General features: G+C 39.5%; 12 protein-coding genes across 16 annotated transcripts in view; 5 read left to right on the top strand and 7 right to left on the bottom strand.

The window, feature by feature from the left end:
• Positions 1-34,614, bottom strand: part of arhgef9b (Cdc42 guanine nucleotide exchange factor (GEF) 9b) — an 81,742-nt gene extending 47,128 nt beyond the window's left edge. The window contains 4 exon segments of the mRNA XM_067456858.1: positions 17,735-17,841; positions 21,333-21,465; positions 31,190-32,698; positions 34,414-34,614. Coding sequence (XP_067312959.1) covers positions 17,735-17,841; positions 21,333-21,465; positions 31,190-32,626 — 1,677 coding nt within the window. The 5' untranslated portion in view covers positions 32,627-32,698; positions 34,414-34,614.
• Positions 34,615-47,896: 13,282 nt separating this feature from the next.
• asb12b (ankyrin repeat and SOCS box-containing 12b) lies at positions 47,897-56,516 on the bottom strand. The gene is made up of 3 exons (XM_067456857.1): positions 56,404-56,516; positions 51,670-52,508; positions 47,897-48,492 (listed from the first exon to the last, which is right to left on the bottom strand). The coding sequence occupies exons 2-3, from the start codon at positions 52,484-52,486 to the stop codon at positions 48,359-48,361; spliced, it is 951 nt and encodes a 316-aa protein (XP_067312958.1). The 5' UTR covers positions 52,487-52,508; positions 56,404-56,516; the 3' UTR covers positions 47,897-48,358.
• Positions 56,517-62,104: 5,588 nt separating this feature from the next.
• Positions 62,105-87,759, top strand: msnb (moesin b). Its single transcript, XM_067456434.1, has 12 exons — positions 62,105-62,194; positions 62,295-62,390; positions 72,304-72,578; positions 72,699-72,782; positions 72,885-73,031; positions 73,132-73,228; positions 73,390-73,553; positions 79,041-79,171; positions 81,917-82,077; positions 83,517-83,609; positions 83,721-83,951; positions 87,467-87,759. The coding sequence occupies exons 1-12, from the start codon at positions 62,132-62,134 to the stop codon at positions 87,629-87,631; spliced, it is 1,707 nt and encodes a 568-aa protein (XP_067312535.1). The 5' UTR covers positions 62,105-62,131; the 3' UTR covers positions 87,632-87,759.
• A 10,717-nt stretch (positions 87,760-98,476) lies between these two features.
• On the bottom strand, positions 98,477-111,777 carry LOC137092566 (uncharacterized). Its single transcript, XM_067456855.1, has 3 exons — positions 111,253-111,777; positions 99,832-101,750; positions 98,477-99,702 (listed from the first exon to the last, which is right to left on the bottom strand). The coding sequence occupies exons 2-3, from the start codon at positions 101,728-101,730 to the stop codon at positions 98,725-98,727; spliced, it is 2,877 nt and encodes a 958-aa protein (XP_067312956.1). The 5' UTR covers positions 101,731-101,750; positions 111,253-111,777; the 3' UTR covers positions 98,477-98,724.
• A 20,819-nt stretch (positions 111,778-132,596) lies between these two features.
• On the bottom strand, positions 132,597-142,936 carry tbx22 (T-box transcription factor 22). The gene is made up of 8 exons (XM_067456433.1): positions 142,701-142,936; positions 142,476-142,608; positions 139,909-140,010; positions 138,785-138,959; positions 138,517-138,684; positions 134,950-135,008; positions 134,686-134,771; positions 132,597-133,075 (listed from the first exon to the last, which is right to left on the bottom strand). Exons 1-8 carry the CDS (start codon positions 142,816-142,818, stop codon positions 132,597-132,599), a joined length of 1,320 nt encoding a protein of 439 aa, XP_067312534.1. The 5' UTR covers positions 142,819-142,936.
• A 2,226-nt stretch (positions 142,937-145,162) lies between these two features.
• fam199x (family with sequence similarity 199, X-linked) lies at positions 145,163-166,719 on the bottom strand. The gene is made up of 7 exons (XM_067456853.1): positions 166,581-166,719; positions 163,716-163,889; positions 158,912-159,131; positions 158,483-158,635; positions 155,068-155,229; positions 150,505-150,747; positions 145,163-148,088 (listed from the first exon to the last, which is right to left on the bottom strand). The coding sequence occupies exons 2-7, from the start codon at positions 163,880-163,882 to the stop codon at positions 147,915-147,917; spliced, it is 1,119 nt and encodes a 372-aa protein (XP_067312954.1). The 5' UTR covers positions 163,883-163,889; positions 166,581-166,719; the 3' UTR covers positions 145,163-147,914.
• A 3,564-nt stretch (positions 166,720-170,283) lies between these two features.
• On the top strand, positions 170,284-178,216 carry LOC137092174 (E3 ubiquitin-protein ligase TRIM35-like). Of its 2 annotated transcripts, XM_067456431.1 has the most exons (8): positions 170,284-170,676; positions 171,163-171,258; positions 171,359-171,589; positions 171,700-171,722; positions 171,805-171,923; positions 172,311-172,781; positions 174,570-174,592; positions 177,371-178,216. In XM_067456431.1, the coding sequence occupies exons 1-8, from the start codon at positions 170,284-170,286 to the stop codon at positions 177,572-177,574; spliced, it is 1,560 nt and encodes a 519-aa protein (XP_067312532.1). In that variant the 3' UTR covers positions 177,575-178,216. The 2 variants fall into 2 exon arrangements, with proteins under 2 accessions (XP_067312532.1, XP_067312533.1); XM_067456432.1 differs by lacking the exons at positions 174,570-174,592; positions 177,371-178,216 and having other exon boundaries at positions 172,311-173,334.
• Positions 178,217-188,653: 10,437 nt separating this feature from the next.
• On the top strand, positions 188,654-191,408 carry LOC137092172 (zinc-binding protein A33-like). Its single transcript, XM_067456429.1, has 6 exons — positions 188,654-189,149; positions 189,625-189,720; positions 189,835-190,065; positions 190,176-190,198; positions 190,281-190,399; positions 190,788-191,408. The coding sequence occupies exons 1-6, from the start codon at positions 188,754-188,756 to the stop codon at positions 191,330-191,332; spliced, it is 1,410 nt and encodes a 469-aa protein (XP_067312530.1). The 5' UTR covers positions 188,654-188,753; the 3' UTR covers positions 191,333-191,408.
• A 6,144-nt stretch (positions 191,409-197,552) lies between these two features.
• Positions 197,553-200,430, top strand: LOC137092173 (E3 ubiquitin-protein ligase TRIM35-like). Its single transcript, XM_067456430.1, has 6 exons — positions 197,553-198,132; positions 198,668-198,763; positions 198,878-199,108; positions 199,219-199,241; positions 199,324-199,442; positions 199,831-200,430. The coding sequence occupies exons 1-6, from the start codon at positions 197,737-197,739 to the stop codon at positions 200,370-200,372; spliced, it is 1,407 nt and encodes a 468-aa protein (XP_067312531.1). The 5' UTR covers positions 197,553-197,736; the 3' UTR covers positions 200,373-200,430.
• Positions 200,431-230,469: 30,039 nt separating this feature from the next.
• Positions 230,470-245,121, top strand: LOC137092561 (E3 ubiquitin-protein ligase TRIM35-like). The gene is made up of 6 exons (XM_067456845.1): positions 230,470-231,022; positions 231,274-231,369; positions 231,482-231,712; positions 231,823-231,845; positions 231,928-232,046; positions 242,431-245,121. The coding sequence occupies exons 1-6, from the start codon at positions 230,627-230,629 to the stop codon at positions 242,970-242,972; spliced, it is 1,407 nt and encodes a 468-aa protein (XP_067312946.1). The 5' UTR covers positions 230,470-230,626; the 3' UTR covers positions 242,973-245,121.
• A 664-nt stretch (positions 245,122-245,785) lies between these two features.
• On the bottom strand, positions 245,786-253,550 carry cnga2a (cyclic nucleotide gated channel subunit alpha 2a). Its single transcript, XM_067456428.1, has 7 exons — positions 253,204-253,550; positions 250,192-250,299; positions 249,988-250,098; positions 248,319-248,495; positions 248,105-248,212; positions 247,595-247,701; positions 245,786-247,471 (listed from the first exon to the last, which is right to left on the bottom strand). Exons 2-7 carry the CDS (start codon positions 250,296-250,298, stop codon positions 246,051-246,053), a joined length of 2,031 nt encoding a protein of 676 aa, XP_067312529.1. The 5' UTR covers position 250,299; positions 253,204-253,550; the 3' UTR covers positions 245,786-246,050.
• A 4,410-nt stretch (positions 253,551-257,960) lies between these two features.
• Positions 257,961-288,081, bottom strand: part of pls3 (plastin 3 (T isoform)) — a 66,985-nt gene continuing 36,864 nt past the window's right edge. For 3 of the 4 annotated variants that reach the window (XM_067456850.1, XM_067456849.1, XM_067456851.1), the window contains exons 3-17: positions 284,953-285,116; positions 282,755-282,884; positions 281,685-281,817; positions 281,513-281,594; positions 281,226-281,391; positions 279,665-279,807; positions 276,336-276,362; positions 274,860-274,955; positions 269,415-269,610; positions 265,855-265,933; positions 262,344-262,461; positions 262,052-262,185; positions 260,661-260,784; positions 260,426-260,550; positions 257,961-259,029 (exon numbers count right to left, since the gene is read on the bottom strand). In XM_067456850.1, coding sequence (XP_067312951.1) covers positions 258,897-259,029; positions 260,426-260,550; positions 260,661-260,784; positions 262,052-262,185; positions 262,344-262,461; positions 265,855-265,933; positions 269,415-269,610; positions 274,860-274,955; positions 276,336-276,362; positions 279,665-279,807; positions 281,226-281,391; positions 281,513-281,594; positions 281,685-281,817; positions 282,755-282,884; positions 284,953-285,116 — 1,850 coding nt within the window. In that variant the 3' untranslated portion in view covers positions 257,961-258,896. The remainder of the gene's footprint in view (positions 259,030-260,425; positions 260,551-260,660; positions 260,785-262,051; positions 262,186-262,343; positions 262,462-265,854; positions 265,934-269,414; positions 269,611-274,859; positions 274,956-276,335; positions 276,363-279,664; positions 279,808-281,225; positions 281,392-281,512; positions 281,595-281,684; positions 281,818-282,754; positions 282,885-284,952; positions 285,117-288,081) is intronic. The other variant, XM_067456852.1, reaches the window with a different exon arrangement.

Genomic DNA, 288,081 nt, shown 5'->3' with positions numbered 1-288,081 from the left:
AGCAGAAGAATGGCGATAACAGCGAACACCGCCACCGTTTGCACGTCCAAGGTCATGCTGCAGTGCTGCGAGATTCGCGAAGCTGATGTCAAACCTGCGATCAGTAGCCTACAATTATAAATGCATCCAGCTGCATAGATATGCATGCAAGAGGTTAAAAACACGACACTGTGTCTCAAACCCCAGCGAGCCCACCTAGACGGAGCGGAGCGCGCACCTGTAATGTGTTGCTAGGCAGCTCGCCAGGTTTTGAGATACAGCTCTGTGTCCTGCATGCCAAGACAGACGCACATATGCCTCACCATCACCTTTATCGGCATCTTTTATCGTCAAAACAGCCACGGAAATCAGCGCGAGGAGTCACTATCCACAGCGCTTATCCTTTAGCACAGATGACGCGCATCTGCGTCCAACCAACCAGCATCCTGCAGACCCTCACCATGGAAACACTGTCGTTTACATTAACAAACATTCAGAGTCTATTATATAAAGCCTAACACACACCACTAGTGCATACAGTTACGAATATTACTCTATTCAGTGCTGAGGAAAGTTAGCTTACCTGTAAAAGGCCGTTGTATTGCATTACTCCCCAAAAAATAAAAAAATAAAAAAAAAATAAATAGCCTAAGTTTTCCATTGATGTATGGTTTGTTAGGATAGGACAATATTCGGCTGGCATTCAACGATTTGAAAATCTGGAATCTGAGGGAGCAAAAAAAAAATCTATTGAGAAAATCGCCTTTAAAGCTGTCCAAATAAAGTCCTTATTACTACTAATTATATGAGGCCTAACAGTAACACACACCACTAGGAGACTCATATTACAACACGTTATATCACTATTCAGTGCTGAAAGTTAGCTTACTTTTAAAAGCAATGCTTTGTATTGCATTACTCCCTAAAAAAATAACTAATTGCATTACTTTTTATGGACAGTAATGCGTTGTGTTACTTTTCCTCATCTAAGTTGGTATCTTGTTTGTTTTTTTAATATAAAAAAAGTAGATCTTTGGCTAATGTAAGTGAAAGGTGACACTGGACCACAAAACAGTCAGAACGGTATTTTTTCCCCCTCCAATTTAGATTTATACAATAAATAAGCTTTCCATTGTTGTAGCCTATGTTTTATTAGGATAGGACAATATTTGGCTGGCAACTATTTGAAAATCTGAATCTGAGGGAGCAAAAAAGTTGAATATTGAGAAAAATTACCTTTAAAGTTGTCCAAATGACTTATGACTGGCCTGGGTATGTGGTCAGCGTCACAAATGAACAAGCCTCAGGCTGAAGGAAATGCAAATTCACACCTGACAGAAGAGGACCCAGCTCAAACAAACCTTTCAGCTCTGCTGCTGAAGAACGTTCAACCTTCAGCAATAAAAAATAACCACAAATATGATGTTTATCTAAAGTCATTTTTGCTTATTTATATGGTTGAATTGGATCATTGAAGGTCAGCAGCAAAGACGTTGCAAGTGAGTTTAAATACATAAAGAAGAATTTTGTGACCCTGGACCACAATTTTTAATTGGAGATTTATATAATCTGAAAGTGTAATGAATAAGCTTAGCATTGATGCATGGTTTGTTTGGATAGAACGAGATACAACTTTTTGAAAATCTGAAATCTGAGGGTCCAAAACATTTACATTACAGAAAAAACCTGAGACTGCTTGAAGAACTTAAACAAAGCATATATGATTATAATCTTGCATTTATTCGGTTTCATGTTTCATCTGTCTCTTCCCTGTGCCTTCGTTGATAACGGACTTCTGCATCCGCATGTGTCATAAATGACATAAACTCAGCAAAAAAAGAAACGCCCCTTTTTCAGGACTGTGTATTTCATCAATAATGTTGTAAAAATCCAAATAACTTTACAGATCTTCATTGTAAAGGGTTTAAACAACGTTTTCTATGCATGTTCAATTAACCATAATCAATTAATTAACATGCACCTGTGGAATGGTCATTAAGACCTTAACAGCTTACAGAGAGTAGGCATTTAAGGTCACAGTTCTAAAACCGCAGGACACTAAAGAGACTTGTCTACAGACTGTGAAAAACACCCAAAGAAAGATGCCCAGGGTCCCTGCTCATCTGTGTGAATATGCATTAGGCATGCTGCAGGGAGGCATGAGGACTGCTGATGTGGCTAGGGCAATAAACTGCCATGTCCGCACTGTGAGACGCCTAAGACAGCGCTACAGGGAGACCGGAAGGACAGCTGTTCATCGAAGTTTATCATCGAAGGAATGAGCGTTACACCGAGGCCTGTACCCTGGAGTGGGATCGATTCGGAGGTGAGGGGTCCGTCATGGTCTGGGGCGGTATATCACATCACCATCGGACTGAGCTTGTTGTCATTGCAGGCAATCACAATGCCTTGCAGTATAAGGAAAGACATCCTCTTCTCTCATGCGGTACCCTTAATGCATGCTCATCCGGACATGATCCTCCAGCAGGACAATGCCACCAGCCATACTGCTCGTTCTGTGCGTAAGTTTCTGCATGACAGCAATGTCAGTGTTCTGCCATGGCCAGCAAAGATCCTGGATCTCAATCCCATTGAGCACGTCTGGGACCTGTTGGATCGCAGGGTGAGGGCTAGGGCCATTCCCCCCATAAATGTCCAGGAACTTGCAAGTGCCTTGGTGGAAGAGTGGGGTAACATCTCACAGCAAGAATTGACAAATCTGGTCCAGTCAATGAGGAGGAGATGCACTGCAGTACTTCAAGCAGCTGGTGGCCACACCAGATACTGACTGGTACTTTTGATTTTGAGCCTCCCTGCATTCAGGGACACAATTTTTCTATTTCTGTTAGACACATGTCTGTAAAACATCTTTAGTTTATGTTTTATGGTGTTGACTCTTTCAGTGCTCATTCAAATATTTACACGCATTAATTTTACTGAAAGTAAAAACAGTTGAAAGTCAGAGGACGTTTCTTTTTTTGCTGAGTTTATAATCTGGTTAAATCGCATAACTCCTTTTTTTTGTGATTGTTGCGAGCAAAAATCTTTGATTATGCCAAAGTTTTCTTAAAAAATGCGATGGAATATGCATGATATTTATGCAATTTTATGCAATGAAATTGCGGGAACTTGCCAAAACTGCGGTTTGTTGAAAAAGAGAAAAAAAAAGGTATTCCCCCAAAACCCTGTTCTCACTAGGGTCCTATAGCTTAATGTAAAGAGTCATTTCTTATTACTTCCTATGATAAGCAAGCACACATCATCACAGACAGGGCTGGGGATATTTAGGTTACCATCTTGTTTTATTTCAGACCTTAATAAACACACATGGATCAAACAAGTTCTGCAGCTTTACAAAAAGGAATTTGCTACAACTTCTGTAAAAATGAATAAATTAAATATAAAATTAAATAAAACGTGTGCTTTCTGTTTTACAGAGTAGCTATACAAAACAGACATCTGATAAAATACGTGCTTCCAATGCACAAAGTGCAATCTCTTACGGTAACGTAAATTTACTACTGTCACATGCCTGTCCTGTTTTGTGTGCACATGTGGGTTTTGTCATGTCTCCGGTCTACTGTCAACCCCGCCCTTCTTGTTATCTGATTATTGGTTAATTTGCCCCACCTGTTCCCTCTTGATTTCTTCCCCTTATAAGCTCCTTGTGTTTGTCAGTCTGTGTTGGATCCTTGTGTAATGTCTGCGTCTTCCGTCCTCCCCGTGATTCTGTTGGTTTGTTTAAGTTTGTATTTATATTATTCTATTATGTGTTTTTCCCCCTCGTGGGTTTTGTTTTGAGTTTATGTTTTGTTTTTGTAAATAAATCATCTTTTTTCTGCACTTGAGTCCTCGCACCCTTTTCCCTTGTCTGTGACGTGACAGAAGGATCCAACCATACTATGAGGACTCAGCAGAGAAGTTCTCCCTCGGTGCCAGTTCCGGGGGTCCCGAGTCCGGGAATCCCGAGTCCAGACATGGCCTGGAGGGCCGTAATGGGAGGGTTTGTGGTGGCAGTCCTGCATGCTTGGGAAAAGCACAGGGTGTCATCCACCACTCCGGTGGTCCCAGTTCCGGTGGATCGTGCGCCGGTGGTCCCTGTGCCGGTGGATCATGTTCCGGTGGTCCCTGTGCCGGTGGATCGTGCTCCGGTGGTCCCTGTGCCGGTGGATCGTGCTCCGGTGGTCCCTGTGCCGGTGGATCGTGCTCCGGTGGTCCCTGTGCCGGTGGATCGTGTTCCGGTGGTCCCTGTGCCGGTGGATCGTGTTCTGGTGGTCCCTGTGCCGGTGGATCGTGTTCCGGTGGTCCCTGTGCCGGTGGATCGTGTTCCGGTGGTCCCTGTGCCGGTGGATCGTGTTCCGGTGGTCCCTGTGCCGGTGGATCGTGTTCCGGTGGTCCCTGTGCCGGTGGACTCCGTTCCGGTGGTCCCGAGTCCGGAAACGGCCTGGAGGGCTGTGATGGGATGCTTTGTGGTGGCAGTCCTGCATGCGTGGAAGGAGCACAGGGCTTTATCCGAAGCCCCGGAGGCAGTTCCGGTGGTCCCAGTTCCGGTGGATCGTGTGCCGGTGGTCTCAGTTCCGGTGGATCGTGTTCCGGTGGTCCCTGTGCCGGTGGATCGTGTTCCGGTGGTCCCAGTTCCGGCAGATCATGTTCCGGTGGTCCCAATGCCAGCAGATCGTATTCCGGTGGTCCCAGTGCCGGTGGATACTGCTGGACTGGAGAAGTTTCCCCAACGCCCTGCCTGCGCCGCTGAGGCGCCCTGCTTTCCCTGCGCCCCTGAGGCGCCCTGCTCTCCCTGCGCCCCTGAGGCGCCCAGCTCTCCCTGCGCCCCTGAGCAGTCCTGCTCTCCGTGCGCCGCTGAGGCGTCCTGCTCTCCGTGCGCCGCTGAGGCGTCCTGCTCTCCGTGCGCCGCTGAGGCGCCCTGCTCTCCCTGCGCCCCTGAGGCGCCCAGCTCTCCCTGCGCCCCTGAGCAGTCCTGCTCTCCGTGCGCCGCTGAGGCGTCCTGCTCTCCGTGCGCCGCTGAGGCGTCCTGCTCTCCGTGCGCCACTGAGGCGTCCTGCTCTCCGTGCGCCGCTGAGGCGTCCTGCTCTCCGTGCGCCCCTGAGGCGTCCTGCTCTCCGTGCGCCGCTGAGGCGTCCTGCTCTCCGTTCGCCGCTGAGGCGTCCTGCTCTCCTTGCGCCCCTGAGGCGTCCTGCTCTCCGTGCGCCGCTGAGGCGTCCTGCTCTCCGTGCGCCGCTGAGGCGTCCTGCTCTCCGTGCGCCGCTGAGGCGTCCTGCTCTCCGTGCGCCGCTGAGGCGTCCTGCTCTCCGTGCGCCGCTGAGGCGTCCTGCTCTCCGTGCGCCGCTGAGGCGTCCAGCTCTCCGTGCGCCGCTGAGGCGTCCTGCTCTCCGTGCGCCGCTGAGGCGTCCTGCTCTCCGTGCGCCGCTGAGGCGTCCTGCTCTCCGTGCGCCGCTGAGGCGTCCTGCTCTCCGTGCGACTCTGAGGCGTCCTGCTCTCACCGCACCTCCCTGGCGCTCCCTGCACTGACCGCACCACCCAGGAGTCCTGCTCTCACCGCGCCTCCCTGGCGCCCTGCTCTACCCATGCCGCCCTGGCCGCCTGAACTCTGCGGGCCGCCCCGGCCACCTGAACTCGGTGGGCCTCCCGACTTCGGCGGGCCGCCCTGGTCATTCGAACTTTGTGTGCCACCATGGCCTCCTGAACTTTTTGTTTTCCTTGTCCCTCCCTTGTTTGCCCCTCCCTTGTCTGTTCCTTCCTTGTCTGTTTCCCCTGTCCCTCCCGTCCCACCCTGGTCTGTCCCTCCCGTCCCGCCCTGGTCTGTCCCTCCCGTGCCCCCCTGGTCAGTCCCTCCCGTGCCCCCCTGGTCAGTCCCTCCCGTCCCGCCCTGGTCAGTCCCTCCCGTCCCGCCCTGGTCAGTCCCTCCCGTCCCGCCCTGGTCAGTCCCTCCTGTCCCGCCCTGGTCAGCCCCTCCCGTCCCGCCCTGGTCTGTTTCTCCCATCCCTGTCCCTAGTGGAGCGTCTGGTAGCCGCTCCTTAAGGAGGGGGTAATGTCACATGCCTGTCCTGTTTTGTGTGCACATGTGGGTTTTGTCATGTCTCCGGTCTACTGTCAACCCCGCCCTTCTTGTTATCTGATTATTGGTTAATTTGCCCCACCTGTTCCCTCTTGATTTCTTCCCCTTATAAGCTCCTTGTGTTTGTCAGTCTGTGTTGGATCCTTGTGTAATGTCTGCGTCTTCCGTCCTCCCCGTGATTCTGTTGGTTTGTTTAAGTTTGTATTTATATTATTCTATTATGTGTTTTTCCCCCTCGTGGGTTTTGTTTTGAGTTTATGTTTTGTTTTTGTAAATAAATCATCTTTTTTCTGCACTTGAGTCCTCGCACCCTTTTCCCTTGTCTGTGACGTGACAACTACTAATATGCTTACAACCGTAAGGTTTTTGAAACTAGTATAATATAACCTACTAATAACACAAAAGTTCAATCTTACAACTGTTAAGTTGCATCAACTCCTGAATGAAACTACAACAGTCCGATGTAAAAATTAAAACGGGCTGAATCCGAAATCGGCCCGCAAAACCTCAATCACTATTCCCTACGTTAGTCCAATAATACAGTTCACTTGAAGGAGAGAATGAAAACGAGTGTGTGAAGTCGGACAGCCGCTGTGTGTGCATCGGTTGTACACTCGTTAGTGTTTATAACACTATAATAACAAGATAATGACAGGGGAACTCGGCCAGATATTAAGAGTCTTTGCTTAAGTCTCATTGAATGAGAGGTCATTGTGCTATAAAAACACTAATTTTTAATGCAACTTAAAAGTTCATTGTTAGTCCAGCTTTTATTGAAACCAAGCAGCCATAATGATTCGTTTTCTACGTTTGTCTTTTGTTTTATAATTGAGATCATCAATAGAGATACATCAGCACTGTCTGCAGAGGCACAGACCAATGCCTGCTTCATTGTCTCTTAGGCCCGCCCACTGGTGTGTATTAGTTAAGGGAGATATACCACAACAGGATCACTTCTCATAAAAATAGACTCCGATGCCTGATCATTTTCCAAATGTTGTGCAATTAGTTGTGGAACATCATCTCTGAACACTCGTCTCACAGCTGGATTCTTCTACCTTTTATTGGCACTCTGTAAATATATACTTGTAACTTACATGCTTCATTTATCTTTTAATGAACACTGTCACATCTTAAGTACAGTCAACTCACATCTCCCCCTGTTGACGGAAACTAGAGAGTGAGGGAGGATTTTTCAACCTGTCCTCCAAAAAAATACGACTCTATAGGTCGTTTTTCAAGCACCTTATTACGACCTATATTTACGTTTTAACGTCATGCGTCCTCTAGCTGGCATAAAAATAATGAGAGTGTCGTGTTACGTCTGACGTCATGAAATGACGTATGACTGTTGTTCCCAACCAAAATGTGTGTTCATTTTAATGCAATGTCTGGAGTTTTTACCACCATTTGTCATATTTCCATTTAGCAAAAATATTTTTGTTAAATTTACAACTACACCCCCCCCATCCCTAAACTTACCCAGTGATTTATAGTCATACACACTTTATGAGCACATGTGTTCCCTGGGATCGAACTCACGATCGCATGATCACATGATGTTGATGAATAGTGCAATGCTTTACCAACTGAGCTATGCAAAACCTGAAATATTAAGCAGATAAAAGGGAAAAAAGCTTTAAAATGAAAGTGCTCTACTGTCAATAGGAGCACAACTTTAGAACACGATCCTGTGCGTCGTATTTAATTAATTAAAATATTGTTGATAGGGGCGCAACTTTAGTAAACGCTCCTATGGGTCGTATTTCAAGGAAGTGACAAACGACCTACATAGGCGTATTGGTTGGAGGACATGCTGGGATTTTTCAGTCGAGACTTTTTACTGCGCCGAGCCGAAGTACTCTCAGAAGTGCTATTCCGCCATACATTATAGTTCTCCTTTTTAATCTGCTTAGAAAAGCACCACGTTTTATTTTATGTCATCATACTTGATCGTTCAACAATTGGTGTAACTGTATTTAAATCGGTAAACCGTGGAGGTGTTTGGTCGCTTCTAACTTGATCTCTGTTTGATACCATAGTGAATGAACTGGGCTTAGTGGGCTAAGCTAAATGCGATCAGATCGTCACCGCGCGTCAGAGAGATTAAGGGCACGCACTGAGACGAGAGAGGTATGTATCAACTCATTTTAGTAAAGGGAATAACAGTTTAATATGAAAAAGCGGTGAAGCATCCCTTTAAATGGGATTTCATCATTCGTCTGTGTCAAGCATTTTGTTTTGTATTTATCAAGCCAGTTTGTGGCACTTATGTTGGTCACAGTTGGATGTAATTGGACATTTAAAAAGATGATAGTAGATTGATTTTGTTAAACAATTTTAATCATCACTCACATGCTTGTTGGCACTTTGTAAAGAAAGGCTCCTCATTTCTTTATCATTCAGCTGCTTTTTTGTGAAACCATACTAAAATGTGAAGCAATATACAATCTGCACATCACAATGTGATGCTTGCCATTTTATTATTGTTATATATGTGTATATAAAAGGGAAGTCAGCTATTTTGTGAGCGGTTGGTTTCATTGTACAGCACTACACACTGATTTCGGTGACGTCAAAGCCAGTTCACAAGCTTGCAGTGCAAAACAGTTTTATGGAAATGAAGTCAAATTACCCCGTTCCCCAAAATATAACGGAATTAATTATACTATTTTCAATTCGACTTATCTAGCTCTTTGAGATTATATTTTATATGTGTTGTCTGCTGACTTGAATGTGTGTATCTCCTTAAATCATATGAATCTGACCAACTTTGGCTTTATATTCATGAATGTTTTGTGTCTGTTTGAATTTCAGATGTGACCTTTGTTGTGTAAATGTCAGGATGGGTGGAAACAAGCCATATGGGAATCTCTGTGTCAGCGTTATATAACTGTCTGTTCTGCATCACAAGAGAAAATACATTATTCTTCAGATATTCATAAGAGCACGCCTTCCGCTATACTTTGTGAAAACGACAAAATACACACATTCAGTTGGTCGACATTTTGTGTAAAGACGTAAGATCATCCATAGCAGGTTTCAAATTATGATTAACAGCAACTGATAGTTTTTTGTGGACTGTTATTCATTGTCTATGAATATAAGTTATCAGTTAAAACCCATATTATAAAAGTATGGGTTTTAAAAAATAAATAAAATTGCCTAGAAATCATTTGTTGTAAATCATTTGTGGGATTTGTATTACATTAATTTAAAGTTAAAATATAAAACTTTTAAAACGTATTACTCAAGGGGAGAAGGAATATTTTTCAGAGCATTTCACTATTAGTGTGAGGTCAAAGCATCATATTATTGAAGTGATTAATATTATTTTTCTGTTTTTAATTTAAGCCTTGTTCAATGCAAAAGGCATTTGTTTATATATAAGTTGCTTTGGGCCTAAGTCAGGTTTTTTCATAGCTCTTTATACAATGGGGATTTTTTCAAAGCAGCTTCACAATAATAAACAGGAAAGTAACAGAATTATGATTCAAACTTGATCAAATAATGCTGTAAAGCAGCGAGCTAAAAATGATTCAGCTAAAAGCTATTCATTATTCATCTCAATAAAGTAAATTCATTACAAAACAATTTTCAGAAGACAATAGTGTGATTACTCAGCTCAATTCAGTTCATGTTTTGTTCTCATCCGATAGTGTCAGTGCCGTTAAATCAGTAATATTGCTGGATATTAAATGTCCCCAATAAATAAAGCAAAAGGTGACAATGATAAGTAACTCAAACTCCAAAAATAGTCGCGAATTTGCCTTCTCGCCGCAGATCTTGGTTTGTGTGTGTGGCGGAGGGGTTCCTGACGCTGTTTTGGCTCCTTTATATATTTTATAAGCTCTTCATAAGTTCTCAGCTGGTTAAAATACCATCATAGCTACACACATACGACGAGCACACAGCATTGTTCTGGATGTTCAGTCAGGAAATTTGCTTTAATAAAAACAAACTAGTCAGGTTGTGAACATATATTCCTATTCCTTTAAGTTCAGTATCTTTAGGGTCGGTGTTAAAATGCCAATGGGAACGATAAGCAGACCAAAACTACTTTATTTTCAAGTGTGAACTAAAAGACTAAAAGAGCTGTCAGAAGCTTAATGGTGGTCATTTTAAAGTCATGTGACCATGGTCTTTGTTTACTAATTCACTATTAACTACAATATTTGCCTCAATAAACTCCTAATTTACTGCTTATTAATAGTTAGTAATGTAGTTACTGCAGAATAATAATAGCTGCAGAATAAGGTCAAGGCATTAATATGTGCTTTATAAGTCCTAATAAACAGACAATATCCTAGCAATATACAAGCTAATAAGCAACTAATTGAACCCTAAAATAAAGTGTTACCAATGACGGCCTTCCAGATTATTACTCCCCTTATTCACCAGTTTAGGATTTATTGGGTTAAATGCCTGAGATATCAAGCTTACACCAAATAAGTTGGTGAGTATGTTGAACCAGCATCAGTCAGCGTCATAAAAATATTTAAGAAGGCCTTAAAGGATTAGTTCACTTCAAAATGTAACATTTCTGATAATTTACTCGCCCCCATCTCATCCAAGATGTTCATGTCTTTCTTTCTTCAGTCGAAAAGAAATTAAGTTTTTTGGGGAAAACATTCCAGGATTTTTCTCCATATAATGGACTTCACTGGGAACCAACGGTTGAAGGTCCAAATCAGTGCAGTTTCAGAGGAAGAGCTTCAGAGGCTCTGATGATCCCTGACGAGGAACAGGGTCTGATCTAGACAAACCATTGATCAGTAAAAAAAAAACAAGTGCAACTTCTGTGTTGTTCTTCTTCACAACATAAGACCTCATCACGTTGGAAAGCTCACGTCTGTGTCATAAAGGTGGAAGTACCGGCCGAGTGCCGAAAAACTCCATCTCATGTTCTCCTCCAACCTCAAAATCCCCCGACATTCGTTGTGTAACCTTTATTTTTGTAAAGGCCGCCTTTGCACGTTCGTTTTAACACTGGGTCGGCACTTCCACGTACATCACGCGTGACTTTTCTGACGTGATGCGTCATACGTCGTGAAGAAGAACAACACAGAATTTGTGCAAGTATGTTAAAAAAAAATGTTGGTAACACTTTAGTATGGGGAACACATTCACTATTAACTACAACTTTTGCCTTAATAAACTCCTAATTTACTGCTTATTAATAGTTAATAAGGTAGTTTTTGTAGCGTTTAAGTTTAGGTATTGGGTCGGATTAAGGGATGTAGAATAAGGTCATGCAGAATAAGGCATTAATATGAGCTTTATAAGTGCTAATAAACAGACAATATCCTGGTAATATGCATGCTAATAAGCAACTAGTTAGTAGATAGGAGCTAATTTAATTTAATTTAATATATTTGTTACCCAAATATATTTCTCTCTCATATTGTGATCAGAATCCACATCTAATCCCAATTGGTTAAAGTGAGTCTGAAAGTGATTTTTGAGCTGAAAATAATTTTAAATATCTTTAATGTTGAGGTTAGCTGTTAGCCCGATATAAAAACATGAGAAACGTGCAGCCATGTTGACTGTCGAGCCCTTTTGGACCAAGGTAATCAGTGGGCCAAAAATCTTGGCAGTTCCAAACGAGGCACAATAGAGCCCCCTAAACGCGACTAGGCCTGGCATGCACAGGTCACATTTTAGCCATGAAGTGGGTGTAGATATTGTAGAATTAGAGGTATTGTGCTAACACAGTGTTGCATGTTCTGACAGACTTACAGTAACTTGTGAGCTCTTGCTGTTTTGGACAAAACACTGAAAATAGCTTCATGGGAACAGTACTGTAAAAGCCTGTTCACACCACGGATGATGTAGCCTGGTTCTCCGGGAAAAAAAAAGAGGCTTTTGGGGGGTAAAATGTGCTATTTTGACAAGGTTGCCTGCTAAAATTGCATTTCTGGTTCTATATATAATCACATAATTGATGTCGCATCAACACGCAGACACGGAAAACAACCCGTGAAAAAAAGCAGACTTGGCAACACAGTGCAGTTGAGCTCTGTTGATATTTGACAACTAACATTATGCGTCGCTCCGCTGCTCTGATTGGTTGTAGGTCTGTCCAATTGAGTTCTTTCCGGGTTCGGTTTAAACACGCTCCATAATCACAGCCAAACGGAGCATCAGACTCATATTCTGACTAGAGTTGAGTATGACCACGTCAGGCTACGGATGATGACTATACTATAAAGTTTTAATAATCATCTTAATTCTAAGAGAACCTGGCCTGCCTTTAAAGACCATGAGCATTTAAAGTGGCAGACGACAGTGCACACTTATAATACACAGTGCCATAATGCCTTCGTGTGGATACTAATATAGTTATTGTACTTGGTGTGAGCGGGCCATTAGTCATGTAGGCATACATTTTGCATACAGTCTGGCTGAGGAAACAACAATAGACAGGATAAAACGTTGACGAACATAGAAAACAATGACACTTCCTGCCGGAGAGCTCGTGCGTAACAGCACAAGCTTCAGTTCTCTTCAAATCATCTCGGAGGCGGACCTCACCAATAAATATCCAACAACACCGTTGCTCTAAAGACACTGCCAAGGAAACAGAGACTATACAAAAAATATATAAAAAATAAGTTACCTGGTTGCCTTAAAATTTTGAGTTGATTGAAATAAAAAGTTTGAGTTAATACAATGAACATTTTTGAGAATAGACAACCTTTATTCAATTATTATTAAAAGATTTTGTAAGCATATTGGGTAATTGTGTTTTATTTGTGATGAGATGACGCAGTGAAACATGACAAATTGTGCTATTTTCATAATTTATCACATTTTTCATGTGGTTCAGACACAATAATATTTTGAGTTTCTATTTATTAAACCAATTTCATTCATTGTATCAACTCAAATTTTTAATTTCAATAAACTCAAAATTAAGACAACCAGGTTACTTACTTTTTTAAGTTAAACCAACAATATTTTTTTTACAGTGTACTAAAAGAAGCTGAATATATTGTCACATCTCACAGGAAAGGAATAATATTGCATTTATTATCCTTGTCTCAAATGTTTCTCATAAAATTTCGGTAACACTTTATTTTAAGGTTCAGTTATTAACTATTAACTAGTTGTTTATTATCATGCATATTACCAGGATATTGTCTGTTTATTAGCACTAATAAAGTATAATAGGTAAGAATAGGTATAGTATAGTATACCTATAATAGAATAGTAAGAATAAGGCACATATTAATGCCTTATTCTGCATGAGCTTATTCTACATCCCTTAATCCGACCCGATACCTAAACTTAAATGCTACAAAAACTACCTTACTAACTATTAATAAGCAGTAAATTAGGAGATTATTGAGGCAAAAGTCGTAGATAATAGTGAATATGTGTTCCCCATACTAAAGTGTTACCAACATTTCTTAGGAGAAATAAAAATAGACACAATAAATCAATAGTTGACGCACAGTAAGAGAATGGTAATGTGGATAACATCTCAGATCATTTGGTCTTGATGAATTTGATGAAAAGTTTGAGGTCATATTGTGAGCATCAGCCCTATAAAGCATCCATAAAGGCCTTGATATAAACATTGTAATGTAAACTGAAAATCCTTCAAGCAGCTGCAGCATAACCTGTCCGTTTAAACAGAGTAGAAATGACTGGTCATGTCCAACACTGTTTAACGTCGGATGAGTAACTCACGCAGCCTCGAAACTAGGAGCATAATTCCCCATCATCATTACAGCATGAATAATTCATTCTTCAACAACAGCAGGTCAAGGAGTAATTCAAAGCACACAAACAGAACCTCAAACCTTTGCCAAATAAAGTCTGTGCGTGTGTGGTAATCTGTGCTAATTGCACTGCAATTACAATTGAACATGAATTATGCATATTTTCATCATTTTGAAAGCCACTGGTGATACATTATGCACCTGCCATTGCAATTAATTCACCATTAACTGCTTGTTTGAAACAAACATTTTAATCACATCAGTGCCTTGACTTGGCACAATCTTCTAAATTGTAAAACTGTTCTCACTTCAGAAACTTCTGAAGAAAAGACAAATATAACAACAAAAACAGATCATCACGAAAGGTATACAACTCTACATTTATGTATACATGGTTATTCATAGTGATCTTTAAAACTTAAATGGTGAATTCAGGTTGATTGGGACACTTTTTGCCATTGAGATGATTTTGGGAAAAGTGTCCCGTTCAACCTGAATTCACCCCACATTATTTTATTTTTAACACAAATTGCAGAGAGCAAATATTTGATAAGAAGTGTAAAAAAAGGAGTATAGAGAATGTGAAATGGAAAATGGGTTTTTACCAGACTGATGAGGACACCATAGTTAATCTCTGATTCCCAGCATGCTGTCTTGACTTGCTGATGACTCATTTCTTTAAATAAAACCATTACATAATGCAAGCGAGGGAACAGTTCTAACAGTGACCCCAAATTAGCTGTGAGGCTGAGATTTCACTCCCCACTTTACAGCAATCCTTCACGAATGTGAGCTTGAGCTCAGCTTATCACCAAACTAGCACTTAAAGTAGCTTCATCAGCAGTTTATGTAGAAGTTTCACTCATTTAAACATCTATACCTAGTCTGACAAGTCAGTCCCACATCAAGATATTTGGTCTGGAAACTCACCATTGACGGCTCAATCCGAGGGGCGGATAAACGGTTGTCTTTCAAACTCCCTTTGCACGCGATAGGATAGCGCTACAACCAACCAGAGCAACGAAGGTGAAGTAGAGCTCGTTGATGATTAAACATTCACCGTATCCGGTCGGCTAAACTCCGAACACATCTTCCCTTTTTAAGAATGACTTCAGTGCCGATCTTTGTTCTTTTCTCAGAGAAAAGCTTAACTCCAAGTCTTCCAGAGTCGCGGTCAAAGCTGATTCGAAAGACCGCCGCCGTTCGCCAGTTTCTGTGTTTACTAGAAGCACCCAAACACAACTCGGCCGTCGTCATTATGGCCCCGCCCGCCGACTCTACACACGATGTGATTGGCCCGGCAAGAGTTTGGCAATTACAGCTCAGAAGGGTATTGAGAGTTGCTAGACGACACTCGCGGCAGATTAGATTTGCTGCCGCTAGGGTGCGTCTAGATTTCTAGGCTAATCTATACCAGTTAACCACATTAATCCACTGTTTTTGGGCTGCCATATTACGCAGCTGACCCATCCAGCCTGGTCTCATAGGAAAAACGTACCTGTGGCAATGTTTTTGCAAACCACAAAATACGTACCAACAGGTACATATTTCGCGACAGGTTCAAAGTGAAATGTCCACTGGGTGGCGCTAAAAGCTTAGTTTTTTTCTAGAACAGATGTGTGTGAATCTGGCATTTTTTGTTACATTGGTTTTTTAATGTACACTCACACTAAACCCTAAACCTACCCGATAGTGCTAACAAAAGCAAATTTAGAAGCACTATTCTCACGATAGTGTAAGATACAAGGTAATGGAGCCTTTTATGCATTGTCGTGTTTCTTTAGAAATAAACAATGGACAAATAGAGTCTTTAAACGCCTCAGATGTAAAGTTATTCACTGTCAAAGTGACTCAAAAATGAATGGGAGTCAATGGGATGCTAACAGCAGGTGATGGCTTGGTTAGCAATGGCAATGTTGTTGTTCCCCTAATCCTCTAATCCGACTCGATACCTAAACTTAAATGCTAGAAAAACTACCGTACTAACTATTAATAAGAAGTAAATTAGGAGATTATTGAGGCAAAAGTCGTGTGTTCCCTATACTAAAGTGTTACCGTGATGCCATAAATAGAAGAACTCAAAGAACCGTTTTGTGAAAGGTTCTTTAAAGAACTATTTTTTTCTGACCATATTATAGTCTAAAGAACCTTTTGTGCAATGGGAATGTTCTGTGGATATTAAAGGGTCTTCATTGAACCATACACCCTGCCAAAGAACCATTTAAGAACCGTTATTTTTAAGAGTGTATTACAAGGATATTGGCTGTGTTGGGGAAGTTACATATAATTAGATTACGTGATTCAATCACAACATAAATGTTTTGCCAGTTTTTGATATGCATGATGCCATCTACAATTTAAAGTGCATTTAGTAAAGCGATGCAATTCTGATGCTTTTGATTGGTTCTGGTTTGAATTGGCGGCACACCACGTCTGCCAATTATATCAACCCACATTACCGCTACAAAAGCTTTAGGCAGTGTTCGAACTATACCGTGGCCTTTGGTGGAGCCCACTTTCTTTTTTTTTTTGGGGGGGGGGGGGGGGGGGGGGGTGATTGCGCACATATACAGTAAAAGGTTCTTCGTGCCTCAAAAGAGGACTTGTATATTCCTTCACACACAGACGAGCGTGTCAATATATCGCTAAATGCCATTGCGGAGAGAGACTCTATTCTTTCCGGTGAAATCACAAAACAAAATGCACACAAACGTGTCCCAGCTCTTAATATACAATCATTGAAGAACATCTTTGATTTTAATAAAGGGAAAAAAACACGAATTGATAGGTCAAAAAGCCACCCACAAATAGTCTATAAACAAAGCATCCCGCTGTCTTTGAGTTCACATGAACAACGGTTAAAGTCAGGCTACAGAAGAATACCATAATTCCTCCGTTCAACTAGGCTTAAGACATCAATAGTCACACATACCTATATCAACCCAGCCACAACACATAATTGGGAATAACATGCCTTATCACAGAATCGACCACAGAGGCTTGGGGTCAGCTTCCTTTGCTGTTCGTCCAGAAATCCAAGATCAAGAAGTGGATATTCGTTTATGTTTTTTTCTACGAATCTTTGCATTGAAAAGTTAGAAGAAAAAGAAAGAAAAAACTAACATGAGTGGAATTTGCACGGCAGCGCCACCACACCTTGACGTTCATGACAAGAACAGCAGGTATAGTTATCTTTATTGAAGTGAATTAGATTTAAATCGCCGTCATGCATGAATTAATTATATATATATTTTTTTTAGCAATTTTACATATAATAATCCACAACGATTACATTACACAAAACTGAAATTGCATCTCAAAATAACACAGTGTCAATATTTTTTTGAGACCCCCAAAATTTCACAAATCACGTTTTCAGGGGAGCCCATGTCTTATTTAGGGGAGCCGAGCTCCCCCCTAGTTCGCACCCTGGCTTTAGGCTACAACCTGTCTGAGATTTGCCACCATGGCGAGAGATAAAAATTAGATCTAGTGCTGAAAAATGAAAAAGTACACTGTCAGAAAAAAAGGTGCATTGCTGTCACTGGGATGGTACCCTAAGGTACAACACAGAAACAGTACTAATATGCACTCTTAAAGTACTGATATGTACCTTTTAAGGTATTAATATGTATCATTTAGGGGTTAGTAAGGTACAAAGATGTACCTTTTCACTTTTGTACCTTAGGGTACCGTCCCAGTGACAGAATTGTACCTTTTTTTCTGAGAGTAATGAAAAAGTAATCAAATGTGATCAGTTACATTGCTTTAGTCACTGAAATAGATATACATTTTAGGGTAATTTTGGTAGCATTTCCAAAGTAACCTTCCCAGCACTGGATATTGGCTGTTTATTAGTACTTATAAAGCGCATATTGATGCCTTATTCTGCATGAACATATTGTACATCCACTAATAAGCAAACAGCAGATGATGAGGGTGGATTACTCACCATGTTGACATGCAGTGGTCCAGATCCTGGTCTAAACAGCCTCCGTCTATTGGATCCGGTGCTGCTGTTCCTCATACGGAGAAGGCCTGACTTAGCCATCGATTTAACTGCAGATCAGATTGCTAGAATGAGCGCAAGTGCTCTATATAAAATCACATTCAAATTCATGCCACAACATCAAACTCTAACCACAACTATTGAGCAAATTGAGAGAATTAAACGGCTATGAAAGATGTCCTCACACTGACGGAAGGGTGGTAGTCCTATGCAATTTGATGCTTGAATATTATTAATATTGCTCATAGATCAGATTGTTCGGAAAATTACCCCCCCCCCCCCACCTTTTTGTGTTAAAAACTGGATGAGAAAATCCATATTAGAAAAAAAAAACATTTCAAATGTTACAAAATGTGACATTAAAAAAAGTGTAAGTCATATGTTTTTATAAAGTCACACTGTCTGACGCCAGCAGGCTTGCCTCCCCTGAGGGCATTGACTTTTACATATTGACTACACTATCGCGTATGATTGGAACGGATCGGTTACAAACGGATATGATTGGTTATAAATATAAATATTGCCGATAAATCCCGCCTCTCGTTTCAGCCCGATCGAAACAAATTGGCCTGAATGAAGAAAATGGTGGCGTTAATGGGAAGACTAATTAAAAAGCAAGTAAACCACTCTTAGATATCACTGCTTTATGTCACATCAAAATGAGCTGAAAACAGGATGACTGTTTTAAAAAAAAATAAAAAATAAAGGTTTATCTCCGTGTCTGTGTCACACCAGTGTGTGCAAGCTTGATGATTGATGAAAATAAGTTGAATATTAACCCTCTGGTTCTCTTCGTTTAGGGTGTAAAACTTTGATGTAACTTTTTTCCAGGAAAACCAATGTAATATATTTTTGTTCCATAATATTTTTTGATTATTATGAAGAATTTTGAGGGGATTTTATTATATACGCAATATTTATACAATTGTGTTAGCTAATTTTCCATTTAAAAAAACCCAAAAATAATCTAATATACTTTCAATTTAAATAGTCCACGTTAAAATAGATGAAGCATTTAAAAATCTGATATTTTGAAGGTATATTAGTGGATTTGGATTTATACTTAGACATTCTCGAAGACTACTTTTTGTCAAAGTTTTGATTTTTTTGTTTGAAATGTTGCTTTTGAAGTGTCATTTTACTACAGTCAAACCTGAACAGAGGACGTTTTGTTACACATCAAAATATTTTTTTTAAATAAAAATGAACAGGTATGCTTTATCACAACTTAAACAACCTGGGTCTGATCTGATTTAACCTCTTATTTGAGTCTTTTGGCTCAAATGTACCATATTGTTACAGCCACACCAGTAATTTTTTGTGTGTATAATAGTGTGTTGTGTGTTCGTATGAGTGAGTGCGTGTTTGAGTGGGTGTGTCTGTTTTTTTCTTGTGTAGCCTCTTTCTTGCTGTTTTTTTACTGCATTGTGGCTGAATTATTAATTTTACTTCACACATATGCAAAAACTAGCTCTTTGTTATAGTCACGCTAGTTCATATAGATATGGGGTGGGGGGTGGATGTGTTTATTTTGCACTCTTGATATTTTTTAGAGCTCACCCCTTCATGTGAACTTGTTTTTTCTTCTGCACATGCAGTGTATTTTCTGAGTTTTTGTATTTCCCATTCATTTCGTACAGTATGTTGGTCATTTTTAACGAAGAAGTCGCCAAGTGTGACAGCGAATCTTGTCCATACAATTTTTTTTTGTGTTTACATAGCTAGTGTGACAAACGTCACCAAGTGTCATTCTGAAAAACGTTAGATTTTTCGGCAATTTCTGACCGAAGAGGAGCTTTAAAAAGAAAAGCTGAAAATGTATTTTTTGGGAATAACTTAAATTTGTAAAAACAGTAACATGATCAAAATTTAAACTTGGTTTTAATAAAATAGAATTAAAATATTTAAAAAAATAAGTTACCTGGTTGCCTTAAAATTTTGAGTTAATACACTGAAAATTTTTGAGAATCGACAACCTTTATTAGAATATTATTAAAAGATTTTGTAAGCATATTGGGTAATTGTGTGTGTTTTATTTCTGATGACGCAGCCAAATTGTGCAATTTTCATGATCTATCACATTTTTATGTGGTTCAGATACAATAATATTTTGAGTTTCTATTTATTAAACCGATTTCCTTCATTGTATCAACTCAAATGTTAAATTTCAATAAACTAAAAATTAAGGCAACCAGGTTACTTACTTTTTTAAGTTAAACCAACACATTTTTTTTTTTTACAGTGAGTATCAAACATTTTGAAATCAATTCACATAGCTAGTGTGACAAACGTCACCAAGTGTCATTCTGAAAAACGTTAACATTTTCGGCCATTTCTGACCAAAGAGGAGCTTTAAAAAGAAAAGCTGAAAAGGTATTTTTTGGAATAACTTTAAAAATGTGCAAAAACACTAACGTGATACAATTTTAACTTAGTTTTAATAAAATAGAATACAAAATAGAATTGTGTTTTTTCTCTCTTTTTATGTAATGTTTATTTAACCAGGAAAAGTAAAAGGGACATATGAAGAGTTCAGATGCAAAAGCCTCTGAAAGCCACTTTGGCATATAGTACACATTTATAAAATACTTTGACTTCAAACCCACTTAATCCCAGCCTCAGCCCATTCAGAAGTACCACTACTTATGTAGAAACCTATACATTGAAGCCTGACAAAACTGCTTATTTTAAAGGTGCACTATGCAACTTTCCGTCCACTGGAGGGCGCCTATCTAAACAAAGGCGTAGTTTGATGACGCAAAGTGTGAGCGCAGCATCTTGGGACATGTGGTCTTCACCTCACAGCCGGTGGAAAATAGGACTCGGGCAGAAATTATGTTCATGGATGCGGTTATTAACGTTACTGTAGTGTAAAGCAGAGCAGGACCGAGTGTTGAGGAGCTGAGCACGGCCGCTGGAGCGATTGTTACACACACACACTGCTCACGAACACCGGGACTTTTATTATGACGGGACAGTCGCCGGGCGCCTCCACTGATCCGCTCTTCCGCTCATGATTATAAGGTACAGCAGCTCTGTTAATCATATTAGATACATTTAAGTGTGTTTAAAATGATGTCATGACGTTACTCCGTGCGTTCACTTGTTCACACTGCTAAGAGTAAAGCGCTTCTGCCAAATAAAACCCGAAACCGAGGGTAGCTCAGATATGACGCGATTGACAGGCGACTCGCTCAAGCGCTATGCTGAAACGTCCCGGTCATTGGTTAAAATAGCAATTTTCTCACAATTTATAAATAGTTGGAAACAGTTGGGATATTGTAAGTACTCAACTGAACAAAATATATAACACTGGCCTAGTGGTTTTAGGATATTTTACTGCAAAAATACTACATAGTTCACCTTTAAAAGAAAAACATCAGACGGATTTAGAGGCTTTTGCATCTTTATATCGCCTCCTCATTCTAAAACACTACCGAACACCACTGAGATATATTTCAAACATTTTGAAATCAGTTCACTTATAGAACAAAATCTATTCTTGCTTACGTCTGTGAATGAGTTCAGACATGTACTGTACCTGGAGGAGTGAGCACGTGTGTCAGGGCAATGGGCTCGAGTGCAGAGAGAGTGGCTGGCAGTGAGCAACACCGCTGAAGCAGCGCTTTAAGAGGAGGATCTGCAGGAGACTGGCCACGAGGGCGTGAGAGGCTCTGAAAATCACTGCATGAAGTCAGGTAAAACCCTTACAATAGCAACACATTACATTACACTGCAGCCAACGTGCCTCAGTTACCAAACGGCACATACAATATTTCATTTCAATGCGAGAGTGGCTAATCAAGAGAAGAACAGTCTCTGAAAACTGAGCTACTTCACACAGGCAGAACAATAGCTAAAACTTCTGGCCTATTCAACTCATATCTTGAGTTTAGTCTGAACAGGACACCGTGAAATCCTAGCTTTCTGGAGGTCGTTTGAAATATGATAAAAATAATTAAGATCAGATTTGATGTGTTTTTCTCATCATTCATCATGCGATGGGTTGTTAATGCGTTAGATGTTGCGACAAGAAGAACAAAAGCACATACAGGAATTAAATGCATGTCAACATGGGCAAGGTTAGTGTGTAAAATTAAAACCACACAGCATGTCATATGTGTCCCTTAGCAAAACCAACTATCCTCTCCAAAAATTCAGTTCATCGGGTTTAGTTACAGTGTTCAGCGCGTTCTGAATAACAGATCTAAAGCGGCGTTGGCGAGACGTTGTATCAGTCATTATATTTGATAATTAAATTAATTATTTATATTTAAATATTTAAAAATGTGATAGTCATTTGGTAACACTTTACAATAAGGTTGCATTAGTTAACATGAACAACACCTCTGTTCAGCATTAGTTAATCTTCGTTAACTTTAGTTAATGAAAATCCAGCTGTTCATGGTTTGTTCATGTTAGTTCACAGTGCATTAAAGGTGCCCTAGAATTAAAAATGTAATTAGCCTTGCCATAGTGAAATAATAAGAGTTCAGTACATGGACATCACATACTGTGAGTCTCAAACACCATTGCCTCCTCCTTTATATGTAAATCTCGTGAATCAAAAACACCACGGAAAAAAAAGTGCTTCTCAACATAAGGCCAACCGTGACAAGCATTTATATGGATGCCCCCAACATTTGCATCTGTCCAAACATGTTCATTGTCAGGCGGAAGTGACGAAGCCGAATCATCGGGACTGCAGATAAACATGCGACACTTGAGGAAGGATAGCAAAAACGGCTCTCAAGACACACGTCATGTTCAGGCTGTGCAGGAGACGTGAGGACTTTTCATATGTCAACAGTCATGGTTCATGTTTATTATAATCGGACACCACAACAATTTATTTCAAAATCGTTCGTTTGTTTAGCCCATTTCAAGCAAGCTTCGCTCAGCGTCTTAAACTGAAGAAAGTGGCAACTGTATTCCTGCAAGCAGTAAGTAGCGATTTATCCACTTATTGACTGTTTAAACAATTTCTGATTCAATTGAAAGTTTCTCAGAGAGACCGCATTGTCTAGATAACACAAGATGCTAGTACAGTAACAATAGGAAACTCCAAGTACCATACCGAACTAAATAGTGTGTCTAATGACAAAGGGTAATATTATTTTGTATTACAAAATACAACCGTAGATACTTTGCTTACAGATCGTTCACGCGATCCTTCTAGCAAACGTCACCTTTCCACCATATAAGTTAAAACAATAGTCATTTGACAAGGCTATTCATTTTGTAAAAATATAAGTTATATTTATATTTTTGAGAACTGAAGTCCTATGATGTTTTCGCATGCTTGTTCAGAATACATCACAGACACTGCGTAACCTTAGCCTACATTGTGACTAACGTTATATAAACATGCAATATCGCTGACGAAAAAAGACAAGTCTAAAAGGTCGGCTGAATGACACACTGTAAGCAGAACATCTCAAGTGGAGATTGCTGAAATGCAGCTTACGTGTTTATTGGTCTTTTCAGATCGTCCGCGTGCGAGAGAGAGCTTGCGCGCATATCCAGATTGCACGTTTGGGTAAAAACCGGAGAGTATACAGGTTTTTTTTGACAGAAAAGCTCTGTTTGGGGGATTTAATTACTGAAATCTGGCAATCGCAAGCACGCGAGTTCTTTTTCGTGCGCGGATGATCTGAAAACAACAAATAAACAAGCTGCATTTGATCAATCTCCATTTGAGATGTTCTGCTTAAAGTGTCCTTCAGTCGGTCTGTGTTCTGGCAGGACGGTCAGGACTCACGAGCCGCTTCACTGAACTGCTGTGAGTTGTTGAAATAAGCCAATCAGAGCAGAGCTCAACATTAATATTCATGACTCTTCCAAATAAGGCAAAAACAGAGAATTACATCCTAGGGACAATTTATAGGGTTGTAAATGGACCTGTAAAACTGTATCTGGACAATTTTTGCCCTTAAATAAGCCACATACCCTCTATGTAGATATCAGAGAACAGTTTAACATAGTTTCAAATCATTCTAGGGCACGTTTAACTAATGTCAACAAGATTTTAATAATGCATTAGTAAATATTGAAATTAACAGTAACCAAGATAAATAAATGGTTTATAAGTGCAGTTTGTTATTAGTTCATGTTAACTAATGTAGTTAATTAATTGTTACCAGTAATTTAATTAAATGATCAATCACATCAACTCATTTTTTAATCCTAGCCCTTTTAGACTAAACCCCTTCTCACTGATTTGGTGAACATGGCGTTTTGAACAGCATGTATAAGCCATTAGAGTAGACTCACATTGCAGTACTAAGGCTAACGATAAATCCATTAATTGATCATTAATTTTAAAGCAGATCAATCTTGTGAATTTGTGTAAATTGACATCCCAAGTCAAAAGCTAAACCAACTGCCCTTACTCTCCACACCACTGTCTCAGCTAGTGGCTTAACTTCTTTTGTAATTTTGTCTTGTTCAATGATCGACAATGACAGGTGGAGTTAATGTAAATAGACACTCTGTTATGGATATTATATTTAATCATTTATTTGGCTTGAAAAAGCTAACTTACTGACATGCTATTTAAGCTTTTTCTTATTCTTCTTAGACTAAATTTCCAAATGCTACTCCTCAAGCTACATCCACCAGTCTCAGACTAGACCCTCAGACTGACGCGACTTGCAGTTTTTCCTAAAAACTTTCCCAAAAACTCAATTTTGACAGTTGGAGAGGCTCATTAGACTCATTTAAGCGGTCATACTATATCTATTTAAACAAACTAAAACTTAAATTATTTCAAACGGAAAACCTTCAAACTTTAAGCTTTTAAAACTTCGTCAAACGCTCTGGCTATGCTTTTTCAAGCCAACTTTAAGGTTGTCTACAACATTTTTAACTAGTTAGAATTTATAATTGAATAAATACAAAGTCACCATTTTCCTTTTCATTAGGGCCGTGTTTTCCAAACGCAAGCACACAAACCTCCCTTATCTGAGCCATGTATTTCTGGGCTGCGCTCCACTTATTTATGCCCTTCCTTTGCTAACTTCCTCCATCTTGATGAATCGGATGTACATCATTGCTTACGTTGCATGAGTGCACTACTGGCAGATCCCATGCTACTAAACTGGAAAGTCCTAAGCCTTGATCACTTTGAGCCCCAATTGAACTGATTTATTATTTACATTTGTTCTTTATGAATTTGTTTGATGCATCATTCCATATGTCTATAGGTATATTTGGGCTGGAGGAGAAAATATATAAATTACACAAATGAATATGCTACACTAATTCTCCTTTTGTTTTCTCAGGAGGCCTATCCCAGGGTAAACTGGACATGCTCCAACTCCCATTTGGATCCAGCCACACTTCAGATGATGCCATTTTTTGACGGACAAACTCAACTGCCAAATATTATAATAACAATATAATAATACATTTTATTTGTATTGCACTTTACATTTGGAACAAATCTAATAGCTACAGTTAAACTACAGTTCAGCAGTATCTAAATTACAGTTATTATCCTTTAATTGTAATCAATACAATTACAAGCTGTAATCATTGCCTTAATATCATGTTAATGATAGCATCATTTTGTCTGTTTAACAGACTACATCTTTAACTAATGACATCTTGACACACTTCTGACTGATAACGGGATACTTTGTTTGTAATATTGAAACACATTGTCTGCTATTCTGTTCCACAGAGTTAAAGAGCTGATGAAGCTCTGATACATTTTTTGTTGACAAATCAGTAGAGATAGGACATTTCAGGCAGGGTTGCCATTTCTGTGCAACAAAAGTAGCCCCTAATGTGATTTTTTCCATCAGGCGGTGAAATTATCCACTGAATTTGTACATTTGGGGATGTTGGAGCACCTAAATCGTATTTGCAGGGGAGGACATCAAGTGGCGGATACATTTTTTTACTCGCGGCAACTTGCGAAACTACAAAAGTAACCGAATTCTTGGCAACACTTATTTCAGGCCCAACCACATTGAAAACGGTGGTTCCTGCTGAAAAACCACCATCATTTTCTTATTTCAAATTGAAAATTAATCTATCGAAACGTACATGGACCATATAAACATCCATTGTAAAAGTTGCATGCTTGATGAACCCACTGCACTGTAAAAAAAAATTGTTGGTTTTTAACTTAAAAAAGTAAGTAACCTGGTTGCCTCAAGTTTTTGAGTTTATTGAAATAAAAATTTGAGTTGATACAATGAAGAAAATGTGTTTAATGAATAGAAACTCAAAATATTATTGTATCTGAACAACATACATTTTTTTTATAAGTCATGAAAATAGCACCATTTGGCATGTTTCACTGCGTCATCACAAATAAAACACACAATTACCCAATATGATTACAAAATCTTTTAATAATATTTTAATAATGGATGTCGAATCTCAAAAAATTTCAATGAACTCAATTTTAAGGCAACCAGGTAACTTTTTCTAATTAATTTTTTACAGTGTGTAAACCCTAACGCTCAAAATTTGGTTTGAGTAGAGCCAACTCAAATTACACAAATTAGTTCAATCAAACAGTTTTTTTGGTAAGGTTTTCATCACTGTGACGAGCGGAGCATGAGTTTAGTTTTAGAAGAATGTTAAACGTGCTATGCTAATGTTACCAAAGCATTGTGTAACCAATTAGCTACGTGGCTTTTATTGAATTAGCTGGGTAAAGCTAGCTAAATTTCCACTACAAAAAATGTGAGATTACACTTTTAAGTTAAATTTATACATTAGCTTACTCAAATATTTCAAGTGCAGTGCAATTATAATGAATGAATACAAAATAAAAGTCTGCAAGATCTGGTTACTTACTTTAATTTTACTTTAATTTGCTTAACTTAAAAACTGATTGCCTATTTATTTTGAGTTTTGCCTACTTATTCGAGTTTACAGTGCTCAAGCCTGTTCATATGCCAGCAAAAATGACTGCTGTCTGAATAGAAAACTATCTGTTCTGTCTAGGTACAGATTTTTTTTGTCAATTAAAAATTGTTTAAGAAAATAAAATAATCAGATTTCCCCAACAGTATGACCAAAGGCAACGCAACACTCACTAAAACAAACCTGCCACGACTCATTACGGCACTGCTGTATTTACACAGGACTAGATGGAAATCAAAAATCGTTTACATTATCCAGCCACTAATAATTTACAGGTTACAACATTATAAACACATTTTTATTTTTTTATTCCACTATCTCTCTTGGTCTACAAAGAGAAAGTAGTTTTTTCTGCATTCTGCATGAGATTAAAAAAAAAAAAAGATTAGGTTTACAATTAGATTAGATCCTTAGATTAGGATTACAAATTAACAATTTGGCAACTTCGGTCACTGTCCTGCAGTACACCCTAATAGGGATAGCGAAAACTAAACATTTTCTTGACCGACCACCGAGCCTCATTAGCCGGTTGAAACCGGTTAACCAATTAGTTTAAAATATGCTGCGCTATTTAAAATAACAGCTGCGAGCCACGCCTGCAATTTCACAACTCTGTCGCATCTCTCTATGATCTCTCTGCCTCTCTGCTTCCCGCTCTCAGACACACACACACACACACACACACACACACACACACACACACACACACACACACACACACACACACACACACACACACACACACACACACACACACAGTCCCGGCGCCGCCGCCTCCCTTACATTCACGTCACTTTTTAAAAAATCCCCTACAGCGCGAAACATGAGTCCCGCAAACGCGCCGCCGAGGAGCTTGTTTGTAATCAGAGGACAAATGGCTCCTTAGTTCCGAAATGGTTTGGGTACAAGGTGATCGCGTTGAAAATAAAGGCGTTTGTCTAGCGTTAAAAGCTCATTTGAAATGTTTCCGCGGCTTATTTAAGAAAATGACAGCTCCGAAGAGACGCGGCTTTAGTTCGAGGTAGTGCTAACAATAATAAAGAAAGATGATGATCAGCACCTTATGTGTTACCACTGAAATGAAGATGTAATATATTTCCAAATGTAAGCCCATCTTAAGCGGAATGACGCTTCATACTGTCGTCTGCCCCGGCTCTAACCTCGAGTGTTTTAGCCGGTTTACTTGCAAACCTTGTGAGCGCACAAACGCTGTGACCTCCTGCCAAATGTTTTTATTGGTTTATTAAGTACAAACAGGCGAGTTATTGAGTGTGAGGGATTTGTTCACTTCACACAAAAAGATTTAGTAATGAGACGGCTAACTGTAGCGTTTAGTCCACTGTCTATAATAGCCTAATTTAGAGATCACTTTTTTTAACCGACAACTTTGATCGGTTAACGTTGATACGGTCAACATCCCTACACCCTAATGCTCAAAATTAATTGGTTTGAGTAGGGCAAACTTAAATTAAACAGATTAGTTTAATGAAATTAACTTTTATGAGTTTTTAGAAATTTCTTTTACTTTTGAGTTCTCAAAACTGTCCCATTTTAAGTATTAAGTACATTTTAAGTACTAATAAAAATGAACGAGTACAAAATAAAAATATGCAAGTTCTTTACTTAAAAATGTAATTGATTACCTAAATTTGAGTTTTGACAATTAATTTGGGTTTACAGTTCCTGACACCTGAAAAATCAATTCTAATACTGTGTCTCATTTCAAAGGCTGCATCCTCCAGAAGCCACAAATCTCATCAAAAGATTATTTCAGGAAGGTAACCGTTATACAATTGACCGTTATTCCTATAGTGAAACGTTAATTGTTTAGGACATTGGAATATAGCACTGTAGAAAATTATTTAAAAAATAAGTTACCTGGTAAAATTTTGAGTAAATTGAAATATATTTTTTTAGTTAATACAATGAACATTTTTGAGAATCGACAGTCTTTATTCAAATATCATTTAAATGTTTTTTTTTTTTAAAGAAGCATATTGGGTAATTGTGTGTTTTATTTGTGATGACGCAGCCAAATTGTGCTATTTTCATGATTTATCACATTTTTTATGTGGTTCAGATACAATAATATTTTGAGTTTCTATTTACTAAACCAATTTCCTTCATAGTATCTACCAATTTTTTTTTATTTCAATAAACTGTTACTTATTTTGTTAAGTTAAACCAATAATATTTTTTTCAGTGTGGTCAGTTTACTGAAATGAAGGTATGCGGCTCGATGACGTATGCGTCTGACAAACGTGACTTCCGGAGGATACAGCCTTCAAATGGGACACGGCTTCAGTCTCCAGGATGGCTTGGTTTACAGGAAGGTGTGTCTGATTAGGAATAAAGCCCAATTCTGCAGGATAGAGGCCAACCAGGACCGAAGTTGCCCATTCTGCTCTAAACGAAACCACCTTAATAGCCAGATCCGTGTTATGATACTATTTGAAAACACATCTTTCATTGACAGCGGAATGAATTAGTTGTGCAAACAAGTTAGTAGTGCATTGATAGCTATGTCAGCATCATAGCACAAGGTGATAAATGAATGCCAGCCATGACAATAAGATTGAGCAGTATTAGGATATTCAATGAAATGTTTTTCATAAGAAGTCAACATGAAATCAAAAAGAAAGCTTATGTTTACTCTCCTAGGGTGCTTTCACACTTAGTCCTTTTCAGGGGTTTGAGTGAGGTGTGTGTGATTTTTGGCCCATATGAGGAGACTCCAAAAGATCAGACCCCTTTAAAGTGAATCTCAGGAGGTGGTCTGGGTACGGTTCGCTAAAAATGTCCATTGTGAACACAAATCATTTCGAGCTCACTTGATTTTTCCATTCACGAATTCTAATAAAGTTTGGTCATCAGATATAAATGCACTGCAAAAAATGCTTTTCTTACTTAGTATTTTTGTCTTGTTTCTAGTCCAAACATCTAAAAATTCTTAAAACAAGAAGTATTTACTAGGCAAGCAAAAGTAATTGTCTTGTTTTGGGGAAAAATAACTAAAAATTAAGAGTTTTTGCTTAAAATAACGGGGTAAATAAAATCATTTTAATTCAAACAGAAAACAAGATTATTTATTTTACCCCACTGGCAGATTATTTATCTTATTTTAAGACAAAACTCTCTTAATTTTGAGTTATTTCTTCCCAAAACAAGACAATAAGATTTACTTGGCAAGTAAATGCTTCTTAATGTAAGAATTTTTCGATATTTAGACTAGAAACAAGACCAAAATACTAAGTAACAAAAACATTTTTTGCAGTGTGTTCTTTACAAAGGTAGATGTGTGATATAGTGCAATAATATGTATATTTTTGTGTGCAAAAAATAAACTTAGAGTTAAGCTCATTCAACAGCATTTGTAGCAATGCCATTTTACAACATAATAGAAATTATTATAAATTTTACATTTACATTTATGCATTTGGCACACTTTTATCCAAAGCGACTTACATTGCATCCGAGGTACACATTTTACGTTATTGTCAGTTCTTGCTTTTCCTGGGAATCGAACCCATGACCTTGGCGTAGCTAGCGCCACCCTCTACTGATTAGCCTGTTACTTAATTAATAATAATCATACCAAACAAATAGCTTGGTTGGCCACATACAATGAATGGGATCAATGAATAAGTGAATGGGATTCAATTTTGAAGGCCATAGGGGTCAGCCATCAAACACTGAACTGGACTAGATCCAAAATAAAAAGAGGTCTGAGACCACATTTATACTTAAAGCTACACTGTGTAACTTTTTTAGTTTATTCTTAGCTAAAAACACTTAAATCTTTCAAAAATATATGTGCTCATTAATGTATATTTACTTCTTTCAAGTAATAAAGTATTCTCGTAAGTTTATAATATGCCATTGAAAATACATACGGGTGAGGGGTTCGAATGCCGGTCGCCATGTTGCTCCTCCATCTTGAAAGTACAGTAGCCAAAGAGGGACATACCCGTGAATTCAAGCTTCGCCTTTCGCGTTTTAACACCCGATGGCACCGTGTCGAATGTGAAGAGGGGGATTGCCATGTTAATCTTGGACTAAATCAGCCACCGTAGGAGTTAAAACGAAATCAGAATTGAGAGGAACAGAAACTATTATTCACTGGATGGTCATATACCTTTACACCGCTAGATGGGGGAAAATATCACACAGTGTAGCTTTAAGTGGACTAGAAGAGAATCTGACTCCTCTTTTGGGTAAAGGGACAGTGTGAACGTGAAGAGAACTGGGTCCTTTTTCACTCGGTTCACCTTTTGTTTCACTTAAAGGAGTCTGAGTTTGGTTCTTTTAAAGAGGACTCAAGTGTGAAAACACCCTTAAGAAACACTCCTGGTTTGTTTTAATAATCTCTCATACTTCTACCAACCCCTCCTTTCTATCTGCCTGTGTCAATCGGCTGTCAACGGACAAAATCCTGCCGTTAAAAATCCCTTTCACCTGAAAATATTCTACATTACAGAAATAATAAAAGTCACAGTTTAAGCCAGCTTACATTACCTTAAATATGTCCTCCGGGCAGTTCGTTTTTTTCCTATCTGTGCAAATATCTTGGTTTTCATCAACAGTTTTGCTAGATAAGTGATGTAGGATCACAGAGTTTTCTTTTGGTGTTTCTGGTTCTTCATATCTTGGGTGGCTCTCAATGGTGGCGAGAGAGATGTGAGTCGAGCTGAGCTGAGACTGGGATTCATCCGAGTTATTACAGAGGGAATTGCTATCTCTTGGAGAGTCTGGGCAGGTTCTCCAGGCCTTTAGCACCACGGGAGGAGAGCAGTCCACCTTGCACATGTCAGTAGATAACGTAGATTTACAGGGAACTGAGGTATCGGCTTTGTGCTCGCTCCTAATTGGGGAATTGTGGATGAGCTCCTCTGAGTTATCGGTCTTTCTCAAATTAAGAGGCGACTGTTGTCCTTCAGGCGGGGAGAAAGAGCGAGACGAGTTTCTCCATTTCATTGCCGTCTCGGCCACCGAGTTGAAAAATCGAAGAAGACCTCGAAAATGGCTGCTTTTGCCATCAACGCCCGTTTGCTCAGGTGCAGAGTTCAAATCTTTGACCAGCTCAAAGGTGACCGAGCCATAGTCCGAATCGATGGTTTTGTCCAGGGTGTTCATTGACTCGAAACTACTCTCCGCCAACGTCTGACTTCCTTTTCCTTTGAGGGAAATTCGCCTCAAGTAATTCAAAACATCCCCCCCCTTTGACCATCGTCTTCTTTGAGGTATATTGTGGCTTTGCTTGGCATGGCATGCTTCTTGTTCCATCACAGATGAATTGTTGCAGTTGGAGAAGTTGTGGTGAGATTTCTTTGTATACATGACTCTTTCTGACAACCTACACCCATTTTGGTTGCTAACAGTGTCCTTGGTCTCCTGGTGGACGCTATCTGGGGTTTCAACTGGGTCTGAGTCCTCAAATGAACAGTAGAAGTCTGCAGTGTGTCCTGCAAATGAGTGTCTCTTAGCTTTATTCTTAAACACATTCTTGAACTCCGAAGAAGGAGAGTCCTTGCACATGTACACATCATCATCTTTCAGGTCAACGTCGAATTTGGCATCGGAAATCTTACCAGCTTTCCCTCTAAAGACAGACGGGGACTTTAATTTCTTGAAGGACCTTACTTTGTTAGTGATTGACAGTTTTAGAAAGGACGCCTCCCCCGGGAGGATCACCGAATGAGGTCGCCTGTCCAGGTCAGAGGTCGCTTTTCGGCGATGCAGGATCCTCCAGATGGCCGCGGTTCTGGAGCGCCGATTTGGTTCCTGTTTTTCTCTTCTGAGGGTCTGACCGGGAATAATGCAGTCGGAGGAACTGGACTCGGGAATCCATGAGATCTCAGTTTTGCTGTCTTCATCAACTGAGACATTGAACACACTGTTGACAAATCCATTGGCAAGACTGGACTCTGACATGGGGCTGGTTGTGCTATCCATCCTCTCTCATTTTAAGACAAAATGTCAGGTGTCCAGTTTAGGAAGCATCATTTTTGTCATCCTTGAGAAAATCTGTGTTAAAGAAAATACACAATAAATCACACAATATGGGAGATTTATGTCAGACAACAAAAATGTAATGTAAATTATCTAGTTAAAGGGTTAGTTCACCCAAAAATGAAAATTAGCCCATGATTTATTCACCCTAAAGCCATTCTAGGAGTATATGACGTTATTCTTTCAGACGGAGACAATCAGAGTTATAGTAAAAAGTCCTGAGTCTTCAAAGCTTTATAATGGCGTACCGCTGACTGCGGGAAGCTAGTTATTTTAGTCTATAACGTTTTAAATATGGATCATTTTCTTACACAAATGCACCACTTCGCTTGAGAAGGCCTTTATTAACCCCTGGAGCCTTCTGGAACAGTTATATGATGGATTGATGCACTTTTATAGAAAAAAAGCAACCATTATAAAGTTTGGAAGAGCAGGGACTTTTTTTACTATAACTCTGATTGCATTCGTCTGAAAGAAGAATGTCACACACACCTAGGATGACTTAAAGGAGAGTAAATCATGGGGTAATTTTCACTATCCCTTTAACATTCAACATTCAGATGTGTCCCCAGTATCCCAAATATGGCAATTAAAGACCCATTAAAGACAAACAAGAATACTTTTCCACTTGTTCCAAATCCATGTTCACAATGAACTTGAAGCAACCCGTCTCCAACGAATCACACACACACACACACACACACACACACACACACACACACACACACACACACACACACACACACACACACACACAAACACACACACACACACACATGGTTAAAAACAACCAAAATTGGGTTGAAAATGGACAAACCCAGCGGTTGGATTAAATGTTAAAACAGCCCAATTGCTTGGTTTGTCCATTTTCAACCCAATTTGGGTTGTTTTTAACCCAGCATTTTTTAGACTGCACACACAACCAATCAAATATTCGTGGTCTGTAAGATTTCTTAGATTTTGATACTTTTATTTAGCAAAAACGCATTAAAAGGACATTTAAAATGTTACAAAACGTTTCTATTTTAAATGCATATGCTGTTCGTCAAAGTTTATGTTCATCAATGAGCAATAAATACACTCTAAAAAATTCGGATTAAAAAAACAACCCAATTTTGGGTCAAATATGGACTAACCCAGCAGTTGGGTTGTTTTAACACAGCGATTGGGTTGTCTTAAGCAAATATTTAACCCAATCAGAGGATTAAAACAACCCAATTGCTGGATTGGGTTAAAACAACCCAGTATTTTTTTTTTAGAGCGTAACCACCATAATCAGTTTCCACACTTCATTAAGAAGAACAATTGTCATTAGAAAAGTTTACAATAGGAAAACCAGAATGATCTCTTTCGGATCATTCGAGACTGAAGCCACCAGGAGTAATGTCCGTCGAAAACATAGGGGAAGAATAATAAATATATATGAAAAAAGTATATTTAAATATAAAAAGGTTTTCATAATATTACAGTATTTAACCTTTGCATAAGAATCTTCTTTCAAAAAAATCTCACTGACTCCAAATGTTTGAACTGTATACAAATATACAAGAAATGATTAATATTACGATATTAATATTAAGAAATGTGTGTGATTTCAAATTCTAACCCTGTAAGAATGTTCATAATGCAATATGATCCGAAATGCACTTATTAAAAGACAATGTTACGATCCCACACAGCAGGAAATTCCTATTCCTTGATAAAAAAAAAATGTGTTTGGAAAAACTTACCAAATCTGAATCTGTCGCCTCATAGAAGAACAAAAGAAATGAACATCAAAAATGGTTTTCCAATATAATAATTTGGACGAGTGTTAATCCACAGCATTCTTCAGGAATGGTCTGGGGTTTTTCTCAGCCTGATGCCCCACAGAGACCGAACAGACGCCACATACACACACGCCCAGTTCCTCTCATTAAGTTTGAAGTCATGATCCAGTTATTTTTGCCACTCTTCCACTGCGACTACAAAGACTGAAGTGAAACACAGGGTCAGCCCTTTTTACATTTGCTGTGAAATGTTAATTTATAATACATTTCAAATTGGCACAGAATATGTTAATCGGAGCAGTGGTGAGCGATGTAATGCACATAATAAATCGACACAATACACAAGGGTCAAAGTTTGAGGGCCTATTTTAAACACTTCCTTCTTGTCCTGTTTTGGTATACTGTAATCATATGGCATTTTCCTGCTCTACACAGGAAAGAGTGGATCTGAGTGAAAAAATGCTTTAAGTTTGACAAAGACAGGAAGCCTGGCTGACAGCATGTAAATATCTGCGGCGTACACTCTTTCCCTTCTGTCTGTGCTGCACCATTGTGAAGGAAAGACAATTGGGTTTTCTTTCCCCTTGTGAGTCAGTGCACTCCAGTTTGTCAACATGATACTGCCACAATAGCCATTTCATCAGCTAAACATGTTACAGACACACATACAACACACATATGCATTGAAAGGCTATACTGGCATCGACTTTTCTTCAACTCTTTCTACATAAACGAGATAAAAAGACCATAAAACATTCTCACATTCAGGCCACTTCCTGTGCATGAGCAGGCAGCTTTCCTGCTATCCATTTCTGTCACAATGCACATCCTGGTTAAGCTAACCCTCCTTTATTTTTTTTAATGTTTTTATTTGCTTTTTAAAACCAAAGACAAGACTTCATTCTTTGGTGAATGAGCTGAACACACACACACACACACACACACACACACACACACACACACACACACACACACACACACACACACACACACACACACACACACACACACACACACACACACACACACACACACACACACACACACACACACACACACACACACACACACACACACACACACACACACCACAGGAAATATTCTGCATTTTTAATTTAAAAAAAAAAAACTCATCCTGAATTTTGAAAAGTGGGGACATGGGTAATGTCCTCATATTTCACCCTCTCCTTGTAATACCTATCTTACCCACACATTTGTGTCCTCATATTTCACAAAAACATGCCCACACACACACACACACAACACACACACTCGAATTCTCGTTTATCCATACAGACAGATGATTAATGGGAAAAGGGTAAGAAAGCTGGACTAGATCCTGATGTTTTTCACTCATAATTAAATAACTTTCTTTGATGTTTGTTCCAGTTTTATCTCCATTTCAAAATGTTGTTCAGAAAACACCTCGAGTGATGTCATCACTTTTTATCTTGTAGAACAATTGGCCTTTTCCTTAGTTTCCTGTGACACAGTTCCAGATCAACATCATGATAGTGTAGGCACACACACACACACACACACACACACACACACACACACACACACACACACACACACACACACACACACACACACACACACACACACACACACACACACACACACACACACCTCTCTCTCTCTCTCTCTCTCTCTCTCTCTCTCTCTCTCTCTCTCTCTCTCTCTCTCTATATATATATATATATATATACAATTGTGTTTATATTGTACAAACTATATATTTTCTCCCCTCCCCTAACCCTACCCCTAAACAAAACTTTTTGCATTTTTTACATTTTTCAAAATAACACATTTAGTATGAGTTACAAGAAATTATTTGAAAGAAAAACATTGTACACACACACACACACACACACACACACACACACACACACACACACACACACACACACACACACACACACACACACACACACACACACACACACACACACACACACACACACACACACACACACACACAATAGCTGTGTCTCATTTCAGAAGGCTGCCTCCTCCGGAGGTCGCATTCGAAGGGTGCACACGTCATAAGGCCGTCTCATTTCAAAAAAGTGAGTAGGACTCTCCAAATGCGGCCTTCGAATGCGTCTTCTTTCAGGGGAATTCGGAGTGTGCATGAGGAGTATCCTTCAGGCTGCAGATAACCCACAATTCTTTGCGTCTCCGTTAACAACCGTCATTTTTTTTTTTTTATATTATATGAAAAAACGGCACCACCGCCAGATATACATGCGAGCGTAGGTGTGGTGTTTAAAATAAGTCGTTCAAGCTTTTTGTTTTTTTTAAGCTCTATTACCGCCAACAGATGATTGTGGTAAACAGGATTACAACTGTTTGGTGCTTTTTAAACGTTTAGAACAGTACATTGCTGTCAAGACAAGAAACATTTCATAGTCATTTTCAAGTTATAAATAATTTTCATTCATATAACCGCCGTGAGAGCAGCGAGGCTGAACTTGTTGGCATAGCAACGTGATACTTCCTGTCTGTGTGTCCTACGAAGGACGTCTCGTTTAATTCTGATTGAGGACCCTCCGTATACTGCAGACGACACAGGACCTGTCCTCCGGAGGACGCAGCCTTTGAAATTTAACGAAATGAGACACAGCTAATGGTTGGAGCTAGACCTACCAGGAACTGTCCATAGGCACAACACCCTTTAGTAGAAAGAAACTTTGAAGGCATTATGACTGTCAACTTTTACAATTTAAAATGTTCTTGAAATGCACATTACTTATTTTCCTAACCTAAACTCATAAAACAGTGCTTTGTTTGGAGCAAGTGTGGTGTACAAGTCCTGAAAAGTGAAGCCAAAGCGCCTCTATCGCCCCCAGGTGGCTGGTCCCAGTATAGCTCACAAACCCCGCCCTCTCTATGTATTCTAATGCAGGGGTTTTCAAACTGGGGTCTGGGGACACCCAGGGGTCCTTCAGAAGGTTCTAAGGGGTCCCCAGAAAAATTCAGAGAATTAAAAGACAAAGCAAAAATGGAGAACCGAACAATCGAATGGTTTCATTTCTAATTGTTTATCTCCTTGTTTGCCGTATACACACTTTCAAGATTTGTATATGTTTGCTACGTATCTTTCCTCCTTTTTCTCATATAGTCCCCTTTATCTTGCTCACTGGGGTTCTTAACACGGTACGTAAGCTGCTTACATAGACCTGCATTATGAAAGTTGCTTTAACAAGTACAGTTTCATTGAGATTTTTTTTCTTCAGGTTAATACATATATGTATACAACATTAAGTATAGCCAATTTAAGTTTGCAAAAAATATGTTGTATTTATAACGTCACACTTCCTATTTATCTAACAGTTTATTTATCTAAAAGTTTTATATATATATATATATATATATATATATATATATATATATATATATATATATATATATATATATATATATATATATATATATATATACAAATATATAGATGTATTTTAGGAAGGGGGTCCCCCATTAAGGTTCCTCATTTGGGGGTCCTTGGCATCATGAAGTTTGAAAACCCCTGTTCTAATGGGATGTGAGACAAACTAAACAATCAAATTACACTTCAAATACATTTTTTCCAAAGATGGCTTCTGTCATTTTAGGCTGTTTTCATCACGCTGATGTAAGCTCAAGTGTTCGTTCTTTTAAATAGGTTTGGTTTTAGTTACACTCTAAATAATGCTGGGTTATTTTTTAACCCAAAATGCTGGGTTAGGACTGTTGGGTAATTTTTGTTGGTTTATTTGATCACATTTTAAACACCATTGGGTAGTTTCAAATATCCAGTCGTTGGGTTAAACCTGCTGGGTTGCAATGCTTGGTTGATTCTACCCCGGCTTGGTTGTTTCACGTGCTTCCCGCCCAGATTCGTTTAAATTCGCTCCCAATCTGTCATTTTGACAGGACAATGCAAAAGGCAAAGCCACTGGTTGCAGATGTTATAAGATAAGTTCATATATTTTCATTAATAATCATTTTAATTAGCATAATTATAGTTTTTTTTCCCTTTGCGGCAACCATTCTTAAGCTTACATGACGTTAAGACGACGAAAGTTTTACCTCAGAATCCGATGCAATGTAGTTAACGTTACTGACTCGTGTTAGACATGCGAGACGTTAGATTAATACAGTTTGTGATTAGACAGAACCATGATCCCCTTAGGAAAATTAAACATGGTTGTATGTAGGGATGTCACAAGTACCGGTAACGTTACTTCGGTACCAAGTACTGAAATGTTAAAAAAGTAACGATAGTATCTGTATAGCATCGACTCGATAAGTAGACTATATTCGGTCCCGCAGCTGCGTTCAGTCGCGTCACGCAGGGCTCCAGACTGTAGCCGAATATATACCAGTGTCTGTGTATATTAAATACCATTTAAATATTAACGTTACTCTTCCATGTTTTGCGTCTCTGTGTGAATGACGGGGGCGCGTGTCATATCATGAACACAGAAATTTAAAAGTCACGGCAACCCGTCAAAATAAAAGTTCGATTTAAACGTTAATAAATTGACAGAATATATTAGGTTTGTAGTTGTCATTGTTGCCAATTTTAACACATTTGTGTATTGTACCATTTGTCAAGCAATAAAAATTATTGTTTTAACAGTCTAAACATGCATTCTTCATTTGTTCTTTTATGATTGTCTAGCTACAGCTAATGCACAGGAGATTTTTTTAAGATCAAACAAGCAAGAATAACCCAGAATAGCAAATCCAAAATTGACTACTTTTTGGGTTTTCTCAATAGCCCGGCCTGCTGGGTTAAAATGCCACTGGGTTAATTTAACCCAGCATGTGTTCTGTCCAATATTTACCCAGCGCTGGGTTGCCAATTGGGTAACTAGCCATCTTTAGAGTATAGTTATTAGATGCTATAAAACGGAGGTGATGCCATGATTGACGGCTTCTCTGAGCGATGAGGCACCAAAGGACTTTTTTCAAGATTTTCTGGAGGAGATTGGAGCTTTAACTTTCATTCCTACATTTCCATAACTGTTTATTTCACACCAACACAATGAGTTGTTTCACATACATTTCACGCTCAATACTGCGCAGACTCGTTCGTAAATCAGTGAAGGTGCGTCGTCCATCTTTTTTTCGGGTTTGAACTGTGACTAGACAACCCAATCTCACGGCAATTCGTACATATTTTACAAGGTGGCTAATTCGTGCAAATTTGCACGACCACACTCGTACGAATTTGTACAATTTATTAAGATTTGCCAAATTCGTATGAATGACCTACCTCAAACCCTGCCCCTAAACCTACCCGTCACTGGGGTTTAGACAAGATGTACAAATTCATATATATTAGCCACCTTGTAAAATACGTACGAATTGGTCGTGAGCGTAGGCTAGGAAGATCATTTAAGATCAAATAAGCTACGCAAGTTGATGGCCTAATGTCACAGGGCTCCATTCTTGGGCCACTTTTATTCACCATTTATATAAACTGTATAGGGGAAAATGTCCAACATGCATTTTTCCATTTTTATGCAGATGATACAGTTATTTATTGTTTTCCAACTACCATTAAGAAGGCGTATGAATGCTTGCAAACTGCTTTCAATAGAGTGCAAGCTCAGCTTTATCAATTAAAGCTTGTGCTTAATGCAAAGAAGACCAAAGTAATGGTCTTTTCAAACGCAAGGAAATTGGAAAATGAGTCAGACCTGAATATTGTTACTGATCAGGGTAATAAACTTGAGGTAGTTTCATCTTATAAATATTTAGGATTTTTAATTGATGATGACCTTTCTTTTAAGCTTCATTTACAGAATCTAGTGAAAAAGTTGAAACTGAAGCTAGGTTTTTTCTTTAGAAACAAATCTTGTTTTACTTTTTCTGCCAGAAAAAGGCTAGTCGATGCCACATTTCTATCTATGATTGATTATGGTGATCTGCTGTATATGAATGCTCCCTCAAAGTATCTTCAGATGTTGGATTCTGTGTTTCATGGCACTTTAAGATTTATCTCGAATTGTAGACCCCTCACTCATCACTGTACACTTTACTCCACAGTGAATTTGCCCTCTTTGTCAAGTCGCCGGCTTACTCACCTTTATATCTTTATATATAAGGGTATCATAGGCAGGCTACCAGGTTACATATCTGATTTACTTTCTTTTACACAGAGTACTGATGGTTTACGGTCCCAGAAAATGATTTCATTGAATGTACCTAAAGCCAGGACCGAGATGTTCAAAAAAGCTTTCATGTTTGTGGCACCTTCAAATTGGAATGACCTACAGAAAATACTCAAACTACAGAGTCTAATTTCCTTAAACGAGTTTAAAGGTTATGTTAAATCTATAGAACATGACTCAATCCACACATGCAAATGTTTTAATTAATGTCATTTTTATTTAATTGAAATGCACTTGACTTTTGTGTTTTTGTGATTGTGTGCTTTAATTTGTACTGCTATCTTGGCCAGGTCTCTCTTGAAAAAGAGATTCTATATCTCAATGAGACTAACCTGGTTAAATAAAGGTTAAATAAAAAATAAAAAAAAATAAAAATTTATAGACGGGACCTTTTCAAACGTGAACGCCCCTGTCGAATCCCTCTGCTCTAATCAGTCTATTTATCTCGTGTGATGCAACACATACGAGGCTCTAACGCAAGTAAACAAAAGACTATTATTAGTGGGGGTTTGAACAGCAGGATACAAGGTGTGTTGTTTATTGTTGAAATGGGAGGTTGTGTTCTGTCATGCTCATCCATTTCCTGCCCGCTCGCTCTCTACTGAAACTTGACTTTCAATTTTTACGAATTTAAAGTTCACTTAAGATCTACATGATTTGAAGTGCTATTTTGGGTGTGTATTAACAGTCGAGTGCAGCATTATAGGGTGATCAGAATAATATGTCTACTATGATACAGGTGATCTAAAAGCAAATAGTCCTGATGGTTTGGAAGCTACATTTGTTAAATCTGCTGCTCATGAATGAATTTATCCTCTTGCAGATTTATTAGTTTCCTTTATATGAAAAAATGTGCAATATTAAATTTCTCTTTTGTTCAAAGGAGGAGACTCATCCAATGTAAATGTATTTTTTTGAGAAACTTATTCCATCTCCATTTCGGTCTGGTTTCAGAACAATCTTTTCCACTACGACTGCTCTTTTAAAACTCACAAATGATGTGTTTTCATGCTTTGACAAAGGCCAAGCCACAGGTGCCATTTTCATTGATCTTTCTAAGGCTTTTGATAAGGTCAAGCATTACCAATACTTCTTAAACTGTATTCTATTGGTTTTCATTATAAGCGCCATTGTGCCGTTCCTCTGGGACCATTTCTTTTTTTTCTATCTGTATTAATAATTTACCTCAAATATGCTCAAATTGTTCTGTACATCTTTATACTGATGACACCGTTTACAGAATTCTTTACAATCTGATTTTAACTTGGTTAAAAATTGGTTTCATAAACAATATGCTTATATTGAATATGACTGATGTTTGGTATGTATTGTAGTCATTCCTATCCTTTTGATAATGTCTTATTGTGTTCATCTCTTAAAGGTGCACTATGCAACTTTCCGTCCACTGGAGGGCGCCTATTCAAAGCAAAGGCGTAGTTTGATGACGCCAAGTTTGAGCGCAGCATCTTGGGACGTGTGGTCTTCACCTCACAGCCGGTGGGAAATAGGACTCGGGCAGAGATCACGTTAATGGATGCGGTTATTAACGTTACTGTAGTGTAAAACAGAGCAGGACCGAGTGTTGTGGAGCTGAGCACGACCGCTGGAGCGATTGTTACACAAACACACGGCTCACGAGCACCGGGACTTTTATTATGACGGGACACAGTCGCCGGGCGCCTGCACTGATCCGCTCTTCCGCTCATGATTATAAGGTAAAGCAGCTCTGTTTATCATATTAGATACATTTAAGTGTGTTTAAAATGATGTTATGACGATACTCTGTGCGTTCGCTCAGCGCTGCTGTGACTCTTGTTCACACGTCTAAGAGTAAAGCGTTTCTGCAGAATAAAACCGAGGGAAACGCAGATATGACGCGATTGACCGGCGACTCGCTCAAACGCTATGCTTACACGTCCCGGTCCTGAGTTAAAATAGCAATTTTCTCACAATTTACAAATAGTTGGAAACATTTGGGATATTGTAAGTACTCAACTGAACAAAATATATAACACTGGCCTAGAGGTTTTTGGATATGTTACTGCAAAAATACTACATAGTGCACCTTTAAAGGTGATGATTCATTTAAATATCTTGGCCTTTTAAGTAGCATTTTTATGTAACATTTTTCAGTAAAATATCCAAAACCACTAGGCCAGTGTTATATATTTTGTTCAGTTGAGTTCTTACAATATTTTAAATGTTTGGATGTGTGCTGTGTTTGCGTGTGTTGTTCATTTCATTATCAATCGCTCCAGCAGCCGTGCTCAGCTCCTCAACACTCGCTCCTGCTTTGCTTCACTACAGTAACGTTAATAACCGCATCCATCAACATGATTTCTGCCCGAGTCCTATCCCGAATCTTCTCCTCCGACTGTGAGGTGAAACGTCCCAAGATTCTGCGCTCAAACCTGCCGTCATCAAACTACACCTTTGTTTTGAACAGGCGACCTTTAGCGGAAGGAAAAATTACATAGTGCGCATTTAATTGAACATATGTGGTTTGCGCTTACTTTATTGCTCAAATAATTGTCTTACATTTTAAGTCAGGAAAATACTTAGTATTTTTGTCTTGTTTCTAGTCAAAATTTCTAAAAATTCTTCCATTAAGAAACATTTACTAGACAAGTAAAAATCATTGTCATGTTTTGGGAAAAAATAACTCAAAATTAATAGCTTTTGCTTAAAATAAGCTAAATAATCTGCCAGTGGGGTCAGTAAAATAATCTCAAAACAACAATATTTTTCTTACCCCACTGGCAGGTAATTTAGCTTATTTTAAGCAAAAACGCTAGTAAATACTTCTTGTTTTAATTTCTTTTAGATGTTTGGACTAGAAACAAGACAAAAATACTAAGTAGGAAAAGCATTATTTTTGCTTTGCACAGCTCCTTTTGAAAAGAATAATCTTCCTCTGTCTTTGAGCTCTATTACCCCCTTAATCGCTATCTTTATTTTCTTATCTTATAGCTAGTGTATGTTTTTGATTCAATTATTTAATATTTTTGAGAACTTGAAGATATGTTGTTATTAATTGGTCTCATGTTGATGCTACTGATGTCCCTGACTACTGAAGTAAAGGGCTGATTGAGATGCGTGCACACACACACACACATACACACACACACACACACACACACACACACACACACACACACACACACACACACACACACACACACTTCCCCTAGGGGAAATCCCCGCTGCCTTTTTGAAGATCAACTTCGTGAAGTGGGTGAGGGAAGTTTATTTGGACAGACCCTCGGCCCATTGATTTTGTCAGAAGGAGCAAGTCTACTCAATATGTACACTTCAGACAGATCCATAGACAATGCAACACCATTGCGATGTCACAGCAGGTCGTGCCTAATTTACCCCCACCCCACACAACTCGAGTGGATGATGTTGGATGATTAAAAAAACCCATATATTTAACCTTGCAGCTACCTTAATCTGAGTGATTTATACACAGTTATAATTTATTGTATTCACTCTAAAAAATGCTGGGTTGTTTTAACCCAATGTTGGGTCAAATATGGACAAACCCAGCAATTGGGTTGTTTAAACCCTGCAGTTGGGTTAAATATTTGCTTAAGACAACCCAATCGCTGGGTTAAAACAACCCAATTGCTGGGTTAGCCCATATTTGACCCAACATTGGGTTGTTTTTTTACCCAGATTTTTTTTGTTGAGTTATCTTTGTTTGTGTATTATTTTTTATTTCCCCTCACTGCTCAATCATGCACACAGGCCCATAGAATGGTGCATGATGCAATTTTATGTGGGAAAAAAACTGTAAATAATAAATCAGCTCCATTGCAGATTTCAAGTGCATGATCAACGGCTTTGGGCGGTCCATTGAAGAGCTTATTATCACCACAAATCTTTTTCTCTATAATAAATTAGTTGAGCCTCAGAATGTGCAGATTAAGTGCAAAATAAATGCTGACAGGTGAAATAACTCTAGGTTAAGGTCCACCCCTTAGATCAACAGAGGCGGAGCAGGACTAGGAGCCTCCAAATACACACACACTGCAAAAAATGCTTTTCTTACTTAGTATTTTTGTCTTGTTTCTAGTCCAAACATCTCAAAATTCTTAAAACAAGAAGTATTTACAAGACAAACAAAAGTAATTGTCTTGTTTTGGGAAAAAATAACTCAAAATTAGGAGAGTTTTTGCTTAAAATAAGCTAAATAATCTGCCAGTAAAATAACAACATTATTTTACTTACCCACTGGCAGATTATTTAGCTTATTTTAAGCAAAAACTCTCCTAATTTTGAGTTATTTTCCCCCAAAACAAGACAGTAATTTTTACTTGTCTAGTAATTTTTTCTTAATGTAAGAATTTGTAGATATTTTGACTAGAAAGAAGACAAAAATACTAAGTAAGAAAAGCATTTTTTGCAGTGTAGTTGTGGGCTTTGCACTTGAACACTTGTCTACTTACATGATCTATTTCCTGCATTTAGGCCAAGTGTCAAGTGTGTCCCCATAATGCAACATAATGAAAATCTAAATATATTTAGATTTTCATTATGTTGCATTTTAAAATAGACTTTTAAATGCCTGCTCAGTAGTCACTATAACAGACGACGCAATTTAGTACCTTTTCCTAGTGTTAAGAAAATAGTAATATCATAAAGAACCCATTGTGACGTAGAAAGGTTGTATGGATGTTAAAGTTTCTTTTAGTTTTAGAGTGTTGGAGGTAATTTGAGGCATTTTTAATGACAAAAACATGGGTGTCTAATCCTGTTCCTAGAGATTTACCTTCCTGAAAAGTTCTGCTCCAGCCCAGATCCAGCCAGTTAAGATCTCCAGGAGCTCTTGATCATTAAAGACAGGTATGTTGGAGTGGTGTCAGTAGATCCTCATGAACAGGATTGGGCACCCCTGAAATAAAACATAATTAGGGAACCAAATGACCAGCCAAGGACCAGAATCACCCGTCTCGATCGATATGCATCGTATATCGATATGTAATATATCGTATTAGTACGAGTGTGGAGTGTGCAGTGTCGTGCAGTGTAGGCCTACATGACACGCTCTTGGGTAGGACGAGGGGTGGAGTGGGTAGTTCGTCCGTATAATACGCCAGAATGGAGCACATTTTGTTTTCCGTGGGAAGTACATTCCACTCGTACTATTCATACGCGTTTTCGTGAGATCTGCCTGGACCATCCTGTCAGTCGAACTTGTTGTCGACCCCCAGCGGCGAGGCGATTCACGCTCACAGCCGCATGTAAACATGTCAGTGAAGACACAGTTCACAATTTTGTAATGGACTTATATAAGGCTAAAGTAACCCGTGAGGGAACCACCATGAAAACACTCAAAACAACAAACCAAAATGAGACGCCATCACTCAGCTGAACATGCTCAGTTTGAAGAAGCTAAAAGGGGAGAGCGGCTAAAGTTAGCCAGAGCGAAGATCTAGCCACATCTTTCCTGGCATGAGCAGCGAAGAGTATGTGACCAGATTTCTGAAATGGAAACGGGACATTTCCTACAGTCAAAATATCATTGAAACCTCACTTGTTGTCATCTATTTAAAAAAATAAAAAATAAAAATAAAGGTTTTTGCTTTTAAATAGGAGTCACTGTATACTTTGGCCACTGTTGTTGATCCCAGGTTATATTAATTGCTAACTAAAAATGATTACGATAACCAATATATCATACACTGTAAAATAAAAATAAAAATCAGGTCTCCAATTGAAAATGTTATTGACTGATCAAATCTTAATTTTTCAGGTAGCCAAACTGAACTTCAGTGAATTAAATTGCATCAAGTCACAGAAATTCAATTTGGCCAACTGAAACATTTAGATGTGATCAGTCACTAGAACATCTTCAATTGGAGACCTGCATTTTTTTTTTACAGTGTAGCCTGATCGGGTCCCCAAAGTCTGAGTTTTATTTTTTGCTCTTTGGCTACTTCAGAAGGTTAAAAAAAACATTATCATAGCTGCACTTTTATGAATGAGTCACAGGGCAACTCAAACACCTCTCATTGAGAGGTAACACAAAACAAGGGTAATCCAAACAGAAGAGATCTTCTAAAACATCCGTCAGGAAATATAAACCCAGGAGTCCACAAAAAAATAACAAAATTCAATCCAAAAAGAAAACAGAAGGCAGGACACATCTCAAACCCAAAGAATTATAACAAGGCTTATGCCAATATCAGGACTGCACAAGACCAAAGTGAGGCAGTGAGGATTTACATAGAGTTTATCATTAGGAGTGATTCAACACAGGTGAGCTTTACATCCATTTAACACAGGAGACGTGATCTGAAGTAGAAATAACGCCATCTAATGGTGAAATCAAGGAGCCTCAGACAAAAACATTACAATACTTCTACTTACTAATATAGTGAAGCCTAGACTAGGGTATAAAACAAATTAGATGAACGTAGCTATAGCAAAAAATAGTATTGTAGTTTCATTTAATCATAATTTCCCATCTTATTTACAACACCTGTCTGCATTAACGCATGCAAAATTCAGCAACATACCTTGTCCAGCTTCATCTTTTGAATATGTTCCCCTGAAACCCCTCGATTTGAAGAAACATCAAACAATCCATGTTGAAGTTGTTTTACCAAATAACATTCGGCTTGTGCTTAATTTAAAAATCAATTTTACGTTTACGTTCATTTTTACGACATAAGATCTCGTTATTACGAGAAAAGATGTGTTTTTTACGACATAACATCTCGATATTACGACATAATTGAGTTGAAAAAAATAATATGCTTGGCAGCAATGCGCCACCGTAGCTAGTGCTTTATGTTTTTCTAGCTACATTTGAAACACAATCATTTGACCTTTGTCTTTGTTTATGCAAAAGGTACTAGATTCGCTACTTTTCAGCAGAAGCTTAAAGGCTAACGTGAAACATTCACTTTTCACCGGACATGCACTTGAGGAACCTGTTGCAGAAGCATCCTTAACGAAACAAAAATATATTGCAGTATATTGGAAAACATCATGTAATACATTAGGCAATATATTCACATATATGGGATTTAATATTTATATTCTCCAACATATATCAATACATGAAAGCGGCAATCATTTGTATATTTTGCATACAGGAATATATAATATATTGAATATAAAACCATCAATATATTATTCCATGTATTTACAATATATTATAATATATCTCAAGTAATATATTGGTAAATATATGTTCCTTTCGTAAGGGCATGCAGCAAGAAGTCATGTAGTTGATTTCAGTACATGATGAAATAGCTCCTGGAGGTGGAAATGCTACATTTAATGACTGTATTTGCATAGTTTTAAGGCTAGGTTTAGGGTTGGGCTAAGTGTAGACCTTAAATAAAACACAATCTGATTAGTAGCAAATGTATTTATTTCTATTTTATCGTGAGATTTTGCCTCACTTCCAAGAGTTGCTGTACCGCTTCTAGTCACAACCCTTGACTAGCTGGTTCAAGCAGGAACAGAAACCATTTCAGCCGATAGAGGGCAGAGTTTATCACATTTTACATCAACAAAACAAGAACATTGAATGAACAAACCACATCTGAAACTCTTTTCATTCGTTGTATTAACCACATATTCATAAATTATTTATTAAAAACAATTAAGTAATTCCTGTATAAACCTCATTATCTGTAATATTCCGAATTTTTAATGCAGAAAATAACATTAGTCAAATTTTAAGTTGTGTATTCAACATAAGAAGGGAAAATGTTGGAAAATCAGCATACATGTTTCAAATAGTCCTTCAGTATTTTGGGAATGTCCAGACAATCTATGGAGCACATTTTGTTTTCCGTGGGAAGAAACTTCCATAAAGCAAGACGAGCCTGAGACATCAGTGTTTTTGGACAAACTGTGTATAGAGAGGATTTGATGTTACAATCACATAGGAATAAATGACAGAATTAAAGCAGAGCATACTTTATATTTCTACATCTCTGCTTCCCAAACTCCGGTCCTGTGGACCAGCCGCAGTACATCAATGAGGATGCCTTTAAAAATCAATCAGATGAAGGTATCTCAGGACACAGGAAGCGAAGGATGCATCCTCCAAAGGCATCATTTAAAAAAAAAAAATTAGGACGCAGCGCTTTCCTACAGCTGATGATCAGATGCAGGAGTGTTAAATGGGTCCAGGACCGGAGTGGAGAACCATTGATCTAAACTGTGGGCTATACTGACATTTGGGCTGGATTACTGAAAAACACAAATACTGTACAAAGCATGTGAATATTTAATGAGACAAGCACCGCTCAGTTTATTATTGGTTGTTTGTTTGTTGCTAAACAATTTGCCGTCATATTCCATCATTGCATCATTATGCCAAGTGAAGCTTTGGCCACACACACACACACACACACACATGTTGGTCTATGTGGTTTACAGGGACTCTCCATAGGCGTAATGGTTTTTATACTGTAAAAACCGTATTTTCTATCCCCTTACACTGCCCCTGCCCCTAAACCTACCCATCACAGGAAACATTCTGCATTTTTACTTTCTCAAAAAACATCATTTAGTATGTTTTTAAGGCCATTTGAATTATGAGGACATTTGATATGTCCTCATAAACCACATTTATAGAGTAATACCAGTGTAATACCCATGTAGTTATACAAATTTGTGTCCTCATAAACCACATAAACAGGCTCACACCCACACACACACACACACACACACACACACACACACACACACACACACACACACACACACACACACACACACACACACACACACACACAGTCGTGTTTCCATGTTTTATGGGGACTTTCCATAGACGTAATGAATTTCATACTGTACGAACTGTATATCCTATCCCAGGGCTCTCAAGTTTTGAACTGAGTTCAGAGTGAGATTTCGGCCGTGGGTTTGGCTGGGTACGGGGGTCTGATATGAAAAATGACAAATTCGTACAAATAAAATAAATATGTATTTAATTAGTGTGTTTGTGAGAGAGAGAGAGAGAGAGAGAGAGAGAGAGAGAGAGAGAGAGAGAGAGAGAGAGAGAGAGAGAGAATGGTTAGTGTTGTTTATTGGTGTTGGTAGCAGGTTTTTGAGGCCTTCAGCCCAGAGGTTGGTGGCACCTTAACATGAGCACGGTCGCGCTGAAGTGAGCTGTGGTTTACAACAGAGATTATTTTACTCTCAAATAATCTTAGACAAGCTGCCTATGATTATTGTTTGCTATATCAGTATGGTTGTATGTTTTCCTCTCTTTATGACAGTGGAAACAACTCCCACACCAATACCCCATCATTTTTTAGCCATACAGATAGGCTAAGTACAAGACATAATTATAAACTGTCTACTTTTATTTGTGTACACTCAAAATACCAACAAAGGCTCTGGATTCAGGGAACGGAGCACCCAACTCCAAACAGTCTTTATTTCAAATATGTATTTTGTTTATTAAAAGCAAAGTTTTTAATTTCAAAAGCATTTCTGAATTCAGTTAAAATAACAAAATGTAAAAAAATTTAATTAATGCTTGAATAACACCTATGTCTCCTTTCCATTAAAAATAATGGCTAGTGCGGTGATGTGGCATAATTTTTGGAATTGCTTGAACATGTTAAACACATCTAATTATTTCTGTAATACATTTTAATTTTAATTTTGCAACTTATATAAAGTATTAGCCTACAATATACAATTTATGTTTAAATTTTATGTTAAAACTAGTGTAGGAAATAGCAAATGTAAATTATATTATTCAATTTGAATTATTATTTTGCTCCAAATGTTGCACACATGGCATGGAAAATGTAAATGTAAATTTTGAAATGCATTGCAAATTTTATATCGCTACACTTCAGCTTCCATAAATAGGGGTGAGCACGAATATATTTGATCTGTAATTAATGTTCGAAAAATAAAAATAGGCCTAATATTGAAATTCTACTATATTGCTTCGCTGGCCGCAAATGCAGTGAATCTATGATAAATCCCTCTAAATCTCGCAGTTTTAACTAAATCCACTGGGTGGTGCTGTGGAGCGTGTTAATAACTCGACTGTATTTGATCACTAGTGTCGTCTGCCTCGTGATGTAATTGGAATTATTACTTAAATAAAAATGATCTTACAAAATGGAGTTACTTTTAATAAATTAATTAATGAAAGTGAGTTTTAAAAAAAATCCCATCCAAACACCAGTGGAATGAGGACAGCTGTCCATCACCGCATTCACGAGTGCAGAAGAGCACAGATGTTCACTGAGTGAGAGCGCAATAACGTACAGCAAAATGCATTTCATGCAAATCATGATTGAGACAAGGCTTCCTTTAAGTTTTGTTGAGGGATTAAGAACAGAAAACAAAGTGCTGTCAGAAACTTAACTTGACACCGTTATCTTTGTGTCTCTGCGTCTGTCATCGGGGTTTGTAGTTGCCAACTAACGGTACTTCAGCGAGCATTTGATTCAGTGAGCGAGGCCGTGGCGTGAATCACAGAATGTGACGTTGGAATCAGAACGTAAACGTTATTGGGTGGAGGGAATATCTATATCTTACCCAGATACAGCAAATCTATTTTATGATTGGCTGTTCGGTCTCTATTTTTATTAGATTAACTGGTGAGTGGCAGGGCCGTCAGAACTCTATGGGGAACTCGCTTGACTCCTCTAATAGCGCGCGTATTACCCTGGCGATTTCTCTGCGTGAGAAATACAAGGTGTGGCGTGTGAGCGTGTGAATGGGTTGAAATGCGTGTGTCTCACGCCCAGTGCGTGAGACTTGAGAGCCCTGCTATCCCCCTACACTGCCCCTGCCCCTAAACCTACCCATCACAGGAAACATTCTGCATTTTTACTTTCTCAAAAAAACTCCTTCTGTGTGATTTATAAGATGTTTTCCTCATGGGGACCTAAAAATGTCCCCACAAGGACAAGAATTTCGGATATTGCCATCTTTGTGGGGACATTTTGTCCCCATAACGTAGGGATTACCAGGTAACACACACACACACACACACACACACACACACACACACTTTTTTAATACAAAGTTACGCCACTGATTAAAGACTTACCTCTCTCTTTCAGCAGAAGAATTACCGCTTCATTTTGTCTAGGTGTTTTGTCAGCGACTAAAGTGGGCAGATAGACGTTTGCTCCAAAGTCTATGAGCAGCTGAATGTACTCTAGCCCACAGCCGTATCTCAGACACATCTCCAGAACAGTTTTCGGCTGCTTGATCCTGGTCAGCATCTTTTCCTCAGTGCAGTTGTAGTCTGGGTTCGCTCCGTACTGCAGTAACAGTTTGAAGCAATCCAGATGACCATAAACTGCTGAAATGTAGAGCGGTCCTCGGCATGTTGTGGCGTTTGAGGCCCAATCCGGCATTTTGGGTTTGACGTCTACATCGGCACCATTTCGCAGAAGCTCGCTCAGGATGTCCTGATCGCCCTCTCGGGCCGCAGTGAGCACAGGGGAGCAGTTGTTATGCAGGCTACCATTAGGGTTTGCACCGGCTGCTAGTAAAGCAACAACACAATCTAGGTGTTTGGCAGCGACGGCTGTGAAAAGTGGAGTCTGAGCTTTGACATCCAGGCTGTCCACCTCAGCCCCGTGGGCCAGGAGGACCTCTAAACACCGCAGATGGCCCTGAGACGCAGCAGTTCGCAGCGGAGTAACCGGGATGCCCCAGCCACTGCGATGGTTGATGCATCTCCTGTACTTTTCCTGAGACAGGAGATCAGCAAGGAGTTTGTCCTCATCTTTATAGACAGCTTGATTCAGTTCCTGGCAACAGTTGGTGTCTTCCTCCTCCTCCTCTTTGGGTTGAAGAAGAGAGAAGATCTTCGAGATGTCCATCAGACTCATGCTGGTGGACTTATCCAAAAGCATTCTTCAGCAAGACTGCTCAAGTCTCCACACGAGCAGACAGACGGCAGGAAAGAAAGAAAGAATTAAAATTACTCTCAAACTCCACAACATAAAAAAAGAGCAAAATGTTTTTTTACATTTCCAGATGCACTATATTTTGTTTAGTTGAGTTCTTACAATATTGCAAATGTTTCCAACTTCACTGTAAAAAAAACCACACTGTAAACCCTAATGTTGTCTTTACTTAAACAAATCAAGTAAACTTGACTAAATATTACTAGTTTAGTCTAAAAACTCAGACATATAAGTTAGTATAACTTATTAACCAACAAAATACATAAACTTAAGATTTCAAGTTGAATGAACTCAAAATCATAAGTAATTAAAATAGCTCACTCTGGTCTTGCTTTGATGTGATTGCCCATGCCAGGAGTTCTGTCTAGCAACAAGAGAACTAATTCACTGATTGGAGGACATTTACAAAAGGCGGTCCTTTTCGCCTCATCTGTTGCTTGTTGCTGATCCAAATTAAGATGGAGACTTTTTCATTGTGTGCAATCTTAAATTCGGCAAGTAAAAATGTGTAAGTTACTAAACCTAACAATAATAAGTGAACTAACTTATAACCAGATTGACTTTATTTCTGTTTTAATGAAAATAATAGTTTGGTTGGAAGTCACCATGATGGGGATAAGTGTTTGCTTTAGTTGGGCTCTTGACCCTTGATTATGTGATATTAGTGTTTCTCTGGCTGCTTTGTGTTTGTGAGACACCTATGTGAAGTAACAAAAAGCCAAGAGAAAATATCATCAAGTGGTGTTGTTTATTCATTGATGATAATAATAACATCATCATGTATCGGCAGAATCCCTGATCTTGTGCAGAGTCCAATGCTTTGTATGTCAAAGCAGTTATTAATAGTTTTGAAATTTTAATAATACTAGAATCTTCACTATTGTGCTAATATATATATATATATATATATATATATATATATATATATATATATATATATATTTTTTTTTTTTTTTATGTGCACAAAATGTTGAAATCTATGGCATTAGCTAGACACATACACACATCACTAATCTGCGTATGAATCTCTACAATGGTGACAAAAATCTTTTTACAATAATGACAAAATTCTGATAAACAGATCATAAAACAAGCTACAAAAACATCAGAACAAAACAACAAAAGTAACAGGAAATAGTAAAAATTCAAAGAAAAGTTAGACGCATAATTTATTCATGCTGCAATGCATGTTGGGACCAATGGGGAAGTTTTGATTGGTTGTACCCAGCATGGTGTACTGAACTTCTGGTTTACCCAGTTTGGTGAACTTAACAATTTAAGTACAGTGAACGTGAGCACCAAGTTAAGTAAACTTAAATATACAAGTTTTAGGAGACTCCTTTACTCAATTGAACTGAGGGAATCACTTTCCTCAAATCATTTGAGTATTCTCAACTTATTAGGGTTTACTGTGGGTGGCAGTGGCTCAGTGGTTCATGTAGGTTGTCTACAAACCAGAAGGTTGGTGGTTCAATCCCCGGTTCCACCTGACCAAGTGTCGAAGTGTCCATGAGCAAGACACCTAACCCCAGCTGCTCCCGACGAGCTGGATGGCGCCTTACATGGCTGACATCGCCGTCGGTGTATGAATGGGTGAATGTGAGGCAAAAATGTAAAGCGCTTTGGATAAAAGCGCTATATAAATGCAGTCCATTTACCATTTACCATTTACAGTGCGGAGACCTGCACTGTAAACCCTAATAAGTTGAGAATACTCAAATGATACAGCATTCTTTAGCAAACTGCTCAAGTCTTCACACGAGCAGACAGACGGCAGGAAAGAAAGAAAGAGTTAAAATTACTCTCAACACTGTAAACCCTAATGTTGTCTTTACTTAAACAAATCAAGTAATCTTGACTAAATATTAAAAGTTTAGTCCAAAAACTCAAAAATATAAGTTAGTATAACTTATTAACCAACAAAATACATAAACTTAAGATTAATAGAATAACTAATTAAAATAGCTCACTCTGGTCTTGCGTTGATGTGATTGGCCATGCAAGGAGTTCTGTCTGGCAACAAGAACTAATTCACTGATTGGAGGACATTTACAAAAGGCGGGCCTTTTCTGTTGCGGATTCAAATTAAGATGGAGACTTTTCATTGTGTGCAATCTTAAAATCGGTAAGGGAAAATGTGTAAGTTACTAAACATAATAATAATATGTGAACTATAATATGTCTGCACAAATCATGAAAATGACTGTAAATGACAGTTACATGTATCGGTATCATGTTATACAAGCATATGCTGTAGTAAATATCTCAACAACAACAAAAAATGCAATGTGTATGGAATTGGGTTTGAGTATAATACTTAGTTTTGATGTGGGAACCGGCTTTTAAATGGCAGATTATAGCCCAACAATCATGAAGTACACTAAACTAGTTCAACTTTTCAGGAGATCATAATTCCTAAATATTTGATCTGACATTAATGAAAGAAACACTCGTCCTGAAAACAGTGGAATTAAATAATAAAATATACCTTTCAGTTCAGATCTACATTCATAATGTGTGGCTTTGTTATAGATGATGTTGATTATACACTGTAAAAAAAATCTAAATAATAAGTTACAAAATTTTGAGTTCATACAATGAGCTTGTTTGAGAACTGACAACCTTTATTCAAATATTTTTACAAGATTTTGTAAGCATATTGGGTAATTGTGTGTGTTTTATTTGTGATGACGCAGCCAAATTGTGCTATTTTCATGATTTACCACCTTTTTTATGTGGTTCAGATACAATAAAATTTTGAGCTTCTATTTAATAAAACAATTTCTTTCATTGTATCAACTCAAATTTTAAGGCAACCAGGTTACTTACTTTTTTAAGTTTAACCAAAAATATTTTTTTACAGAAGTTATGATATGATGGGTTTTCATTTGGTGCATTGAATCGACAAAACATATCCTAATTTGAGACTTTGCACTGTAAAAAATTATATGTTACATAAGTTATGACAACATATGTTTTACATTGTTTTAACTCATTAAAATAAGTTAAGAAATGTTAAACTTTTTTGTATTAGTTATACAACTACATTTTAAGTCAGTTTAACATAATTTAAATTGAAATAACTTAAACATCCAAGTCGATTGTACTGCAAAAGTTCAAAACTTGCCTTTTTTTACAGTGTAGGTGTTGAAAATCATTACTACACTGTAAAAAAGTTGTTTTTTGTTGGTTTAACTTAAAAAAGTAAGTAACCTGGTTGCCTTAAAAATTTGAGTTGACACAATAAAGGAAATGTGTTTAATAAATAGAAACTCAAAATATTATTTTATCTGAACCACATAAAAAATGTGATAAATCATGAAAATAGCACTATTTGGCTGCGTCATCAAAAATAAAACACACACAATTACCCAATATGCTTACAAAATCTTTTAATAATATTTTAATAAAGGTTGTCGAATCTCAAAAAATGTTCATTGTATGAACTCAAAATTTTAATGCAACCAGGCAACGTTTTTTCTAAATAATTTTTTACAGTGTAGAGAAAACAAAGCATTTGTGTAATTGTACATTTTGACTCAAAAACATAAAAACACAAATATTTACTGAGATATTGCCCTCTGACAACTTTCTGCTGCGATAACTATATATAGCATCTATATATAGTGCCACCCATGAACAGAAATCTCCAAAATAAACATTTTATTCCAATATAAGTCATGCCGCTCACTTCAAAAAACAAACTACGCCTATGTAAAAAGTAAAGTCAAATGCCATCATTAGCAAGAGTTAATATTTCAGCAACAGAATAACTGCATTTAGTGTCAGTCCACCAGGAGAAGTTTTGACTGAAGCGTAATGCAGGTTATGAAAGCACTGTTTCTTGTGTAATTGTAGCTTACCTGTACAGCGTGTAGTATCCACAGAGAGAAAAACATGTAAGCTTTGTGGCACTGAGGGTCAGTGTAACACACACACACACACGGATCTGAACAGCCACAGGGGCTAAGTTTAGGCCACAAATGGATCGGACCAAACTTCCATTCTTGGAGGGCCAGAGGATGGAGTTATAATTAGAAAGGTGATAGACCTGTGACAGGCGCAGACAACACGAGCTGTTGGTGTACGTTAGGAATGTCATCTATAAGTCATATATCATCTATAAGTGTGTAATAACCAACAAGGCTGAGCTGAATCTATTAAAGCTGTATCAGTGTGTGTTATTTATAATGGTTGTGTTATAAGGAGGTTTTGTGACTGAGTCGCAGCTGTTGAGCTGTCGGGGGCTGTAGGTGACGTCAGCTGCTGATACCTAACAGACAAAAGCTCTCAAGTTATTTTAGTTTTCTTACTGTTTCCAAGTTCAGATTTCTACTAAACACACTATGAAGAACGATTTACAATACAGATGCACTAATATGCATTATTCATGCTTAACTAATGCACAGATAATCATGAGTTAATGAATGACTCGTGAATAACTAACCCATTTATTAATGATTACTGCATCAGCAACTAATGAAGATTCATCATGATTAATAGATTAAGTAATTATTACATTGCTATTAGTTAAATGTGTCATAATGTATTAATTCCCTTATAACCTTATATTAACTAATAATGTAAATTAACATGTTAATTACCACAACGGGTCAAAGCCATTCATTTCAGCTTCCAGTCGCCTGCTTTAAGTAATGATTAATTACATTCCCTTTTCCCCCCCACACACACGCACGCACACACACACACACACACACACACACACACACGTTTGTTTTTGTGATATATGGGGACATTCCATTGGCGTAATGGTTTTTATACTGTACAAATCGTATTTTCTATCCCCTTATACACTGCACCTGCCCCTAAATATACCTCTCTCACACACACACACACACACACACACACACACACACACACACACACACACACACACACACACACACACACACACACACACACACACACACACACACACACACACACACACACACACACACACACACACACACACACACACACACACACACACACACTCTCACACTCTCACACACACACACACACACACACACACACACACACACTCACACACACACACACACACACACACACACACACACACACACACACACACACACACACACACACACACACACACACACACACACACACACACACACACACACACACACTTTTTTAACCCCTAAACCTTCCAATCACACAAAACACTCTGCATTTTTACTTTCTCAAAAAAACTCCTTCTGTGTGATTTATAAGATGTTTCCTCATGGGGACCAAAAATGGCCCCACAAGGACAAGGATTCATACTGTACATTTGATTTCTGTTCATTTCCTTTTGATTTTTTCCCCTGAGGTTAACTTCAGGGTTTAACGTGAAGAGAGATTCCAGGGCTGCTATTGGATTAGAGGCACAATGGACCACATTAACTAGGAGTAATCCTGGCAAATATTGCAAGTCCTTTCATATGACTGTGACGAGAGCAGACCACCTCAAGAAGACAACATCAGGAGCTCGACAATATAATCAAATGTCTGTGAGTACTGACTATATATATTTTTAATTTCCTATTTAAAATCCTGACCTCATGTAATAAACAACTATGACATTGTTAAAGCAGTACAAGTAATTTATTGGACTATATATACTTTATCTTTTGAAATAATGTTCTTCATTATATTTATGTATAAACGGATGCTGAAGAATATAAGTGACCCTGGAGCTCAAAACCTCGCGCGTCTCACGGGTTTATTTGTGGCGTTAGCCAACACACTGTATGGGCCAAAACTATCGATTTTTCTTTTATGCCAAAAATCTTTAGGATATTAAGAACATGTTCCTTGAGGACATTTTATATATATATATATATATATATATATATATATATATATATATATATATATATATATATATATATATATATATATATATATATATATATATATATATATATATATACACACTCTAAAAAATTCTAAGTAAAAAACAACCCAATGTTGGGTCAAATATGGACTAAAACAGCAGTTGGGTTGTTTAAACCCAGCAGTTGGGTTGTCTTAAGCAAATATTTAACCCAACCACAGGATTAAAACTACCCAATCGCTGGGTTAAAACAACCCAATTGCTGGGTTAAAACAACCCAATTGCTGGGTTAGTCCATATTTGACCCAACATTGGGTTAAAACAACCCAGCATTTTTTAGAGTGTAAATACAATTTTTTTTTTTTTTTTAAATGCTCTAAAAAATGCTGGGTTGTTTTAACCCAATGTTGGGTCAAATATGGACTAACCCAGCAATTGGGTTGTTTTAACCCAGCGATTGGGTTAACTATTTGCTTAAGACAACCCAATCGCTGGGTTAAAACAACCCAACTGCTGGGTTAGTCCATATTTGACCCAACATTGGGTTGTTTTTTAACCAGAATTTTTTAGAGTATATATATATATATGTTGAGGACTTCATTTGGACAACTTTAAAGGAGATTTTCTCAATATTCAGATTCCAGATTTTCAATTAGTTGTATCCCAGTTAAATATTGTCCTATCGAAACAATCCATACAGTAATAAAAAGCTTTCATTTGACATATAAATCTCAATTTCAAAAGATTTACCCTTAAGACCTTAAGGTTTTGTGCTCCAAGGTCACATTTATATATAATTTTATTTTTGGCATGGGATGTGTTGGTTCACAGCTTTTAATTTTCCCACAACCCAGGGTTTCTGTCTAGGGTCCATCATTGTGTTACTTTTGAGGCTATTATCATGTCGATTTATTATGAACCAAATAATGCTACAATCCTAATCACAATATACTCCAGCTGTTGCTGTTGCACACTGCCCTAGATCTTACCCTTAACTTTTTGGGAATAGTCATGAAAATGCTCTATCCAAACTAAAAAGGCTGTAATTCAAGGATTTTTTATATATATTTTTTTATATATTTTATATATAGGAATATAGACTTAAGTTTGGTCTTGAGATTAAGTCTCCAGATTAAGCATTTCAAAATATGAAAGAATGAAAAAGTTATGGAAGTTTAAATTTACTAAACATAAAAAAATACAGTACTAAATGTTTTTTATTTTATATAAAATATACATTTTACAAAACAGTTTTACTCTAAAATTACTATAAAATCAACGACATATGTCCAACCAAGTTGTGTTCTAAATTTGAAGTTTTCACAAAAATTGAAGTCCCCATGAGATTTTGTTTAGGCGCTGTACCAAAAATAGCCACCGGGTGTCATTTAATTTCCATTGATTGTTTTTTTTTTTAAATGCATTTTCCTGTAAATTTCTGTCCAAATATCACTTCCATCATAAAAAAGTCACCAAATATGGAACCTAGAGACTCGACCTTTCCAATGATATGTGTTTTGTCAAGATTAGAAAATATTTTGATTATAAAGTAGTTACAATATATTTCGTAATATGAAATATGCAGTGATGGGAATAACGGCGTTGTAGATAAACGGCGTTACTAACGGCGTTGATATTTTCAGTAACGAGTAATCAAACGAATTACTGTTTCCCCCGTTACAACGCCGTTACCGTTACTGAGAATAAAATGCCGCGTTACTATGATTGAGCTCACTGAAGCGGTTAACATCCGATCAGACGCGCTCTGTCAGCGGACCTGCAGCTGTGTGTGTGTGTGTGTGTGTGAGACATAGCCTACATGCTATGTAGTGCATGTGACCAGCGATCAGGAGTCATAGCGACTTCATGTCCAATGACTTCAATGGTAGCTTTCGCAAACTGGAAGTATAAGCAATACTTTTCCCTTGTTGAGGTGAAAGGTAAGGATGTTTATGTAACGTGCAACTTATGCCCAGGAAGAGTCTCTCCACGTCGGTGAACGCAAAGGCTAACGTGAGCTCCGCTACCGGATTAGACAGAGCCACGACATTATAGCAACCAAAACTAGGTTTTTCTCGTGAGAAAGTGGGCCGCCATACAAACAAGACTTGAGAGCACTTCTTGTTAAACTGTTTACTTTTGTGAGTAAGAAAATACTTCAAGCAGGCTACAGTATGTTTACCAGTTGTGTGACAGTTTTAGAATTTTAATGTGCACTACAAAGAGTCTAGTCTATGTAAATTAGGCTAATATATTTATTATTATTATTATTATTATTATTATTATTTTCTATTTTTGGTATACTTTTCCTAAGGAGCATCATTCATTTTTAGATTTATTTGATGGCCAGTTGGGGTCTGTGCAATAAATATTACAGTTCTAAAGACTATTTTGTTTTATTGTTCCACTATATTACTGATATTTACAATAATGTATTGAATTTGATTGTACAATGTCCATTTCATTCATTTAACATTTGGGGCATCCAAGTTATTTTACATATTTTACAAAAAAATATAAACACACTGTAAAAAAATTGTGGTGGTTTTTGTTGGTTTAACTTAAAAAAGTAAGTAACCTGGTTGCCTTAAAATTTTCAGTTTATTGAAATTAAAAATTTGAGTTGATACAATGAAGGAAATTAGTTTAATAAATAGAAACTCAAAATATTTTTGTATCTGAACCACATAAAAAAATGTGATAAATCATGAAAATAGCACAATTTGGTTGCGTCATCAGAAATAACACACACATTATTACCCAATATGCTTACACAATCTTTTAATAATCTTTTAATAAAGGTTGTCGAATCTCAAAAAATGTTCATTGTATTAACTCAAAATTTTAATTTCAATGAACTCAAAATTTTAAGGCAACCAGGTAACTTTTTTTCTAAATAATGTTTTACAGTGCACTTGTCTGTTCTACTAATTTCAATTGACTTGTGAAAACTGGTTAAAAAAAATCAAAATTATATGACTTCTAGCAACTTTTTTTTTTTTTACAGTAACGCAAAGAGTTACTTTCCCTGGTAACGAGTTACTTTTATTATAGAGTTCAGTTACTAACTCAGTTACTTTTTTGAACAAGTAGTGAGTAGCTATAACTAATTACTTTTTTAAAGTAACGTTCCCAACACTGAAAATATGACCGCCTGTAAAAAATTATATGTTCAATAAGTTATGACAACGTATGTTTTTACATTGTTTTAATAAGTTTATAAGTTAAGAAATGTTAAACTTGTTTTTTATTAGTTATACAATATGTAACTCATTTTTTAAGTCACTTTAACATAATTTAAGTTGAAATAACTTAAACATCCAAGTCGATTGTACCGCAAAAGTTCAAAATTTGCCTTTTTTTTTTACAGTGCGGTAATGCAATGGTCACGCAACGTCTGATTTCAAAATGGGTTTTCACAGAATGAATTTTGGAGTTCGTAAGCTTTCGAATGATACCTAATTTATGATAATTATATGATACGAAAAAAAGGTAATAAAAAAAAAGAGCCCCAAACGTCCCACCTGTGTCTTCTCTGAATACTACAGTGCACTCAGTACACTTTCATACGAATGCCTCCATTTGTTTTGATGTTATGTTTTGGGTTATTAATACTTGTCAATAAATTGTAGTGCAATATTTAATTTACATGCAGTTAACCTTATCCACGGGTACAATGCTTCTAACAGTGCCATATATTATTGTACATAATGTATTTGGTCTTTCAGATAAATGTGCGGGTCACTACCATGGATGCTGAGCTGGAGTTTGCCATTCAGCCCAGTACAACTGGAAAACAACTTTTTGACCAAGTATGTATTTCACATTGAATTTAGACAAAAGTCAATAAATCGACATATAGTCCCCAAAGAGTGAACAATTAGTGACATAATTTCATGTGTCCTCTTGAAGGTGGTGAAAACCATTGGACTCCGAGAGATCTGGTACTTTGGTCTGCAGTATCAGGACAGCAAGGGCTTCTCTACATGGCTGAAGCTCAATAAGCGGGTTAATCTTGATCATTCTTGCAAATTTTACAGGTTTTTTTGTGGCAAACATTGTTCTTTGTCTTTTAACCAGTATTATTAACAGTAATATGTTTCCACTTTGTTTGGTATTTTTTAATCAGCTATATACCAGGGCCCGTATTTATCAAACATCTTAGAATTACTCACAAGAACACTGCTAAGAATTAACTTAAGAGTAAAAAAATTCTTGGCTCACAGCTGCGCTTAAAAGTTAGTTATCAAGCGTCCCAATCATACTTTAAGTAAAGTGTAGGACTAAATCTTAAGTGCTAGTCTTAGAGTGGATTTACGACACTTTGCTGTACCACAAACGGGATTTTGGATGATGTCATAGGCATGAACCAATCACTGAATAGATGTCCTTATTTAAGAATATTCTCAGATAAATTCACATTTAATGGTGAAATTCCTAAGAGGAGTTTATATCCAATACACATTTGACAATAAAGAGTTTTCAAGAGAATACATTATAATATACACATTTTAAATGAAAGATAAACATGTTTTCATCCATGTAATAATTTTAACTGGTGTGCTGTTAAATGACCTGCCTATATATAGCCTAGATTTTTTTAATATATAATCAATCAGCCACCATGGATTCCAAAAGAAAACCGACATGGCAGGAGGAAGAAGCGATCGCTACTGCTTGCTGAATTACTCGAACAGTGTTTTTTTTTTATTTTTTTTTTTTTTTTTTTTTATAAAACCCAACATTAACCAGCGCTGAAAAAGATGATGTCTGCTCTGTCTAAACGATACTGTTTGATTACCTATTTGTCGTCAAACATTTCGAACACATTCTCCCTCTATTTAAAGATTTGCGCACATCTGTCTCCTCAGCGCCATCACCAGCCCCTACTGGCAACTTTTAACCACTTGAGAGACCTCTCGAGCTGTCTTAAATAACTGGGAGAGTAAGAGTGATTCTTAGCTTTAAGAAATTTGATAACTTGATTTTATACTTAAGTTTGAAAGTAGGAGTAAATGTCATGAATTCTCAGCACTTAAGACAAAAATAGCACTTTGAGCAGCTTGATAAATACGGGCCCTGATTATTTCATGTGAAATGCCCACTTTCATTTGAGGTGTATTTAGTGACCACCACATGCTGACTGAGACAATCACAAAGAGACATCGATCAAATGGACAGAATTATTTATTCCCCATAATTATGTACATCGTAAAATATATGTGAGCCACTTTATCATTAGGGCTGAACAACACCTCATAAGTCATGTGCTAAAATACTCTTTAAAGAGCGTTTTTTGTTGTTGTTTTTGTTTGTTTGTTTGTTTTTTACACCAAGGTAGCGCAGCTGCTTTATACTAACAGCATAAAAACTCAAAGTTATACTTAATGGGTTTTTTTATTGCTTGAGTAAAATACAAAAAAAGATGCCTAGGTAGACAATTCCAAAAATTCAAACATAAATATAAAAACAGAAAGAAAGAAAATAGATGATAAGTGATGAAGTGGGTCACATATATTTTACGATGACAAACAAATGTGGAAAAATATTAATGTTAATAATGCTGATTACATCATTCTGTTTGGTTTCATTTTTCTTCTGGAATTTAATTATCTATTAAAGGCATCAATTTCCTGATGAGGTGTGATTTTGAGCCATACATTTTTTACACTTTATATATTATAAATATTATAAGTAATGTACTTTCCAGAAAAATCCTCATGATCCTCATCCATCATGTGTACAATAGACCATACATCTTTATCCAACCAATCATGAAAGAACATAGATTTTTTTATTATGGAGGATACACCTGTTATTCCAAAAAGAACAACTATTTGGGTAAAATTGTGCTTGTATAACAAGTTCTAGTATAACGACAATAATTTACACTCCATTTACATTTATGCATTTAGCAGACGCTTTTATCCAAAACGACTTACAACTCAGGAGTACAGGAAGCGATCCGTCAAGAAGAGGCAAAGAAACGCAAAACGTGCCCCAAATACTAGTGTTGTAGTCAAGACCACCTAAACCGAGACCAAGACAAGACCAAGACTTTGAAGGGCCGAGACCGAGTCAAGACCAAGACAGGCCGAGACTGAGTCAAGACCGAGACCAATGCATGACCCCACACTTATGATAAAATGTGGAATATGCATATGATTGGCACTTCTCTCGTATGTGTCGGTGTGTAAGTGTACCATGAGAGAAGTTTTGATCAAATAATCAGGCATTGCAGCTTTGTGGGAATTAATCTTTTTCCTATATAAGCAAATAACACTTAACTTTTCGTCAATGGGAGGCACTGAAGACGACGTGTCCATATTGTTTACAGTCTATGGTGGAGACAAACACCAAACTGACACTGACAGAGTTTTGTGTTTTGTGAAAAGCGCTCAATCCCATTTTAAAACTCAAAGTTCCCTAAGAATGCTAATCTGGATGAGGTATTAATCTCAGACACAGTCCATTATGTCTTAAATGAATGTGAATAACAGGAGGTGGAATATGTATCATACAGATATGCATTAGTATGCTGCTTAAGCAAATTATTTTATATATGTACATATTTTTCATTTACAAATTGAAAATGTTATTGTGCAGCTTTATTGTGCAACAACAAGGAAAAGAAACCCTGCACTTGCATTTTTTGATTAACTACAGTTTGATTTAAGAAATATCTCACATGTGCAGGGTTTTTCCTGGGTCAAAAATGGTCTTTGGTGGTGGCTGACAGACCTACACACACACACACACACACACACACACACACACACACACACACACACACACACACACACACACACACACACACACACACACACACACACACACACACACACACACACACACACACACACACACACACACACACACACACACACACACCATTTAAAAAAAAAATGCAACGAAACAATCCTTTTTTATTATCTTATGTTTATATCTCCTATTATGTATGATCTCTTATCTTGATGTTTCTTTTGTTCCAACAGGTTGAATTGTTTTGGTATATAATCATAAGTTCATATAATCATTGATAAGCAAGAGTCAGAGCTTTGAAATTGATCTGGGCAGCGAGTGGTAGCCAATGCAGAGAGATGAATAGAGGTGTGACATGAGCCCTTTTGGGCTCATTGAATAAACGACGTGCCGCAGAATTTTGGATCATTTGCAGCGGTTTGATTGCAGAAGATGGAAGTCCAGCCAGAAGCGCATTGCAATAGTCAAGACTAGAGATTACCAGGGCTTGGACAATAAGCTGTGTTACATGCTCCGTAAGGAACGGTCTAATTGATTACTTTTCCATTGTAATCAAAGATGAACCTAGCTGGATGGTAAAATCGTGTTGTATGGTGGGGTTAGCAGGGAAAACAAGCAGCTCAGTCTTTGCTAGATTGAGCTGCAGGTGATGATTTTTCATCCATGCCGAGATGTCCGCCAGACAGCTTGAGATTCGTGCAGCTACTGTGGGATCATCTAATTTCTAAATCACTCCAATTTTTATGGCTCAAAATCACACCTCATCGGGAAATTGATGCCTTTATTAGTTAATTAAATTCCAGAAGAAAAATAAAACCAAACACATTGCTCATTCCTAAGGAAAGTCTGGAGCCACTTTAAGATGAAGAATATGACAGTGAGAATAATCAGATGTAACAGCTAGCATTTCATAGTAATTTAAAATAAATTAAATCTGAAAGAACTATATCTATTCTTTTAATATTAAAACAAGAACAAATTAATTCAATGTACGCTCTTAAACTTAAGGATCCTCTTATTTTTCATTTTAAACTAATTAAAAGCCCTTCTGCATTCTGATCATCTGCTCCATTGATAAGCTTTGCTACAACATAAATGCTTCTGTTCCATTGGGTTGTGCAGTTTTGCCACACAGATTTTGATAACTGGACAGCTAAATAAAACAGGCAGCGAGCCTAAGAAGTAGGGTAATGTGGGTGCAGATGCGAAGGACATTAATATTTCTGAAATAACTAATATTTCTGTGGTACGCGTAGATTGTCGAACCTATGCCTACAGAGAAGAAACCCTGTCAAGGCCTTGCCCCAGAACGTTTTGTGTCAAGGCATTCTTTAATCCTGTTTGTTTGGTGAGAGAAATATTACATATAGATGTAATAAATCAGTTGAACTATAGCAGCGGATGACTGTTATTTTGTTTCATGGATCTGAGAAAGAATTGATGACGGCACAACGATATAAGCTGAGCTGAGGGAAATATAGGCCACTGCAGTTTGTCATGTGGGTTTCCTCCAGGTCTGCTTTCACACACATGAATTTGGGTGAAAAATTGACCCACTTGAATTGGGCCCATTGATGTAAGTGAGTGTGTGAATGTGTGTATGTCTGTGAGTGTTAGCCTTGTGATGGACTGGTTATCAGATTGTGTTAACTGTGCCATAGCATCTATAACACCTCGAGGCTTTCAACAGGACGAAATAACATAAATATCTTTATAACATGAGACTGAAGGGCTGGAGACTGAGCGCACAGCATAATGGACTGATTGATAAATGGTTGGACAGTTGGATTTGGCCAGAGGGTAACACTAGTGCCACCCAGCTTCCATATAATGCAGGACAGCATAATAGACAATGTTTAAAGCTCATTAATACTTTTGCCAAAAGTCACAGTCATAAGGAATTCTGCTTGCCACAGGTGCACTATGCAACTTTCTGTCCATTGGAGGGCGCCTATTCTAAACAAATGCGTAGTTTGGTGACGCCAAGTGTGAGCGCAGCATCTTGGGACATGTGGTCTTCACCTCACAGCCGGTGGGAAATAGGACACGGGCAGAAATCACGTTCATGCATGCGGTTATTAACGTTACTGTAGTGTGAAGCAGAGCAGGACCGAGTGTTGAGGAGCTGAGCATGGCCGCTGGAGCGATTGTTACACACACACACGGCTCGCGAACACCGGGACTTTTATTATGACGGGACGGGACACAGTCACCGGGCGCCCGCACTTTTTCCGGTCATGATTATAAGGTAAAGCAGCTCTGTTTATCATATTAGATACATTTAAGTGTGTTTAAAATGATGTGATAACGTTACTCTGTGCGTTCGCTCGGCGCTGCTGTGACTCTTGTTCACACTGCTAAGAGTAAAGCGCTTCAGCAGAATAAAGCCGAGGGAAACGCAGACATGACGCGATTGACAGGCAACTCCCTCAGACGCTATGCTGACACGTCCCGGTCATTAGTTAAAATAGCAATTTTCTCACAATTTACAAATAGTTGGAAACATTTGGGATATTGTTAATACTCAACTGAACAAAATATATAACACTGGCCTAGAGGTTTTTGGATATTTTACTGCAAAAATACCACATAGTGCACCTTTAAGGTCTGCTTCCTTCAACATATCAAAAGAACTCCAACACCACAGGAGAGTCTCACACTGGGGACTCACAGACTGCAAAAAACTGCAAATCAGATGGTGGGAACCCATCAAGAATTTGAGAAAAAATGTAAATGATGATGACTCACAATCCGCCTCACTCCCTCATATCGGCCACAAGGGCCAACCATCGCTTCTTCATCTTGGACATGGGGGTTACTCTTCTCTCCATCGTCTTGGCCATGGAGGCAGCTTCTCGCTCCCTCATCTTGGCCATGGAGGCAGCTTCTCGCTCCCTCATCTTGGACATGATGGCCACTCTTCTCTCCATCATCTCGGACATGATGGCCACTCTTCTCTCCATCGTCTTGGACATGATGGCCACTTTTCTCTCCATCGTCTTGGACATGATGGCCACTCTTCTCTCCATCGTCTTGGACATGATGGCCACTCTTCTCTCCATCATCTCGGACATGATGGCCACTCTTCTCTCCATCGTCTCGGACATGATGGCCACTCTTCTCTCCATCGTCTCGGACATGATGGCCACTCTTCTCTCCATCGTCTTGGACATGATGGCCACTCTTCTCTCCATCGTCTCGGACATGATGGCCACTTTTCTCTCCATCGTCTTGGACATGATGGCCACTCTTCTCTCCATCGTCTTGGACATGATGGCCACTCTTCTCTCCATCGTCTCGGACATGATGGCCACTCTTCTCTCCATCGTCTCGGACATGATGGCCACTCTTCTCTCCATCGTCTCGGACATGATGGCCACTCTTCTCTCCATCGTCTTGGACATGATGGCCACTCTTCTCTCCATCGTCTCGGACATGATGGCCACTCTTCTCTCCATCATCTTGGACATGATGGCCACTCTTCTCTCCATCGTCTTGGACATGATGGCCACTCTTCTCTCCATCGTCTCGGACATGATGGCCACTCTTCTCTCCATCGTCTCGGACATGATGGCCACTCTTCTCTCCATCGTCTCGGACATGATGGCCACTCTTCTCATGGACATGATGGTCACTCTTCTCTCCATCGTCTTGGACATGATGGTCACTCTTCTCTCCATCGTCTCGGACATGATGGCCACTCTTCTCTCCATCGTCTTGGACATGATGGCCACTCTTCTCTCCATCGTCTTGGACATGATGGCCACTCTTCTCTCCATCGTCTCGGACATGATGGCCACTCTTCTCTCCATCGTCTCGGACATGATGGCCACTCTTCTCTCCATCGTCTCGGACATGATGGCCACTCTTCTCATGGACATGATGGTCACTCTTCTCTCCATCGTCTTGGACATGATGGTCACTCTTCTCTCCATCGTCTCGGACATGATGGCCACTCTTCTCTCCATCGTCTTGGACATGATGGCCACTCTTCTCTCCATCGTCTTGGACATGATGGCCACTCTTCTCTCCATCGTCTCGGACATGATGGCCACTCTTCTCTCCATCGTCTCGGACATGATGGCCACTCTTCTCTCCATCGTCTCGGACATGATGGCCACTCTTCTCTCCATCGTCTCGGACATGATGGCCACTCTTCTCTCCATCATCTTGGACATGATGGCCACTCTTCTCTCCATCGTCTTGGACATGATGGCCACTCTTCTCTCCATCGTCTCGGACATGATGGCCACTCTTCTCTCCATCGTCTTGGACATGATGGCCACTCTTCTCTCCATCGTCTCGGACATGATGGCCACTCTTCTCTCCATCGTCTCGGACATGATGGCCACTCTTCTCATGGACATGATGGTCACTCTTCTCTCCATCGTCTTGGACATGATGGTCACTCTTCTCTCCATCGTCTCGGACATGATGGCCACTCTTCTCTCCATCGTCTTGGACATGATGGCCACTCTTCTCTCCATCATCTTGGACATGATGGCCACTCTTCTCTCCATCGTCTCGAACATGATGGCCACTCTTCTCTCCATCGTCTCGGACATGATGGCCACTCTTCTCTCCATCGTCTCGGACATGATGGCCACTCTTCTCATGGACATGATGGTCACTCTTCTCTCCATCGTCTTGGACATGATGGTCACTCTTCTCTCCATCGTCTCGGACATGATGGCCACTCTTCTCTCCATCGTCTTGGACATGATGGCCACTCTTCTCTCCATCGTCTTGGACATGATGGCCACTCTTCTCTCCATCGTCTCGGACATGATGGCCACTCTTCTCTCCATCGTCTCGGACATGATGGCCACTCTTCTCTCCATCGTCTTGGACATGATGGTCACTCTTCTCTCCATCGTCTTGGACATGATGGCCACCTTCTCTCCATTGTCTTGGACATGATGGTCACTCTTCTCTCCATCGTCTTGGACATGATGGCCACTCTTCTCTCCATCGACTTGGACATGATGGCAACTCTTCTCTCCATCATCTTGGACATGATGGCAACTCTTCTCTCCATCGACTTGGACATGATGGCAACTCTTCTCTCCATCATCTTGGACATGATGGCCACTCTTTTCTCCATGATGGACATGATGGTCACTCTTTTCTCCATCGTCTTGGACATGATGGCCACTCTTCTCTCCATGATGGCCACTCTTCTCTCCATCGTCTTGGACATGATGGCCACTCTTCTCTCCATCGTCTTGGACATGATGGCCACTCTTCTCTCCATGATGGACATGATGGTCACTCTTCTCTCCATCGTCTTGGAGATGATGGTCACTCTTCTCTCCATCGTCATGGACATGATGGCCACTCTTCTCTCCATCGTCTTGGACATGATGGTCACTTTTCTCTCCATCGTCTTGGACATGATGGCCACTCTTCTCTCCATCGTCTTGGACATGATGGCCACTCTTCTCTCCATGATGGACATGATGGCCACTCTTCTCTCCATGATGTACATGATGGCCACTCTTCTCTCCATCGTCTTGGACATGATGGCCACTCTTCTCTCCATCGTCTTGGACATGATGGTCACTCTTCTCTCCATCGTCTTGGACATGATGGTCACACTTCTCTCCATCGTCTTGGACATGATGGCAACTCTTCTCTCCATCGACTTGGACATGATGGCAACTCTTCTCTCCATCTTCTTCGACATGATGGCCACTCTTCTCTCCATGATGGACATGATGGTCACTCTTTTCTCCATCGTCTTGGACATGATGGCCACTCTTCTCTCCATGATGACCACTCTTCTCTCCATCGTCTTGGACATGATGGCCACTCTTCTCTCCATCGTCTTGGACATGATGGCCACTCTTCTCTCCATGATGACCACTCTTCTCTCCATCGTCTTGGACATGATGGCCACTCTTCTCTCCATCGTCTTGGACATGATGGCCACTCTTCTCTCCATGATGGACATGATGGTCACTCTTCTCTCCATCGTCTTGGAAATGATGGCCACTCTTCTCTCCATCGTCATGGACATGATGGCCACTCTTCTCTCCATCGTCTTGGACATGATGGCCACTCTTCTCTCCATCGTCTTGGACATGATGGCCACTCTTCTCTCCATCGTCTTGGACATGATGGCCACTCTTCTCTCCATCGTCATGGACATGATGGCCACTCTTCTCTCCATCGTCTTGGACATGATGGCCACTCTTCTCTCCATGATGGACATGATGGCCACTCTTCTCTTCATGATGGACATGATGGCCACTCTTCTCTCCATGATGGACATGATGGCCACTCTTCTCTCCATCGTCTTGGACATGATGGCCACTCTTCTCTCCATCGTCTTGGACATGATGTCCACTCTTCTCTCCATAGTCTTGGATATGATGGCCACTCTTCTCTCCATAGTCTTGGACATGATGGCCACTCTTCTCTCCATCGTCTTGGACATGATGGCCACTCTTCTCTCCATCGTCTTGGACATGATGGCCACTCTTCTCTCCATAGTCTTGGATATGATGGCCACTCTTCTCTCCATCGTCTTGGACATAATGGGCACTCTTCTCTTCTCTCCATCGTCTTGGACATGATGGCCACTCTGCTCTCCATCGTCTTGGATATGATGGCCACTCTTCTCTCCATCGTCATGGACATGATGGCCACTCTTCTCTCCATCGTCTTGGACATGATGGCCACTCTTCTTTCCATCGTCTTGGCCACAGAGGCTGTCTTTCGCGCTTTCATCTCAGTCACTGAGGCCTCTTCTCACTCCCTTATATCGGCCACAGAGGCTGTTCCTAGCTTCCTTGTATCAGCCTCCCTAGTTCATGTTAACTAATGCATTAACTAATTGTGCTGTTAATTTGAATAGATGCATTAATATTTGTGTGAGTTAACATTAACAAAGATAAACTAATGTTGAACAGAGGTGTTGTTCATGGTTAGTTCATGTTAACCAATGCATTAACTAATGTTAACTATACAACCTTATCATAAAGTGTTACCTCTATTGCTTTGAGAACTGAAAACTTTTGACTTGCACAGTCATATTGTTTGTATGTGAGCAGATTTGGCCAATAAAACTGGCCAAATCCACGTTTAATGCCATTTTATAGCATTACACGAAAGTATAGAAATACATCAAACAAATACATTTGTTTTTATATGTTAGGTGACTGCTCAAGATGTCAGAAAAGAAACCCCATTACTGGTTAAATTTCGAGCAAAGTTCTTCCCTGAGGATGTGGCTGAAGAGCTGATTCAGGAAGCTACACAACGCCTGTTTTTCCTCCAGGTGAAAGAGGGAATATTGAATGATGATATTTACTGTCCACCTGAGACGGCTGTTCTTCTGGCCTCATACGCTGTGCAGATGAAATACAGTGACTTCAGTACAGAATATCACAAGCCTGGATATTTGTGCAGAGACAAATTGCTGCCACAAAGGTGCTTTATTCCTTTAAGAGCTTGACACCAACTTTGTTCTATTGTTTTAACACCAAGATCACTTCATAATACTTTATTATGTTTTGAAAGCTGCTTTAATACACTAATACCTTCTTCTAGAGTTCTTGAACAACATAAACTGACAAAAGAGCAGTGGGAAGAACGAATTCAGGTGTGGCACGAGCAACACAAGGGCATGATCAGGTAGATCAATATGCCCTATTTACAAAATTAATATCTTCATAACTATGTCCTGAACCTAACACGTGTTATTTGAGTATGATCAATACAGCTTTATCTCCACAGAGAGGATGCAATGATAGAATACTTGAAGATTTCTCAGGATCTGGAGATGTATGGAGTGAACTATTTCAGCATCAAAAACAAAAAAGGATCGGAGTTGTGGTTGGGTGTTGATGCATTGGGACTCAACATATATGAACGTTCAGACAAGTATACCATCTATATTTTTTATTTTTAACCCTTGTGATTTATTTAAAATTCTTTAGCAATGGACTGTGCCATGTCAATATCGCTTTTTTTTTTTTAACAGGCTGACACCTAAGATTGGATTTCCTTGGAGTGAGATACGGAACATTTCTTTCAATGACAAGAAATTTGTCATTAAGCCCATAGACAAAAAGTCACCGGTAACTTAAAATAATAAACTTAACCCCAAATGTATTTCTTAATGAAGTGATTTATTCTTTCATTCACTCATTTTTGGAGATGTTGAAGATTTCGGTTGTCTTACACCCGTTGTATTACGCATGTCTGAAATGTTATGACACGTCCTCTGCTCCAACCACAGGACTTTGTGTTCTACGCACCTCGTCTGCGCATTAACAAGCGTATTTTGGCTCTGTGCATGGGAAACCATGATCTTTACATGAGACGACGCAAACCAGACACCATTGAGGTGCAGCAGATGAAAGCACAGGCCAAAGAGGAGAAGAACAAGAGACAACAAGAGAGGTAAGAACATTAATAACAAACATCTCTGACAGCAGAGAACATACAATACTATTTTTATGGTACCAAAAACACAATCACTATCTAGTGCTGAAAGGAGATGCTGTCTTTCATGCAAGTTTGCTAATTATATATATGTTTTCAATGAAAATAAATCAATATCACAGTAGCTCTGTTGAAAAACTTAGTGAGCTGATTAGCTACAGTGGATATACAAAGTCTACACACACCTGTTAAAGCTGTTTTTTGTCATATAAAACAAATTAAACAGTCAAATAATATCAGATGTTTTGCATGCTTAATGTAATTAAACCCATGTAATGCCACTGAAAACCAAAATGACATATCTAAGATAAATAAATAAATAAATAAATGAACAAATAAAGAAAGAAAGAAAGAAAGAAAGAAAGAAAGAAAGAAAGAAAGAAAGAAAGAAAGAAAGAAAGAAAGAAAGAAAGAAAGAAATAGTAGTTTATCATCTTAACTTAACAAATTAAACAGTCAAATAATATCAGATGTTTTGCATGTTTAATGTAATTAAACCCATGTAATGCCACTGAAAACCAAAATGACATATCTAAGATAAATAAATAAATAAATAAATGAACAAATAAATAAATAAATAAAGAAAGAAAGAAAGAAAGAAAGAAAGAAAGAAAGAAAGAAAGAAAGAAAGAAAGAAAGAAAGAAAGAAATAGTAGTTTATCATCTTAACTTAACAAATTAAACAGTCAAATAATATCAGATGTTTTGCATGTTTAATGTAATTAAACCCATGTAATGCCACTGAAAACCAAAATGACATATCTAAGATAAATAAATAAATAAATAAATAAATAAATAAATAGTAGTTTATCATCTTGACTTAGTAATATTTTACAACGCTTCGTAAAAATATTTCAGATCTGTTAAATTGCGAAGGCATCTCCTGTGCACGGCCCTCTTCAGGTCCCCACACAGATGTTCATCTTTCTTTGCTGAAGCTTTTGTTAATGCTTTTTGTTTAGATGTGTTTGGATCAATTTCATGATGAAAGGTAAAAGTTATCTTCCTTTTCGGCTTTCACCAGACACCAGAATGTTCTGTGCTAAAATTGACATACTTGGAGCTATTCATGATTCCCTCCATCTTCACTGAAGCCATAGTATGAGCTGATGAAAAGCAGCCCCATAGCATTATGCTGCCACCACCATGCTTCACCTGGGATTTAGTGTTCTTTTGCTGATATGCTTTGTTTTTGCATCAAACGTTTGCATCAAAACCTTTTATAAATTTGTCCAAAGTTCAATCTTGGATTCATCATACCATAACATTTTTTCCCACATGGTTTTGGGAGACTAGATAAATGTTTTTGCAAAGTTTAGCCTGGCTTGGATGTTTTTAGTCAAAAAAGACTTGTCTCACATAGCCCAGAGAATACTGAAGATAGGTGTCCTATGTAGGGAGCAACCATACTTGCCGGAGAGAGCTGCAACTCCTTTAATGTGGCTGTAGGCCTCTTGACAGCACCCCTGAGCACCCCTTTTCTCTCCACTTTTCATCAATTTTCAGACTGATCTCATGAAATGGCGTATGTATGACACGCCAATTCGTATGCCATTTTGGCGTGCTATAAAGACGCATAATCGCTTTTTAGCGTGTTTATCAACGACGTTTCTTTCTACCCCCCTACACTGCCCCTACCCCTACCCATCACACACACACACACACACACACACACACACACACACACACACACACACACACACACACACACACACACACACACACACACACACACACACACACACACACACACACACACACACAAAAGTACAAATACTGCAAGTGTCCCGAGGCCAAACAATTGATGTGTGCGAAGAAAATCCCCAAAAGCGATCAGAACATCGACTCCATCCGCCAAAGATTAATAATAAATTTCAAATATTGTCGCCGGAAGAAACGTCAGGTCAGCTTTGACAGCATTGGCTGTCGTGTGTCTCGTGACCAATTGCGTCATTACGTCAGCTTTGATTGTAAAATGCCATTGGCTCTCGTGTGTCTCGTGACCGATCGCGTCATTTTCATCATTGTCGTCTCGTGTGTATCATTTGAATCAGACAGAAATCGAGTGCGTGTGTTTTCTGTTCACTAAGGAGCGCGATCATCATTTCAACTCTGTTCTTCACATGGAGATTTCGTATGACTTCAGAAGACTTGGAATGCAACATGAGTTAATACTTCTATACTATTTTTGGTTGTTACGTGTTTTATATTGTTGAGAGTTGGTAGTTTTAGGGTAGGATTGGAGTTAGTTGCTCCAAAATATAAAATTAGGCTATAAATATTAATTCTGTCAGATCAGGTTGGCGGAATCACACGTCGTAGACATACACGCGGATATCTCAAAATGCGTATAGATAACACCTTTAGAAAGTGGCGTGTATGTTTACGTAAAGTCATGATGTCATGTTGCAAATTTTGGAGGGACGCTTTGTTCTTGATAATTTCACTTTTGTGCCATACTTTCTCCTCTTGTTGATGACTTGATTCTTCCTCAACACCATTTCTAAGATTTGCCCTCGAGGGATGAGCATATCAATAGATCCTTGCCTTCGGGCTGTCCATCACCTCCTGTCTTCTCGAATGTCGCAGAGGCTGCCCTTGCCCCGCTTAGGGAAGTGGGAATTCGCAGATACTCTCATGTCATCTGAGATCCAGGCCCGGCTTTGTGCACAGTGTTCCCACTACCCGATTTTGTCCCGATTGTTATTAGGTGTAAACAGGTCCTTTTCAGGCAACCAACTGGGTGTAACCCTCAGGGCCTTTCTCCTCACTGAGAAGATAATGCGCACTTTTTTTGTTCATGTGAGTTCCTCGTCTCCAGCAAACTCTGGACCTCCTGTTCTCCTGCACTCTTGTCGGTAGCTGAATTCGGTGGAGGAGTTTTCAGGCCTGTTACCCGTGGAATTCCCCTTTTTATTTGAGCCCTTGTATATGGGCTAAGTGCTCCATATGTGCAGATTACCTATGATAATTTAGATTAGATGATTAGATTCAACTTAATTGTCATTACAAAATTACAAGTACATGGCAACGAAATGCAGTTTAGGTCTAACCAGATGTGCAATAGCAGCAAGTGCAGGATATACAATGGGTGCATAAGTGCACTACATGGATATTTACTGAATATATATAGATGGCTATTACAATAAACAGAATTTACAGATAGATATGTACTGAATATTATATACACAGATGGCTATTACTATAAACCGATTTTGTATACAATGATATGTTAGGCTAAGATGTTAGGTTAATCCTCTAGCACCTCCATAAAACCGGGTCTGCCTCAAATGCAGCGCCCCATCATTTTGCACCCAAGTGGAGCAAGCCATCTCCTTTCATACCCATTCATCCAGTGGAGTGGCATGCAATTTTCACTCGCCAATTCTCATTGTCCTTTTCCGAAGTATCAGAGGTGTTTGGGGCTCCCAAGTGCGACCCCTAGTGTCACTACATCGACACAATATTGAGTGAGTGACAGATAGGGAACTGACCTTCCACAGATATATGGTAGTAAAATTATCACCTCAGAACAAATTGACCACATAATCAAATGGTCAGATGGATTTGGGAAAACCATTTTTTAGTTTTCAAGGGGGTGTTTGGTTAGTAACACGACCTACTCTCTTCAAAAGGTGGACATTGTAAAAACTGTAATGGACATAAATACAATTTCAAGCAAACTAAATATTTGTGCAAGATTATAGTATGTAGGCCTATTCGCTTAATGGATGAAGTGCAGGAAAGTGGCCCTCAAGGGGCAGGATTGGACACCCCTGCTATTGTAACAAAGGATCCACTGAAGAGGCGAGGTTGAAAACTCAATTGCAGTTTCATTTATTAAAGCTTAACATAAATCCTAACATAAACAAAAGACTTGGCAAAATAAACAGAAGACTTGACTTAACTAAACTTGACATAGACTTAAAAAAAACTTAAACACTCACCAAACAGGGGTTACATATACAATAACCGACCAAGGGTGCTTCTCAATATCCCTCCTCGTTTCCTCGCTCCTCCGTCCTCCATCCTATGACCCGGAAACTGATGGAGCTCAGCCATCTTGTAGGAGATCTCGATTCTCTAACTGCACCGCGAGGAGGCGAGGATGGAGGAGTGAGGAGCTTCCTGAGGAGTCGTGAGCGAGGATACACTGGAGGATCCTTTGCGGAAGTCTTTTATCGACTAAACGTGACGCAAGCATTAATTCTCCTCCCCCTTCACATCGTGCCACAGTTTATTAATCATTATTATTATGTTTACATGTACAAGACACAAATGTTTGTCAAATAACAACACCTGACAGTTGCAGAATTATATCAAAGCACAAGAAAATGAAAGAAACAATTAGAAACTAATATTATACAACGAAAAAGCAGTTAATAACTGTAATTCGTTGTTAATAATAACTGGTCATAATGATTAAAATATGGACAAATGTGGTATTTTGTGGAGGCTGAAACTTACAATATAAATAGTTATCTCTAATGTTTAAGAATCCCGACTAAATCCTGCGGTTTAACATTAGTGACGTTAAAGAGAGCGAGGATATATAATTTCACTTGATTCCATTCCTCCGTCCTCGTGTCTTTTCCTCGCGCCTTTCCCTCACGTCCTGAAGGGGTGGAGCTAAGGCGCGAGGAAAGGAAGCTAGGAAAGGAAACGACGATGCACGAATAAGAATTAGGAAGCACCCCACGACTAAGGCAAACATGAGGGCTCAAATACACTGTGAATAATGACCAAACCAAACACATGAGGGCATAGAGCCACATGACAAGGGAACACATGACAAAACCAGGAAGTGCATGACAACATGACGGTGAACATGAAAACCGTAAAACATGAAACATGAAACCAACACCAAAACACCCTGTGACAGCTATTATGACCCTCCAGATTTCTTTGAAGGAAGTTGCAGCAAAAATGGCCAAGTTATGCAGCATCATATTTCCTACAGGGAATAACGCCTACGTATCGTCACCTCTGCATTTCACCTAAGGTTTTATCTGCATTTCACCTGTTCCAAAAATCCCATTTTCAATTTTGAGAGGATTTTAATATTGTACATTTAGGCTCTCTTTCATTTTCATATATGAAAGAGACTTGTTCCCCATATCATTTTTGCTATATTGAATGCAAAATCTTTTAAACTCAATATCTCAAAACTGCTCAGAATAAAGAGAGAACCTTCTAATCCCAAAGTGGCAGCATGTAACCGAGATGTTCCCTTTAATCGGTTCACTCAATTGTGCATCAGTAGCTGACACTATACCACAGCACCATACAGTGACTGCCAATATATTAGCCCGGTAACAATGTTTGCGTTTAGTGCAAAAGAACCTTTAGAAAGGTAGTAGACAACAAGACAGCTCACTAGATGTTGGTACCAAGCATAACATTCTTTTAGAGGTGACAATGTTTTTTTATGCATTTTAATTTTAGAGCACTTCTGGAAAATGAGAAGAAAAGAAGAGAAAATGCAGAGAAAGAAACGGAGAAGATTGCAAGAGAGACAATGGAGCTTGTGCAAAGACTTCGACAAATTGAAGAGCAGACCAAAAAAGCTCAAGAGGGTTGGAACTACAAATGTCTACCTAGAACTACACATTTTACATTATTAGTTTATGGGTTTAAAGGTGAAGCTTGGACTATCCTCACCACTAGTGTCATCAGAAAGATTTGAAAAAGTAATGACTGTTTTTAAATAGGTTTTCTAAATACTCCACCTGTCTGCCATTAGTCACACAGTTACAAGGCACCCACACATATAAGATAATCAGGCCAATTCTCTCTTTCTGACAATCCTAGGTAAAGTCCAGGGCCCGCTTTCCCGATAACGCTCACTCTTAGCCCGCTAAGAAGACTTGAAAAGATATATCTTACCAAAGTTGTTTCTGTTCCTAAGTATGTTCCCCGAAGTGTCTCTTAGGAAGCTTCTTAACACGCCGCCTCTAAGAATGACTTAGCAAAGGCGCTGTCCCAAGTGCAATCGATTTTCCACTTCACACGAAGGTGCATTACGGCTTTAAGAAAGACAACACATTCTATGCAAATGAAACATTCCTCAAATTATTGCAGTAACATTTATTTCAACATAGTTTAGGTTATCCGTTAAATATAGAATATGAAAGCTATAAAATTGTCAGTAATATGTTCACACGATATGTTGTGAAGGGTAGACAGGTATCCCTTGCTAATCATCTACCCCTCCGTATCCTGTTGTTCTTAACATGGGTTAAAAGACTTCTAAAAATTATGTAATACACTTTTATATTAATGGTCCACTCTAAAAAATGATGAGTTTATTTGAACACAATGTATTGTGCTAAACTACTTAACACATCATGTGTCATTTTAACACATTGTGTGTTATTTTGCGTTGATTTTGGGTTCAAATAAATGAAATGGACAACACACTTGGGAGGCGAATTTTTTTTAATATAGCCATGTCAGGCAAAATGTCAAAAGGGCTTAAGTTTTGTCGAATAAAGACATTGACATGGACTAAATGTCTCCGTGGCCGGCGTCGTCTTTGATTTAATAGAACGATACGTTGTATCACTACCATAGTTGGTTAGATGGATGACATAGATCTTAGCCATTTAGAGCCAAATTGTTTGCCAGATGTTAATTATCTAAAGGGATTGCCAATTTAAACGCTTTAATGACATTACAAAATAGCCTAATTACCACCATATAAGTTCTGATACCAAATAGAGTCACCTTCATAAATAGGTTTCCATAGCAAACATATTTTATTATTAGTCTGAAAATGTCCATAACATAAAATCATTGTTTTTATTTTGTACTGTACTGCGCTGATTTCTAAAGACTGCTGCACAGTGGTGGCGACTAGCGTCTTGAGCTTAAACAACGCTAAGAGAGCACTACGAATGGTGCAGACCAACCTTACGAACGTGTGACTTACATAAGATATACTTAGCATACGAACGTTTCGGGAATCGTGCCATAGGGTTAAGAGAGAGGTTAAGGAATAGGTTAAGAACTACTTAGCGATAAGAACGTTTTGGGGAACCGGGCCCTGATTCTTAAACCCTGCTTCGACCAAAATTACCTGGAAAAATTTGTCCCAAGAACTTTTTCCCCAGAAACATTTTTCCCCCAGACCTGTTGCTGTCTGTGTTTCCGCAAATTAGTCCGGTGACGTAGGACTGCATGTGACTTTCCAGTTCCCCCTGGATTTTGTCCTCTGCATATAAGCGTAATAAATCCTGAACCTCGTCAATGGTTCGTCGGTCACAACTCCATTGTTGATGTGAATAGCAAACAACTCTTACTGCACACATCCAAACAGACTTTTAAAAATGGTGGTTGAAATAAAATGCTGCGTGGAGTCAACCAATCAAAATGCTAAATGAATTCAACCAACCAATCAGCATTTTCAGAGCACCCAAAAGTTCCTGAACTTTAAAGAAGTGCTATCTCGTGAGCAGGGACTTTCTGAGGAGGAATTTTTTACCCGTAACGTCATTTAGACCCTGGTTCCTGCGGTCGAGACACACAGGGTGTCACCACAAAGTCCCTAGTTCCTGGGGAAAGTTCCTGCGGTTGAAATGCGGCTAGATTTTCCTGTGGTGTGAGATTGAATTCTTGCCCCGAAGAACATTGGGGCCGCACCAATCTCAATTCGTAAGCATCCAAACCTTTTTCTTTTTCTCTCACAAATTTTCTGTAAACAGCAGTCCAAACAATATTATCACAATTAGTTCTTGCCTGTTGTCCACCATGATTGTTTACTCCAAAATTATGTTAAACCGCGGGAGATTTCTGCAATATTTTCTGTGTTCACTGTTGGACTCTGGTTCTTGTGAATGCAATCGGTTAGTGTGTGGTGTACTGTCTCGGTTATATTGCGGCCCTCCACACACTATAGGAACAAGACTGTTAAATCAATTGTTCACTCTCAGTAAAAAAGGTACAGTGCTGTCACTGGGGTGGTACCCTAAGGTACAAAAGTGAAAAGGTACATCTTTGTACCTTACTCACCCCTAAATGGTGCATAGTAGTACCTTAAAGGTACATATTAGTACCTTTTCGGTTTTGTGCCTTAGGGTACCGCCCCAGTGACAGCAATGTACCATTTTTCTGACAGTGTATTTTTATCATCAGGTTTGTAGTCTCACATTTTGAAAATCTAATAAGATTTTAAAAATCTTATAGTGTGGTCCATTAAGGCTAATAGTTGCACCATTGTAGCTGTGTAGGCTAGCCAGGATGCTCAAACAGAGACACCTTAAATATGTCTATCATATTTCAGAAAAGGTTTATTTGGGTGACATTATAGTTCTGTTGTTCAGAGCTGGAAGAGCAGACCAAGCGAGCTTTGGAGCTGGAGCGGGAGAGGAAATTTGCTCAGGAAGAGGCAGAGCGACTGGAGACAGACCGCAGGATTGCAGAAGAGGTGAAATCCGCATTACTGCAGCAATCTGAGAACCAGATGAAGAACCAAGAGAATCTGGTATGATCTTCCAAACATACATTAAGATCTTAAAGGGTTAGTCGCCCAAAAAATGAAAATCCTGACAATATTTACTCACTCTCATGTCATTCCAAATACGTATGTATTACTTTATTCTTCAGACACACAAATATATTTTAAAGAACCATGGTTTGGAATAGGGATGTGGCCAAAGCCAAATACCTTATCCAGAAAGGCATAGATAATGGCTTCAAAACGAATAATAAATTCTACCAAAAACCAGATACAGTCACTCCTTGTGTTTGCTGGATAACACCAGGGGATAGATAATCAAAGGATTTGAAAAATAATCAATTGTCGAAGTAGTAGAGGATGTGCACCCCCTTCCATCTAGGCGTTTTGTGAATGTGCAGGGTGCCAGTGGCAGTCCGAATGGCAGGACATTAAACTAGTAAACCACTCCTTTCAACACGAACATCAATATCAGTGTGTGATGAGGAGCTATCTGGATATAAAGTATGCATCTTTCAGATCCACTGATAAAAAGCAATCTCCTGGGTCAATCTGTGTGAGGGTTTCCACACTCCCAAATCAGGCAGTCCTGCGAGCAAACTGGAGAGAAGCCTTGTTTGGTCGTGTTTAGGACCCAGTCCGACACCTCCTCCATGGCCTGCTTACGCTTCACTCCCGACTTGTCAGGAAGACTGCAAAAAATGCTTTTCTTTCTTAGTATTTTTGTCTTGTTTCTAGTCCAAACATCTAAAAATTCTTAAAACAAGAAGAATTTACTAGACAAGCAGAAGTAATTGTCTTGTTTTGGGAAAAAATAACTAAAAATTTAGAGAGTTTTTGCTTAAAATAAGCCAAATAATCTGCCAGTAAAATAATCTTAAAACAACATTCTTTTACTTACCCCTCTGGCAGATTATTTAGCTTATTTTAAGCAAAAACTCTAGTTATATGGGAGTTTTTTCAAATGGCCATTTGTAAGTGTAGTTTTTCCTTCAATCAGGCTTCAGTATTTCGAAGAAAGGGACGTCCCCAAGTGAAACATAAGTGAAATGTTAATGTAAGGGAAACAGTGTCTCCTCAACATAGTGAAATCACTCCAACTGTTCTTTGAAATCGGGTTAAAACAGCCAGTAGTGGGCATTATACAAATGTGTCCCACAAACGAGACATTTCAGGTGTTTTCTGTTGCAGAGATGAACTATGGTATGGACTTTGTGTTTTGTGACTTTACAGATAGTTTACATGAACAAACAGCTATATTACATGCTAAAATAAATGTAAGATTTCAAAAGCATCATAGATACCCTTACACAGTGTCACTTCGCAAGTGGATTTTTAATCATTTTTCTTACTTGTTTTCAGGTAAAAACTTTGCAGTGCTTTTATGGCTCTTGACAGCCTCGGGTTACTGTATGGACATGAGTTTTCTCCAAAATAAATAAGTTTGCTTCATTATATCTTTAAAGGCAACAGAGCTGGCCGAGCTGACATCCAAAATCTCTCTTCTGGAAGATGCCAAAAAGAAGAAAGAGGATGAAGCCAGGAAATGGCAGAGAAGGGTGAGGGTGTAAATATATTGTTGCATCTGTTCCATACGGTTAGCCTCAGGCAAATACATTAGCCATCTCATAAAAGTTCACTGAGATTTCTCTGTATGAGTATCTTGGCAGGCGATTATGGTTGAGGTAGACCTGGAGAGGACAAAAGAGGAATTGAAGAGTAAGCTAATTGGGGTCCACATCCAGGCAATATCCCAGACGGAGAATGACCATGATGAGAATGATGAGAGCAGTGCTGAGGCCAGTGCCGAGCTCACATCCACTGGAACATATCAAGACCGAAGTGAAGAGCAGCGTATAACAGAAACTGAGAAGAATGAACGTCTTCAGAAGCGCCTACAGGTGAGTATGAGACACAGACATCCAGTTTATAAAAATAAAGATTTCATAACCATAGCCTAGAGGAAACTCTGCTCTAAGAAGTCCCTCCTGAGGGAAGCAGTTGAAGTCCAGTATAATGGATGGGTAAAATAGGACAGGACTGACTGGCCCTTCCTATTCACCCTTTGGTCATAATTTCGTGTAATCTTCCTTAAAGCTACACTGTGTAACATTTTAAATTTATTCTTAGCTAAAAACACTTAGTTCTTTCAAAAATATATGTGCACATTAATGTATATTTACTTCTTTTAAGTAATAAAGTATTCTCGTAAGTTTATAATATGCCGTTGAAAATACATACGGGTGAGGGGTTCGAATGCCGGTCGCCATGTTGGCCCTCCATCCTGAAAGTACATTAGCCAAAGAGGGACATACCCGTAAATTCAAGCTTCGCCTTTCGCGTTTTAACACTCGATGGCACCGTGTCGAATGTGAAGAGGGGGATTGCTTGAGACTGCGATATAAAAACCTGAAAGCCTTTTTGAAAGTCAGTTGCTAATGGAGGATCACTCTTAGTTTTGGGGATATGTATCAGAGTCGCCAAGGAAGCGAAAAAGAGAATTAAGACGGCGACGCAACGGGCAAATCAACACGACAAAAGTGAATATTGGAGTGGCCCTTCCAAGATGAAAAGAGCTCATGAGGAGCAACGATTTTAAAAAGAACGCTGATGTTGCCTGCCTCTCTCGACAGGTAATCGGCCACCGTAGGAGTTAAAACGAAATCAGAACTGAGAGGAACAGAAACGAATATTCACCGGATGGTCATATACCTTTTCACCGCTAGATGGGTGAAAATATCACACAGTGGAGCTTTAAGTGAGTCTCTATTATCTTGCGGCACATTAATTGTTATTCACAGAGGTTGCCATTCCAACAAATAACAGAAAAACCTAAGACAGATTCAATAAAACAGGTATAAAACATGGAGACATCCATGTTAAAACTACAAAGTTCTTCGGAAAATGCCCTATAACGATATAATGTATACAATCTTTACCTCAATTTTATTCATCATCAAGCATTGATATTTAAAAATGAAGCATCACACCATTGAATAAAATCATCTACTGGACCATGACTACCACGTGACTCAGTGACGAGAGACACAATCACTGAACCATCTGCAAATTTAATTTGGTATCAGTAAAGCCTTTAAGGAAAACAAAACCCAACCCTGTGGTCTGCCAGCGAAAGGCAGCGGTGCATTAGACAACGTGCCATTTCGGGATCTCTGAGGGATCTATTGGTTTAAAAATCCACCAACCAACACACATAAAATCGAAATGAAAATTGTCGATAATTGAGATGCTTCTTTATGAAACTGTGGGGCTGTATATAATTAAAAGCAGAGGAAAAGTCCATAAGCAAAGGTACATGGTTATTCTTTCCTTCCTAAATGTCTTAAATTCATATTTAACAAGGTGCACGTGGCATCTTCCACTCCTCTACCTGATCTATATACAAACTGAAGAGGATGAAGTGCTGATTGTGTCAAGGCTGAAATCTCTCTTTTTTCAAAAGACTTCATAACTAAAGAAGTAAGTGCCACGGGCCTATAATCATTAAGAGAAAGTGGATTTTTTTCAGAACTGGCAGTATGGAGTCTTTTTAAAGACGAGGGAATTCAGAAAGCTTAATAATTTATTAAAAATAAACGAATAACTATCTGAAAGCACAGTTCCTCAGAAGTCTGTATGATCAGGACCTGGACTCTTTCTAATCTTAACCTGACTACAACCGTTTCAAACATCAGCATGTTCATTTGACAGGAGTGACTGAAATCAATTCCCACAATCATCAGACAATTCAGATTTAAAATAATGTGTCAAATTGTGTATAAAATGAATAAAGATTATCTGCTAATTCATGACTGAGTTTCCCTCCTACAATGAATACTTTTAGTCTTCTGTTTAGTTTCAATTATAGACTTCACTCCGTCCAAAGCTAGATGAGATTTCCTGTAAACATAGTTTCTTGTAGCACAATTTTGCTAATTTTACTTCATTTCTCACTACTTTACGGGCCTCTTGTTATGCCTTTAGAAAGCCAAGACAACAGCTGTGTCTCATTTCGCTAAATTTCGAAGGCTGCGTCCTCCGGAGGACACGTCCTGTGTCGTCTGCAGTATACGGAGGGTCCTCAATCAGAATTAAACGAGACGTCCTTCGTAGGACACACAGACAGGAAGTATCACGTTGCTATGCCAACACGTTCAGCCTCGTTGCTCTCACGCCGGTTATATGAATGAAAATTATTCATAACTTGAAAATGACTATGAAATGTTTCTTGTCTTGACAGCAATGTACTGTTCGAAACGTTTAAAAAGCACCAAACAGTTGTAATCCTGTTTACCAAAACTATGTTTGAGGTAATAGAGCTTAAAAAAACCAACAAAAAAAGCTTGAACGACTTATTTTAAACACCACACTTACTCTCGCATGTATATGGCGGGGGTGCCGTTTTTTCATATAATATAAAAAAAAAAAAAGACAGTTGTTAACGGAGATGCAAAGAATTATGGGTTATCTGCAGCCATGAAGGCTACACCTCATGCACACTCCGAATTCCCCTGAAAGAAGACGCATTCGAAGGCCGCATTTGGAGAGTCCTACTCACTTTTTTAAAATGAGACGGCCTTATGACGTGTGCACCCTTCGAATGCGACCTCCGGAGGACGCAGCCTTCTGAAATGAGACACAGCTAACTTATGAACATGGCTTTTACTCAGACTCACTCTTCCTCACCTCCTGGCACACTCCTGTACATTTAGATCTACTAGTGCCACCCACAGGACAAGTGGTGACACCACACCTCTCTACACCGAATACTATCTCCTTGTTTAAAAACAATCCTTAAATTAACTGCATTTTTAACATATGAAAATGTGGTTCAGAATAGACTGATGATATCAATAAACCTTGAGGCAAACAATGAAGTACTGCATTCATCAAAAAGTCAATGGCTACTAGTGAAGAAAACAGGAGGACTCTTTTCGGGACATTTTGAAGTACAAATACACTGCAAAAAATGCATTTCTTACTTAGTAGTTTTGTCTTGTTTCTAGTCTAAATATCTTACATTAAGAAACATTTACTTGACAAGTAAAAATTATTGTCTTGTTGTGGGAAAAAATAACTCAAAATTAAGAGAGTTTTTGCTTAAAATAAGCTAGATAAGGTAAGTAGAATAATATTGTTTTAAGATTATTTTTCTTACCCCACTGGCAGATTATTTACCTTATTTTAAGCTAAAACTCTCTTCATTTTGAGTTATTTTTTCCCAAAACAAGACAATTACTTTTGCTTGTCTTTTGGACAAAAGACATTTTCCACATTTTTGGATGTTCGGACTAGAAACAAGACAAAAATACTAAGTAAGAAAAGCATTTTTTGCAGTGTAATGATGACGGCTGCAGAAATGATACTCTGCAGCTTTATACGTATGCTAACTGATTTGCTTCTGATGCCTTTATAGGCTCTGAGCTCGGAGCTGGCAGATGCCCGTGATGAAAGCAAGAAGACTCCTAATGATCTGATCCATGCTGAGAACGTGAGGTTGGGAAGGGACAAATACAAAACCTTACGGCAAATACGACAAGGAAACACCAAACAGCGCATTGATGAATTTGAGTCCATGTGAATGCCCAGTTGCACAGACTGTCTGTCTGTTAGCCCCGTTTGCAGTCTGTGTGTACTATATCTATATCTGTATAGCACTTACAGCTGCAGCGTTTGTGTCCAAATCAGGGAAGGCTGAAGTGATCTTAGTCTTCTGGGGGGAATTAAAAAGTTTAACACAAAGTTAAAACAATCTTGATTGTTTGAAATGATCAAATTAGACTGTATTTAGTTTCACGTGATAATTAATATACAAACTGTGATGTAATCATACCAACGATATACAGTCTCCAGTGTGCTCATAGCAGCTTATAAAATAAATTGAGAAGTTTCAACCACATCATCCTGGTGTTTTGGTAAGGTACATTTCCTGAAATGTTGAAATTATCCTGTCACCGATGGTCAGTTAAGACTTTTAACTAAGGTCTGCTGGTGGGATGTCATTCTTTTTATGCGGCAAATATCAAATGTATGTGCACACACTCATATACTATTCTTAAAATCTGCATCAAGCCCTGAGTTGAGAGATAGTTTACAGCTTTAAACAGGGTGTAAGAGTTTTTTTTAATTGACAATTTAGAATGGAGAATTTGTTTTATTGGAAAAAATAAAGTTTAAAATTGGTGTTTGCTTTAGTTTGGCTCTTGAACCCGTGGCTTTGTATCAATAGTTTTTCTGTGGCTGCTGTAGTTGTGTCTCTGATACACAATTGTTATGGCAAAAATGCATGAGAAACTATAATGGCCTGGTTCACTCATACCAGAGTCTAATCTCTGATTAAATTGATTAATATTAGTTGCTCATTTCACATGACGATACTAGTGCAGACATCCCTAAAGTGCTGTGATACTCTGAAAGATTTTATGAAGTCAATATGCATTATGTATTGACCAACACGATCTCATGGTCATGCGTATAAAGAGTACGAATGTTAAATCTTGTGGAATGGATACGCCAAAATGAGTTTTGGCATGTCAATGCTACGCAGTTTTTTGCATGCATATGATACGCTAAATGTCCAACATAACAGAACATTAAACACTAACATTAACTAACAACATCTTTCCCTTTACAGAAAACCATAAATTAACACTTTAATCCTTAAATTTACTCATAATTTAGTCCCTTGCAAAGCATGCTGGGAACTACAGATCCACTGCCCAGTTAGTTATGTCAACACAAATATTTTATGTAGTTTTATCACAAATTAATTAGGTAAACTTCAGTTTTAAATATATTAGGTTGACTGAAAACAATTAAATAAAATTGTATCAAAATTAGATATGTTTAATTAAAGTTACATTGTTTCTGAGCATGAATATATATATATATATATAATGTTGGGTAGGTTTAGGGTGGGGGGGTTCATATGTATAATATGCCATAAAGTGCGTATCATAAGCAGGCGAATAAAACCGCGTACCATATGCATGCAAAAAATTCAGATCAACTCCGAAAGTCACAAAACAAGCTACTAACATTACAAAAAAGATTTGTTGATTGTCACTGTTGTTGAGATTCATATGATGAATTTTCATGTTTGGGGCAGACACATGCATCAACATGGTCTTCCTCATCATTACACTGCAAAAAATGCTTTTCTTTCTTAGTATTTGTGTCTTGTTTCTAGTCCAAACATCTAAAAATTCTTAAAACAAGAAGTATTTACTAGACAAGCATAAGTAATTGTCTTGTTTTGGGAAAAAAATTAAAATTAAGAGAGTTTTTGCTTAAAATAAGATAAATAATCTGCAAGTAAAATAATCTTAAAAAAATATTATTATTTAGATTATTTATTTAGATTATTTAGTTTATTTTAAGCAAAAACTCTTAATTTTGAGTTATTTTCCCTCAAAACAAGACAATAATTTTTACTTGTCTAGTTAATGTTTCTTAATGTAAGAATTTGTAGATATTTTGACTAGAAACAAGACAAAAATACTAAGTAAGAAATGCATTTTTTGCAGTGTGGATGTTTGTTGTAGATGTTGATGACTTATTGAAAACAATAAAGTTTGAAGTCACCATTATGGTGATCAGTGTTTGCCTTAGTTTAGTTCAGATCAACTCCGAACATCACAAAACAAGCTACCAAAGTCACAAAAAAAGTTTTGTTGATAGTCACCGTTGTTGAGATTCATATGATGACTTTTGATGTCCCTGGCCCTGTCCACACGAACACTGGTTTTTTTCAAAACGCATCTTTTTCTAAGCGGTTTGACCGTTCCTCCACACGCAAACACAGTATCCACTGAGACTGAACTTTTTTTAAACTCCTGCCGAGTGAATATTTTATGAAACTCCGGCTGTTGTGTTATCGTATATATATGCATGGGCGTCGGAACCATTGTGTGTGTGCGGGACAAGACCCACCCACTTTTTAAGACCAATGATATTGGACCCACTCACTTTTATCGTCTCTAATTCAGCACATGTCTGCTTACCTTAACTACCCCTTAACCGAGAAACTTATTAAGAAACGTATTATTAAACACATGCTAAACGCTTTATTTCCCCTTTTCTAATATTTTCTATTTTTTTATTGAAAATAAATACCTTTCCGATCTGATATGTGATGGGGAAAGGGAGTAGATATGCGTCAAAACTCAATGCCGTGCGTCTTACCCCTACTCTACAGCAAAGGTAAATAATACAGTGATTTCTGTCATTTTGTCTGTCCCAATCAATCGTGAACGGCACTTTTTCTGTCTGGATACGGAGCATAAAAAACATGCAACTTGTTCATTATCATTATCTGTTGAACTGTTGATTTCTATGGCAGTTAAATGAATATAGCCTTTTTATTAGACTATTGGTATTGACTGGTTTGAGGTCTTTTTTGGTATAGGAAAGGGATATGGCCTAAAACGCACCATAATGCTGGAAATCACATCTATGAAATCATTTTTTTTCTGGGGGAGAACCCCCCAACCCCCGGCAAAACAATTTCCCCACCTAGCATAATTTGTCTTAGCCGCTACTGACCCACCCACTTTTTATTTGCTTCCGACGCCAATGTATATATGTATACAAGTTTGGTGAAAATACAGAGGCCTTTTGCCTTTGGAGTAAAACTATAGGTACAATATTGCATGAAAATATACTTGGAAGGAATTGAAAAACTAATGGTTTCATTTATAATCACTAATGATCCCAAACCTGATGTTAGTCACCGTGGCCCCTTTACATCTTGCATTAAAGGGTTAGAATCCATTAAAGGATTGGTCAGCTGCGTAAATTAGGTCATCCGGAACAGCGAACACAAATCCCATAACACCCAATGTACTTGTTACATTATAAACATCTATGCTTTTGTTAGTCTCTCTGTTTCATCCTTATCCCGAGGTTACCGTAGTTAACCTCATTCCTCATCCAGTTAAGATGGTGACCTGTACCTAGTGAAGACCACAACATGCCAGCATAGACCATGACAACTAGACAAGCCCTAGACACAGATAGCATGTGAAGACCTTTTCGACACGGATCCTTAGCAATGACCACGAGCACCAGACCCTATGGTCAGCTAGCCTGACGTGGTCATACTCAATTCTAGTTCAGAATACCCCTGCGTCCCAAAACTATCCATACTTAATAATATTCGAAAATAGAATTAGTATGTCCTAAACCGTAGTATATTGAAAAGGGTATTCCAAAGATACCCGGATGGTTTACTATTTCCAGGTCGAATTCGAAGTGCGGAACGACACACACTCTAACGGCTGATATTACCCACAACCCATTCGATTAGAACTACAAACGCGGATAAAAAGTGTTAAAAAACTACAAACATGACAGATGTGTGAGTCCGAAGGTTAAGTAGAGAGGTTTAGATAAAGGGGATTGAGTGATTAACTATCAATATTTAACCTGACAAAACTATATTTATTCAGTGTTGTCCACATTATATTTCACCTGCAGCAGCATTGTGTACTTTTGTAATGACACGTTTGGCCATTAACTTTTAAATGCATCATTATAATTAAACTGAGAGTCTCTGTATTCCCACAAATGGCAGATCAACGTGTGGCTACATTTCTCTCCCATACAGCAGGAGAGTAAACTAAATGTGGAGGATTTTAACTGTGACTATGATTGACAGGGCAGTTAAACAGTGATGGGATGCTCGTAACTAAGCGACAGAGTCCGTTAAAGATGACAAAGTAGTCCCAAAGCTTGCATACTCTTCTGCTACACATTCAAAAGTATATACCTTTTCTTCACAAAATGAGTACATACTTTTAGGACGTAGTATAAGTAGGCGAATTGGAACGCAGCATATGAGTCTGAAACCAGGAAAGAACTCAACTGGATAGACCTTCAACCATTCTTAGGCCCTGTCCCAAATGGCTAACTAAACCCTCACGGTTTTCCCCTGAGTCCGCACTTTCACGACGTAACGCCGCTTTGACTGCCGGGTAGAAGTCCTCTGCGTAGCTCGCAAACTGCGGGCTCAGCTGAAGTGCGCATCGAAGTCTGCAAAGTCGAGCACCCTTCTCTAAGCTTAAATGACGAATGGGACACCCTACGGTCTTGTGGCCTTAACAGACACGCGCACGCAATGGCCATTGTAAGTCCACCAGACCGAAAGTGCACATGAAGTGTGCCATTTGGGACAGGGCCTTACTGATTGTATGGGGTGGACAGGAGTCTTTATGCAGATAACGACCTCAAACAGGCGCAACTAAGTAAGGGATAATGTCCACCCAGCCGGTTGTTATCGCAGAATAAACCCCGCCAGAGTGATCAGGACCCCGACGCGAAGCGGAGCGTCACTCTGAAGGGGTTTATTCTGCGATAACAACCGGCTGGGTGTACATTATCCCGCTTATTACACGGCTACTAGTCTCAAATAAATAATTATTAGACACAAAATATTGTCTTGAGATTAAATATTTTATTAGCTCTTCCGCAAAGCTTCCGTGAAGAAAAACAGTTCCAGACTGCTTTAAGCCTTTATCTATTGCTGCTAAATGTTGAAAATGAATGCTGAAAGGGTTAGTTCACCCAAAAATGAAACCAAGTCTATGATTTACTCACCCTCAAGTCATTATAGGTGTTTATGACATTCTTCTGTCAGACAAATACAATCAGAGTTATATTTAAAAAGTCCAGGCTAACGTTAATCCCAGCAGTAGTTGTAGTTGTGTTTGAAGTCCATAAAAATGCAGCTGTCCGTCAAATAACGTGCTCCACACGACTCCGATGGGTTAATAGAGCCTTCTGATTCCAATCGATGCGTTTGTGTAAGAAAAAGATCTATATTAAAAACGTTATAAAGGAAACCTGCCTTGAAGTCTTTCATTGTAACCCACGGCTGTTTAAGCCACAAGATGGCGCCAGCGTTAAGCACAGAAGTAGAACCGGTCAAGATAACTCGTAGTACCCGGATGAGCGGGTGTTATCTGGAAATAACGTACCGCTGGAATGCGCGATTGACCAATCAGAATCAAGTATTTCACAGAGGCGTGTAATAATTTAGGATAATAAATGGAGTGGAGGTGGACATTTTAAAGGCAGACTAACAGGTCTCTGAGGGTCAGAATTATAGCTATAAATACTTATTTGGAGCTGTATCATACAAATAAATAGCTAAAAATAACATATATTGTGATTTCTGGATTTTTTAAAGATTATGTTTCACAGTGGACATGCACAATAGCTGGGTGTTCAAATACTTATTTTCCTCACTATACAGTATTGTTCAAAATAATAGCAGTACAATGTGACTAACCAGAATAATCAAGGTTTTTAGTATATTTTTTATTGCTACGTGGCAAACAAGTTACCAGTAGGTTCAGTAGATTGTCAGAAAACAAACAAGACCCAGCATTCATGATATGCACGTTCTTAAGGCTGTGCAATTGGGCAATTAGTTGAATTAGTTGAAAGGGGTGTGTTCAAAAAAATAGCAGTGTGGCATTCAATCACTGAGGTCATCAATTTTGTGAAGAAACAGGTGTGAATCAGGTGGCCCCTATTTAAGGATGAAGCCAACACTTGTTGAACATGCATTTGAAAGCTGAGGAAAATGGGTCGTTCAAGACATTGTTCAGAAGAACAGCGTACTTTGATTAAAAAGTTGATTAGAGAGGGGAAAACCTATAAAGAGGTGCAAAAAATGATAGGCTGTTCAGCTAAAATGATCTCCAATGCCTTAAAATGGAGAGCAAAACCAGAGAGACGTGGAAGAAAACGGAAGACAACCATCAAAATGGATAGAAGAATAACCAGAATGGCAAAGGCTCAGCCAATGATCACCTCCAGGATGATCAAAGACAGTCTGGAGTTACCTGTAAGTACTGTGACAGTTAGAAGACGTCTGTGTGAAGCTAATCTATTTTCAAGAATCCCCCGCAACGTCCCTCTGTTAAAAAAAAGGCATGTGCAGAAGAGGTTACAATTTGCCAAAGAACACATCAACTGGCCTAAAGAGAAATGGAGGAACATTTTGTGGACTGATGAGAGTAAAATTGTTCTTTTTGGGTCCAAGGGCCACAGGCAGTTTGTGAGACGACCCCCAAACTCTGAATTCAAGCCACAGTACACAGTGAAGACAGTGAAGCATGGAGGTGCACGCATCATGATATGGGCATGTTTCTCCTACTATGGTGTTGGGCCTATTTATCGCATACCAGGGATCATGGATCAGTTTGCATATGTTAAAATACTTGAAGAGGTCATGTTGCCCTATGCTGAAGAGGACATGCCCTTGAAACGGTTGTTTCAACAAGACAATGACCCAAAACACACTAGTAAACGGGCAAAGTCTTGGTTCCAAACCAACAAAATTAATGTTATGGAGTGGCCAGCCCAATCTCCAGACCTTAATCCAATTGAGAACTTGTGGGGTGATATCAAAAATGCTGTTTCTGAAGCAAAACCAAGAAATGTGAATGAATTGTGGAATGTTGTTAAAGAATCATGGAGTGGAATAACAGCTGAGAGGTGCCACAAGTTGGTTGACTCCATGCCACACAGATGTCAAGCAGTTTTAAAAAACTGTGGTCATACAACTAAATATTAGTTTAGTGATTCACAGGATTGCTAAATCCCAGAAAAAAAAAATGTTTGTACAAAATAGTTTTGAGTTTGTACAGTCAAAGGTAGACACTGCTATTTTTTTGAACACACCCCTTTCAACTAATTGCCCAATTGCACAGCCTTAAGAGCGTGCATATCATGAATGCTGGGTCTTGTTTGTTTTCTGACAATCTACTGAACCTACTGGTAACTTGTTTGCCACGTAGCAATAAAAAATATACTAAAAACCTTGATTATTCTGGTTAGTCACATTGTACTGCTATTATTTTGAACAATACTGTATATATATATATATATATATATATATATATATATATATATATATATATATATATATATATATATATATATATATATATATATATATTACAAATAAACGTGCATAGTTTTTTAACTTTCTTAATTTTTTTTGCTGTAGGTACTTAAGACTTTTGACATTTGTCTGTATCTTACCTTCATTAGTATTATTATTTCGCTGTATTTCCTCCCTCTGAACAAAAATTTATATATGTGATATTTAATATTTTGCATAAACAAAACAACAACACTCATTTGTGATGAAGTGGATCATTTTTTGGATAATTTTTATTACATGAACAAAACGAGCCACAGCAAAGAACTACTGAACATCTGACATCAACACAAAGAGCATGAGAAAAGGAGAAAATGTACACCTGAAAATAAAAAAGTGACGGCTGCATTTACAGGAGCGTTGTCCTTTCTGTCACCTACTTTACAGTTTTCTCCTGCTCATTTAGGCACTAATGTTTTCCTGCAAAAATAATTTTGGTCATATAAACTGTTTTCCGGATGGGTGTACGTCATCTTGGTAAACAATTTCAGTCTAAACCTATTTCTAACCACAGTGTTACTACAGGTTTCGGCTGCATTTCATAGGTAGACAATTACATAAAGGTAAAACAGAAATCATACAGTCAAGCCAATACTTTACAAAACTCTAGGTCTGCACAGGAAAAAATAACTCCACACGTTTGAATAGCTATACCAGTGATGAGATCTCCGTAAGATCTATTAAACTTGCATTGTATATAAGGTCAAGGTCAAATGTGTACTAACACTTTTTACTATATTTTCAATATAACCTAAAAATAAAATTTCTTTATACAATTCCAGTAAAGCCAACATGTTTTTTTCTTGCTTCTGAAAAATGTATTACTTAGGCAAATCTCTTTAATACATTTTGAAGACAGTATAGTTCAGCAGTTTTCATGTCGTACTGATGTCGAATGTAGACTTGTGTAGTTTTTGGTCCTGATGTAATAGTTTCTGTTTGTCTGTGTGTACCGTGTGTATGGCTGGTGCAATCTTCATGTATGCTCTAATACAGTACTACACATACATTCTTGGAAAAATATATGCATTTTTGTCACAAAGATGTAAAAAAGAGTGAAAATGTATTTAAGTCTTAAGCACCACTGATGGCTCTGTTAAATACAAAGAAATATTACATAACATCATTTAATGTCCTCGCATGGATTACTTTGAGGCGACATTTACATTATATATAGGAGAGAAAACTAAAGAAGACTGCTTGTTATTCAACATTGTGTGCCAGATACACAAAAGACACCATTCTTCTTCTTTTTTTTTGTGTGGTTGGTTTGTTTGTTGTCTTTTATTTCTTGTCCAAGTTTGGAAGTAACTTTGCGTCTCACTCTCGTGAATTTGTGATTTGCTTTTTCATCAAATGAATTCATTCTAAAGTATGTTTTACATTTTGGTCAAAGAAGCAAACTAAAACAAAACACACAAATAGATCACTGCAGAAATCATAAAGATGAAATGCAGACTTTGGGCAGAGACACTTTTTTCCTGAATATCTCTAATTTAGTAAATAAGAGCAATGAGGAGGAATGGAGCACTTTTATTAACTCCCATCCTTCCCTCGGCTTCATCGGAGTGGTCCAAGACCCTTGGACTTTTGTCGTATTTGAATCACGAACACACACACACACACACACACGCGCGCGCGCACACACACACACACACACACACACACACACACACACACACACACACACACACACACACACACACACACACACACACACACACACACACACACACACACACACACAGGTTTGTTTTTGTGACATATGGGGACATTCCATAGGAGTAATGGTTTTTTGTACAAACCATATTTTCTATCCCCTTACACTGCCCCTAAACCTACCCATCACTCACACACACACACACACACACACACACACACACACACACACACACACACACACACACACACACACACACACACACACACACACACACACACACACACACACACACACACACACACACACACACACACACACGCCCCTGCCCCTAAAACCTACCCATCACAGGAAACATTCTGCATTTTTTCTTTCTAAAAAAACTCTGTATGATTTAAAAGTACATGGGTAATGTCTTCATATTTCACCCTCTCACCCTCTCCTTGTAATACCTGTTTCATTATACACATTTGTGTCCTCATATGTCACAAAAACATTTGTACCCCCCCCCCCCCCCACACACACACACACACACAAACTGGATTGGGGGAGTTTTGTGGTTGAAATTTAAAAAAGTAACAAATCCTTCCCCCGCAGGTCAATCCGACCCCACTAGGAAGGAATGGAATGCGAGGAATGCTTCAGTGCACATAGAAAAAACTAACAGTGCTCAAAATTCGAACTAAAAATTCTAAAACTTTACCAAAAAAAGAAAAGAGAATAGTTTTGATGTCTACATGCACTGAAAACAAGGCATTTCTTACTTAGTATTTTTGTCTTGTTTCTAGTCTAAATACAAAAAAATACTTACATTGAGAAACATTTACTAGACAAGTAAAAATTATTGTCTTGTTTTGGGGGGAAAATTACGCAAAATTAAGAGAGTTTTTGCTTAAAATAAGCTAAATAATCTGCCAGTGGGGTAAGTAAAATAATGTTTTTTTAACATTATTTTTCTTACCCCACTGGCAGATTATTTGGCTTATTTTTAGCAAAAACTCTCTTAATTTTGAGTAGTTTTTCCCCAAAACAAGACAATTACTTCTGCTTGTCTAGTAAATACTTCTTGCTTTAAGAATTTTTAGATGTTTGGACTAGAAACAAGACACAAATACTAAGAAAGAAAAGCATTTTTTGCAGCGCCCTGATCTTACTGGACATTCTCTGAGCAAATCGAGACGGGAACAATTGGTTTAATCATTTCAGACAACAAAAGTATTTTACTATATAATAGAGCCAATGCATGCTGATTATATCTCTTGCACTTTTCGTCATGCCAATAATGCATTAAATTATTCAAAATCGGTCTTTCTATCAAAAGCATTAGTCTTTTTCAGTGTTTTTGTTGGTTTGTGTGTTAAACAAGACTTTGATAAGAGAGGAACATGCCTAAAGTGTTTCCCTTCTAATATTCAATTTCATACACTCTAAAAAATACTGGGTTAAAAACAACCCAAGTTGGGTTGAGATTGGACAAACACAGAAATTGGGTTGTTTTTAACCCAGTATTTTTTAGATATTTTTGTGTCTTCCTGTCATTTATCTTGTAATTGTTGTTTTTAATTAAATGCATGTGACGTGTTTTAACATTCATAGTGCTACACTGTAAAAAATATATATTTTTTAGGTTGCCCTAAAATTTTGAGTTGATACAATGAACATTTTTTTGAGATTCGACAACCTTTATTAAAATATTATTAAAAGATTTTGTAAGCATATTGGGTAATTGTGTGTGTTTTATTTGTGATGACGCAGCCAAATAGTGCTATTTTCATGATTTATCACATTTTGAGTTTCTATTTATTAAACAAATTTCCTTCATTGTATCAACTCAAATTTTTAATTTCAATAAACTCAAAATTTTAAGGCAACCAGGTTACTTACTTTTTTTAGGTTAACCCAACAAAATATTGTTACAGTGTAGTGCAATGGCTCCAATGTTTTAAGTATAATTCTCACATCAGTCCTTCATTAGAGACTTCCCATTGTCCAACACTTACTTTTATTTTCATTTAAGTATTTGGGCCCAAGTTCAAAGATCATTTGTGGTGGAAATGTAGACCTAAACCAGTCCGGTCTGCATGTGTATGTGTAGTGGGTAGGGGTGGTATATAAGCGGGGACTGGCCATTTGTAATGTAATAGTTACTGAAGTTGTGGTCTGTCATGTATGGTGCAGGCTGGTAGTAGCATGTGACATTATTGGCATTAGGAATGATATTCTGCTCACCCAGGACTTTGAGCGCTAGAATGGTAATCATATTGAGAGTCTGACGACGCTCATGCCCCATTAAGCACACAGTGCTCTCATTGACCACCCTCCGAAGTGTCATCAAGTAATCATATTTGCTTTTCTCTTCTCCAATAAAATGGTTGCGCAGATATGATTCAATCTTGCGCTGCTGCTCGTTCACATCAGGGAAGTCAATAAAAAAACGTGAACACATGTAGCGCTCAAGTGTCTTAATTTCAGTCTCACAGGCAGGTTTAAAGTCCCGGACAAGCAGATTACTGTACTTGAGGAGGCCTCCACCCCTGATCTCTTCAGGGTTACGTGTTGCTATTAGCCGGTAGCGTAGATGATCCATAGCCTGCTCAAAGTCACCATACATGCTCTCAGCCATCACCGTAATGGAAGGCAGCTCTTTGGAAGGGAGTACGGGCTGGCTAATGTCTGAAGCTGATGGATTTGATATATTGGAAACCACCGCCTCACTCACCGAGGACGTTTCTAACGCATGTGATACTGCAGAGGGTTTCAAAACCTGTGAAAGTACCTCAGACGGTTCCAGAGCCTCAAAGAATACTTCCGAGGGTTCAATGACGTCCAAAGATAGGACTGATGGTTTCAAAAGAGCTTCTGAGATCCCAGGAGTCTCTGTTGCCGTCGTGGATATGGAAGGCTCTGGTGTCTTTGAAAAATGTGGTGCTGATACGGTGAGGCTTTGAACCTCTGGTAAAGGGACAAGTGGTTCTGATACATACGGTAATAGTTCTGGAGGTTCTTTAATCTCTGGAGTTGGCACAATAAGTTCCTGAGTCTGCAGAATGGACACAGGAGAGTTTTGAACTTGAGGTTCAGAGCATAAAAAATCGGACCCTACCACTTGTAAATCACTTGTATGGTCTGTAGACAGTGGCTTCAATATTTGAGAGGTGCAATTTGTTACCTTAGAGTCCGACTTGGTGACTGAGGGTGATGTGGGGTCATCAACATGGGCACAGGACTCAGCGTCTTCCTTTTTGGGAGAGGCTGAGTTCAGGTTATAGCTCTCATTTGCCTGAAGTAAAGGCTCAGAATTCACATTAATGAGAGGTACAATTGCCTGACACTGTGCAGTCTGGTTGCTTTCGGTAAAAGGCTGGTTTATCGTGTTTTGATCTTTAGGGAGATTACTGGGATTGGACGAAGGGATGACTATATGTGTAGCTTCACCAGTTTCTGGTTCTGAGCTTTGCGCTCGACTTTGAAGGCCGTCCTCTGGTGATAGACTCACGCACAGTGTCTCTTCTGAATGCATGTCGCTCTCTGCAACAATAAAAGCTCCAGCACAAGTGGCTACTTCTTCTGACTCTTTAGCTTCTTTTTCTGAGGCACTGGATAATTCAAAGCTTTGTGTGGTGAAACCTGACAATTTAACCTGCATAGGTAGTGGTTCATTTGGGTAAGCTTTAGGTGGATGCAAAACCTGACAAGTATTAACATCCAAATTATTTGACACTGATTTTTCCGATGGCACAGGAGATGTCTTTTTGGACATTTTCCGAGGAGGTTTGGGCGAGGAATGCTTGAGAACAACCATTTGTGAATTGTGGCTGTTTTTCTTGGCAGGGGGTGGCAGAGGATACTCGGCGTATGAATCTAGTGCAGCTTGTGTGAGAAATGTAATGGGAGCAGGTTGAAATGTGCATCGCTCACCAAAGGTCCCTTTTGTTGAAAGGCAAGAGAAGTCAGAATGGACCATTTCAAGCCATGGTTTGGGATTAACTGCCTCTATGTCTAACATGTCAGAATCCATTTCACTAATATATGTTTTAACTGGGGGATTTGTTTCCTTAACAGACACTACCAGTTCATTTCCTCCCCCTGAATCAATGCCTGTCTCATTTGTATTTACCTCTAGCAGTGTCTCCGTATGCAAAGACACATTTTCATGAAGTTCAATACTTTCCTCCACCGTTATAGGGTGCTCTGATACTTGCTCCATAGGCTCAGGCATTGTTGTCGTTTCAACCATCTCTGTTTCAGCATCTTTGTCTATTTCCAGAGTTGGTTCTCGTTCTGAATATGTAGGCTGTTCTTTCTGACTGATATCACATTGACACTGAGTTTGCACGTCATCAGTTTTGCAGGACATGTCAGTGTCACTTTCCTGGTGATGTCCTATGTCACAAGAGCTGAGAAATGGTTCATCCATTGGGGCTGACTGAATCCCTTTTGTTTGAGCTGAAGAAGAGTCATGGCCCTCTTGGTCTTCTTCAAACTTCCTCCTTTCAGCATCCAAATAAGATTGTAGCATGCTGTCCAGGATGATCTGAAAAGAGTCCACACTGAATTCAAACTGTCGTCGTAGAGAGTTGACAAACTTGAGCTCTACGTTTTTCCCACTATTGTTAGAAAGGGAGATAAGGCTCCAGCGGTCATGCTCAGTGAACACCTTTACCATCTTTTGTACATATGCCTCTTTCATGGTAAGAGCTGTGATTTTATCTTTGTTGACTCCTTTAGGTAAAAAGTCCAGCAGACAGCCCAAAACCACCTCCTTGATAATTTGGAAGTCCTCCGGTTTGGGAAGCTCCACGCCAAAGATTATATCCAAGTCTTTATAGCTGGTGCCATTCTCCTTCACCAGCACATGACTGGCTGTAGAGCCATTGAGACGGACATCTCTTACCTTGATTTTCTTCAAAATCAGTCTGTCTCTGACAACATGGATTATGTCTTTAGGCTTGATTTCAAGGGTTGGGAAATTGCCCCTGCCATGAATGGGAATGACCTCGGTAAGAACTTGGTCCAAAGTCTCCACCTGTTCTTGTGTCAGTTTGTGAAACCGGCGGTCATCTTCCATTTCTATCACGTTCACTAGATCTAGTAGAAATACAGATAGAGAGAAAATGTATTAAATATGTGCAGCATGTAAAACTTTCTAGTTATTTTAATAAAGTGCAATATAGTGGCTAGCCAGTAGTTTTCAAATTACATTTTTATGCTAAATTAAAATGCTTTCACATACAACAACAACAACACACTGTACTATGCTTTTGGTGCACATTTAGGTTATAAGTACACAATTTAATTAGCACAATATTAATACTAAAAGTAATAAACTAGGTGTTACCACTGATTTATATATTTCCTTGCAAACTTGATGATTAAATTGATGAGGTTAAGACTTTGATCTGTTTTTTGTCTTAGCTTTAGAACAACACAGCTTTGAAAGATCTGAATAAGAAAGGTTATGCGTGAAACCAACTGAAATAGCGACAGTGTTTCCATTAGCTGGAAAATACAGAGCTGTGACTTTTAAAAATGTGCAATACTTGGTAAAATTCTCAGACAAAATTTCTGGTAGAAATATTAACAAGAAGTATGTTCATAACTTCGAACCTATAAGTTCTCTGGCTGTGCAAATAACTGTGCAGCGGCCAGTAAGTAAACTGTAGAATGCTTTCAACACCTTTTTCAAGTTTTTCCGGCAAACGTTATCGTTTCATTCTGGCTGGTACCAACATTTGTTGAATAGAGAGCAAGACGCTGGATCAGCCGCTGGCATTATTGGAACCCCTCTTAAGTGTGGGGATTAGCACTGGCCACTGAGACGGCATCTTACTCAGATTTATATGAAAAGAGGACCAACCTGCACAGCAAAGTGGGAGTGTGGCTAAGCTACAAAGCATCGTGTTCCCTATTCAAGGAACCGTGGTTTCGTATGTACCTTAGACTTTCCCTTTCATAGGTTCACTTGATGCTTTGTCAGTAGCTGATACTATGGTAACTGTATATCATCACACCACACTACTGAAAACGTTTAATTTATCAGCCAGTGAGAAAGACAAAACAATTATTTATTGAGTTGCAGAATTTTACAAGAACCATCTAAGATGCCCTTCAGTGATCAAACTAAACAGAGTAAAAAAATGTTGTAACATTTTAGTCCAAAGATGAAGACAAAGTAAATAAAAACAACAGTGTTTTTAACTAAAGCTAAATTTAGGCAATCCAATATGCTATAACACAAACGAACAGCGTGCACAACATGCCACACAATGAACTGAGGAGAACGAAGGGCTTAAATACACAGGGTAATTAACTAATTAATCAATAACCATGTTAACAAATGAAGAGCGGGGAAAATGGAACAAAGGAAATACAAACTAAAAGTTAAAAGTCAGGCAGACTGTGACAGAAGGCCCAACGTCCCCAGAAAGGCGTGACCTCGTGCGGTGATATCTTGACTGAGGGAGGGTGGGGGCTCTGAGTGAGGACAGAGGTGGAGCCGGAGGGAATAAGGAGCCCAATGGAGCTGAATGATTGGAGTAATAAGGTGCAGCCGAAGATCTGGAAGTCGATGGTGATGGTAGAGCGACAAATGACCAAGGGTGGAACAAGAGAGTCCAGAGAAAGCTGGAAGGATGATTGTACCAGGTGGAGCCGAGGGGGTGAGGAGCCAAGGCGAAGCCGAATGATCAATGGGCCGAGGTGGAGCTGAGGGCTCAGAGGGACATGTCGGAGCCAGGGAATCCCCATGCTACAGCAGAGCTGGTGACCCGGGGCAAATCCGGGTTGCATGGCGAAGCCAATAGGGGAGCAGAGGTCCTGAAGGGCAACATAAGCAGGGACAAAGGAATGTTTGGCCGGATATGAACATCAATAACATAGACTTGGTGCTTGGCGACAAATCAGGCTTGGTGACAAAACAGGCTTAGAGATGGACTGGACCAGTGGTGAAGGAGACAACTCTATGCTGGACGGGACCAGCTGCGTCAAAGACAACTCCGTGCTGTGAGGGACTTCCAGAGGCAGAACAAATTTGTGATTGGGAATCAAGGTGGGAAGTTGTTCTTTTAACTCCACTGATATACCCACTCGCATGGATGCATTGGCCGGCTCACACACCTGGTGTGGTTCCTCACCAGCAGGAATTACCTTGTGGAATTACCTCATCCAGTCCGCTCCTGAATCCTTCCATGAGCGTGATGCCATCACAGGCAGAGAGGTGACTGATGCCAATTAACTCCACATAATCCTCACATAAACAAATATCACAGTCCCATTGGGCTTGTAATAATTCCCTATCGGGGAAACATTTATGGAAGCTATATCCATTTTCAATCTTCATCTGGTATTCTGTAACGTTCTAGTCCAAAGATGAGGAAGCTATATAAAACTATTTAACTAAAGCAATAACACAAACAAATAGCCTGCACAGCAAAAACAATACCAGACAATAATATGAGGAAACTAAAGGGCTTTAAATTCCCCTCCTCTCGCAGGGGAACCAATTCCTTGAGAGACTCACACAGGTGTTCCTCATCCTCTCTGATGATACCAGCCTTTAATGACGGACATCGATGGAAATTTAGGGAGTATGTGGACTGGGTACTCCTCTGTAATGGTTCCCCCTTTACCATCGTGTGAGCAAGGAGAAAATCAGCATGTCAGTAACTAGCCCAGCGACAGTGAAGTCAGAGCCTACCACAGATGTGTTGCAGAAGACCGCCTCAATCAGCGTGCCAAAGATTGTCCTGCAGCCCAAAGAAATGTCTAAACAGCAACATCACCCGTGCCTCCTGTATTACTGGCAGAGCATGAGAGGTTGACGTGGAGCCCAGACCCATCTACAGCAGCTGATGGAGATTTGATTGACTTTGAAGGTGACTGTATTCAGCCTGTTTTGTGTCCCTGCACCATTGATGTTTGCCAAACCTGTCTTGAACTATCAGAAATTGTGTTCCCGCTCTGCCTCCCACACCCATCTCCTCTGAATGTTTCAATTCTGCTTAATAAGAACTGCATGCCTGTTCCATGTTGGCCAAGAGGGTTGTTCAGAAGATATCTGCCTATACCTTGTCAGTCATCACTGAGTAATGTGTCTGTCCTGTATCATCCTAGATAATTAATTTTAAAGTTCCTGTCTACATGGCCCAGTTCTCCTGCCCTGCCTGCACTCCTCTCAGCCCTTCAGTTCTTCTCACGCTGGCTCTGCCTCTATGCCTGGATTTGCTCAGTGCTTCTAGTTTGCCAGTACAACCCAGGAGTGTTGACTGTACTGCTCCAGCCAGATCTTCCATGCCCATCACGCCACCTCAGCCAGATAACTCCACCTAGGCTCCTCACCCCTTTGGCTCCAACTGGGACTGCCACCCCTACAGCTCCACTGGGCTCCCTTGTCCCGCTGCCTCTGGCTTAAACCCTATTTGGACAGGATTAGTTTAACATGAGCAGGTGGGGGTAAAGTAATTATTACCAGAGGTTCTCTGTGATTTTAGTCCCGTCTGAATGTGCTATCTATGTAATCATTACGGACAATTTCAGTAAAGATTACGGAGAGTTTTACCTTCTGTAAAAATGTCCTCAGGTAATACTAATGCCTTTCGAATAGTCTCGCTGTAAAAATGTACGGTGAAATTCCGTAATTTCCTGTTTAAAAGTAGTTTTTGCCGCATTTTGCTAGCATAGAAGCACTCGAAGAAGCATTCGGTTGCGCTGTAGGTGGTGGGACAACTCTGGCAAACCTCCAGTATTATCCGCATACCATTTACAGCAAAAAGAAGATCCAAAGCATTTATTAGAGGCACAACACTTCTTTTAGCTCTAGGGAAAGTGTCTACTACAAACATAATCCAATCAGAATCGTTAGACTGGACCTAACTGTTTTATATAAAGTATAAAGTATATATATACACACACACACACATGCGAGTTCAGACTTGCCCTCATGTTGTGCATTTGATGACAGGAAGCGACATCATACGCACATAATGACAAGGAGGTTACTGTGGTGCGTAAAGCGAGTTACTCCTCCCACTTTTCCTAGTTTTACTGAGATGTCTTACCCCGGGCGAATTGGCCATTAATATTACAGATGTCCTGAGGTAAAATTACTTTACCCCCACTTCCCCATGTTAAACTAATCCCGTCTGAATAGGGCTTTGGTCAGTCATCGCTCTGCCTTCGCCACAGATTTCCAAGCCTTCACCCGTGCTTCATCTCGCCATCCCTCTCTCTGGCACCTCCTTCCCTCCGGCTCGGCTTTGGTCCTCGGTCGCCTAGCCTCAGTCCTCTGGTGCCCCGGCTCCACCTCAGTTGCTCATTGTTCCGGCTTCATACAATACTTTATGCCCTCCTCTTTAGCTCCCTCCTGCTCTCCTCTGTTAAGGCGTGGTACCCCCACTCCCTCAATGACTGGAAGTGGGGGTCCGTTCTTCGTATCTCATTTCATACATTTTAGATGATTTGACAGATCCCAGATCTGCTAATCCTGATAACTGATCTCTGGCTAATTTGGTTCTTCAAGTGAATCTGTGGATTTGATTAAAATATCTGGATTAAGTTATCTGAGATTAATGCGTGCTCTTGTGTTCATTGGAAAGGGCGGATATATCGATACTTGAAACCATGATCAGCAATGCAGCGATTCGCTGGCGACAAGACAGCAATGTAATGACATATTAGGCTTTACATTTTTATTTAAATGTTATAATTAACAATTAGTTTACTGTAATTTGACCTGTGTAGCAGATTTGCATGACAGCATTAATTCGTTTTTTAAAGGTCTAAAACAAGTCACTCCCATAATATCTGTCAATTAATGCACGGCTTAGACCAACTATCTGTTTTCCCAACTGTACATCATGTGTGTAAGACTCCAATAAAGTTTTTAGGTAATTTTTCCCTCACAAATAAATCTCTCAATGAGTAAAACTGGCTGACTCCGGCTCTAAAGACTCTAGTGCTGCGTTTCAGTTCGTTTTTATTATGCCCTTCACTCGCTAACTTCCCTCCTTCTCGTTCACTCGTTCACTTTACGAAATTGTTTAATGCAGCATTCTATATGTATATGGATGTGTTTGGGTTGTTTTTGATATTTTTAAAAACATTTTAGTTGTTTGTGGTGGGGTAAATTAAATGCGATATGTGGTGACGTCCCAATCGCGTTGCATTGTGGTATATGAAGCTGCCTGAAGTTTACATATGAAGTAGACTCGCTCCATCAATCATAATCGAGGGAGCAAGGGTCTGTCCATATAAACTTCCCTTGTCCACTTCATAAAGTGGAACGCACATCAAAATGGCGGCTGGGATTCCCTCAAGGGGAAGTGCTTAGGGAAGTTTGCAAGTGCGTGTCTTAAAGTGGAGTGGAACGCAGCATAGCATGAAACGTTTGTCCTCCACAGTAAAAGCAAATTCACTCAGATGCAATGCAAGATCCATATCTTGCAAGTAAAGTCGTCACCTTTATTTATATAGCACTTTTTACAATGTCGATTGTTTCAAAGCAGCTTCACAGTGTTAACAGGAAAATAATGCGACAGAATTTGATTCGGCAGTACAGCCGCTCTGGTGACAACGGTGATGTTATCAGCTCAGTTCAATTGCCATGTAGTGTCAATGCAGGCAGATCAGTAATATAGTTGAAATTTAATTGTCCCCAACTGAGCAAGCCAAAAGCACAAAAGGAAAGAATCAAAACTCTTTCAGGGCCAGAATGGAGAAAAAACCTTGAGAGAAACCAGGCGCCAGTTCTCCTCTGAACTTCAATATAATGTTCCAGTGAGGATCATGCAATGACGTAGGCAAACTGAACAGCTACCCCACCACAAAAAAATATCATGAGGCATATCCTGTTTAGTGAAGTCCAATACATAGTCCACGAATGGTTGATCTCCCTGTCGGAGAGGCATGATTTTCACTGCTGGATTCATGTATTGGCATAGTCTTCTGTTACGTACCGCTCTATAACTTTGGCTAAAGATTCAAATGCAGCTTTTACTACGGAAATTCAAAATCGCAAACCAATTAACAGCCATAGTGTCAAAACCATAGAGCAAACTATCCAAACAGATAGAGTCCAAACACAGGGAAACATGGCTATCCAGGACAATGGGCAGAACAAAACCAAGGGGAGCGAAGGGAAACCGAGAATAGCAGTGAAACACAAAACGACTACACAAAGTGAAAATGAGAACACATGGGCTAGTTGCATAAACTTAGCCACTATGTTAAGACTGTGTCTTAAGCACTAATTTGTCCAACTAGCAATTAGTCTACATGTAATCTTACTTTTCTTATTCAAACTGAACTGATCTACCATTTTATGTAACTGATTTTAAAAAGTTAGGACCAGTCTTAAAAAAAAAAATTAGATGACTTACTTTTAAGACTAGTCTAAATGGTTTATGCAACCGGCCCCAGGACTTCCAAGAGTAAATCAAACACAGCTGAACGAAATCACACAATCATGAGAACAGCCAAAGGATTGTGGGAAATGAAGTCCATAACGGGAAGGCCCAGGAGTCGGGATGAGTGCCCCCTGGAGGAGAGTAAGGGCACTCCAGCTGGTGGATGGTACATACTGGAAATTATTACCAAAACATACAAAAATCTATCTGTTAAAAGAAGTAAATTAATTTCACTATAGTTAATTGTGTAAGCATATTAAAATAATTATTAAGCTGTTAAGCTAAATCCTGGAGTTTATAAGACTAGTTTATTATATTATATACATACAAGCATAACATATCCACGTTTGTGCATTAATGTCTTTAATGTACTGTCTACACTCTAAAAAATAATTCAGTGGCTTAGTAAATATCACAGTAATAATTAACTTTATTAACTTAATAAAATCTCTCAATATCATTTACTTGATGGTTTTAGTTAAACATACCAAAATAATTGACTAAAAATCCAACAGTTAATTTTGTCTAAAATGTATAGTTATATTTAAGTTTTTTTCACTAAAATAATTTAGTATTTAAATAACCAATTCTTTATTTTAAATATACTTAATACATTTGTGAAATTTATTTCAAAATATTTGAGAATGGAGAATTAAACCGATCTGTTTCAAGAACCACAAATATTACTTAATTAAAATCAAGATTATTAATATTTAACACACACTGAGGAAATTGAGTAAATTTACTCGATTAAAACAATGCGCCCCTCCCCCACCCTCTGACGTGACGACAGCTCGACGGTTGAGTGAGCGGATATTTGAATTCTCCTCAGTCACCAGAGCAGTTTCTTCTTCTCAGCGTCGCAGAATTGGGGCATTTCCTCTGAAATTCAGGTTTGTATGTTTGTTTTTTTATCTATATAATCATTACTGTGCTAAAAGGCATTTTATTTAATTCAAAACAACATACAGGGACAGTGTGAGTCACCTTAAGTTAACGTGTGGCGTTGGTCTTTGAAACGCCTGCTGTGGCTCAAAACACACAACTTTATTCGTAAAGATAATGAATATAATGAATTTGGACGATAAAATCTTATTAAAACTGGGCACTTTTTGTTTATTGTCAGGTTATGGAGTCTGGCGCCTCGCAGCATCTTTCAGCTACAAATGAAACGCAGGACAGCGGTCTCAAGTTCAAAGTCCACCCGCAGACCGCTAACGTTAGTCCATCTCAGGCTCGAGAAACAGCGCTGATACGGTGGAAATGGGATAACAGACCGGTTGATTACACTTGAATTACTTTTAAATGTTTAATTTTTACTTCTAAAATGTTTGTTACATGAGTTTAAATGTTGTAAAATAACTGTTATTCTTTACATGCCAAAACAGTAGCCTAATAACTGTTATATGCTGTAATGTTATTGCTGTACTCGTCGACAATAAAGCTCATGTCATGTATAAGTGTGTTTGTGTGGACTGTGGAGTATTTTACAAAGGTTTAGAGGAAATTAAAGTTATACTATACAAGTTAGTAATACTCATAAATAAAAACAGTTCATATTAGTCATAAATATTGGTTTTTAAAATGCTTTTTACCCAATTTTTTCTACTCAATTGAATTTGTTAATGTAACAAATGCAGTTACTCAGATCTACTTAATTTTTTTACTTACATTTACTCAGTTCTTATGGTGTCTATAATTGATTCCACTGCTTTAAAATTTACTCATTTTTTTTAGTGTAAAAATGTTTCACCAAAAAAATTGAGTAAATCATAGTATTAGTTTTTAGAGTGTAGGTGCAAATATGTAATGTTGTAAACTTGTCCAAGATGCAGACTGCTCATACAATATAAGTAAGTCATACAATATATGCTATTTATATAGAATCACACAGTAAAAGAGTGACAACAAACACCATTAACTAAAGCGAATTAAAAGAAATCAGCAACGTGACGTCATTGTGTGATGATCTGCTGAATTTCTTCTTTTTTCAACTGGTTCATAAATATCCGAAATTAACAGTTTGCAGAAATGAATCGTTCTTGTCTTCACTATTCTGGGTAAAATGCCACCACCCGCTTTAGGATCAGACATGCGCAATGCCATTGTAGTTCCTTTGTCATAGTTTTTACACTCTTGAAATGTTCTATGCTGCAGTTTTCATGTGGGGAGTTCATCTTACCGTGTGGGAGCATGCCATACAGCCAATAAAAATATAACAGACTGCACTTAAATAAAAAGTGCTTTTGTAGTCTATTAACATCAGGCAGGCAATTCATCTTGGCTGAGGGGGCGGGATAGACCGTGAGGGGGGCGTCGCCTAGTGACGTCGGTCCTGTGACTATGGCGTCATTACCGACACGTCACGACAATTCAATCCCACATTCAAAACAAGTAAAATCTCACGCTCTGTCTCACTTTAACTGTCCGCGTGATTATTCGCATTGGCAAAAGAGCTCTATTAGTATTTTTGGTTGAATGCGTCTAATAGACACACAGATGAATGTGGACATTGTTGGCAGTGACGATGCAGCACGATGATATTTTCCTCCCCCGCCCCTCTCGCGCGCGCACTCCCGCAAATAAACCTCTGTGAGTCATCGAAGTACTTCTGCTCATCCATTCACAGATATATACGCCAGCAGGATCCAGAAAACCAGCCGCTTCTTTACGCATTTAAACGCGCATGGCACACTGCAAACTCACAATTTGCTGTTGCTCATGTAATTCTCTGACAGAGAAGCATGCTTACAAACCAAGCACTATATTAAAAAGTTCTGATATATGAGAAGTGCACGCGCGTAACATTCTCAAATGAATGCGTCCTAAACCTTAACCCAAACATGAATCGACAGGCAAGGCGTTGCTTTTATTGTGTGTGCGCTTAGTAAACATTACATCTGGAATCGATATAACAGTAAAACGCTGTCGTCATCATCGCTAGGCTACCCTATATTCACTCACTACATGCTTTTTTCATTCGCTGTCACCATAGTTTGCGTTTGCAAGTCCAACATAAGGTTTGTCAAACTTTCAAAGAGAACAGAGGTGTATAGCGAGCGATTTAAACAAGTAAAAAAGTGTAAAATAAAGACAATAGCAGCCGCGTATGCATCATTGGATTACAGATATGTTGAGAAGTCAATATGAGTTCGAGTCCACACGAAGATGGGAGTTTTTCAACTCACCACTCGATGTGCAGAAGCGTTACAGTGGCGACTCGTCAGTGCTGATGTCCGGGGTTGATCCGACAGTGATTTGGTCATCGGGTTTAGGGTGCATTAGGGTGCCAAACGCCGGGGAGAGATGCGGGAGCGCGGTCGCTGTCCAGGCGGATCGTGGTTCTGAAACTCTTAAATATCCCACACCTTCTGCTCTCTCAGAGCCCGGAGCTTAAAGCAGTTTCCATGGCGACCTGGCGTCAGAGTTTTGAGGTAGTCCACGTAGTAGTGCGAGTCACAACAATGGCACATATCAGGAGCCCGCGCAGCGAGAGTTAACAGGTGTCAGGAGCGCGCACACGTATGTGCATGCGGACGATAATCACACTTGTGAGGGGTTATCTATTCTAAACAACGCTTTCCAAACTAAAGAAAATTGTGCGTGTGTGTGTGTGTGTGTGCGTGTGTGTGGGCATGTTTTTGTGACATGAGGACACCAATGTGTATAATGGCATGGGTATGACACAGGTATTACAAGGAGAGGGTGAAATATGAGGACAATGGCCATGTCCCCACTTTTCAAACGGCTTATAAATCATACAGGATGAGTTTTTTTTTTTTTTTAAAGTAAAAATGCTGAATATTTCCTGTGATGGCTAGTGTGTGTGTGTGTGTGTGTGTGAGAGAGAGAGAGAGAGAGAGAGAGAGAGAGAGAGAGAGAGAGAGAGAGAGAGAGAGAGAGAGAGCCTGTTTATGTGGTTTATGAGGACACAAATTTGTATAACTACATGGGCATTACACTGGTATTACACTATTAATTTGGTTTATGAGGACATTTCAGATGTCCTCATATTTCAAATAGCTTTAAAACATACCAAATGATGGTGTTTGTGTGTGTGTGTGTGTGTGTGTGTGTGTGTGTGTGTGTGTGTGTGTGTGTGTGTGTGTGTGTGTGTGTGTGTGTGTGTGTGTGTGTGTGTGTAGGTTTATTGGTAGGGGCAGTGTAAGGGGATAGAAAATACAGTTTGTACAGTATAAAAACCATTATGCCTATGGAAAGTCCCCTCATTGTGAGTGTGTGAAAATGTGATATATCAAGTGAAAAATAAGTATCAGCAATTAGACAAGCCTACGCAGATATTGATGATTAAGACTGCATTTCGTCCAGGTACTGTGCTTATTTATTTATATTTAAGATAACTTCCCCCCGCTTTTTGTGCGCACCTAAAATGAGTGTTTTATCCAAAGCCAAAGTGTAACATTGTCAAATATATGTACCACAATGAATCCACCGAGTATTAATATTGCATTTCTCACACAAACACTTGTTTTACTGGCAGTGGGCTTTGGAGGATGCTCTGCAGTGCTATGTTATATCAGCCAGCTCGTGACTCATCCCTCTCTCATGATGTAGAGACGCAAAAGCGCGCATCAATCAACCCCTCCCTCTGCACACGTCAAGGAGAGAGCTCTGCAGTGCAAGTCCGGACACACATGTCATGTCCAATACATTAGGCAGTTTAGTTACATTTTTAGACATCCCACCAATGTATGGATCACAACACGCTATGCAATAGGCTACTGCAATGAAATAACTACATTTAAATTAAGAAAATCCCAAAGAGAGAATGTATATATAGTAGAAGAGTATTCTTTAAATGGTTAATGGCTATGGGTAACGTTTTGGTGGATGTTATGGCTGTTTTCAAGGCATGCAGGCGCTCTCGGTAGATGATGGCGATTTGCGAATTTCCATAAATAAATCCTACGTCACTACGCCTGTACCCAAATGGACTCCAGCGCAGTAAAATGTCTCGCTGAGCTCCCGCCCCGATGCGCGTGACGTCACCGAGGACGCCGTCAGTGAGTGACGCGGATGATGCGTGACGTGTCCGCGGCATTTTCCTCTGTGAAACCAAAACAAGTGTTTGTTTGTTTTTTTTTCTTGCTTTTTTTTTTTTTTTTTTTTTTGGTCGCTGAAATGGACACCAGCAGTTCTTCCACTGCTTTTTCTCGGTGGTATTTAATAAGCATGTGTGTGAGTGTGTGTGTTTGAATTTAGTCTGTGTGAATAGTGAATTGGGCATTAAAAAAACACGTTTACTGTCAAAATGTCATCTCGTTTGTGTAAGTAATACATTGTTAGCTTTCACAAAGTTGTTTAATTAATAGTTTTAAGTAGACCTATTATTTATAGCCCATTATTAGACATGGTCTGCACACGCATTAGAGTCACAAACACAAGGTTTGCTTTCGTTTCACTGCTAAGAAATGCTGGGTTACAAACAACCCAAGTTGGCTTGAAAATGGGCAAACCCCTGGGTGGTTTTAACCCAGTGGTTGGGTTAAATGTTTTATTCAACCCAACTATTGTTTAAAAATGAGTATATTGCTGGCTTAAAAACAACCAAAAATTAATAGATATTCATATATTATATCATCATCATCATCATCATCATCATCATCATCATCATCATCATCATCATCATCATCAACTTTTATTTCAGACTCATGGTCCATTTAGAGACCCAGACATAACAAGCAACATACATTAAATAAAATAGATAAAAGTAATAAATAAAATAATAAATAAATAAATAAAAAAAAATATTTTTTAAATACATAAAAAAAGACTTTTAAATAATAACAATATAAAAACAATATATAATTTTTTTTATATAAATAATAACATATATTAATAAGTAGGTTGTAAAGAAAAAAATTGACACATAATACTATAGGCAACAAAAATAATCAAAAGGTGAACATTTATTAATAAGCAATTAATAAATGTTTATTGTTTAAATAGTACTCATTAAACTTATTAATGATGTTCATTTATTAAACATATGAATAAATGTGTATTTCCAACATACTTTGGGTTCATTTTAAGCACAACGATACAGCAATTGTTAAACAATAGTTGAGTTAAATAAAACTACCTCGAAGGCTGGGCAAACATTTAACCCAACCGCTGGGTTTGTCCATTTTTAACCCATCTTGGGTTGTGTTTAACCCAGCACTTTTTAGAGTGTATGGTTAATAGGTTCCTCTATATGAATAACATCATAATTATGTAAAAAAGAAAGAAAAGAAAGTAACAAATGATTTCAAGTCAAAATAATATATTCAAAGATTACAAATATTTATTTTTTTCCTGTGGCCAAACAAATGCTTAGTGTGAGGAACAGACCCACAACTGATCACGTCTCCGTTTACTCCAACACTTAAATCTGCATTCCTTCTTTCTTTCTTTCTTTCTTTCTTTCTTTCTTTCTTTCTTTCTTTCTTTCTTTCTTTCTTTCTTTCTTTCTTTCTTTCTTTCTCTCTCTCTCTCTCTCTCTCTCTCTCTCTCTCTCTCTCTCTCTCTCTCTCTCTCTCTCTCTCTCTCTCTCTCTCCCTCCCTCCCTCCTTTCTTTCTTTCTTTCTTTCTTTCTTTCTTTCTTTCTTTCTTTCTTTCTTTCTTTCTTTCTTTCTTTCTTTCTCTCTCTCTCTCTCTCTCTCTCCCTCCCTCTCCCCCCCCTCCCTCCCTCCCTCCCTCCTTTCTTTCTTTCTTTCTTTCTTTCTTTCTTTCTTTCTTTCTTTCTTTCTTTCTTTCTTTCTTGATGCCAAGGTAAACAGAGCAAATGTAAAAGTACATATTTAAAGGAAATGATACTACATCAATAATAAATAAAAAAGCAGTAAAAAGTAGCCTACTCATTATTTTTTTATGTTGAAGGAACCAAACAGCTCATCCTTAAAGAACAGAAAGAAATCTAAACGAGAGTTGCAATTAAAGAATTTAGAAAATGTATCATCATCATCATGAAGAAAATTCAATCCGAAATATTTGTGTGTGAGGGCGATCCCAGAAGATGTGATGAGCAGTTTCTCCAGGGGTTCATACAAATTAAAGCTGACTTAAATCTAAAAAAAGCAATATAACTATGAAAAATACAATGCTAAAGTTTGAGATTTATCTTTGCAATTAAATAAATGCAAGGAGATTGTATTATTATTTTTATTATTATTATTATTTTTCAGGAAGAGTAAATCCAGTGATTAATCTGGAATGCACCATTCGTTTTTTTAATGTTTTTGTTCAGATTTTCAATAAATATCTGCTACGGTACTTTTATCTGACTGTAACGTGTTAGGGTTGTGGTCGAATTAGGTGTTTAAAAATACAGATGTGTGCAAAGAATAAAATGCATAATCAATTTTACTTTGCCAATAAACACAAGTGTGGCAATTTTAGCAAGCAAACTTTGACTAGGAGAGGTGTATGGCCAACAAGCACCTGAAAGCTCTGGAGTTTCTAGTCTGTCAATATAGCGACATCTAGGGTTCCCTTCAGGTCGTGTGTCATGTCCACCTAAATGTTTTAACTTTCTAGCTGAAAATGCCAGGCGTTCTTCTGCAAACACTCAGATGGGGGCGCTTTGGATATACAACTTTTTTTTCTTCTTTGTTTCCAGCTTGGATTTCAATGGCTTCGTCTTCCCTGGCAGATCCATTATTTTCATATTAGCAGTCCAGAGATGTCATTTGGCACATACAGTCACGATCATCAGGATGATCATAATCTATTGCTCCTGTCCACACAGTGTAATCCACAATGGACATTTCTTTGGCTTGTTTGTTTGGTCAAAAATGGTGCTTCCTACTGAGCAGCTCTAGTCAAATGAGGTCACAGTGCCCCCCAGTGGACACAACAACTTACAATAATAGAATACAATACATGTCTCCTACATTATTTATCAAACCTGAATATTTTGAAAAAGACATGCCCTTTTTTGGATTCACCGTGCTTCCCTACTCACTTCACAGGGGACATCTGTTTAAATTCACTTTTTTATTTATGACTTCCTGCATGGGTCATCAAACAGAATCACATGATGACATAATATACTTATGTAAATGAATATGATATTGAATATGGATGTATTTGTTTGCACATTCTGCACAGAACAAATCAGAAGTAAGATCCCACAAGTGGTAGTGATGGGTCATTCATGAACAGGTCTCCAGTCACCCAAAGAATTTTAAAACATGGACGTGACTATAATGGTCGCTATAGCCTTCATAAAAAATAACTTTGTCTTTACACAAGTCGTGTTGTGTGTCATTTCACCCATACACAGTACAATTATATTATAAATATACACTATATTGCCAAAAGTTTTTGGATGCCTGCCTTTACATACATATGAGCTTTATATAATATGGAGTCGGCCCACCGTTTGCAGCTCTAACAGCTTCATCTCTTCTGGGAAGGCTTTCCTCAAGGTTTAGGAGTGTGTTTATGGGGATTTTTGCCCATTCTTCTAGAAGCTCATTTGTGAGGTCAGGCACTGATGTTGGAACGAGAAGGCCTGGCTCTCAGTCTCCGCTCTAATTCATCCCAAAGCTGTTCTATTGGGTTGAGCTCAGGATTCTGTGCAGGCCAGTCAAGTTCCTCCACACCAAACTCCTCATCCATGTCTTTATGGAGCGACGCTTTGTGCACTGGAGCGCAGTCATGCTGGGACAGGAAGGGGCCGTCTCCAAACTGTTCCCACAAAGTTGGGAGCATGAAATTGTCCAAAATGTATTGGTGTGCTGAAGCATTAAGAGTTCCTTTCACTGGAAATAAAGGGACAAACCCAAACCCTGAAAAACAACCCCACACCACAATCCCCCCTCCACCAAACTTTACACTCGGCACAATGCAGTCAAGCAAGTCCCGTTCTCCTGGCAACCGCTAAACCCAGACTCGTCCATGGGATTGTCAGACTGAGGCGTGATTGGTCGCTCAGAGAACACGTCTTACTGCTCTAGAGTCCAGTGGCGGCTGCTTTACTCCACTGCATCCCACGCTTTGCATTGCTCTTGGTGATGTAAGGCTTGGATGAGCTGCTCGGCCATAGAAACGCATTCCATGAAGCTCTCTACTCTGTTCTTGAGCTCATCTAAAGGACTCAGAAGTTTGAAGATCTGGAGCTATTGACTCTGCGCACTGTGACCCTCAGCATGCGCTGACCCCGCTCTGTGAGTTTCTGTTGTTCCCAATCGCTTCCACTTTGTTATAATCCCACTAACAGTTGAGCGTAGATAATATAGTAGTGAGGAAATGTCAGGAATGGACTTATTGCACAGGTGGCAACCTATCACGGCCCCACGCTTGAGTTCACTGAGCTCCTGAGAGCGACCCATTCTTACACTAATGTGTGTAGAAGCGTCTGCAGGCCTAGAGCTTGATTTATACACCTGTGGACATGAAGAGACTGAACACCTGAACTCAGTGATTTGGAGGAGCGGCCCAATACTTTTGGGAATATAGTGTATGTTATTGCAACCCCTTGTCAAATAAATAAAGGAACTTGAGATTAATTTGAGTTTATTATTTTAGTTTACAAGTAGAGAATGCAGATTGATACATGATCTTGTAAAAACTATAATAATCCTGAAAATAGGTTAATATATATGCTAAGGTATATTACATATTGTAAACACTGCCTCATGATTTACTGTTGTTGTTCTGTTTGCTGTATTTTATTCTGGGGTAAGCGTCTCTACACCAACTAGATTATGAGACAAGGTCTTAACTTGGCGATGTTGTGTGCTTAAATTTATTTTTAAGTGAATGTGTGCAAAGTTATATAAATTTTAAAAAATGCGAAACCTCGATGGGCTCTTTTACCTCATGATGGTGCAATGGAAAAATGGAACATAATCAGAAAACGCAAAACAGTTTTTAAATCAGTTTTTAAATATGACACTTATCCGCTTTTTATGTTATTACCTGCCCTTTAATATTTTTGTTTTTGGTTACATTTTACAATAAGGTCTCATTTGATAGCATTAGTTAATGTATTAACTAACATTAACAAACAATGAGCAATAAAGTTACAGTATTTATTAATCATTGTTAATGTTAGTTAAAAAAAACAACCCAAGTTGGGTTGAAAATGGACAAACCCAGAAATTGGGTTGTTTGAATGGTTTCATTCACTGGGTTTAAACAACCCAATTTCTGGGTATATCTATTTTCAACCCAACTTGGGTTGTTTTTAACCCAGCATTTTTAGAGTGCATCAAATGCAACTGTTGATTTTAATAATAGTAAATGTTAAAATCTACATTAACAAAGATTATTAAATACTGCTGAAGTATTGTACGTTCTAAGTTCATGTTAACTAGGAGACTAGTAATTCATTAATGAAACCTCATTGTAAAGTTTTGAGTTATTTTTGTCTAAAATGTTGTATTCTGCACTTTTGCTTTTCCAACCCTTTCCGTTTTCTGTTCTCACAAATCAAGCTATATTTCCTCTGATGAGCTCAAATGGTCAGATTTGATAGCCGTCCTTTTGTTCAGCCATTCCTTACTCAACAAGAAACAGATGGAAAAATCAAACATCCCATGTAGGACGGAAGCTGTCTTTTACATGCCAAGCCTTCATTATCATTATGCTCTATCTGCAACCAATTTCAGTTAATGCCGCCTATATATATATATATGTGTGTGTGCGTGCAGATGTTGGCAGGACAGAGCCACACAACCTCCTGCTCCCAGAAATCTTCTGTCCAATCAGTTTAGGATCAAATGTCTCTGACTGATGGAGCAGACCCTTCACACACACATTGCTGTGATGATTTTATTAACTCTTGTTATAGGGATAGTTCACCCAAAAATGAAAGTTATCCCATGAGTTACTCCCCCTCAAGTCATCCTAGGTGTATATGACATTCTTCTTTTAGACGAATACAATCAGTAATATTAAAAAAATGTAATAAATATCCTCTCTCTTCCAAGCTTTATAACGGCAGTGACTTGTGGGGTCATTTTTGAAGTTCATAAAAGTGCATCTATCCATCATATAACTGCTCCACATGGTTAATAAAGGCCTTCTGAAGCTAAGTGGTGCATTTGTGTAAGAAAAATATCCATATTTAAAACTTTATAGGCTAAAATAACAAGCTTCCGGTGGTCAGCGGTACGCAAGTCGACTTGCGCTAAAAGAGTGACCCCTGACGTGATGTTTAGAAGTACCGTAAGCTTTGACGGCTCTCGTGGATGGGCTGGGCAACAAACTCAAGCCCCTCTTATATTGAAATCCTCCGCCATTTCTCTTTAAAAATTCTCGTTTTAGACTCTAACTCATGGCCGGTGTTTTGTTTTGCTCTATCCTCTGCACTTCAGCATTCGTCAATACGCTTGCGTCAAGGGTTACTTTTTTAGCGCAAGTCGACCGCTGGCCACCGGAAGCTAGCTATTTTAGTCTATAAAGTTTTAAATATGGATATTTTTCTTAAACAAACGTGCCACTCCTCTTCAGAAGGCCTTTATTAACCTTCGGAGCCGTGTGGAGCAGTTATATGGCAGATAGATGCACTTTTATGGACTTCATAAATGACTCAACCATTCACTGCCATTATAAAGCTTGGATTAGCCAGAACTTTTTTAATATAACTCTGATTGCATTCGTCTGAAAGATCAACGTCATTGGGGGAGTAAATCAGGGGATCGTTTTCATTTTTTTGGGTGAACTATCCCTTTAAGTTTGCAGTTTAGTTCTCATTCTCTGGGCCCAGTTGATCAAAAGATGATCCCCTTCCGTTATCAGTCAGAACCCTTATCTGACAAATACATGAAAAATATACATTCAATAAGGAATGCAATCATTAGAAAATATGTTTGTCTGTAATATTATCATGTTCACGATATGTCACGATATTAAATTATTGTGAGCGCCCTTCACTTAATTTTTCTAGTTGACTATTGGTTGTTCATTTAAGCGATTAGTCGACTAATCACACACAGGGCCATTATAGGCAAACTAGGTGGTCAGTGTGTATTGTAGAGGCAAAATATATGTTTTGTTGTTGTTGTAGTAGTTGTAGTTTTTTCTCTCTTTAGACAATACACTAATATCCATTAATTCATGCTTAACTAATGCACAGATAATCATGAGTTAATGAATGACTCGTGAATAACTAACCCATTTATTAATGATTACTGCATCAGCAACTAATGTAGATTATATACGATTAATAGATTAAGTAATTATTCAATTGTTATTAGTTAAATGTGTCATAATGTGTCATATTAATTGATAACATATTAACTAATAATTTGAATTAACATGTTAATTACCACAACGGGTCAAAGCCGTTCATGTCAGCTTCCAGTCGTCTGCTTTAATTAATCATTAGCTGTAATTTATAAAGGTGTCATTATGTTCTGACTTTACTTGTTGAGGCACATGACTATTAACTAGTTGATTAATGTGTAATTGTGGTTATGGGTTTTGAACTATTTTTGAATTAGTTAATAGTCATGTGCCTCAACAAGTAAAGTCAGAACATAATGATTAAACATGAACTCATGATTATCTGCACTGTAAAAAAATATTTAGAAAAAAAGTTACCTGGTTGCCTTAAAATTTTGAGTTCATTGAAATTAAAATTTTGAGTTAATACAATGAAATTTTTTGAGATTAGACAACCTTTATTAGAATATTATTAATAGAATAGAATAGAATAGAATAGAATAGAATAGAATAGAATAGAATAGAATAGAATAGAATAGAGTAGAATAGAATAGAATAGAGTAGAATAGAGTAGAATAGAATAGAATAGAATAGAATAGAGTAGAATAGAATAGAATAGAATAGAATAGAATAGAATAGAATAGAATAGAATAGAATAGAGTAGAATAGAATAGAATAGAGTAGAATAGAATAGAATAGAATAGAATAGAATAGAATAGAATAGAATAGAATAGAGTAGAATAGAATAGAATAGAATAGAGTAGAATAGAATAGAATAGAATAGAATAGAATAGAATAGAATAGAATAGAATAGAATAGAATTGAATAGAATAGAATAGAATAGAATAGAATAGAATATACTCTATTGTCCCATTACTGGGAAATTTGTCTTAGACATCGTGACACGGCCAATGTACAATAGGACAATACATACATACTTACATACATAAAAGCATACATTTTAATATAAAAAATACAGCATTATATATCAGACATAAGATTCTCTATTTAAGATTTTGACCGCAGTTGGCACAACATAATTTTTGTAACGATTTGACTTACACTTCAAAACCCTAAATCGTCTTCCTGATGGTAACAAATTAAAATACATGTGCAAAATATGTGTCATCAGCAACAATTTTTGTAGCTTGTTTAAAAACCGATGCCTCGTACAGCTCTTGTATAATTTGTTTGTCCTTCAACCCTATAATTTTTTGAGCAGTGTGGTGCTAATTTTGTTTTTAATTGAACAGTCAGGTTTCCATACCAAGCAGTGATTCCATACTCAATTACACTCTCAAATACAGATTGATCAAACAAAAACCAAGATCTTCTGATTTACTCCAAACACTTTTAACCTTCGCAGGAAGTATAACCTTTGCTGTAATCTGCACTGTAAAAATGTTTGGTTGTTTTTTGTTGGTTTAACTTAAAAAAGTAAGTTACCTGGTTGCCTTAAAATTTTGAGTTCATTGAAATTAAAAATTTGAGTTGATACAATGAAGGAAATTTGTTTAATAAATAGAAACTCAAAAATATTATTGTATCTGAACCACATAAAAAAAATTGATAAATCATGAAAACAGCACAATTTGGCTCCGTCATCAGAAATAAAACACACACAATTACCCAATATGCTTACTAAATCTTTTAATAATCTTTTGATAAAGGTTGTCGAAGCTCAAAACATGTTCATTGTATTAACTCAAAATATTAATTTCAATGAACTCAAAATTTTAAGGCAACCAGGTGACTTTTTTTCTAAATAATTTTTTACAGTGTAGAGTATAGACCAGGGCTATTCAAATCTTACCCTGGAGGGCCAATGCGGTGCAGAGTTTAGCTCCAACCCTGATCAAACACACCTGAACTTGCTAATCAATGTCTTCAAGATCATTAGAAAATCACAGGTGGGTGTGTTTGATCAGGGTTGGAGCTAAACTCTGCACCGCATTGGCCCTCCAGGGTAAGATTTGAATAGCCCTGGTATAGACTGTTAATGTGAGAAGACCAGCATAATAAGTTGTCTACATAAACACCTAAATATTTGATTGAAGAAACCTGTTCAATATTGCCATGTTTTATAACAGGACTGTGATCCCCCACAGATTTAGGATCAAAAATCATTTCAACAGTCTTTTTTTCATTTAAAAGCAAAGTATTAGAATCAAAATTATTACAAAATTAAAAGATTTTGTAAGCATATTGGGTAATTGCGTGTTTTATTTGCGATGACGCAGCCAAATTGTGCTATTTTCATGATTTATCACATTGTTTATGTGGTTCAGATACAATAATATTTTGAGTTTCTATTTATTAAACAAATTTCCTTCATTGTATCAACTCAAATTTTTTATTTCAATAAACTCAAAATTAAGGCAACCAGGTTACTTACTTTTATAAGTTAAACCAACAAAAAAACCCACATTTTTTTACGGTGTAGTGCATTAGTTAGGCATGAATTAAAGCATATTAGTGCATCTGTATTGTAAGGTGTTACCGAACGTTGTCCACATCCTGACTGCGGCAGCTCTGCAAACAGAGCATAAGCTCGGCCAGCATGGATAAACCGTGATTCTTAAAACATGGGGCTAATGTTTTACTTCCTTACTTAAGTGTTTTACTGTCTGATGATACAGCTGTCCTGTCGGCAGATGGTTTGAATCCTCATGTTCCTTCTCCCCCTTGTCAAAGCATTCAATTTTCTCCAGGCTGACGGGCCGGCTGTCCGCGGAGCAGGAAGCAGAGGGCATTGGTTCTGGTTGATCTGGTGGGGCATGTGTGTCCAATCAGTTCAGTAAAGGGCTTTCCCCAGCTTCCATCACTCACTCACACACACACACACACACACACACTCATCTGCCTAAGCCAGTGTTTCCTCACATATGTGCTAATGCTTTTAATTTGTTTTTATTGCTTTTTTGCAGCTGGCCCTATCACTTTCAAAGCATCTGGAGTCTGAACACATCCCTGCGCTCATCACATGAGGCAGAGAAACTTTCTTAAACTAAGGGCATTTCATATAGAATTTGACGTGCTCATTATGTGCTATTGCTGACAAACAGAAGGAAAGATAGCCACAAAAATATACAAAAACAAAATAAGCATGTGATTTGATTAAAGAGGCAGGGTCTCAAGCCCCTCTGTGCACACCACTGTTGATAGGAAGCCATATTAAAATCATTTTGAGACTACTCAATTGGGTTACTTGAAATGACTTCATTCCATGATGTTGAAGTGAACAAATTATGTTTGTTTTTAACTAAATTGATTGATGTGGAACTGATGTAAATGATTAAATCATGTAAATCCAACACACCTTTTTTCAGTGTGAGAAGTAGGCTTTATAGGGTTGAGTGTGTAACTATTGATTGGACATTATGGTGTAAGTGTCTTTGAGGTCTCATCAGAACAACAACATCCGGCTGGACCAGAGCTGGCAAAGCAATGGGAATGGGAATGGGAATGGGAATGGTATGAGAGTGTATTTTGTTGCCGAGGATCTGAATAACACAGCATAACCATGAGTTGTGAGGTATGAATTAATTGATTAGGTGTATTCTTGACTGAAATAATAACTCTTGACTTAAACTGTGTCCTCAAAAGGGCTACTCCATAGTTTAGGAGCCAAATATGAAAATGGATCTATACCGGTACATCCTTTTGTGGATTTTTGATATTCTAGGAACTAATAATATAAGAATATCTAGTGTTCAAAGCTTGCTCAAGAAATTCCCACTGAAGTGTTCCCCTGGAAATGTAATTGTCTCACCCCTTTTGCATTCTTGATTTTTGCCTTTGTGTAAATTTCATGCAGATTCACAAGTATTAAGGTTATGGCAACAATTTATGTCAGAATTTATGTAAAAGAGATTAATCTCACAAGTAAATGTCCCTGTAATTTATCACTCAAAAATAATAGAGGTTTAAATATGCTCACCTTTTTAACATAATGCCACAAGGCGAAAAAATGTAATGGTCCAAAACAGTACAAGGTGACATCGTGTGTCTAAGAACATGCAACAGCTACATCAGCCTACGTACGTGTGTGTGTGTGTGTGTGTGTGTGTGTGTGTGTGTGTGTGCGTGTGTGTGTGCGCGCGTGTGTGTGTGTATGTGTGTGTGTGTGTGTGTGTGTGTGTGTGTGCGTGCGTGCGTGCGTGCGCGTGTGTGTGTGTGTGTGGCCTGGTAAACCCTACATTATGGGGACAAAATGTCCCCACAAAGATGGCAATATCCAAAATCCTTGTCCTTGTGATTGATAAATCACACTTAGTGATGTTTTATGAAAATGTAGAAATGCAGAATGTTTCCTGTGATGGATAGGTTTAGGGGTAGTGTGTGTGTATGTGTGTGGGCATGTTTTGTGACATATGAGGACACAAATGTGTATAATGACATGGGTATGACATATTATTACAAGGAGAGGGTGAAATATGAGGACATTACCCATGTCCCCACTTTTCAAAATGCTTATAAATCATACAGGATGAGTTTTTTTAGAAAGTAAAAATGCAGAATGTTTTCTGTGTTGGGAAGGTTTAGGGGCTGTGTATGTATGTGTGTGTGTGTGTGTGTGTGTGTGTGTGTGTGTGTGTGTGTGTGTGTGTGTGTGTGTGTGTGTGTGTGTGTGTGTGAGTGTGTGTGTGTGTGTGTGTGTGTGTGTGTGTGTGTGTGTGTGTGAGAGCCTGTTTATGTGGTTTATGAGTATTATGAGCATGGGTATTACACTGGTATTACACTATAAATGTGGTTTATGAGGACATATCAAATGTCCCCATAATTCAAATGGCCTTAAAAACATACTAAATGATGTTTTTTTGAGAAAGTAAAAATGCAGAATGTTTCCTGTGATGGGTAGTTTTAGGGGCAGGGGCAGTGTAAGGGGATAGAAAATACGGTTTGTACAGTATAAAAACCATTACGCCTATGGATTGTCCCCATATGTCACAAAAACAAACGTGTGTGTGTGTGTGTGTGTTGGGTAGTTTTAGGGGCAGGGGCAGTGTAGGGGGATAGAAAATATGGTTTGTACAGTATAAAAACTATAGCGTCTATGGAAAGTCCCCATAAAACATGGAAACACAACATGTGTGTGTGTGTGTGTGTGTGTGTGTGTGTGTGTGTGTGTGTGTGTGTGTGTCAGCTCGTGGTGGGTAAGAGTGGTAAAAACACATAAAAAACACACATGGAAAGATCCTTGTCAGGTTGCAGTTAGTCACACTCCTGCGTCTCTAATTGAATTAGCATTGACAGCTCACCACAGGCCAGGCTGTGGACTCCAAACACTCAGCGAGCGGTGTGTGTGTGTGTGTGTGGTGGGAGGGTGCATATGCCCTGAAATCAATTACCTGCACACGGAGCCGGGGCGATCGACACATCCTGTATGTCAGCTTCAGACGGACAGCAGCATCTGCAGACACCTGACTGCACTGACCTCACAGAGGCTCTTCAAAGAGCAGCGCACTCACAGCGGCTCTAAATCACCTGTTTGGCTCCGACACCTGATCCGGAGACCGAAAGGGTTCCACCAAAAGGGACGTGGATCGGATGGATCAAATGGATAAATGTCATATACAGGAAGTTGACAGGGCCAAGGACATGCCAAAATCACTGCCCCTTTTCCCTCCTGTACTGAGATGTCCATCGGGAGAAAACCATTTAATTTGCATATGCTCATTAAAGTGGCAAAGTAATTCCAAAATGGCAGTATTTTCTACACCAGGGGTGTCCAATACTGGTGTTGGAGGGCTACCACCCTATCTACTTAGTAAAAATGTTTGTTTTGTATTTGTCTTTATTGGCTGTATGTCTTGTATCTTTTATGGTTGAACTTGCAGTGTGTTATGTAAGGGATAATGTACACCCAGCCGGTTGTTATCGCAGATTGTCATCTGCAAGCAAGTTTTTTGTTTGTTTTTTGTGGTGTGTGTGTTGTGTGAAGTTACTAAACGTAATTTCGGGAGGAGTACGGCCATCTAATCTTTCAATTAATACCAAGGAATAAAACCAGCAGCTTCCCTCTTCCCCTTTTTAGTTCCTGAAGCATCCCTCCTCCTCCCCTGCTCCTCCTTTTGACACCACACTGGTGGTGGTTGAGGAGAGATCCCTGACACAAGTGTAAAGCGCTTTGGGTGTACAGTTGTACATATGAAAGCGCTATATATTAACAGAAGTTCCCTTTCAAAGCCTACAGCGAGCGGCCGGTTTGGACTACAGCCCTGCACTTCCTTCAGGAATGACGTCACTAGAACCGTTTGTTGACTAACCCTCCGCCCACAAGAACACGCAAAATAGGGGGCGTGGTCTCGTTGCTCTCCCACGTGGAGAAGAGCGCGCATTCAGCGCTTGCATCTCCCCGTTATGGTAAGAGGCGGGACCTTTCTGGGCAAAATGCGCTAAGCTGCTGTCCAATCACAACACGGGAAGCGCTGGCCCAATCAGAACTCGTTACGTGTTTCTGAAGGAGGGACTTCATATAACAAGGAAATCATCAGGCCGTTTTTAGGACGGAGGAAACACCGGTATACAGAGTATATTGTAAATTGTGTGAAAAATACTGTGTTTTTTTACACGCCAAACATGAACTCATGTTATATTGCACACTGTAAACATAATCAAAGCTTCGAAAACACGCAAAGAACGGGACCTTTAACATCTGGGCCAGGGGACTACAGAAGAAAAATAGCCTTTTGGCTAATTCTGTCTCTTTTTACTCGTGTGTTAATGTGTTTTTATGAAATGGCATTGTCCCCTTACAAATAAAGTAATCTACATTTGTTTGTGCATATCTGTATATGCACATGTATATGGGTGTGTGTGAGAGTGAGAGGAAATTAAAGGTGCACTATGCAGCTTTTGTCCACTGGAGGGTGCCTATGCAAAACAAATGCGTAGTTTGATGACGCAAAGTCAATCAATCAATCAACTTTATTTATATTGCGCTTTTACAATCACGATTGTGTCAAAGCAGCTTCACAGTGTCAAACAGGGTAATATTGCGACAAAATTAGATTTGGCTGTACAGTCGTACTGGAGAAAACAGTGATGTTATCAGCTTATTTTAATTTATCATATAGCGACAATGTTGGCAGATCAGTATTATAGTTTATAGAATTAAATAACACCTAATTCATATATTTTATTTGTATAATAAGTTGAATAACTTTAATCATATTTTTAGTGTCCCCAACTGAGCAAGCCAAGCCAAAGGCGACAGTGGCAAAGAACCAAAACTCCATCGGGGCATGATGGAGAAAAATAAACCTTGGGAGAAACCAGACTCCGTCGGGGTGCCAGTTCTCCTCTGGCCTATTAACACACCGTGTAAGATTATTATTCTGGCAACCTTACAGGTCGGAAATCATATTAGATTGGAATATTCAAAATTTCAGGGTATCACGGAAGAGACAGATTTATTTAGGATGGGGCGTCAATTACACAAGAGTATGAATACATGAAAGATCGGAATTATAGCGCCGAAGACGGGTTTTGAGCATGTCGTGCCGGTGAGGCAAATTCAGAGGAGATACCATTTGACACGGCTCAGCAGACACTCCAGGATGCGTTGGTCATGTCCAGGCAGGTCCACCATCCGATCCGGACAGGGCCCAGATCCGGGATAAACCTCGGGATAAACAGAGAGACTAACATTAGCGTAGATGTCACTCTTTTTATGATGTAACGAGTACATCAGGTGTTATGGGAAGTGTTCACGGTTCTGGCTGACCTAGTTAATGCAGCCTAACAATCAGTCAATTGATCTGAATAATGAAAGTTAAAAATGTTCTATGTGTATGCCATAGTAAAGAGATGTGTTTTTAGTCTAGATTTAAACTGACAGAGTGTGTCTGCTTCCCAAACAATGCTAGGAAGACTATTCCACAATTTAGGAGCTAAATAGGAAAATGATCGACCGCCTGCAGTTGATTTAGATATTCTAGGTATTATCAACTGGCCAGAGTTTTGAGACCGCAATCGACGTGATGGGGTATAATGCGTTAAGAGCTCGCTTAAGTACCGGGGAGCTAAACTATTTAGTGCTTTGTAAGTAATAAGCAAGATTTTAAAATGTATGCGATGTTTAATAGGGAGCCAGTGCAGTGTTGACAGAACTGGACTAATATGATCATACTTCCTGGTTCTAGTAAGAACTCTAGCTGCTGCATTTTGGACTAGCTGGAGTTTGTTTATTAAGCGAGCAGGGCGACCACCCAGTAGAGCATTACAATAATCTAGCCTTGAGCTCATGAACGCATGTACTAACTGTTCAGCATTTTGCATTGAAAGCATGTGCCGTAATTTAGATATATTTTTAAGATGATAGAATGCGGTTTTACAGATGCTAGAAACGTGGCTTTCAAATGAAAGATTGGTATCAAAGACCACACCCAGGTTCCTCACTGACGACGAGGGCTTGACAGAGCAGTCATCAAGTGTTAGACAGTATTCTCGGTTACTACTTGTGGAGCTTTTCTGTCCAATAATTAAAAATTCAGTTTTATCTGAATTAAGTTGCAGAAAATTACTATTCATCCAATTTTTTATATCAGCTATGCATTCTGTTAATCTTGTGAATTGGTAGGTTTCATCCGGGCGTGAGGAAATATAGAGCTGAGTATCGTCAGCATAACAATGAAAACTAACGCCATGTTTCCTAATGATATCTCCCAATGGTAGCATATACAGGGTGAAAAGCAACGGTCCTAACACTGAGCCTTGCGGTACCCCATACTGAACTTGTGATCGGTGTGACATCTCTTCATTTACTGCTACAAACTGATAACGGTCAGATAAGTACGATTTAAACCATGCCAAAGCAGTTCCACTAACGCCAACATAATTTTCGATTCTATTCAGAAGAATATTGTGATCGATAGTATCAAATGCAGCGCTAAGATCAAGTAACACTAATAGAGAGATACAACCACGATCAGATGATAAGAGTAAATCATTTGTAACTCTAATTAGAGCAGTCTCAGTGCTATGATACGGTCTAAATCCTGACTGGAAATCCTCACATATACCATTTCTTTCTAAAAAGGAACATAATTGTGAAGACACGGCCTTTTCTAGTATTTTTGATAGAAACGGTAGATTCGAGATTGGCCTGTAATTGACTAATTCTTTAGGATCAAGTTGCGTTTTTTTAATAAGTGGTTTAATTATAGCCAACTTAAAAGTTTTCGGTACATATCCTAATGTCAAAGATGAATTAATGATATTAAGCAGAGGATCTATGACCTCTGGAAGTATCTCTTTTAATAGCCTAGTCGGTATAGGGTCAAGCATACATGTTGTTGATTTTGATGATTTTACAAGTTTAGCCAGTTCTTCTCCTCCTATAGCAGTGAATGAGTGTAATTTTTCCTCAGTGACCCTGCAGTGCTCTGTCTGAAGTGATACTGTAATAGACGGCTGCATGGTTATAATTTTATTCCTAATATTATCAATCTTACTAGTAAAGAAGTTCATAAAGTCATTACTGCTGTGTTGTTTACAAACATCAGAAGCTGAAGCTTTATTTTTTGATAATTTAGCCACTGTATCGAATAAATACTTAGGGTTGTGTTTGTTTTCTTCTAAAAGAGATGAGAAATAAGCAGATCTAGCAGTTTTTATGGCCTTTCTGTATGCAATCATGCTCTCTTTCCACAAATTGCGAAAAACCTCTAGTTTTGTTTTCTTCCAGCTGCGCTCCATTTTTCTGGCTGCTGTTTTAAGGGCCCGAGTGTGCTCGTTGTACCACGGCGTTGGATTATTTGCTTTAATCTTCTTTAAGCGCCGGGGAGCAACTATGTCTAAAGTGCTAGTAAGGAGAGAGTCAATAGTTTCGGTTGCAGCATCAAGTTCATCTTGGCTATCTGTAATGCTGAGGAGATGGAACTGATGAGGAAGATTATGTACAAAGCAATCTTTAGTCGCAGCGGTTATCGTCCTGCCATATTTGAAGCGAGGGGATGGCTTTGCAGCCTTAGGTAAATCAAGTATACATGATATTAGGTAATGATCTGAGATGTCATCGCTCTGCTGCAGAATTTTAACAGTATCAACATTTATTCCATGTGACATTATTAGATCTAAAGTATGATTAAGGCGATGAGTGGGTCCTGATACGTGTTGTCTAACTCCAGTAGAGTTTAGAATGTCTCTAAATGCCAATCCCAATGCGTCTTTTTCATTGTCTACGTGGATATTAAAATCCCCAACAATTAGTACTTTATCTACAGCTAATACTAACTCCGATACAAAACCAGCAAATTCTTTGATAAAGTCTGTATTGTGCCCTGGTGGCCTGTATACAGTAGCCAACACAAATGTCAGAAGGGATTTATCATTTACACTACACAGTGTTACATAAAGCACCAAAACTTCAAAGGAATTATATTTGAAACTAGACTTCTGAGTAGTACTGAAAATATTATTATAAATTACAGCCACACCTCCCCCTTTACCTTTCAGACGTGGCTCATGTTTGTAACAATAATCTCGGGGGGTGCACTCATTTAAAGTAATGTAATCATCAGGTTTTAGCCAGGTTTCTGTCAAACACAGCACATCTAAGTTATGATCTATAATCATATCATTGACAACAAGCGTTTTTGGCGAAAGGGATCGAATATTCAGCAACCCAAGCTTTATCAATTGTTCATCCGTATTATATCTGTTGTTTATTTGTTGGACATCAATTAAATTTTTACTGTTGAATGGTTTTGATGGTTTTGTGTATTTACTAATTCGGGGAACAGACACAGTCTCTATGTGATAATATCTAGGTGAAAGAGTCTCTATGTGCTGGGATTTAGCTGTGTGAGTGTGAGCGCAGCATCTTGGGACATGTGGTCTTCACCTCACAGCCGGTGGGAAATAGGACTCGGGCAGAAATCACGTTCATGCATGCGGTTATTAACGTTACTGTAGTGTAAAGCAGAGCAGGACCGAGTGTTATGGACCTGAGCACAGCTGCTGGAGCGATTGTTAAACAAATACCCGCCTCGCGAATACCGGGACTTTTATTATGACGGGACGGGACTCATTCGCCGGGCGCCTGCACAGATCCGCTCTTCCGGTTATGATTTTGAGGTAATGGAGCTCTGTTTATCATATTAGATACATTTAAGTGTGTTTAAAACGATGTTATGACGTTACTCTGTGCGTTCACTTGTTCACACTGCTAAGAGTAAAGCGCTCCTGCCAAATAAAAGCCGAAACCGAGGGCAGCGTAGATATGACGCGATTGACAGGCGACTCCCTCAAACGCTAAGCTGACACGTCCCGGTCCTTAGTTAAAAAGCAATTTTCTCACAATTTACAAATAGTTGGAAACATCTGGGATATTGTAGGTACTCAACTGAACAAAATATATAACACTGACCTAGTGGTTTTTGGATATTTTACTGCAAAAATACCACATAGTTCACCTTTAACATAAACATAGGGATTCTGTGAAATTATTAAAATCACAAAAATGTTCTTCGTTGTATGTAAGCGGATGGTTGTTTCAAAACATGTCACCCATTGTCTAGCTAGCTATATTAGCATGGTGCTTTGAAATTAGCAGGAGAATGATACACCATTATTTACTAGAGAAACCATACTTTAACCTGATTCAACTCATACAAAATTATCTACAACAGTAGAAGTACTAAACAAAATATTATCTTGTTTTTTTTATTTTATTTTCTTACCTCAGAATTAGATGTTCTGCTGTAGCATCAGGAGAGATAGCAACACAGAATGGAAAACCTTCATGTGGGATCCTAAAGTAAGCCAGAGGAAACTGAAACTGTCATATGACTCCGATCTTATCCGGGAATCTTGGAAATGTTAGTGTTACAACTCCTTCCTATATCCGGTCTCCCCTAATATCCACAGATTCAAGGATTTATCCCACTTTACAGTGTCAACTGTATGAACAGTTAATCATTACATATAATCTACTTGGGCACAAATGTTTTTACTTACATTTTAAAAACATACCTACATGTAATTACAGCTATAATTAATTTCAGTAATGACATCTATAATTATACTGTTACCCTTCCCTTACATCTTAACCAACCCTTAAACCACCAAATCTGTCCCAAACCTCAATAGCACTACAAGTGTTTTGCAATAAATCAACACAGTAAATTGTACAATATATATATTTTTATTGATGTAAGTACATAGTAGTTAAAAAGCGTGGCCAGATTCAGAAACATTTGTAGCTGTTTAAAGTTGTTAATACAAAAATGATTAATTATTCAAATTCAGTGTCTGTACAAAAGCAAATAAATATAGGTGTGCTCATGAGCTCATGCTGCATTATAATACAAGTGCCCTCTTTATCGTACGTGTCCTGACAGGTTTGGAGTCAGGGACAGAAACAATTTGAGGAAATCGTTGGCATTTGGTGAAAAGGGCTCTCGCTATGAACCAGTTTTAAATGATGAGCAACAGCAGAGCATTGACACCTCATGGGGAAGCTGTAGCTGTAGCAGGGTGACACAAAGGCTGATGCCATATTGCCATTTTCAGCTTGATAGTGTCCTGAGGTCCATCCAGCTGAAATGTTGGGGATAGGATGCATCGAAGTACTTGATATCTCTTGATGACTCCTACAGATGTCTCCTTTCTTTTTATTGTTCATGAAGGGGAGGTCTAACCTGGGGCGCAACCCAATGTAACCACTGAGTTTGCCCAGGCAAATGTTGCAGTAGGCTCTGTATGTTTGAAAACTGTTTGAAGGGACTATCCTGCAGCACTGAGGGCCAGAGAATGTGATGGGATGGGCTGCTTGAGCAAAGGAGCTGGGCAGGAAGGACGTCATTGATGAGGTGACGTCGAATCTGCCTGCTGTGAACAAAATAAATAACATATATAGAATTGTGCAATTGTACTGTGTTTAAGGCATATTAGCATTTTCACCAAAACAAGCAAAACATGGTTTTAAGCCAGTTATTTATATCTTTGTGTCAGTAGGAAATATCAGTTTACATTTCCAAACATTCCTTTTGCCATTAACTGTAATAATCCACACAGCGATCTGATCTCACCGTCATCCATCAGGGATTACATGAAGGGATAGAAAAAACTGAGACTTCTGGACTAAATCCAGAAGAACGGTGGCAATGTCTCAAAAATACTTGAAGAAACCGACCTGCAAGGTTACCTGGAAAAGTATACCTACAACAAAAGCTGTTTTAACCCTCTGGTGCGCTTCGCGGGGCCGTCAAAAATTACATAAATATAATAACTATATTTTAAATGAAATTAATGTACTATTTTGGTTCAATAATGTTTTTATTTATTTATTTAATATTATAATCAATTTATTAACTTTTTGAGAATGGACCTGAAAATCAAATTCCCAGCTAAAACTGTGGTAAATCTTGAACGCACAGACTTAAGTTTGATCTCTTTTCAAAGGCGACACGTGGTAAATTATTGCTGAAGTGAAAAAAGTCCAAACAAAGTTACAGAATTCTAAGTTTATTGTTATGAAAAATGCACAAAAAATACTATTTTACATTTTTATATAAATATATATTTTCTAAAAAAAAAAAATGTACTCTAAAAAATATGCAAGAAAATCAAAGCTTGTGTTGTGTTCCGAATTTGAGCTTGATATTGCAAAAGATGAGCTTCCAGTAAGATTTTGTTTTGGTGCAGTACCAAACGTTTCCACTAGATGAAATTCACTCACATTAATTTCCAATGCATTACTTTTTTAACTGCGAGGAGCACAAGTGTGACTATTTAACCTTTTTCCAATGTCCAGTAATGTCCAATATTTGTTTGTTGTGTTCACATGGCAAGTGCTAAAACCTTTACCAAGTTTCATACCATTTCGATGAACTAAAAAAAAATAAAAAATACTATCACTTAATTTTTTTCCAGAGAACACCAGACAAAGGGATTTGAAAGAAAAGATGCTTTGATTTAAATAATAAAACTTAACTGAGAAATATAATCTACTTATGACATTATTTTTGAAAGCACTCTCACAGCATTTTTACTCAAGTGCCTTAAACTTTTCACAGAACTGTAGCTTTGCAAGGAGGTTTATTCAAGCGTCTATGAGATGTTGTCGCAGTTCTTCTAGATTTAGTCTGTCTCATTTTTTTTTTGTTTCTTCATGTAATCACAGATGATAATGGTGAGATCAGAAAATTACAGCTGTTGTTAGACTGATTGTGCATACAAAAATCTCACTGGAATATTAAAATTAATGGCAATGGACGTTTAGAAATGTAAACTGATATTTCCTTCTGACACACTACAGCAAAAGATTTAAATAACTGGTGTAAAACCATTTTTTTTGTGAAAATACTTAGTTGCCTATGACTTTTGCATATAAAATGGCTCTTGATTGATCCGGGTAATGTACTTATCAGCCATCAAAACTTTCCACCATTACTAGGAAATAAAATAAACAGATATTTTGAATTATAAATGTTCACCTTGTAACTCCATAGCAAAAGATTTGAAATCGAGGTTAAAGGGATTGTGCCATGAGTACGACTCCAGGATCCCGTCCAACACGCCCCTAAAGTGCAGAAGATTGAGAGGGAGCGAATTCAGAAATATAAAAGCCATAAAAACACACTTCTTATAATGTCCTTATTTCAGATGAATCTGCTAATGTAACAGCCTTAATGTAATGAAGCCCTTTTACACATATATATGTAATATCAATAATTTAAACACATAATAACACCCATTACCCATTTCGTTCCCTGAAGCCCTTGGCGAAAGGATTCCTGTCAATCTTCAGTTTTGTTATCTTAAAAGGTACCAGAAAAAAACACAATCAGTCACTTTGGCAAGAAAGGCAGATATATACAATTTTACACTGCCACAAGGCTGTCAAAAAGACATGACTAGCAGGGGACTTGTTCTGTAAAACTGCATAGTTTTGTATAGTTTTATATTATAACTGCCTTGGCTTATCAAGTAAACACAATCTTTTTAAGACCTTGATGAAAAGTTGGCAGTCTGTCCTGTGGTTTCTTGTTTTCAGAACAATTTCTCAAATTCTGCTGTGTAATTCTTTTCCGGTCTATTGCCGTGCTGATTTACAGGTGCGTCTGGGAACAATTAGTTTTAATATAATAAGCCTGAATCAGAATGATTGCACATAGCATTACGGGTTCCCGGCTTTGAAAAGGGGAGCGCGACACGGCTGAGGGATAGAGAAGAGTCAGCAGATTATTATGCAAAAGAAACCTCTGCAGGGTGATAAAAGACTACACTGTGTAATTATCCTGGTTATTAAGCGGCTATTTGCCAGTTAAATAAATAATTTAACACAAAATATTAATTAGAAAATGGCTAAATGTTAACTTATGCCCTACTATCAGTCAGGTTTAGGGGTGGAGTTAGGGCTGGACCTTCATGCTAACTTTTTTACAACAAATCATACATTTCTGTAGTAATCAAATCATACAAAATCATTTGAATTCGCCACAAATTCACCAAAAAATAATAAAAACATCAAGTTTGCGCATGAGTTTATTGCAAGAAAGCACCTTAAGGCACAGATGTAAAAAAAAAAAAAAAAAAAAAAAAAAAAAACATCCTACATCACCACATGTTGTTTGGGAGGGTTTCAAGAAAACTCCTCCTCGCTCATTCAAAAACAAACTCCAGCGGATTCAGTGTCAGACACGACTGGAGCTTCAGACGGGACCTGGTTTCTGTGGTCAGATCAAACTATAAAAAGAGCTTTTTGGCAGCAAACACACCAGATGGCTTTGGTGCAAACAGGGATAAAAAGTCCCTCATGTCCACGGTTAAAAATACAGCTGTATCTTTAAAGTTAAGGGCCTATTTTTTTTTTTTTTTATTATTTTGCTGGAGGTCCTGGACTTCTTATTCAGATACCTGTCATGGCATCATGGATTATATCCAGAGGTGGAAAGTAATGAATTACATTTACTCGCGTTACTGTAATTGAGTAGTTTTTCTGTGTACTTCTACTTTTTTAAGTAGTTTTATAAATATCTAATTTTACTTTTACTTAAGTACATTTTGATTGAAGTATTGTACTTCGCTACATTTTAAACCACATCCGTTACTGAGTAAAAATAAATCATTAATGCAAAGAGGGGAGGGAAAAAACGCGATCCAGAAATGTCTAATATTGAATTGAGGGCGCGGGGCGCGGGAGAGAACATGCGCGCAAATATCAGATGGAGACAACAAGAACAAGACAGACGTCAGTGACGCAGTCCCAGGTGAAAGCAAAACGCTGTCATTAACCCCTGCTAGTATGGAAATACTTTGGATATAGAAAAAAATAATGTGGTGTTGTCCTGGAGGATATCAAATTTGCACAAAATGTGGATGCAAATGAAGAAACACATAGAACATGTTCGGTACCACTTCCCTCTGTGCAGATAAAGGTATGCTTATAACTTAAGGCCGATTGATTTCTGTGAAGCAGAGGGAATCCCGGAATCCAGTCATGAACATTAAATTCACATTACAAGGTAGAATTCACGTAATACACGCAAACTGGTGGATGAACGAAAAACTCGAAAGTAGAGCTGGAGGCCTAGAAACAAATCAAATCTCGACATGGTCTGGGAATATTAAAGCACAAAACATTGCTATATGAATATATGATCTGCTTGTTCTGTCTATGTGAATGCTCTGCTCCGTCTACTACATATGCACTCTATTATTCTTAAACATGTTAACGAATCAATGATAAAAATAAGTTGTTAATCTAATTCATAATAATTTATTGAATTTAGTTTATTACACATGTTTTATTGAAAATTTAATAAACAAAATAAACAAATGGTTAAGTTTGTTATAATAAAGCATTTGTTCAACCCCCCCCCCCCCCCCCCAAAAAAAAAAAAGACCAATCATCTTCATTCATTTAACATCATTTTAAGTAGTTATAATAACCATCATTTAACAATAGGTACAATAATTGTTTACTTGATGTTTTCTGAGATAGTTGCCATATCATGATAATCTCATTATAATCACAACCCTACAGGGGACAGTTTAAAAAAAGTAACTAAGTAACTTTTACTCTGAGTACAATTTAAATGAGTTACTTTTTACTCTTACTTGAGTACATTTTTAGACCAGTAATTTTACTTGTACCAGTACAATTTCATTGAAGTAACAGTACTTTTACTTGAGTAGAATATTTTGTTACTCTTTCCACCTCTGATTATATCAAATACCAACAGATAAAAAACCTAACGCCTCTGCTAGAAATCTTATAATGGGCCGGTTGGATCTTCCATCAGGACAATGATCCAAAATCAACACAAAAATGTGTCACTGAGCACAAAAAGCTTCTGCCATGACCATCCCAGTCCCCTGAGCTGAGGATAGAGAATGAGTGGACTGAAGAGAAGAGCTGGAATCTGAAGGATCTGGAGAGATTCAGTATAACGCCAATTATCAGGCATTATAGGAGAAGAATAAGAGCTGTTATCTTGGCAAAAGGAGGTTGCAAAAAGTATTTAATAAAAGGGTGCCAATAAATATGGCCAATGTGTTTTGGAGAAAAGTATTTATTTCATAATGTGATTTACTCCCCCACTTTCAATTCTTTTACTTTAATGAATGGTTTGATTTTTTCAAATGTTTTAAAAATAAAAGATAAAAAGGATGCAGATTCTTTTTTTTACAGCCATCTTTGATCATATTTACCAGATATGCCAATGATTCTGACCACAACTGTACTGTAAATATGGCTTGGTCAGTCTCCATATTTTCTAGGGGGCATGTATTTTCTTATCTATTTGTTAGTTTGAAGATTTCAGTGTAGTCCCAGACGTGTGGTCTAGACTTTCCTACATAAATGAAGAATCATATGAAGCTTAAAGAGTTAGTTCACCCAAAAATGAAATGTCTGTCATTAACTCCTCACCCTAATGTCGTTCCACACCCGTAAGACCTCCGTTCATCTTCACACACAGTTTAAGATATTTTATATTTAGTCCGAGAGCGTATGCAAGTGTATGCACACTATATGTATTTTCGCTGCTTCAAGAGACTCTAATTAACCCACTGATGTCTCATATGGACTACTGTGATGATGTTTTTATTCCCTTTCTGGACATGGACAGTATAGTGTGCATACACTTGCATACGCTCTCGGACTAAATATAAAATATCTTAAACTGTGTGTGAAGATGAACGGAGGTCTTACGGGTGTGGACGACATTAGGGTGAGGAGTTAATGACAAATTTAATTTTGGGGTGAACTAACCCTTTAACATTTCCACGTTTGGCTCTCAATTTATAATAATCTAAGTTACCTGTTGGTTTTGGTAGGCGGTGACAGTGGTGAACTGAGTCTCAGGGAAGGAGAAGCTGTACACACCCTCCGCCGGCAGTGACAGTAGAGTCTGCGACACACAGTCAAGAGCACTGTGCAGAATAACGTGTATGCGTGGCTTGTACTTGTGCATGGACTTCAGGATGATCTGAATTTCAAATGACATTAGACACCATTTAGCGTTTATATTGAGGTGTTATTGATTTATGTTGTAGTGTAAGGTAGTCATGTGAAAGAAAGGGACTCACATGGCCTTTGTCATCCATCTCATTGTTGGTGAGTTTGGCACGATCAAAGCTAATCACCTGTCTCATCCAGACCTCTCCTGAACACGGCGAGTCCGGGTGGACATACAGATGAGGAGAGATGCATGAATGATCTGAGTTTCCAGCCACCATCCACTGAGAGCTGTGGTACACATACCTAACACAGAAGATAATGACAATAACTGGATTTCTTTAGGCAATCCTCTACAATGCGACTAAATCTGCACTCCTGGCAACTAAATAATGTCTATAATAAGCCATTGGCTAGTAAATTAGATTTTACTTGCCGATGTGTGTGTTAAAGTCCCCCTGTGGTGAAAAGCAACCGAATGGGAAAATGGTTTGTGTAACATTAGCAACACATTATTAGCTGTTTAATAACATAGCCAGCTTACCGTGAATAGAGCTACGAGAATAGTTTTTGTGCGCAAAAAATAAATAAATAACGACTTATATAGTGATGGCCGATTTCAAAACAAATCTTCGAACCGTTATGAATGATTCGGATCGTCAAAATCACATGATTTCCGCAGTTTGACACGCGATCCGAATAATGAATCGCTTTAATGCGATTAAATCATTAAATAATGACAGGAGTTTTGTTTTTGGGTGACCTAACCCTTTAAAGGGACTTTGCTATTGGTCAACACTGAATGACCAGCAATATCTTAAGCACCACCACCAGCCCTAAGCTCAGTTAAAATGGCAAATATGCATTCATACATGCTTACCAAGTTTTAGTTCTAATTACTAAAGTTTTATCATTAAATAGTGCTAGATTATCATAATATAATGCTAGATTGACTGATGATTAGAGTGTATGTTTAGATATTTAAAAAAACTGCCATTTTACCAAGATAAACACATTTGGTGGAATTATATATCAATAAAATAGTATATCAGTCTGGGGAGTAAACTAAAAACTTTACTAGCCAATGGCGAATCCATTGCCAAGGTGTGTGTAGAGGGTTGTTAAGTATTGCTCCTTCTCATCAATACAGGATTTAATCATTTTGAAGAAAGCGCATGTCATTTCCTAATTCAGGGTTCGCCTTATCTATATCAACATTTGACACTTCTCATCTTAATTTGACTGTTTTATATACCTGTATCTCTTTGAGTCCACAGGCATGATGTCCATGGCAATGGAGTATTGCTGGAAGGGGTCCAGATTGTGCACCTTGACCCGGACAGAGGGGAACATTCTCCTGACAGATACACAATCAACCCAGACATTATAACACCATTACAGATCAAAAAGGCAAAAAAGTCTACACAAATGACACAACTTTTGCCCCTATTTTCTGGATAAGTTAACGTTAGGTGGTGAACGAGCCAGTCTTCCCATTTTTGTTATGGAGTTGACAGATTTTTTTAGTTCAGAATATTGCTGCAGCCAAATTTGCCTACCTGTACTATGCCCTAGTGGTATCTACTCTCTTTGTGAAGAAGAAAAAAAACTACTTTAGTGTGTAGCAGAAGAGTAGACAAGTTTTGTGACATCTATACTATCACGTCATTAAATTGCGTCTTTAATGGACGCTCTGTCGTATCCTGACACGCATACTGTCACCAGAAACTGGCTGTCAATCATCTGGTCACAGTTAAAATCATCCACGTCATTTCATTTCCTATAGCGTATCGGAGAGAAATGTACTAACACCTTTATCTGCAGTCTTTCATGAAGAGACTCTCCTCATGTGTTTGCATAATGATGCATTTATATACTAATGGCCAAATGGATCTTTATAAGAGTCGTTAAGTTGTTATTGCAGATTAAATATAACACAGATAACAACAAATACATATTTTTTTATCAGATTAAACTTTGATTATTAGTCCTCTCACCATCTGTCATGCATATCCGCCATGTTTTGTAGTTTTTAGAACACTTTTTACTCGTGTTTGTAGTTCTGAACTGAATCCTCCTCCAAAGCGCAATGGGTTGTGGGCAATATTAGCCTTTATAATGAGCACGGATCCACACTTCGAAAATCTACTGGAAATAGTAGACCATCTGGGGTCTTCTGGCATACTCTTTTCAACATACTCTGCTTTGGGACACAGTTTTTCTAATCTCACATACATACGCAGGATCTGAGTTTTCCAGTCGGGGGTCAACAAAAGACTAGTACGGAGCCCCTAATGTGACATAGTGAAGGCAAAAAAAAATAAGATGGTAGAAAAAAAAAACGTATCTGGCAATTTTTGGCAATCCCTCAAGAAACTTTGAGAGTGAACGCAGAGTTTCTCTGGGAACCACAAACATTTTTGCAAGAGAACTCAAAAGCATTGACTTATTCTTCCTCAAATCTCATATTTTTTGTCCCATTAAGGGGTCCGTAGACTGGAATACACTACAAGACTTTTCAAATCTGAACAGATATTTACAGACTAGGCTTCATACACTTGCTGATTTTTATAAATGGTCAGGCTATAGAGAAAATCATGCACTAAACAGCTGTGGATTACACACTACCAGACTGTCAGGTTGTTTTGAACACATCAAACTCACACAGAAACACACACCTCTTTGCTTGGTTATATGGTGTAACTTGATAGTGTGGTGTGTAATCCTCAATCATGTTAAGGTCAGTTCAGACAAACGCCAATAAACAAGTTGGCCGTTGATTTAGAGTTTCATTAAAAATAAGAGTCATGTTCACACTGACACCAACAGACATGACAAACTCTGATTGAACATGTTCAGTCGGCTGAAAACAAACCCTGACCAATGCCAACAGACACTGACTGAGGTAACACACTGATCCAACAAAACCTAACACACACGTCCTGTCTGTGTGGTGTGACGGGCTTTTACATGCATGATGCCCAGCTTTTCTCTGTACCAGTTAAGTCGGTAATTCTACAATGTCTAGTGACTTACAAACTGTTCAGATTTTAAAAGTTGTGTACCGTATTAAAGATAAACAGACCTGATGTCAACATAAGGACAGTCTAATCTTATCACTAGTGCAGTACTCGAGACGGGTCGTAAGACTATTTTTAAAGGTCTTGCTCTTGTCTCTGTCTCAGATTTAGGAGACTCTCGATTTTATCTCAAGACCGGACAATACCACAACTGTGAGGATATCACTAATTACTGGGGCATTATCTGATTTATTTTTAATAGCCTATCATTATTGTGATTTGATGTAAAACATACTGTTTAAAATGCAACCAATATAACTTATTTCTAATTTGATTTCTTTTGTTACTTTGGTGACAGGTTTGAAATTACGGAAGCCCTGAACCGCAGAGTAATTTAAAAATAAATAAATAATAATAATAACAACAATATTTTAACAATAAAGATGAAATATTTCGAGATTAAAATCAAAACAAATCAGTTGAATAACCCAAATGATTCTGAGACACTCATTATGTGTTTTAATTTCAGTTTCACATTTAGCCTAGACATATTTTATTTTGCCATTATATTTCTATAGTGAAAATGATTTTTTATTATTATTTAAAATAATCTCAACATTATTTATGTAGGTATGAATTCAATTTTCAGTCATACAGTATAAAAAGTGACCAGCACCAAAACATGACATTAAAACCAGGACGAAACCCAGTTTTTGACAAGCTCGTTTGCTGTAATATACAGATCTGCTGCCTGGTTAAATCGTCAATGATTAACAAATATCAGGTCTATATTGCCACCTACCTCCCGACTTTAGTGATGATCATCTCAGTGCCGATCTCATGAAATCTCTTCCACAGGTCAGATCCCTGAAGATCCACCCGAACTTCAGGTTTTCTCAGCTTCACGCTTTTTTTCTTCCTGTCGTTTCGCTGATCTTCAAAAGTAATCAAAACAAAATGGTATCGCTCAGCACAAATATAAAACTATTTTTAGACAAAGCTAGAATGTTCCCCCTCCCACTCAAACCTGTTGGTGTGTCATATTCCAAGGCACACTGCAATTTCTCATTCTTCATATTTTCCACCTTCATCTTCTTGCAACTTTTCCCTGAAGCATCCCCAGGAGCTCGCGTGCTTCTCTGCATCCTGACAAGAGCTCAGATGACACGAGAGTGAGTCGCCGTCAGTCTGTCAGAGCATCGGGATCGATAGATCTCTTTATTTCTCATCCTCTCAAGACTAAACAGTCCGAGACAGTCTTCATTTGGCCATTGGAAAGGAGATTATCCTGTTCTCAAATCTACAGGCACCAATAGGATCTCAGAGGAGGACTGGAGGAAAGAAACTCCCAGTCCCAGTAGGCAGCACGTTTTTTTTAATGTGTGTGTGTGTGTGTATAAGTTTGAACAGTCAGATAACGCTATGATCTCTGTCTTAAAAAAAAAAAAGTTACAGTGCATTTTTACCGTGTTTGTGTTCATCCCAAATGCCCATTGCATCCTGCTGAAAAATCTATAAAGATCTATAATACAGTCAGTCAGGTCTCATACGTAGGTATTCATATCAAATGTACAGGTACAAAACAATTTTTTTGTGTAGCTACGTTTGGGTTTATGCTAAATATGGCAGCATAAGTATTAGTATAGAAACGTAACATAGCCAGTTTACGAATCCTTTATATCACAAATGTATTTAGTTACGTGTTTATGTAAAATGTGTAGCCACCTTGAATGCAATGTAAGTCGCTTTGGATAAAAGCGTCTGCCAAATGCATGCATATATATATATATATATATATATATATATATATATATATATATATATATATATATATATATATATATATATATATATATATATATAGCCTATATATATATATATATATATATATATATATATATATATATAGCCTATATATATATATATATATATAGCCTATATATATATATATATATATATATATATATAGCCTATATATATATATATATATATATATATATATATAGCCTATATATATATATATATATATATATATATATATATAGCCTATATATATATATATATATATATATATATATATATATAGCCTATATATATATATATATATATATATATATATATATATAGCCTATATATATATATATATATATATATATATATATATATATATATATATATTGATACCTAAACAGTAGCCTATCCCTAAACCTTATTGCAAAAAAAAAAATAAACGAAATAATAATAATACATTTTAGTTACAATAGAAATAAACGGCTCAATCTGTAGGGTACATTTCACATCTTCAAAGAAAGTCAAACATCAACTAAAAAGTACAAAATGCATACGCTTTCTCAATAAAATGACTTGGTCTCAGTTGATTTGCATCAGTGTAATATATCTGCTAGTTGCCAAGATTAATCATGAAACACCATTTTGATTTTACAAGGGAAATTATGTTTTCCCTGGTGAATTTGTCAACTATGTAACAAACTATGTAATACACACTCTGATTAAGTATAGTTGTGGTCATTGTCAGAGATGTCCTGCAAAACGCCAACCTGTGTGGGTATAAAATGTAGAGTAAGATCCCCCTTTTAAGAAAAGCGTGCATTTACTTATAGATTGTAATTTATTTAGATTTTAGCATGTGCAGGATGATAATGCGTCATTTAATGCAATTTTTCTTCCAGCAGCAAAAACAAACGTGTATTGATCCTTAGAATGAATACCTGGCAACCTTAAGACAACATCTGTTAAAGGCAAAAAATCATTAGCTAATGATTTATAAAGGGTTCATAATGTTATGACTACTTGTTGGGGCACATGACTATTAACTAGTTGATTAAGTAATATGTAAGTGTGGTTATAGGTTTTGAATTCGTTAATAGTCATGTGCCTCAGCAAGTAAAGTCATAACGTAATGAGACCTTTATAAATCATTAGCTGATGATTAATTAAAACACCCGTGACCTGTTGTGGTAATTAACATGTTAATTTACATTATTAGTTAGTATAATGTTATAAGGGAATTTATACATTATGACACATTTAACTAATAACAATTGAATGATTACTTAATCTATTAATCATATAATCTACATTAGTCGCTGATGCAGCAATCATTAATAAATGGGTTAGTTATTAAGAAGTCATACATTAACTCATGATTATCTGTGCATTAGTTAAGCATGAATTAATGCATATTAGTGCATCTGTATTATAAAGTGTTACCTCATTAGTTAATGCCCTGTGTACTAACATGAACAGCTGGATTTATATCAACTAATGTTAACAAAGATAACAAATACAGTAACAAATGTACTGCTTTTGGTTAGTTCATCTTAGTTAATACATTAATAAATGTTAACTAATGAAACCTTATTGTAAAGTGTTACCAGATGTGTTTAAATGCTGAAAGTATGTTATGTCAAGACAATATATAATTGAGACAAAGCTACATTATGATGAGCACTATATATCACACATTAGTCATGTCATACTTTGATTTTATTTGATGAAATTAAGAATATTCAGACATTTCAGCAGAGCAGGCAAGTCATACTAACTTCACCTTATACATGTATATGTCTGGATCAAAATATCAATGTACTAGTCTTACAAATAGGGCAACAAATAACAAAATGGCCTTCTCTAAAAATGTGTTACTTAGACACATTGCAACTAAACATTTTTGTGAATGATCGAATTGTTTGAATATCATCGCATTTATGTTTAGAGAGGTCAAAGGGAAAATACTCTTTTAGGTCAATACCTTTTTAGATGAATCTTTTAATTTTTGCACTATGTTTACTGCACATTCGCAATAAAAGGAAGCTTAAATGAATGCTTAACTAACACGTATGCAAGGTTTAAAAAAAACAACTAAGATGTTTTTACACTTAAAAAGTAGTCGCTTCACTTCCAGTATAACAGATTATATAAATATAATCACAATCAAATTTATGAAATATTACTTCTCTGAAACTTGGCTAAAAGAGAGCACATGTAATATTTCCAAAACATGTTTAACATCTTGTTCGGTTAGTTTTTCATGTGAAATTTAAATGTCAAAAAGTTTCAAAAACATAATTGTATGACCTTTCAAATAAACTTAAAGTAGATACAAAATGAAGGCTAAGACTTCATTTGTCAGTGTTCCCTCTATGCCTGAGTTCATATTGTATGTACTTCTACAAGCAATAATTACACAATAAACTATGTACATATGAATGATGTCAGTGTATAACATGATGAAATACATTTTCAAATATTCGTCATTGTCCTTTTAATGCTTTTAAACACCATTTAAGAACTTGAATTTTGGTTTGGTACAACGCACATTTGACTGAGCCGTTACAAAAAGATGTTTTATCTTCTGGGCAAGAGTCAAAACGCTTTTATTGTAAACCAAATATATATATTTTTTTCAATGCTCTCCTTAAGATTCACGTTCATCGCAAGTCTGGCAAACCATTTTAAAAAATCCCTATCATTTACAGTATGTGCTTCCGACTGCAATTATACCAGATTAAACTTGGTAACAGATGCAGTTGGTTATTCACTATTTTTCCATGTAAAGTGTGTAGCACACATTTTTGCTCTTAAACTGACTAGTAACATGTATCAGTATAACTTTAGGAGGCAGCAGTCATTTATAGGTGTGTGGACTGCATGCACAACTCAACCATTTTATATATATAGGTATGTGCATCTTCAGAAAACTGACTAGATGCACATTCATTTACATTTAAAGACATGATAAACGGTTAGTTGACATGTTGGTCAGACAGCATTTACTAACCGCAGACTTTATTACTACAACTAAGATCTGGGGCCACGTGTATAAAACCTAGCGTAGATTTCATCCTACAAGTGTGTGTACACATGCTAGATTGTGTGTACACGCATCTCCCGACCCCGAAATAACTATATGTGGAGCTTACGGTGCCTAGTTTTACTACGCATCTGCATATCATTATGCAAATCCCCATCCACGTGATACCATGTTTAATGGTACAAGACATTAGGAATATATGAGATACGGAGTGTGAATGCTATTTGCGCAGTCACATGATTACACTGCTAAAAATCATGTAGTATCCATGTCTTGTTTTAGAATAAATATATCAAAATATCTGGAAAATTGTACAAAATAGGCCTACAATAGCGATATCACCCTTTAACCTAAGACTGAAGCTAAGCAGGACTGAGCCTGGTCAGTATCTGGATGGGAGACTAACTGGGAAAACTAGGCTTCTGCTGGAAGAGGTTTTATTAAGGCCATTAAATTTGCCCATTGGCCTCTGTCCATCATGGCCTCCTAATCATCCCCCTCTCCTGATTGGCTTCATCACTCAGTCTCCTCTCTTCCATAAGCTGGTGTGTGTTCGATGTTGTGGCACAAAATGGCTGCCGTCAGGTGATGCTGCATATTAGTGATGGTTGAGGAGACTCCTTCCATCTATCTGAAAAGCGCTACATAAATTTAACAAATTATTACTTTTCAGAGAAGAGTTTTAGTCTGTTTATCCACTGACCAAATATAATTATTCTAAACAACTAAAACATATCCAAATTTGCCTATAAGGTAAACTTGTAATGTTTATACATTTCTAAATGGATCAGATTTTTTGCAGTGTAAATGCAACTGACTCAGCATACATTTTAAAAATAAAACGTCTAAATCTTAACCATTTCCTTCGAATTCTGTCCTTCAAATACAGTTTTATTTGTCATAATGTTGGGAAGATCACAGGAGTCCTCATTAGGATCCTGTCTGCCTGCACATGAACGAAAATGCACATCTAAGCGAGAAATATTTTCTTCGAACAAGAGTTCAGCAGCACATCCACTACAAATATCTCTAAATCCATATAATTGTAGTTTAACTCCTGGATAAAGTCTATGTAATTTGACTCCATTAATGAGAGTGTAATATTTCATCTGCGGACGTGTTCACATTTGACACGCTTGGTTGGATTGAAAGAAACTTTGCTCTGTTAGTGCGGTTCATTTGAACCCTCACACTGCGCACCAAGCAAGCGGATCGAGATGGTCTAGAGTGCGCAAGGTTTAACGCTAAGTTTATTTATTTTTTTATAAATTCTGATGTGCATGGAAAATTGCGTACACACATTTCAATGCCTTTTTTGTGCCCCTGGTTGCCTGAAAGATGTCTAGAACAGAGTGATTAATGCTGCATGGAAGAGGCTTAGAAGGAACACTGAATAATTCACTCTCGTCACATCAATACATCAACATCGTCAGAGTGGTCTTCCTCCTCTGGGACTTTAAGTGAAAGGACCTCCTCATTTAGGAACAGGCCGCTCAATCTCTCTTTGCGAGCCTGTCTCTGCTCCTTCAGCTGGCGCTTGCGTAAAGCCTTCTGCTGCATTTTCCTCTGCTTGGAGCGTTTCTGTAAAAGACGATCACAACATTATGATTTTACGATTAGGAATAGCCAGGCATAGGTCGATATTCACCTTAAGCTTCACCCACACAGGCAGCTGGTGGTCGCTTGTACAGATACAATGAATTTGTTCTTGGGCCTTTCTATTGTTGGTTACAATAGACCAGGATTGCCCAATCCTGCCACTGTCCAGCTCTAATTTAATACACCAGAACCAGCTAATCAACATCTTCTGGATTTCTAGAAACCTTCTAATAAACCATGCTAATAAACAACTAGTTCAAAGCGAGAAGTGAAACCTAAAAATTAAGTTACCGAATAAGTTTTGGTAGGGACTGATGTAACAGATGTTCAATACCAGTAAAGTGAAAGTAAATAGGCAGGACAAAAAGAAAAACAGATCAGATTTGTGCATTAAGACTTGTAGCAGTGTAATTGCAGCTATAGTCACTGATCATTGAGGAAACTACACACACCATAATAAAAACCAAAAGGGATGTACAACTAGGCCTTTCGCGATAGTCGATAAATCAATTAATCGCACGATTAAAAAAAAAGAGCTCGATAATTTTTCCGGCCGCGTGAGTGAGGTGAAGTCACATGTTGTTAAGTGACAGCGTTCAGGAGTCTGATGGCCTGTGGGAAGAAACTCCTGCCGAGTCTCTCAGTTTTGGCCATCAGGCTACGGAAGCGCTTACCAGAAGGCAGCCGGGTGAAGTGTGGGTTGGCCGGGTGATTAATGTCATTGATGATTTTTGTAGCTCTGCCTGTGCATCGTTTGATGTAGATGTCCTGCCGAGACGGGAGAGCTGACCCTGAGATGCGCTCGGACAAGCGCACCACTCTTTGCAGGGCTTTGCAGTCGTGACTGGTGCTGTTACCATACCACGCTGTGATGCACTGAGTCAGTAAACTTTCTATCACTCCTGAATAGAAAGTTTTCAGGATAGCTGGTGAGACCCGGAATTTCCTCAGCTGGCGCAGGTGGTACAGTCTTTGCCTGGCCTTTTTCACCTGAGACTGGATTCGTTGACTGCGCGCGCCTCTTCCGTTTGGGGAGGTGTTTATACTCGACGCACAGACCGGGTGCGGCGTGATGAGACGTCATTCTCGGCCAGCAGATTCGTCTGGAACTCGTGGCTCTTCGGTTGCGGAGCCACACGCAAAGTTACGAAATTTGACGTGCACAACGCCAAGTGAAATGAGGTCTCGCGCACTCCGCGTCGACATCATTTTTGCCGCGCGCACCCTCGCGCTCGAGCCGACGCGACGAGTATAAACGAGGCTTAAAGCTACACTGAAGTTTGATACACGCAAGTTAATTCTTCAGTTCAATCTTTGTGTGCTAAAAAGGCACATAAGTTCCTGTAGAGATAGCAATACACATTCTCCTTTTTTTGCCAAATAAATGAAAAGCATGTCATGTCTTCTCTCTCGCTGTATCAAAATATCACTTTCCTCAGAGATGGTCAAGTTCAGTTTGTGCATGATTAGGCTATGATATAACAATTTTTTTTATACTGTATCCTTAATTGTGGATAATTAATATATCATATGCTGAAGTACATTTCTGGATTAAAAGAAAAAACAACAACAACCGTACAGAACGGAAAACCGTGACCCGAGCCGAACCGTGGGTTTTGTGAACCGTGCCGCCCCTAATATGCTCCTAAAACACATCCGTTGCAGTTTACATCCATTTTATTTATTGTTTTTGGTTGTTTTGTTTATTTATTGTGGTTCTTTAAAATGTTTTCCATTTTTAGTGTTAAATAGTCTTTAGAAATTAAAGTTTATTGATCTTTGAAAAGGTGTTCCTGCTTTTTTATGCCGTTATCATTATTTTAGATGAAAATGGTCTCAGAACGACAATATTATCGTTTATCGCAATAATTTCTTGGCCAATTTATCGTCCAGCAAAATTTGTTATCGTGACAGGCCTATGTACAACTTTTAAACGAGACGATTTATGTAAATTATTATATATATTTTTTTGTCTTCTGTTGCCTTTGGCTTGGCTTGATCAGTTGGGGACACAAAACATTTCCCGTTTAACACTGTGAAGCTGCTTTGAAACAATCAGCATTGTAAAAGCGCTATAAAAATAAAGGTGACTTGACTTGGAATCAGTGTAAGTATCTATTATGCGAGATGGCTTAATCAGGAAAGTACTAAAAAATTATTTAAAAAAAACACTTAAAGTTACTTTTTTTCTTAGTTTGTACAGTGAATGATTTGTCAGACTGATTTAATCTGTTTTTGTTTTCATTCAAGAGAACTGACTTTTTCTAGACGACAGACATTTCCTTGTATATCAGATTACACACACCTAATATGTTTGTATTAAGACATATCACATTAGCACTACACCGTCTTATCCTACTTTTCTTGACGTCTTGAAGTGATGGAGTGCTGAAAGTACCTTAGAGTCTCGTATCCGCTCCGCAGCAGTGGCCAGGTTCCCGTCGCTGTGAGCGCGGCTGATGCTGGAGTTGGAGCCGGTGGAGGCGGTGCTGCTGCTGGCGCTGCTCACCAGGCTGGCATTACTGCTGCTGTGGACACTCACACCGCTGGCACTGCCGCTGCTCGCCAAGCTCCTCTTCCAGCCGTCACGCGCCATACTGGGACGCTGCCTCGGACTGTGCTCACGGATGTAGCTCCGCACCTAAAGGAACAATACATATCTCAATGTTTTCAAGAGTTTTACTGACTAACATCTCAGAATAAATTAGCAAAAATCTAATGCTCACCATATGAAAGTAACAGAGTTTGAATTCTTTTCTGCACTTTTTCTTATAAATGTTTGTTGCTTTTACTATATTTTCATCTGCTTTGTTTCTTGCTTATAAATAAAAGTTAAAACTTTTATTAGTAAGACTGTTGACCCTGGTAAAACCGTCTTTTTACTGTAGTAATTTTCTGCTTCGGACTGTGCTCATGTATGTAGCTCAGCACCTAAAGGATCAATACAAATCTCAATGTTTTCAAGATTTTAACATCTCAGAATAACCTGTAAAAATGTTGAGACTAATCAACTTGTATGAAATAACTGACAAACCTTAAGTCTTAGAAACACAATACAGGACGTTTGCTCCAATTGACCAAATAAGTCTAGATGAGTCTGGAATAAGTCAACACTACACTGTAAAATAATTTCTGTAAAAAACTACCAAACTTTGACAGTAACAATGGGTTGTAATGAAAAACGGATTCAGTCAATTCACTGTTATACATCATTTATTCCTAAATTTCAGTCTTTATTAAGGCTTTCAGACAGTGTATCTCTTGGTGGCACTGATGGTGATTTTGTTTAACTGTATAAGTTTGTATTCTTTTCTGCACTTTTTCTTATAAATGTTTGTTGCTGTTACTATATTTTCATCTGTTTTGTTTCTTGCCTATAAATAAATGTTAACCTTTTGTTGGTAATAGACTTTTGCCTTTTTTACTGTAGTAATTAGTGAAATGTAGTGAAGTAAAAGTCTCAGGTATATTGAAAGATACAGAAAATCTCCCAGAAAACACTATCGTGGGAAGAACCTGCCAAAACAAGGCTGAACTCGTAGAAACTGGGTGGTGTGAACATACAACAGACTTAGGGCGTTTTCACACCTGAAAGTCCAGGCCAAGGTCCGAGTGAAACCGACCAAGTCCACCAAAGTTCATGTTTTGATATTTTGGTTTGCTTTCACACTGCAATTATGCGAGTGCACTAAATACCTTTACATGATGGATTGCGTCCTGTCGTCATTCATCTGTGTGGGCTGAATCTTAACATTGATTGGTTTGTAAACGAACGTGCGTCTGCGCGTTGTCAATTCGACACGGGTAACTTTGACAAAAATGAATGAACAGATGCATATCGTTGCCACTATGCTGTTATTGTACTACTATCTGCAGCACCAACTATACTCGAGGCTACTTCAAATTCGCCAAATGAACGTCCTTGTTGTTCGAACATCGTCGCCGGCAGGAAAGGCATTGCGCACCTTTGTATATTGCTCCTGCAGTTTCTTTATCTTCAGGTGGCATTGCTCTCCCGTCCTCTTATACCCTCTCTCTCTCATCCGCTCCAAAAATACTTGGAAAGTGTCTGCATTGTGCGTTTTCCAGCTGATTTTTTATGTCGTCAGACCATATTTCAATTAAAAAACGTCTCATCCTCTCCCCAAGTGCTACCACGGCTCATTTTTCCTGTGATCTTCCTGCTATCTTTGGTCTTCGTCTGTTGTTTAGGTTACACGGGAGCCACACTTCCTGTAAATACTCTGAAAGTCCAAACCATACGGAAAATGCTTTCACGCTAGAAACGAATCGAACCATTGTTCAGTTTGATCCGGACCGAGACTACCTCTTTTGGTCGGACCAAATTTTGTCTGTTTGGTCCGAACCATGGTCCAGGGGAGGTTTCACACCTGTAATTTTGATTCGAACCAAACTGAAAAGTCCGAAAATCTGGACCAAACAAGGCAGGTGTGAAGAGGACCTTAGGCCCAGAGACCTGGGAAAAACCTCTGAAACAGTCCATTCCCTCGATCAGGCAAGCCAGGGCCAATTGTGATAGTGGGAGCTTGTATGCCAGCATAAATGGGCCACACATACACAACCCTAGTGCTATTTCTTGGCCTCTGAAGCCTAAAGGGCACGGAGAACCGAAGTCAGGCCAAAATTTGTCCGAGACAGCAGAAAAGGCTGGACATGGACCAAAAGGCCACATGAGAGGCGAATATGCTTTGCGGTTCATCCAACTCTCTTTTGGCTTGAATGTTGAAACAGCTTGCTATAAGAAATTACTCTTAACACGCATTTACGCGATAGTTACAGCTCAACTCAACAACAGAACTGACAAGAACAGAATGACAAACTCATGTTTGGTAGCATGAAGCGCCAAAACCATAGCACACAATACAAGTGCTGCAGAACTGCTCAGATCCTGTGCATAAATGCAGCCAGTCACATGAAGTGACTGTTCACATGAGGCGAGGCTGACAGCGGTTAGACAGCTGTTTAGCCAGAGTGTCTTCAACCCAATCGCCGCTATTAGGTAAAGGATGAAAGATAGGGAAAACCCTGTCTGCTTGCTTAGTAACCCAAAGTCACTATGGACTAGCGCCAAAATAGCTCGCCATAGGAAATCTCACTCTTAACTCTTGAACTCATTCACACAACTGTTCCGGCTCAACGCAACAGCTGAGCTGATAAGAATAGAGCAATCAGTCATGTTTGGCAGCATCATAAAATCATATTGGCAATAAAATTTCTGCCCTCACATTGAAGCAGACAGTCATGCGAGCGAGTGTTTGATAGCATAAATGTTAAAGCGATTCAACCGGATGAGGCTGACAACAATGAGAGAAAGCCATGTCAGCGTCTTTGACCAAAGCGCCACTTTTAAGCAAGAGAACATAGAGAGACTGGACAAACGTCTGCTCACTCTGCAGCCAGAAGATACTACGGCATTAATGTTAAAACAGCTTGCCATAGTAAAAACTCAATGCGTGAACTCATCCACACGTTTTTTCCAGCTCAACACAACAGTGGAGCTGATAAGGAAGAGTAATTAGGCGACAAAGTAATGTTTGGTAGCATGAAGTGCACAACAAAAGGTTTGCTGAAGAACTGCTCAGAGTCCGCACCTAACAGCGAACAGTCACAGGAAACAAGAGTCGGAAGTTTAAGCGCTAGGGTTGGGTATCATTCGGGTTTTTTACAATACCGGTGCAAAAACCGATACTTAATTAAAAAAAGAGCCACAAAACGACAGTGGATGACAATAAAGCATGGGTTTTGCTGAATTTTTATTTATTTGAATAAATTCTTTAAATTGAACAGTTTATTAAAAATGTAAAGTATACTTAAATATATAAATAAATACAAAACACAACAAATTTACTTCAATTCATGGTAAAACCTAACCCAACTACAATAGGACTAATTTAACACTATGTATTGCCTAACAGTTCCCGTACTAGCAAAGTTGCCTATTCTTGGTCTGCTACAAACCAGATTCAAGGTTCAGCATTATTTTGCAGAAATATGACAATACTCTCTGGCTAAATATTTCTAACACATCGCCTTATTATTTCCATGGTGACGCGTCGTGCTTCTCACGTCACAGCTCAGCTGTATCGGTTTTATTTAGTTTTTTTATTCAAAATATTCACAAACTTGTTTTAACTGTCATGAACTATCTGATATTCTGATTTTTAAAGATGTGTAAGTGAATGTGTTTTGTCGTTTAAATGCCTTTATAATGATCATGTTAGTTGATTTATAATGTGCGATGGGCGCCGCCATGTTAGTTTGAGCCTCAGAGAATCGGATCTGTCGGATTTACATCAGGTCTCACACAATACATGAAAGTAAGTGACCGGTGAAGGGAGAGAAGAATAGAGCAAACTATACACCGGTCGTTAACTATATAGCGTGCATTTGATATAAATAAGACGCGTAGTCAAATTATAACTGTCTGAAAGGATTGTTATTGCCGCTCCATAGACATCAGTGTGTGTTTTTGCTAGAGCTTATGTGCAATTACATTTCTGGAACCTAAAATAAACATTATGTGGTTGAAAACAATGAATAGTTGTGATATGTGACGAGTGCTAAGCGCATCTGTCTCGGGCTCGGCGTCAGCCAAAGCACGTTTGAATTTAGGTGTCACCAAAATGACACACCGAAATCTGCGTTCTGATTTGGTCCGGTTATATACGGATTATATGTGTAAAATCCAACCATAGGTAACCAACTATAGTAAGCGCACAATTGCACGTGCCTGATGAAAATCAGGTGTTTTGTCAAATATGAGGGAGGTAAAATCCATTACAAGCCTAAATGAGTTACAGAACGAGTTGCATCTGTTACAATAAATTGCATGGTCAAAGTTCACTGTGGATAAATGAATGCCATTTAGTTTGGAGTGGGCATTACCCAGGTCACTTCCCCCAACTCATCTAGAATGGCATGTAATATAGTAACTCATTACCTGTTTAAGTTTCTCATCTGTGAGGCAGTTTAGTTCAATGATGAACTCGCTGTCTGTCGGCAGTATCTGTGCACTCGGGTCGATTATTTTTATGATATCAAGTTGCTCCCGGAGTCCCATCTCTGTGCTCACTTTTCGACTCAAATATTCAATATATTCCACCTGAAAACCAAAAATCAAAACAGTTAGCTCACATTAACAACAGCTCTAAAGAAACCCAAAACACTTCCTTTCTTTCCTTTAACATTAATGTTTACATTTAGAAATGATAGTATCACTACAACAATATAAAAGTGCTATTGGAAAAAAAAAATAGATTACTAAAATTTTCTCAGCAATCATGTTGAATTATTGACATGGACAAAACCATATGATCCATGTTAGTTATTGTTATTTGGTGGTCTCGGATTCCAATGTATACACTGCAAAAAATGCTCTTACTTAGTAATTTTGTCTAGCTTCTAGTCTAAATATCTACATGATTCTTAAATCAAGATGCATGTACTATGTAAGTAAAATTACATATGATATTTTTCCTTGTTTTCTTAAAACTAAAATTAAAATGAAGTGAGTATTTGCTTAAAACAAGATAAATTATCTGCCAATGGGATGAGAAAATAATCTTATTTCTGATTGAAATCTTGTTTCTATCCCAAACAGAAAGAAGATTATTTATCTCACCCCGGGCCATCCTTAAAAATATTTTGGTTTGCAGTAACAGTAAAAAAAATTAAAAAAAGGGTCGGTAGGTAGGTCAATATTTTTTTTTTCAAATTTTAATACAAAAAAAAAAGTAAATTTTTGGTGATGGTGATTACGTAGGTATGAATTTAAACAAATTGGCATATCGTGACATCACTGACTGGGTCTTCAAGCCGTGCCTTCGGGCGCATAGGCTAATTGCAGGCTATATACACCACAAACAAATTGAAATATTTGTCAAAAACATGTTTATTGCATAAATTTCAGGTGCATTCTTTAAGAAAAAGGTCCAACCACCAGCTAGCTGTCATTGACTCAAAGCTGTCAACCCTCCCTTTTTTTCCGGGTTTCTCGCGTATTTTAGCTCTTTTCCTGCTGTCTTCTGTTTTAGTATTTTCCCGTGATATGTTTCTTATTTTTACGCTCGATTGTGTTAACTCAGAACACGCAGCTATCTGTGTCTCTGAAGTGGCTTGCACTTCTTGCCAGACCAACGCATCTGGTGATATAGACTAGTGCATTTGAATATTAAAAAGCAAAAAGTTGTTTTTATGAATTCAATTAATTAAGTAGCTATAACCAACTCTTTACTGGTAAATATTACAGTAAACAAACATTGCAGACAATGGCAGACCATTTTTTTTTCAGACGTTATTTTATTTTTGTAATATTATGTATCGTCTTTCAGTTTTTTTGAAGAGACACTGCCCCTCTTTCCTCCTTCTTGGCAGCCTACATTTAGAATAATAGATTTGATTAACGTTAATGATGAAAAAGGTTTAAAAATCGTGATTGTTTGGATTGTTTTTCCTGCCGTCGAGCCACAGCCATTCACTAAATCAGTGTTTCCCAAACTTTTTTCAGTCATGGCACCCTTTGAAAATGTTCTAATTTTGTGGCCCCCCATACACACGTTATGCTAGGGGTGTAGAGTACAGATTGCTCACGGTTCGGTTTGTATCATGGTTTTAGGTTCACGGTTTCAGTACGGTTTGGTATTTGCCATGCTCAGGGACAGAAAGAACTACTGTCAAATAAAAATAAAGAAAATAAGAACAAAAAACTTAAATACAAGCAGCAGCACAAATAAATACTATTGAGCAAAGATACTAATAAAATAAACAATGCTTTTGAGGTTTTCCAGGTAGGTCTAAAATTAGTTTTTAGGTAGAGAAATTTAATAAATTAATCAAATGTAAAATAACTGCACATTTAACTGTTTAAATTAAAAATTAATCCTTATTAAACTTACAAAAGCTATTCAATCAAGAGCAGTGAGTGATGTCCTTATCTTTTGTTTGACAGACAGCAGTAAAGGCTACTGCCCCTTTAAGACCTAATACAGAGATATGCATCGTCTTTCTCGACTGTAAAAAGTTCTCTAAAGGCATATACAGACTATGTCTGATGGATACTCATCAAGATCGACATGTTGACATAATTTTTGTGTGAGTTTATCCGTTCAAACGCAAGACTTGAAAGAACTCAATATTTGCGCGCTGTGAGACGTGCGCGCGCTGCGCAAAGAGACAGATCTCTCACTTGCAGAGAGTTCTCATTCGCGTCTTCTGGCGAATATACTGAGTGATGATGGCGAAAATGACTGGTCATACGGCAGCACTCGCATGCATTGAACACAGTTTACAAAGATAGACCGTTTTACCCACGTTTTTCTTTTATTATCGCTGTTGTAGTGCACGTGTATCCATCGACAGAACCATACATAAAGCATTATTTTTTGAGTTACAACCAGTGCCGCCGCTTCAACCACGCGCTGCGGTCGAGCAGAACACACGCTACCCATAGCAACGCGTTATGACAACGACATTTCAGACTGACAGGGACAAGATAAACGGCTTTTCCGCCATTTGTTACTGTTTTGTACACGTTGTTATATTAATCATAATTCAAATTCTGTTTTATTCGCCACAATATAGTAATGATTAATGTTGAGAGGGGCACTTTTGATTAATTTTCAAAAAGGGCAGGGTCTCAAAGCCCTCCCCTCTGCAGTGCACTTGCCTGGTGTGTGTAACGTGTCCATGGTCCTGACTCCTGTCACACACTGCGGCGAAATCTCCGACAGAGCTTTAATAGTCTAACATCACAGTGAATGAGAGTATGAGCCGAAACGAACGCACGTGCAGGCCATAGTGTGACATCCGTTAACCATAGTGTAAACATAGATGACGTCACGGGTTTTTCTATAAATGAAAGAACGTAGCCTTCGTTTGTATGGCCCAGGCAATTTATACATTTATAATACTTACTAAAATATAATTCATATTATTTTATTACTGTTGTATTAGTTGTTTGAAGAGTAAAAAGAAATTGGTTGGTCTTAAAGCAATTTACAACCGGCAAGTCGGTCGGACTAAAAGGAAAAAAAAAAAAAAAATTGAGTCGGCCCTAAATTGACAGGGTCGGTCGGGTTACGGCAAACAAGAATATTTTTAAGGGTGGCCCCATTGGCAGATCATTTTGCTTGTTTTAAGCAAAAACTCCCTTCATTTAGATTTTGTTCCCCCAAGAAAATAAGCAAAAATATCTTGTTATTTAACATATCTAGTAAATGAATCTTGATTTAAGAATTTTTAGATATTTGGACTGGAAGCAAGAAAAAAATACTAAATAAGAAGAGCATTTTTTGTAGTGTATGGCAACACATACTGGTGCATTTTATATTTTCATCGCACTAATAAAATAAACCGACCTGTTCATCGTTAGTCATGGCACTCCAGGGCAGCTCATCCAGATTTCGGTGTGGTTTGTTTTTTCTTTTGGACACAAGGCAGGGTGAACTGGGCACGCTGGGTATGATGTCTGACAGCACATCACTGCCACTGGCTATGTCACTGCCTGGTAACTACAATGAGACAGTTCTTGTTCAGCAAATTCTTCAATAAAGTAATCAACAGCTTGTCCATATGTAAGAAAATAAAATACAATGAAAGTGACATCTCAACAAAAACTGTAGGGTTGTGATGGAGGCAGGTTTTTACCACCGTGGTGGCTGAGTATCACTGGCGGTGGTCGGCCGAACAAATTTTTTTTTGTATGTGAATGCTGTTTTACGTGAATATAATAACACGAGTGAAGCACATCACAGCCCTATAAAACAGATTCAAAACTAAGGGCTCACCTGCCACTCAAATTCACTGTCTGACCAATCCCAGTAAGTGCTGATGGAGGAGGACACGTCGCTGCACACACTGCCTTCCGGAAACAGGTCAAAGGAGGCGAGCTCCTGATCGTCCAGGAGGGAGTAGCAGTCATCCTGGTCGCCCACAGAAACTGAGGAGAAGAGCTCCTCGCTGCACTCTGAACTGGCAACACTTGTGCCGCATGACGTCAGGTTCCATCTGCAAAGAGGAGACCGTTGTTGAATTAAATGCAGTTCACACTAAAGGGTCTTCACGGGTTCAATTGGATCTGAAAATCCAAGGTCTGACTCAAGACTTGAGCTTGCTCGGGTCCAAAACTTTAAAGGGTTAGTTCACCCAAAAATGAAATTTATGTCATTAATGACTCTTCCTAATGTCGTTCCACACCCGTAAGACCTCCGTTCATCTTCGGATTAAAATAAAGATTCGAACGGTTATGAATCAGCGTATCGATTCATGATTCGGATCGCGTGTCAAACTGCTGAAATCACGTGACATTGGCGATCCAAATCATGAATCAATACACTGATTAATAACCGTTCAAACCTTTGTTTGTGGATTAAAAACAAACAAGGAAGAGAAGACAATGCTGAATAAAGTCGTAGTTTTTGTTATTTTTGGACCCAAATGTATTTCTGCTGCTTCAAGAGACTAATTAACCCACTGATGTCTCATATGGACTACTGTGATGGTGTTTTTATTCCCTTTCTGGACATGGACAGTATAGTGTGCATACACTTGCATTCGCTCTCAGACTAAATATAAAATATCTTAAACTGTGTGAAGATGAACGGAGGTCTTACGGGTGTGGAACGACATTAGGGGGAGTCATTAAAGGCATAGATTTCATTTTTGGGTAAACTAACCCTTTAACATCATACCTGTCCAAAGCACTCGTCATGTCAGTGTTAAAAATATTAGTTTAAAATCATTGTGCTTTTACCAAATGGACCAGAAAAGACCCTAAGCATTATCAAATCTTCTGTAAAGCTTATTTGGACGACATTATGGTGTATTCGTCTAGCTGGAAAGAACACATGGACGCCCTGTTTGCCGTTTCCATGTGCTTGCTGAAAGCTTCCCTAACGTTGAACTTGGCTAAGTGTGAATTTGCCAAGGCAACTGTTATGTATTTGGGAAAATGGGTTGGACAAGTGTGTCCTGCTGGCCAGAAAGGGCAGCAAATAGTTGATTTTCCTGTGGCTCATACCAAACTTGAACTTCCCATTTTGTGGTCTAATGAGAGCCATCATGCTTTTGAATCTGTAAAAACGTTGTTAGCGTCATGTCAGCCTTAACAGCAAACATACGGCTGTTCTTCACTAAAGCAGCATCTAGTCAACAAATGAATAACTTTATAATGATATGCAAACATGTACTGTATAACATACATTTGATTGTCTGTTTTAAATCCGCATCTGAAGTGTCCTGTTCTGTGTGTCAGCCTCGTGTGTCAAAACAAACTCCACGAGGTGTCAATGATAGTTTTTATTTCGCCTCTAGTGACAGCAAACCCTTCTCAGCTGCTCCAGCAATGGATTTATGAATGAACTGCTAGTTTTAAAAATCTTCCCGGTCTATTGATATGACTTCAAACATTACATTGCTTATGATAACTTTCATTAACTCTACAATAAGTAAATCCACTCGACCAGCTAATTACTCTTCGACAGCGATGCCATAGAAATATAATACAGAGATACGGCAATAACTGAAGTTTAAAGACAAAATTCAAAATATGGCGGTGCGCTTGTTTCTCTGCCGCATAAGGTCTATAACGCTAGAAAGTTGAAATGTTTAAATGGGAATAAAAGCCTAAACTCAATCTGTTCAGCAATCGAGCCTCTTCAGTAAATTTGGACTAAACCACTCAATTCATATCGTTTAGTTTTACAATCTCTTTATGAACTTGTCAAGAAAGTGGTACAGGGCTGGAAATTAACGCTTGTCCGGGACAAGTGAAAGAGAATTTTACTTGCCCGACGGACAAGAGCCTGATTAAAACAAAAAAATAACTAGCGAATCACCAAAATGCAAGAATGATTGTGCATTAATTTAGCGTAAGTGGCGATCGATAGTGGTGGATAATAATATATGATGAACTAACGATAACAAGGTCGCGCTGTTGACGCTCGTGCAGCCTCTCAAGGAGAAATTACAACACTAGAGCGTTAAAGCGGTTTCCTGAATACCATCACGACTGAAACTGACACTGATTTCATAAGACAGCTTCATAAACAATTAATTAACATTCACTTAGTCACTTACATTTTAAATGCAATATTGAGTGTTTTGTTCTATTTTAGCAGCGAAAGTCGTTCATTCGTAGAACCGTAACGCGTCCCACAGCAACAAGCGTGTTACTGAACGATTCAGTGTTTCAATGAATCGTTTAAATGAACGACTCAATGACTCACTCATTAAGACTCACCTGCTGCCACCTACTGGAGGTTTAGTTTCATGTTTAAACATTTCTTTCGAACATTTCTTTTTTGTCTATTCAAAACTACAAACCTCTAAACATTATTTAACGCAGTTGTTATTTTTCAGTGTAAATTATTTAATTTGATTGGTAACAGCCCTTATAGTGTCTTATTTTAATTTAATGTATTAAGCAAATTTAACAATATAAAATTAAACCTGAAGCTTAGCCTATATTTAATAAGATTAGGGGGAAATGCCCTTTATAAAAGGTAAAAATATCACAAATTTGAAATGAGATATTATATATATATATATATACATATATATATATATATATATATATATATATATATATATATATATATGTCAAGGCTGATTGAACATTGGTGAGAATATTGCTTCAGAATAAATAATATTTACAACACACCAGAGGTGGGTAGTAACGAATTACATTTACTTCGTTACATTTACTTGAGTACATTTTTTGGGTAACTTGTACTTTTAGAGTATATTTAAAAATGGGTACTTTTACTTTTACTCAAGTACATTTCTTGTGAAAAAACTGTACTTTTACTTCGTTACATTCGGTGGCGTTCCTCCGCTACTGTCAATGATGATAGTTAATTATATATTTTAAAATAAGTTATGAATTGTTCGCAAGTCTCGCGAAACGTTGGAGAGGCTGCTTCGCGAGAGGTGGATACGCATCACCCGCATCAAATTAGCGCGCGTTTAGTCAGAAGATGATGGCCGAAGCAGAGGGAGATGTGTGAGCTACGGCAGATCACCCGTACGTGGCCTCAAGTTCAGCCTGTTTTCTGTCAAAGATGTCAAAAAGAACAGTTTCATAATGTAATGCATGCTGTGCACCAATATGAACGGACATCTCAGCATACATTAATTCCAGCTCCAACCTGAGAAAACAGCAGTAAGTGTAACAATGATGCCTATATTTGAACACTATTAATGGTAAATTGGTAACTATGGGCACTTTTCCTTTATTGTAATACTATTTCACACACTGTCCAAGTGTTTTCCTCATATGCTCTCTTGTGCAAGCATTGAAAAATCATTTGAATCCTCCGAACACACGTCCACAAACAAACGTTCACATCTGCACATTTACATATCTTTTTTTTCTCATAAAACGAGCAACCTCATTGGCAAAATGTACCTGTGACATTTCTGCAAACCACAAAATACGTACCAATACACTGCAGTTTCCAACAGAAATGAACACTATCAGAAAAACTGCATTTTTTAGTCTATGGTTTGTAAACTAAAACATTTTGAATTTTGCGTCACAGCTCCATGTTCTGCTTTTCTGATTCACCAGATTTGCTCGATAGCTCAGCTGATACAGATTTGTATTTGCAATGCGAAAAGCTTGAGAGCGAACCCCGTGAAGAACGAGTCATGGTAAGAGCTCAAAGACGAGTTCCTAACACAAGCTAAAAATACATGGACACAATTTTATTTTTGTCACATTTGCTTTTGTTAACACTTTCGGGTAGGTTTAGTGTGGGTGTACGTTAAAAACACAACGTAACAAAACATGTCAGATTCACGCAAATCTCTTCTGGAAAAAAATGAGCTTTTAGCGCCACCCAGTGGACATTTCACTTTGAAACTGTCGCAATATGTACGTATTGGTACATATTTTGTGGTTTGCAAAAACGTTGCCATAGGTACTGATGAGATCAGGCTAAAAACGAAACAAATTGAATAGCCTAATGTAACATCTTGCATTTATACACATATCCGGACAGACAACAGTCTGCAGTGTATATATACATTTAAAAATGGGACTGTATTTTTAAGAATGCATATACTTATAAAAGTATAAGAGCAAAGTATGTTTTAAAAAGAGCTGTTGTTAGCCCAGCACACCATTAATTTACACTGTTTAACCATTAAACACACACACACACACACACAGATATATATATATATATATAGGATCTTATCAATCAGATCGAAAGTAACTAGTAACTAAGTACTTGAGTAGTTTTTTCATCTAATACTTTTTTACTCTTACTCAAGTAACTATTACGATTGTTACTTTTACTTTTACTTGAGTAAATATTTCCGTAAGTACTTGTACTTTTACTTGAGTAAAGATTTTGGCTACTCTACCCACCTCTGCAACACACACACACACAAAAATGTAATAAAAATCGAACTTTTTTCCGGACAAGCACATTTTTTACTCGGACAAGTGAATGAACGATTTACTTGTCCAAAGGAAAAGCACATGAACATGCTTAATGTCAAGCCCTGGTGGTAGTTGCGTAGACTGTCAATAGAGGGACAAAAACTCATTATTAATAAACTCCTGCCTAATCTCCAGCTACTCACCTGCTGCTGTGAAAGCGGTGTAAAGGGTCTGTTCGGTGACATGAGGACAACTGACACCCAAAGTCACTAATATCCAGTGTGGCATTTTCACTGAAGTTTCCTCCCTGTGAGAGCAGTGGAAACGGCTCTTCTGGAGCAAGGAACTTCTCATAGACATGCTCAGACATCTGCAAGCTAAGAAGAACAGACACTGGCATCAGAAATGACCTCACAACAGATAAATGACTGACAGCCCAAATATCCAATCAAATCAAGCCTGCTTGCTATCTGCTATTAAGCCAGTTAAGCCGTTCCCGGCTGGTGGAACGACCTTCCGACCTCCATCTTCGCCTCTTCATGACGGATCGCTTCCTGTACTCCTCAGTCGTAAGTCGCTTTGGATAAAAGCGTCTGCTAAATGCATGAATGTAAATAAGCTTACTGACCTGTCAAGACACATACAAACCTCCTTTTTTTGGGTAAAACTATGGCCAGGTCAAATCATACCAGTTTAAAATAACACTAATTGCAACGCTTAACCGCCATAGAGCGAAAGTTTATCATTTGAATGTTTTAGCAGTTTTAAAGTACTCAAGCGCAAAAAGACACGAAAGACAATTTAATTCGGAAAAACTTTTTTGCGTATGAATGGACACATATCCGCAAAATTGTCAAAACGCTCATCTCAGCGAGATAAATGCGGTCGTGTCTTGCGTGGACGTAAACCATTGCAGACACCACCGTCTGCAAAAGGTCATTTCTGCGAGATGACAACCCTAATTCAAAATTAAAGGACATTATTTTACAACAGAATATTATATTACATTCATTCGCATAAGCCGCAAACATTTTTTTAATGTTTGTTCATTCGATAGTATTTGTGCACTGAAAGTGATGTGTGTGATGAAGAATTAGGTAATCCAAACTCAAGCGGTCACCGGAGACGTGTTTGAAACGCAGGATACTATCAGGTGAAAGCGGTAATGTGTCCTGGCTGGCCGTTTGTGATCGGATCCCGAAAACGCTTCTTAATACCAGGTGGAAACAGGGCTTCTCTCGCAACACACTCGGTTGAGTAATCCTTCGATTATTTTGTCAATTAATCAGATAATGTTTTTGTGGTAATAAAAATAGACCTAAGATAAGAACAAGAAATTTACAAATTACAAGCATAGATAAATACAACAGAATAAAAGATGCAAATTAAATAAACAACGCTTTATATTAATCAAAAATAAGGCCCATTCCACCAAGGACAATAATTACGAGGATAACAATATAGACCTTTTTTTTAATTTATTTTTTAATGGTTTTATTTGTATCTTTGTTACACACACACACACACACACACACACACACACACACACACACACACACACACACACACACACACACACACACACACACACACATCTTCGGAATTGGTGCAAACTGCTGTGCCCCAAACAAAACACACATTTTAAAAGCATTTACATATTCAAATCTTAGTTGTTACCTAAGATCATTTTGAATCCTACAATAATATTTTAAATATCTGTAAGTGTAATCTATAAAAAAATATATATCATTTATTGGTTACTTTCAGTTGGGAGGTGGCTAACCCTAACCACTACATTTCAACAATATTTATTTTATATTTTCTTTGTATATCGTTAAACTTAATGTAAAGAAAAAGAAAAGAAGTAGTAGTACTACAGAAACAGTGTATGTTTTAGTCCACTGGCTGAGACTGATTTTAACAACACTCATATTGTTTTGATCAGGAAATATGGTGGTTTTGGTAGTGAAGGAAACACATATTCGTTTATTTGGGGGAAATAAACAAAATGTTAGCACAGTTATGAAAATCATTTGTATTTTAGTATGTTTTATAATGCAAATCATTAGTATTTTAGGATGCAAGTTAAAATCCTGTAATGTGATCACTACCAAAACATTACGGTCACTACTGAAACATGGGATGTTTTGTACAATCCCATAAAGTATACTGATTTATCAAATAAGACGTTATGATAGTGTTTGACTCAATGCATATTCAAACTAATGACTCCTTAACTTTACATTCAGTATGATAAACTTTATGCCTGGATTCAAAATACAACAAATCTCATAAATTACACTTTAAATACTGTTAAAATTTATTTTGTTATTGATTTACCTGTAAAAAAATATCAACAAAAAATAGTAAAATAGCTAATATATATATATATATTTACAAGGTAGATGTAAACAAAATCTTAATAAGTCAACGTAAGCCTTCTTGTTAAATTATTTATTATTGTGTTTCAGTAGTGGAGAAAGGGAACATATTCCAAAACTTTCTGAAAAATACAATATGAGAATTAACTGCACAATTACTAGAAATGTGTACCTGGATATTATACAATTTAAATACATACAAAATACAAATACATTTTATTCACGATCTTTCCAACTCTGACTTTGAACCAGTTCTGTAGAATAGCCCATACATACATTGTGTGTGTGTGTGTGTGTGTGTGTGTGTGTGTGTGTGTGTGTGTGTGTGTGTGTGTGTGTGTGTGTGTGTGTGTGTGTGTGTTTTAAATGATATTCTGGTGTAAACACTCCGAGCTCTGCTAGCAGGCCAGCTAATGCTACACAGCAGGTATAATCATCGGTTAGGTCTATATTAAATCAGGGATGAAGGAAAACTAACGCATGTCGTTAATTTAGTGGAAATAAGTAACAACATTTAACTGACTTATTCATTATTTTAGAAACTCGGATCTCAGAATATTAGCGATTATCCTTCAACCTCCGTAAACTCATGACCGAGACCATTTCACTCTCTACCCTGCTTGATAACTGCACTCGGACTAAAAGAAACATTAATTATGTAAAGTGATATTTATATTTGACACATACCTGCGGTATTGTCTGTTTTAAAGGTTTAATATGAGCAGCGCCAACATCAGATCTCAATCCCCTTCCGCTGCATACGTCACACTAGTGACGTCATTCTTCTTCTTCTGAGACTTCACTGGCGTTTGACAAACAACAAAATGGTGTTTTACCGCCACCGACTGGTACGGAGTGTGGATCAAAATGACATTTCTTACCTTTTTATACCCTCTTTCCCACACATTGGTTATTTTAAGAAGTACAATATTATTTGGAGAATGGTCTCTTCCACACAAATATCTTTTAACAAACAAGATAAAAGGAATTACATTTAAAATGTTACTTAGATGTTACCCTTGCAATAGTGTACTCAGTAAGTATATCCAAAACAGAGAAGATAAATGGACTTTCTGTGATGCTAAATTCTTCCATGAATTCCTGAACAAGTTCGTCATCATCTATATAGATGATATCCTCATCTACTCTCGTAACATGAGGGAGCATGAAGAGCATGTAATCCAAGTCCTCCAAAAACTTCACGAGCATCACCTGTATCTCAAGTTGGAGAAGTGTGAGTTCCATACCACCTCAGCCCAGTTTCTAGGTTACATCATTGACAACCAAGGCGTCAAGATGCACCGAAGGAAGGTGGACACCATTCTTGGCTGGCCGTTACCCAACACTATCAAAGAGTTACAACGATTCCTGGGATTTGCCAACTTCTACCGACACTTTATCAACAACTACAGACTGCTAAGCTCACCTCTCACCTCCCTGTTAAAGAACCGGCCCAAGTCTCTGTCCTGGACTCCATCTGCCAAGGAAGCCTCCCATCAGTTGAAGCTCGCCTTCCAGTCCGCTCCGATCCTGGTCCATCCAGATCCTAACCGCCAGTTCATCATGGAGGTGGATGCCTCCTTTACCGGGGTCGGAGCGGTGCTGTCACAGCAGCAGGGGGAACCCTCACGACTCCATCCATGCGCGTTCTTCTCGAAGAAGCTATCCCCAGCGGAGCAGAACTATGATATCATGAATCAGAAACTCCTGGCTATCAAGCTCGCCCTGGTGGAGTGGAGACATTGGCTGGAGGGAGCAAAACACCCCTTCGATGTAATCACTGATCATCGGAACTTCGAATATCTAAGAGATCCCAAATGACTCAACCATCGCCAAGCCAGAATGGCCTTAACTTCAAGGTCATGTATTGTCCTGGAGACCAAAACAAAAGGGCTTATGCTTTATCCTGGCTATATCAAGCAGATCCTGAACCAGAAAAACCAGAGACCATACTCCCTCCTGCCATGTTCGTCAGTCCCATTCAGTGGGCCATCCATCAACAGATCCAACTGGAGAACAACCAAAACCTGGCTCCGCTGGGAGGTCCTGTATGTACCACCTAACCATTGCCTTGCCCTCTTGGACTTAGCTCCTTCTTCACCGGGCTCTGGACACCCAGGCAGGAGAAGGACCCTCTCGGTCCTACGTCAGCGTTACTGGTGGCCCTCCATGCCTCAGGATATCTCATGATACGTCAAGGGATGCTCAGTCTGCGCCATTGTGGATACTCCTAGGAGATTGCCTGAGGGAAAGCTAGTGCCTCTGCCCAGCCCGGAATGCCCCTGGACTCACATTGGGGTGGATTTCATGAGCTTTCTCTTTCTCAAGTATTCACCTGTATCTTGGTCATTCCCCTCAAGGGATTGCCTACTGCTCTGGAAACGACAGAAGCTCTCTTCCAACACGTCTTCTATCACTTTAGTCTCCCGAAGGACATCGTATCCGACTGATGTCCTTAGTTCATATCCCGAGTCTGGTCAGCCTTCTTCCGTCTCCTGGGAGTATCCGTCAGCCTATCCTCCGAGTACAATCCTCAAACTAATGGCCAGACTGAGTGTAAGATTGAGGAAGTCGGGAGATTCCTGAGGGTTCACTGCCATCGGAACCAGGATTGTTGGAGCCAATATCTACCCTGGGCCGAGTACGCCCTGAACTCCCTCCGGCAGTCCACCACAGGGCTCCCCTCGTTCCAGTGTGTCTTGGGATATCAGTCTCCTCTCTTCCCATGGTCAGGTGAGCCCTCTGAGATCCCGGCGGTGGATCATTGGTTCCGACAGAGCGAGAGGGTCTGGGACTTAGCTCACATGCAACTCCAGCAGGCAGAAGGCACAAACTAACGTCAGGAGACGACCCACACCGCAATACCAACCTGGACAAAAGGTTTGGTTATCCACCCGGGACATCCGTCTTCAGTTGTTGCCTTGCCGTAAGTTGAGTCCCCGCTACATTGGACTTTTCACCATCGAGAGGCAGCTGAATGAAGTGACATACCGGCTCAACCTCCCTGCACAGTACCGCGTAGCACCATCATTCCACTTATCACTGCTTAAACCCTTCACTGACCCTTTGTCTCCTCCATCCACAGAGCCTGGTGATGATGCCGTACCTCCATCTCCTGTCATCGTCAAAGACCATAACGTCTACCAGGTGAGAGCTATCCTTGACTCGAGGCGGCGGGGATCACAGCTGCAATACCTAGTGGACTGGGAGGACTATGGTCCCGAGGAGCGGTGCTGGATCAACATGAATGATATCCTTGACCCTAACCTTCTGACTCAACCTTCCACCAGGACCACCCGGAACGACCCGCTCCTCGAGGCCGTGGTAGACCCCGTTGCCGCCAACCATCGCAGTCATCAGGAGCCGCCCATGGAGGTGGGGGTACTGTCACAACCACAATTCATGTACCATCAGACACGGACACTTACACCACGCTCACTCATTAACAATCACTGGAATTCTGATCACCAGTGCATCATCAACAGAGCCACATATAAGCACGCCACACACTGTCACTCATTGTCTGGTCTTGCACCGAGCCCCCGTCTGTTACCAGCGTCTACAAACCTGTGTTCTACTTACTTTTTCCTGTCCTCATCATCATCCTCATCTCCTGCATCGTCTTCATCGTCCTCTCGGTCTGCAAAGGAAAGTAATCAGTCATCAGTCATTCTGTGTTCTGTGTCGAGATATCCTCCTGTGTTCTGCTTGGGTGCGATACCTCTGATTAATAAACTGTTTCACGTTGCACTTACCTCTGTGTCTAACATAATCTTTTAAGAAGTGTTGCAAAGGGTGAACAAAATGAAGTGACCCATTGTGTACTTCCTTTAGTCAAGTAGTCATACTAGTATACTATAAGTATTAAGTTAGTTAAGTCAAGAATGCATTGAAGCACAAATAAAATGACGTTTAAACTATACATCCATTCAGCGGCCAGTAGCATAAACATAGCCATTTTTTAAGGCAGCATCTTATAGTAACCACTATCATGGGATTTTCATACTTTTTTTGTATCAACTTAGGCCAATGTATGTTTAACCGTAGTAAACGACTTCAGTCTTACAAGTTAGTCAATTTTTTTCTTTATGACTGTTCATGACTTTGTTTTAGTGGTTTATGCAACCGGCCCTAGAAGCTCCTAAAGATCACCAGAAGCTCCACCCTCTTACAAAGCCTACCAGGAAGTGACTAGTCATTATTTCTAACTTTCATTTTTACTGAAAGCTAAAGCGAGTGAGTTGTGAAAAACAGAGGACACTTTTCATTAGGATTTTTGTTAATTTCTGAATTAATTCGATTTTGATTGTAATGGTTATTTACTTTTCAAACCAAAGATCAGAAAGTGAAAGTCAACTGTAGATCACTGGATCTTTTACAAGACGGGGAAATGGATTCAAAATCTGCAGAAGAGCTTTCTTGTCCTGTTTGCTGTGAAATCTTCAAGGTTCCTGTTATTCTGTCCTGTAGTCACAGTTTTTGTAAAGAGTGTCTGCAACAGTTCTGGAAAACTAAGGAAACTCAGGAGTGTCCCATCTGCAGAAGATCCTCAAAACATGATCCTCCAGTTAATCTAGCGTTAAAAAACTTGTGTGAGTTGTTCCTGAAGGAGGGAAATGAGAGGCGTTCATCAGAGTCTGAGGAGATCTGCAGTTTACACAGTGAGAAACTCAAACTCTTCTGTCTGGAGGACAAACAGCCTGTGTGTTTAGTGTGCATAGTCTCAGAGAAACACACCAAACACAGATTCAGACCCTTCAGTGAAGTGCTTTCATCTTACAAGGTACGACAAATGTCTCTCATTTCATGCTAAATACAGTGATAAACATAGAAACATAAATCAGTATTTATTTTTGCTCAGACCGCTCGGATGTTCAAATCTTTCTGAATGTAACAGCATTGGCACAAAACATGCTTTTCATATTTTTTTCATTTTGTGATTTATTAGAAGACACACTAAAAAGTGATTTATACTATCATTCTTTCACTTTATTTGTATGGGCACAACCACATATTTACAACTTCGTTAATCTAATAATTAAGAATGGGCTATTGCAAAAACAAATTTGTTTGGTGAAAACTTGATTTCTTGATGCTCGACCTTTCCAAATTAAAAAAAAAATTGTCCTCCAATTTTTTTAGACACAAATGCTTCCTGAGAATAACTCATTCAACTTAAAAATAACATAACACTAAAAACATTCAGACACACGATGTTTAAACCTCTTATAGCTTCATCAGTTTCTCAGATTTTCATCATAACCTGCAGGAGGAGTTTAATACAGCGCTGACGTCCTTACAAAACAAGCTCAAACATGGAGAAGAAATGAAAGGAAAGTGTCATAAAACAATCCAACACATCGAGGTGAGGATGTGTAAAGAGTCAAACACTCAACATTCACACACACATTAGTGGAGTGTGTGTTCACACTGAGCTGACTGAAGTGAATGTGATGTGATTTCAGGCTCAAGCTGAGCACACAGAGCGTCAGATTAAAGAAGAGTTTGAGAAGCTTCATCAGTTTCTCAGAGACGAAGAAGAAGCTACAATCACTGCACTGAGGGAGGAAGAGGAGCAGAAGAAAGAGAGGATGAAGGAGAAGCTGGAGGAGATGAACACACACATCTCAGCTCTTTCACACACAATCAGAGACATGGAGGAGATGATGAAAGCCAATGACGTCTCGTTTCTAAAGGTGACCGATCAATCTGGCTTCATTCTTTGAGCATAAAACAACTCGAGACTCACTGACAATGAGAGTGTTTGATAAGATATTAACATGTTTTCAAACTCTATATTTTCCAGAACTTTACCGTCTCAATGGAAAGGTGAGTGAGCTGCTCGTATCTCTTCTCTCAGTGGATCTGAACTCAAATTCACTGCAGTTCTGACTCCTGAATGTTCCTCCAGAGTCCAGATCCCACAGCCGGATCCACGGATGAGTTCTGGAGCTTTGATTGATGTGTCCCGTTATCTGGGTAACCTGCGGTCCAGAGTCTGGAAGAAGATGCTGGAAACTGTCCAACACAGTGAGTCTCAGCAGATCTGACACCAGCGCAAAACATCCTTCAGATAGAAACACACACAACATTAACATCTGATAGAAATATATTTAATAATCACTTGAGTTTCTGAGTAAATCTGAACTGTATTTCAGAAGATCATCAGATCATACAGTGAACTCATAATGACTACAGAAGTCTGTTCCTCATGGTCTCTGCTTATGTATTAGGATACAATAGTGTTTATTGAATATGATATTAAACCTGAAGCCTCAATCCATTCTGACAGAAACTGAGAGACCATTGTTATGATAGTAGGATTTATGATCACTTTCAACAAAGTCTTTATATGTGTTTTATTTTTACATTTCTGATCATATTTCATCCTGTAATCTGATGTTCTTCTCTTTGCAGCTCCGTTGACTCTTGATCCAAACACAGCACATCGTCGTCTCACACTCTCGTCTGATCTGACCAGTGTGTCGTTCAGTGATGTCCATAAAACACTTCCTGATAATCCAGAGAGGATTGACAAGTATCCATGTGTCCTGGGATCTGAGGGCTTTAACTCAGGAACACACTGCTGGGATGTGGAGGTCGGTGACAATACATACTGGACTCTTGGAATAACCACAGCATCAAACCAAAGGAAGGGACTGGCTTTCTTTGACTCTAATGTCTGGCGTGTGCGGTACATGGACAGCATATACAGCTCTCAATCCCCAGATCAACCCTTCGCTGTCTTTCGTGTTAAAGTGAAGCTTCAGCGTGTGAGAGTTCAGCTGGACTATGACAGAGGAAAAGTGTCATTCTCTGATCCTGTAACTAACACACATTTACGCACATTCAGGACGTCCTTCACAGAGACTGTCTTTCCATTCTTATGTAATGGCTGCACAACTCCTCTGAGGATCTTACCAGTTAAACTGATCATTACAGCAGAAAATCACAGTTAAATCTGATTCTGCTTCTAGATTAATTCAGTTAAGATACAATCGTTTATTGTTATCATTGTTTTACAAATTATGCTAAGACAAAATGACCATTGATGATGTAACAGGACATTCTCAGCACCAGAGACTGCAGTGCATGCTGGGATTTGGTGACATTAACATCGACACTGTTATTGAACTGAATGGAAACACATTGAACTCAAAGTGAAAAACGACATTATTATCTTCTGCAGAGCTGCTTATAGATGAACTCATTTCATAGTTGATGATCTTCACACAGTTATTGAACTGAACTGAATCAACACTGAACTGACTTCAGCTGAACAATGACACTGTTGTCTCTTTACAGCAGAACTGATTTCTGTTTGCATCATTGATCATTATTTTCCTGTTTATCACTGTAAAGCTGCTCTGAAACAATCTGAATATTATAAAGCGCTGAATAAATAAAGGTGACTTGACTTAAAGTCTCAATGAAAAGGAAATAGTGACAGATCTTTTCTATTGTATTGTGATGTACATCCGAGTGTAACAGATTATCAAAAAAATTGTTGGGCAAAAAATGAATGTGTACATATGAACCGTTCACAGTAAGAGCTATGCTTTTACCAGATCAGGAATTTAATTTAATTCCATCTGCTTGGAAATTATACTTTTTTATATGTTTTAGTCACAATAATCCTGTTTAATTTGACAGAAATAAAAGTAATATTTCCGTAGGTAATTAATTAAGAAAATATGTCAACACCAGAAGAGAAACTCTGATCATTAAACCATTTGATATGACCATCAGTAAAATATTTGTGAAATAGAAATCACAGCAGTCACAGCACTGGAAACGTCCCGCACTTGGTCAGTTATAAAACTAGTTATGAGTTGTGCAGTCGCTCCCTGGTTATGATGATACGCTTCTCATATCAAGAGTCAACTGGAGGATTTACTCCACAATAACAAGCCCTGAGTCAAGAGAAAACTGATAAGGTGTGTGTGTGTGTGTGTGTGTGTGTGTGTGTGTGTGTGTCCCTCCGCTGGACAGGCTCATGTACTGTAGGAGATGATGCTGTATCTCAGTATTTCCCAACCCTGTTCCTGTAGGGACTCCAACATTTGTGAACTCTTCCTAATCAAACTCACGGATGCAGCTCATCAGCTCTTTAGTAAACGCTTCAAAGCTGTGTTCAGAATCAGGAACTGCCAGAGTAGATTTAGGAACGTCACTAGTGTTTTAGGAGCACCAGTAACAGTTCTGGCTCTTCTTCCTGTGCTGTGAATCATGATACTCAATGTAATGTTAGAATGGCTCATAAAGATGAAGCGGCCGTGAACTGATCACTTTCTGCACTTTCAACTCTTGAACAGCAAAACAATATGGACACTGTGATTTTTCTGGACCTCAGTGATTAACTTCTCTGCAGTGATGTCTGTCGTTTTAAATGCTGAGCTCTTCAAGTAGAATGGATTCTGATTGGCTGACAGTGTTTTATCGTTTAACAGCTGGAAAAAAACTTTCTGAAAATCATTACTCTATATCGTTATCATTAAAGGTGTGGTGTGAACTCTGCTATTCTTTAATATTGAGAACTATATCTTTATCGTTATCGTCCTTGGTGTGAACAGGCCAAGATATTATCACAAACGGCTGTTATTTAAATGGATTTATAAAACTTGCCTCATTAAATAATAAATCTTGGGTAACACTTTAGATCTTGCTTTGGTTGAGTTATGCTGACAAATTCATATTTTGTGAAGTTTTGAGCAGATTTCCCCAACCAGTAGAAATCTCCTTGGTTCTGGACGAATCATTCGCTAAATTATATATTTTGGCTTCAAAACTGCACACTTCACCAAATGGCAATGGTTGTGGGACGTAAAAATATTTAATTTAGTCTTTTAGTCTCTAACTCAGGGACCCAGTTGGTGATCACCTAAACACTGGATTGTGGAGTTACCCTTTGAGGATTTACCATTCCAGAATACACACTTTATTGGATTATCACTGTGGATTGTATTTATGCTCCAATCTGCTGATGTTACCGGGAAGGAAGACTCCATCGCATCCACCAAGACATCTACATCTCTTTCCAGCTGTAAGTCAGCCCGTGACGGACCCACATCCAGAAGTACGAGTGAAAGTGTGTCTGCTGTGATTGCATTTCTCCCTGGAACATGTTGGATGTTAAACTGAATTTCCTGTGATTTAACACGAATGGAATATGACTCTGGATCTCTTTAACTGTCGCAATCTTTACACTTTTTTTCCTCTAATGAGGCTTGAGATCACTTTTTTCTTGCTTAAGCAGATTCAATAAAGACACAGTTGAAGATCACTATTCTTCATTTTGGTGTACTTTTTTGTATAGCTCCCAATTGTAAGTGCTCCGACAGTCTCATGTCTCTGATTACCACAACTATCCGTCTCGGTTAGTCTATTCCTCTTTTAAAGCTACACTGTGTGATATTTTCCCCCATCTAGCGGTGTAAAGGTATATGACCATCCAGTGAATAATAGTTTCTGTTCCTCTCAATTTCGATTTCGTTTCAACTCCTACGGTGGCCGATTTAGTCATGGCTTCCAGTTCGACCTCTTCGGTGACTGTTGCAAGTGATGAGGTTACTTTTGAAAACTATTATAATTTGCAGTTATTTAATTTGCCAAATGATCTATGATCAAATTAATATATGTAAAATGAATAATAGTTTTACGTTTTCGTTATTTTTAACCAGTTCATTGCTAACATCAGCTATCAGGTTCCCAGACGAATGCAAGCTAATCTTAGTAAAGTAACTTTTATCAGTGCTATCGTTATTCTGTATATTGTACGACATCACTAGCGTAAGGCAAACAAATTATAATGCAATTCAAATATTAATCTCATGTTATCCGTCATAGAACACGGATTTTTGTTATAAGGTAAACAATACTTTTTCATCATTGACGCGAGGAAAACTATCCTAGACGTCGTTCTAGTGTTATGCACAGCACACCATGATATAATTAGCCAAGCAACAATAAAACTTCCAATATGCACTAATAGGCCGAATTAATATTACCTGTCGAGAAGAAAGCAGGCAACGTCGGCGTTCTTTTTAAAATCGTTGCTCCTCATGAGCTCTTTCCATCTTGGAAAGGCCACTCCAATATTTACTTTTGTCTCGTTGATTTGCCTGTCGCGTTGCCGTCTTAATTCTCTTTTCCACTTCCTTGGCGACTCTGATACATATCCCGCAATATTACTAGGTCCCCAACCCGGGTCGAATTCGGTAATCAATTCCGGGACGTGGTTGCTTTCACACAGAAGGCGACCCGGCAATGCTCCGGGAATATTGCGGGTCCGACGTGCAGTGTGAAAGGGGCTTAAGAGTGATCCTCCATCATCATATAGCAGCCTCAAGCAATCCTCCTCTTCACATTCGACACGGTGCCATCGAGTGTAAAAATGCGAAAAGCGAAGCTTGAATTTACGGGTATGTCCCTCTTTGGCAAATGTACTTTCAAGATGGAGGAGCAACATGGCGACCGCCATCCAAACCCCTAACACTTATGCATTTTCAATTGTTTATTATAAAATTACGAGAATACTTTATTACTTGAAAGAAGTAAATATACATTAATGAGCACATATATTTTTGAAAGAACTAAGTGATTTTAGCTAAGAATAAACTAAAAAAGTTACACAGTGTAGCTTTAACATTATGCCAGCTTGTGAACTGCCGTTATAAAACTCTCTGCAGTTTCACATCATTTTGGCAACGATGATTATAATTGGCATTATGCCGACACAGTGCTGTCTAAATGCTTCCACCACACAGTCATCTCTCTTTCTCTCTGACTCGCTCAGCGGTAATAGTGTAAAGATATCGTCTGCGTCGTCTCCCATGGCATATAACAAAGAGTTGATTTGCTATTCCTCAGGTTTTCCACTCAGTCCTGATGCTAGACGAAAGTGCTCGAACCGTCTGATCCATCTTGGTAATCCGCCAAATTGAAGTCAAACTGCTCCGGATGTGAGATCTGTAGTGTTGCCACAGCCATGCTTCGGTTTCTCTCCTGCATGCGGTTCTGTGTAACCTATTCTTAAGGTTCACTTCTGACACCATATAATATATCCTGTAATATCTTTCAAAAAAGCACGCAGTACACGGTCATGTCTCGCTCACATGTAGAACGTCTTTTCTTTATTTACGTCGCTCTTGAGCATCATGGGTGTAGCTCTCTATATGTCTCTGTATCTACAGTTCCCTGTGTTCATTAAGATTCACTGCTAGACTTTCTCAAGGAAAATTAATAAAACAGTAAACTCACAAAATGTCAACTTAAACAGATAAAAGGAGTAAAGAATCTAATGTTCAAAATACGCGTGTCCGTTTTTACTTGAAATGCACTAAATGAACCTTCAACCAGGGTTTAAATAACAGTGAATAACTTTACTCACAATACTCAAACAATTGGTTGTGTATATTCAACACTTTAACATCCTTTACATTTCTTTTCAGTCAGTTATCAAACTTCACTGGGCCCAGACTTTTGGAAATATATCAAACTTAAAGATAGTCCCGCAAGAAATAAAATACGGTGCAGGCCTAAACAACGCTTATGTGCGTCATGGCAGGCAAAATAATGTTGCCGCTTCACTCTTATTAGAGCCAACAATAATGGAAACGATTACTCACGATTGTCACGCTCACATCACAGTCCAACCAACCCGGGATCCTCGAAGAGAGTGAGACGAAGGAAAAGATCGTCCTGCACCAGGTAAACTTCAGCCTCATCATGCGGTCCCGATCGGGGAATCCAGCGATGCCGGGCGAACTTTCAGGATTTCCTGAAGCGCTACTGGGTCTCGAATCCAACACAGCCGGAGGAGCTCAGTCTCCGGTTAATCCAAGTCACTCGTGAATAACAAGTGCGTCACAGACAGCCCCGAGTATATACTACATACTCAAACTAATACATTAACTTCTGTATGAAATTACAGAAACTCAATCTCTCAGTTTACAAAAAATATCACTGCATTTTAACTGCGTAACATTCTCTAGCTGTGTCTCATTTCATTAAATTTCGAAGGCTGCGTCCTCCGGAGGACAGGTCCTGTCGTCTGCAGTATACGGAGCGTCCTCAATCAGAATTAAACGAGACGTCCTTCATAGGACACCAACACAGGAAGTATCACGTTGCTATGCCAACACGTTCAGCCTCGCTGCTCTCACGGCGGTTATATGAATGAAAATTATTCATAACTTGAAAATGCTTATGACATGTTTCTTGTCTTGACAGCAATGTACTGTTCTAAACGTTTAAAAAGCTCTAAACGCTTGTAATCCTGTTTACCTGTTTCAGGAAATACAGCTTTAAAAACAAAAAGAAGTTTAAAACTACATTTAAACACCACATCAACACTTGCATGTATATGGCGGTGGTGCCGTTTTTATATATATATATATATATATATATATATATATATATATATATATATATATATATATATATATATCAGAGTTTCCGCTAGAAAAAAATGGTGCCGGTCAAAGTGACCGGCAGAGGTTTCGTTTTCCGGACGTTTTGATGATATGCCGGTCAAAAATTCCTGAAAGCAGTTTGTGTAACTTAAAAAAAAGAAGACATAATCAGGCCGTATATGCAACATGTTTATTAGCCGAACTTTCAAATAGACGGAAAAAAACATGAACGTCCGATTGGCGTCAATCAACCAATTTTTTTAACTCATAGGCCTAATCTGCGGGTGGGACAGGTGGGACATGTCCCCACCACTTTTTTATCTTGCTTCACGGATGAACCTAACTAATACAAACAAAACATCTCTGGTTAACTAGAAGAGTATAATTTTATTCGTTTGTTAAATAAGAGGCGATCGCTCGTTGCCGCTGTTATCAGTGCTGCAGATTTCTCTCGCGGCTCCTGCAGTCTCCACACAGACGAGCGCTTTAATCTAACGCTTAACGCCGTTTCAGAGACTTTCTGTTTGTTCCGGTCAGATCGCGAAACAAAATGCACAAAAACTGTTCCTGCTCTTGATGTACAACCACTGATGGTATTCGGTTTTGATGAGAGAAAAAATAGGCTACGAGGGCAGAAACGAGAACTTCTGACAAGTTTAACGGACTAGACCAGTGATTAAGCAAAGTGTGCAAATCTATATGCCTTTATTCACGTGAAAAATCTTGGCACAACACTATTGTGTTTAGATGCAATAATTAAACGCAATTAATAAATTTAATTATTGTGGCAAGGGGGGCGTGGTTCAGCGAGGTCTGCAGCGGGAGAGAGGGCCGCGGGACGAGCGGTAAGTGAGTGGGTTGGACGCAGATTAATAACACCTGTCTCTTGTTCCAGTAATGAGCGCGGAGACGGGATAAAACACCAGCGGAACCAGAGACCAGGGAGAGAGAGAGTCAGGACGGTTGTTGCCAAACCCATACAGAGACTGAGTTGCCGGAAGCTGGAAGTGCCGACCCGGAAGTGATCGCTATTGTTTTGAGTCTGAGAGAAGCCACACTATTGAGTGTGTTTGACTATTGAGTTACAAAATAAAAGAGCAACAACCGTCTAGCCGACCCCCGTGTCCTCTTCCTTCCTCACATTCACGAACTTTGCTACACTGGTGCCGAAACCCGGGAAGGAAGTAGGACAGTGCCGCCGCCATGACAACGCCCTCCGCCTCGCCATTTGCGGATGTCATCAACTCCCTCGCGGTCCTCCACCAAGAACACCACCAGGCGTTGCTGGACCTTCGGACCGAACAGGAGCGCCGCTTCGAGGCGATCGTCCAAGGCCAGCAAGAGGACCGCGAGCGGTTCCGGAGCTGGATGGACCGGGAGGTCCGCGCCGAGGCCGCCGCACGGGCCAGCGCACCGGTTCACGTGCCCCTTCAGAAGATGGGGCCGGAAGACGACCCGGAGGCCTTCGTCGATCTATTCCAGAAAGCCGCGGAGGCCTGCGGGTGGCCCCGGGCACAGTGGCCGGTGCGCCTCATCCCCCTACTATCTGGAGAAGCCCAGGCGGCCGCGCAACAACTACCGGTCGCGAACCTCCTGGACTACGATGATCTAAAGAAGGCCATCCTTCAGCGGGTCGGCCGGACCCCGGAACAACATCGTCAGCGTTTCCGGTCCCTGGAGTGCGGTGAGTCCGGTCGACCCTTCGCGTTGGCCCAACAGCTCCGGGACGAGTGCCGCAGATGGCTTCTGGCCGGCGGCAGCGACGTGGACCATGTTGTCGATCTGGTGGTGCTGGAGCAGTTTATCACTCGGCTCCCCAGGAAGACCGCGGAGTGGGTCCAGTGCCACCGGCCCACGTCGCTGGAGACGGCCATCAACTTGGCGGAGGACCACCTGGTGGCGTGCCCGGGGGTCGGCGAACCCCCACTAACTTCTCCCTCTCTCTCTCCCCCCTCTCTCTCTCTCTCTCGACCTGTCCCTCTCCCCAGGTCCCGCCCTCCAGGCCCTCCTCGCGTCCCCCCCAGAGGCCGGGGTGGGATGGGCCTTGGACCGTCCGGGAGTTCGCGGGGGGGCGGGGCCGCTGGGGGCTGGTAGTGACAATGGCGCTGGTTCCGCCCCCTTTCCGCGCTCATCCTCCAACCCACTCCCCGCCGCCGGGGCGGCGGGTAGGCCTGGGCTGGCCTGCTGGCGGTGCGGCGATCCGGATCATTTTGTGGACCGATGTCCGATGATGGACATCGGAACAATGATCTGGATCCCGGACGTCCAGCGGACCACCCCCGATCAAGCAGGAGAGTACCAAATTCCTGTGAGTATCAAGGGGGGTACATATCAGGCCTTGGTGGATTCAGGATGTAACCAAACCTCGATCCATCAAAGCCTGATGCAGCCTGGGGCATTGGATACAAGCCGCGTGGTTAAGGTGCGGTGTGTGCACGGGGATGTGGTGGAATACCCGGTTGTCCCGGTCACGATACAATTTCGGGGGAAAAAGCATAGTGTAGAGGTGGCGGTTAGTCCACACCTCCGGCATCCGCTAATTCTGGGGACAAATTGGCCCGCCTTTTCGGCGTTATTGGGGTCGTTATGCGCGGATGCCGCTTGGGAGAAGAAGGCTCGGAGGGGGGCGGCGTGAGTGCAGCTTGGGGAGACTGAGACGGGACCCTTGAGGACAGCTTCAGCGGAACCGAGCGGGGTCGAGAGACTGATTCTCTCGGACCGCGATGACTTTCCGCTGGAGCAGTCACAAGATGAGACCCTCAAAAATGCCTTCCAACAGGTCCGATCGATTGACGGTCAGTCTCTCCAACCTGCCTTGCCTGTCTCGTATCCATATTTTGCCATAATTAAGGATCGGTTGTATCGAGTGACCCAAGACACTCAGACAAAGCTAGATACAACCCAGCTGTTAGTACCAAAGAGCCGCCGGGAAATGCTTTTCCAGGCGGCTCATTCTAACCCAATGGCGGGCCACCTGGGACAGGCGGCCACGCTGAATCGTTTAATGACCCGATTTTTTTGGCCAGGCATTCATGACAATGTGCGCAGGTGGTGCGCGTCTTGTCCGGAATGTCAGTTGGTGAATCCACTGGCCGCCCCAAAAGCACCATTGCGCCCCCTTCCATTAATGCAGGTCCCCTTCGAGAGAATTGCGATGGACCTCATCGGGCCATTAGAGCGATCCGCACGCGGACATCGTTTTGCGCTAGTTATCGTGGACTACGCAACACGATATCCGGAAGCAGTGGCTCTCCGCAACATCTCGGCGAAGAGTGTTGCGGACGCACTGTTTCGTTTAATCTCCCGGGTGGGGATTCCGAAGGAAATCCTCACTGATCAAGGCACGGCGTTTATGTCACGCACGTTAAGCGAATTGTACGGATTATTGGGCATTAAATCCATTCGAACCAGCGTCTATCACCCACAAACAGACGGCTTGGTCGAACGATTTAATCGCACTCTTAAATCCATGATCCGTAAATTCGTACAGGAAGACGCCAAAAATTGGGATCGGTGGTTAGAACCCCTCTTATTTGCTGTGCGCGAGGTCCCGCAAGCCTCCACGGGGTTTTCCCCCTTCGAGCTTCTCTACGGTCGGCAGCCACGGGGGGTGCTGGACGTCCTACGAGAAACTTGGGAGGAGGGGCCTTCGTTGGCCAAAAACGAAATTCAGTACGTCATGGACTTGCGAACAAAACTCCACACATTGGGGCGGCTATCTAGGGAGAATTTGTTGCAAGCCCAGGACCGCCAGAGCCGGTCATATAACAGGGGTACTAAACTACGCAAATTCACACCGGGAGAGAAAGTGCTCGTTCTACTCCCAACGTCGAGCTCAAAATTAATGTCAAAGTGGCAGGGGCCGTTTGAGGTCGCACGGCAGATAGGAGAGCTCGATTATGAAGTGATACGATCCGATAGGAACGGGGCACGTCAAATATACCACCTCAATCTGCTAAAAAAATGGAATGAGGTGGAATCGGTGTTGTTGGCAACGGTGATCGGGGGAGAGGATGATCTCGGGCCAGAGGCGAGCATTAAAGCACAATCAGTCGCGTTGGCCCCTGGGGGAGATCACCTCTCACCGTTACAACTCGCTGATTTATCGAAATTGCAGGCGGAGTTCGCTGACGTGTTCTCGCCCCTACCGGGACGTACCGACTTGATTCAGCACCATATCGAGACCGAGCCGGGCGTGGTAGTTCGCAGCCGGCCGTATCGCTTGCCTGAGCACAAGAAAAAAGTAGTTCAGGACGAATTAGGCGCAATGCTCGACATGGGAGTAATCGAGGAGTCCAACAGTGACTGGGCGAGCCCGATAGTTTTGGTCCCCAAAACAGACGGCTCGGTCAGGTTCTGCGTGGACTACCGCAAGGTGAACGCTGTGTCGAAGTTCGACGCGTATACAATGCCGCGGGTTGACGAGTTGCTTGATCGGTTAGGCACGGCTCGATTTTATTCGACACTGGACTTAACAAAGGGCTATTGGCAGATCCCCTTGTCTCCATTGTCCAAAGAAAAAACAGCTTTCACCACGCCGTTTGGATTACACCAATTTGTCACGCTTCCTTTCGGCTTGTTCGGGGCGCCCGCAACCTTCCAGCGACTCATGGATAGGATTTTGCGTCCCCATGCTGCATATGCTGCTGCGTACCTGGATGACATAGTGATTTATAGTCACGATTGGCAGCGGCATATGCAGCATGTGAGGGCGGTCCTGAGGTCGCTGAGGAGAGCGGGGCTCACGGCCAATCCGAAGAAGTGTGCGATTGGGCGGGTGGAAGTAAGGTATCTGGGCTTCCACTTGGGTCATGGGCAGGTGCGTCCCCAAATTGATAAGACTGCCGCAATTGCAACCTGTCCGAGGCCCAAGACCAAAAAGGAGGTAAGACAGTTCTTGGGGCTGGCGGGATATTATAGACGGTTTATACCAAATTATTCGGACCTCACCAGCCCTTTGACTGATCTTACTAGAAAGGGGCTACCAGATACGGTCCAGTGGACGGAGCCGTGTCAACAGGCTTTTACCCAAGTAAAGGCTGCTCTATGTGGCGGGCCGCTCTTACACTCCCCTGACTTTTCTCTCCCTTTCTTGTTGCAGACTGACGCGTCGGACAGGGGGCTGGGCGCAGTCCTGGCCCAGGAGGTGGAGGGGGGAGAGCGGCCGGTGCTGTACATTAGCCGTAAGCTCTCCAAGAGGGAAGCTAAGTACAGCACCATAGAAAAGGAGTGTTTGGCCATCAGATGGGCCGTTCTCACTCTCCGCTATTACCTCCTGGGGCGGGAGTTCACTCTCTGTTCGGACCACGCTCCTCTCCAATGGCTCCACCGCATGAAGGATACCAACGCGCGGATCACCCGTTGGTATCTGGCTCTTCAGCCGTTTAAGTTCAAGGTGGTCCACAGGCCGGGTGCTCAGATGGCTGTGGCCGATTTCCTCTCCAGAAATGGGGGGGGGGGGGGGGGGGGCTGCAGGCCGGACGGCTCCCCGGCCTGAGTCGGGCGGTGGGGGTATGTGGCAAGGGGGGAGTGGTTCAGCGAGGTCTGCAGCGGGAGAGAGGGCCGCGGGACGAGCGGTAAGTGAGTGGGTTGGACGCAGATTAATAACACCTGTCTCTTGTTCCAGTAATGAGCGCGGAGACGGGATAAAACACCAGCGGAACCAGAGACCAGGGAGAGAGAGAGTCAGGACGGTTGTTGCCAAACCCATACAGAGACTGAGTTGCCGGAAGCCGGAAGTGCCGACCCGGAAGTGATCGCTATTGTTTTGAGTCTGAGAGAAGCCACACTATTGAGTGTGTTTGACTATTGAGTTACAAAATAAAAGAGCAACAACCGTCTAGCCGACCCCCGTGTCCTCTTCCTTCCTCACATTCACGAACTTTGCTACAATTATAAACTCAGTATGTCTCATTTAGTTGGTAACATTTAAATTGGCCACCGTGTGAAATGACAAAATCATATAATAGAATATAACAGTATACTGATAACTGTAAGCAGGTAAGCACTACAAGATGTTTTTGAATGCATTAGAGAAAACGACAAAATTACTTATTCACAAAATTACGTGTGTGAATAAGTGCTACCTGTTTAAAATGTGCTTGCAGTAGAAGGTAAAAAAAAATAAAAAATTCCCTTAAACTTTAACATCCCGCTCATGCCCATCGCCGTGATCATCTGTATCCAGCTGGTTGTTTACTGTGTGAGTTCTGAACACTGCACCATGTGCTTATTTAAATCTTTTCGTTTCTACTCATATTAGGCTACATATTCCTCATGTCTGTGAGGCAAGCCAGCTGAGTTTCAGTTTATTTGAGACGCGCTTCAGTTAATGAGCAATGAAAGCGATGGCTTCCGCGACCTAGTCTACTTATTTATATCTTATTTATTAAATAGCCTACATGCAATTAACCGAAGAAACCTTTATTAAAATTAAGAGACAATTTGTACAAAACGAAAGAAAGGCTTTTTACAAAACAAAACTTAATATTAAACTAAATATAACCACCAAAATAATTTCTGACCCACTTGCATCTTTGCATTTATAGCAGCCTATCATAATCAGATGAAATCTAAAAATAATATTATAATATTTAAACATAAATATGAAGAAAAAAAACATTGTTTAATTGCTACAACAAGTAGCCTATAGTAAGCTACAGATTTATGTCATGTCTGAGCTGGATTTGAACGAACATCATTTTACCGGTGGGTTCATGAGCGCGCCTACGGATTGAGCTGATCACACCGGCTCCGCTCCGCTAATTAGTCATTACAGGCTTGTTCTCGATACTTACACGGGCAGGGCCGGTCTCTCGGGTGCATGGGCTCGGGTAGGGGTGGGCTTTATTTTTTTGAGCCGATCTCTAGTTCTGGCGAAAAATGTAGTGCTGTGCCGGCCCGTTGTCATAAATTGTTCTCGTGATGGAGCGGTAGTGGAGCGCTCTCGGAGCGAGTAAAAACCACAACGCTCCGACTTTTAAAGGGATCCCCTGGTGTTGAGACTTGTATGGCTTAATATAACATAAATGATGTCTCTTACTGAATTATGTAGTAGAAAACCCATGAAAGATCTACGTTATTTTAAAAATCGATTTTGTATTTGGACCATGGGCGGCGCCATTTTGTTTGTGTTCTAGGTTGATGACGTAGAGTGGTTGAACTCCTCAATCAGCTGGCATTACCCGTAGCTATTTTTACCACAACGCAACTCGAAAATTGTTTCAGAGTTAAACAAAACCAATGAATTCCTTTGTAATTATACTTAAAACACACTCAAACATACATGTGCACACAAACTCACCTACACAAGTCACAAACAGATCGGCGGGCGCGCACACGCTCTGTTTCAATCGAGATGTTGGGCTGCTCAGTCTCCACGACAGGGGCTGAATCTGAAATCGACCCTATACCCTTAAATAGCGCATTATTTGAAGGGACGGACATTTGTAGTGTTGTCCGACACCATAGTGGACATGTTCAAGTGCAGTCATTCAGTCTCACGTTCCACCGCAATAACGAGTGTACAGCCGATTTACAAACAGCTGTCCGACTTCACGCACCCAAACATACATGTGCACACAAACTCTCTCTCTCACACAGACTCACACACACCCCAACAGATCGGCGCGAACACACACACACACACCCCAACAGATCGGCGCGAACACACACACACCCCAACAGATCGGCGCGAACACACACACACACACGCACGCACTGCGTGCGAGCATACATAACCCTCAATCTATTCCCTGTGTTGATCCTAGATAGACTGTTGATAGTAGATTAACTGTAATGCCTAATGTGACCAGCAGAGGGAAATATCTAGGTAGGACGATGGGATAAATTAAGAGAGGCAGGATGTTTTGGTGATGATGCATGCGATTGAGACAGAGCAGTCAGGTGTTTGTGTGCGCGCCCGCCGATCTGTTTGTGACTTGTGTAGGTGAGTTTGTGTGCACATGTATGTTTGAGTGTGTTTTAAGTATAATTACAAAGCAATTAATTTGTTTTGTTTAACTCTGAAACAATTTTCGAGTTGCGTTGTGGTAAAAATAGCTACGGGTAACGCCAGCTGATTGAGGAGTTCAACCACTCTACGTCATCAACCTAGAACGCAAACAAAATGGCGCCGCCCATGGTCCAAATATAAAATCGATTTTTTAAATAACGTAGATCTTTCATGGGTTTTCTACTACATAATTCAGTAAGAGACATCATTTATGTTATATTAAGCCATACAAGTCTCAACACCATGGGATCCCTTTAAAAAAATCGCTCCTCACTCCATTCAAAATCTCGCCGCTCCGCTAAGCTCACATAGCCTACTCTGCTTCGCAGGCTGTGGAGAATTGCAATCCTCCATAGCCACGGAGCACTGTCATGACAGCGAGGGCATCACGTCGCAGGCTTACGGTATCGATAAGAGGCAGTTTTAATCTGACAATTTGACCGAAAAGATTTCATTTTGTCGGACATTTAATTTTTTTCCCGGCCAATGTCCGGTAATTACCGGACAACGGAAACCCAGATATATATATATATATATATATATATATATATATATATATATATATATATATATATATATATATATATATATAAAAAAGACGGTTGTTAACGCCGATGCAAATAATTGTGGGTTCTCTGCAGCCGTGAAGGCTACTCCTCATGCACACTCCCAATTCCTGTGAAAGAAGACGCATTTGAAGAGTCCTTCTCACTTTTTTTGAAATGAGACGGTCTTATGACGTATGCAGCCTTCAAATGCGACCTCCGGAGGACGCAGCCTTCCGAAATGAGACACGAGGCGTTTCTCAATGTCAAGGAAGGATCCTCGGAAGCCAGAATACCAAGGATGCCACATCATCGACATCCGACGAAGGACTGTTCCAATGTCGAGGATCCTCGGAATTTCAACCAAGGACTGAGTACTTTGTTCGAAAAATATGCCATATACAGGAAAGGATGCATATGAGTAGCCTTCGCGCTCTCAAATCACCCACAATCCTATGTGCGCAGCTTTGCTATCAGACGTTCCCGGAGTCAGACTCGGAGCGTGAACGGGGCAAATATGCTTGTAGCGGAGTTTGTAGATGGGAAGGAAGGAGGCGGGAACCGGCGAACGTTCAACAACTTTATAATAAATAATAAACAAAACGAAAGTAACGCGGGCGACTGCCCGCAGACACATAATAAACCATAAACAAACCATAACATAAACTCCAGGCCTAGTCCTTTCTCGTCTTCCACACTTCTCAATTTATACTCCAATCACTTTGCTGTGAGCCGAGACGGGTGTGGCGATCAGCTGCCGCTCATTATCACTCCACCGGCCCGCTCTCACGGTCCCTCACCTCGCTGATTGCCACAATGCTTTAATTTAAATGCCGGTACAAATTACAAATAATATATTGATATACAAATAACGTTACACATAACGTTACGTTACGTTACGTTACACGTAACATCAGTTATTGTTGGCCAACGGACCTTTTCACTGACGTAATGACGTGCACTTGCTAGCCTGTTCCATTTACGTGTTCTCCGAATGCTAAAGAGGAGCCTTGAGACTTCTCGAGACAACCCACAAGACTTCTGGAACAATGTCCTTTGGACAGACGAGACCAAAGTGGAGATGTTTGGCCATAATGCACAGCGACACGTTTGGTGAAAACCAAACACATCATATCAGCAGAAACACCTCATGCCAACTGAACATCAGCTGATGGAGGGCTGATGATTTGGGCTTGTTTTACAGGCATCTTGCAGTCGTTGAGTCGACCATGAACTCCTCTGTATACCAAAGTATTCTAGTCAAGAGTGAGCCGAAGCCTGGCCGAAACTGGGTCATAAAACAGGACAATCATCTCAATTGTATATTATGATCTGATACGTAAAACCTTAGAATTTAAAAGGGTGTCATTTTTTTCACATGACTGTATATTTCTGGACTCACCTACTTGCCAGTCTTCACACAAAGTCGGTTCACAGAGGTTTAGTAACTTAACCTGCAGGAAATCATTAAAGTGAAAGCATTTGAACACACTTTCTATTTAATCATCAATACAAGACCTATTACAACTGAACGGCCCCAGAAACTCCTGCAGGACTTGATTCTTAAATCAGTTAATTGAGTCCAGAATATGCTTGAAACTAATAAAATTAAGATAAAACTACACATCCAGTCTGTCTTCAGAAACTCCACCCTCTTACAAAACCAGGAAGTGACTAGTCATTATTTCTAACTTTCATTTCTACTGAAAGCTGAATCGAGTCAGTGTTGTGAAGAACAGAGGACACGTTATATTAGGATACTTGTGTATGTCTGAATTAATGAATTAACCCAGATTAGATTAGATTGTAATGGTTATTTACTTTTCAAACCTAAGATCAGAAAGTGAAAGTCAACTGTAGATCACTGGATCTTTTACAAGACGAGGAAATGGATTCAAGATCTGCAGAAGAGCTTTCTTGTCCTGTTTGCTGTGAAATCTTCAAGGTTCCTGTTATTCTGTCCTGTAGTCACAGTTTTTGTAAAGAGTGTCTACAAAAGTTCTGGAAAACTAAGGAAGCTCAGGAGTGTCCCGTCTGCAGGAGAAGATCCTCAAAAGATTATCCTCCAGTTAATCTAGCGTTAAAAAACTTGTGTGAGTTGTTCCTGAAGGAGAGAAATGAGAGGCGTTCGTCAGAGTCTGAGGAGATCTGCAGTTTACACAGTGAGAAACTCAAACTCTTCTGTCTGGAGGACAAACAGCCTGTGTGTTTAGTGTGCATAGTCTCAGAGAAACACACCAAACACACATTCAGACCCATCAGTGAAGTGATTTCATCTTACAAGGTAAGACAAATGTCTCTCATTCCATGATAAATACAGTGATAAACATAGAAACAGTAATAAATCAGTATTTATTTTTGCTCAGACTAAATCTTCTTGGCTCACCGATATAAATTCTGCACTGCTCCGACCGCTCGGATGTTCAGATCTTCTTGAATGTTATAGCATTGACACAAAACATGTTGAAAACAACAAAAATGCCATGAGTTATTATTTTTTTCATTTATAAAATGTGATTTATGCTATCATTCTTTCACTTTCTTTATTTTTGCACAACTACAAATTTAAAACTGCATTAATAAAATAAAGTGTTGGCCATTGCAAAACATCTGTTTGGTGAAAACATTTTAGACACAAATTCTTCCTGAGAATAACCCATTCAACTTATAAATAATATAACAATAAAAACATCCAGACACACAATGTTTAAACCTCTTATAGCTTCATCAGTTTCTCAGATTTTCATCTTAACCTGCAGGAGGAGTTTAATACAGCGCTGACGTCCTTACAAAACAAGCTCAAACATGGAGAAGAAATGAAAGGAAAGTGTGATAAAACAATCCAACTCATCGAGGTGAGAATGTGTAAAGAGTCAAACACTCAACATTCACACACACAGTTTATTATTGACACTAGTGGAGTGTGTGTTCACACTGAGCTGACTGAAGTAAATGTGATGTGATTTCAGTCTCAAGCTGAGCACACAGAGCGTCAGATTAAAGAAGAGTTTGAGAAGCTTCATCAGTTTCTCAGAGACGAAGAAGAAGCTACAATCACTGCACTGAGGGAGGAAGAGGAGCAGAAGAAGCAGAGGATGAAGAAGAAGCTGGAGGAGATGAACACACACATCTCAGCTCTTTCACACACAATCAGAGACATGGAGGAGATGATGAAAGACAATGACGTCTCGTTTCTAAAGGTGACCGATCAATCTGGCTTCATTCTTTGAGCACAAAACAACTCGAGACTCACTGACAATGAGAGTGTTTGATAAGATATTAACATGTTTTCAAACTCTATATTTTCCAGAACTTTACCGTCTCAATGGAAAGGTGAGTGAGCTGCTCGTATCTCTTCTCTCAGTGGATCTGAACTCAAATTCACTGCAGTTCTGACTCCTGAATGTTCCTCCAGAGTCCAGATCTCACAGCCGGATCCACAGATGAGTTCTGGAGCTTTGATTGATGTGTCCCGTTATCTGGGTAACCTGCGGTCCAGAGTCTGGAAGAAGATGCTGGAAACTGTCCAACACAGTGAGTCTCAGCAGATCTGACACCAGCGCAAAACATCCTTCAGATAGAAACACACACAACATTAACATCTGATAGAAATATATTTAATAATCACTTGAGTTTCTGAGTGAATCTGAACTGTATTTCAGAAGATCATCAGATCATACAGTGAACTCATAATGACTACAGAAGTCTGTTCCTCATGGTCTCTGCTCATGTATTAGGATACAATAGTGTTTATTGAATACTGATATTAAACCTGAAGCCTCAATCCATTCTGACAGAAACTGAGAGACCATTGTTATGATAGCAGGATTTATGATCGCTTTCAACAAAGTCTTTATATGTGTTTTATTTTTACATTTCTGATCATATTTCATCCTGTAATCTGATGTTCATCTCTTTGCAGCTCCGTTGACTCTTGATCCAAACACAGCACATCGTCGTCTCACACTCTCGTCTGATCTGACCAGTGTGTCGTACAGTGATGAAGATAAAACACTTCCTGATAATCCAGAGAGGATTGACTGGTATCCATGTGTCCTGGGATCTGAGGGCTTTAACTCAGGAACACACTGCTGGGATGTGGAGGTCGGTGACAATACACACTGGATTCTTGGAATAACCACAGCATCAAACCAAAGGAAGGGAGCGGTTTTCTTCAAGTCTAATGTCTGGTTTGTGCGGTACATGGACAGCAAATACAGCTCACAATCCCCAGATCAACCCCTCGCTGACTTTCCAGTTAAAGTGGAGCTTCAGCGTGTGAGAGTTCAGCTGGACTATGACAGAGGAAAAGTGTCATTCTCTGATCCTGTAACTAACACACATTTACGCACATTCAGGACGTCCTTCACAGAGACTGTCTTTCCATTCTTATATAATCTCTGCACAACTTCTCCTCTGAGGATCTTACCAGTTAAACTGATCATTACAGCAGAAAATCACAGTTAAATCTGATTCTGCTTCTAGATCAATTCAGTTAAGATACAAGAATATATTGTTATCATTGTTTTACAAATTATGCTTAAGTAAAACTTTATTCATCAATCACACTTACATTTAAAACGTATCCAATATCTCGAGTTCTGGAAACATTACAGTATGAATAGTGAGGCTGTTTATATATTATTACATAATGATTGAGTGAATAACGACAAACTTGATACTTTCAAACCATAATTTAGATCATTTGTATAATGTTTGAAAAATTGTTAAATAAATAAAAGAAGTCTTTTAATCAATCGATCAAAAAACAGGATAAACAAACTACCTTATGTAACAGGACCAGGAAAAAAAGCACCACACCAGATGAACAATGATGCACTTCAGTGTATTTTAAGCACAACTGCAGTGACAAATATAAGTCATGATACCATGTGTAAGACAAAATGACCATTGATGATGTAACAGGACGTTCTCAGCACCAGAGACTGCAGTGCATGCTGGGATTTGGTGACATTAACATCGACACTGTTATTGAACTGAATGGAAACACATTGAACTCAAAGTGAAAAACGACATTATTATCTTCTGCAGAGCGGCTTATAGATGAACTGATTTCATAGTTGATGATCTTCACACAGTTATTGAACTGAACTGAATCAACACTGAACTGACTTCAGCTGAACAATGACACTGTTGTCTCTTTACAGCAGAACTGATTTCTGTTTGCATCATTGATCATTATTTTCCTGTTTATCACTGTAAAGCTGCTCTGAAACAATCTGAATATTATAAAGCGCTGAATAAATAAAGGTGACTTGACTTAAAGTCTCAATGAAAAGGAAATGGTGACAGATCTTTTCTTTTCTGTATTTATTGTCACGTACATCAAGTGTAACAAATTTATCAAAATTAGAAAAATTGTTGAGCAAAAATGAATGTGTACATCTGAACCGTTCACAGTAAGAACTTTTACCAGATCAGGAATTTCATTTCATTCCAACCTCTCGGAAATTTCACTTTAATGTTTGTATTTTTATATTTATTGGTCACAATAATCGCATGTTTAATTTGAGAGGAATAAATGTAAAAAGTCATTAGTTAATTAAATTAAAAATCAACACCAGAAGATAAACTGTACACATTTGATATCACCACCAGTAAAATCTCTGTGAAATAGTTTTGAGAAATCACAGCAGTCACAGCACTGGAAACGTCCCGCACTTGGTTAGTTATAAAACTAGTTATGAGTTGTGCAGTCGCTCCCTGGTTATGATGATACGCTTCTCATATCAAGAGTCAACTGGAGGATTTACTCCACAATAACAAGCCCTGAGTCAAGAGAAAACTGATAGAGGTGTGTGTGTGTGTGTGTGTGTGTGTGTGTGTGTGTGTGTGTGTGTGTGTGTGTGTGTGTCCCTCTGCTGGACAGGCTCATGTACTGTAGGAGATGATGCTGTATCTCAGTATTTCCCAACCCTGTTCCTGTAGGGACTCCAACATTTGTGAACTCTTCCTAATCAAACTCACGGATGCAGCTCATCAGCTCTTTAGTAAACGCTTCAAAGCTGTGTTCAGAATCAGGAACTGCCAGAGTAGAACTAGTGAAATCCTAGTGAAAAAAAGCGTGCTAAGTATACTTGCGGCCAGACTAATTTTCAGTATACTTGAAGTGTGTTAATGACTAGTTAACTTGAAGTGTGCTATTTTGACACAACAAATGTTGGTAACACTTTAGAATACTGTTTATTACTTAATGCATAACTAATAAAGAGGTACTGCAGTAATAATGAATAATTCTTCATTAACACTCAAGGCACTAATATTAACTACTAATGAATGCGTGTTAACTAATCAATATGTAATAGCATTTTTTAATTGTGTTAAGTATCAATTAGTTAATCAGTAACTATTCAATTCACTCATGCCTCCTTAAGAACTACTATTAAGTAACTACTAATTCAGCTTCACAGGGAATAATTATTAAATAACTACTAATGAACAGTGATGCACAGTATCAGATCGAGGCCCTTTCTTCTTCTTTAGTACTAATGTTGTTAGATAAATGTACTACTGTTATGCAGTGTTGGGAGTAACGCATTACAAAAGTAATACATTACAGTAACTTATTACTTTTTGCTGTAACGCAGTAGTGTAAGGCATTACTAATCAATTTTCAGTAATATTTTACTCGGTACATTTCCAGTAACGCGTGCGTTACCCCCCCCCCCCCCCCCCCAAAAAAAAAGAAATACAATAAAACGAAAAAGGAAAAGGAAAAAAGGCGCGATACATTAACGCATGAAAAATGCAAGTTATTACCTGTTCGTGGTCATTTAATAGCCGCGTGTGGTGTCCAGGTTAGTAATTAAATACTAAATGACAGCTTCTGATATATTTTTGTATAGTGATTTACTTCATTTTCCTTCAATTCAGTACTTCAATTAATCTCCCTCTTGCTGGTGTACTTTTGGATATGGTGTGATATAGTCCAGTGAAGGCGTACGTGTTTATTGCGGATTTTACAGAAGTGCCGCAGGCATGATTTCAGTCTCTGTGCTCGCGCTGGCCGGTGGAAAAGTGGCTAAAGAAGGTTTAAAGTCTCTGTCGTTTCAAAGAATAGCACAACGGCAAGCGCGTCGAAGAACGGACGAGAGAAGGCGCGCGCTGCTCTGCCAAACTATAGGCCTAATGCCTATAAACAACACTTGGGTGAAGATGACAGAATAAGACTACTGCACACCGTGACACCGTCGTTTAGATTTTTTATAGTAATAAAGTAATTTAGTTCAGTTAGAGAACAGGCCGTTCAAATAAAAACGGAAGGTGTCTGCTGCATGATCCGAACGTGTGATCTTGAGCTGACAGATGATCGCGGAAGATTTGGTTTAAAAGTAAAATGTAAAAGCGCCTAATAAAGGGGGTTTGTCATTGTGTTGTGTATTTCATTTAGAATAATAGGCTAATTTTAAACCGAAACTAAAAATCTGCTTGGCCGCACACAGAGCGCGCGTTTACTAACGAGCTGTCATTCACGGTGTGCGCGCACTGGCGCGTTTTCAGTTCATATGGAAGCTTAACTTTTATAGGAATTCTTTGAAAGCACTCGCTTTGCATCCGCTCCCGGTATTAATGCCCAAGCGGCGGTGCGCATGTTCCTTTCGGTTAAATAGAATAGTGATGTGAAAGCCCAGACACCGGTGATGTCATCACACTTTGATTAACCGGTGGGAAATGTCCCCACCGTCTCATCCCTACTGTACATTCGCGAGATGGATGCGTATTGCTTAGTTTATCAGAGATAAGGACAAGAACGTATAGGCTAGTCAAATGCAAATGCAGTCAAATACAACCTTTGTCTAAAACCGAAATAACTAGGCTATCTCGCAACTATGTCGCAACAATAAGAAAATAACAAATGCGCATATTGTCATAACTTAGAGTTTACACAGTTCTGTTGTGTCTATGAACAGACCTAAGCTATTCCCAGATATTGCCAGATAATCACTTTACCTCTAAAATAATACTTATAACAGAGTTGGATCGTCATGATTTCTTGCATTGTCTTGAGCATTCACTTTTTTGCCAATTCTCTATTGTTAGCCTGGATAGCCCATGTCATTATGGTTCATCATATCGCCTTCTACTGGATGTAAAATGCTCTCTGCCTACATTTGAGAATGTTAAGAGCTACTTCTGAAGTTATTTTAGTGAAAGTAACTCAAAAGTAATACAGGAGTAATGTAACGCATTACAATTCTGAGACAGTAATATTGTAGTGTAATGAATTACTTTTAAATAGCAGTAGTAAGTAATCTATAATATATTACAGTTTGGAAGTAACTTGCACAACACTGCTGTTATGTGTACTATATGTAAATATTCATTTACATTCACTCGCAAATGTGCCGATTAATGTTTCTGTCTGTGTGTGTCCCGACGCTATAGTGTTGCAGTTCTTGCAGCATTAAATCAGAGAAAACAATTCTAGTGAAAGAGTACACAGAGATTCATGAGTGCACATGCAGGTCAAAATGTGAGCGCACACACGCAATTTCTGTGAGTCAAGTTTTGTGCAAGAGAATGGATTGAGATTCCGCTTGTAAGCAGAGATCCGTTGCTTGTAAATTTGATGTGCTCTCGCGGTACAATATTAATACTACAATAATGATGATGTAGATTATTTTTTTTATTATTTTATATGTCTATGCTAAAAACCATAAAAACTAAAACACGGCTTGTCACAATCTGTGCCGAAGCAGGTGAGAGCCAATGAGCGTTTGATATCACTGCCGTAAAACGCAATGTTTGAATTCCCAACGAGCGCAGGATTAGACCAAGGGGGTAATCTAGCACTCGGAAAGCGTTCCACCCATAGGGGCGGCCATTGCTAACCAAGCCATCACCTGCTGTTAGCATCCCATTGACTCCCATTCATTTTTGAGTCACTTTGACAGTGAATAACTTTACATCTGAAGCGTTTAAAGACTCCATTTGTCCATTGTTTATTTATAAAGAAACACGACAATGCATAAAAGGCTCCGTTACCTTGTATCTTACACTATCGTCCCGTAAAGCTGTTTTTGTAAAAATAGGCTAACGATTGCGTCATAACCAACGCGACTCTGATGCACAGTTCAGAAATTACCGTATAGACCTGAGGAGACGCTCGCAGGCAATCTTTTACTGTCTATGAGACCGTCAGGGGGACGTGGAGACATAAAGTCTGATAAAGTCAAGGGAGAAGAATGGGGAGAAGCCTATACTGAGCCAAAAGCAACGGGAGAAAATATTTAAACAACGTGATTCAGATTTCACTTTCCACAACTACTAGAAGACCTACAGCTGTCCGACAGGAGGCTCACGTCACATCTACGTCCTCAAGCTCAGTCTGAGCCGGCGCAGTTCGCTCAGCCATCAGGAAGTGAGTGCTCCTTTACTGACATCACTTTCTGCCGTTGGAGTAAATGGGATAGCTCTCTCCATTTCTTTTACTGTCTATGGATTAGATGGAGAACGCTGGATAAAGAAGTTCCTCGTATGGATTGTAAAGATGTGGATTACACCGAACGAATTAAATTAGTGTCTTTTGTGAATTTATGTTGCGTTTTGGTGTACTTTCTAGTCATTGTGGCCCATGGCAAGCAAAATAAGTATTACATGATAAATAATGGTTAAATGATTACAGAAATCTTATTAATTTTAGGGTTTTAAGGTGTAGTTTGTTTAATGTAAATCCTTTGAACTGAGTGTGCAGCAGAATGTTTATATACGTATTGTTTTACGTATTAGATTCATGTAGAACCACGCTTTACATAAAAATACACATAACTGCTAAAAAATAAGAACTTATCTTTAGAATAGAGGGTCAAATTTCCTTTATTAGTACTGTATTAATGGAAGTTAGGCTTTATTAGTGGCTTATTCTGGTTAGTAAACTATCATTCAATAAGGGCCATAATTAATGAGGATAAAACTTTCCCTTAAGAATAGGGGGTCAAATTTGCTGTATTACACTATTTTAGCCATTTATAATGGCAAAATCAGCAGTAATTAAACATAACTACTAGCTTATTGTTCAGTTAACTTAACAGAATGGCACAGAAATATAATAACATCACTACCAAAAATAATATATGGCTTATTAAGTTGTAAATAATGGCTAATATGCCCTTTCTTTTATGTTAAGTTAATCATTAATTACTATTGTGTCCATGCTTACTAGTGCATAATTGTGAACAAACAAATAATTAATTACTAGTTTAACTAATGCATAATTAATGGTTATACATCTCGTTCATGGCAGGCTGTAAGTCTGTTTTGATCGTCTTTACAACAGTACAACAAAGTAAACAAAGTCAATCCAGCATAGCCTACCCACACACACACACACACACACGTTTGTGTTTGTGACATAGACCGTAAAAAAATAGGTTTGTGACATATGGGGACAGGTTGTATTGATTTTTATACCGTACAAACCGTATTTTCTATCCCCTTACACTGCCCCTGCCGCTAAACCTACCCATCACAGGAAACATTCTGCATTTTTACTTTCTCAAAAAACTCATCCTGTATGATTTACCGGTATAAGCATTTTGAAAAGTGGGGACATGTCCTCATATTTCACCCTCTCCTTGTATACGGCACCTTCCCCTACCATCCTGGGGGGAAAAATATCGCGGAAACACGTTCTGCGCATGCGCGGAAATGTTTCTACTTCCTGTTTGACATGACAAAGAAATTTACGGCAGTTGTTATTTGAATAACTACCACTCGATCCGTACCGCGATATTCGTGTTTGTCTGAATTAACCCAGATTAGATTAGATTGTAATGGTTATTTACTTTTCTAACTAAGATAAGAAAGTGAAAGTCAGCTGTAGATCACTGGATCTTTTACAAGACGAAGAAATGGATTCAAGATCTGCAGAAGAGCTTTCTTGTCCTGTTTGCTGTGAAATCTTCAAGGTTCCTGTTATTCTGTCCTGTAATCACAGTATTTGTAAAGAGTGTCTAGAACAGTTCTGGAAAACTAAGGAAGCTCAGGAGTGTCCCGTCTGCAGCAAAAGATCCTCAAGAGGTGATCCTCCAGTTAATCTAGAGTTAAAAAACTTGTGTGAGTTGTTCCTGAAGGAGAGAAATGAGAGGCGTTCGTCAGAGTCTGAGGAGATCTGCAGTTTACACAGTGAGAAACTCAAACTCTTCTGTCTGGAGGACAAACAGCCTGTGTGTTTAGTGTGCAGAGACTCAGAGAAACACACCAAACACACATTCAGACCCTTCAGTGAAGTGCTTTCATCTTACAAGGTAAGACAAATCTCTCATTTCATGCTAAATACAGTGATAAACATAGAAACAGTAATAAATCAGTATTTATTTTTGCTCAGACTAAATCTCCATTACTTACTACTGATATAAATAATGCACTGCTTCGACCGCTCGGATGTTCAAATCCTCTTGAATGTAACAGCACTGGCACAAAACATGTTTTAAAAACAATAGAAATGCCATGAGCCCCCCCCCCCCCCCCCAATCAATAATATGTGATTTATTAAAAAGAAGTGATTGATAATATCATTCTTTCACTTTCTTTATTTGTATTTGCACAAACACATTTACAACTGCATTAATATAATTAAGAATTGGCCGTTGCAAAAACATCTGTTTAGTGAACATGAATTCTTGATCTTTCCAAATTAAACGCAATTTTTTTAGACTCAAATGCTTCCTGAGAATAACCCATTTAACATATAAATAATATAACACTAAAAGCATTCAGACACACGATGTTTAAACCTCTTATAGCTTCATCAGTTTCACAGATTTTCATCTTAACCTGCAGGAGGAGTTTAATACAGCGCTGACGTCCTTACAAAACAAGCTCAAACATGGAGAAGAAATAAAAGGAAAGTGGGATAAAACAATCCAACTCATCGAGGTGAGGATGTGTAAAGAGTCAAACACTCAACATTCACACACACAGTTTATTATTGACACTAGTGGAGTGTGTGTTCACACAGAGCTGACTGAAGTGAATGTGATGTGATTTCAGTCTCAAGCTGAGCACACAGAGCGTCAGATTAAAGAAGAGTTTGAGAAGCTTCATCAGTTTCTCAGAGACGAAGAAGAAGCTACAATCACTGCACTGAGGGAGGAAGAGGAGCAGAAGAAGCAGAGGATGAAGGAGAAGCTGGAGGAGATGAACACACACATCTCAGCTCTTTCACACACAATCAGAGACATGGAGGAGATGATGAAAGCCAATGACGTCTCGTTTCTAAAGGTGACCGATCAATCTGGCTTCATTCTTTGAGCATAAAACAACTCGAGACTCACTGACAATGAGAGTGTTTGATAAGATATTAACATGTTTTCAAACTCTATATTTTCCAGAACTTTACCGTCTCAATGGAAAGGTGAGTGAGCTGCTCGTATCTCTTCTCTCAGTGGATCTGAACTCAAATTCACTGCAGTTCTGACTCCTGAATGTTCCTCCAGAGTCCAGATCCCACAGCCGGATCCACAGATGAGTTCTGGAGCTTTGATTGATGTGTCCCGTTATCTGGGTAACCTGCGGTCCAGAGTCTGGAAGAAGATGTTGGAAACTGTCCAACACAGTGAGTCTCAGCAGATCTGACACCAGCGCAAAACATCCTTCAGATAGAAACACACACAACATTAACATCTGATAGAAATATATTTAATAATCACTTGAGTTTCTGAGTGAATCTGAACTGTATTTCAGAAGATCATCAGATCATACAGTGAACTCATAATGACTACAGAAGTCTGTTCCTCATGGTCTCTGCTTATGTATTAGGATACAATAGTGTTTATTGAATACTGATATTAAACCTGAAGCCTCAATCCATTCTGACAGAAACTGAGAGACCATTGTTATGATAGCAGGATTTATGATCGCTTTCAACAAAGTCTTTATATGTGTTTTATATTTACATTTCTGATCATATTTCATCCTGTAATCTGATGTTCTTCTCTTTGCAGCTCCGTTGATTCTTGATCCAAACACAGCAAATCGTCTCACACTCTCGTCTGATCTGACCAGTGTGTCGTTCAGTGATGGAGATAAAACACTTGCTGATAATCCAGAGAGGTTTGACTATCATCCATGTGTCCTGGGATCTGAGGGCTTTAACTCAGGAAGACACTGCTGGGATGTGGAGGTCGGTGACAGTACATTCTGGACTCTTGGAATAACCAAAGCATCAAACCAAAGGAAGGGAACGGCTTTCTTTGGGTCTGATATGTGGTGTGTGTCGCACAAGTACAACAGATACTACTCACAATCCTTAGATCAACCCCTCGCTGTCTTTCCAGTTATAGTGAAGCTTCAGCGTGTGAGAGTTCAGCTGGACTATGACAGAGGAAAAGTGTCATTCTCTGATCCTGTGACTAACAGACATTTACGCACATACAGGACGTCCTTCACAGAGACTGTCTTTCCATTCTTATCTAATCGCTGCACAATTTCCCCTCTGAGGATCTTACCAGTTAAACTGATCATTACAGCAAAAAATCACAGTTAAATCTGCCTCTATATCAATTCAGTTTAGCAAATTAGGCAGTTTATATAGTTATATACAGGGGTGGAAATGAGGGGGTACGCGGGGGGACGGAGTCCGGGGAGTGAATTTCGAGGGGGGACGGAGTCCGGGGAGTGAATTTCGAGGGGGGACGGAGTTCCGGTTGGAGAAAAAATGGTTGGTTTACTTTTTTTGTGTGTGGAAATTAAGTAAAATATTTTAGCCACTCAATTGTCTACAATAGCTATAATAGCCACATAAATGTAATGTAATGTATAATAATAAAAACTTCTGTGGAATATTCTGTGATAATGGCAGCGCAATGTCGACTTTTGTGATTAGCCAGGCAGACTGCAGCCGATGGAAATAATTCTCCATTTAATTCTGTGCACATTTTATTCGGATTATTCCTCACAGAACTTCAGTTCAAATCAGAGCGCCTGAGGTAAATTATCTGAAATGATTTTGACCGATAATCTGAATAGAAACTGTTATTTTAAATGGCTAAAGCTCTGTTAAGACAGTGTTTCCCAACCGGGGTGCCGCGTCAGCCTATAAGCCCCTTTCACACTGCGATTCCGGCAAATACACGGATAATGCGACCCGGCATTTGTTCCCAGGCCGCTAGATTTGGTCCATTCACACTGCCAGCGAAATACCGTAATATGTGCGCTTTCACACACAACCCGTAACGGTCCCGGGTCGAGTTGACACGTGACATCCGGATGTGACGTATAACGGCGAGCGATCTCAGCTTCAGCGCGGATAGTAAGGAGCTCCGTGGTCTCGACTTGTGTCCAGTTTGCGCTCATTTCTGCTTGTTTAATTTTAGTTTCTTTTGTATACGAACACTCTCTGCGTTTAAAACACCGACGAGCTCTTCTGGCACTGCAGGGTTGTATTATTGAAAAAACAAGCTCTAGGAGTCGCACGATAACTACGCACACGTTGCGGCATTAGTTTCGGCTTTTGTTCACACAGCGCTCGTCCCGGATTGAATCCCGCAATGTTACTAGGTCCCCGACCCGGGTCGAATTTGGTAATCAATTCCGGGATGTGGTTGCTTTCATACAGAAGGCGACCCGGCAATGCTCCGGGAATATTGCGGGTCCGACGTGCAGTGTGAAAGGGGCTGAAGGTGACGAGAGCAGGGGTGCCGTGTAAAAGGTGCACTTGCACCGCGGTTCATCTCACATCTGATGGCACCTATAATATGGACTAACTTGAAAATAATGCTTTATGTACGTTTTTGTCGATGGATACACGTGCTGGTTCTTCGGTGATACATTACAACAGCGATAATACAATAAAAAACGTGGGCAAAACGGTCTCTCTTTCTAAACTGTTCATGCATGCGAGTGCTGTCATATGTTTAATATGACGAGTCGTTTTCTCCGTGATCTATTCGACAGAAGACGCGAATGAGAGCACGCACATCTGTGTCTGTGCACTCGTCCCAAAGCACGCACAAGTCTCTTTCTCTTTTAAGTCTTGAGCTTAAAACGAAAACAAACTCGCACAAAAAGCATGTCAACATGTCCATCTTGATGAGTATCCGAGCAGAATATGGCTTAAGAGGACTTTATACAGTCGAGAAAGACGAGCATATCCCTGCACTAGGTCTTAAAGGGGCGGTAGCCTTTACTGCTGTCTGTTTAATGTCAAACAAAAGATAAGGACATCACTCACTGCTCTTGATTGAATAGCTTTTGTACGTTTAATAAGGATTAATCTTTGATTTAAACAGTTAAATATGCAGTTATTTTACATTTGATTACTTTATTTAATTTCTGTACCTAAAAACGAATGTTAGACCTACCTAAAAAACCTAAAAAGCATTATTTACTTTATCAGTATCTTTGCTTGACGGTATTCATTTGTGCTGCTGCTTGTATTCAAGTTATTGGTTCTTTATTTGTTTTTTATTTATTTTTATTTGACAGTAGGCCTAGTCCTTTTTTCCCTGGACATAGCAAATACTAAAATGGGGGGGTGGCAACAGTTTACCTGGCAATTATTATTTTATTTATTTAAGTAAGTAACATTTAATATCTCTAACATGATGGAAAATTGTAACTTTAGGGTTCACACATAGGCGTCGGAACCATTGTGTGTGTGTGGAAAAACAAGACCCACCCACTTTTTAAGACCAATGATATTGGACCCACTCACTTTTATCGTCTCTAATTCAGCACATCTGTTTAGAAACACTTATTATTAAACATGTTAAACGCTTTATTTCCCCTTTTTGAATAATAATAATAAATAAATAAATGCCTTTCCGATCAGATGTGTGATGGGAAAAGGTAGGCTTGTAGAGCCAGTGTGGCAAAAGGCGGATTCGAACCTCTGATGGATTTGCGTCAACTTGAAGCCATGCATCTTATCCTACACTATAGCCATGATAAATAACTCAGTGATTTCTGTAATTTTGTCCAATCGATCGTTTAGTAAACCGCACTATTTCTATCTGGACACGGAGCATAATAAACATGCAATTGTTCATTATCATTAGGCTACCTGTGAAACTTGATTTCTATGACAGAGGTCTTTTATTATATAGGCAAGAGATATGGCCTCAAACGCACCATAATGCAGGATATCACATCTACGAAATAAAACATTTTCTGGGGGAGAACCCCCAGACCCCCCCACAAAAAAAATGCCCCACCTTTAATATTTTTTCACCAGCTGCTATTGAGATCCACCAACTTTTTAATTAGCCTCCGACGTCCATGGGTTCACATGACAATGATGTGCTAAAAACTGAAAAGATTTTGAGATGACAACATTTTCAAAACGATCCTTGTTCACATATCCATCACTTAACCTGAGGACAACTTAATCAGAAGGTATCTTAAACTGTGCACAAAAAAAACAAAAAAAAAAAAACACAATTCCCAAACTACAGTCCGCCCAGTGAAATTCGGCCACTTCCACCACTGGTTATATATAATGATTGACCGAATAGCAGGACAAACTTAGAATGTTTGAAAATTATAATGTAGCTTTTTTATGGTTTAATTTGGTCAAATGTCAGATTTTCACAGATACACAAAAGTACCATATTTAACAGGTACTTAAAAAAAATCACCACACCAGGGCCCTGATTTATCAAGAGTGCATACGCACAGTTCTGTGCGTAGTGAGTGCGGAAGAATAGTTTCACGCAAAGTGTGGGATTTACCAACTTGTACTTATACATAGAAATGTGTGTAAATATAAGCACACCTCTGAGAATGCTTACGCAGAGAATCTAGTGGTAGGACAGCGATACTACACATAAAACAGCATGTAAAGGGTTACTTCAGCAATTAACATATGGCTTCTTATCAGTAGAAACCTGGGAGTATATTCGAATAATCGTGCTAAATTTATTTGACACTAAATTGAGATATATATAATTGAGCATTGTGATGATGGATGGATGGATGGATGGATGGATGGATGGATGGATGGATGGATGGATGGATGGATGGATGGATGGATGGATGGATGGATGGATGGATGGATGGATGGATGGATGGATAGATAGATAGATAGATAGATAGATAGATAGATAGATAGATAGATAGATAGATAGATAGATAGAGATATTTTAAACACAATGCGTATTTGGGTTCTAACCCTAAAAAAGACAGTTGTGACAAATGTTGGATGCAGTTATTTCCTTGGACCCAACCCACAGTTCCCTTACTGAAATCCTCAACAAGCCAAAATAAAATGGGGCTTGCATGCTATCACCAGAATTGGAGCCACAGATTCACCCACATCGCCGTAAAAGCACCATCATAAACCAACAAATTGAGTTATGTAAATAGAAAAGTGTTTCATTCTGTTCTCTGCTAGACAAATAAGCATTTGTGTTGCAAATTTGTTGTTGTTGTTAAACGTCATTGACGTCAACGTGATTGACTCATTTTGTGTTTGTGAAGTTCATCTTTTTGCCATAACTGCGGTGACAGAAAAAAAAATCTCGTGATTTTTAAAGGGATGTGTTGTCACCGTATATAGTTCATTGGAGGCGTTTCTGAATGCTAATGACTGTGAACGTGAACGAGCATGGCACTTACGCACATGTGGGATTTATCAACAACGATTGCTTACTCATGTGCGTAAGAACTGTGTACGCATGTTTGATAAATACAGATTTCAGTCATACGACGAAATATAGAACCTTTTCTACGCACTGTTGATAAATGAGGGCCCAGATGAACAATGATGCACTTCAGTGTATTTTAAGCACAACTGCAGTGACAAATATAAGTCATGATACCATGTGTAAGACAAAATGACCATTGATGATGGAACAGGACGTTCTCAGCACCAGAGACTGCAGTGCATGCTGGGATTTGGTGACATTAACATCGACACTGTTATTGAACTGAATGGAAACACATTGAACTCAAAGTGAAAAACGACATTATTATCTTCTGCAGAGCTGCTTATAGATGAACTCATTTCATAGTTGATGATCTTCACACAGTTATTGAACTGAACTGAATCAACACTGAACTGACTTCAGCTGAACAATGACACTGTTGTCTCTTTACAGCAGAACTGATTTCTGTTTGCATCATTGATCATTATTTTCCTGTTTATCACTGTAAAGCTGCTCTGAAACAATCTGAATATTATAAAGCGCTGAATAAATAAAGGTGACTTGACTTAAAGTCTCAATGAAAAGGAAACAGTGACAGATCTTTTCTTATGTATTGTGATGTACATCCGAGTGTAACAGATTATCAATAAAGAAAAAAATGTTGGGCAAAAAATGAATGTGTATATGAATCGTTTACAGTAAGATCTATGCTTTTACCAGATCAGGAATTTCATTTAATTCCATCTGCTTGAAATTTTATATGTTTTAGTCACAATGATCTTGTTTTTAATTTGAAAGAAATAAAAGTAATAGTTCCATAGGTAATTAATTAAGAAAATATGTCAACACCAGAAGAGAAATTTTGATCATTAAACCATTTGATATCACCTTCAGTAAAATATTTGTGAAATAGAAATCACAGCAGTCACAGCACTGGAAACGTCCCGCACTTGGTTAGTTATAAAACTAGTTATGAGTTGTGCAGTCGCTCCCTGGTTATGATGATACGCTTCTCATATCAAGAGTCAACTGGAGGATTTACTCCACAATAACAAGCCCTGAGTCAAGAGAAAACTGATAATGTGTGTGTGTGTGTGTGTGTGTGTGCGTGCGTGCGTGCGTGTCCCTCTGCTGGACAGGCTCATGTACTGTAGGAGATGATGCTGTATCTCAGTATTTCCCAACCCTGTTCCTGTAGGGACTCCAACATTTGTGAACTCTTCCTAATCAAACTCACGGATGCAGCTCATCAGCTCTTTAGTAAACGCTTCAAAGCTGTGTTCAGAATCAGGAACTGCCAGAGTAGATTTAGGAACGTCACTAGTGTTTTAGGAGCACCAGTAACACTTCTGGCTCTTCTTCCTGTGCTGTGAATCATGATACTCAATGTAATGTTAGAATGGCTCATAAAGATGAAGCGGCCGTGAACTGATCACTTTCTGCACTTTCAACTCTTGAACAGCAAAACAATATGGACACTGTGATTGTTCTGGACCTCAGTGATTAACTTCTCTGCAGTGATGTCTGTCATTTTAAATGCTGAGCTCTTCAATTAGAATGGATTCTGATTGGCTGACAGTGTTTTATCGTTCAACAGCTGGAAATCATTACTCTATATCGTTATCATTAAAGGGGGGGTGAAATGCTGTTTCATGCATACTGATCTTTTTACACTGTTAAAGACTTGGAATCCCATACTAAACATGGACAAAGTTTCAAAAGTTAAGGTGGACGTTTGATGGGAGTATTTCTTTGTCAAAAATACTACTTCCGGTTAGTCATAAGTTTCGGCAAGTTTTTTGCGATCATGCGTCCCCTTTGACGTTAATGGGGGCGGAATTTCCTTGTATGGGCCTTACGGACAATTCTACCGGAAGCGCGTGAGAGAGAGCGAGGGAGAGAGCGAAAGCAACAGCCTACGCCCATCAAAGCGCTGGCTCGTAGGATGCTGGACAGGTGATGTGCACATAACAATGTCACCAAAAAAGTGCGTTTTTGGTTGCCAGACCAAGACAGTCCTGCACAGATTCCCCAAAAACCCCGCGGTAAGGCAACAGTGGATGTAATTTGCTTTTCCGGATCAGCAACTGAGTTGCGCGAATGTTTATATCTGTTCGCTGCATTTTGGTGCCGACTGTTTCATAAACAAGGCCCAGCTCGACGCCGGATTTTCCCGATCGCCTAATGCTGAAGGATGGAGCAGTCCCAACGTTAGAACCGCAGGCGGTGAGTGAGACTGCTTCAAATGTCTGTGTTTTTTTTAGTCCGCTTACTGTCTACACAAACCACGAGTAAACACACAAACACACGTGCACAACTGCACTTCCCACATGTACACCTTCAAAGACAAAAATACGACGATATAATTCAAGTATAAATATGTAAATAACACAAGCCGCTAAGCATATTATATAGTTAGTGTATAACTTGTACCACATACAGACGTCCTGCTCTAGTCGTTTTTGCTGCTGCTCCTGTTCAACTGCAGCCTCTGGGTCTGATTCCGGATCATAGATGTATGGCTGTATCTGATTAAAAGCCATATTTTTATTTTGAATAAAGTTTTTTTCCCGCTGTTAGGGATGACACAGCTTTACGACGCACTCGACTCAACACAATAGCAGCAGCGTGCACACGTCATTATTTAGCTCCGCTCACACGACACGCCCCCACCCGCTCGGCTTTTTTCGGAAAGACTCGGAACAGCGCATCTTTCTTATATAATTATTAAAAAAATAAAGACTTTTCGGAGATATGCAGGATGCAATGCTTCTCTATAGGTACTCAAGATTGACATGACACTGACTGAAACTGAGTGTTTCACCCCCCCTTTAAAGCTGTGGTGTGAACTCTGCTATTCTTTAATATTGAGAACTATATCTTTATCGTTATCGTCCTTGGTGTGAACAGGCCTTTAGACATTATAACAAACGGCTGTTATTTAAATTATTATTATTATTATTATTTTATTTGTAGAAATAAAAGACAAAAGGGACAATACATATTTATGAACATTTTTCACAAATGTAAATATGCCAGATTATAGCCAAAGGCTAATTTCCATCTGCAGACCCCCAAGCAGGTAGATGTTACACATAAATTCACATAACTACATACAGACACACTATGCACAGGCTATATACAGAGAAGAAAGGACAATAACAGTGATCACAACATACAAGTCCATAATGCACTATATCCATGCCATACTAACTCCTATTACACAACCCATATCACACTGATAGTTCTATCCCATTTATTTTTATAAAACACTAACTATTTTACATCTGGTATATACACTAATGATTACTAAACATGCTCACATATTTGTATGTCCCTCAACCATACCTTTAAACGATTCCTAAAAATAGGCAAACTTGTGCTTTCCCTCACTGACTGAGGGATACTATTCCAAAAGCTCACCCCCTGATACGATAGAGCGTTCTGTGAAAAAGATGTCCGCCTAAACGCCAAGACACAGTCACCTCTCATATTGGCTTTAGTCACTCGAGACCCGACAGCACTGATAGACTTTTGTTTAATAAAATTACTCAATGGTGGTGGTGCCAGACCATGTATAACTTTATAAATTAGACAGGCTGATTTAAATAATTTGAAATTCGCAAAATTTAAAAACTTATATTTATCTAAAATATTACAATGATGGTATGATGAAGGTTTCTTATCTAATATGCTCTTTTGTAGCATACCTCTATTGGCCCAATCGCAGCATAACTCGTATAAGACCAACTTGTGACACAGTAGTGCAAGAACGCAATCGCTGCTGTATCCGTTAATGTTGTACGAATTTGTTTAAAATTCTGTAAATTAACATTGGATAAATGGATTTATAAAACTTGCCTCATTAAATAATAAATCTTGGGTAACACTTTAGATCTTGCTTTGGTTGAGTTATGCTGACAAATTCATATTTTGTGAAGTTTTGAGCAGATTTCCCCAACCAGTCGAATTCTCCTTGGTTCTGGACGAATCATTCGCTAAATTATATATTTTGGCTTCAAAACTGCACACTTCACCAAATGGCAATGGTTGAGGGACATAAAAATATTTAATTTAGTCTTTTAGTCTCTAACTCAGGGACCCAGTTGGTGATCACCTAAACACTGGATTGTGGAGTTACCCTTTGAGGATTTACCATTCCAGAATACACACTTTATTGGATTATCACTGTGGATTGTATTTATGCTCCAATCTGCAGTCTGTTACCGGGAAGGAAGACTCCATCGCATCCACCAAGACATCTACATCTCTTTCTAGCTGTAAGTCAGCCCGTGACGGACCCACATCCAGAAGTACGAGTGAAAGTGTGTCTGCTGTGATTGCATTTCTCCCTGGAACATGTTGGATGTTAAACTGAATTTTCTGTGATTTAACACGAATGGAATATGATTCTGGATCTCTTGTACTGTTAAAATCTTTACACTTTTTTTCCTCTAATGAGGCTTGAGATTAGCCTACTTTTTTTTTTTTGCTTAAGCAGATTCAATAAAGACACAATTGAAGATCACTTACTTTTATTAGTTAGATTAAAAAGATTAGTTACTTTTTTTGTATAGCTTTAGCTAATGTTAGCTCTGGATCCAATTGTAAGTGCTCTGACAGTCCCATGTCTCTGATTCCCACAACTATCCGTCTCGAATGAATTCCTCTTTTAAGGGCAGAGATGGGACCAAGTCACACATGTGCAAGTCTCAAGTCTTAACCTTCAAGTCTCAAGTAAGTCCCAAGTATTTTATTCCTAGGCAAGTCAAGTCAAGTCAAGTCAAAGGGTATGTCAAGTCAAGTCAAGTCAAGTCACAGGGTATGTAAAGTCAAGAAGTCAAGTCAAGTCACAGGGTATGTAAAGTCAAGAAGTCAAGTCAAGTCACAGGGTATGTCAAGTCAAGAAGTCAAGTCAAGTCACAGGGTATGTCAAGTCAAGTCATGTAGTAGATCAAGTCAAGTCCCAAGTCAAGTCACCTTATTTTTGTAATTTTACCTGCAGAATCTTAAAGGTCCCATTCTTCGCGTGTTTTCGAAGCTTTGATTATGTTTACAGTGTGCAATATAACATGTTCATGTGTCGCGTATAAAAAAACACAGTATTTTTCACACAATTTACTTATCTGTACAGCGCTGTTTCCTCCGTCCTAAAAACGGCCTGATGATTTCCTTGTTCTATGAAGTCCCTCCTTCAGAAACACGTAACGAGTTCTGATTGGGCCAGCGCTTCCCGTGCTGTGATTGGACAGCAGCTTAGCGCACTTTGCCCAGAAAGGTCCCGCCTCTTACCATAACGGGGCGATGCAAGCGCTGAATGCGCGCTCTTCTCCACGTGGGAGAGCAACTAGACCACGCCCCCTATTTTGCGTGTTCTTGTGGGCGGAGCTTTAGTCAACAAATGGTTCTAGTGACGTCATCACAGCAGGAAGTGCAGCGGTGTAGACCAAACCGGCCGTTCGCTGTAGGCTTTGAAAGGGAACTTCTGTTAAATAAAATATCTCGCTTGGCATTGAACTTTGAGCTTTATCATTTTACAGGTATTATTTATGCTCTAACAGCAACATTACACACTAACTAAAGTTTGAAAGATGGAATCGCAAAGAACAGGACCTTTAATAAAGTGAAAAGACAATATATAAGTAACGGTTAGTAAATTAAAATAATAATTTGGATTTGCATTGTAAATAGTCATGCTCAGTAAAATACATTATAGAATCAAACTAAATTGTAACTTCACAAAATTATTTATTTTTCAATTCTGCCAACAGTTTGAAACATTTTCAATTTTCAACATTGAGCCCATAAAGCAAATAACAGCTTAACCACTTCAGCTCTGCAGCACATTTTGCATTTTTTTGAGAATTAGGAATATCTGAATTTAAAAGAGTGCCCTACCCACATACATTGGAGTAAATTGATAAAAATGGTCTCATTTTACAGAAAAAACTCTAAATTTTAACACAGTGGTGGAATATTGCCTATATTATATTGTATCTATTCACAATCTTATGATAAACATAGATACAAAATAAATATTTTGATTTATTTTTAATTATTTTGTTATTTAAAAATCTTTATTTTTTTATCATTTTGGGATCCAAGCTTTTTGGAAGTTTCTGCTGATTCTATAATTTGGCACTAAACAGGGGAAAAAATAATTTTCTTGATATCTCCTTGCAAATAAAAGTTATTGAGATTTATCTGACCAAAGTGTCTAACAACTCCTACTCATCTCCATTGACATAAACTGGCCACTAGGAAATCGAAAAGAAGGCTTCGCCTCTTCAACTTTGTAAAGGGAGATCTTGTGCTCTGATTGGTCTAGAATCATGATCCACATGTCTATAAAGAGCTGAGATTCTCAGCTTTTCTGTAGAATGATGCAACATGTGATGACATCATCAAAAATCGTGGCTAACACCGACAATCAAAACTAGCAATAATAAGAGTATTTGTCTGCATCACATGTTTTGATCTGGACATCGGTGACATTTTACAGTGTCATTTGGCCATACTTGCTCACAGACATGTAAAAATGGTCTCATTTTGAAGCAAACAACCTAAGGAACGAGCTGATATAGGGTTGAGGCTACTAGCTTTACAACGAGTTTGTGATCCGAAAAGAATATGACTCATGTGTTTGCTTGTTCAAAGGAGTCATTTCCATCTTTGTGATTCTTTTGATAATAAATTTACTGTAAATTATTGGATCTGTGAAATTAACTGCTCAGCGATATTCCTGAGGCCGATAGCTTTCATTTGATATATGACTTGTGTATTTTAGGTGTGTTTGTGTGATAAAAATATGAAATTTTATTTTATTTGCATGATTTTCTCAAGGGGTGTTCGTTGCGGGGGGGTCGAATTCAGACCGTATTATTTTCTTCTATGTAATATAAATGCAGAAGTTATTGGGTTATTAAGAAAGCTGAGGTTCTAATCTTTCAAATGATACCATATATGTCTAGTTTTGTGGTGCGCGAGTTATAGATTTTTTTAAAAGATTATGATGATGCAATTTTGGACCCACCGGTGGGTCCAAGAGGGGGTGCAGAGCTGAAGTGGTTAACATCCAAAATACTACTCTCTGAACACCTTCTCTCTCTCCCTCTAAAACACAGTTTACATACAACATTAAACTTTGTTACATTTGTCCTTTCTGTCTCTCTCTCACACACACACACGTAGTGTTTCCATGTTTTATGGGGACATTCCATAGGTGTAATGGTTTTTATACTGTACAAACCGTATTTTCTATCCCCTTACACTACCCCTACCCCTAAACCTACCCATCACACTCTCTCTCTCTCTCTCTCTCTCTCTCTCTCTCTCTCTCTCTCTCTCTCTCTCTCTCTCTCTCTCTCTCTCTCTCTCTCTCTCTCTCTCTCTCTCACACACACACACACACACACACACACACACACACACACACACACTCGCACGATTTTTCCCACTCACTTAACATTGTAACGTTAGAATTGGGTATTTTTTTATGTGTGTGTGTTCAGGTGGCAAAGTCTCCCGCTCAGGGGAAGTATTTTATAAAAATAAATCGAGGGTTAATGGCTAGTGGTTACTTTAGCTATACATTAGCTGACTACCAACTAACCTTTTTAGGCAGAATGGCTCTTCAAATGACGGATTATATTGGAGGTTGTCGTCTGGCTGTCCGTCCATGATTTTAATGTTGCATGTCTTGCAACGCGCAACGTTCGTCTTTTGCCATCTTGCGAATAATTGTTGAAGCCGAAAGCGATGATGACCCCCGCATGGTTTCCCTCTGGCTGACATGTTGATGTGATATCTGATAAGTGGGCATGGTGTGCGTAACATACGAGAGGGCTTGACTGATGATAGTGTCGTGATCCAGTCATGACAGCGCTGTTCTCAGTCTGCACTCCAGCTGGCCCAACTTTATGTTTATTAAATAATTTATATATTTTAAATTCAAACTGACAACATGATGTGATTAACACTCAAGTCATTCAAGTCATCGTGTCTCAAGTCAAGTCAAGTCCCGAGTCTTTAACTTCCAAGTTCGAGTCAAGTCTCAAGTATTTTCTATTTTGTCAAGTCACAAGTCATAAAAATAGCGACTCGAGTCCAAGTCACCAAGTCTCAAGTCCCCATGTCTGTTTAAGGGTCTGCCAGGTTGTGAACTGATGTTATAAAACTCTGCAGTTTAATTGGCATTATGCCGACACATTACTGTCTAAATGCTTCCACCACACAGTCGTCTCTCTTTCTCTCTGACTCGCTCAGCGGTAATAGTGTAAAGATATCGTCTGTGCGTCTCCCATGGCATATAACAAAGAGTTGATTTGGTATTCCTCAGGTTTTCCACTCAGTTCTGATGCTAGACGAAAGTGCTCGAACCGTCTGATCCATCTTGGTAATCCGCCGAATTGAAGTCAAACTGCTCCGGATGTGAGATCTGTAGTGTTGCCACAGCCATGCTTTGGTTTCTCTCCTGCATGCGGTTCTGTGTAACCTATTCTTAAGGTTCACTTCTGACACCATATAATATATCCTATAATATCTTTCAAAAAAGCACACAGTACATGGCCATGTCTCGCTCACATGTGGAACGTCTTTTCTTTATTTACGTCGCTCTTGAGCATCATGGGTGTAGCGCTCTATATGTCTTTGTATCTACAGGTCCCTGTGTTCATTAAGATTCACTGCTAGACTTTCTCAAGGAAAATTAATAAAACAGTAAACTCACAAAATGTCAATTTAAACAGATAAAAGGAGTAAAGAATCTAATGTTCAAAATACACGAATGTTCATATACAGTCTTGTTCAAAATAATAGCAGTGCAATGTGACTAACCAGAATAATCAAGGTTTTTAGTATATTTTTTATTGCTACGTGGCAAACAAGTTACCAGTAGGTTCAGGAGATTCTCAGAAAACAAATGAAACCCAGCATTCATGATATGCACGCTCTTAAGGCTGTGCAATTGGGCAATTAGTTGAATTAGTTGAAAGGGGTGTGTTCAAAAAAATAGCAGTGTGGCATTCAATCACTGTGGTCATCAATTTTGTGAAGAAACAGGTGTGAATCAGGTGGCCCCTATTTAAGGATGAAGCCAACACTTGTTGAACATGCATTTGAAAGCTGAGGAAAATGGGTCGTTCAAGACATTGTTCAGAAGAACAGCGACTTTGATTAAAAAGTTGATTAGAGAGGGGAAAACCTATAAAGAGGTGCAAAAAATGATAGGCTATTCAGCTAAAATGATCTCCAATGCCTTAAAATGGAGAGCAAAACCAGAGAGACGTGGAAGAAAACGGAAGACAACCATCAAAATGGATAGAAGAATAACCAGAATGGCAAAGGCTCAGCCAATGATCACCTCCAGGATGATCAAAGACAGTCTGGAGTTACCTGTAAGTACTGTGACAGTTAGAAGACGTCTGTGTGAAGCTAATCTATTTTCAAGAATCCCCCGCAAAGTCCCTCTGTTAAAAAAAGGCATGTGCAGAAGAGGTTACAATTTGCCAAAGAACACATCAACTGGCCTAAAGAGAAATGGAGGAACATTTTGTGGACTGATGAGAGTAAAATTGTTCTTTTTGGGTCCAAGGGCCACAGGCAGTTTGTGAGACGACCCCCAAACTCTGAATTCAAGCCACAGTACACAGTGAAGACAGTGAAGCATGGAGGTGCAAGCATCATGATATGGGCATGTTTCTCCTACTATGGTGTTGGGCCTATTTATCGCATACCAGGGTTCATGGATCAGTTTGCATATGTTAAAATACTTGAAGAGGTCATGTTGCCCTATGCTGAAGAGGACATGCCCTTGAAACGGTTGTTTCAACAAGACAATGACCCAAAACACACTAGTAAACGGGCAAAGTCTTGGTTCCAAACCAACAAAATTAATGTTATGGAGTGGCCAGCCCAATCTCCAGACCTTAATCCAATTGAGAACTTGTGGGGTGATATCAAAAATGCTGTTTCTGAAGCAAAACCAAGAAATGTGAATGAATTGTGGAATGTTGTTAAAGAATCATGGAGTGGAATAACAGCTGAGAGGTGCCACAAGCTGGTTGACTCCATGCCACACAGATGTCAAGCAGTTTTAAAAAACTGTGGTCATACAACTAAATATTAGTTTAGTGATTCACAGGATTGCTAAATCCCAGAAAAAAAAATGTTTGTACAAAATAGTTTTGAGTTTGTACAGTCAAAGGTAGACACTGCTATTTTTTTGAACACACCCCTTTCAACTAATTGCCCAATTGCACAGCCTTAAGAGCGTGCATATCATGAATGCTGGGTCTTGTTTGTTTTCTGAGAATCTACTGAACCTACTGGTAACTTGTTTGCCACGTAGCAATAAAAAAATATACTAAAAACCTTGATAATTCTGGTTAGTCACATTGTACTGCTATTATTTTGAACAAGACTGTATAGTGTCCGTTTTACTTGAAATGTACTAAATGAACCTTCAACCAGGGTTTAAATAACAGTGAATAACTTTACTCACGATACTCAAACAATTGGTTGTGTATATTCAGCACTTTCACATCCTTTATATTTCTTTTCAGTCAATTATCAAACTTCACTGGGCCCAGACTTTTGGAAATGTATCAAACTCAAAGATAGTCCCGCAAGAAATAAAATACGGTGCAGGCCTGAACAACGCTCATGTGCGTCATGGCAGAAAAAATAATGTTGCCGCTTCACTCTTACTGGAGCCAACAATAATGGAAACGATTACTCACGATTGTCACGCTCACATCACAGTCCAACCAACCCCGGATCCTCAAAGAGAGTGAGATGAAGGAAAAGATCGTCCTGCACCAGGTAATCTTCAGCCTCATCATGCGGTCCCGATCGGGGAATCCAGCGATGCCAGGCGAACTTTCAGGATTTCCTGAAGCGCTACTGGGTCTCGAATCCAACACAGCCGGAGGAGCTCAGTCTCCGGTTAATCCAAGTCACTCGTGAATAACAAGTGCTTCACAGACAGTCCCGAGTATGTACCTCATAAACACATACACGATAAACTAATACATTAACTTCTGTATGAAATTACATAAACCCACTCTCTCAGTTTACACAACATATCACTGCATTTTAACTGCGTCACATTTATTTTTAATTTTTTTTAAAGTGTGTAGCTGCGTCTCATTTCATTAAATTTCGAAGGCTGCGTCCTCCAGAGGACAGGTCCTGTGTTGGATGCAGTATACGAAGTGTCCTCAATCAGAATTAAACGAGACGTCCTTCGTAGGACACACAGACAGGAAGTATCACGTTACTATGCCAACACGTTCAGCCTCGTTGCTCTCACGCCGGTTATATAATAATAATAATACATTTTATTTATAATGCACTTCATATTAAACAAAATCTCAAAGTGCTACAGAATTAAAAACAATCAACAACAATAAATAAATAAGTAAACTAATAAAATAAAATAAATAAAACTGAAAATATAAAGAAGTAACAAGTCAATTAAAAGCTCTGCTAAAAAGGTGGGTTTTAAGACCACGCTTAAAAGCATCTATAGTCTGTGGAGTCCGCAGGTGGTCAGGGAGAGCATTCCACAGACTGGGGGCTGCAGAGCAGAAGGCCCGATCTCCCATAGTACGGAGATTGGTCGAGGGAGTTTTAAGACGAAACAGAAACAGAGCGGAGGTTACGAGTGGCTGTTTGTGTGGTGAGGAGTTCCTTAAGATAGGAGGGAGCATCACCATGGATGCACTGGTGGGTAAGGAGAGAGATCTTGTACTCGATCCTGAACGACACAGGAAGCCAGTGGAGTGATTTTAGAATGGGGGTGATATGGTCGTATTTGCGCACCCTCATGAGGATCCTAGCAGCGCTGTTCTGAATACACTGCAGCCTCTGGAGATTTTTGTTAGGGATGCCGATAAGGAGCGCATTGCAGTAGTCCAGCTTGGAGGAGATAAAGGCATGGACAAAAAAGTAAGCTGTGATTCCATTCTGACTGAAGATTGGTGACTGAAGTGGAAAGTGGAATGACCTGATCAGAGAAAGCAATGCTGGTCATAACAGACTTCTGGACCTGAAGTGGAGTGCCAACTAGGATAGCTTCAGTCTTGGAGCTGTTTAGCTGCAGAAAGTTTTGCTTCATCCACGCCTTTATCTCATCCAGGCAAGTGATCAAAGTGGATGGTATGAGGTCAGCAGAGGGAGATGAACTTGTCCTGAGGTAAAGTTGAGTGTCATCAGCATAGCAGTGAAAAGAAATCCCATGCCGGTTGATGAGACGGCCAAGGGGGAGCATGTAGAGTATGAACAGTGTGGGTCCGAGCACAGAGCCTTGAGGGACACCGCAGGTTACATTGTGTGACAGGGATGTAGTTTTTCCTAATACAACATATTCAGTTCTCCCAGTGAGATAAGAAGAAAACCAGTTGTGGACCGAGTCAGAGAGACCGATGGTGGAATGTAAACGGTGAAGGAGGATGTTATGGTCAACTGTATCGAAAGCTGCAGTTAAGTCCAGGAGGATGAGAAGGGATGGGGAACCAGCATCTGCCGCCATCAAAAGATCGTTTGTGACCCTGACCAAAGCTGTTTCTGTGCTGTGTCCTGAGCGGAAACCAGACTGAAATTTCTCATTAAGATTGTTATGATTGTTATGATGAAGGAACAAAGCCAGCCTGGAGGGAATGATTAATGATTAATGTCTTGGTTATTAGGGGACTTAAGACACAGAGGTTAGATTTTACCAAGGCTGTAGGAAAAGGATCCAGTGCACAGGTGGATGGCTTCATTTTTCTGATGATGTCCTCAACCTCAAGCTGTGTGATGATGGAGAAGCAGCAGAGATGTTGGAAGGTCCCAGGCTGTGGATCAACAGTTGGGACAGGCAGAGCGGAGGTGCTAGATAGAAGCAAGTGGATGTTGTCTACTTTGCTCCTAAAAAAGGTCATGAACTTATTGCACCTCTCTCAAAGCTTCTTGGAGTTTCCAGGGTTATTGTTGATGATGCAAGAGTAGAACTGTGACTGAGCATCTCTCAAGGACCTTGCGTAGGCCTTCTGATGATCTCTATAGGCTTGCCTATGAACAGTGAGTCCTGAGAGCTTGAGACGCCTCTCAAGTACACGCCCAACCGTCTTCAACTTCCACAGTTCGCTGGTGTACCAGGGTGCTGAGCGCGAGAAGGTGACCATTCTAGTTATGACAGGTGCATGAAGATCTAGAAGGCTACTCAGAGACTTGTTGTAGAAGTCAACCGACTCCGAGACTAAGGAGAGATCAGCAAAGGAGAATTGCTGAAGGTCTGTAGTTAAAGAGTCTTGGTTAAAAAGAGCCATAAAATCTCCAGAGGAATTTCCCGCTTGGAAAATTCCAACAATCTCATTGGTCAAGTCTATCTCAGGAGGGTGTGACTACTCCCAAACCTTAAAAAGAGAGGCGCTCAGATGCCCTCCCTCTCTCTTCTCTCTCTCTGGCTGAACCAACATGTCATCGTGGCTGGCCCTTGAGCCAGGCCACGCAATGCAGGCCCTCCGAGCAGGGAGGGCCTCCATACACAGAGCCATGTGCTGTGTGGGACCAGAAACCCGAGGCCCACACACAGCCATTGTGCCAGCAGGCCCCAACACTTCATGTGGACCTTCTTCGACCATCAGAGTTCACCGTCGTTCCATCACTCACCACGGAAGGAATCGTGCGTGGTAAAAACCATCAGACCAAACCATCAAACTTTCTCCTGCGATTTCCGCCCGGACAGTCTTCTCAAGCCATATGCAAGTATCGTACACACAACAAATTGCTGTGTAGTGAGTAAAACTGTAAACGGCATTGTTCAGACAAAGGGGCTTGTAGTCACCGATGGTTTCTCTCAAGGTTTTAGACTCTTTAGACTTCATCCATCTGTACTGACCCGGTTCTTCTAACCACTTTTACTTCACCCCTTGGTATGAATGTTTTGTGTATGTATGCATGTCATGTCTGTTCGATCTTGTTCATGATATAGATATTAAAGTTTGTGGACAATATATGTTTGGTTCTGACTCCCTGTCTGCAAACAAATTGTTCCTTAAATGATCGATCTGGTTATGCGCTCTAAGCGCTTATGTAAATACAAAGGAAGAATACTTTTTCTGTAGCCATGTAAAGTATCCTTTTCTTAGAATTAAGTACACTGTAAAAAAAAAAAATTATTGAAGAATTGTGGAAACTGACAATTAAATATTGACTCAACAAATTGCTTTCAAATAATTATCCCCAAACAAAAAGATGCATTGGGGTAATTTTAGCTTATGGTGTACAGGTAAAATAAAAAAATAGATTCACTCAACAAAATAACAAATTGTGTTCAGCCAATTCATCAAGTAAAAGTGAAAAATCTGTGTTTGCCGAACAAGCCTTGCGGAGAAAAAAAAACGCATGCACCACCGTTGGATCCAACGTGGATTCAAATGTATGTGCGCGGGAGAGTGAGGAGACTCAGGAGTCGATGCTGAAGTACGACGACAGAAGTTCAGACATCATTTCCAAACTGATTGTTCTTCATTTAAGTTATGGTGAGTACTGAAATATGTATTTATTAAGTCTTGTTTACGTTAAACCGAGTGCAGGTCTCACTGGGTGCGCACGTTTTTAAGCCGATAATGTCCAATAAGCCGAAAATGAGCATAGTCATCTAAACGCGGTAACCTGTTTTCTTTTAATTGAAATAAGGTCATAAACGGCGTGAGCATAAACCGGTCGGAACAGGTAGTTTTTTGCCTCTTACCCTGATTTCGCGCTGCATGTAAACACATTAACCTGCTTTCTGTCGGCTTATTGAAGTGCGCATGTGTGATAGGTGACAAAGACGCAAATTTAGAGCAGATTTAAACGCATTCAGACAGAGTGAGCTAGCGTTTTGCATGAAATAAGGACATATCATAAACGCAGACTCGTTTAAGACACAGAAAATGGTAAAGATGTGTTATTCTCATCACATGCAGCAGAAGTAGAAGAGGTTCAGTCAAAACGCTGCATAACTGCATATGGGATAATATGAGCCGTAAATCTCCAGCTGACACGGTGCACGCTTTATTTAAAGGGGGGGGTGAAATGCTGTTTCATGCATACTGAGCTTTTTACACTGTTAAAGACTTGGATTCCCATCCTAAACATAGACAAAATTTCAAAAACTAATGTTGGACGTTTGATAGAGTATTTTTGTGTTAAAAATACTCCTTCCGGTTTCTCACAAGTTTCGGAGAGTTTTTTTCGAGTATGGGTCGACTTGACGTTAATAGAACGGAAGGTCCTTGTATGGGCCATACGGGCTCTTCTCCCGGTAGGGTGCGTGCGCGTGTGACTAGAGCGAGAGAGAGGAAATGCACGCCGAAAACAGTCTCTCAGCTGCAGATCCAGTCGTCCGTGAACACTTATGTCGCGCGCCGCGCTCCACTTTATTCCTATGGGTGACGTCGAGCGACTTCAGCACAGCATTCCGGGAAGGCAGCGCTGCATTTGAACCGATTTGAACGCAGAAATGACGGGAAGCTTCAAGGCATCGCTTCAGTCGCGTCTCAAAGTGGATTTCCACGCCACTGCTGTCACAGGACTTCACCAAATCATACTAAAGAAGTGTGTTTTTGACAGAGCGGTCCCAGCGATAAAGGTTCGGTCCTGCTTTGGAAGCAGCCGGTGAGTAAAACTGCTTCAAATGTCTCTGCTATTGGCTACCGTCGCATGAGTAAACATCAGTAAACGATACGATCGCGTGCTTCGTCATTCAAATCCGCTAACGGTTACTCCATTGTTGTTCTGTATAACGTTACACTAGTCTGACTCTGACGTGCAAAACCGTTTTGCTTGCTACTTCTACGGTCTAACTTAGTCACATACAATAGTCCATAAACCGAATCATGTCCTCATAAACCGTGAGTAAAGACACACAGAGGCCCCTAAATACAGTCCATACCACAGAGATGGACGCCTGATGTTGCCGTTTCTCGTGTTCAATTTATTTCTGCCTCAGATTTGATTGTGGATCATTATCTGTATTAGCTGAGATAGATGGGTTTCTCCACGCTTGAGGACGTCACCGCTTTGTGCACATTCATCATTCTTTAGCTCCGCCCACACGATACGCCTCCAGGCGCTCGGTTTTTTCCGGAAAGACTCGGTACAGCCTATATTTCTTTTATAAATATAATAAAACTAAAGACTTTTCGGAGATATGAAGGATGCAATACTACTCTATAGGTACTCAAGATAGACATGAGATTGACTGAAACTGAGTTTCACCCCCCCTTTAATATCACAACTGACGTAACATACAGACATTATTATTTTTGACGGCACTACAAGGAAATAACCCGGTTTATAAATGTTCATGTAAACGCGGTTTAATTGCGTTGTCCGTTTACTGGTTTGCATTTAAACGGGGAAAACTGGTTATTTCAATAAGCAGATTTTTTTGGAGTTATCAGCTTTGGTGTGCATGTAAACGCACCCAATGTTTCAGCATAAAACCGTAAAAAAATGGGCATTAATGTTACACTACTGCGGCCAGTACACTAACGTTAGCAGGTTAAACGAATTAACGACTCTCCGACTGTTTTAATGGAGGAGGACATAGTAGCTATATTGTAATGTCTGAAAAATGACAGACAAGGGAAGCTCTATTTCCGAACTTTTAATTAGAACGAAGACAGTCTATGAGATGAAGACTGTCCCGCCGGCCCTCCGAACTTACTTTGTTAACCCCATCACTGCCGGTGCAAAACAAACAGCAATTTCACAATGAAGAGTCTGTGCGCTACAATATTTTCCATAGACTACATAACATTGTAATTTTCAGAATAAAATTGTATTCACGCCTTTAGCCTTTCATAAACTAATTTAGCCCGATACTAATATCTCATTTACTATTTATTGAACTAAATAACTTTATCAAATTATATTGTGATTGTGTTAAATGTATGAGACACTAGGTATGCGAGAACCTGGTCGGTTCTAATATTTCGAGCAAGCATGCTTGAGTTTCCTTGATCAAATTCCTTCCTTGTAAGCTGACCAGTAGAGTTGTGACAATACAGGGTTAGTTCACTCCAAAATGAAAATTATGTCATTAATTACACACCCTCATGCCGATCCAGATTCGAGTCTCTTTCGAATTGTACCACAGACAAATAAAACATATTTTAGTCTTCAGATAATATAGCGAGAATATGGGGAAATGAAGATGTTCTGTATTGTTCTGGATTTGTTAAGTTTCGGTATTAATATTGCTATTTTATACTTTTTACAGAGTTCAGAGGCATTGGAGCATCACAAAGTTGGAATGAAAATGGGAATTCTTTAAGTGGTGAGCAGCAACAGTTCCACTTCAAGATCCCTCTCCGATGTGACGTCATGATTGACAGCTGAGATCGACGTCTTCTCTGCGTGAAGTTGTCACTGAGGCACTAACAGACTTTTTTGGGAGCAGATTGGAGCTTTAGCTTTAATTTCTACATTTCCATAACTGTTTATTTCACACCAACATAATTAATTGTTCTGCATCTGTGAGTGTGGACGGGCTTTTAATGTCCCGACTGTACTTTCTGCTCTACTTCCTGCTCTCTACTGCGCAGACTCTGTCCCAAGATGTCAGCGCCGTGCAGGCCGCCTGAAAGCTTCAACTCGGGCAAGCGGAAACGGATGATGTCGCGTCGTCCATATTTTTTACGGTCTATGGTGCGTTCATTGTCCTCTTTGGCATGCTCAAATATTTGGAAATGTTTTACAAAAATTCAAGTAAATTTACACTGAATATTTAAAGTAGCCCTCTCCTGTTACTTGCATTTTATGTTGTGTTGACTTTTTTGCACTTTAGCAAATATTAACATAATATTTTAAATTATTTAAATGTTTAATATTGTTAGTGCCGTTTCATAAATGTAGTACCTAAATACCAAAATGGCAGTAAAATTTCTCTGAAAACTGATAATACATGTTTTTAAAATATTTGTGGTTTTGTTAATGTAAGATCTAAGGTCTAATGAGTTTTGTGCATCTAAGAATCCTGAATTGCATGATTTTTATCTTTTTAAGATTTTTATCTACTAAGGTCTACTGTGTATTTACCATTTAAGGTATTTTCACAATACTGTTGTAGATTTAATAAAATGTATTAAATAACATGTGGTAGTGGCTTGAGTGTTTAATATATTTCTTTTGGGGCAACGGTGAATAAACAATACAGTGAAGTTGCTTATAAATTTACCAAAATACATTTTTAGTTTAGGTCAAACTAAAAAGGAATGCTACTACAATTTAAAATGTACAATTGGGCCAATAACATGGGTTGGTAAACTAATTTCTTTTCAATTGTTTTAATGAATTATTTCTCATTGAGCCAATGTTAACAGACTATTGCTACAATTGATAAAATTACATTTACAGAATTTCACTTGGGCCAATTGAAAATTTTAGATGTGACCAGTCACTAGAAAATTTTGAGTTGGGAAGATTATACATTTTTTACAGAACGTTCACAAAATGAACTGATTGATTGATTGCAATATAAATGTAGCTACATCAAATTAATCTATTTAACTGATTCAAATATTCATAATTAATCATAATGAGTTATGAACAATTATTAATATTTCTCCTCAGAGCTAATTCTCTACATTGTCTTTTGCTCATACAGTGAATATCTTTTATGAATCTATCAATTTCCATTCACATTGGCCCTCATTTATCAATCTTGCGTAGAAACGGTGTATGTTGGTGTAAGATTATGCTTACACTCCTCTCACCGCCTGATTTATGAAGCTGTGCGCACCTCTGCAATCCAGGTGTACTCAATACCTGCCCTTGATAAATGCCACGGCTGAAAGCGATCGTCATTAGAATAACACGCCCCTATATATTCAAGTCTCCGCCTCCCGCACGCCCTCATTTTACGCCATGAATACAAGGAAGATGGCAAAGAAGCAAAACTTCTCCCTGGAGATCGGGCGCGTCTCAATCATCTCACTAGTCCACTAGTCAGGGCACTGATTAGGACATAAGTCAATGGGCTGACTCCCTGATCAGTGCCCTGACTACTGAACTAGTGAGATGATTGAGATGCACCCATCGAGACCATCACCAGGGAAGTGGAAAAAAACTAAATTGTTTTATTTGCGAGTTGAAAGAGTGGGATTAAAGGTCCCATGTCATGGGTTGTTTTATTGTTTTATAATGTGTCTTGGGGTGTGCTTATATTGTTAGTATGGTTTTTACATCAAAAAATGTCATAATTTAGAAATAAAAGGCATTTTTTCTATACTGATATTAGCCCTCTGTTTGGAATGCTCTGTTTCAAGAGGCGTGTCTGCTGTGAGTCTTCAGTAAAAACACCCACTGCTGTGATTAGCTGACATCTTTACATTTGAAATGAAGAGGGGGCGTGGTTTAGTCAGGCGGAGAAGAGCGCTGCCTGTCGAGAGAGAGAGAGAGAGAGAGAGAGAGAGAGAGAGAGAGAGAGAGAGAGAGAGAGAGAGAGAGACGGCGCTGGGGAAAGATTGCTGAGGTTGTGTTATTGTACAGAGTTTTTAGCCCCTTTCACACTGCACGTCGGACCCGCAATATTCCCAAGGCATTGCCGGGTCGCCTTCTGTGTGAAAGCAACCACGTCCCGGGATTGATTACCAAATTCGACCCGGGTCGGGGACCTAGTAATATTGCGGGATTCAATCCGGGACGAGCGCTGTGTGAACAAAAGCCAAAACTAATGCCGCAACGTGTACGTAGTTATCGTGCGACTCCTAGAGCTTGTTTTTTCAATTATACAACCCTGCAGTGCCAGAAGAGCTCGTCGGTGTTTTAAACGCAGAGAGTGTTCGTATACAAAAGAAACTAAATTTAAACAAGCAGAAATGTGTGCAAACTGGACACAAGTCGAGACCACGGAGCTCCTTACTATCCGCGCTGAAGCTGAGATCGCTCGCCGTTATACGTCACATCAGGATGTCACGTGTCAACTCGACCCGGGACCGTTGCGGGTTGTGTGTGAAAGCGCACATATTACGGTATTTCGCTGGCAGTGTGAATGGACCAAATCTAGCGGCCCGGGAACAAATGCCGGGTCGCATTATCCGTGTATTTGCCGGAATCGCAGTGTGAAAGGGGCTCATGAGAGCGCAAGTTTATTTTGTTTGTCTCTGAGAGCTCTGAATAAACGAGTGAACTTTGCAACGTTATTTCTCTCACAAAATGCTTTCACCACAGCTAACAGCAAACACGACATCGACATGAATACAGTAAGAGCTTCTGTTGAGCATAATGAGCAGCGTCATTCAAACGTGTGATTGACCAATCCGAACATTATAAAGAGTGTTCTTTGAATGCTCTCTGTAGTTCAGTGGTTTTCAAACCCTGGGTCGCGACCCTCGAGTGGGTCGTGAGAATAAAAAAATGGGTCGCCAGTATGATTTTTTTTTTTTTAAATAGCTAAAATAATTAATACAGTTTACTAATATTAATAATAGTAGTAATAATAACTTTGAACAGAAACACACTGAAAACCATTCAATTTTGTTATTGATGCAGCCATTTTCCTCCCCCCACTCAGATTATGCAAAATCTTCGGTAGCGTGAAATTAGTAGCCCATCTTTCATTTATTTTATGCTGAACATGAGCAAGCCAAAGTCAAAAGGAACCATTTATGATTTTTTCACAAGAAAAAGAGGGCCTGACACCGAGACCCCGACACCCCCTTCAAATGAAGCTGCAGAAAACGCAGTCAGCTGTCCAACCCTGCCGCAAACAGCGGAGATTAGCAGGAATGATAACGAAGGCGATGCATGTGAACAGCGTTGCAGTAGGCCTACTTTCCCAGCAAAGAAAAAGAAGAAATCTGGAGTAAGACCATATAAATTAGTTTTTGAAGTTTGGGTTTGTCAACTGTTCCAAAGCAAGCGATGCTGCAATACCAATGTGCGTAATATGCAGTGAAAAGTTGGCAAATGAAAGTTTGAAACCGGGGAAATTGGAAAGACATTTAAATACGCAACATGCCGATCTGGTGGACAAACCATTAGCTTTTTTTCAGAGGAAGGCTCAAGAAATTCAGTCATCAGCTCAGGTACTCAGCAGAAGTGTAACAAACAATTAGAAATTGCATTTGGCATCTTATAAAGTTTCATATCTTGTTGCCAAAGAAAAAGCGCCACATACAATTGCAGAGAGATTAATATTGCCTGCTGCACTGGACATAGTTAATACAGTTCTGCATGAAAATGCATCTGAAAAGCTAAAACTAATTCCTCTTAGTGACAATACGGTGTCACGTCGAATTGGGGATATTGCCCAGAATTTAGAAGAACAGCTCATAGCGAGACTGAAGTCAGCAAAGGATTTTGCTATTCAGCTGGATGAGAGCACAGACATTGCATCCAGCGCTACATTACTCGTTTATGTCCGGTACATTTGGCAAGGAGAATTTGTTGAAGATCTTCTGTGCTGCCTAACATTGCCTTCTAGCACACCAGGAGCACATATATTTGAAGAGTTAAATACTTTCATGACAAAATGCGGTCTGGATTGGGCCAATTGCAAAGGTATCACCAGTGACGGGGCGGCCAACCTCACTGGCAAAAATAGCGGAGTTGTCAGAAGGATTAAGGATGCAGCCGGACAGAACATTTGTTTGGCATCATTGTTTTATTCATCGTGAAGCTTTGGCATCAAAAGGAATCCCCCCTGAGCTTGAAGTAGTGATGAGAGACATTGTCAAAGTTGTGAACTTCATAAAAGGCAGCGCTCTTAATAGCCGACTTTTCGAGGCTATGTGTACTGAAATGGGAGCCGAGTACAAACATTTACTCTATCATACAGATGGCTGTCGAAAGGCAGGGTGGTCAGCCGAGTGTACGAATTGAAAGATGAAATACATGCTTTTCTGACTGAGAAACTGTCACCTCTCGTAAACTCATTCAGTGATGAGAAATGGCTTTTAACCCTTTCCTATTTTGCTGACATATTTTCTGTTCTAAATGATCTGAATCTAAAACTACAAGGACGGGAGGACAACATTTTCAGACATTGCGAACAAATTCAAGCTTTGCACAGTCACTGTCCGGTCTCGTTTGCACACGCTCATGCTGATGCTTGCTTCCACGGACTCACCTGCATACTTACCTGTGCCTCCTTGTCTCCCGAGTGTCTCCTCATCTTGTCTCCTGGCTCCCTGTCTCCATTGCTCCATCGCTCCAGTCTCCCAATCTGCCAAACACCTACAACAGAGACGTACAGTATTACCCTTGTGTCAATCTCCTTGGATTCGACTTGCCATCAGTCACCTCTTTCGCTCATATCCTGGTTGTGTTAAATAAATTCTGTGTTTCACTGTTCCCAGTTCTCCATGTCCTTTCTGTTTGTAACAGAAGACCGGACCAACAGCGCACACACTTGGATGAGCACCCTGGATCCATTCCAAGAGCTCGTCTTCCCACCAGCGTACCTGCACCTTCACCAGCGAGCACTTCCGGAAACAACACTGCTTCTTCTTCGCCGACGGAGTGCGCCAGTCCCATGGCCAGACTGGTGCCCTACACTGGTTCGGCGAAGGATTGCAACGGGTTTCTACTTCAATGCATGCTGGTCCAGGAGATGCAGCAGCACCTGTAGGCCTACCCACATGACCGCGCCAAGGTTCATCACAGTTTACAGCTATCTGGTAGTGCTCCGTTGGGCGGAATCCTTGTGGTCCGGATCCTCGAGTGCGGGTCTGGATCCTCGAGTGTGGCTGCATGTCGCTGAATACGAGGATACCATCGGGCTAGAATGGTTCATTCAACTCTCCATCTGCTTCGCGACTCGTATGCAGTCGTGTATCGAAGAACACCAGGGCCAGCCATCATTCTCTCCATACCTCCGCCGACCAGATGGTGTCAGCTCTCCAGACCAGTCAGCGAGGCCATTCAACTGGACAATTCAAGACTGACTGCGGCAGAGGCAGCTGACCCAGGGTCTCTGTTTATATTGTGGTCTCCCTGGGCATTACAACTCTGAATGCACCGTCCGTCCTCCGCGTTCTATGGTGAGTGCGATCATTCCTTCCCTTCAGAAAATGAAACCACTCACCACTACTGTAAACCTTACTGCTGCTGTTATTTCCCTTCCAGTTAATGCCCTCCTTGACTCAGGGTCAGCCGGCAATTTCATCTCGGGGACCCTCTGCCGCCAGCTCAAACGCCACATGACCGCCACTCCAGCTATCTACCAGATCCAATCGATAACAGGAAAACCCCTCAGTCGGAGGCAGGTCAGTCGCTCTGTGGGCCCTATCTGCATTCAAGTTGATATCCTCCACATGGAACGTTTACATCTGCTGGTTTTGGAGGAATCCACCACTGAAATTATCTTAGGGTGCCCATGGCTAGAGCAGCATAGACCAGTCATCTCCTGGAAGACGGGAGGAGTCCTGAAGTGGGGCGACACCTGTTTCCTGGACTGCTTCCCATCTCCACTGTTACGTCCCTCTCCTCCATGTCTGTGCCACGTCCATCAAGAGTCCAGTTGAGCGACGTTCAGTGGATGTCCCTTCCTGTTATGCCCCATTCAGTGACGTCTACTGTCCCCAACGGGCTTCCAAGCTGCCTCCCAATCGGCCATGGGACTGTGTCATTGATCTGCCGCCCGGTGAACCAGTGCCCAAAGGAAATATCTATCATCTCACACTACCGGAGGAGAATGCCATGGAAGAGTACATCAAGAAGGCACTGGAGCAAGGCTACATCCGTCCATCCACTTCCCCTGCTGCTTCTTCGTGGCAAAAAATGACAGAGGCTTGCGGCCTTGCATCAATTACCGGGCACTTAACAACATCACTGTCAAATTCAGGTACCCCCTTCCTCTCGACCCAGCTGCCCTGGAACATCTCCGTGGTGCCACTGTGTTCAAGAAGTTGGACCTCCGCAGCGTGTACAACCTCATCCGAATACATGAGGGGGACGAGTGGAAGACCACCTTTGTCACACCCACCAGCCACAATGAATACCTGGTCATCCAGTATGGACTCGCCAATGCCCCCTCCATATTCCGGGATTTCGTGCTCTGGGAGTTTCTCCGTTATTTTGTTCTGGTCTACATTGACGACATCCTGATCTACTCCCGGAGCCTGGCCGAACATCGCCGACACGTTGCGGAGGTCCTAAAACGTATTAAGAGCTTCCACCTCTACATGAAAGCCAAGACATGTTCATTCCATCAGCCCTCTGTGCAGTTCCTCTGGTATAACATTGACCGCAGTGGCATCCGGATGGACGAGGGGAAGGTGGAAGCCGTCCAGTCCTGGCCAACCCCCTCCACTGTCAAAGAGCTGTCGGTCTCCCAATCTGCCAATCTCTCAAACACCTACAACAGAGACGTACTGTATTACCCTTGTGTCAATCTCCTTGAATTCGACTTGCCATCACTCACCTCTTTCGCTCACTTTATGGTTGTGTTAAGTAAACTCTGTTTCACTGTTCCCAGTTCTCTGTGTCCTCTCTGTTTGTAACAGTATGTGGGTTTCCAAAACACGTGCACTAGGTGGTTAGCGAATCACAACATACTGGGCCAGCTAACCAATCTGAGCCCATTGCGTATTTTTGAGGGACTGGCTTCATAGAACCTGGACACCATCAGACTGTTTTTACAAGGAGGGACAAAGCAGTGTAGAATAAAGGTAAAATATATTAAAAATAATGTAATTTTTTAAAAACGAAGCATGAACACAGTTCATGTTACAATGCACCCCACAAAAACAATCAAGCCTTCGAAAGAATGTGTTTTACCACCCCTTTAAGATATAACAAATCAATGTGCCATAAAAGATACTATGGGAACACAATCCAATAGCGCTGTGCTACAATCACAGAGCGAGGATCTTTAGATGGCCCTGGCCTAATTAAGGCACTTGATGATAGGCTAGGGTTAGGGCATTTGTCCAAAACTAAGGGGCTCCGATCACGAAGTTGGAGTCTTGAGGGATGTCATTTTAGCGGGTTGAGGTCGTGTGTAGGTCAATGCTCAGCTAAATGGACCCGTCAGATATGTAAAATCTGGCAAAGGTGGATGGCGAGGACCAGCCAGCCACCGCACAGATGTCGCAAATGGATATTTCACTGGACCATGCCCAGGAGTCCACTGTTAAGTGGGATAGTCTCTGCTGTGACCAGAAGCCCTTTGGTGCGGCCTCCAAAGCATACAAAAAGCTGCTCTGACTGCCTGTACTGGCTAGAGTGCTCGACATATAATACCCTTAAGGCTCGAACCTGGCAGAGTAAGTGCATGGGGTCTCCGCTGTGGAAGTTGGGCCCTCTAACAAGGAGGCTAAAGACTGCAGCCTCTTGAGATTGAGAGTGAGGATTACACAAATAGCTCTTACTAGTTTATGGCAGTTACAAGTTTTAGTCATACTCATCTGGTTTTAGTGTATTGTTAGCCTGTGCTCACTTGTTTTATTCTTACGAAGTTTGTTGCATCTTCCAAAAGTAACTGTTAATCTTTTAACAACATGAAGTGACCTATTGTGTACTTCCTTTAGTCAAGTTGTCATACTAGTATACTATACTCATACTCATTTCCCATATTTAACCCCCCCCCCCCCCCCCACACACACACACACACACACACTAAAGTATTAAGTATTAAGTTTGTTGAGTCCAGAATGCTTTGAAGCACAAATAAAATTAAGATAAACTATACATCCAGTCTATCTTCAGGGGCCAGTAGCATAAACATAGCCATTTTGTTAAGGCAGCATCTTATCGTAACCACTAGCAGTTAATCATGGGACAGTGATACATTTTTTGTATCAAATTCTGCCAATGTATGTTTAATCGTAGTAAACAACTTAAAGTCATGAACAGTCATAAAGAAAAAAACTTGACTAACTTGTAAGACTAGATGTAGTGGTTTATGCAACCAGCCCTAGGAGCTTCAAAAGATCACCAGAAGCTCCACCCTCGTACAAAGCCTACCAGGAAGTAACAAGTCATTATTTCTAACTTTCATTGTTACCGAAAGCTAAATCGAGTCAGTGTTGTGAAAAACAGAAGACACATTATATTAGGATTTTTGTTTATTTCTGAATTAATTAGATTTTGATTGTAATGGTTATTTAGTTTTCAAACCAAAGTTCAGAAACTGAAAGTAAACTGTAGATCACTGGATCTTTTACAAGACGAGGAAATGGATTCAAGATCTGCAGAAGAGCTTTTTTGTCCTGTTTGCTGTGAAATCTTCAAGGTTCCTGTTATTCTGTCCTGTAGTCACAGTATTTGTAAAGAGTGTCTACAACAGTTCTGGAAAATTAAGGAAACTCAGGCATGTCCCATCTGCAGGAGAAGATCCTCAAATGTAAATCCTCCAGTTAATCTAGCATTAAAAAACTTGTGTGATTTATTGATAAAGGAGGGAAATGAGAGACGTTCATCAGAGTCTGAGGAGATCTGCAGTTTACACAGTGAGAAACTCAATCTCTTCTGTCTGGAGGACAAACAGCCTGTGTGTTTAACGTGCATAATCTCAGAGAAACACACCAAACACACATTCAGACCCTTCAGTGAAGTGGTTTCACCTTACAAGGTAAGACAAATGTCTCTCATTTCATGCTAAATACAGTGATAAACATAGAAACAAAAATAAATCAGTATTTATTTTTGCTCAGACTAAATCTCCATGACTTATTACTCAATAAAATTCAAAAGATCAAATCTTCTTCTACAAAACATTTTTTGAAAACAATATAATAATATAACAATAAAAACATCCAGACACACGATGTTTAAACCTCTTAAAGCTTCATCAGTTTCACAGATTTTCATCTTAACCTGCAGGAGGAGTTTAATACAGCGCTGACTTCCTTAAAAAACAAGCTCAAACATGGAGAAGAAATGAAAGGAAAGTGTGAGAAAACAATCCAACACATCGAGGTGAGGATGTGTAAAGAGTCAAACACTCAACATTCACACACACAGTTTATTATTGACACTAGTGGAGTGTGTGTTCACACAGCTGACTGAAGTGAATGTGATGTGATTTCAGTCTCAAGCTGAGCACACAGAGCGTCAGATTAAAGAAGAGTTTGAGAAGCTTCATCAGTTTCTCAGAGACGAAGAAGAAGCTACAATCACTGCACTGAGGGAGGAAGAGGAGCAGAAGAAGCAGATGATGAAGGAGAAGCTAGAGGAGATGAACACACACATCTCAGCTCTTTCACACACAATCAGAGACATGGAGGAGATGATGAAAGCCAATGACGTCTCGTTTCTAAAGGTGACCGATCAATCTGGCTTCATTCTTTGAGCATAAAACAACTCGAGACTCACTGACAATGAGAGTGTTTGATAAGATATTAACATGTTTTCAAACTCTATTTTTTCCAGAACTTTACCGTCTCAATGGAAAGGTGAGTGAGCTGCTCGTATCTCTTCTCTCAGTGGATCTGAACTCAAATTCACTGCAGTTCTGACTCCTGAATGTTCCTCCAGAGTCCAGATCTCACAGCCGGATCCACGGATGAGTTCTGGAGCTTTGATTGATGTGTCCCATTACCTGGGTAACCTGCGGTCCAGAGTCTGGAAGAAGATGCTGGAAACTGTCCAACAAAGTGAGTCTCAGCAGATCTGACACCAGCGCAAAAGATCCTGCAGATAGAAACACACACAACATTAACATCTGATAGAAATAGAAATCTTTAATCAAAATCTGAAAAGTTAATTCTCAGATGATATCAGTTTGACATTTTAGGTTTGAAAATGCTTAGCCACTCCCCTCCAATCATTAATCTGCTATGAGCAAGACATGGTAGCACTGAAGAAAAATCGCTTGCTACTTCCAGTTCCCTTTCGTTCAGTCACTCCGATGTAACGTCAGTGACTGGCGAATGGGGGTTTCGCTTAGAAGCCTATCATCTCCGAGACTAGAAAATGGCCAAAGGCAGTGCCAATGCCATGGGCATGCGAGATTTGCAAGCGTAACTCCGCCTACCCACGTGGGTATATAAGGAAGTAGCTGGCATAATCGCATTATGTTTTAAGCTTCGGAGCCAAGGGTTACATACCTTTCACTCCTTAAGCCTTCTGAGTATTGTTAGTTCTTCAAGACGATCAGGATCTTCCAGTCGGCGTTGGTGTACGGCGCGTTCCAGCGGTCACATACTTCCTGCCTGCTGGTCTGACGATTGGTTTCCAGTTGGTGTGTGGTCCCCTGGGCGCTTCGGCATTGACTGCGAGGTTATTTCTCTCACAAAAGAGCTCACACGTGGCATGTCTTTTTCAGGATGACTCGCCTGTGTGCTTCTGGGTGTGGCCGGTCTGTGGCGTCTTCCGATAGGCACTCGCACTGTCTGACGTGTTTGGGCTTTCAGCACGCTCAGGCAGCGCTTGTTGATGAGTCATGTTCCCACTGCGGGAATATGGCCATCTCTGTGTTGCGGTCGAGACTCAGTGAGCTCTGTGCGGCCGCCGGAGTGAGAGTCCCCTCCGTCACCCCCTGATCTGACGTTTCCGCGCGGGGCGTCTCTTCAGCTGGTGGCCTCTTCAGGGTGATAGTGTGGAATTCAGCTCCGACGCTCATGCCTCGGCCCACACCCCCCTCTGTTGCACCGGTACCCGCGAGCGTTGTGATGGAGCCCGCGGCCTCGGTTTCGACCGGTCTGCGGGTTTCGTTCGGCGCTCCGGAGGATGACGAGATGTCGGTAATCGCATCACAAGGTGGGCTAGAGTCCTCCAAGGATGAGGATTCAGCTGTGCTGCCGCCTCCGGGGCGTGCCAGCATTGTCGAGTCGGACTCGGAGCTGACAGCCATGCTTGCTCGGGCGGCCGCGGCGCTTGGTCTGGAGGGGAACTCTCCGCCCGGCAAGAGCGTTCGCAGCTTGATGATTGGTTTTTGGGTGCGCCACGTCAGGACAGCCATCCTGCCGTGCCCCTAATTCCTTTCTTCCCGGAAGTGCATGAGGAGGTTGCGCACTCGTGGAGGGCCCCCGTGTCTTCTCGCGAGCGTTTGGCAAACTATTCTGCCTTCTCTGCCCTCGATGGGGCGGCGGCTAGAGGGTACACTGGGTTCCCCCCGATGGAGCGTTCTGTGGTGATGCAACTGTGTCCCAAGAGCGCCTACTGCACCGCTTCCTTAGGATCGCGTGGCGATCCTAAGCACCCCTCCAAAGCCTGTAGATTCACATCGTCTATGGTGTCGAAGACCTACAGAGCTGCGGGGCAGCTTCTTTGCATGCCATGGCAACTCTTCAGGCCTACCAGGCCAAGTTGCTGTGTGACATGCACGAGGGTGAAGCCGACCCAGGGCTCAGAGATGAGCTGCGCACCGCGACCGACCTCGCCCTCCGGGTGACAAAGGTTACCGTGCGCTCCCTGGGCCGGGTGATGTCCACTTGTGTGGTCCAGGAGAGACACTTATGACTCAACCTGGCCGATATGCAGGACGCCAGGCGGACACAATTCCTCGACGCCCCCATATCCCAGGCTGGACTATTCGGCTGTGCGGTCGAGAGCTTCGCCCAACAGTTCTCGGCCGCCCAGAAGCAGACTGAGGCTATAAAGCACAAACTGCCCTGGCGGCCTGCTGCTGTACCCAAAGCACCGCCGGCACAGTCACCTCAGCTGCCACGCAAACCGAGGGCGGCCTCCTGCGGTCCCCCACTCTCCCGCATGGCCACAGCAGCAGCCGTCACCCGGGCAGCGGCGCGGAGCGCGCCACAAGAAGCCGCAGCCCGCCCCGCAGCCCGCTAAATGCCAGGCTAAGCGGCGCTCCTGATGCGGACATACTGGGCCACTCTCGGGAGCGGGTGTGCGAACACAGAGACCTGGTTCTCCACCACTTAGCTCGTCTGGGCCTTCGGGTCAACTGGGAGAAGTGCAAACTCTGCCCCGTGCAAAGGATCTCTTTTCTCGGTAAGGAGATCGACTCTGTTGCCATGTGTGCGCAGCTTACCGGCGAGCGAACGCAGTACAGTTTGCCCTGCACCGCTTCCTAGCATTGCTGAAGGATCAACACGTACTAGTCAGGTCGGACAACACGGCCGTTGTAGCGTACATCAACCACCAGGGAGGTCTACGCTCCCGCCACATGTCCCAACTCGCCCGCCATCTCGTATTATGGAGTCAGAAGCGCCTGAGGTCCCTTCATGCTGTCCATATCCCGGGGATCCTGAACCGTGCAGCCGACGAGCTCTCACGGATTTAGCCAATCCCTGGGGAGTGGAGACTCCATCCCCAGTCAGTCCAGCTGATCGGGGATCAGTTCGGGGACACACAGGTAAATCTGTTTGCCTCCCAAGACTCGTCCCATTGCAGCCTGTACTATTCCCTGACCGAGGGCACGCTCGGAACAGATGTACTGGCGCACAGCTGGCCTCAGGGCCTACGCAAATATGTTTCACCCAGTGAGCCTGCTTGCACGTGTTTTGTGCAAGGTCAGGGAGAACAAGGAGCAGGTCATGTTGGTCGCCCCGTATTGGCACAGCCGGACCTGGTTCCCAGAACTAGTACTCCTTGCGACAGCCCCTCCCTGGCCGATTCCTCTGAGACAGGATCTCCTCTCTCAGAGACGGGGCACCCTGTGGCACCCGCGTCCCGATCTTTGGAACCTCCACGTGTGGCTCCTGGACGGGACGCAGCAGGTTTGAGTACCCTACCACCTCCGGTGGTGGCTACCATCACTTCCGCTAGGGCCGAGTCCACGAAACAGGCCTATGCGTTGAAGGGGAACCACTTTGTCAGTTGGTGTTCTTCTCGCCAAGAAGACCCCTGGAAATGCCCGATCGGGTCTGTGCTCTCATTTCTCCAAGAAGGGTTGGATTGAAGGCTGTCTCCTTCCACCCTGAAGGTTTATGTGGCTGCTATCGCCGCCTACCATGACCTCTTGGAAGGTAAACCGGTAAGTAAGCACGACCTGGTCATCAGGTTCCTGAGGGGTGCGAGAAGACTACATCCTCCTCATGCTCCTCTCGTACCCTCTTGGGACCTCTCAGTAGTTCTAAGTGCACTGCAGAGGGCCCCGTTTGAGCCTTTGCGGTCATTAGATGTTAAGTTCTTGTCGATGAAGACAGCGCTCCTGACCGCACTGGCCTCCATCAAGAGGGCACTTTCGGTTGACGAAGCGTGCCTGGAATTCGGGCCGGGTGACTCTCACGTGATCCTGAGACCCCGGCCTGGATATATCCGCAAGGTTCCCACCACTACGTTCAGAGACCATGTGGTGAACCTGCAAGCGCTGCCCTTGGAGGAGGCAGACCCAGCCTTGCCCCTTCTCTGTCCAGTACGCGCCCTCCGCAGTGTTTCAGGACCTCAGACCAGCTCTTTGTCTGTTATGGTGGGAAGCTGAAACGGAAGGCTCTCTCAAAGCAAAGGTTGTCTCACTGGATAGTGGACACCATTGTTTTGCCTTACCAGCAGCAGGGGCGCCCATACCCCCTTGGGGTCAGGGTACACTCCACTCGGAGTGTGGCCTCTTCTTGGGCTTTAGCGCATGGCGCTCCGCTGACAGACATCTGCAAAGCTGCAGGCTGGGCGACACCAAACGCATTCGCCAGATTTTACAATCTCCGAGTGGAGCCTGTATCCGACTATGTACTCGCCTCTATAAGTGGCCGGTAATGGATTGGCTCAGGTGTCTTCGCTTGCTCGCCATTCTACTCCACGGACTGGATATGTGCGATATTCTTCTCAGGTGAGCTCCCCGAAAGCCCTGAGCTCCTCCAGCACTGACGACGCCGACGGCAGTAAGTCTGCCCTTAGCCCAGACACTCGTGTCCGGCCAGGTGCCCCATGTGCATGGTTCCCCTCTGGCGACCCGCACATGTGTATTTCCACCGTAAGCCTCCCTGAGCGGGTGTCTTTCCTTGGCAAGCTTGCCACCCCCTGGGGTTAAAAATCCACCTGCGGCTGGTACCCCAGTGTTTTTCCGTATGCAGCCCCTCGGGTCATACGTGTATTCTTAAGTCCTGCCTACGTGTAGGCATTTTGGCGCATATCTCCACCTGGAATATGCCTCCAAGTGTACCTTGGTATTCCTGCGTTAATTGGAGGCCTTTGACCATCCTATCTTGCATCAGGGCACTCACGCTTGCGCAGGGCACTGGAAGACAGCCATGTGGCGTGATTACATTGGGACCCCCATTCGTCAGTCACTGACGTTACGTCGGAGTGACTGAACGAAAGGGAACGTCTCGGTTACATATATAACCCTCGTTCCCTGAGGAGGGAACGGAGACGTAACGTCCCGTTGCCACATCCGCTGTACCGCTGGAACGGAGTTCAACTTGGCTCCTCAGCTGGTAAAACATAATGCAATTATGCCAGCTACTTCCTTATATACCCACGTGGGTAGGCGAAGTTATTTATTATTTATTTATTTTATTGTTTATTTTTACAGGGACAATGCACAATTAATAGTAATTGCACCAGAGTTAGCTAACAGCTAATTTACATCTGCTGTCCCTGGGCAGGTAAACAAATAAAATAACTTACAAAAACATACACACATACAACATCACAATAACCTACATATCCATTATCAATTTATAAAACAAGGAATGTACAAACAGTCATTAATGGTTGCAAATTTGTTGTAATAGTAGCCACCGCTTAAGTTTAATTTTAAAAATGTTAAAGCTGTCAATACTTCTTATGTCTAAGGGTAAGGAATTCCATATCCTCACTGCTCTGACCGAAAAGGCTTTTTGACCAAAGACTGTTTTTCTAAACTGTGGCACCAAATCTCCCCTCACAAAAGCTCTAGTCCTTCTGGCGCTACCGTTATGTGTCAGGCATCCCCTAAGAGGAGGAGGAGCAAGATTATTGATAATTCTATACATCAGGCATACATCAGCATAGAATACAAAGTTATTAAAATGTAAAAAATTAAACTTTCTCAATATAGTACAATGGTGATAATCCCTTGGTTTTTTGTCTAGTACTTTCAAGATTTGTTTATGAAGAGAGTACACAGGCTTAAGTGTAGTCGCACCTGCCTGTGACCAAGTTAGCCCCGTTTCCACCAAAATTACCCGGAACAATTTGTACCAGGAACTTTTTTACAGGAACTTTTCTCCCCCCCAGACCTGCAGCTGTCTGCGTTTCGACTGCGATAAAGTTCCGAGAAGATTAGGCAAATTAGTCTGGTGATGTAGGACTGCGCGCAACTGCTCCTCCAAATCAGTGAAGGACAGTAATCATTTTTAAGTGTACCGATTGAAATATTTAGTGGACTGTTTACATGAGACGTTATCTAAACCGATCTGGTGTTTACATGTGATGACTTTCAATCGCAATCATTTTGTCCCATGCAGTTTGTCTGCCGCATCAAAAATGTCGCCGCTGTTTTCTCCAGCAGCTGGAGTGTGTTAACTGTAGCCATAGCAACTCTTAACGGCCACCAGGACTAATACAGTATTATTTATAGCTATTTGTTGTAAAGTGTAATAATCATCTCAGAAAAAAAAAATCTTCTGTCAGGCGCAGTTAAAGTAAAAACTGCCTGGGGCAATATACGCTGTGTCATTACTCCAACATTATCTTCATAACTCACGAAATAAAAAGTTTACCCCTCAGAAAAATTTACTTTCCTCTCTTGTCAACATGAGCGCGGCGCGCGCCGTCACGTCATGTAAGGACACACACTTAAAAGTAATCGGTCAGGTCGTTTACATGGTGAAAAAAAATGTATAACGAGTATGGAAGAGATTCAAGCTGTGCTGCTTTTGCTCGTTATGTATAGGTTTACGAGGTAATTAACAACGACATTAAAGAGCACTAATATGCAGATTCAGCAGCATGCAGCATATTCAGAAAGCTTGTAAAGCTAGATTTAAAATGACAATGTATATTATTATCAGCTATTACGGACATTGAACGTGAGATGACTGAGACGACCGCGCGCCACCAGACAGAGAGCAAGACTGATATTTACTGAACGCAGAACGAACCTCGCAAAAGACTTTTAAAAATGCCCGTTGAACTAAAATGCTTCTTGATCTAAACCAATCAGCATGTTCATCGCCCAAGTCCCGCCCTCGAAAGTTCCTGAACTTTGAAAAAGTACTACCTCGCGAGCAGGGCCGTTTGGAGGGGGAAATATTTACCCGGAACTTCATTTAGACCCTGGTTCCTGCGGTCAAAACACACCGACTACCACCCCAAAGTTCCTAGTTCCTGGGTAAAGTTCCTGTGGTGGAAACGGGGCTGTTGTTACACAATACGGCAAAAAGAGGGAGAATCAATGAATGTACAAAAAGTAATGCAGCTGATTGAGTCAGCTGGTGTCTGATGCTTTTAAAATTATTTAAATTAAATTAACATTATTTATAACTCTTTTTAAAAGACAGGTCAATTATTATTCCTAAATATTTGAAATGTGTCACTGATTTAATTGCTTCACCATTAAAAACAATGTCTGGATTCACCGTATTGTGTTTTTGCACTGTAAAATACATGCTAACTGTCTTGCTTACATTAAGAGACAGGCAAGATTTATTTAGCCAGTCTGATACTTTTTTCATAGCATATGTCAGTTTGCTTGCAGCCAGTTCTTTAGTTCTTGCATGGGTAAAAAGCACAGTGTCATCTGCATACATTATAACATTAACACTAGGACATACTTGTGGGAGGTCATTAATATAAATACTAAATAAAATAGGTCCTAAAATAGACCCTTGAGGGACTCCTGTAGTACAGTTAGCAAAAGCAGAGCATTTACCAGCCACTCTAGTGCATTGTATCCTATTAATTAAGTAAGATTTCATCCAAGTCAAGGCAGAAGCAGAAAAATTAGATTTGTGAAGTTTGGACATTAAACAGTTATGATTAACTGTTTCAAATGCCTTTGCAAGCTCCAACAACACCACCTTTATCAAGTTGACTTCTAATTTGTTCAACAAAAAAACAATTAGCCGTTTCAGTAGAATGATTCTTTTGAAAACCAAATTGCATTGGGTGTAGATTCACTTCACTTTCATTTAAAAAAGAAACTAATTGATCTCAAACTACCCTTTCTGCAATTTTCGATGCTATTGGAAGGATACTTATGGGTCTATAATTTGATGGAAGCGTCCTATCACCTGCTTTAAAGATAGGCGTCACAACTGCCGCCTTCCAGCAAGATGGAAAATATGAGTTTGTTATTGACAGATTTATCAGGTGTGTTAGAGGTCTGCAAAAAGATGATTTATACGTTTTTAAAAAATTTGCATCAATATTATAGACATCTTTACACCTAGATCCTTTTAAATTATCAAATATTTTCATTACAGTAGATTCTGAAATGCTTTCAATTGTGAAAACCGGAATTTCATTATTTATAGGTTCTAGAACTTCTGATCTATCACCAAATTTTCTGGCAGACACTGTACAGAATCTAAAAAGAATGAATTAAAAATTGTAGCTATTTGTTCTTTATTTTCTATTAATTTTGATCTGTCCTTTATAACCCAATTTTGAACTGATTTATTCTCTTTCTTTGTAATTTTATCAATATTTTACCAAATTAATTTACTATTTCCTTTAGAATCATTAATCAACTTAATAAAAAAATCAGCTTTGGCCTGTCTTAATTCCTTTACTACTTTGTTTCGCATATCCTGGAATTTTCTCTTATCATGGGGTAATTTAGATTTTAGAGCAGCCTTTAATGCCACGTCTCTCTACTTCATTAGCTTCCGGAGATGTTCAGTCAACCATGGCAGATTCATTTTACTCGAGTAACATACATTTTTACAAAATTCATTTTTAGTCTTATTAACTCCATCATAGTATTAAATGATTTTTCTATATCGCCAGACAGCAGAACATCACTCCAGTCCAGGTGCTTTAATTTCTCCTCAAATTGACTAACTAGGGACTTTGGTATGATATTAAAGAAACTTTTGCCCTCTTGTTTATATAAAAATCGTTGTTTTGTCAACTTTCTTACAATTAAGGTCAAATTGTGGTCTGACATACCAGTTACCAAATTGAAAGATTTTATAATTCTTTCGGGTTTATTACTAAAAATTAAATCTATCTGAGTTTGTGTTGACTGAGTAACCCTAGTTGGGCCAAGGACCATTTGTATAAAATTATACTGATCAAATAAACTTTTTAGTTGATGTCTCTTAGCTTTTTCCGTCCAATTTATATTAAAATCACCCAAAACAATTAATTCAGTTTTCTGACCAATTTCTTTTAAAACAGCTTTCAATTTATCATAAAATATTTTTGTGGAGTTAGGTGGTCGGTATAATCCAACCACCGTAAAAGACATTTGAGGAGATAAAATAATAGAAACAACAATACTTTCTAAGTCTTGCATTGCATTTAGATGAACTTCTACACATTTGAAATGGTTACGAACATACAAGAGGACACCGCCTCCTCTCCCCAATTTTCTATCTTTCCTAAAAATATGATACCCAGGTACAGAAAAAACAGTCTTCGGCGATAACTCAGTTAACCATGATTCTGAGAGGAAAAGAAAGTCCAAATTCGAATCCATCAGCAAACTTTCAATTTGGTCAGTCTTTGACACAATGCTTCTTATATTCAAATGACCGCCAAGCAATCCTTTGGGTTTTAATCGTTTGTCCCACAAGACTTTAGCTTGGTTTACTGGTTGAAAGAGTTCGAACTTTCTTTTGGTCGTCATTCTTTTTAAGTGTTCTTTGTGTATGCAATTGTTAAGAATAGTATTTTGCGAAGTTGCAATCGGACTTACGAATCGCTTGTCACTTATTCCCTGATGTAATTCAGTGGCGTTTACAATATCAGGTGTCTCCAGCAACGATGGCTTTCGTTCAACTTTACAGACTGGTCCCGGATTTGAATGAACATCACCTGCCAGTAGAATCGTAATTAGCAGGTAGCCAGTTAGCTTTTATGGTCTTAGAGATCTCGTCTTAAAGCGTGACCGGGCAGCAGATGGTATATTAGCCTTCCCATTGCTCAGAATATTTGAATACGCAGCTTGATGACTGCACTGAGTGAAGACAACAGGATGCGCCTGCACAACACCGCTGGTGTGGCCAGACCAGCAGCAACGGAGCGAAACCAGCAGGAGAGCAAATATATAAATAATCATGCCGCCTCTGTACGCCGTATTTCCAATAAATTGTCTTAATCCGCATGTTACGCATGCAAATCTTGCAAACCCATGGCATTGGCACTGCCATTGGCCGTTTTCTAGTCTCGGAGATTATAGGCTTCTAAGCGAAACCCCCATTCGTCAGTCACTGACGTTACGTCTCCATTCCCTCCTCAGGGAACAAGGGTTACATACGTAACCGAGACGTTCAGGATTTATGATCTCTCTCAACCAGGCCTGCAGTGCCTCTCTCAGAAACTGAAACTTTCTCACCTCGATCGCCCCCCGGTGACCGGTCCCAATATAGTTGCTACTCTGTGTTTTCTAATGGACACGAGGCAAACTAAACTATAAAATTACACCTCAAATATTTTCCCCCAAAGTTAGTTTATGTCAATGAAGGCAGTTATCATCAAGATGATTTTATTATTATTTATTTAGTTTTACTTAGTTATCTGATGCTTTAAAAACAGGGGGTGTGACGTCATGATTGACAGCTGAGATTGACGTCATCTCTGCGTGAAGTTGTCATTGAGGCACTTGAGGATTTTTGGGAGCAGATTGGCGCTTTAGCTTTAATTCCTACATTTCCATAGCTGTTTATTTCACACCAACATAATTAATTGTTCTGCATCTGTGAGAATGTGGGCGGGCTTTTGATATCGCAGCTGTGCTTCCTGCTCTACTTACTGCTCTCTACTGCGCAACTCCGGTCCCGAAATCGCTACTGCGCAGACTCGGTCCAAAGATGTCAGCGCCGTGCAGGCCGCCTGAAAGCTTCAACTCGGGCAAGCGGAAACGGATGATGTCGAGTCGTCCATATTTTTTTACGGTCTATGCTCTCAACAAAGTCTTCATGTGTTTTTTTAATTAACATTTCTGATCACATTTCATCCTGTAATCTGATGTTCTTCTCTTTGCAGCTCCGTTGATTCTTGATCCAAACACAGCAAATCCTTGGCTCACACTCTCGTCTGATCTGACCAGCGTGTCGTTCAGTGATGGAGATAAAACACTTCCTGATAATCCAGAGAGGATTGACTCGTATGCATGTGTCCTGGGATCTGAGGGCTTTAACTCAGGAACACACTGCTGGGATGTGGAGGTCGGTGACAATACATACTGGATTCTTGGAATAACCACAGCATCAAACCAAAGGAAGGGAGAGGTTTTCTTCAAGTCTAATGTCTGGTGTGTGGAGTGCATGAACAGCAAATACAGCTCTCAATCCCCAGAGAAACCCTTCGCTGTCTTTCCAGTTAAAGTAGAGCTTCAGCGTGTGAGAGTTAAGCTGGACTATGACAGAGGAAAAGTGTCATTCTCTGATCCTGTAACTAACACACGTTTACTCACATTCAGGACGTCCTTCACAGAGACTGTCTTTCCATTCTTATATAATCACTGCACAACTCCTCTGAGGATCTTACCAGTTAAACTGATCATTAAAGCAGAAAATCACAGTTAAATCTGAATCTGCTTCTAGATTAATTCAGTTTAGCAAATTATGCTTCAATAAAACTGTAATCAAAGGTCTCATTCATCAGTCACACTTAAAGTTAAAATGTATCCAAAAAAATAGAGCTCTGGAAACATATGAATGCACTGATAGACAAGATGTGACACTGTCACACAAGACACATATAACAAGACACATATCGTGTCAGCAGGAAATTTTTCTATGATCCCTAGAATATGATCCCTAATGCAGTAACAGATGCAGCGTTTTGACTGAACCTCTTCTACTTCTGCTGTATGAGATGAGAACACATATTTACAATTCTCTGGGTCTTAAAAGAGTGTGGGTTTGTGATAGATGTCCTTATTTCATGCAAAACGCTCGCAATCTAAACGCACAGCAAAACACTGTCTGCATGCATTTAAATCTGCTCTAAGTTTGCATTTTTTGTCACCTATCACACATGCACACTTCAATAAGCCGTCAGAAAGCAGGTTAATGCGTTTACATGCCGCGCAAAGTAGTAGGCTATGAAATAATAATATTTATTATTTAACACTTTTGTTTTTTCATTAAATAATAAAATACCAGTTCTTGGTTCCTCCTTCGGCTGTTGTTGCACCCAACTGCACAACATATTGTGCGTCATGTGACCCGAACGAATATACACCGGTGGACTCATAGACATTGGGACTATCAACAAATTGGGATTCATTTGGACTGTTGAGGGTATGGCATTGAGGACTCTATGCTTTTAACAGACTGAGGTTTCCTGGTTTTACTGTGTTGTTGTATGTTCCTATTGAATATTGGAAATACACTTTATTTCTTCATCTTATTTCTGTTGTTTGATTCATCTTTCTTAAACACTCCAAAACACACAGTTTGATCTGACCCCATTTTAAAGTAAGTAACTTTTAACGATAAGGCTGATTGTTAAAAAGAGGCTGTTTATATACACTTACCTAAAGGATTATTAGGAGCACCATACTAATACTGTGTTTGACCCCCTTTCGCCTTCAGAACTGCCTTAATTCTACGTGGCATTGATTCAACAAGGTGCTGAAAGCATTCTTTAGAAATGTTGGCCCATATTGATAGGAGAGCATCTTGCAGTTGATGGAGATTTGTGGGATGCACATCCAGGGCTCGAAGCTCCCGTTCCACCACATCCCAAAGATGCTCTATTGGGTTGAGATCTGGTGACTGTGGGGGACATTTTAGTACAGTAAACTCATTGTCATGTTCAAGAAACCACTTTGAAACATTTGTGAAATGGTGCATTATCCTGCTGGAAGTAGCCATCAGAGGATTGGTACATGGTGTTCATAAAGGGATGGATATGGTCCGAAACAATGCTCAGGTAGGCCGTGTAATTTAAACGATGCCCAATTGGCACTAAGGGGCCTAAAGTGTGCCAAGAAAACATCCCCCACACCATTACACCACCACCACCAGCCTGCACAGTGGTAACAAGGCATGATGGATCCATGTTCTCATTCTGTTTACGCCAAATTCTGACTCTACCATCTGAATGTCCCAACAGAAATCGAGACTCATCAGACCAGGAAACATTTTTCCAGTCTTCAACTGTCCAATTTTGGTGAGCTAGTTCAAATTGTAGGCTCTTTTTCCTATTTGTAGTGGAGATGAGTGGTACCCGGTGGGGTCTTCTGCTGTTGTAGCCCATCCGCCTCAAGGTTGTGTGTGTTGTGGCTTCACAAATGCTTTGCTGCATACCTCGGTTGTAATGAGTGGTTATTTCAGTCAAAGTTGCTCTTCTATCAGCTTGAATCAGTCGGCCCATTCTCCTCTGACCTCGAGCATCAACAAGGCATTTTTGCCCACAGGACTGCCGCATACTGGATGTTTTTCCCTTTTCACACCATTCTTTATAAGCCCTAGAAATGGTTGCGCCTGAAAATCCCAGTAACTGAGCAGATTGTGAAATACTCAGACCGGCCCCGTCTGGCACCAACAGCCATGCCACGCTCAAAATTGCTCAAATCTCCTTTCTTTCCCATTCTGACATTCAGTTTGGAGTTTAGGAGATTGTCTTGACTAAGGCCAAAAAAACAACGGAATGCATTGAAGCAACTGCCATGTGATTGGTTGATTAGATCATTTCATTAATGAGAAATTGAACAGGTGTTCCTAATAATCCTTTAGGTGAGTGCATTTATATATAATGATTGACAGAATAGCAGGACATACTAAATACTTTAAATATATAATAATTTTATAATGTTTGAAAATTATAATGTTTCTCTTTTTATGGTTTAGTTTGGTCAAAGGTCTGTTACAGTGATTTTCATGTTTACAAAAAAGTACCATATTTAACAGGCACTTAAAAAAGCGCCACACCAGATGAACAAAGATGCACTTCAATTTTAAATACATCTGCAGTGACAAATATAAGTCATGATACCATGTGTAAGACAAAATGACCATTGATGATGTATCAGGACGTTCTCAGCACATAATAGCACAAAATTAATAAAAAACAATATATTGACCCATGTTCTGTTTTGTATCTTGCATGTTTGTGATGATGTAAGATGCATGCAGATTCACTATGGTTTGATAGAATTGAGTTGAGTGTGAAACCAAACCAAAGATGCTGATTAAATGATTCATTTGCAAATGTTTTTTTCATGCTCCTGATCAGTAGGGGATGTGCACTCCACTGTTTGTAACTCAGTAATGGCAATGGCCATATCCAAAAAAAAAAGAAAAAAAAAGAAAAAAGAAAAAAAAGTCTTCTTTTTTCTAGAAGACTAATACATCTGGAGTCCTCATCCTGTGGGTATACACAAGTTTAATAGTATTTATCCAAAGCGCTGTTCAGTTTTTATGTCAGAAAAGCAAACAAAGTTCACCTTTAAGCAGGATGACCAAAATCTTCAGGAAATTGTGTTATTTTATGCTTAACTGAGGTTTGTTCCATGACATATATAAATATAAATGAGACGCTTCCACATGTTTACTAACTGTTTTGACTGCTATAATTATTGTAATGTGTTCATAAATTATTGCTATTCAGTGGCCATCAAGACTAGTGTACAGGGTTGTCTCTTAAACTTATGCTCAGAGTTGGATGTTGACCTCACTGTGTGTACCATCACCATCAATGGTACTGTCATTGCCATCCGAGAGGAATCCGCTGCCAGAGTTATGTGTCCTACACTCCAGGGCTGTAAGTCTTTGCTTCAGACGCTGTTGAGTAGCTGTGTACTCAGCCAGTAACCGAGCAAACCGAGTCTGAAGTATTTCAAGAGTAGCCTCCAACTTCTCCACTTTCTCCTCAACCCGTTCTTCTCCCATTCCACCGGCATCCAACTCCTCCAGCAGACCCTCTTTCCGAAGAATCTGTCTTCCCCTTTCTTCCAGAACTTTCTTGGCATCCGGATACTCCATTACAGCCTCCATCAGGTCGTCCTTTGACAAACAAAAGAGGTCAGAGTAGCCAATGCTACGGATGTTAGCTGTGCGACGGTTGCCCATTTTGCTCCCTTTGATGTTGAGGATGCTAATCTCGCCAAAGCAGCTGCCGCCCGTCAAGTGTGCGAACTGGGTCACCCCATCATCAGCCACAACAGCAAGGCGCCCCTCTTTTATGATGTACATCTCTTTTCCTATGTCTCCCTTTCGGCAGATGTAGTCTCCGGGGCTGAAGACCTGTGGCCTCAGCTTGAGCACCAGTTCCACCAAAAGCCCTGCCTCACAGTCCTGGAAGATACGGACCTTCTTCAACGTTTCTAAGTGCACATTGATAGCAATCTCAGCCCGCAGTTTGTTGGGTAGATTCTTTAGGACATCCTGCTCATCAATTGCTTTCTTGTTGGTCCACAAGTAGTCGAACCATTTGATGACTCTAGCTTCTAGCTCTTTGCTGACCTTTCTGAACTGCATGTAGTGTTTGATGGCGTCGATGTGAGCTTGAAACTCGGTCCGTGTGGCATTCATGTTTGATATCATGGCTCCTACGTTACCAACAATGGTGGCGAAAATGAGTACGCCAACAAGGAAATCAAAAACAACAAAAAGATACTCCTCATCCCGCACCGGAGCCGGCATTTCCCCAATGGTTGTCAACGTGAGGGTTGACCAGTAGAGGCAGTAAACGTATCCTCTTGTGAGAGTCCCAAACTCAGGGTCAGAAATGTTTGGGTAGACCCACTGGTCGGATCCAAAGCCCAGAGATTTGGAGATGGCAAAGTAGATGCAGGCGTTCCAGTGAATGATGACTAGGATATAGAGCACCAAGATGCAAATGCGGAAAATGTTGGGGTAATTTGTGCGGGTCTCGGTGCGGTCGAAGAACTCGAACAGGCGTGAGAACCGCATCAGTCGATTGAAACGCAGCTCTGGTACATGAATGCCAATGACGATGTAGGCTAGATCCGTGGGTAGTATGGACAGCAGGTCTAGCTTGAACTGCAAAGTATGAAAGTAGCTTTCTCTTAATTTGGTAAGGTCTTTCACCAGAAGACCCTGCTCAAGGAAACCTATAGTGAAGATACATATTGTCAAATCTTAATGATTACACATATACACTTAATTTTTGCACCAAAGCATCTATCTAATCAATAGTGCAAAGCATTACAATTCTTCCAAAAACAGATTCTGACCTGTTCTCAGTCTTGCACAGGTATCCAGTATGTATATAACATCAGAGAGATAATCCAAAACCAGCCACAGAATGAAGTTCCTGGTTTGAAGCTCATCAAAGCAGCCCCTGTGTTTGGCATATGAATAATGAAACACATCAGCTTGAGTCAGGACTAACCCTTTCACATATGGTACAATAACACTTATTTACATGAATCATCATTAAAATGAGAACCTAGATCACACACGCTTGCTCATGAGGTCTAATTATATCGCTTGGATTGAATGGAAGAACAGCTGCTACAAATACCTTCCTCATAAGCCGTAGTTGCAGTGCTCAGCATGCAAAATGATTAGGTTTATTCTGTCTTCCACTTACAGTATTCAGATTCATTTCAGATTAATTAATTTTAAATTCATCATTGGAATCAATGGATTATTTCCAGGAACTTATATATCTATATATCAGCTGTAAACTCAAGAAGAAAAAAAGAAGATTGGTAGATAAATGGCCATTTTTTTTGTCTTACCTAGCCACGACAAAGCACCAGTTGTACAATACAGCTGTGGCAATAACAAACAGCCAGCGGTAGTACAGGTCATCAGCAGGTGCCAGTATGAAAACATCAGACTTTTTCCTGATAACCAGATGCATTTATAATTTTATGAGGTTGCATGTGTTTTTTAAAAAGGCAATGGAGATTTCACACAGTTGTAAGATAATGGGGGCGAGGACAAACTCACTTGCTTTTGCCGCTGTGGTTCCCTTCATGAGCATCAGATCTACTGATGCTTATCCGACTGGGAGCAACTTGAAGTTCAGGTCCTCTGAAGCGCTCTAAGAAAGAATCTGGCCTTTCCTCCTCTTCCTGAAGGCTCTTATGGGCCCAGTCTCTAAGAGTGACCACCATACTCACCAACCTTGAAAACAATGAGAACAAATGAATCAATGTGGAAACAACCATTGTGAGAAATTTAGAAGTATTTAATTTCAAGAGTTCACCTTCCATCCATGTCTAAATAGAAATAAACTAAATCTCCTTCTAGATGTTCCCTAACTTCAGATATGGAGAACTTTGAAAGGTACTGCATCTTCCCAAAGGATCTCAACAAGAGTGCCTTGTTCTTCGGTTCTGGGGAGTATAGCAAATGTCTTAGTTACTATTGTAACCCCCTTTCCATGATGGAGGGAACAAGACTTTGTCCATCCTGCCACAACTCGAAACCGCCTGCTGAAATTGCCTGGACAGTATTTTGGCTCCTCAGCTCAAATTAATAAATGAGTGGAGCCACTTTTATACCCGTATGTCCGGGGGAGTGGCTGGCATGCAAATTTTACTTGCCAATTCTCTTTGGGCTTTTCTGAAACATCAGAGATGTTCGGACCTCCCAAGTGTGACCCCTAGTGTCAGTCTCGAGACAACATCTCGCTCTCTCCATTGAGGAATGGAGGTTACAATAATAACAGAGACGTTTTAAACAAACAGTGAACAGAGGAGTGTCTGCTGGCAAAAAAAGAGAATGCGAAAGACCTCGGAATAAAACAAGAATCAATATTGGCTTAGCTTTTCGGAGATGTCGAGGACTGAGGGAATGTTGTAAAAGTGACATGGAGATAGCGTTATTATTACTCAACAGGTGAGTAAGGTATTTTATTGAACAGATCAATTGCCATGTGTAGCTCTCTGTGAAGGTTCATTTCATTATGTTCCCAGCAAGCAATAACCATTTCACTGTTTTTGTTAACTATAGACCCAATAAAGTCTGGCTATGAGTGGCTATAACCAACCTTGAATTTGGTTACGTTTCATTTTTGTCAAAAAATCTTCTGAAATGTATGGTATTCCATCATGCAAGCAAAGTCAACAGTGATTACAATGTGTTTGGTTTAATTTCTTTGACATGTTCCTGTTCTAGATGAGTAGTCTACTCTTTTTATAATTTCACTGACAACCCAAATTTTGGGCTTTTTAGCCCCTTGTTTTAGCCTAGAATTCAGGGCTGTGTTTGGACGGCTATTAGACGTCTTTTAAACACAAACCCTGCTAGGGTTTTTGTCGCTCTGTGCTACAGTTGGTTATTAATACATAAAGCTACAGCTAGTGAGCTTGAGATCCTTTTAATCTAAACATGTTAAATCTCTTCAGCGTAAAAGTGAGCATAAAACTGTTTTATGTTTTATGAGCAGTAGGATAATCTCTCTCTCTGTTTAGTTATGAGAAAGAACCATATTCATCCACACAGTCATACAGAGCTGAAGCACAACCAAAACAATGTTCTTCAGCAAAATGCATGAAGTTCTCTTTTTAAACCACTAGAGGGCCATGGTGTACCTTTAGCCGATTTAAAATTGCAAAGCAATCCATACTTGAATAAACCCAAATGAACTGAAGAAACTGTCCATGACACTCACCTCGACAGCGCCCCTCTTCCCCGAAAGGAGTTCTGTGAGTTCAGTCCGCGTGGCTCGAGGGTGGCCACTCGCTGTAATTCAGATGACGTGTCGTCACATATGGACTGACCACTGCATTGGCAAAGAGTCAAAGAGGGATTTATACAGATTGACAGACCATGCGTGTGTGTTAGACGACTGATGTTGAGCTTTACGATATCTCACCGGCTGAGAGTGCTATCGGCTCGCTCTGACTCATCTTCAACAGAAGTCTTCACAGACAGTCTGTGGGCTGATAAATCCATGCTCTCCACCAGCACTTGTCCAGTCATGCTGTAAAAGAGTTTTGTAGAGCTGATTCTTTACCTAATTAAACACTTTCATAGATATATTTCAGCTCTAAAGCATACACAGTCTCTGTAAACGCACTCTGACAACACAAAATATTATTTGTACAATGCAATGCAAAAATACTAAAAAGAAGAAATTGTTATAGTATCGAAGACAACAAGTTGGAAATATCTCAAATAATTTTGTGGGGTGCAGGTGCTTCTCAGCTGGTGTGACTTTATGATTACTTATGCTTGCAGTTTAACACATTATTCATACCATAACACTAAATAAGTGTCTTTATAGAAAGGTTATACTACTACATGCGTATATAAAAATATTTGAAGTTTCACAAACTAATTTCGGGAGAAGCACGCGCAAACAATTAAATCTAATTAAACACAGGTGGAGCAGGCTCAGATAATTAACCCAATTGGAACACAAGAGGAGCACATTAAACTAATCAGTTAATCAATGATAGGAGGTGTATATAGACAGCCGATTTACCTTCCTGTCATTGACAGTTTCTCAGCATCCCACCACCACCCCTTCTCCGCACTTACTTAAATCAACTGCTATAAATATCAAATAAATCACAATTGGAATCTAGTTCTAAACTATCCATGTCGGGGGGGGATACTCTGGGTTCGGGCAAATTCTCCGAGCCTGGAGCCCTCCCCGGACAGCACGCCAAATACGCATAATCTTTACTCTATTTAATTGATGTAAGTGTGAACTCGTGAAACATACATTTGCGTGTTCATTTTTTTAATTTAATTTTAAAATGGACAGCAATATTTTTTATAATATCTGGCAACATGGCAAATATACAATATTATTGGATTATATGAAAGTTAAATTCATATTTAATGATCTATAAGCATTTCAAAGTTTTTTTTTTTTTGATGACAGGACATGCTTGTGTAAATTGTAGATTTAATTTAATTGAAATTAAGACATTAAAGTGACCTTTTAAACACAAGTTAAAAACTCTGCTGCTATTGGTGTAAATTATGCATATGGTGCTCAAAAGTCATGAAGGACTATGCTAGCCTAGAAATCTAGACGCACCCTAGCGGCAGCAAATCTAATCTGCCGTGAGTGTCGTCTAGCAACTCTCAATACCCTTCTGAGCTGTAATTGCCAAACTCTTGACGGGCCAATCACATCGTGTATAGAGTGGGTGGGCGGGGCCATAACGACGACGGCCGAGTTGCGTTTGCGTGCTTCTAGTAAACACAGAAACTGGCGAACGGCGGTCTTTCGAATCAGCTTTGACTGCGACTCTGGAAGACTTGGAGTTAAGCTTTTCTCTGAGAAAAGAACAAAGAACGGCACTGAAGTCATTCTTAAAAAGGGAAGATGTGTTCAGAGTTTAGCCGACCGGATACGGCGAATGTTTAATCTGTCAACGAGCTCTGCTTCACCTTCGTTGCTCTGGTTGGTTGTAGCGCTATCCTATCGCGTGCAGAGGGAGTTTGAAAGACAACCGTTTATCCGCCCCAGACATCTTGATGTGGGTCTGGCTTGTCAGGCTACAACTATGCAGTACTTTCTGTGAAAATCCAATGCAATCATGGCGAGGCTCTTTTGGAACTGAACTCGCTTCATCCAGTAACTGATTTATTGGAAATAAATGACTTTTGCTAGATTTTGGTGTGTACGTGTAAAACATCAATACTGAGAATTATGCTCAGCCGTCTCATGCTGTGCCCTTAAAAAAACAAGCCTACTATTAAACTATTCAGCTGTGTTGTTTTTATTTTTATTTTTACATATTTTTGTCTGTAGTGTTGTGTATGACATTTTTAAACTGAGAATCCTCCACCCTATTGTTAACACAACTCCGAGCACACCATTAATTTTTAACAGGGTTGAAATGTTGCACAAAACCTGCTGTGAAAGAAAGGGGAATGTCTTAATAATATACAGGCATCTGTGGCTCAATGAAGAACCTTTAACGTCAATGAAACCTTCCTATTCCACAAAAGGTCCCTTATAGTGGACAAATACTTTATAGTGTCCTGAATAATATTTTAAATATAAGATGTAGCTAACACTTTATTTTAGGGTTCAATTCTCGCTATGAACTAGCTGCTTATTAGCATGCATATTACTAGGATATTGTCTGTTTATTAGCACTTATAAAGCACATATTAATGCCTTATTCTGCATGACCTTATTCTACATCCCTTAATCCGACCCAATACCTAAACTTAAATGCTACAAAAACTACCTTACTAACTATTAATAAGCAGTAAATTAGGAGATTATTGAGGCAAAAGTTGTAGTTAATAGTAAATATGTGTTCCCCATACTAAAGCATTACCAAGATGCATACATATAATCCACAAGACTAAATAATGGCTGCATTTATAAAAATGACCCCTTGAATCTTAATTCTGTGCGCCATCTCCTAGACGAGCCATGTTTTGTGAGTTGTTCTTTGCTTGTCCTGAGCAGTGAAACTGAGCACTGTTCTTGAGAAAAATCCTCCATTTCACGCATATTATTTGGTTTACCAGCATCTTTTGCATTTTTGAACCCTTTCCAGCAGTGACTGTATGTTTTTAAGATTCGTCATTTAACATAATTGTTAACATAATTCACATTTTGAAAGGTATAAGTAAACTTTTGACCACAATTTAGAAAGTGAATTGAAAATGGTTTAAACTGTTACAATTGTAGAGCTTTATGATCATGAGATGACGAGACGTGACCTTAAAATAGAGATCATTACTGCATTTGAAGCCTTTGCACTGAACGCTATTTCAGATCTGACAAGGTAATATTTCCACATATTATTTAATTGATTAATTTATAATATTACTTAGAATATGACCATGTAATAGCATAACACAGTGCATTGATGATTAAGGAACAGAAGTGTTGTGTTTATTCACTCACCTGCTTGTATTTTGAGCCGTTTCAGGTTTTTGAAACAATGACTTGTATTAATTTTCCATAACTTTGAAGAACTTGCTTCCGAGCATCCTTCCTCTCCCGAGCTCTGAAGAGTTTCCCTCTGACTTCAGCGCAGTGATGTTTTATCTGTCTGGTTCATGGACGTGCTGCGTTTGTTCCAGAGAAATCTGAAGTGAAGGGTTGTGTTGTGATTGAAATGAGGCTGAGAGGGCGGACGAGTGTGTGGAGGCCGGGAGGGGGACGCGAGGCACATTACCATACGGCTCTCCAGCCATCACACACCTCTCCACCGCCTCCTCACATCTCACGCCATCCCTCCCAACATCAATCTCAATGTCTTTTTCTCCGTCCTCTGTATCTCTAAACTCTGATCTGTTTGTGTGTCCAGCGCAGTTGTGAGATTCAAAGGTGCTCCTGTGGTTTTGTGAGAGTAGAGAGGCTTATTGTTATTCCAGCAGATGCTTGTGCGTTTGAAGTGCACTGATTGCAGCATTGTGTTTTTGATGCTCAGCCTTTGCTCTTGATCACACACACACACACACACTGTTTGCTGCTATATTTCTCAACCATGTCACCAGTGGTTTTAGTGCTTCTGTCTGATTGATTCCCTACACAAGAGAAATTATGAATATAGAGATAGACTCAAATACTTTTTTTGTATACATGTATTTAATGGTGGGTCTAAAGGCTGATTTTAAGGAAATGAGCCAAAAGGCATCTGGGCAAGATATAGTCAAAGAGGACGACGTACACTACCCCTCAAAAAGCTTGGAATAATTACGATTTATTTGAAAGAAGTCTCTTATGCTTACCATGGATGTATTTATACAGTAAAAACTAATATTGTGAAATATTATTCCAATTTAAAATAAGTGTTTTCTATTTAAATATACACTGATCAGACATAACTTTATGAAAGGAGTAACACTGATGATCTCTTCATCACGGCTCCTGTTAGTGGGTGGGATATATTAGGCAGCAAGTGAACATTTTGTCCTCACAGTTGACGTGTTAGAAGCAGGAAAAATGGGCAAGCGTGAGGATCTGAGCGAGTTTGACAAGGAACAAAATTGTAACGGCTAGACGACTGGGTCAGAGCATCTCCAAAACTGCAGCTCTTGTGGGCTGTTCCCGGTCTGCAGTGGTCAGTATCTATCAAAAGTGCTCCAAGGAAGGAACAGTGGAGAACCGGCCACAGGGTCATGGGCGGCCAAGGCTCATTGATGCACGTGGGGAGCGAAGGCTGGCCTGTGTGGTCCGATCAAACAGACGAGCTGCTGGAGCTCAAACTGCTCCAGAAGTTAATGCTGGTTCTGATAGAAAGGTGTCAGAATACACAGAGCAGCTCAGTTTGTAGCGTATGACCAGTCAGGGTGACCTCTGACCCCTAACTCTGCTGAAAGCACCAACAGTGGCACGTGAGCGTCAGAACTGGACCACCGAGCAATGGAAGAAGATGACCTGGTCTGAGGAATCACGTGTTCTTGTACATCACGTGGATGGCCAGGTGTGTGTGCGTGGCTTACCTGAGGAACACATGGCCCCAGGATGCACTATGGGAAGAAGGCGAGCCGGCGGAGGCAGTGTGATGCTTTGGCCAATGTTCTGCTGGGAAACCTTGGGTCCTCCATCCATGAGGATGTCACTTTGACACGCTCCACCTACCTAAGCATTGATGAGACCATGTTCACCCTTTGATGGAAACGGTATTCCCTGGTGGCTGTGGCTCTTTCATCAGGATAATGCTCCTGACACAAAGCAAAAATTGTTCAGTAGTCCTCCATCCATGTGGATGTTACTTTGACAACGCTCAAGCATCTGTGGGATGTGTTGAACAAAAACGTCCAATCCCTCGAGGCTCCACCTTGCAACTTATCGGGCCATAATGCAAAGCTGAATTTCCACCATCATTACTTTAGTCCTCAGTGTCACATGATCTTTCAGAAATAATATGATATGATGATTTGCAATGGATCAAAGCATGGCCCTAGCTCCGACGGCTGCAGACCATGGTCCACTACCTAGCACAATCCTGGATCCATCTCATGGGGGACAAGGTTGGCTTTCAGAGTGGCAGATCAACAACTGATGTTGGTGCATGCGGCCGGCATCCATAGCCCTGTGGTCTTAGCGCTCTCGAGCTTGGTCCTGGTCCTTGGTGCTCCCAGTAATGCCAGCCACCATTTGGTGTGTATGGGCTGCACACACTTCCCCTGAGACGGCAGCGTCCACCACGGCTAAGGAGGCCGACTCTGGGGATGCTAAGGAAGGTTCTCTGCTCCCCCAGTCTGCTTTATTATGGTCATGGAGGCCGTCTCTGAACTCTCTATGCCCCCCATCACACCCACTAAAGCCGTCTCTGAACTATCAGGACTCTCTCTCTCTATCTCCATCTCCACCGTAGTGGTTTCCAGACTCACCAGCTCAGCCGATGAATGTGTATGTGGGGCCCACATGGGTTATTCTTGGGCTACATGTCAAGTCATCTTTATTTATATAGGACCTTTTAACAGCTTTAGAGTGATGACAGGAAAATAATGCAACAAAATGTCATTGTGAAATGAAAACAGTAATGTCATTGTCCAGCTCAGTTCAATTCTCATACAATAGCGTCAATGCAGGCAGATCAATAATATAGTAATCATATAGATCAATTATAGGTCCCCAACTAAGCAAGCCAAAAGCATCAAAGGCGACAGTGGCAAGGAATGAAAACTCAATCCGGTGACAGAATGAAGAAAAGAAAAAAAAACCTTGGAAGAAACCAAGACAGAGTGGGCATTGTCCCAAAATGGCCATTATATCAAGGGTATAATATATTTAAGTGTATTATAGGCTCAAAATGGGGAAAACAAATGCTCCGCAGGCTCCACCATGGTGGTCTCCATCTCCGCCTTGCCCTGCTGCTTCACCTTATCCAGGCCCACCTCCACCATCTTACAGGCCTGGCCCGCCATCCCTCCACTTTTGACACAATTTACATCATGGAGCTGGAATGTTAGTATAGTCATTTCCAAAATAAAACACAGGCCTAACAGTTTTCCAACCCCTTCAGACCCTGCATCACATTTTTTGGTTCAAACCGATAAAATTGTATTTCTTTATAACGAGTACTGTCTGTTCACTGATTGGTCCCTGATCAACCAATCACAATGAATATATGACCCATAACACCTTCCGCGTTCATCACCGGAACTTGCGCTATGCCTACGTCCTATATGTCAAAGGAATCCAAGAACAAAATACCAAATTTCCATGTGCACCTTGACCAAGGTGGTAATCTAGCGCTCGGAAAGCATTCCACCCATAGGGGCGGCCATTGCTAACCAAGCCATCACCTGCTGTTAGCGTCCCATTGACTCCCATTCATTTTTGAGTCACTTTGACAGTGAATAACTTTACATCTGAGGCGTTTAAAGACTCCATTTGTCAATTGTTTATTTCTAAAGAAACACGACAATGCATAAAAGGCTCCGTTACCTTGTGTCTTACTATCGCCCCGCAGAAGCTGTTTTTGTAAAAATAGGCTAACGATTGCGTCATAACCAACGCGACTCTGTCGCACAGTTGAGAAATTACCGTATAGACCTGAGGAGACGCTCGCAGGCAATCTTTTACTGTCTATGAGACAGTCGGGGGGACGTGGAGACAAAGTCTGATTAAGTCAAAGGAGAAGAATGGAGAGAAGCCCATAGTGAGCCAAAAGCAACGGGAGGAAATATTTAAACAACGTGATTCAGCTTTCACTTTCCACAACTACTAGAAGACCTACAGCTGTCAGACAGGAGGCTCACGTCACATCTACGTCCTCAGTCTGAGCCTGCGCAGTTCGCTCAGCCATCAGGAAGTGAGTGCCTCTGATTGGCCTCATTTTTCCGCTGTTGAAGTCAATGGGATAGCTCTGTCCATTTATTTTACTGTCTATGATTTTGACAAGCGGATATTTTGGAAAGTGCTGAGGCAAGTTTGTGCGCCATCTAGTGGTTTAGAAGAAAATAAAATCAAAGATGTAATTTATCCCGGTGCACCTTTAACCCTGTTGTACCCTACATATACAATGGGGCAAAAAAGTATTTAGTCAGCCACCAATTGTGCAAGTTCTTCCACTTAAAAAGATGAGAGATGCCTGCAATTTTCATCATAGGTACACTTCAACTATGAGAGACAGAATGAGGGGAAAAATCCAGAAAATCACATCAACAGATTTTTAAAGAAATTATTATCTACACGGTATCTTTTATATTTATTTGATCCTTCTCAGGACCAAAACCTGTTCGTTATGCCGTTCGCAATGCTTTGTCCTATTCTTTGTACTTTTAGCTTCAAATGCAAGTTTTTAATGTTATGCTTCTCCCCATAGCTGAGTGGTTTGGTTCATGTCCTATAACACTTCAACAAAAACCTCTTTTTAAATCCCTAAGGAAGAAATGAATGGAAAAAATATTTCCGGAACCAACGCTGCTGAAAAATTGAGTGGCACTTTTGCGCTTTATCACAAAGAATTGTATTATTTTTATTTTACATCATAATGTTACACTTTTGTTTGTTTTTTATTCTAAAATGCACATTTTTAATGTGACGTGTCACTGTTTGACCCCTCTGTGTTCATAGGCTTCACGTGAGACTTATGAATATAGGGATGATAATCTAGTTTTCCTGAGCAACACTACTTCATCTAGAACACAAAACACTGTTTAAGGAAAAAAGAAAAGGAAAGAATACAGAATAATAATGCTATGCACAGTTGCACAATTTTCTGCTTTATTTTAATGATGTTTTTCAGTTACAGACATTTGGTGTCAGCTGCTTCGGTCCACAGAAAACATGCTGCCGTCTGACCAGACACTTCCAGTTTCATTCCCGGCAACACAGTCCCTCACCAGCAGCCGACGCTAACAGGTTTGACACTGACCACACGAGACGGGTCAGTTCCTCTGCGTCTATCTTCATATTCAACGTACAGCTGGTTAATGCTTAAAGCTTTTAAAGACGTTTTCTGAGGAGTGTATTGTTTTAAATAAAAAATATAGATCATGCATAGTTCATTCTGTTTGGATGTCTCGTACGCAGAAAGCCGTTTTGAGTATACATAAACATAAGGCAAATAGTACACAACTATGGAATGTGTTAAAGTGTCCCACTGAAAAGTATCTGGCATATTCCATAACATGTCTAAAACATAAGAAAAATAAGCGGCCCAATTCAATGATTCAAACACAATCATGTTCTGCATAGAGGCAATACTGCGTCTAGTAAGGCCAGTCGTGACTCTAACCGTCCAAAGCTGTCAACTCGAGACCTACAGCTATCCCTCGTACATTCTTCCTTAATCGATTATGTAAGTAGAGCATTGCAAAGCAGAGTCCGACACGGTTTAGATCCAACGCATATATGCTTTAGTCATCTTGCATTCATTGCCAATAAAATTTGGTATTAATTTGTCCCTTTCGCAGACGGAATCGTAATTGTTTTGGTCTATAAGAACCGACCCTCCCTTTCCATAAACTTCAAGCCCATTTCAACTTTTGTAGTCCTGCCAAACGTAAGCATGATTCTTTAACATCTGTTGCCATTTTTATTGTGGTTGTAATAAATTTACTGAACCAGAAGCCTTTCAACCAGCAAAATGGCTTTTGGGTAGGACATCAGCGCTTGATTGTCTGCAGCGTCCTGTTTTACGCCCTCTTCATCCCTCGGCCCATTAGACACGCGAACACGGTCATGACCATCTTGGGTTTGACCTCCACTAGATCATCAGGCAGGGCGTAGACACGAGCGCCGATCTTCCTGGCCATGGACACAGCAAACCTGCAAGACACGCACAAACATAACCTTACTATACTTTTCTTTCATATTCAAGTACCTCAAATGGGCTATATGTAAGGATTTTCGGACCTACTTTATATTAGGTGTAATATCAGTATCCCACCTCAATATCAGCAAAGGTGTTTTGCAATATAATACAATAAGTAAGCACATTGTATTTATTTTTTGATGTAAGTACATGGTACTTAAGGCCACCTAATATAAAGTGTAGGCGATTAATCGCTTTTTTATTTTACATTTAATCATTTATGCCACTGTGTGAACAGCTTGTAACTAAATGTAAAAAGCAAGACCTTCCCTGACTTGCCAGGTTGTCTATTTAAGCCTGTAGGCTGATTTTTATGTGAAGGACTCTCAAATCAGAAGGATGTCAGGATATGTGCGCTCCTGAGAGCCTCTCTTCCGCTCAATTACACATGAAGCGAATGTTAATACAATGTTCAGGATAAAAACGAAAGAGACATTCTGAACTGTAATGCACAGTTGTTTCATGCAAAGAAAATGAAACTATAGACCCACATAACCAGATCTATATAGTATCAAATATACTTTATAATCAAACTATCATAACAGTGTAATTGTTATGAGCTCATCTGTTGATATAATGGCAGTTAATCTGGTTTAAACATCCACATCACTGCGATCAGATGCTTTCTGAACTGCTGTTTTCTCACCGCTTGAGTGTTTATCTTGGTATTGATAAGAAAGTCTATTCATCTAAACATGCTCTCAGCATTACAGCATAACATAACAGCAACCGTTATGTATTTATTACCTTAGAATGAGCCGTTTCTATCTACACACACCGCGGGTCCCCTTACAGTGAAGCCGCCATTTTGTACCGCCATGTTTCTACAGTGGCTCTTAATGGACAAACTGCTCTACACAGCGCTAGCTACTCTCTGCTCTCTCAGACGACAATATCTTTGTCCTGTTGTAGCTTCTCTATGTGCTCCGAAAAGGAGGGGTGAGCAGTGGGTGATTGTAATTCACAACCTCACCACTAGATGCCGCTAAAAATCACACACTGCACCTTTAAAACTCAGGCAATGTTTTTCATAAACAGTTTTTGTTATACTGGTTGGAAACTCTACACATCCTGATAGCAATCAATAATAAAAGTGGTCTAAATATCAAAACATGTCTTCTGTGGAAGTCAAAAAATGTTTGTCCAATCATTGCATTCGGACCATGTGTCTCTCATGACGCTTTCAGACTCTGCTCTGGCTGCTCACGTTCATGTGTTTTGGAGGAGGCGTGGCTTTGGAGGGAGAGGGTGGGATCTTATGCTTTCAAAGCTAGTTTGCTATTGCTAGCCTCTCCGAGATTGCCTACCCTACCTTTATGTTATCTAATGAGCGCTCTTTTGAAATCTTACTTTGCATTGTCCAGTTTGTCTGCTTCGCTAAGACTTCCTCTCTTCACGAGGTCGTAGTTGACGCAGCCGGGCTGGATGGCATCAATCAGGTCCAGTACCGCCAGACTGGAGCTGATCTCTTTGTCCTGTAGTTCAGAACACGACACTTACTTCTGATGTTACACCAACACGTACAGGCACATGAATACTGGCTGCTATATATATTTGTTAGTTGTATAAAAGAAGGGTTGTGCACCTTGAAACTCGATATTTTGGTTGATTTTCCTGCCTGAGACAAAGTCTTGTTAACCCAGTTGACGATGATCTCGTCGTTGACCTTCTGCCCGTCGCCGAGGTTCTCTAGTACATTCAGAGTGTATCTGGAAGACAACAGCAAACACTCAACATGAGCTTTCCACCAAAATACTCAAGCTTTATACACATATACATGCTATAAAAAAATAAAAATAATAAAAAAATAAAAATAAAAATAAGAAAAAATAAGAAAAAATAATAAAATAAAATATAATAAATAATAAAAATAAATAAATATATATAATATATATTTAAATATATATATATATATATATGTGTGTATATATATATATATATGTGTGTATATATATATATATATATATATATATATATATATATATATATATATATATATATATATATATATATAAATATAAGAAAAAATAATAAAATTAAATAATAAAATAAATATATAATAAATATATAATAAATAATAATAATAATAAAATAATAAAAAAAGTACACACATATATATATAATAAAATAACATGTATAATAATAAAATAAAAACAAACTTTGTTAATAGACTTTTAGATGTTTATGATCAACTAAATGTTTAATTATTAATGCTGGTATCTTGAAGGGAAAAGAGTCCAGGGTGAAGTCCATAGAAAATGTAAAAGACATGGGGGGTGAAAAACAACCCACACGTAGCGGCCCAAAAACTGCCTTCTTTAGAATAAATTAAAGCTTTTTAATAATTTGAAGAAGAGTGCCTTGGATTTGCATTTTTGTTGTTTTTAAATAAAATATGAACTTAACAGTATTTGCATAACAGTTTTATAATTCAAGACCTTGTAATAAAAAAAGAAGAAGCATTTATTGATCAAGGGTATTGTCCATTTAATAATATGCTATTGTTCTGAAGTTTGGGGATCTCAAGCATGCATTTATTTGATCAAATATACATTAAAAACAGTAATATTGTGAAATATTCCCATTTACAATATTTTTTATGTGAATATATTTTAATATGCAATTTATTCCTGTAATTTTTTAGCATCATTACTCCAGTCTTCAGTGTCACATGATCCTTCAGAAATCATTCTAATATGATTATTATTAACAATGTTGAAAACTTGGTTTGACAACAAATTTTTCAATAGAAAGCTCAATAGAACAGCATTTATTTGAAATAGAATCTTTTGTAACATTATTTTCTCTTTACTGCCACTTTTGATCCATTTAGTTTACGAAATTTATTACTCATTACATATAGATATTCCATATGCAAGATTTATGCTTTACTACAGTGGACTTTCTATTTGTTTAGTAGTTTAATTTTATATTTTCTAGCTCATAGGATACATCTATCTATGCTAATAGTTTTACCTCCTCATGAGCTGCCAGACCAGGGCGAGAGTGAGAGTCGGGTTCCCATCATTCAAGTCTTGCCCCCCGATGCCCACCAGTGAGAAATTGGCTTTGGTCTTCCCCAGTTCCACAGCGTAGTTACAGTTCTCCAGCTGAACACACACACACACACACACGCGCGTAAAAAATGAGGATAGAACGGCACTTTATCCAATCAGAAAACTGTTGCTCATTTTGCAGGTTTGGATTGGCTGACACGTCCTCAGAGGGCGGGGTTTTGGAGAAAATGTAATGAGAGTAGAATTAATACCTTTTTCATGTTGGCTCCTAGTTTGGGATATGGAGGCTTGTTGACTTTGTTGTTCCAGTCGACAGGAACCTTGATCTTCTCGTAGAGTTGCAGGATGACCAGAGCATCCTGGAGGTCACTGAGGCGATAGGAAAAGATCAATGTAACACTCAAGTACGTATAGAAATGAGATGCCATTCATATGACTGAGTTGATCACTGATCCCATAAAGTTTTGGGAATTACGTTAAATACACATCCAATGCATGAGAACTTGGTAACACTTTAGTACAGGGAACACACATTCACTATTAACTACGACTTTTGCCTCAATAAACTCTAAAGTTAGTAAGGTAGTTTTTGTAGCATTTAAGTTTAGGTATTGGGTCGGATTAAGGGATGTAGAATAAGGTCATGCAGAATAAGGCATTAATATGTGCTTTATAAGTGCTAATAAACAGACAATATCCTAGTAATATGCATGCTAATGCATGCAAGCAACTAGTTAATAGTTAATAACTGAACCCTAAAATAAAGTGTTACCGAGAACTTCACTATCAGCTTGATTTGGTTTTCATGAAATCGATTAGGGCCGCATTTACACTGCATGATTCAAGTGACCCAATTCTGATTTTTTTCCTGATGTGGCACAGATCGGATATGAATTACGGACATGTAAGCAGGAAAAAAAGCACATGAATTCCAATATCCTCAGATCGGTTTCAGGCCTCATTTATATGTGGAAATAAATCTGATATGAATCGGATATGTGCGTTTGTGCCTGCTGTGTAAAGCCTAGTTCAGACTGCACGATTTTCACACTCGTCGGGTCACTGCTCTATTCACACTGCAGGACTATCTGGGGTATCATTCAGTCACTGCTGTGTTCACACTGACCGATGGTTTGACGACAGAGGAGTTTACACTGCATGACTGAACAAGAGGAAGAATCGCCGACAACTCTCTCTCCGGTGTGCAAACTACGTTTCCCAACTACACGTGCGATGTGATGAGTAAACAACGCGAGATCACACGTGCATCAGACCGGAGTTCTCGCGCAAGACTTGGAATTGTTATTAAAGTGATAAACTGCACAAAGTTTGCTTCAAATTGTGTGTGCGCTGATTTGGGGAAAAAAGAAAAAAAGATTATGGCAGAAGAAATTGTTGAAGAGACCGAGGGAGCCAGGATTGTGTTCTGCAAAGACAGTTTGAGGTAAATAAATAATTTTGTAATGTGCTGCTGCTGTGGCTGGATGTGCAAATGTTTGGCCTTTGTTTCTGTTTGATAGAATTGTAAATATATCTATTAAAATACTGATATTTTGCTCAATAACTCCTCCCTGAACCTCCTGCTGCCCTGTATCTCACTCTCTCATTGGCTGTCGGTCATCGCCGATGTCATTTTCAGTCAGAACGCAGTTCACACAGCAGGAGTTTCAATCGCCGACAGCTCCAGATATTTAGCATGCCAAATATCTCACCAGCGTCAGCGACTCGTCTGCGATCCTTCACACTGCGTGATTGTCACTCGCGTACACGAGCACCGATTTGCCTATGATCTCGGGCATTTGTCGGCGATTTCACAAAACCTGTCGGCGACTCAAAATCGGGGCAAAAATTGTGGCATTGTGAACTAGGCTTAAGCGGACATGAGTCATGCGTCATTGAAAAAATGTGACTTTTTTGAAACATTTCGCAGTAGAAATATATCTATAACAAACATCTCTAGTTGACTAGCAGAGAATTCATTTGTTTGTTTGTGTTAAATAAAAGGAGATCTGGAGCAGAAATGTGTTGCTTCTGAAATCCTCCTGAGAGTTTGTTGAGCTGTTATCAGTGACGGCGGCTCATGCTTCAATCCCGCTGGGGAGACTCTCTATTCAATCCAGTGAAAATCACAAAATAAAATGTCCCCGCTCTTGATATACAATCACTGATTTGGTTTTAATGAGGAAAAAAACAACACGATGGCAGATTCAAAACCTACGGAAGCTTATTGCATTCACTTGAGAAAAAAAATCTACTCTGTTTTTCTGAATTAATGACTTAATTATCTCAGAATTATGAGATAATTTTTCATAAATAAAAATTTTTTTGCTCTGTTTTTCTGAATTAATGAGATCCCTCAAAATCCAGCCAAGAGCTCTATTTTAGCAAGATTGCATGAAAGTAAACATGTCCCGCCTTTTAAATTTGTGCAGACAGCCGATCTCATGAAAATTCGTATAAATAGTAGTATAAATAAGTGTGCAATCTTGTGGAACATATACGCTAAAATGAGTTTTGGTGTGCATATGGTACACAGTTTTTCACATGCTTATGATACGCACTTTATGGCATATTATCCGTACGAACCCCCCATCCCACCATCCCCAACCTACTCAAGAGCATGTCATATGTATGCTAGCGAAAGACTGTGTAGCACGTGCATTATCTCAGTAAACATTCCACACAATATACATTAGACACGATTTCACACTCGTACTATTGATACGCATTACTATGTGATCGTGTTAAGATGATGCATCTGAAATGCATTCAGACTGGCTACGTGGTGACACAAGAGACAATCAGGCAATTGTTGAAAATACTGGATCCACATGGAGTGCAATAGCAATGTCAAGCAGATCAGAATGTTCATTTCTGCTGTCATGAGCTGTCTGCACAAAGTTGACGCACTAAAAACAATACAATTTTTATTACTTAAAGACAATGTCTCAAACCCAAAGTAAAATAAATCCGGATTAAATTTGAAAGGCGGGACATGTTTACTTCCATGCAATCCTGCTAAAATAGAGCTCTTGGCTGGATTTTGAGGGATCTCATTAATTCAGAAAAACAGAGCAAAAAAAAATTTATTTATGAAAAATTATCTCATAATTCTGAGATAATTAAGTCATTAATTCAGAAAAACAGCGTAGATTTTTTTTTTTCTCAGGTGAATGCAATAAGCTTCCGTAAAAACCAGAACCTCTGACATGCTTAAAGGGATAGTTCACCCAAAAAAGAAAATTGTCTCATCATTTACTCATCCTCAAGTTGTTCCAAACCTGTATGAGTTTATTTTCAAAGAAACAAAGAGAAGATATTTGGAAGAATGTGTGTAACCAAGTACAGAGAACAACAATTCACTACCATAGTATTTTTTCCCCTACTATTGTAGTGAATGATTGTTCTCCCTGCTTGGATACACACATTTTGTAACTCATAAAGGTTTGGAACAACTTGAGTAAATGATGAGACAATTTTCATTTTTGGTTAAACTATCCCTTTAACAAAAGTTCTACCACTAGACCATTAGCACACACAAACTTTCATAGCGGATCTGTGTACATAATCAGGCTCTTTGAAATTGTACTATATAATGATTTTAATATTAAAATCAGTGTACTAGTGTATCAGTGTACTATTAAAATTGATTTCTTGATTTCATAGTGTTATATTTTGTTCGTTCGTCAAGTTTAGTGTACATGCAGATATCAGATATGGGTGACTTTTATAAGGGTGTAAGATGGCCGTCGTGTGATTTACCCGTATAAGTGATTGACATGAGGGTTGACGCCCAGAGAATTCATCCAGTTTCTGAAAGTCCTCTCCTCTCTGGTCTCTCCTGCAGAAATCAAGCAAAAGCAGGAGTCAATCACTGTTCACTTACACAACAATTACATTTCGGCAACACTTTATAATAAGGTTATTCAACCATAATCATGATATAACATTAGATAATGACGGATCGCTTCATGTACTTCTCAGTTGTAAGTCGCTTTGGATAAAAGTGTCTGCTTAATGCATAAATGGAAATAATGCACAACGTTAGCTAATAAAAATTCATTCATGTCAGCTCAGGTGTATTAAATATTATTAACAGATGCTTTTTGATTTTACTAATGTGTTAGTAAATGTTGAAAATAACAGTAACAGAGATTATAAATGCTTTAGAATTGTTTTTCATTGTTAGTTTATGTTAATTATTGTGCTTAACTCATTTTAACAAATGTAATCTTGCAGTAAATTCTTACCAATATTTCTGATGAGCATACGTTTATAATAATAAACAAATACCACTGATAATCTGTATATAAATAAACAGACATTCAAATGATATGGACCACATTAGTTCCACACAATGATTTCTGTAATCCTTAAGCCTGGTTTTACAGACAGATCTTAAATTAAGCCGGGATTAGGCCATTTAAGTAGCTTTTAAGAAAAACAGGATTACTGGTTTGCATCTTGAGACAAAACGATGGCATTGGCCCAGAAAAAAAAGTCGTTTTTTGAATTGTGTATTTTTCATGTCATTAGATTGTTTAGACTCTAAACTTTAGAGCATAAGAAACAAATGGACATTTTTTTTTAAGTATATTTTTATTAATATGTTATATGTCCTCTGTAGTTGACATCAGGACTCAATTGTGTAAAAAATAAAATGATATGAAATTGCATATATAGGCAAAAACAATGGGATTTATTTTTAATTTACCAATACAGTTTTTGTCTTTTAGTCAAACTTAGTTTAAATATGATTCTGAGCTATGAATGATAATAATGGCATGCATTGATATACCATTTTACTTTATGCAATATATGTGTAAAATGGCCATACTTGGATTTTCCCATTCAATGCAATGCATCTATACACTGCATCTAATTTGCATAATAATGCGTTCTTGGTGCAACATGTAATGAAAAAAAAAAGAAGTGTAATAATGGGAGTAATAGATGGCAACATTTTCATAATAATATCTAATATTTCATAGGAATATTGATATGTAATTTCTTTCCCTATTTACTTGTGTCTCCAAAATGCCTGATAAACCTGATTTAAGTCCCGGCGTCCTCCTGTTTTGTAACAGAAAGTAATATTTTGATTATAAACCCCATAATATTTTCCTGAGATGTTGATTTATAACAAACAATTAAATAATCTGATATAAATTATAATTACAAAATATTATCATGTTCCCATAAGAGTGCAAAACACTAAAGGCCCACTGAAGTGCCTTAAAATGCGCCGCATTATTCAATGTGTTGACGTAATTTCCCCTGAAACGGCCCTTTTTTTGAAACAGCCAATAGCGTTTCGTTAATTTACAGTTTGACTAGAGCGCAAGAGCGGACCTTTCTCTGTTTGATAAAGCCAGCAGTTTCCTCTAACACTGTTTATCATCATAATCTCCTCCATATCGCTTTGAAATGCAGCATTCTGTGCAGAATTCAAATGGGTCGATATGTTTGTTGTCTGCGCCGACTCGCATATGATCCGTGCTGCGCTCTCGTGTCTGTAGTCTAACTTTAGACCAGAGCCGTTGGTGTGTGTGCGCTGCCGTGGTGCGTGAAACTAAAGTGAAAACAGACTTTATTCGCCTCAAATGAAAGCATATTTACACTGAATAATTTCCTATCACATATATAGTGTCCTATGTGCCTTTCACCATGTAGAAATTAGTAAATGTGTGTTAACAACTGACCGATTTCAGCCGCAGCTTCAGCAGCGTAGGGGGCGGGCTTTAGATTCTAGAGCGCATTTTGATTGGACAGAAGATTTGACGAGAAAGTGAAGTCTGCGATGATGTCACCAAGATTTGTTTTAACGGAAGTGAGAGACTGTACATTTTGAATGCTTATATCTCCTAAATGCAAATGTTGTCATAGTTTTGGAACATACCAGCTTATTCATAACTTTAAGGGTAACACAGTCATACTAAAAGCTAAAAAAATATATTGATTCCAGTGGACCTTTAATGTCAGCCGCTTTTAAAAACCAAGTTGTTGATGTCCTGGTGAAACCTCCAAACATGTGGTATCTGTGCAAAGCCCAGAATGTGCTCTTTACAGGACATCCTGACTTAAAACTGTGACATGTATGATGTCCGAGAAATTCACTAAAATATAATGTCACTAAAGTGGACAAAAGCATATTACAGGGTCTCAGGAGGATATGCCAGAGCAAGTTGCTTTCCGTTAAAACATCTCAAACATGTATTTTAGTCTGGTACTAGCTTAAAGGGTTAGTTCACCCAAAAATGAAATTGATGTCATTAACTCCTCCCCCTAATGTTGTTCCACACCCGTAAGACCTCCGTTCATCTTCACACACAGTTTAAGATATTTTATATTTAGTCCGAGAGCGTATGCGAGTGTATGCACACTATACGGTCCATGTCCAGAAAGGGAATAAAAACATCATCACAGTAGTCCATATGAGACATCTGTGGGTTAATTAGAAATACATTTGGGTCCAAAAATAACAAAAACTATGACTTTATTCAGCATTGTCTTCTCTTACGGGTTTGTTTTCAATTCTCAAATAAAGATTCAAACGGTTATGAATCAGTGAATCGGATCGGTGATTCGGATCGCGTGTCAAACTGCTGAAATCACGTGACATTGGTGATCCGAATCATGAATCAATCCAAAAAAAATAAAACCCGTAAGAGAAGACAATGCTGAATAAAGTCGTAGTTTTTATGATTTTTGGACCCAAATGTATTTTCGCTGCTTCAAGAGACTCTAATTAACCCACTGATGTCTCATATGGACTACTGTGATGATGTTTTTATCCCCTTTCTGGACATGGACAGTATAGTGTACATACACTTGCATACACTCTCTAAATATAAAATATCTTAAACTGTGTGTGAAGATAAACAGAGGTCTTACGGGTGTGGAACGACATTAGGGTGAGGAGTTAATGACATGCATTTCATTTTTGGGTGAACTAACCCTTGAAGCCTGGTCTGTGAAACTAGGGAGTGAATCTATAACTTGAGGATTAGCTCTGAATGCAGTTTTCTACCTCAAGAGGGCGCAGGCCTCACCAAAAGGGCGTAAACTGCTGGAGCCTCAGGAAATGAGCCAAACAGACCCTCCCTTTGAATCTCTGGCTGACGCGCTTTACCAGTTTCCACACAAAAAAAATCCTGAATGTCCCACTTGTGATGCCATCATCATGTGTATTTTTAGAAGCAAGTGTTTGGAGGCAGTGTCAGCCATTTTGATGAGTCATTACGTGGCACGTGTGTATTTAGCAAATGCTAACGTGGTGAAAGGAGACAGGAAAGAGTCACAATTATGAGTAAAATACCTACCCTCCAGAAGGCCCCAGTTGATGTCTTGATTCTCGGGTTTGGTCAGCGCTGGGTACTTGTTGAAGAGATTGGCCACAAAGGCCAAGTTGAGTTTAGGGTTGCCAGACACGACGTCAGTAGAAGTGACGAACTGTCTGCATCCCAGCCTGTCTGCCTGCTGCAGCATACACTCGGCTCTCTTCAGGTCATCTTTCTCCTGCAGGACACACACCAGTTAAAACAGGACTCGCTGCCAAACAGAATTCAGTGCATTCAGCTGCTGACGAATTAACTAATGCTTCCCTCCCTGCCTCGGTGGGCCGAATTTGCTTAATCCACAGATGCAAAGCATTCTCCTCTTCTGTCCCATGGGTCATTGAGAAAATACTCAAATCATATCGAATATATAAACAAAACCGAGTTAGTTCTCTTCCACAGGAACTAGACTCATGCACGGCCGTTACCAGAAGATACTTATTATAGTTTATAAAGATATAAATATGGATATTTTTCTTGCACATACACATGGCTTCACTTCAGAAGGTCTTTATTAAAGGGTTAGTTCACCCAAAAATAAAAATTATATAATTAATTACTCACCCTCATGTCGTTGGACACCTGTGAGGCCTTCGTTCATCTTCGAAACACAAATGAAGATATTTTTGTTGAAAGCTGAGAAAGGCTTCAGAAAGGCCTCCATTGGGATTCAGTACATTTCCACTGACCCACTCACAAGAGCCATAAAGGCCCTAAAGACTTCGTTACAAAGTCCATCTCACTACAGTGGCTGTACAATCATTTTACAATGCGACGAAAATAGTTATTGTGCGCACAAAAATCAAAATAACACCTTTATCCACCAAACTATTGACGTGAACTCGATGCATGCGCGAGAATATGACGCAGCTCCGCCGTTCGAATCATAGGGTGCGTCTCAATCAGCTCCCTTGTTCAGTTGTCAGGGCACTGATCAGGGAGTCAGTCCATTGACTTATGTCCTGATCAGTGCCCTGACTAGTGAACTAGGGAGCTGATTGAGACGCAGGGATAGCGAATACATGACCCGGAAGAGGAGGAGCACCGCTATGGAGTGAGTTCCAGGTGAGTTCACGTCCGAGACCTACACGGAAGACAATATCTTGGCAGATAAAGTCGTTATTTTGATTTTTTTTGCGCACAAAAAATGTTCTCGCCGCTTGGTACAATTATTGTACAGCCATTGTAGTGAGATGGACTTTGTAACGAAGTCTTTAGTGCCTTTATGGGTCTTGTGAGTGGGTCAGTGGGAATGTACTGAATCCCAATGGAGGCCTTTCTGAAGCCTTTCTCAGCTTTCAACAAAAATATCTTAATTTGTGTTCTGAAGATGAACGAAGGTGTTACAGGTGTCCAACGACATGAGGGTGAGTAATTAATTATATAATTTTCATTTTTGGGTGAAGTAACCCTTTAACCCTCTGGAGTCATATGCATTTCTTTTATGATGGATGAATGAGCTTTTTTGGCGCTTCAAAAACTCTCTATTTACTCCCATTATAAAGCGTGGAAGAGCTAGGATATTTTTTGATATTTCTTGGATTTTGTTTGGCTGAAAGTAGAAAGTCATAAGCTTGAGGGTGAGTAAATTATGGGATAGTTTTCCCATGAGAACAATCCCACAGGTGCTTGAACATTACTTGAGCCAGATTCATTTGGTGGTACCTACAGCTCCTGCAGAAATTGTTGAATGTGTAAAAGTGCAGAAATCTGATCAAAATCAGAAGCAATGCACATTAAGGCTTTGTCACAAACCATAGTCAGTCGCCTACCTAGGGAGTAATTTAAGGACTGCCAACTGAATTAATAGATGACAAGCAAACATTAAGCAGCTATGATATAACTCAAACATGTTTGTGTGTGTGTGTGTGTTTTTCATCTTTATTCTTGCTTAAAAATTGTGTAGGTCCTTTTTTGCATTTTAAAGCAAAAACACTAGCATTCAAAAGTTTAGGATCAGAATGTATGTATGTACACTGATCAGGCATTATATTATGACTACCTCCCTAATATTGTGTTGGTCCAGTGGAACATTGCCCAAAGCATCACACTGCCTCCGCCGGCTCGCCTTCTTCCCATAGTGCATCCTGGGGCCATGTGTTCCCCAGGTAAGCCACGCACACACACCCGGCCATCCACGTGATGTAAAAGAACATGTGATTCCTCAGACCAGGTCATCTTCTTCCATTGCTCCATGGTCCAGTTCTGATGCTCACGTGCCACTGTTGGTGCTTTTGGCAGGGTCAGGGGTCAGCATGGGCACCCTGACTGGTCATACGCTACAAACTGAGATGCTCTGTTTATTCTGTAGGGCTGTACTAGAATAATCGAATATTCGAATATTCGTTCGGTGAGGTGGCATTCGATTATCAGTTTTGAGATTCGAATATTCTTTTTTTTTTTTTTTTACACGTGACTTCCGTCGCAGACTCATTCTCACTCATGCTTGAACCACCCGTTGGCGAACGTAGTGATTTATTTAATCTCATACTGAATAGGTACAAAATGCCCAAGACCTCAGCTGTTTGGGAGCACTTTAAATTAAGTGAGGATGACAAGACAAAGGTAGAGTGTCAAATATGCGACTTGAAACTGGCCTACCACAAGTTTGAAAAATCACCTGTTCAGTTCTGTAAGTAGCACGCGGCAAAAAACAAAAAAAACAAAACTGCTTTTATGCGCTTAATTTGCTATGATAAATAGGCTAATTGCAAATACGACACTATTTAAAAACATACAGCAGCACAGGCTAATAATAATTTGTTTATAGGTACATCCACAGGTATCACAGCCATCAACATGCTCAACAAAACCCAAACCTTCACAGCAGATCCTGGAATTCCGAAAACCGTTAACAGAGAAAAGAAAGAGAGAGATAACAGATGCCATAGTAGAGTTTGTCGCTATGGATATGAGGCCCGTTAATGTAGTTGAAGGCGAAGGCTTCAGAAAATTATTGAAGATAATGGAGCCAGACTACTACACTGTGTTTTGTATCACTTGTGCACTGTCCGTTTTCGGAGCATAAACCTGCCTGTGTAATGCGTACCAGAAACTGTTCTATTTAAAAGATTATTAAAATTTAAAGAATGTGTGCCACCTGATCATATTGCACCAAATGCAACACTGCACTCCACTGGGTCTGCCGCAACACATTTACGATGCAGAAGAGTGAAACGTGAAGTCGTGAAAGATGATACAAATGCAAACCGACACTATTATTATATATTTAGCCCCACCCACCGAAGCTTCGAATATTCGATATTGATTGCCACCTAAGCTTCGAAGCTCAAAAAATGGCATTCGAAACAGCCCTAGTATTCTGACAGCTTTCTATCTGAACCAGCATTAACTTCTGTAGCAGTTTGAGCTCCAGTAGCTCGTCTGTTTGATCGGACCACACGGGCCAGCCTTCGCTCCCCACGTGCATCAATGAGCCTTGGCCGCCCATGACCCTGTGGCCGGTTCTCCACTGTTCCTTCCTTGGAGCACTTTTGATAGATACTGACCACTGCAGACCGGGAACAGCCCACAAGAGCTGCAGTTTTGGAGATGCTCTGACCCAGTCGTCTAGCCATCACAATTTAGCCCTTGTCAAACTCGCTCAAATCCTTACGCTTGCCCATTTTTCCTGCTTCTAACACATCAACTTTTAGGACAAAATGTTCACTTGCTGCCTAATATATCCCACCCACTAACAGGTGCTGCGATGAAGCGATAACTAGTGTTATGTACTACACCTGTCATAATGTTATGCCTGATAAGTGCACATATATATCATGATTAATCTATTTGACAGCACTAGTATATGCATTTCAACATATACCAGCAGCCATATCACCCTGTAGCCCAAGACTGGTTTCCCACTGAAGCTAAGCAGGGCTGAGCCTGGTTAGTACCTGGATGGGAGACCAACTGGGAAAACCAGGAGTAGCTGGTAGAGGTGTTAGCGAGGCCAGCAGGGGGCGCTCACCCTGTGGTCTGTGTGGGTCCTAATGCCCCAGTATAGTGATGGAGACACTATACTGACAAAGAGCACCGTCCTTCAGATGAGACGTTAAACCGAGGTCCTGACTCTCTGTGGTCGTTAAAAATCCCAGGATGTCTTTCGGAAAAAGAGTAGGGGTGTAACCCCGGCATCCTGGCCAAATTTGCCCATTGGCCTCTTTCCATCATGGCCTCCTAATAATCCCCTCTTCTGATTGGCTTCATCACTCGGTCTCCTCTCCACCAATCAGCTGGTGTGCGGTGAGCGTTCTGGCGCAATATGGCTGCCGTCGCATCATCCAGGTGGATGCTGCACATTGGTGGTGGTTGAGGAGATTCCCCCCTTCTATGTAAAGCGCTTTGAGTGCCTTGAAAAAGCGCTATATAAATCGAATGCATTATTATTATTATTATTAACATATACACTGCATATTGTCAAAAGCATAAAGAAATTACTTTTTTAGCTATCGTGCCCAGTCTTTCTTAGAAAGGAGCATAAATCAACAGAACAGACCTTAAATGCAGTTCACTACACTCTAAAAACTGCTGGGTTGCTATAACCCAAATTTGGGTCAAATATGGACCAACCCAATCTTTGGGTTAAAAATGTAATGTAAAAATGTTACCCAACAGTTGGGTTTGTCCATATTTTACCCAAATTTGGGTACAAATAACCCAACATTTTTTAGATAGAGGGTAGGGTTTGAAAAGAGTGTCGGACACTGAAAGGAAGCATTCTGTATTATCTGGGATTTGAAGGCAGCAGAAAGCTGAAACACTGGCTGATGTTGATGGTGAAACGACCCTGAGCGTGTCCCGGGCCACAGCCGTCTCATTCAGCACACAGTCAATAACAGTGTGTGGGGTTAAACACACTCAAAGGAGTCACAGCTCTGCCTGTTTAGACGCAACATTGTTACGGTCCTAAACCAAAGCAATGAATGACTTGAATTATGGCACATTGGGGGTGGAATCTGGCATCCGCGGTGGCAGCTCTTGTGTAGTGACTGCCACGACACACAGAACACAATGTGCAATAAACAGTGGCTTTCTGCTGATTTTCCTACTGGAAGTCACTTCCGTAAAACACTGTGAAAGCACATCCTGCTTAGAATTTGCCTTTCTTAATTTTGGCATCGATTATAAGAAGCAATCCCAGGATAAACTTTCATCCTCCTGTGCCAAGTTTAGACCCCGAGAGAAACGCTCGTGTTTGAACTGCTTGATAACCGCTCTCCATTAAGCAGGAAGCTCTGAGATGAGCTGTCTGTCCTCCTGCTGCGCCAGTGAATGAAGCTTTGATGTTTTTACATAAGCCACTCTCCTCTACTGAGAGCACTACCGGATGCACAATAAGAGCGATGCGATAACAACGTATGGTTCTGTGTCCCGTTCGTGTACTGGTTTATGATACAAATATGCAAAATGATAGATTAAACTCACGCTGAAGCCTGACATGTCAATGTCGATGTGACTCTCGCCCTCCTTCTGACCTTTAGGTGCGATCTGGTTGAGCAGATGGAAATAAGCCCTCGAGTCCTGCAGAAGAGAGAGAACAGAAGGAATAAATATTTCAGTGAAACGTTTAGTGTAAAGTCACATCAGCAAGACTGTATTTATGAGCTGAGAGAGCGTCATAATGGTGCCATTACTAGAGACTCAGACAAACACCATTACGACAGAAAACACTTAAAAATAATCAGCATCAGTCATAAAAATCAATCTCTACAGAACTCATGTTTTCTTTGACAGTTTATTAAACCTTTAGGGAAAAAAGGTGCATACGTGCATTTTGATGAGTTGAGTATCATATTTGATTCATCTGGGTTTTATGGCTCATAAAGTCTGATATAGTGAGAATATCACACTCAAGGAGGGAAATATACCTCAGTTTTATTTGCACACACTAACCCAAATATGCAATTTGGTGCAGATATTAATATAGACAAATAAGTAATAAGATGAAGTTCTAATAGTAATGTAAATCAATGAGATCTTCATAACAGTAATGAAGATGCTTACATAAAATGCATCAGTCATCACTATATTTGCAAATAATGTCTTGGTAAGATTATATTTAAATGCTTAGTTTTATGTTTGAAGCTCTGTAGTTTTAAAACATACTGCAATGCAATACATTAACGATTGAGAGACAAACTAATAAACCTTCCTCAAAAGCCTGATGATCATATTTGATACTCATGATGTTTCTAAAACATAATAAAACCTGACAAAAATATCATGAGGCAACAGACTTGTGCTATTACATTACTAGAACGGTCCAACTTATCCATTTTATTTTACACACAGAAAAATGGGATGTCAAAATTGTACCTTTAGGGGTACAACAGCTTGTCGCTGAGGCAGTACCCTTAAAAGGACATCTTTGTTCCTTTTTTACTCGTAAAAGGTGCATATTAGTACCTTTGAGTACAAATGCGTACCTTAAGGTACTACTATGAACCTTTTTGTGGTAAAAATGGTACAAAGATGTCCTTTTAAGGGTACTGCCTCAGCGACAAGCTGTTGTACCCCTAAAGGTACAATTTTGAAACCCTATTTGTATGTGTGTGTCCAAAATAGGGTTGCAAAGATTTCAGAAACGTTTCTAGAATTTTTGGAAACTTTCCAAGATTTTATTAAAAATTGTGGACATTTTTGGAGTCTTTTTGGAAATTTCCCATAAATGTTCAGCCCCTTTACAAGTAACAAAATCTGACCAAAAGGACGTAAAGGCATCAAAATATATTTACACTATAAATCGGATCACTATCGTGAGACACAATCCAGAGAAATGTGTGAAAATATGAGAAACGGACAATCATGCGTGCATTCCTGAGACCATGACTGTGGTAGATGTAAATGAATGAACAAACAAAAAAAAAAACAACTGATCTCACAATACATTCGGAAAAGTACCTTTACACACTTTGAAAAATCTGTTAACTGCAGCGTAGAGGGAGATAGAGAGAGAGATATGAGTTTAATCATTCACCGAGTCACTGTTTTCATCTTTACCTTCATCAACAGTGCTTTTCATGAAAATAAATGACATACCATGAGTCAAGAGGGCAATTACATAACCGCTTGGGTCACACATCTTTTATTAGACATTAAATGATCCCTCACATGTTGTACACATGTTTTTCATTGGTTTGCCATCCAGAGCATTTGACAGTCAAAGTAACTGCACTTCTGCTCTGGCGGACTGCCTTTATGAAACAGAAAATGAAGCTAGCTGTTATGTAAATCCTAATTTGGATACATTTGGCAACATAATTTTTTTTGATTCACCTTGAAAATAAAGCTGACGTAAAGTTATTGATTTGGACATCTATCCATGAGTTCTTTAAGATATTTCAAATATGCAAAACATCTACGCAAAACCTTCCGTTTCACACACGCTCACGTTTCATGTTATTCAAATCATTCTTGCAGGTACATGTCATTTAATGTAAGTATATAGTACAATACATAACCAGTCATGCGTCTCACGGTTATATTTGTGTATACATGGTATGGGTCAAAATGATCCATTTTTCTTTTATGCCAAAAGTCATTAGGATATTAAGTAAAGATCATGTTCCGCTGTGAAATTTATTTATTTATTTAATAATTTATTTGATAGGGACAGATAACACCAACATAGATCATTTAAACTAAACAATCTGATGTCTGTATCACAGTGTATATAGCCAAAGGCTAATTTGCAACACTTGTCCCTAGAAGGGCCTTTATCAATCAAATACAATAAATACAAAAAAGTATCTAAAAACTGATTCATACATTAATAAAACTCAAACAATTATACTCTATAACTTCCAAACATACAAAATATAATCATAATATTATAAGTGAGTACAAGTCTGATTTATCTTTAACCATGTCTTAAGTCTGAAAGAAAACATTTTAAAATCAGGAATAGTTTTTATATCAGGTGGCAATAAATTCCAGAGTTTAGAGCTTCTAACAGAAAAAGCTGTCTGACCAAAACTAGTCCTGCAGTATGGAATTTTACAATCATGGTGTGTATTACTTCTCGTAACTCTACTGCTGTTCAGTTTCTCCACATATTTACTTAACGGTTCAGGCGTTAAATGATTAAAACATTTATACAATAATTTAAGAAAACTAAAATTAATAAAACTATCAAAACTCATTCTTAAGAATAGCACAGTGATGATATCGAATCGTTTTTTTGTCCATGATTTTAATTGCACGATTATATAATGAACCTATACTTTTAATTACAGTAGGAGTAGCCTGTGCCCATGCTGTTACGCAATATGATATATGAGAAAATACCATAGCGTGCATGTACAACAGTGCTGCCTGGTTTGGGATGTCATTTCTAATTAATTTAAAACAATTAAGGTTACTTTGCATTGTTCTTGAAATTGTCTTTATATGTTTTCCATGGAGATATTTTATACATTTCCTCCCGTAAATATATCAAAAATGTATTATTATTAGTAGTAATATGCATTGCTATGGACTTCATTTGGACATCTTTAAAGGAGATTTTCTCAATATTTAGATTTTTTTGCACCCTCAGATTCCAGATTTTCAAACCTCGGTCCTATCCTAGCAAACCACACATCAATGGAAACCTTATGACTAGTTTTGTGGTCCAGGGTGACATATTTATCATTTAAAATCATTGCATATAATAAAAAGAGCTAGATGTTCACAATTTCTGCGTGGTTTCTTGTGGAAAAACTCCACGCCGAGTGTTATATGCAGAATGTTATGATGCTATGTAGTCAAAAGAGCCCATTGCCATAGAGCCCATTCCCAAGTCCCAATAATATCTATGTATGTCTCAGAATTTGCATGGAAATGTAATGACACACCTCTTCTATATAAGCCAAAATTCAGGCATAATTCATACCAGTCCTAGCAAAATAAACACCGCTAATGACAACCACTTTATCTGTGGCTGTTTATCCTGGCTCCTTTAATAAGGAGGACATTGTATATCAGTTATCTGGATAGAGAATAAAAGCCCTGATATTAGAGTGGTTATGCATTCAAAATTTACAATATAAGATCACAGAGCAACTTTAAAGTAGCACTGGGTAACTTTTGCCCTCGGGGTCCCCTACAGTTGGGAAAAAATAATGTCCTCAACTACTGTCGTAAGCTCTGTCATCCTACATCAGGGGATGCCATCGCGCGTGCATTTGTTGACATGACAGCCCTGATAGCCCTGAGCTAGTGATGCGCGGGTCGTCTCATAACCCGCGGACCCCGTATGTCTATTTAATGGTCGCGGGTGCGGGGCGGGTTGTAAAAATATATACAGTGGTGCGGGGCGGGCCAAATAACTTCATAAAAGCGTCCCGCGGGTCGGTGCAGCACTAACAGTTCCCCTGAACACTGCAGGAGGAGTTCACATGCAGCTGTTCTTCTGGCGGCGCGTGTGAAATGTCTTCATCCCAGGTACAGTCAGTGGCATATGTTTCAGCAGGTCATATGAATATCATTTCATGGGTTTTATTTTTTTCAAACGCCAAATAATCGCGATGCTCACGTTTACAAGCCAGCGTCATTACAGTAGTCTATTGGTTACCGTTTTACAGAATCTATATGATACTTCAGTTCAATGTTTGAGTGGTCGGTAATCACCGTAACAAGCAGGACAGCATCGGTCGGGCACGCCTCCTTCAGCTCACGCCGACGAGCAAACGCTGGTCACATGTTGATCCTCGTCCTGCCTTTAATCCCATCACTTTTTCGTTTCCTCTTATTGCTTTCCTCCAACAAAACCTTTTCTTTCTTATTTGTCTCTGCTGCTTCGGACATGACTATATTATCCGACGAACAAAGTTGGGCTCGCACGTCCGAATGTAAGGAAGTGTGTGTGTTGGTGGAAGTGACGTATATGCCGTAAAGCAGTCGGATTTTGTAGTTCTTTTGGTTCTCGGGTTACTACCCGAAACCCGAAGTTTAAAAGTACGATTAAAAACGATACAGACCCCGTCAGGCTATGGCAGACGTGTCATTCAACCTATTGTAGGTCGATTTATCATCACAAGAGTCTTGAAAATATATTATGAAGGTTGAAAAGTTACCTAGTGCTGATTTAATACTTTGCAACTAAATTAATATAAAAGATAGACAGGACTGTAACCACAATTCTCACGCTGAACATCCTCATGAAAACAGCACGGGCAGCGATCTGATCCTTCATCAGCATACAGACACAAACACATGCAGAGTATAGTAATGGACACATTAATGCTGACCTTTATGTCATGGCTGAAGTTGTTGATCTTGCTCCAGCCGGCATTCTCCAGGTGGAAGTTAGCCCAGCGGAGCAACAGTTCCTCTGGAGACAGTTTCATCAGATCCTCAAGTGTCTCTCCATCCCTCAACAGTGCAGCAAGAGCTGAAGAGAAAGAACACAGTGACATTAAACCACTGACGGTTTCATTCAGACAGCTCTAGTTAAGCTTTCAGGAAGCCTATTCGCTTCATTGCAAACTGACCATGCCCTTTCCACGACCTAATAGTACACCACAACTCATTTTTCTGTCTGAGGTTTCTCTAGTGCAGGGATGGACCACACTCATGTCCTGGACTGTCTAATGTCATCCCTAATCAAAACACCTGCCTGACATTTTTAAGCAATCCTCAAGATTTACGTTAGATTATTAGAGATGGAGTTAAAATCTGCAGGACCGGAGTTGCCATCCCCGCTCTGTTGTATTCTGTAGGTGCCCACACTTTTCCAACACATTCAAGTAGGTAAACCTATAACTTTAAAAACAATACACTATCAGAAAAATACAGGCCAGATTTTATTAACTTCTTCATTTGTTTTCAACCAGGTCTCTTACGTTCACAGAACAAATTTCTAAGCAACAGCCAGGCTTTAAAAGCAGCCTCCAGATCACGTGTCCTCATTCTGCAGGACATGACTACACATTAAATGACCAAATCCTTTTATCTACCTTCTTCTCACTGTGCATTACAGGAACTATACTCCACTGGTCTGAACAGGTAGATCTTTCAGGGCATCTCAGAGGGGAGAGATGTCAAAGTCCTATTAACTAACCACAGGAGTACCTCAGGGTTCAGTGCTAGGTCCGTTTCATTTCTTGTTTTAAACAATGTTCCTGGTACCTACCATACTTTCACATGGATTTTCTGATACTGCTACCCTAAGGACACACAGCTCTAGTAAGTCCTTGAACAGGTCTCAGCCTACATAGCAAACATTGGTGTGAATGAAGGATCTCCCCCCACAATTCACCACAAAAACACTCGTTAGCTATGCTCGTAAATAATAGCACCATCTTTAGACTGGATGACTGCTGTGCTCTTCTTTCCAAACCTCTGGAAACAATCCAGTAGGTCTGTTGGTCTGTAACCCAATGAGAACCCAAAAGAAAGTGCATCTTACACTTTTCTTTCTCACTTTTACAGTTGTTGCCCGCTGTTCAGAATCTCAGTCCTGCTTTGTGACTAATCATTCCTGGCTGTGTGAAAAGCGATTTTATGTAATTAAATAACTTGTTTATGGATCCATTTTCCATGATTCTCGTTCATTATGAAGAAGGTTCATCTGAGGCTAGATAACTCTCTCTATAGATCTGTTAACAGAGCTTTTGGGACAGACCTAAACTCCCTTAGGTTCAATTTGGGAGAAAACAAACAGTCCACCACAACAGTCAGTCGGGTTAACATTTAACTATAAAAGAGACGCTATATCTGTTTGTCAGGATTCCTGGATGTTGTCATCAGCTGTGCCAATGCCATCACTGTTTGGACTAGATTGTATTTGTGCAACAGACACACACGTACCCTCGTTTCTGCTCAGCTCAATGTCAGCAAACAGTCCGATCTTAATGATCTGCCACAAAAGGCCCAAAACCAGATGAGGTTTGCCTTCCCGAAGGTCCAGAGCTCCGATGTTGACCACGTGACAGCCAATAGCAGAGGCGGAGTTAAGAGCCAGGTTAAGATTCTCCTGCAATACAGAAGCAATGACCTCTGTGACACCTAAAATCTCACATGCGCTTCAATACAGTCGAAAAAAAATATTTCAAGTAATATTTTCAAGTATACTCTTCAAGTGGAGAAAACCAAACCTGTATTGTGAATGGTGTTAGTTTCTTCTTGTTAATGGTCCTCTCATCAATAGTATCAGGTACTGACAGGTTGATCATTTTACTGGAAGGAAACAATGACATATGCAATGAGGAGGTTTCTTTTATTATATAAAATAATTAGGTAAGACGTTGAGGAGTGTGTCCGACTTACCACAGCACAATACCGTCACCTACAGCCTTGAAGAGAGAATCTGTATTTGGGTTCATGGGCAGCACATGTTTACAGTCAGGGTCCTTTTCCAGCGCTGTGTTGATCCAGTTCACAAAAGCAAACCTCTCCTCCTCTGGAAAAAGACACAGAAAACAACATCACATACAATTAACCACTGAAAACATATTGGCTGCACTGTTTTACAGTACATGTACTTACAGTGTACTTACCTAAGAAGGTACTGGGTAATATAAGGTAACTAAGGTTAAGGTTAGGTTTATTGGAATTACTATAATAAGTACAAAGTATGTACATGGGGACTCTAAAGTAAAGTGCTACCAACAAAAAAACACCAAAAAGTACATGGTACCATTATAATGTTATGGGATTTAGGACCTGATATTACCATGACATTGTTTTAAGTACCTTAGAGTAGCATTTTTATCTTAAAATACATACAAAGTCATCTGATGCCATTACTTTACCTTGGTTCTGCCGCAGTTCTACATTACAAGCCAGGGGGGAGTGGTGCAAAAGTAATTGTAGCAAAAGGAAACGGGGTTGTCTAAAGCTGGGTGCACACTGCGATTTTGCCCACGATTTGGCCATCTAAGGTAAATTTTGCAAATCCTAAAAGATTCCTCTGACCCTCGGCTAAAATCTGACATCTTTGATCGTTAGTTTGACATGTTCAGCCGATTAATGAGCGCTGCGATCAAATTTTACCGCAGACAAAAGTCTGGCAGTGTCAGAAGATTTGGCCAACGATCCTGCAGTGTGACTTCTCCTACGATGATCGTCAAATATCTCCGTTTTTCAAGACAAACTATGACCAAAACGAGAGTTTGAGAGTATTTGTAGTCTCCATTTCAGTCCTGCGTGTAATGCAGCTCACCGTCACCGAACGCGTCATTCATTGATGATATTAAACTCCAGATGAGATTTCTTGTGTGTGTCCGTCTTAAACGCGCCTTAACTATCGTACAGTCTGACATTAATGACAACTGAGATCTTACAGTGTGACACAGCGGCGATCATGTTCGTACAGTCTGACAAGCAACATTCTTTACCTGAGAAGGAGTGCTGTGTGCCTGCACTGGACAGCTCAGACGTGCCACCGATCGCCAAGATTCCCTCTTTCCTGTTGATGGCCTTCCGGAAGCTCTTTGCGATGTCACTGCTCTTTAGCTCCTGAAATACCTGTGCAGACACAAGAGGAGACCACAGAACTGATTGATTGCAGATTGCTCAAAACACATGGTGCAGAAACTGAAACCTGTAGCAGCTTTTATCCTGGGACTTTGTTCACAGTATAGTACTTTATTGCTTAAAAACACACCACCAAATCATCCACACATAAAAAAAAGATATATGTGTCACTAATGTAAACATACATTACCTCACAAGAGGTCCTTGAAACTAAACCGATGCAAATATTTTATGACGAGTGGCATTTGCGGGTAATAAAACCATGATTGTCAGTGCCAGCAGCTGCTCATAACCTCCTCACAGCAGTGCAAACAAACACAGGGCCATTCAATGGGATGACACGTCATTTAAGGGAAGCGTCAACTATCTCAATGAAACAGTTTTAGTTTTCTATAACAACATTTATTGACTGAAAAAAGGGTCTGGACTGCAGAATTATTCAACACGGACACAGAGCGACTATTACATTGTTACATACAAATTTGACATGCATAGAATTGAGCTATTTTAGATAAATGCTGTTCTTATGAACTTTCTATTAAATCAAAAACTCTATAATATTATATATATTATATAATATTATAGTTTTTGATTTAATAGAAAGTTAATATTAAACTTTCTTATATATATATATATTATATTCTTATATATAATATTAAATATATATATTAAATATATATATATATATATATATATATATATATATATATATATATATATATATATATATATATATATATATATATATATATATTGACAAATGAACTATTATTAATAAATGAGCACCAATAATAATTGAGCATCAAATCAGCATATTACAATGATTTCTGAAGGATCATGTGACGGAAGAGTAATGATGCAGAATATTCAACTTTGTATCACATTAATAAATTATATTTTTAAATATATATTCAAATAGAAAACAGTTATTTTAAATTGTAATTATATTTCACAATATTACCGTTGTTACTCTATTGATCAAGCCTGGATGAGTATAAGAAACTAGGGGTGATCTGATATGAAAATTATGGCCGATACGATAACCGATAATTGAAAGCTGATAACCAATATATTGGCCGATAAATCTAAAACCCACATTTTTGTAATATTTTTGAAAGCCTGATTACAAAAACAGAAGTCTCACCATTAAAAGCCAAGCCCACAGTTATGTTCTCATTATAATTTTATGTATCCTATATGACAGACTTGTTGCACTGAACTGTATTTTTAGTTATACCAATCATATATTTCAAGCAATTCATAACCATCATGATGAACAGTGCACATTTGAAGGAAATAATCCATTATTTATCGTCTGTAATATACCGGACAAATTTTCATATCAGGCCGATACCGATATATCGTGCATCTGTATATGAAACATTACAAATCTGAATTATTCCAAACGTTTCAGCATTAGTGACCATTTTTGGCCTATATCACAACTCTTCCCAACCAGCCTGCACAGTTTAAGGTATCATGTCTGCAATACATGGGATGAGATCCACAAACAGTGTTTAATACTTTATATTACACCATTTGTTAAGTACCACTAATTACTAAAAATGATGAAATGGTGAACGGGCCATCTGGATTGAGCACTGAAATGCTAATCTCAAAAGTACAATGTATTGTCTATTGTCCATATATGCCAAAAGCTCCTGCTGAATATGCAAATCAGGGATTTAAAGCTGTAAATACCATGTTTTTTAGGTTTCAAATTCAATTCCTAACCAAACAACATCGCATAGCGCTCTTAAACCATCTAGTTTACGAAACCGTTTCACTGCACTTCACTCTAAAAGATGTATCTTGCATCCATCCATTAAAATCGCATGCTTGCACAATACATTATCCGAACAGCATATGTTATCATGTAAGTGGTTTTTTTTTAACGACAATAGCATTTGATTTGCAAATGAAGCCTGAACAAAGCATTGATTCACTGGATTACATTTTATTTTCCAAAGAACTACAATGAAAGTTTATGTGTAGTTATGATACGTATGTAGAGATTTATAATATTTTTGGAAATTAAATAATGAGAGCAGACACTTACAGACACAAACTCTTCGAAGCTGATCTTGTTGTCCTTGTCTTTGTCCCCATCTTCCATCAGTTTCTGGATGATCTCTCTGACTTTGTACCCTGGCAGTGGCAGATTGGCCTCTTTGAACAGTTCATGGAGCTCATGGTCACAGATAAAGCCATTGCCGTTCAAATCTATGGAGAGAAATGAAAATGATTGGTTTGGCGTCAACATCTTGCCTCTACCCAACAAACATAAAACAGCTTAAAAATATTAAGAAACCAAAACTGTGAGGACATGCACTTGAAATAAGCCAAAATTAGCAGAAGCAAAATGCAGAAAAACTGTATTTTACTGCATATGCATGCAAAATACAAAGTTTTGGAAATGTGAAACCATCGCTCGGGTAGGTTAAGCAGTCTAAAATGTCAATTTAACATTTTAATATGAAAACAGATGCATTAAAAATACACTAAAATGCAATTTATACTCATAGAATTTATGCTTACGACTAAACATTTTTACTGAGCTTCAAGCAAAGCATTCTGGTATTTTCTTATCCGCAATAAAGACACGCAACATGACCTTAGATTCTGGCCAGAAAGAGGTATATTGCTATTTGCCAACTATTTGGAAATGGAGCCTGCTTGTTTAGCCAAACGCTGGCTCACTGGGCTTGAAAGAGAGCTGTTGTGTTATGGGATCTTTTTAACAACTGCTATCTGTCTAAATACTAAAACAGAATAAACACCATTAGAAGAGAAGAGCCATCAAGAACTGTCAGCCACTGGGGGTTTCTATGAGCATTACAATAGCAGGACATGGGCAGCAATTTAGGCTGCAATGTTCTACCCAGTCTGATGAAGAAATCAGATAAATGGGGAAATGCAGTCTGAAGCACATTCTTTTCAAGGACCATTAAAAATAAAAATCACAATTCCACAAACTTCAAAACCCAGACCTATACGCCGAAGTCTAAGATTACAAATCACAGCATGTTCTTTAAAATGATCATGAGAAACAAAATGTTCCTTGATCTTTCGACACATAAGGGGTTATTGTAGTATAAAAACAAAACTCATTAAAGCTGCGAGCAGCGATGACGGGCCCAAGCCGGGGGCACCGCCACCCCGGTGGCATCAGCTGAACTGTGCGCAGAAGGCCAATAGGCATTTAATATGGGAAAAAATAAAAGGACTATGTCAAAGTCATTTGAATTCACCTCATTAACTGCAGAAACTGGTGCTGCTATGACCAGGAACCACAACAGTCACATCTATGAGATCAATTACATTTTATTCACTAATTTTATGTCAGATGATGTCAAATGTCAATTTCAAAATGAGTGCAGAACACTGTCCAAATGCTGAAGTTGTATTATCCTTACACTTCTCTTTGTGTTTTTGACCTACCGTAGCTTCTGTTTGTTCACCAGTCTTATGCAGTAAAAAGCATGCATGTTTTTATTTTAATATGTGTGGCATTCAATATTTTTAAAAATATAAATAAATAAATAAATCTAAATCACAGAATCCACAAAAATGATTTTAATATCAGTGTCAGGTAAGAGTAATATACATGCACAATTTTGTAAGTCCAGAAGGCCTGTATATTTTTTAAAGATATGTTATATTTTGTGTGGTTTTTTAAACTTATTTTTCACATCAAAGTGATAGCTATTTGTGATAGCCTATGATATAAAAGCGTTAAATTATGACAATCAAGAGACAAGGTGACACACACACACACACACACACACACACACACACACACACACACACACACAGAGTGAGAGAGACCCACCACACACACACACACTCACGCACACACACACACACACACACACACACACACACACACACACACACACACACATACACACACACACACACACATACACACACACACACACACACACACACACACACACACACACACAGAGTGAGAGAGACCCCCCCCCATCACACACACACACACTCACGCACACACACACGCACACACACACACACACAGAGTGAGCCTGAGAGAGTGGGGGGGGGGTAAGGACAGACAGAAAGAGAGAGGCATAGACTGATTCCGATTGAACAAGGTTTGAAACAAAAAATTAAATTTACATTCTCAAAAGAACTCATTCTGTGTGATTTATAAGCTTTTGTACCCATTGGGACCTCAATTTAGGTGACACGAGTCCCCATGAGTCTGTGTGCATTCAGGTTGAAGTCCCCACCAGGCTAGAAAAACATGAATATTGAACAAGATTTTAAACAAAAAATAATAATAAAATCTAAATGGTCGGAGAAAATTATTTGAAAAAGAAACTCAAATGTGTTTTTTTTATGTTAGTATTTTAGTTTTAAGAATTAATCTTCAAATACAAAATGTTAAAGAAAACCAATATATTGATAAAAAAAAATACAAAAAGTACATTCATTTTTATTCTTTCTGTGTTTGGTGACTATAGATAAAACTAGCCAAGTGTTTTATTTTTCTACATTTTTCTCAAAGACTTATCCAGCCGTGTTCATAAATAAGGCTATACCCCCACCTTCTTTGTATTAACACAATTATTAAACTAATTATATAAAAAATATTGTCAATGCCTGTCAAATCTTCAGTGTCCTTTGTTTCATGTTGACCGAGTTGACTTTAGTATTTATCTAAAGGTCTTTTTATATTTGTATTTTCACAATTACGAAACTAATTATATAAAACGATATTGTCAATGCTCTACAAATTAACTGGTTCCATACTTTTTCCATTTTTTTATTCAAATCCAGAAATATATATATATATATATTTATCCTTTAATGCTGGCCAAAGCACACAGCAATAAAAGAGCTAATCTTTTCCTCATCAAAATGCAACTGGCACCCATCCCCCATCAGACACACACACACACACACACACACACACACACACAGTCAGAGTCACATGTCTGGTCTCTGGTGTGCTATCTTTCTGGGGACTCACCATAGACTTAATGGTTTTTATACCGTACAAACCATATATTCTGTCCTCCTACACTGCTCCTACCCTAAACCTACCCATCACACAAAACTTTCTGCATTTTCACATTTTCAAAAGAACTCATTCTGTCTGATTTATAAGCTTTTGTACCCATTGGTAAGTCCCCATGAGTCTTTGTGCATTCAGGTTTAA

Source organism: Pseudorasbora parva, chromosome 11, assembly GCF_024679245.1.
Source record: "Pseudorasbora parva isolate DD20220531a chromosome 11, ASM2467924v1, whole genome shotgun sequence".
Taxonomy (NCBI): Eukaryota; Metazoa; Chordata; class Actinopteri; order Cypriniformes; family Gobionidae; genus Pseudorasbora; species Pseudorasbora parva.
This window is presented reverse-complemented; position numbering and strand designations above follow the sequence as displayed.

Coding starts and splice junctions, on each gene's coding strand:
- asb12b (XM_067456857.1), bottom strand. CDS start 52,486: ATGCTTTTGGATAAGTCCACCAGCATGAGTCTGATGGACATCTCGAAG. Junction 48,493..51,669: donor TCTTCTGCTGAAAGAGAGAG/GTAAGTCTTTAA, acceptor CTCTATACACAG/TTTGTCCAAAAACACTGATG.
- msnb (XM_067456434.1), top strand. CDS start 62,132: ATGGATGCTGAGCTGGAGTTTGCCATTCAGCCCAGTACAACTGGAAAA. Junction 62,195..62,294: donor GAAAACAACTTTTTGACCAA/GTATGTATTTCA, acceptor GTCCTCTTGAAG/GTGGTGAAAACCATTGGACT. Junction 73,032..73,131: donor ATATATGAACGTTCAGACAA/GTATACCATCTA, acceptor TTTTTTTAACAG/GCTGACACCTAAGATTGGAT.
- LOC137092566 (XM_067456855.1), bottom strand. CDS start 101,730: ATGGAAGATGACCGCCGGTTTCACAAACTGACACAAGAACAGGTGGAG. Junction 99,703..99,831: donor TCACCAAGTCGGACTCTAAG/GTAACAAATTGC, acceptor TCCATTCTGCAG/ACTCAGGAACTTATTGTGCC.
- tbx22 (XM_067456433.1), bottom strand. CDS start 142,818: ATGCAGAGAAGCACGCGAGCTCCTGGGGATGCTTCAGGGAAAAGTTGC. Junction 140,011..142,475: donor ATCATCACTAAAGTCGGGAG/GTAGGTGGCAAT, acceptor TGTATCTGTCAG/GAGAATGTTCCCCTCTGTCC. Junction 133,076..134,685: donor TTTTGCTATGGAGTTACAAG/GTGAACATTTAT, acceptor TGTTCACAGCAG/GCAGATTCGACGTCACCTCA.
- fam199x (XM_067456853.1), bottom strand. CDS start 163,882: ATGTCTGAGCATGTCTATGAGAAGTTCCTTGCTCCAGAAGAGCCGTTT. Junction 159,132..163,715: donor CACCGCTTTCACAGCAGCAG/GTGAGTAGCTGG, acceptor TCCTCTTTGCAG/ATGGAACCTGACGTCATGCG. Junction 158,636..158,911: donor ACAGTGAATTTGAGTGGCAG/GTGAGCCCTTAG, acceptor GTCTCATTGTAG/TTACCAGGCAGTGACATAGC.
- LOC137092174 (XM_067456431.1), top strand. CDS start 170,284: ATGGATTCAAAATCTGCAGAAGAGCTTTCTTGTCCTGTTTGCTGTGAA. Junction 171,259..171,358: donor AAACAATCCAACACATCGAG/GTGAGGATGTGT, acceptor ATGTGATTTCAG/GCTCAAGCTGAGCACACAGA. Junction 171,924..172,310: donor GCTGGAAACTGTCCAACACA/GTGAGTCTCAGC, acceptor TTCTCTTTGCAG/CTCCGTTGACTCTTGATCCA.
- LOC137092172 (XM_067456429.1), top strand. CDS start 188,754: ATGGATTCAAGATCTGCAGAAGAGCTTTCTTGTCCTGTTTGCTGTGAA. Junction 189,721..189,834: donor AAACAATCCAACTCATCGAG/GTGAGAATGTGT, acceptor ATGTGATTTCAG/TCTCAAGCTGAGCACACAGA. Junction 190,400..190,787: donor GCTGGAAACTGTCCAACACA/GTGAGTCTCAGC, acceptor ATCTCTTTGCAG/CTCCGTTGACTCTTGATCCA.
- LOC137092173 (XM_067456430.1), top strand. CDS start 197,737: ATGGATTCAAGATCTGCAGAAGAGCTTTCTTGTCCTGTTTGCTGTGAA. Junction 198,133..198,667: donor AAGTGCTTTCATCTTACAAG/GTAAGACAAATC, acceptor CTTAACCTGCAG/GAGGAGTTTAATACAGCGCT. Junction 199,242..199,323: donor TTTACCGTCTCAATGGAAAG/GTGAGTGAGCTG, acceptor ATGTTCCTCCAG/AGTCCAGATCCCACAGCCGG.
- LOC137092561 (XM_067456845.1), top strand. CDS start 230,627: ATGGATTCAAGATCTGCAGAAGAGCTTTTTTGTCCTGTTTGCTGTGAA. Junction 231,370..231,481: donor AAACAATCCAACACATCGAG/GTGAGGATGTGT, acceptor ATGTGATTTCAG/TCTCAAGCTGAGCACACAGA. Junction 231,846..231,927: donor TTTACCGTCTCAATGGAAAG/GTGAGTGAGCTG, acceptor ATGTTCCTCCAG/AGTCCAGATCTCACAGCCGG.
- cnga2a (XM_067456428.1), bottom strand. CDS start 250,298: ATGACTGGACAAGTGCTGGTGGAGAGCATGGATTTATCAGCCCACAGA. Junction 250,099..250,191: donor GCCGATAGCACTCTCAGCCG/GTGAGATATCGT, acceptor TTGCCAATGCAG/TGGTCAGTCCATATGTGACG. Junction 247,472..247,594: donor CTGTGCAAGACTGAGAACAG/GTCAGAATCTGT, acceptor TCTTCACTATAG/GTTTCCTTGAGCAGGGTCTT.